The sequence below is a fragment of the Pseudorasbora parva genome, chromosome 8, assembly GCF_024679245.1.
Source record: "Pseudorasbora parva isolate DD20220531a chromosome 8, ASM2467924v1, whole genome shotgun sequence".
NCBI lineage: Eukaryota > Metazoa > Chordata > Actinopteri > Cypriniformes > Gobionidae > Pseudorasbora > Pseudorasbora parva.
The window spans coordinates 25462905-25740335 of NC_090179.1; the positions used below are offsets into that span (position 1 = coordinate 25462905).

The 277431-nt window shown below is 37.5% G+C and overlaps 14 protein-coding genes and 1 long non-coding RNA gene across 30 annotated transcripts; 6 read left to right on the forward strand and 9 right to left on the reverse strand.

Moving 5' to 3' along the window:
• Positions 1-5337: 5337 nt before the first annotated feature.
• gucy2f (guanylate cyclase 2F, retinal) lies at positions 5338-16845 on the reverse strand. Its single transcript, XM_067451714.1, has 19 exons — positions 16674-16845; positions 15452-16245; positions 13236-13537; positions 12801-13155; positions 11293-11377; positions 11108-11204; positions 10877-11005; positions 10398-10478; positions 10130-10306; positions 9834-9990; positions 9591-9740; positions 9319-9467; positions 7893-8056; positions 7578-7770; positions 7225-7399; positions 6969-7067; positions 6781-6875; positions 6173-6258; positions 5338-5568 (listed from the first exon to the last, which is right to left on the reverse strand). Exons 2-19 carry the CDS (start codon positions 16194-16196, stop codon positions 5484-5486), a joined length of 3324 nt encoding a protein of 1107 aa, XP_067307815.1. The 5' UTR covers positions 16197-16245; positions 16674-16845; the 3' UTR covers positions 5338-5483.
• A 1247-nt stretch (positions 16846-18092) lies between these two features.
• On the reverse strand, positions 18093-19272 carry LOC137085161 (uncharacterized). Its single transcript, XR_010906922.1, has 2 exons — positions 19167-19272; positions 18093-18786 (listed from the first exon to the last, which is right to left on the reverse strand). It is a non-coding gene; the product is annotated as an uncharacterized lncRNA (long non-coding RNA).
• A 1630-nt stretch (positions 19273-20902) lies between these two features.
• tsku (tsukushi small leucine rich proteoglycan homolog (Xenopus laevis)) lies at positions 20903-31478 on the forward strand. 5 transcript variants are annotated; one of them, XM_067450504.1, is made up of 2 exons: positions 20903-21188; positions 29473-31478. In XM_067450504.1, exons 1-2 carry the CDS (start codon positions 21138-21140, stop codon positions 30520-30522), a joined length of 1101 nt encoding a protein of 366 aa, XP_067306605.1. In that variant the 5' UTR covers positions 20903-21137; the 3' UTR covers positions 30523-31478. The 5 variants fall into 5 exon arrangements, with proteins under 5 accessions (XP_067306605.1, XP_067306606.1, XP_067306607.1 ...); XM_067450505.1 differs by lacking the exon at positions 20903-21188 and adding an exon at positions 26716-26890; XM_067450506.1 differs by lacking the exon at positions 20903-21188 and adding an exon at positions 26742-26831.
• Positions 31479-36847: 5369 nt separating this feature from the next.
• si:dkey-52l18.4 (uncharacterized protein LOC560708 homolog) lies at positions 36848-39634 on the forward strand. 2 transcript variants are annotated; one of them, XM_067451717.1, is made up of 5 exons: positions 36848-37237; positions 37534-37875; positions 38002-38151; positions 38381-38415; positions 39004-39634. In XM_067451717.1, the coding sequence occupies exons 1-5, from the start codon at positions 37180-37182 to the stop codon at positions 39103-39105; spliced, it is 687 nt and encodes a 228-aa protein (XP_067307818.1). In that variant the 5' UTR covers positions 36848-37179; the 3' UTR covers positions 39106-39634. The 2 variants fall into 2 exon arrangements, with proteins under 2 accessions (XP_067307818.1, XP_067307816.1); XM_067451715.1 differs by having other exon boundaries at positions 36852-37237; positions 37999-38151.
• A 2094-nt stretch (positions 39635-41728) lies between these two features.
• rap1gap2a (RAP1 GTPase activating protein 2a) lies at positions 41729-140468 on the reverse strand. Of its 7 annotated transcripts, none has more exons than XM_067450513.1 (25): positions 140283-140468; positions 115924-115959; positions 70026-70110; positions 63585-63620; positions 60832-60864; positions 60329-60361; positions 59502-59723; positions 57729-57832; positions 57524-57602; positions 56782-56835; positions 56366-56449; positions 56170-56270; positions 55820-55949; positions 53472-53627; positions 53315-53386; positions 53142-53228; positions 52569-52709; positions 49989-50135; positions 49708-49823; positions 48802-48897; positions 48454-48577; positions 47749-47848; positions 44208-44275; positions 43973-44011; positions 41729-42773 (listed from the first exon to the last, which is right to left on the reverse strand). In XM_067450513.1, the coding sequence occupies exons 3-24, from the start codon at positions 70029-70031 to the stop codon at positions 44003-44005; spliced, it is 1998 nt and encodes a 665-aa protein (XP_067306614.1). In that variant the 5' UTR covers positions 70032-70110; positions 115924-115959; positions 140283-140468; the 3' UTR covers positions 41729-42773; positions 43973-44002. The 7 variants fall into 7 exon arrangements, with proteins under 7 accessions (XP_067306614.1, XP_067306612.1, XP_067306613.1 ...); XM_067450511.1 differs by lacking the exon at positions 140283-140468 and adding an exon at positions 132329-132446; XM_067450512.1 differs by lacking the exons at positions 60832-60864; positions 140283-140468 and adding an exon at positions 119449-119557.
• On the forward strand, positions 139701-143986 carry xaf1 (XIAP associated factor 1). The gene is made up of 8 exons (XM_067450516.1): positions 139701-139834; positions 141155-141290; positions 141504-141560; positions 141674-141869; positions 141968-142035; positions 142144-142356; positions 142958-143017; positions 143113-143986. The coding sequence occupies exons 1-7, from the start codon at positions 139710-139712 to the stop codon at positions 142994-142996; spliced, it is 834 nt and encodes a 277-aa protein (XP_067306617.1). The 5' UTR covers positions 139701-139709; the 3' UTR covers positions 142997-143017; positions 143113-143986.
• A 1478-nt stretch (positions 143987-145464) lies between these two features.
• Positions 145465-149732, reverse strand: zgc:113149 (uncharacterized protein LOC541363 homolog). The gene is made up of 5 exons (XM_067451718.1): positions 149458-149732; positions 148233-148468; positions 147648-148103; positions 147488-147538; positions 145465-146738 (listed from the first exon to the last, which is right to left on the reverse strand). The coding sequence occupies exons 2-5, from the start codon at positions 148369-148371 to the stop codon at positions 146248-146250; spliced, it is 1137 nt and encodes a 378-aa protein (XP_067307819.1). The 5' UTR covers positions 148372-148468; positions 149458-149732; the 3' UTR covers positions 145465-146247.
• A 1129-nt stretch (positions 149733-150861) lies between these two features.
• Positions 150862-160900, reverse strand: zgc:101731 (SNARE_SNAP25N and SNARE_SNAP23C domain-containing protein). 2 transcript variants are annotated; one of them, XM_067450523.1, is made up of 8 exons: positions 160686-160900; positions 158665-158748; positions 156291-156332; positions 155532-155580; positions 154590-154701; positions 153980-154117; positions 151379-151523; positions 150862-151273 (listed from the first exon to the last, which is right to left on the reverse strand). In XM_067450523.1, exons 2-8 carry the CDS (start codon positions 158734-158736, stop codon positions 151208-151210), a joined length of 624 nt encoding a protein of 207 aa, XP_067306624.1. In that variant the 5' UTR covers positions 158737-158748; positions 160686-160900; the 3' UTR covers positions 150862-151207. The 2 variants fall into 2 exon arrangements, with proteins under 2 accessions (XP_067306624.1, XP_067306622.1); XM_067450521.1 differs by lacking the exon at positions 154590-154701 and adding an exon at positions 155143-155260.
• A 121-nt stretch (positions 160901-161021) lies between these two features.
• Positions 161022-166417, reverse strand: capns1b (calpain, small subunit 1 b). Its single transcript, XM_067450520.1, has 11 exons — positions 166182-166417; positions 165674-165728; positions 165533-165563; positions 165116-165208; positions 163690-163747; positions 163539-163603; positions 163362-163430; positions 162069-162147; positions 161756-161872; positions 161606-161664; positions 161022-161493 (listed from the first exon to the last, which is right to left on the reverse strand). Exons 2-11 carry the CDS (start codon positions 165718-165720, stop codon positions 161467-161469), a joined length of 645 nt encoding a protein of 214 aa, XP_067306621.1. The 5' UTR covers positions 165721-165728; positions 166182-166417; the 3' UTR covers positions 161022-161466.
• Positions 166418-167053: 636 nt separating this feature from the next.
• Positions 167054-180801, forward strand: zgc:162698 (Transmembrane protein 87A-like). 2 transcript variants are annotated; one of them, XM_067450518.1, is made up of 20 exons: positions 167054-167254; positions 167616-167682; positions 167811-167902; positions 167985-168104; positions 168253-168300; positions 169732-169767; positions 169853-169964; positions 170201-170262; positions 170375-170558; positions 171702-171801; positions 172458-172551; positions 172722-172793; positions 175578-175686; positions 177707-177765; positions 177863-177966; positions 178071-178144; positions 178900-178961; positions 179951-180003; positions 180196-180226; positions 180607-180801. In XM_067450518.1, the coding sequence occupies exons 1-20, from the start codon at positions 167117-167119 to the stop codon at positions 180646-180648; spliced, it is 1659 nt and encodes a 552-aa protein (XP_067306619.1). In that variant the 5' UTR covers positions 167054-167116; the 3' UTR covers positions 180649-180801. The 2 variants fall into 2 exon arrangements, with proteins under 2 accessions (XP_067306619.1, XP_067306620.1); XM_067450519.1 differs by lacking the exon at positions 172722-172793 and adding an exon at positions 175195-175263.
• A 1868-nt stretch (positions 180802-182669) lies between these two features.
• On the reverse strand, positions 182670-188228 carry si:ch211-137a8.4 (protein starmaker). Its single transcript, XM_067450517.1, has 3 exons — positions 187922-188228; positions 184058-186084; positions 182670-183202 (listed from the first exon to the last, which is right to left on the reverse strand). The coding sequence occupies exons 2-3, from the start codon at positions 185901-185903 to the stop codon at positions 183180-183182; spliced, it is 1869 nt and encodes a 622-aa protein (XP_067306618.1). The 5' UTR covers positions 185904-186084; positions 187922-188228; the 3' UTR covers positions 182670-183179.
• Positions 188229-198116: 9888 nt separating this feature from the next.
• On the reverse strand, positions 198117-223850 carry si:ch211-137a8.2 (uncharacterized protein LOC777613 homolog). 2 transcript variants are annotated; one of them, XM_067451719.1, is made up of 13 exons: positions 223610-223850; positions 214779-215059; positions 214544-214694; positions 212403-212585; positions 210079-210216; positions 209576-209770; positions 207566-207791; positions 206663-206769; positions 206070-206121; positions 205541-205704; positions 200861-201043; positions 200490-200554; positions 198117-199167 (listed from the first exon to the last, which is right to left on the reverse strand). In XM_067451719.1, the coding sequence occupies exons 2-13, from the start codon at positions 215036-215038 to the stop codon at positions 198912-198914; spliced, it is 1980 nt and encodes a 659-aa protein (XP_067307820.1). In that variant the 5' UTR covers positions 215039-215059; positions 223610-223850; the 3' UTR covers positions 198117-198911. The 2 variants fall into 2 exon arrangements, with proteins under 2 accessions (XP_067307820.1, XP_067307821.1); XM_067451720.1 differs by having other exon boundaries at positions 198117-199158; positions 223610-223849.
• Positions 223851-229951: 6101 nt separating this feature from the next.
• On the forward strand, positions 229952-230782 carry dharma. The gene is made up of 3 exons (XM_067450525.1): positions 229952-230270; positions 230379-230566; positions 230684-230782. The coding sequence occupies exons 1-3, from the start codon at positions 229952-229954 to the stop codon at positions 230780-230782; spliced, it is 606 nt and encodes a 201-aa protein (XP_067306626.1).
• Positions 230783-231142: 360 nt separating this feature from the next.
• On the reverse strand, positions 231143-242756 carry clip3 (CAP-GLY domain containing linker protein 3). The gene is made up of 14 exons (XM_067450524.1): positions 242604-242756; positions 240834-240982; positions 240583-240722; positions 237254-237347; positions 236860-237021; positions 236514-236632; positions 235837-236073; positions 235577-235712; positions 235298-235444; positions 234654-234788; positions 234374-234497; positions 234063-234127; positions 233615-233687; positions 231143-233510 (listed from the first exon to the last, which is right to left on the reverse strand). The coding sequence occupies exons 2-14, from the start codon at positions 240961-240963 to the stop codon at positions 233453-233455; spliced, it is 1620 nt and encodes a 539-aa protein (XP_067306625.1). The 5' UTR covers positions 240964-240982; positions 242604-242756; the 3' UTR covers positions 231143-233452.
• A 14631-nt stretch (positions 242757-257387) lies between these two features.
• On the forward strand, positions 257388-275307 carry LOC137084333 (cytochrome P450 2M1-like). 2 transcript variants are annotated; one of them, XR_010906741.1, is made up of 9 exons: positions 257388-257697; positions 258576-258738; positions 262794-262943; positions 265634-265794; positions 269848-270024; positions 270453-270594; positions 274424-274594; positions 274690-274831; positions 275034-275173. XR_010906741.1 is itself a non-coding variant. In XM_067450528.1 (9 exons), exons 1-9 carry the CDS (start codon positions 257506-257508, stop codon positions 275216-275218), a joined length of 1500 nt encoding a protein of 499 aa, XP_067306629.1. In that variant the 5' UTR covers positions 257388-257505; the 3' UTR covers positions 275219-275307. The 2 variants fall into 2 exon arrangements, 1 of the variants encoding a protein (XP_067306629.1); XM_067450528.1 differs by having other exon boundaries at positions 274424-274611; positions 275034-275307.
• The last annotated feature ends 2124 nt before the right edge of the window (positions 275308-277431 follow it).

The window sequence follows — 277431 nt, forward strand, 5'->3', positions numbered from 1 at the left end:
TACCCTTGCTCTACCCTTTTTTTGTAAGTCGCTTTGGATAAAAGCGTCTGCTAAATGATTAAATGTAATGTAATGTAACAGTTAAGAAACCGTAAATCTGTTTGGAAATGATGGAACAAAAAATGGAACAATTGTCTACATTAACTGAAAGCTAAATAACAAATTAAACCTGTTCTGCTCTTATATTCTTGTTAACCGTGACTGGGCATGTGCCGATATCAATTTTTCATGTTGCGATTAATTGCTGAAGTTTTATCACGATATACAACATTATCACGATATTGAAATTGCAAAAAAAAGTGTTGCCATAGCATAACAGCTTTAAGAAGAACAAAAATAACTGAATGTTTAAATACAATAATGCACTAAAAATATATATAGTTCTGGAAAAAGACCACTCAATGAGAAATCAATGTTAAATGGTCTCTTGATTTTTTTCAGAGCTGTAAAAGTACAATTTTCAAACAGATTAAAGTGCAAAAGAATTAGGCTATAAAGAACAACAGGTAACAAATTACAATAAGGTTTCATTATTTACTGCATTAACTAAGATTGCGCAATAGCTACATTTGTTAGCCTACAGAAAGTATGATCATTGTTAGTTTTATCTTAGGTCCATTCAAAAAGTTATTTTGATTTTGATTTTAATGTTATTAAACAGTAACTAAGAAATTAACATTACTTAGAATGATTAATTCTTTATAAGTATTTTTCATTGTCAGTTTGGTAATAATGAATTAACATGTTAACTAATGAAGTCGTATGTCTCAAAATTATACTGAACAATAACAAATAATCAGAACAGTTCTAATTATTAGGGCATGTTGTAGTCCAGATTAAAACATAAAAATGTTTAAGTTTGAACATAAATAGCCTATTAAGTCTTTAAGTATTAAGTATTTGGTGCTGTGTTCATCAGCGCCCTCTGCTGTCACTGAGCGGCACTTCATTCAGCGTCTCCTTCACTCGTTCATGTGCTTCTCATTTACAGCTTAGTGCATTCCCTTTGACGCAGAATAGAGCGGTTATATGGTGGATGGGCAATATTCTTGAGTGCATTAAAAAATATATATTGTTTTATTATTATTATATTATTTTAAAGTGCCCACAATAACAATATCGTGCATATTCGTTATCGGGATAAATCGCATTATCGAAAATCGGCACATGTCTAATCGTGACTAGATTATTTTTGCTCCATACAAATATCAATTATCAAATTTTACAACCTTGTTATAAGCTGCAGTCCTTCGACATTGCCTCAGCAATGACACTGTGCAAACTCCTCCCTTCTCGAAATTTCCTAAAATCTTATAGGCTAACCCCAGTTTAGAATAACTGACCAGTTGTCACGAATTAAGCAAATCACATGCAAATACTGACAGGCTCACGGGCAGAATAAAATGCACGGGGACAAGGCCCACAGCTGACAGCGAGCCACTGGTGGGCACCTTGAGCCTTTGGGCCCCGTTCTCTGCTGTCACCCCATTCCCCGGCCTATTTTCGCACAGACGAGTCCGCCCTTCTCCCGCCGTCGCGGACTTCATCTCCTTCATGGTGGAGATAAGGATTCCATCGGCGTGGGAGAAGGACTGGGCTGCATCAGAGTCAGACCACCCTGCCACAGAAGGCCCTTTAGACCTCCAGGAGGAGCTTGTCAGGGTTCTCGGTAAGGCTATCAGGGAACTTAACCTGTTTTGGGATGCCCAGGATGAGCCTTCCAAGAGCTAGTTATAGACAGGCTTGGAATATTCTCTGCCCTCACCTGCCGAATCTAGTCCCTTATCTCAGGGTTTGGAAGCATGCTCCGCAGTTTCTTCCATTCGAGTGAGGCACCGGTGATGTTGTTAGCATTGAGGTAGGAGAAATTGAGGATTCACCACCTCACACTCCTGCTAATGAGGAGCTTGTGGAGGTTGTGACTAGATTAAACATCGACCGACCAGCAGAGAAGCAAGTTTGCCATAAAAGTAAGCAGGACGAACACTTCCTGCCCTCTAGATCGCAACCTGCTCATCGGGGCCTGCCAAACAACTTCGGCTTTGGTGGTTAATCAGCAGCAGGTCAGGCCATGGCAGACCACACACAAAAAGATTGGGGGTCGGGGTGAAGCTATCGGCCGAGGTCTTCTAGTGACAGTGGTGTCAGACCTCTGAGGGCACACCCCATCCCTCATTTTACAGTGCTCATCACCCTTTGTTGCGTCCAAATTTAAATCTACGCCAAATGAATCATTCAGTAAAAAGCTTAAGGTCAAAATGCTGACTTTGAAGCAAATAAGATCCGAGGACTGGTTTGTCATGATAGATCTCAAGGACAGATACTTCCATGTATCCATCCTTCCACTACACATGAACTTCCTGAGTTTCGCTTTTGGTGATGATGCGTACTTATATCTGGTTCTATGGTTCCTTTTGGCCTATAGCCTTATCATCTTGCACTTTAACAAAATGTGTGGAAGCAGCACTGGCTCTGTTGTGACTCCATGGGATGCTGAATTACATAGATGATTTGATGATATTAACTCAGTCAGAAAAGCTGGTGCTTCGGCATCGAGATGTTGTTCTTGCCCATATGAGAGTTGGGGTTAAAACTGAATGGCAAAAAGAGCCACTTGTCTAGGCGTGGTGTTAGAGACTGTTGGGTCTGATGCAGCTGAGTGATACCTTTTGACCTGCTTTGTATGAGAGCCCTGCAGTGGTGGCTCAAGACTAAGGAGTTTTTCCGGAATGGGCAAACCTTTTCACATGATCAAGGCAGGGGCCAAAGCCCATGAAATGGAGACTCTCTCCTGAGGTGGAGGAGCAGATATTGAGGGAATATGGCCAGGCGGAGGTAGACCTATTTGCGTCTCAAAGAAAGTCTGTGTGCTGTGGTCATCCCTCACACATCCAGCTCTGGTGAGGCTCAATGCCATGGTGCAGACATGGCCAAGGCTATGTCTGTATACTTTCCCCCTGATCGATTCTGGGAGTTCTTGGGCATTCACTCCAGAGTTCCTTCCTAAAGTTAAGTGTTTACTTCATGGTGTACTTTACTAGCATAGAAATCTAGATGCACCCTAGCGGCAGCAAATCTAATCTGCCCGCAAGTGTCGTCTAGCAACTCTCAATACCCTTCTGAGCTGTATTCGCCTAACTCTTGCCGGGCCAATCACATTGTGTATAGAGTCGGTGGGCGGGGCCATAATGACGACGGCCGAGTTGCGTTTGCGTGCTTCTAGTAAACACAGAAACTGGAGTTTCTGTGATTACTAGAGTTAACCTTTTAGAACAAAGAACGGCACTGAAGTCATTCTTAAAAAGGGAAGATGTGTTCGGAGTTTTGCCGACCGGATACGGCAAATGTTTAATCTATCAACAAGCTCTGCTTCACCTTCGTTGCTCTGGTTGGTGTAGCGCTATCCTATCGTGTGCAGAGGGAGTTTGAAAGACAACCGTTTATCCTGCCCCTCGGATTGAGCCCTGTCTATGGTGAGTTTCCAGACCAAACATCTTGATGTGGGTCTGGCTTGTCAGGCTAGTACTTTACTTCATTTCTGCAAGAGTATTTATCTGTAAGGTTATTCCCGTCTAGTTAAAAGGTGCTTGTGGCTGCCATAGCTGCTTACTACACTCCAACATCTAATGTTGGTCCTCTCTGCACACATTTGCGAGGTTTTATATCCAGGATTTAAGTCCTACACCAGGGTCCCAGGTGCTCGTCTTATTGCTGCTCTTTCCGATTTCACACAAGACAGGCCTTTGTCAGTACAGTGGCGTGGGTATGAACGTTCCTACAGCATCAATAATACAATAATACCAGCATAATATTTTGGATGTATTGCACAGCCTTTCAGAATTGACGAAGTCACAAAAAGTTACCAGTTAGACTGCAACACCGGGGCCCAGACCTGAAGCGCACGCACATAAAGCCGCGTTTTAGACAGTAAGCAATCATAAATTCAGTTCTCTTTCGCAGATTATTATGCTTGAATGGTCAAGCGTATATAAAAATGCACATCCTGCTTTTGGCTAGATGCGCTAGGCGCTTGTCATATATCACAACTATTCAGTTATTTCAACCACATGATTATTTTAGGTTTTAGACATTTGCATATACATAAGTATTAGCACCAATACATTTAAAGTTTGTTAAATACACACTGATGTCTATGGAAACGGCAATAATAATCCTTTCAATAATAATTTGATAACGTGTTTTATTCATATCAGATACACATTGTATAGGTAACTATATACCGGTATTTTACTCTATTCTTGGTTGAGAAGTGGTTGAATTTATGTATTGTAAAACCGACTGTTGTAAGATTGAATTCTCTGAACTGTGGTGCAAACTAACATGCCATTGCCCATCAGGCATTATAGACCAACTAACATGATAATTATAAAGGTGTTTAAATGACAAAACACATTCATTGTTACATATTTGAGAATCAGAATATCAGACAGTTCATGATATAGTTAACAAATTTGTGAATATTTTGAATTTAAAAAAAGGAAAACTAAATAAAACCGTTTGTTTAACAGAAAATGCACGTTATCATTTTAAACAGCTTATAAGGCAGTCAATCCCTCTCAGACAAACCCAGCCTACATGTTTAATACAACTTAAACTGCACAGCAACTTAAACATTTCATTTTATATCGGGTACAAGCACATGTGCTTCATCAGAGAGAGAGATAGGACCCTTTATTAAACTGAATAGTCTGCTTTAATTAGTCAAATAAAAGCAGTTAGGTATTAGTTTTGCCCTGTTTACTAAATGTATGGCAAATAATATGAAGTATTCTGCATAGTATAAATAATATTTTTTGCATAAATTAACAGAACTATTATTGAATTATTGCATTCCATTTTGTAATTTCTCTTAAGCAACTTTCTTAATCAGCATACACGCGTTCACGTTTCACAATTTTTCCAGAGACAGCTTACAGCAGCCTTACATTTGTAATTGCTTAGTATCAACCAACCTCAGTCCATTTGGCTTTTGCATAAACATCACTGGAATATTGCATTTGATCTTAGCAACAGATGTCCACTAAGCTTCGCCAAATCTGATTATGTCACTACATTGTTTTTTGGTTAGAGACCATCAAAGAAAAACAATTAAAGCTCCCCAATGAGTAACATATGCATGAAAACACAAAATATGACACCTCTGTGGGGAAAAAAAAACGAACATGGACTCGCCTTTGGTACGGGGCCACTCTGTGGCCAAAACAGAGCGAATGTGACAGCTTTAGACATTGGGAAAGAAATACACTTTCAATGACTACCTGTTCCTCAGCTGCCATTTAATTAGCGCTGTTGTTTCTGCTGTGCTGGACAGAGTAGGATTAGACAGACAACGATCAATCCTATTAAAGTAGTCTTTGTAAGCTGCAGTGAAACACACATGCTCGGATAGTCCTTTGTGTCTCTCCCACACCACTTGTCATGTGTCTTTCGTTTTCCGTCAGTTTTAACATCCTTCCAGCTTCTCAGATTTTGGGCTTGTCCACTTGTCTGTTGGCCTTGCGAAATATTGACTTGACTTCCTCCGTCACCATGTCTTGCCAGTTATCTCTAAAAGATGAAAACCGATGTAGAAAGTTATAAATGCTGACAGCATTGAAGATTCATTTTAGGACTTTGATAAGCGATGCACTTTACAACAAATGAAAAAATACACAGCATGCACAAATAAACAGACAAGCAATTAGTCCAGCACAATCAACAAACACCTTCACAGCACAAACCCACCAGAAAATAACCTAACCATTTGACAAAAGCAGCACAGCATGCAAGGCACTACCTCCTTGCAATTGGCTATGGGTTCATGCCTTTTTCTCTGCTTTCCTTCTCCTGTAAGCCTCAATGTCCTCAGGTCTCAAACCATGGTTGTCTTCCCTGATGCATAAATCCAATTATCCAATTCGTAAATAGTATCCCATTCAAAAGAACAAAGAGAATTATTCTAAAGAAGTTAGAATCTAATTTTAATCACAGAAATTAAAATCAAAGAAATTAATCTGAAAGTTCATTTATTTATAAAGAGGGCAATATAATGAAAAGGCCACACTTTTTTACATAAATGTTTATGGGTTTATATAAAAAATATTCTTTAAAAAAAAAAAAAAAGTTCACCGGTATATGTAAAATAAATGGTTAAATGATATTAAAATCTTACCCTGGTTTGATCTCTGGTGGTTTTGGCAAAGGATTTGTAAAATTAGATTTTCCAACAAGCCAGTATGTCTCTTCAATGCCTTTCCCCTAAAAAAATCCATAACAATTCATTTGAATATATTAGTTAGTGCTTACACTACCATTGAAAAGTTTGGGGTCCCTTTTAATGTAGTTGAAATCAATTTAAAATGTTAATTTTGCAAATTAAAATAAATGTTTACTTTTTCCTGTGATGGCAAAGCTAAATTTACAGTATCGTTTCTCCAGTCTTCAGTGTCACATGATCCTTCAGAAATCATTCTAATATGACGCTCAAGATTTATTTATTTATTATTATCAATGTTTACAAATGAAAAAACAATAAATCCACCCTCACTTATATCTTCTTGATATATTACATTTTTCTTATGATGCAACACAGCAAATATGGATCATTTAAATATTTTATTTGATTATACATTACTTTACTGTCACTTTTGATCAATTGAATCCATAAATTTCTCTTTTTTTTTACTGACCCCCTACTTATGAACAGTAGTGCATGTTCAAAAATTGTTCAAATATAATTTAATTAGTCATGATTATTAAGATAAGCGTCTGCTTTAGTACCTTCAGCTCAGTCTTTCCTCGAACTTCTATTTTGTAGCCGTCGTTCAGTGAGTGGAGAATCTTCACTGTACTAATGTTCACATGGATTCTGTAAGCTGATGGAAATTATGTTTATTGACCGATCTTCTCTTTACAGTACAGGGTTAGTATATCACATCTGTAAAGAAAAAAATCTGAACGCAACATACGCAACCCTGTAGATTCCATACGAGAGGCGGTGTTGACTGTGTCTCCAAAAAGGCAGTATCTAGGCATAGTTAGACCCACGACTCCAGCAACACATGACCCTGGATAGAGAAAAAGCATGATAAGATAAAGGATGCAGTGTTTTATAACAACATATTTGGACAACGAAATTTAATCTGTCGGAAAGATTACATGAGCATTACAAGAGCTTTTTAACAATAAGCGGATGACAACAGCTGGAGATTGTGAGAGGCTAACCTGAGTGAATGCCGATCCGTATCCTGACTGGAACTTCTGGCATGTGACGCATCTTGAAGGATCCCACGGAGCTGAGAATATTCAGGGACATGTTGGCGATCTCGGCTGCGTGCTTGTTACCGTTCCTCTTCGGCAGCCCAGAGGCCACCATGTAGGCATCTCCAATGGTTTCAACCTGTGATGGAGTTAAATGGCTTTTCATGGAAATCTATTGCTGTTCAGCATGTTGACCTAGACATCCAAGCCATTGTTATTTTTTCTATTAAAGTATGTAATGGATTTTTTGCCAAGTCCCCCCCCAAAAAAATGTATAACATTTTAACAACCCTGTAATAACCCTGATGCAAGCTTACCTTGTAGACATCGTGGCTGCCCAGCACAGCATCAAATAGGGAGTAAAGGTCATTGAGCAGGTCTACAACCTCAATTGGATCACTAAGGGATGAGATTGTAGTGAAGCCTACAATGTCACTGAAGTAGATGGTGACTTGATCAAAGTACTCTGGCTCCACAGAGGCACCGGTTTTCAGAGCTTCTGCCACAGAACTGAATGAAAATTGAAAACAAGTTTAATCTGACATAAAATGACAATAATCCAGGAACATGTCTTACTTGAGAAAAATTTAATAAAGTATATGAGAAGTGTGCTGGTGAATGAAAACACTCACGGAGGAAGCATCTCAGCCAGAAGCTTCTCTGTCCTCTGTTTCTCTACCTCCAGCTCTTCTGTTCTTTCCCTGATCAGGTCCTCCAGGTTAGAGGAGTACTGCTCCAGCATACGCAACATGGAGTCAATAATATTGGTCTTTTTTCCCTTGTTGATGAGCTTGAACTGAGAACAGATATGCATTATGAGTGAATTAAAGAAAACCATTAGTAATATTAGTAGTCTTTTAGGCCTATGCCATGAAACTTTAATTAAAGTGTCTTTATTTGTAATGTTCAAGAAATCTAGAAATAGTGCTATCCATGAATGTTGTCATATTAGAAATGAAATATATAAATACACTATTATACCATTCAAAAGTTTGGGGTCTGTAAGACTTTTTCAAATGTTTTTGAAAGAAGTCTCTTATGCTCACAAAGGTTTTATTTAATCAAAAATACAGTAAAAACAGCAACATTGTGAAATATTATTACAATTTAAAATAACTGTTTTCTATTTTAATATATTCATGTGATGATCATTAATCCAGTCGTCAGTGTCACATGATCCTTCAGAAACCATTTAAATATGCTGATTTGGTGCTGAAGAGTCATTGTTTTTGTGGAAACCTGTGAAACATTTGTTCAGGATTTTTTAATGAATAGTTCACAAGAACTGCATTTATTTGAAATAGAAATCGTTTGTAATGTAACATTATAAAAGTATTTACTGTCACTTTTGATTAATTTAATGCATACTTACGGACCCCAAATTTTAAAATATGAAAGTAAAAATAATAATAAAATAACACATAAAAAGCAATATAATTATGAAATATAATAAATATAAAAGCAATAATTAACTCTTTTCCCACCGCCAGCTTTTTTTGTTGTTGTAGGCAGCCACCGCCAGTGTTTTTGATCATTTTGACACCAATTTCATGGACCCCAGATTATTTATTTTTTGTATGATTATCTGAGTATACAATATATCAAAAGAAAGAACAAACCCCTTGTCTTTATTTATCAACACTTGAATATGGTTAAGTTAAATAAAAAAAGCAACATTTTGAGCAAAAAGTTAAGAAAATTGTGTTTTTTCATTCAGTAACTCAGTTGTATTATGCTGTTTAATGTTGGTGATCACATTATTTTACATATGCATACGATACCGCTTTTTTCTGCATTGTCTTCGCATGTGTTTTGATTAGGAGATTCGGTACTCTTTTAGAAGATGCATAATAGCACCCCCACCCCCCTACTGTATAACAGTGAAAACACAGAACGCTGGAAAATTCTGTCAGTGGCAGGGAAAGAGTTCATAAAATAAAGTAATATGTTAAAATAAAATGGCTGGCAAAACATACTGTAGAATTCTTCTAGAATGTAAGCAAGCATTTTTTAATCCTAAACTTGTTACTCATGTCAGCAAATGCACTCAAAGCTTACCTGATCAAAGATCTCATCAAAAGGAGGCCTTCTGTCAGGCTGTTCACTCCAGCACTGCTTCATTAACTGGATGCATTCCAGTGGAGCTTGATCTGGAGCTACAGTGGGCCTGCACATAGGTGGAGGTTTCTTCACCTTCCTTATTATCTCTGTTGATACAATAAACATGTCACTGATTACACCTGCCCAGTTCCTGCTATCACTTCCTGTTTACCGAATCATCAAACTAATACATAACAACTAGATTAAAATACAATTTATTTACAACCAACCTTCAGGAGTCAAGCCGAGCATACAGTACGGCCCTCCTCTGACGACTACTTCTTGAAGTATAATCGCAAAGCTGTACACGTCTCCTTTATACGTTCCTTTCCGTGGACTTTCAGGATCTCTGAGATGTTCAGGAGCTGTCCAGAATAGATCTGAAAGACAACGAATTTCATTATTATGTCTTTTTTTCCAATATCAGGGAATTAGATGAAATAAAAGTGATTTTGTTAAATAAATACCCATACCCTCTGGAGGTGGGGTCTCCTTTGGAGCTTTCTGGGTGTCAAGAATCTCATTGTAACCATAATCAGTGATCTTCAAGACAAAACGTCCATCAACTACACAATTACGAGACTTCAGGTGCCCGTGAGGAAATTCCCTGTGGTGAAGATATTTCATGCCCTATTGGGTAGGTAACAGAAACTATCAGATTATAATGCCGTCAAAGACCGATATTACATAGAAAGTGCAAAATGGATATAAAAATGATCTGGAGATTATAAGAAGTTCACATTTTCTCAATAATACTCATCAAAAATACCTTGATGAGATCCAGCAATAAGGAGGATTTAAACATCCAGTCTAGTTTGACATCGTCGTTTCGAAGGAGGTCATGTAGACTCCCTCGGGAGCAGTGTTCAGTGACGATGGCAAACATCTCACAATCCGTGAAGAACCCCAAAAACGGATTGACATTTTCATTCCGTAGGTCCTTCATCTGAATTTTTTTTTAAAAATATGATAGGAACTGTTACTCAAAGAACAAGCTCATACCAACCTGTTTTAAATGAAAGGTTTAGACCCAATACCTTGGTGAAAATCTTAGTGGTGCTCTGTTTAACCTCCTTGAAATGTCCCTCCTTAAACTTTTTTAGCCACACCCAGTCACCCTGCAAAGATCAAAATGACTTACATTTACATTTGGCAGATACTTTTATCCAAAGCGATTTAAAGGGATAGTTCACCCAAAAATAAACATTCATCGTTTTTATTTACTCACCCTCAAGTTGTTCTAAACCTGTATGAGTTTCTTTGTTCTGTTGAACACAAAATAAGATATGAAAGTATATTAAGGAATTCTCTAAAATAGCTTCTCATACAGGTTTAGGGTTACTTGAGGGTGAGTAAATGATGATAGAATTCATTATAATTTTATCAGTTCTTGCTTTTCCTGGGAAAAGCCCTTGGCATCGCAAGCGTACTGTTTGCGCTACAGGAAATAAAATTAGGTCAATTTGAAAACACAGGGTGTGTTCAATAAATAAAATGAAATGACACATAAAGTCACCTCATAGACAGCCACGTTTGAAGTTTCATGTGTTGCCGTTGCCATGCTATTTACAGAGCGGGACCGGTCACCTGTGCTCTTCTCCTCCATGTAACTTTTTGAATCGCTAAGATCCTCAAGGGTGATTTTCTGTAAGCAAAAAGTACATAATAAATGTAGAAAATATAGCACAACATTTTCAAAAAAACAAGCTTAATGCTTAAGGAAAGCAGCTGATAAGGTGACACATACCCTCTTGCTCAGCTGCGGGTTGATGAAGGTCAGGTCCTCAAGCGTAAGCAGGATTCGGTTGGGCCCTTTGATCAGCTGAATTTGTTGGATTCGCCTCCTACAAAGATCAGACAAGATCAGGCAAGTTCTTTATATTCATAAAATTAAATAAATCATAGGTTCAATCAAAATCACAGCAAAATTACCTTATGAATAGAGTTAGGCCAATACAACCAAGGACTATAACGAAGACCATCACAAACGCTATAATGACGTATATTAATTCAACACCTAAAACACAAGAGAATGAATTAGCTGAGAAATCATATATAAAACAATATGCATCAGTTAATAAAGTGGTCATATAAAAACAACGTCACTGATTACAAGTCAAAAGGAGACTGTTTGATTTTAGTAATTGAATAATTTATTTATTAATCTTTTATTAATAATAAGTTTCAAATTATACATACAATTATATGACCCAGTTAACAATGATCATATAAAAACATAATTATTAACATGATTAAAAATATAATATTCTTTCATTTGAATTATTATTTGAATAATAATAGTAATAAAAACATTGATAATTTATTAAACAAAATTGAGCATAAAAATACCAGTTTGCTGTTTGAAACACTTAAATATAGCTGCTAATTTAAAGGGGTTGTTCACCCAAAAATAAAATGTACGTCATAAATGGCTCACCCTAATGTCGTTCCACACCCGTAAGACATCCATTCATCTTCGGAACACAGTTTAGGATATTTTATATTTAGTCCGAGAGCGTATGAAATTGTATGCACACTATACTGTCCATGTTCAGAAAGGGAATAAAAACATCAAAGTAGTCCATATGTGACATCAGTTAGTTAGAATCTCTTGAAGCATCAAAAATATATTTTGGTCCAAAAATAACAAAAACTACGACTTCATTCAGCATTGTCTTCTCTTCCCTGTTTGTTTTCAATCCTCAAATAAAGATTCAAACGGTTATGAATCAGTGAATCGATTCATGATTCGGATCACCAATGTCACGTGATTTCAGCAGTTTGACACACAATCCAAATTATGAATCAATCCGCTGATTCATAACCGTTCAAATCTTTATTTGAGGATTGAAAACACAATACAAGACAATGCTGAATAAAGTCGTAGTTTTTGTTATTTTTGGACCAAAATGTATTTTCGATGTATCAAGAGATTCTAATTAACCAACTGATGTCACATATGGACTACTTTGATGATGTTTTTATTCCCTTTCTGGATATGGACAGCATAGTGTGCCTGCATATAGCTCCGAAGATGATTGGAGGTCTTACGGGTGTGGAACGACATTAGGGTGAGTCATTAATGACATAACTTTCATTTTTGGGTAAACTAACCCTTTAACTATAATTTAATTATTTGACACTGTATAATAATATTAACAGTTTAACATTGATAATTTTCACACAAAAAATGTGCATAAAATACTAATTAATATTTCTTAATATTATTGAACTTTAAATCATATTAATAATAATTTTTAATGTTGATCATTAACTAAATATATTGAGCATAAAAGTACCAATTTGTTAAAGTGCCATATACACAACAGCTAATGTAACTATGAAAATCTCTACACATATGTGCAAGCCTGACTTTAAAACTGAAACAATAACATTTCTCATTGTCAAAATGTGTAGGATTTTGTGTGGGCCTGTTGTACCTCCAGTGCAGATGGCATCGGGGTCAAACCAGCAGCTGGAGTCTGAAGGTGGAGGTGAACCTGCAGGGAAATGAACGGATTTGCCGGCAAACAGGACCATGTCCGAAGTCAGGTCAACTTGAAAACAGCGATACAGTTGAGTTCCCCAGCCATCAGTGTCCAAGATCACGTATTTGGTCTGCCCGTTCCCTTGGGCGTCTGTGCGGATGTTCTGGTTGAATCCGGAAAATGTGATGTTCCTCGTGAAGAAGGCCAGGTTGGACCCGGAGAACCACTTACCTGCTCTTCTGGCATTGTGCATGGACTTGGCAAAGAGGTACAAACTGTTGTAGATTGTACCAAAGAGCGGAGAGACCTGAAATGTAGCAGAACGTTTTAATCGAATGTTTTATGCGAGTGTACAAACAAGATTCATAAATGTGTCACCGTCCGCACCTGCTCTGGCTCTTGTGAAACTCTCAGTTCTCCAAGTCGTTTGGCCATATTGAACGCTTCGTTGAATGACATCAGATCTGACTCCACGGTGATGGTGAGCACAGCGTCATAGGCTTTACGCAGTTTGGTGTTGTTTTGAAGTGGGAAGTAGGTTGTGTTGGTGTAGGGTAGGCTGTACAGGAGGGTGTCGTACGGTATAAACACATATCGACCATTTGTCAATCCCATGTCATAAGCCTTCATCAGGAAAGAAGTTTGTTGCTCTCCTCCAATGAGCGCTGAATGCATACACATAATGATGACTGAAACATACATGAAAACAGAATAAATTCATGTTGAATTTTAAAAGCATTATGGACATACAGTCTTCATGTCATCTGTTTAATCATACTATATAGGGGACATCGGGGCTAGTTGTCACATGAGCTGTATTTCATGAACTATAAGATTTTGAGTGAAAATTCCAATTACTATGCTTTTGTATGTTGGTTTTAAATACCAAGTTCTCTCTTAATTTAAAATAAATTTGTTCCAATTACACATACAAATGATTATAATAGAAATTATAGACGATAAAACCACACTAAAAAAACATTAAGTTATAATTTTAATTAATATCATAAATATATGAATAATCTAAATATAGTATTATATATATATATATATATATATATATATATATATATATATATATATATATATATATTTAGATATTATATATTTAGCACTTTGGGATTGTTTTTAACTATGAAAAGGGCTTTACAAATAAAATATATTATTATTATTATTTTATATATATATATATATATATATATATATATATATATATATATATATATATATATATATATATATACTCACCTAAAGGATTATTAGGAACACCATACTAATACTGTGTTTGACACTCTTTCGCCTTCAGAAGTGCCTTAATTCTACGTGGCATTTATTCAACAAGGTGCTGAAAGCATTCTTTAGAAATGTTGACCCATATTGATAGAATAACATCTTGCAGTTGATGGAGATTTGTGGGATGCACATCCAGGGCACGAAGCTCCCTTTTCACCACATCCCAAAGATGCTCTATTGGGTTGATATATGATGACTGAGGGGGGTATTTTAGTACAGTGAACTCATTGTCATGTTCAAGAAACCAATTTGAAAATCTTTGAGCTTTGTGACATGGTGCATTATCCTGCTGGAAGTAGCCATCAGAGAATGGGTACATGCATGGTGGTCATAAAGGGATTGACATGGTCAGAAACAATGCTCAGGTAGGCCGTGGCATTTAAACGATGCCCAATTGGCACTAAGGGGCCTAAAGTGTACCAAGAAAACATCCCCCACACCATTACACCACCACCAGCAGCCTGCACAGTGGTAACAAGGCATGATGGATCCATGTTCTCATTCTGTTTATGCCAAATTCTGACTTTACCATCTGAATGTCTCAACAGAAATCAAGACTCATCAGACCAGGCTACATTTTTCCAACCTTCAACTGTCCAATTTTGGTGAGGTTGTGAAAATTGTAACCTCTTATTCCTATTTGTAGTGGAGATGAGTGGTAGCCAGTGGGGTCTTCTGCTGTTATAGCCCATCTGCCTCAAGGTTGTGTATGTTGTGGCTTCACAAATGCTTTGCTGCATACCTCGGTTGTAACGAGTGGTTATTTCAGTCAAAGTTGCTCTTCTATCAGCTTGAATCAGTCGGCCCATTCTCCTCTGACCTCTTATCAACAAGGCATTTTCGCCCACAGGACTGCCGCATACTGGATGTTTTTTCCTTTTCACACCATTCTTTGCAAACCCTAGAAATGGTTGTGTGTGAAAATCCCAGTAACTTAGCAGATTGTGAAATACTCAGACCGGCCCGTCTGGCACCAACAACCATGCCACGCTCAAAATAGCTCTTTCCCATTCTGACATTCATTTTGGAGTTCAGGAGATTGTCTTGACCAGGACCACACCCCTAAATTCATTGAAGCAACTGCCCTGTGATTGGTTGATTAGATAATGGCATTAATGAGAAATTGAACAGGTGTTCCTAATAATAAGTGTATATATATATATAGCTATGAAAGGTTTGAGTTGTCATGTGTTTTAAATGTCATCTTACTATGTTTTAATGCTTGTCTATACATAAAAAATTATGACTCTTCTCCCCTAAAATAAAAATTTATGCTGACATTGCAAATCTATGTGTCCAAAACACTTTACCTTTTATCTCCCCTGCGTTTTGAATGCTTGTCAACGTGTTCTCCAGCATAGTGTCATTATTCCCCATGGACGCAACGATGCCAACAGGAAGGCCTTGGTTTCTGAGAGCACTAGCCAATTTGGCAGCCGTGTCGATCCATATATCCTCATTCGAAGACACGATGCCTATGTTAGCCCAGCTGAAATACTTAAGCACTTTGTAAAGCACCTGCGTCGGAGATGGTAATGTTCGGGCAAATGTTGGATAGCCCTGGACCCGGTCTAACTCGTAGTTAACGCACGCCCATGAAAATATAGGCTTGTCCCAATTCTTGCCCATGAGCGAAGCAGCATTGCAGTATCCTGGATTTGTAGGGCCTACAAACGCATCAGCTATGTTCTCATATTGCACAAATGAGGTCAATGCTTTGGATGTCTCGCAAGCTTCCTGAAGGATGACAAAGTCCATTGTACAACCCAGGTCTAAACTAAAATCCTCGTTTATGCGGCCAACAGCCAGTCTGGACGCAATGGCAGGATGTGCTTTTGAGTAATAAGGGTCACAGTTCCAAGGCCCCAGGACGCCTACTTTGAAAATCAGGCATTGGACACAGCATGGGAACGTCAACACACCAAGAATGATCCATAGTGTAATGCTGTAAAATGGAAGTGTTGAGAGGCTGTGTCTGCTCCTGAGGATGGGGCAGCAGGGGTAACTGTATAACTCCCATAAAGCACCTCCAAAAGGGAGGTGAATATGTCGCATTGTCCTCCTTTAGAAGCCGTTATGAGAGATGGATGTCACAAAGAGACACCTGGAAAACAGCAGATTAGATATAAACGGTGGCAATTTTAGCATCATTTTCAAGGCCAAACACCAATAATATATAGACTTAGCTTATATATAATATAGGCTGTATATTTTAACTCTTCAACTTTTTTTATCAAATCAAAGCCAAATATACCACCTGAAGTGATACTGTAAGTTCATTTGTCAACTTTAAATATAATTACTGATGAAGAAAATCGAGTTGATACTCGTTGTTTGGCATATTATTTTTTTTTACATAGTATTATCATAGGTTATTGTTTTGTTAATCTAAAGCTTCATACACTAGAAATGCAACAAAAAAACAAACTAAAAAGATTTTCAAATGTATATGCACTTATATGTAACGTTAGGCCTATGCTAGTGCACAAACTAAAAATCTTATCAAAAATATAATTTAGAAATTGAACTTACCATTATTCATATGGGCCTGTTGATGCGTGAAACATTTCCACAAAGTTTTTGCTTTCTCTACCTGTGGTTTCTTCATAAGGTAGATTTATATCCTTTATAGAGTCACACGGTCATCTCTCACGACGGTTTTCCAGCATCAGTCGTTCCGTGGGCATGAATAAATGCGAGTAGATCTCCGCTCACAAACAACAGTTTGATGAGGCTTGTCAACTTAAGCACCCTGGAGAGCTACTTAATACATGCAGTCATCAATAAAGGTGTTCTTTTGCACCTTCACGATTCACACCTAACGTTCAGTAACATTTTCCAGCTTCAATGTACAACAGTTCTCGATAGTGTTGTCAATTTGTGCTAAATAATTTACCTTAGTGTCGTTGATGCGAAGGGTCCTAGAATCCTTGACGATTTTAAAAAATAACAAATGCATTTTATAGGAAAATAAAATAAAAATCGATATACGTTTTAAATAAATCTCCTTTAAAATATCAAGAGGCCTAGATGTTTCTCTGTTCAATGAAAGTCCTTTGAAAGTGACCCGCGGATGAATCTAATCCATACTTGGTCAGGGACAAAATAAGAGGATTGCAGACATACGTTAGACCCACCTTTACTGACAGAGCTAGCCATGATTACTTTTTAAGACAAATTGAGGAAATGTAAAATATTATTAATGCACATTATATGGCGTACACAGTCATCACAAGCGTTAAAACCATTAAAGACATTAAGACGAAGATTTTTTGATGCGCCGAAAAGAATATGCACTGAACCAATCAACGCCATACTACTAAGTGATGTTTAACATCATACGTTTTATTTTATATTCATTTATATTTTATGTTCGTTAAAAAGGGTAGAAATCGTTAAAACACTAGTGTAAGTGTAAAGTTTTTTGAAAATATGTGTATAATAAAAAGTAGCCTAATAATAGGTTAATTGTATAATAATAATAATAGGCTAATAATAATAATACATTTTATTTATAATGCACTTTATATTAAACAAAATCTCAAAGTGCTAAAATAATTAAATATTATTCACAACATTAAAATGTAAAAGTTATTTTTCAAAAATGTTTTTTATTATTAAAAACATGCCTTATGAATACCATGACTTTTATTATTATTTCTAAATACCATGACCATGACCTGAGCAAAGTGTATTTTCAAAAAAAAAAAAAAAAAGATTTATTTGTTATTTCTGAATACCATGCCCGTGACCTGAACAAAAAGTGTATTTTCATAAAAATAAATAAAACATCATATATAGTAGGCCTATAAATAAGTAGTATGGCAAAATAAGTATATATATATATATATATATATATATATATATATATATATATATATATATATATATAGCTACACAGACATATCTGGACTTTTGACTCAAGAAGAAGAAAGACAGAAAGAAAAAACAGTGTTTGAAATGTATTTTATTTACGTTTTGAGTTCTCGTCTTTCATATTTAAGGTTCATATTTAAGGTTGAGTAAGTTCTCAGCAGCCCATTTCCACCTCGCCATGGAAACCCCGTGGCGCACGAGCGGTTATGAAGTGTAATTAGGCATTTGTTTGGTGTAGTTGGGATAGGCCCACTTCAATTGAATTTGCACAAGGTGTATTGGGCATAATTAAAGTTAACGAAGGGCGCTCCCTTGGACGGTCCCTAGAGTTCTCTTACATTTGCCTGCGTCAGTTAAACCTTGTGTTTTGAGAACACGCCTGAAGTCATTTAGTTTATTAGCATAATGTTTATGGTTCGCAGAGATATACAAGCACTGATAAACTTGTAGGGGATGAAAGTTACTTCCTGATCACCAGCAGTATTACATCTTCATCGTTTCACATGGGAGAATCATTTGCTGTCCATAAATCTTGACTTTCTGATTGATCACGTGCATTTTGGGATTTCTGATTTGCTTGAGGAGCTTAATACACCTGGGCATCAATGTAGGCTTGTGTGGGATGTTTGCCTTCAGGTTACTGTAGAGATTTTCTGGTGATTTGTGCAGCAGTGAGAGTGAGAGAGAGGGAGGAGGACGAGAGAGATGTGCTGACCCATATCCAATAAGCCCCTGAGCTTCTTAAAAGTTGTACCTTGACACCTCTGCCCTACAACCAGAAACAGAGGATGCAAACTCAGCAATCTGCAGCACTCAGTAACTGCCTCTGAAGGAAACAAACCAAAGTGCCTTTGAAACATTTAGGTTATATTTATATAGGACTATCCATATAGCTTAGATTTGAATAGGGCTGGCTAGGTAGACATAATTAATGAACCACTGTTGAAAAACTTTGTATACTATACTTTCTAATACTTGTGTTACAATTAATAATATTTGATAATACTAACTAAATGACTGTTTAACTCTCATTGAAATTAGGTTGTCTCAAAGACAGCTGTTTTTGTTTTATTGCACTGCCATCTAGTGGATTATAAAAAAATATGTTGCTTACAAGTTGATTGTAAGTTGTAAAATATAAAACTATACAGTTCCTGTATAATCACTGTTGTCCTCTTTATTTGATTCTCCGTACGATCTCTCTTTTTTCACTTCTTCTTCTTCAGTTTGTTTAGAATCTCTGCAGAGAAAAAAATATAAGAGGCTTTGATAAGAATTCCAAAGAGTAAATGGTTGTGACCCAAATCTACTAGAAAATCATGAACAAGTAGTAATAATATTAATAAAAATAATATTAAACAATAAATGCTTAACAGTACAGATGTAGACACGCCTAAAATGTTCTTTTTCACATCAATGTCATAGAAGAACCATTTTTGCTCCTAAAATACCTTTTTTATTTATTATTTTTAGTTAACTTTTGTGCAATGGAAAGGTTCCACGGGTGTTAAAGGTTCTTCATGGGTTCTCCGTCCATCAATGCTGACAAATAATTTTTAAGTGTGGAATATGTTATGAATTTATCAATAAATAATTCGACTCATTTTTATTTGATACTTCACATTTTGAAGAAAAAAAAGTGACCATGAACTCATGAATTCTTAAATAGGGACTATTTAATGAATTTAAAATGGTTACTGATGCAATTACAAGATTAATCGTGATTGGTGTTGGCAGCCCTCATTTTTAACAGTGAAAAATAAAACCCCAAAGTGCAGTGTTCTTAGGTGATTTTGTCAAGGATGTAGGCCTAAAGTTTAGTGCAGTGACAGTATAAATGCCATTATTTAATTTAAGAGAAAAAATAAAAACATTTGGAGGTACATGAGGTGTATTCCAGAAAGCAAGGCAAACTTACCGTCATATATACACTGAACTCTCGGTTCATTAACCCAAACCTTACTTACTCGAGGTATGCTGGTTCCAAAAACGAGTCACGGAGTTAGTTCAGACAACTCAGAGTATGTGTTAACCGTGAACAGCCAAGACATTCTCAACAGAGCAACGAATCAATGATTCACCATGGAAACAGACGCTTATTCTTTTATTTAATGGCGAGTTACATAACCTATTTAGTGCACATCGCCACCTATGGTGGTTATGCAATCATTTTTTTTAATATCTTATCTTAATTCACTGCGAATAAGGATTATATTGTTTGTTTGATGCTAATTAATTGAATGCAGATCCATGTGTGAGATGACAATAAAATAATAAATATACTTGAATTGCATTAACACTTAAACTAAAAAAACATAAAAATAACATTTATTTTTATTACAATTCTTTAAAATTAATATATAATACTGTGTATTATGTAACTGAAACAAATTATAAAAAACGCATCTAAATAGGCTACCTCTAAAGCAAACTAACCCTGGAACATGGCCTGTTCCGGAGCAGGTTAAGTTCAGAGAGTGAGTTGCCATGGTTACTTAAGAGTTACCACCATTCTTGGAACCTAAAATTGAGATTATCCGGTAATTTACTCTTTAACATACCCGTGTAGCATATGTCACATAACCTGCTTTCTGGAATACCCCACTGCAAAATTACCCCCCACCCCCCACCCCCCCTTATTTTTTTACCCCATAATAATAATAATAATAATTTAGCATGTTTTAAGCAAAAAACAAGAATAATTCTTATGTCATTTTACTAGTGAAAGCATCTTGATTTAAGATTTTTTTTATATTTGGACTGAAAACAAGACAAAAATACTAAGTAACAATTACGAAAAGCTGTTTGGAATCATAAAAGCCATATAGTATGCACTATCGTGTGATTGTAGTAGTATACACTCGCCGCGAGAGAGCGCTGTTGCAGCTCGACACGTTCAGACCGGTTCAGACGTTGGTGGGCGCGGATTATCATCATCAGTGAGTGAAACTCTAGACGAGACTCTGCTTGCGGTGACTTTTTATCACTTCATCTTATGTGGCGAATCTGTAGCCGACAGATCGACAAAGTAACAGCCCAAACAATACCGCAGACGTGTTCACTCGCCCCGCTCCAAAAAAACTTTGGATATGACAATGACTAAAACTGAACTCTTTTCCGATGCTGGCCTGGAAAAGTAAAAGCTCTCCGACAGACGAGTCGCGGCACATGGTAAGTTTTACGAAAAAGAATAAAGTTTTCTTCTGTGTCTCACAAACGCGTTTACTGTTGGCGTTTGTTTATACTGTCTTTTTTACATGACGAAGTCTAAATGTATGGTGATTCCTTCGTCTCAAATAGCGTTAGTTCGCGTAATGAGGAGTAACGTTAAAGCATGGACAATGAATAAGCCTATATGTGACGCGCACGTTTGTTGAGCGTTGTCAAAGTCTTTTTGCGACTGTATTTTTAACCAAGTAAGTTACAGATGTTAGTTAGTCCAACCATCAAAGCGGAGATTTTGGCTTCGTCTGAATTTAGTGAGCTGCCTTCCTAGACAGCATCTATGATAACCTAAAATGCTGCTGGTAGCCAGGCAGTCACTAGACTTTGAAACAAAACCAATCCGTTAAATTTACTGAGGGGTCTTTTTTATAACTAGAAATAAATCAATATTGTTTGATAAGGTAGATGTTTTTAAAAACAAAAAGTGGGCTTAAATTGCTGTTTTTCACTTGAATGAATGGCTGCAAACAATTGAGTAAGTTAATTATGTTGTTTTCCGTTGAAGGATGTGCATTAGCATTCTCTTTGAAAACCCACCAAATGGTGCCATTTGTCAGTAGACCTGTTTAAAATAACAGTCCAACTTTACCTGTTTATTATTGTAACCCATTAATCACAGTACAAACCATTCCCAAAAGATCCAGATTCAGTTTCTGACTAGACATTGTTTTAAATTATTTTTGTCCTTGGGATCACGTGTGCTACAAAACATTAGATAACACTAAGATAAATGATGTGCAGTTGGCATGAGCTTTCTAGGATATGAGTGACTGACAACCTGCATTATGTCAGCTGTACTGTAGTCAACTACCATAAAACTGTTGAACACTTTGATGTATGTCTCTAACATGCAATTCAAAGGTTACGTGCTGCTGTGAAGTTGGCATCACAAAAAGAACCTGGCATACAAAAGTTGTATTACTGAGCTGTTTGAGACACTAAGCTCCCATTAAATCTGACCCCCCTTAAAGTACTGCATTCTTTCGGCTTTATTGGATTAGGATGTCTGCTGTCTGCTAATTAAATTGGTTAGGAACCAACTTTAGTTCTCTTGTACTGTAGTTTTCTTTTGGCTATGTTAACTCCAGGAAAGATAAAATACGTATCTGTGTTTTACCATCGATGGGCGAGCCTCACAGACTCACTAAAAGGGGAGAAAGATAAATGGTTTAAATATGTAGCTGTTAAACACTGACAGTGATTGCTCTTAAAATACATCCCACTTAGACTTCAGGCATTCTAAGTAGGGACTTTACAGTGGGAGGTGTGCAACACCTGGAGAGTTCATAACCCGTCACACAGGCAGACGTCGACAGAAAAACTCCATGCATTCAAATTTAATTCATTTCGAATGTTCTAAATTTGGATTTCAGCAGTGGCATGTAATGCAGTCACTCCTACAAGCCTATGAAAAATCCTAAGAATTTTCAATAATTCTTGATACTGAAATATCTGAAACTCTTCATTTTCCTCAGAATAGATACGCGATTCCTGCTGCCCTCTGTCGTTCTCTCATCTCGCCGACAGTGAGTTTACTCACAAACCTGCCTCCCCTCCCTCGCTCGTTTTTTTTGCTCCAGAATCTGGAGTAATATTGTTGGTGTTACAGCGCTTGAATTTTGGAATGGGAATGCGCATATTGCGCATACCTGCAGAATTTGCGCTGGTACTAAATTTAGTTATTTTCGCTCAAAAATGCCGACCTTGACGAGTAGTCATGTAAACACAGTCAGTTATGTTTTAAGTGAATGTAAACAGTGGAGAAAGAAAATGCATTTGTAACGGATCTATGCGTAAGGTCTTAAAGTGCTAATATAGTGGCTGCCAAAATAATATGAGAGCCTATTATTAAACATATTTATATGACAGTTTTCCCCATTGCATCACTATCAACATTGCGCCCAGTGAAAATGCTGAGTGGCTATTAACTTTTGAAAACTGAACGCGTCTGCTCAGTGCAGCGTGAGCCCAACAAGATTTGCAGCACAGATCAGCAGCAGGAGTCAGATTTCATTTATCTCGAGTGAGGAGCTGACTGACAAGACGATGGGGAAGATTTCGGTTTCAAAGCGAAATGTAAAATTGTGTATTTAAGTGTTTGTCGTTGTTATTTTTTTGTTGTGTTTTTCATTAACCCTTAAATGCATGACTGTTTCGCCAAACATTCTGTATATTCGGGTCGTTAGCAACCCGGATCTATAACATGAATAGACCTACCTGTCGCGATAATATATAAAACTTCTGATGTTAAAGTAACAGTTACAGTTGAAATTAAACCTATTTCGGTACCTTTTGGAGCTTGGAAGGGTTCAGTTTTAAGCAGATGTTTAATACCATCATCATATGTCCTCGTCAGAGCTCATTTACCAGTACATTCAGCATCTTACTCATATTCGTGATCTCATGCATATTCTCCAACTCATTTTCAACGTCTTCAAAATCAATATTTGGATCACTGACAGCTTCTTGGCCACATCAATCATAAAGAGACATTGACACTAATATTTGATTGTGTTTTGTATTTGCTCCCTTCAGTGAATCACTAAGCTATTTTAAGTTTTGCAGTTTATTGTATTATTCTTTCGTTTTCTGTCAGAGGTAACTATGAGTGAAACGTCATTGCAATTTATCATTGTATATCAGACATTGCCACCTTGTAGAATAAAGGTGAATTGTGCTTTATTTTTTGATTATAGACTAATTTGTCATTGTGCAAAAAAAAATAAAAATATATATTTATACAATCATACACACCTCGGGTCGCTAGCGACCCTATACAATTTTGACACAAAACTACTGAAAAAACAGGCATTCAATTATAATTATATATTTTTTTCTTGTTATATTGTTTAAAATGGATTGATTGAGGAATACTAAGAAGGTTGATGTCTAACTTAAAAAAAATGAATGAGGAGGAGGGTAGTGAATGACGTCTCATTTAGTTAGGTATGCATTTAAGGGTTAAAGGGGTGGTCGATTACCCCTTTTTACAATATGTAAAATGAGTCTCTCATGTGACGTCCCCAGAGTGTGTATGTGAAGTATTAGCTCAAAATACCACACAGATTCTTTTTTTTATAGCATGTTAAAATAGTCACTTTTTAAAGGGGGTGAGCAAAAACGTGTCTTTTTTTTGTCTCCCTTTAAATCCAAATGAGCTGCTGCTCACGGGGCGGAGCTTCAAGAACTCCAGTTAGCAGCTCTGATTACCTCATGTAGACAGGAAATGCAACTGTTCAGCCTTTTATGTTTGAACCGGATTCGGACAATGATGGAGAAAATCCATGTAGAATGCAACAAAAAGAAGTGACTAAAATGTAGAATGCAACAACATGTTCCTGAATGTTTAGATGAGGAATGCATGTAGCTGATGGAGTTAACTATCTTCAAGGCATTGATTAACATATTCTCATTAACATATTCTAAATTCTCAACATGGCCTCAGCCCTGTTGTTGCGTGTTCCAGGGGGCAGGGTTTATGTACATTTCAGGGTTAGTGATGTCACTGACCCAGGAGGAAGCTTGTGTAGTCCCTATAGACCGTTTGTTGTAGACTTTAAAAATGCATTTCTTTAAAAGAAAACATCTCTCTTTGCTTTGATGTTTGAGCTTCTTAAATTTGGAGATGTTGTTTATCCTCAAACAGCAACATTACACACTAACTAAAGTTTAAAAAGTGAAACCAGCCGCCTGAATTGGCATGTAAAATGCTTATGGCCACACAGGCATTCTTAATGGTGTTTGTCTATTGGCGCCGGGCAGAGCGGTGATACCGGTATTAACGGTGTTTGCACACGCCAATTAACCAGTGGGAAAATATCCTCACCATCAAATCCCTATAATGCCAAGCCCTGTGTGTAATCATTCACTACCAAATACAAAATTAATAAATGGTTGAAAATGGTTTTCAGTGCTTTCACAATGCCCTGTTAGAACATTAGCAATCTTGAGACATTTTTCTTAAAATGATGAAATGTTTGTCATAAGAGAGTAGGAAGAGCATACATTTTTACTTGAAGAGGAACACTTTTTTTTAGGCCCGATTGAAAGGAAAAAAGATGTGGTTACAAGTCTGTGTCTATTTCCCTAACAACAACAAAAATATCTAACTCTTCCTCCTCTATTTTTCTCTTTTCCCTCCCTATTCTAGTTTTTGCTACTCTGAGTAATATCCAAATCTTTGTATTTAGGGCACTTTTTGTGTTTTTTCGCCTCTTCATGACAGATCTCTTCCTGTACTCCTCAGTTGTAAGTCGCTTTGGATAAAAGCGTCTGCTGAATGCATGTAAATGTGACTGAAACCAATGCTCCTATTGAAAGGGAGAGATCACCCTAAAATGAAAATTAAATCCTCATTGCCATTCTTTGTTGGACCACAAACAGTCCCGCTTGGACTCTTCCATATAATGGCAGTAAATAGCATCCAGCATCAAGCTTTAAAAAAATGATAGTATCACAAAGTTGTCAAATGACAGTCAGAATGACAGTTGACAGTGGATGAATGCTATAACTTCTTGTTGCAATGATGAACACGTGGTTATAACATCGATATATTCAGAGAAGAAAGTACAGGGATTATATTTCATGTTTTGCCTTGCACGTTTTTCTTAGTATTTCTCACGTGTGCTTTTTGTGAATCGAAGTGAACATGCAGTGTTAATAGAGTCTCATGAACACACATGCACAGAAGACAAACAAAGAAGGGCAGGATTTTTGTTAAATAATACATACAAATTTGGTTTGTTTTCACTAAACCCTTTTGTATATCTCCAGAACACGTAGACTTTATGGCACTTGTCCCTTTGGACCATTCGGTGATGGTTTTGCACCTTTTTTTAAAAGGTTGACGCTGGTGGTGCCACCATTAAATGGATGAGCGCAAGTGGGACATTGTTTTTAAAAGTCTCCTTTTGTGGCTAGAAAAAGAGGAAGGGTTAGAACAACATCAGGGTGAGAAAATGATGACTTAGGGTGAACCAACCCTTTAAGCAGCATGGCCCCACTTTATATTAGCAGCACTTTAGTGTTTGCAGTTGCATGGTCACAAATACCTTTTTTTCTTCATACCATACCATACCATACCATACCATACCATACCATACCATACCATACCATACCATACCACTTTCTCATAGTATGTCTGCTATTGTGTTAGTAAAAAGATTTTAAAAATATTCTAAATAGTTGTTAGTGTGCACGCTGTGGCTTAAAGTGTTTTGACCTATTATGCAATTAATTATATAAGAGGTAATTGTTTACCTAGCGTGCTGGTTCTGTTAATCGTTATCCATACCAGTACACACAAGCTTGCAGACTAATTAATGTTCAGTCATTTTTGCAGTTTCATTCTCATGTTTCGTGTGAACCTGTCAAGTTTCTTTTGCCCTTGTTTTGTAATCAAGGTAACCCATGCCCAGATTCAGCGGACCTGTTTATGGAGCCATGTGTTGAAAGAGGTTTAAGTTCAGGTCATTTAGTTAAACAAAGAGCACATGGTAGCAGGGTTGTCAGATAACAAAAGTCGTCAGTAGAGCGTGGCAGAGCATTTATAGATTTCAGCTGGAGGAGTCATAGGGAACATCTCCACCTGTGTGTGAGACAGACTTTTTGCCTGCTTTTTGAGTCTTCTGTGTACTTCATGAAAACTCGTAAGCAAGATTAAGATATTTATGTGTAGAATGATTTCTTTTGCAATAATCCTTTCTTTTGCGTATTTTCCTAAATAATCAATTTAATGTATTTGCATGTGAAATTCAAGTTATTCAATATAAAAACTTTTTTTAAGAATACTTTTTATTCAGAAAATGTTCTTAAATCTTTACAATTATAAAAAGTGACAGAATATTTTTATTTTAAATAAATGCATCAAAACATCATATTAGAATGATTTCTGAAGGATCATGTGACACTGAAGACTGGAGTAATGCTGCTGAACATTCAGCTTTGCCATCACTGGAAAAAGTTTGATTTTATAAAATATTCAAATAGACAACTGTTAGGGCTGCATGATATTGAAAAAAAACTTAAATTGAGATTTTTTTTGATTTTCTGATATATATATATATATATATATATATATATATAGCGAGATGAAAAACAATTTCACCAGATGATTTGAATAGATCTTTGAAAAGAATTAATCATTTTAGAATAATAGGGGGGATTTTGTTGGAGAGTGAATCTGCATGGACAGTAACAAACTAATTACAAGCAAAAATAAATACAATTGAAGAAAGATAATATTGAAATAAGCAGTGCTTTGTTTTTCAGGTAAATCTAACAATTCAGGTACAGAAATTCAATAATCAAAAGTAAAATATATCTTTACTAGCATTTATAAATGAAATCTGACATATAATTCATGAATACATTTTATGTTGTTAAAGCTACAAAATTAATTTTCTCTTTCTCTTTTGTGTTGTTTGGTCACCGTTGGCGACACAAACAGTTGCCAACAAAGGCTGCTGTCCTTTAAGACGAACACAGACTGTTTCCTTCATCTATTGTTTTCAGCACATAACCGACTGTGTTTACAAGGATTCTCGCCGAGATGGGCATTTTGACTTAAGTTTGCGAGCACGTCAGTTAAACTTGAAAGAAAATTTAAGTCAAAATGCCTGCACGCTGTTTTCTGTGCATACAATGTATTCGACTTATATTTGTGTATTCGTGGGGTCTACTTGGCTCTGTGTGTGCGTACAGAAAACAGTGTGTGACTTATAAACACAAGCAAATATTAAACTTTCACTCTATGATGGTTAAACTTTGCAATTAATCCATGAATCACATGTGTTGAACCGGGGTACAGCTGCCTCTACGGATCACAGATCAACTATGATCCCTTCGGCCTATACTTGACATTGCACATACTGCGAGGTGACTATCGCGTGAGTTCTGCGCTAACTTTTTTTTTTGAGGAGCACAGTCAAAAATTTAGGAGCACCAGTAGGTGGCCGCAAGTCTTGTGTGAGTCATTCATTCAATCGTTCTAAACACACATTCATTTAAATCGAATTGCTTGGAGATGCACATCAGTTAATAGACAGTATTGTGGATAAAACGTTATATCAACTTGTCTATTTGACTTTTGTACAAGATCAGTATCACATGCAATTATGCCAAAACGTTTGGCGTTCTGGTGCTTTAAAGGGTTAGTTCACCCAAAAGTGAAAATTCTGTCATTAATGACTCACCCTAATATCATTCGTCACCCGTAAGACCTCTGTTCATCTTCGGAACACAAATCAAGATATTTTAGTTGAAATCCGATGGCTCAGACAGGATTTCATTGACACTAATGTCATTTCCTCTCTCAAGACCCATAAAGGCACTAAAGACGTCGTTACAAAGCCCATCTTACTACAGTGGCTCTACATAAATTTTATGAAGCGACAAGAATAGTTTTTGTGTGAAAACAAACTAAATAATGACTTGTGTGTGAAAATCCTAGTAACTGAGCAGATTGTGAAATACTCAGAACGGCCCGTCTGGCACCAACAACCATGCCATGCTCAAATCACCTTTCTTTCCCATTCTGACATTCAGTTTGGAGTTCAGGAGATTGTCTTGACCAGGACCACACCCCTAAATGCATTGAAGCAACTGCCATGTGATTGGTTAGTTAGATAATTGTATTAATAAGAAATTGAAAAGGTGTTCCTAATAATCTAATATATATATGTGATTATTTGGACTTAATCATTGCTAATACTGGTTTGCATATATTTAATCAACAAAGTCTTTGAGTTTTATTATATTCTTTAACTAAGTGATTGTGCTAATACCTCTTAAATTCTCCATGAGAAAAGCCTTGCACGCTTGTAATCAAGTTGTCATTGTAATTGAAGTCAAATTTAATAGGCTCTCTGATCATAAGAATTAGGTCAAATCCTTCGAGAAGGTGCGGAAAAAATAGGGCTCATGAAGTTACACTAGATGAGAAGAAGCTTGGATTTAGTGGAAAAGATGAATGAACACAGACCCAAGAGTGACAAGCATGTATGTAATGCTGTAAATGATTGGCTACGTTGGTTTACATAATGAACACATTTAAATGATCTCAAAGGCCCCTGAGGTGAATTACGGTTCAATTTTGATAAGATAAATATGCCTTCACCATGCAAGAGAATGATTTTTGGTGATGCTTGAAGTTCATCACGTTTGAATTGTTTTGTTTTGGGATGTTCATGAATATTAAATTAAACCCTTTAATGTGTTTTTTGTTTTATAGCTCACCATGGCCACATTGCTGTGTCTCTTCTTCTCTTTGCTTGGCCTTGTTGTCATGGGAGCAGTGAAGAACTGCCATCCGCAGTGTCATTGTGAGGTGGAGAGCTTTGGCCTCTTCGACAGTTTCAGCCTGACCAAAGTGGACTGCAGGGGGATCGGCCCCGGGAACGCTCCTGTCCCCATCCCTCTAGACACCTCCCATCTCGACCTCTCCTTAAACTCCATCATCTCCATCAGCGATTCAATGCTCTCCGGACCGGGTTACACCACCTTGGTCAGTCTGGACCTAAGCAGCAATCTAATCGCACATGTCAGTCCCAAGGCGTTCTCTAAACTTCGTTATCTAGAGACGTTGGACTTGAGCAGCAACGCTCTTGAGCGTCTTGGGGATGGCTGCTTCACTGGACTCCCTCTCGTTGAGCTGGACCTGAGTGAAAACCGATTCAAAGAGTTCAGCCTTGATCTCTTCACCACCAGGGCACAGGATATACCAATCATGGTGGACCTGTCACAAAACCTTCTGACCTCCATTACCAGAAAGTCGCCTGACCATCCACTGTACATCAAGAGCCTTATGCTTGCAGGGAACAGATTGAAGACGGTCCCAGCGCTTAACGGAGTCCCACTCCAATATCTCAACATGGACGGGAATCTCATCTCCAGCATTGACGCAGGAGCCTTTGATTCAATGACAGAACTGGTTCACCTTTCTCTCAGCGGCCTGTCTGACCTGAACCTGATTCAACCAGGTGCTTTCAGGGGTTTGAGGAACCTGCAGGTCTTAGACTTATCAAACAACAGCCGGCTCAAGACGTTGAGCCCAGATGTATTTAGCGGACTCGTCTCTTTACAAGAGCTCAATTTGTCCAATACTGCTGTCACACCATTATCAAGGGCCGTCTTTACCCAGATGCCAAGCATAAAGAGTATAACTCTGGGGCCAAACGTGCATTGCTGGAAGACACACAAGCAAGGACAGTTTCACAGACAGATTGGACAGGCAAAACCCAATGATATACTTACCTGTGACAATGCTGGAATGATCTTATGAGCCTGAAGTGCCAGGAAAGACTCGTTTTCTCATCTCTGTGCCTTATTAGTATCTCATAAGAGCTTGTATTTTTTCTAATTAAAGATTGCATCTTATTTGCACATGCCAACTAAGGTCCGCTATTTTACAGGTGTTCATCTTATTTTAACACAGACGGTTTATGACTTGTGCACTTTATTTACTACATTTCCGTTCTTCTACTTAATGTCACCTCAGATTTGAAGTGATGTCAGCTGAAGTGATGTGATGTTTAATGTGTTGTTTTTTGTTTTTAACACGGACGGTCTTAAAGTTTCATAAATTGTGTATTCAAACACTTTGTACAAACACAACAGTGTAGCAGGTCAATTAAGAAGTCATGGTGCCTACAGTGTCATTCATTTAATATTATTCTGTATGTTTAGATGCCATGCCCCCCACTTTAAATGACCATAGAAGCTGTACAGTTTACATTAATGAATAATAAAGTTCTCAGAATGTGTATTAGAATGATTTACAGAGGACCTTGAACACTGAGGGCAATCAAATTTGGATCGTTTAGATGTTTTTACTTCTTTTAAAGTGGGGCATTTCTTTTTTTGATAGACGCACAAAGAATAAAATGCAATATGTGGAATTTAAGAATTTTGCATTTTAATGTAATTTATTAGCTTAGTGAATACTGAACCTAAAATATGATTCACAAGCTACAAAATAAAAAGGTATAATATCTACACATCACTCAGACTGACGCTTGAGGGAAATGTAACGCATGAATTCTCTTTATAATTCCCAAGTTGTTATTTCATGTTTACATGATGTTGATCTAAAGTTTTGCACTTTTGACATTCTTTTAAGATTTGTATGGATTTAAAAAAAAAAGCATGATGGTTGTTCATCATGGGAGTTGAGGTATGTTTTATGTTTATACTAAACTATACTCCTAATAAAAGATAATCAACTTTACATAAACGACAGTATATATGTTTGCTCAATCTTGTGATTTAAAGCTCACTTCCCCAAATATTCTCGGCTCTTTCTGAGTCACGTAGTGAATAGTCATAATACAGGCCTCACTAATGTGGTTCTTTTCAGTCTGATGCACTCAGACAGCCATGATTCGTTTATAAGAAACACCCAGTGTTTTATCCCACATTTTATTTTACAATAATAAAGCATTAACCATTCACTCAGACTGACCATGGAAAGCAGTTTTAGGTGGGTGACTTTAGGTTTGTAGGCCTCACAGACCAAGTCTTCATATATTCCCTTAGCTGCTATGAATTGTTGCTAAGATCCAGCTCTTTGAAATTCTAGGAAACTAATGCCAGAGATGCATTCCCCTCTTCTTTTCTACACACAAGCTTAGTGGAGAAAAGGTTTACTTAACAGCTAAACTTCATGACTTTGCACTTTCTACCATGCTCAGGTCAGGATAAAAGAGTAATGTAAATAAATGTGCACCAATGAGGAACAACAGTCAGTGTTATCATGACATTCTCCCCATTTTTGTGATTTCTCTTTGGAGAACACAATTTTATGAGGATAGAATCATTTAAATGCAAAGTAGAGTTCCTGTAGAATCTATAAGCATTATAAAGCAGTAAAATATTACATTTAGTTTTCTTTGCCTTTCTTCTACACTAGAACACATCTTTAAATTAACATAATATTCAATGTTTTTCTAGAGATAATCAATGCTTATTGTTCTTTATGTATTTATTAAATATTTTTAAAGAAAAGTATTAGGTTATAAAAACAAAGGAGGAGCAATTGATTTCTCATTTGTTGACACTGGTAAGCCAACTTCACTATTGTGACCTAAACCATAAAAATGAGCATTAACCTTTACCATTCTTTTACAGAACATTGTAAATGTCACAATGAATTGCTAGATTTGATTTAAGACGAGACTCTGCTTATCTTCCTTTTCTTTCATGTGCCTCAACTTGCCTTACTATGTGAGAGGTTGTACTAGATATGATGATGTAAGCAGTATGTTACAGAGATAAATGGGTTATGAACTACTGACTTGTTTTCTCCTCTTTCTACTTTTGCATACTACCCAGCTTGTAAAGCCATTGTAAATCTATTAGTGTCTCGTATCGCCTGCTCTCCCTTTAGATAAGGACAGAAATTAAATCATTAAATCCAATGTGAATCATTTGATGGCATAACCAATCTGAGCCACAGTCCATTAGCAAAAGAACCAAAAGTCGGAATGAAAATCCCTAGTGCAAGGAGTTCATTTAAAAAAAAAAAAAAAACATCTTTCTGTACTCGTAAACATGAACAATGCAAAAGTCTGTTAAACCATCTCAATTTCCAATGTCCATTTGAAGGTCCAAGGCTGACTATGTATTGAGCAAAGACAATGGCCCACTGCCAAACACCTGACACAAACTGAAAGCTCAAGAGAATCGATATGGAACAAGCAATCACATTTAAGTCAGATTAAAAGGATTCGATGTCTGGAACCAGAACACAAACAATAAATGGAATGACGCCTGGGGGGAAAATGCAGCCATGGTCACATTTCGCCCATGGAAATCGCATGAATTTTTCATTGGGAAAGCATTCTTACAAAGTGCCACGTCTATGCTTGTTTCAGACAGCATGCTGCTATTGACATTTCAGATGTATAAAATAGCGTGTGTTTAATAGGTAATAATAATAGTTAATAATTATAAAAACTTTACTATGGACATAAAACGTCCCACATGATGCAATCTTATCTTATGATGAGATAAGTAACTTTTTTTTTTTTTTTTTTTTTATTGTTTTTTTAAAGCGAATTGGTGGCTAATTTGTATCTGCTTACCAGTGATGGGCGTTATGGTAGGGGAGGAGCTTCATGCTTACATATTTCTATAAATTGTACGTTTTTGTGATGCATTATACAGATTCATACAAAATCACCACCTCACAAAGTAATGTTTCCCTTGAGATTGGGTTGTCCACACAGTACAAACAAACTCTTGTGTAATTTCTTGATTTAACAAAGGCGGGATGGTAAGTTGGCTGATAGATATCAAACATGCACGAGACATAAAAAACATAAGCAAATAACATCATCCTCAGATTGCAACGCCTTAAAACGGCATGTACCGGTTTTTGTTTTTGTTTTTTGCCCTACAATTTTTCTAAAGTGTGCTGAAGTTTCATTTTCAAGCTGTTGTTGCCGTCACAAGCAATGATCCTCATTCCCTTTCTGCCTTTTGTTAAAGACCCAGAAGTCTCGCGGTATCAGAAAACCGGCACAATAGAGTCTTTTTTGCTGTAACACTGCGTGCGAAAGAAAAGCTTTATTGTGCCCCAGAATAGACACATCAGGCTCTGTGCACGTCATGCTCAACTGGGTTAGTGTTTTGTGTCAGAACAGGCCATTTGATGTAGCTAAAAACCACTTGCAGAGGTGCTGACCACATAATGATGTTTGCATTCCTTGTAATGCATTATCGTTGCACACTTGTCTTTTTTTGCGCATACTTCTGCTGCACGGATTCAAGCAACCTCAGAGAGCCTGTTCTCAAACCTAGGGGGGGAAAGGAGCCTTGTTGTACATTCAGTGAAGGCTGAGAACGTAATCTGATCATGGAGCAAACTGTTTTGCCAAGAAATCGTACTTTCTTGGGACTGTACCATTTGAGGACACTAATCTGTCTTTTCATGTGTGAACCAAAATGATTTGTACACGGCTCTAAGCATAAGCTAACTCCTTTGTCCAGAAAGGCACTGTATACAGAAAACGTAAAACAAAACGTAGTCATTATTGTACACTAATGTTTGCTCCTGAGCACAGACCGTAGAGTGTTTGCTTTTACTTATCTGCACATGCTTATTCCTGCCCACTCCCGGGTGGTCACTGCCCAGGTTTCCTGTTTTGATTGATAACAATAAGGAATGGACATCAGGTTAACTTTTGGATCTGTAAAAGGGACAGAGACAAAGTTTTCAAAAAGTACTTCTGCATGCACGTACGAGCATATGACTCAACTAAATGAGTAAATGATTTTCTTAGACATTGCGTAACTTTGGGTTGGTGTTGCACTGCGAGCTGTCCAAGAAAAACAGACATATCCTGAGATTGTAAGCCCACACTGACGTCCGACACATCTGGTTAACATTAAGGTCCGTTGACTCAAGTTACTCGCTGCAGGAACAATCGCACAAGCTCAAAGGAACCTTCTGATGGAGCTTCCCTCTGCATTTGTTGTTGAAAGGGATAATTTTACCTCAAAAATGTAAATGTTCACATTATTGTCAAACCCTTATGTTGTTAAACCTGGATGACTTACTTCTTTGGAAGAAACATATATATATTTCAAGATTCTTTCAATATTATAATCATTGTCCACACAGAAATAAAAGAATACAGATTTGAGGGTGACAGAATATACTGTTTTCACGCTCAGAAAAAAGTAACAAAAGCTGTCACTGGGACTTTTCAAAAGATACACCTTTGTAAAGTGTGCATATTAGTACCTAAATGGTATATATTAGAACCTTTTTGAAGGGTACTGTGCAGTGACAGCTTTTGTGCCTTTTTTGAGAGTGTTGAGTGAACTATCCCTTTAAAAGTAAGTTCTGACTTTTAAAGGGGAGGTTGCATGCAATTTCACTTTTTTAACTTTAGTTAGTGTGTAAAGTTGCTGCTTGAGCATAAACAGTATCTGCAATGTTACAGTGCTGAAAGTTCAATGCAAACGGAGATATTGCCTTTTAAAGTAATGGCAGTTTATTGCCAACAAAAATGGCCGGTTTGGACTACAATGAGCTTCTTCCCGGGTTGGTGACATCATAAACCCTTGCTAGTCACTGTAGATGTGACTTTGCCCGTAATGGTAAGGGCCATGGCATTTCCGGACAACCTGTGCTTGGCACTTCAGCCAATAAAAATACATCAAACTACATTTGGCCATCTAACCAATCAAAGACCATTGCGTTTTTCGGAGGGATGGGCTTCATAGAAGCAGGAAGCAAACGAGCCGTTCAAAGGACAGTGGAGACAGCGGTGTGGAATAAAGGTCAAATATAAGAAAAATACGGGGTTTTAAAAAAAAAGAAGTGACATGTTATAATGCGCCCCAACACAACCAAGCCTAGAAAAAAACTACAGAATCACCCCTTTAACTTTCAAGGCTTGTCTTTGTCATTACTTTGACAGAGGTGGACAATAGTGCAAGTATTTTGTTTCAAGTATATGTACTTTATTAGTGTTTTCCTTTGGAATATAATGTCATACATTCTACTGCACTAGATTTCATAAAGTTTTTTAGTTTGTTTTTGTTTTTACCTTTAATACTTAATTGCATTAAAATGTACTACTTTCCTACTTGTACCAAGGTAAAACTTTGAATTACTTGGTAAAAGTAGGAAAGTACTACATTTTTTATGTAATTAAGTATTAAATGATATTCAATATGAAACGCAGTGCAGTAAAAAGCACAATAGTATACTTTGGAATGTCGTGAAGTAAATGTTTTTCAAAGAAAGACTCTGATAAAGTGCAGACACTTGAATTTTTTTTATTTGAGTAAAAATACAACTGTCCGCCTCTGTAATTTGACCCTTTTTTAGACAGATTTCAAGCTATTTTCGCAAATGTAATGAATTGTAGGCTATTTCAAGACAATGTGAACGTCCTTCATCTTTAAGCAACAGAGCAGCAGCAGGTTCTGGTTAAGCTTGGCTTTTATCTCCAGCAGCTGTGCGATTGCCCGCACATGCCTTTTTATGCCTCAACCATAAATCCAGATTTCCCAGCTGACTGCCGTGAAACCATTTAACTTTGAGCACCACCGTGTGGCTGCAAAAATAGATACAACTCTTGTTCTTCTTCATGGAAGAAAGTGCTACTGTATATGGCAACATGCAATATTTTTACCCCCATAAATTATTTTCTTAATCAGTATTTTTTGTCGTCGTCTTGTTTTCCAGTGAGGTATCATGGAAATCATTAGAACAGTCTGTTTATGTTTATGTTTAAGCATAATCTAACAAAGTTTATAAGATTAAATAATTTAATTTGCAGTTTTTCTTCTCACATAAATATATCTTATTTAAAGGATGTTTAGATATTTTTACTAGAAAATTACAAAATAGCCTACACGCCAATTATTATTATTATTAGACTGTCATCATCATCTGCAGTTTAGGAATACACTTTAAACAGCAATAACAAGAAGAAAGAAAATAACTTGTATAGCCAGGATGTTTTCTTACCCAGTGCAAAGCCACAGCTGGACAGGCCACACATATTGCAAGCAAGGAAGGATTCACAATTGCAATGTTAGTCTATCTAGATTCCCTTTTGTCTCCTATTTTCTGACCAGTTATGGAATGCCAACAGTGATTTAAGTTTTCCTGCTCCAACGGAAAGGATGAATTCTCTCCCTCTAGCGTGCATTTCCTTCCTCAAATGCACATTAACAATACAACTGAAGCTGCCAGACGCAACTAAACTGAAAGAGGAGTCCATTTCTCCGCAATTAATTAAAAGAGTGGGTGTTTACGGATATTAGACTGAATTTAGAAGAAGTAAACGTGCCTTTTGCTGTTGTTGTAGCCTACTTCGGAGACGTGACAGAAGAATTGTCTATAGTGAACACGCGCCCGATGCTGTTTTTGTGGCTGAGAGGACAGTCAAAATTATAGTAGCCTATGGAAAAATTGTAAATGATGAAAAGCGCTTACATGTTTTTACTGACTCTGGCATTTTTGTGTTTGTTTAAAGGTAAGTCACTTCTCAGATTCATAGTTAAAATGCTGTGCTTTAAAAAAAAGTTGTTGTTTTTGTTGTTGTTGTTGTGCACTGCGAAAGAGTTCGCCAGCTAACCCTATTGGTTTCGGATTATGATAGCATTTTCATTATATATTCAACATTTTGGGCGTAATTGTCATTTTTCAAAATGACTACATTTCTGTCATTTTATGGGGTTCCTCGCCATCTCAACACAGTAGTAGGCTACAAAAAGCGCTTTAGTGTAACTAAAATCTCAACTCTCTTGTCTTGTTGTACTCTGATTTCAGTTGGCCTTTGTGAGCTGTGCTCAACAGTTCGGGCAAGTCGGGCTTCCAAGTTTGTTGCAGAGAGGAGCAGTCTCCGGTTGAGCTGTGAAGTGCGACACTGTGGGGTCTCTGGCTGGACTGGAGGATGGTTTTTCCAGGAAATAAACAGCACACGATTTACTCGCCTCACTCTCTTTGAACGAATCGAGCTGTCTAATTACAGCTCAACAGCCAAAAGCACACATCTGTTAGTCGACATTCACAACATCAACCAGTCAAATGCTGGAGCATACAAGTGCATGGTAACCTGGCCTGACCAATCGATCAGCAATGGGCATGTAACAAATGTTAATGTGACTGCAGGTAATAATGCATCTGGACATGTTATTGGTGTGACATTGCATACAGTAGGCTATATTTCTAAGATGAAATGAGAAAGTATGAATGGCTGAATCAAAACCATTTAATGTCTTTATTTCTGGACAGCAGCAGTAGAATCATCGGGCAGAATCCTCTCTCATAGAGTTCTGCTGTGTCTTTGTGCCACAATGTGCTTTCCTCTAGTTCTGGGATTAGTTTGGTGTCTGACCCGGGATCATCCACCACCACCCCCTGTCCCTCCTCGTTCCTACACCTCCTGTAAGAGCCAACTCTCTCTCTATCTATCTATCTATCTATCTATCTATCTATCTATCTATCTATCTATCTATCTATCTATCTATCTATCTATCTATCTATCTATCTATCTATCTATCTATCTATCTATCTATCTATCTATCTATCTATCTATCTATCTATCTATCTAAATAGGATACAGCAATTTTTTTTTATCTGCCTATGCATTTAATTAATTGTTTTCTTGTTCTAGTTGCACGAAAAAACGAAGTGAAATCAAAAAAGGAAGTAAGTACCTATAGTACAAGACATTGAGCTTGTGGTTTGTGCATTATTTTTTCTCTGAGGTATACAATATTTGGAAGTTAAGTTCACTCACTGCTTTGACTGGGTAACAGTTTTGCATATTCAAATTTTCAACGTTCCTGCCATTTCACATCTGGAATTTTTTTGAAAACTTCCCATGTTGAAAAATATCTTGTTGTATAGTTCACAATATGCAACATTTGCCAAACAATGCAAATAATTTATGCTTATTTCATATGCTTTATTAGTCTTGGTTGTGGCAAATAAATTGCAGTGGCCTGTTTTAAATAAAATTAAAAGGAAAGAACAGCTTATCAACTATTCATTTTGACTGCGGCGATACAGAATAAATACTCAGTAAATATCAAACAATCTGTATCAGAATTTCAAAATGTCTGAGCTTGGTTTTATTAAAAGCTGTTTTTCGGCTAAAGAGGAAGTTTTCAGTTCTGAAAGTTAAAGGCTGTTTTTATAGCACAATGAGCTGATATGTCAAATTAGATTCCTCAATTCATGACCCCTTTAATCAATGAATATGATCGATTTCTTTACTTGTCATTATTTATGCAGCTGGTGTATGCAGAAATTGCACTGAACAGTTCGAGGCGGCAGAACGATTGTCCAAAACGAGCGCCTGAGCCAACCGTTTACTCCTCTGTGCATTTCTCCTGAACAGAAAGACTTCATCTGGCATTTCTATCTCACATGTGGCTGTGGGTATTTTTCAATACCAGAGCAAACATGACTAAACACAGTGGCTGTACAGTTGCAATGTTAGACACAACAAGATAAAGAAATATGAATTGTGTTGAATTGTGAATGCTAGCAATGTTACATGTCGGTTTATTATAGTTGTAATGCTGTATTTAATGGTGCTGATCTTGGTGATGTCTGTGAGATGTGCTTTGTGCATATGGGTTGTTTGATTGTACCTGAAATAAAAGGAGACATATCTGAGCTAATGGCATCGGACTCATTTTTCGAATGATTTACACAACAGACCACATTTTGACACAAAATACATTTTATTTTATAATAAATTCTTAATGGCACATGCCATAACCAAATATACATATACATAATCTGTTAAATTAGCTTTTAAATTATTTTGATTTGACTCTGTATACTTTTTTTTTTTTACGTAACATCAACAACTTTTAAAAGCAATAAATTATGGCAGTACAAACATATATGCCAACACGTTTAACACTAGAAGTCCCAGAAAGCAGCCATTTGGCTTTTCTACCTATAAAACCCGCAGGACAGCCGATGGGCTGGAAGGCTTTAGGCTAATATCCTTAATCACCTGTGAACAGTTGCTTTTGTTATGTAAACAATGTGGGGCCATGCTAAACCACTTCCAGGAAACTTGAATCTTAGGGAGCCATCTTAGGGAGAAATCAACACACATGTTTTTTTTTTCCTTTGTTGCTGAGATTTATTGATACAAATAGTACAAAATAAAATAAAGAAACCAACCAAAGAAACCAATAAAGAAACCAACCATTTCATACAACATAATTTTACCATCCAGCTAGGTTCATCATTGATTACCCCTTCAAAGTCGGTCAGAAATCTTGGTGTAATCTTTGATGACCAGCTGTCCTTCAAAGACCACATCTCAGCCCAGTCATGCAGGTTTGCATTGCACAACATCAGGAAAATCAGACCGTTCCTTACGGAGCATGCAACAGAGCTTCTTGTCCAAGCCCTGGTCATTTCTAGACTTGACTATTGCAATGCGCTTCTGGCTGGACTTCCATCTTGTGCAATCAAACCGCTGCAAATGATCCAGAATGCTGCGGCACGCCTTGTATTCAATGAGCCCAAAATGGCTCATGTCACACCTCTCTTCATCTCTCTGCATTTTCTACCACTCGCTGCCTGGATCCAATTCAAAGCCCTGACTCTTGCTGGATCTTCCACAAGCGCAGCACCCGCATACTTTTACTCACTCCTACGAGTCTACACACCCACCAGAAGCCTTGAAGCCGATGGTACGGGCTGTCTCCTTGGTGACGCGGAGAGACAGATCAGCAGCCTTCCTAAGTTCTAAAATGTCCTCAGGAGAGGGACCTTCTCCCTCGTCTAGCTCTTTGAGAAGGTCGGCCTGGTACGCCTGCAAGTTAGACAACGTGTGCAGAGAGCTACCAGCCCGACCCGCCACCATATATGCCCTGCCCACCAACGCCGATGTGTCCCTGCATGGCTTGGTGGGCAGTAGAGCTTTTAGGGACGATGCCGATTCGGGTGACAGATAGCTTGCGAGAGGGGCGGGGCTCGCGTGGTTGGCCGGCCTCATCAAAGACCGCCAACCGAGACCTTAGTACCCTGAGCGTCAGCAGCTCGCAATGACTGCAGGCAGCTCCCTCGAGAGCCACCTGAGCATGCTGAACGCCCAGGCACTGAACACATAGAGAGTGCGTGTCCACTCCCGAGATGTAGCGGGGACACGGATGCACGCACCTCTTAAACTCAGTGTTCGACATATTTATTTTATATATATGTTTCTAGGTCTCTTTTCTTTTCTTTTTGATATATGGGACAGACAACAATAAATAGACAGACAGTGCTTCAAACACACACACAGAGCGTTATTGCTGTAGAGCGATAACTGACGCTACAATGCGCCGGGCTCCCCTTTATAGCTTCCGGGTATGCCGTCACATCTACGTCATGACGTAGGACCAATAAAGATTGGACTAGTTTCATTCATACTTCAGACGCGTTCATGCTTAGGGAGTATCCCCAATTTCTTCGTTTCGACGCAGTGCGAATTTCCCTCGATATAGGGAACACCTAATAAATAAGATATTGTTATTTTCATAGCACTTTTACACACAATGAAACACTTGGCGTGTTGATTCTAAAATTTAGAAACACAAACATAGAACCACAAAAGACCTGCAACATACCTGAGTGGTGAATTCATTGCGATCTGTGTGTCTAGCGGATAGAGGGGTTTCCCGGGAAATCTTGTTGACTGTGCCGAGGATGGTGGTTTTCCGGCTAATAAGTTTATGTGCAAGTGAATTGCCCGTGGTAACATTTCTACCCATGTCCATGTGAGACATGGTCAATCAAGTTCTCTGCTTTTAGCAGCCCTCCCTCCCCCACACATACAAACAAGCCACTAGCAACCATTCACACACACACCCCAAACCCCCCTGCAGATTGCTCAGGTAATGACCATATTTACACATGAATTGATGCTAATGATAGCCAAAAGACTAGCCAGTTAGCATCCAGTTGGCTAAAGGAGGGCTACAAATCTCTGGGACTTCTAGTGTTAATGTGAAAGTTCTCACTATTGTACAAGAATATTTTACTCGCTCTCTGCAGTCTAATGCCCTCACCAATAAGTACTGCTGACAATGGATTCATGAGGAGACACAAGTATGTAAATAAATAACATAATTTACAAAAAAATCCTTCAAAAATGATTCTGCCAGCCAGTACAAAAATGGAAATTAAATTGTGTACATCCACATGTCCTCAAACCATGTTGATGTGTCTCTACTTTCTCAAGTGTGCTTGTGAGCTCAAAATAAGTGAATAAATTATATATATATATAATTTATACTAATACACCTGTTCAATAAAGTTAGCATAGCTGCCAACCTGTTGGAACAAATTTTATGTGAAATCTTTATTCAAAGAACTAAATGCACAGATTTTTCTTCAAAAATATAATAAAATGTGTCTGTCATCCACACAATGCTTTTTTTTGTTGTTGTTGCTAAAACCTTTCCCTTTCTACCACAAATAAACCCTGGTAAATCTTCCTCTTTGGTTACCCTCTAGAAAGAATTTGACCTCGTCTCGCATCCCTTGAAAAAAAACTGAACAAACTAATTTCGCAGCAGAGCATAGTTCTCTAAAGTGTACAGTATTTTAAGGCTTACACTGATGGGCGATGTTTTACAAGACTCAAAATGACCCGTAATCTTTGCAACAGATGGAGTACAATAGCTGTACAGGTGCTAATAATGCAGTTTTGTAGTCCTTCTCTCTTGTAACATTTAATGACTGTACTGTTCAAGTATTTCAAGTGGCTGTGTTAATATTGAGCATCTGTCTATAAAGCAATTGCAGCTAGGCAAAGATAGTTTTCAACACTTGTTTGAGCACTACATTTAAAATGTTGGAATAAACAGAGACATTTGATGCTTTCTCTACTAAGACTGGTGTCCTCTAAACTCTTTTTATGAGAGATTGTAGGATCAGTTCTTAACATAGTGTTCAGTTGTGTATATGTTGAACAGTAATAACTGTTGCATCGGCTAGAGAAAATGGTCCCTTTTTCTTCCACTCTATAAAAATCCATTCATAGCCACGGCCTAGAAAGACAAAGAACATACACACTGGGTAAACGTTTGTTTAAAAGAGCACAGATTCATTAAAGTACATTCAAAAACTAATATAGAGATCCTGAATAGTAACTGGAAATATCTACAGGAAACCTCTATTAAATGGAAATCAGTGTTATTTTAGTTTTATTTATAAACTATTACATTATTTCTTAATATAAATAATTTATATTTTATAAATGTATTCATTTGAATTAGCTTTTAGTTTAAGATTTTTTAATGTTTTTATTTTTATTTCAGGTTTAATAATTGTATTACTTTAACTTAAGGCAACTATAATATTTGTAGGGTTTTCAAGTTTAAAGTGCTTTTTCTCTCCGTAAAATCAATATAAAACACTTTGGTTCAATAATATTTCTTTTTTCTTTTGTATTTTAAGATAATTTTATGGAACTAATTAATATTTATGAAATAATAATAATACCCCCCCCCATTTAAAATAATATATTTTTTGTAATATTTAAAATATGTCTATTTTGCACTCTTGATATTTTATAGCGTCATCCCTTCACTGCTAACTCTTCTTTCTTATTTGTGGCTGATTTGTAGATTTTACAAAAAAAAAAAAAAAAAAAAAAAAGGGTATTATTGTATTTTTGCTATTATTATTTGTATTTTTCTCATTCATTTCCTATGGTGGTCATTTTTGACAGCAAAGACCACAAGTCCGACTATTAGTTTTATGACCACTTATCCTTTTTGTGTTCAAACTAAAAATGCCATAAAAGTCAAAAGATTTGTTTCCAAAGATCGCAGTAAAAACACTGTTAGAAATCTTTTGTGACTTCTAAGGATAAAATTAATAACTAAAGCCATTTAACAATCCATTATTAAAAAACCCTACATAACAAACGGTCCTTTGTTGTTTATTTGTCAGCATTTATTCAAAGCTTTCATATTCCTGAAAGGGGAAATACTTCCTATCAATCCAAATATATTGCACATGCCAACAAAATTATTTTTTCCACTTCAAAGCACTCTTCACTTTCACTTATGAGATCCATTCATCTTTATGCTTTAAATAATTTTTTTTAAATAATTCATAACTTTAATAATAACTTTCTATTTCTATTTTTATGCAAGTATCAGTATTGAAAGTTTTAATATCTCAATATGCATCTCCTCATCCCTAGCTTAAAGATGTGTGCATACAGTAATATGCAAAGTACCTTTTGTCCATGCAGTGGCTTCTGTCTGATCTAATGACCCTGAAAAAAGGGGAAGGATTTTTCTCAGTGAATGAATTTTCATTATTCAGTTTGGAAACAAACACACATGCCGTTATCATTTCAAGATCACCATTGTTAACGATCTGATCTACCATAAAACAATCAACTCTGAAACCAATATCAAAATACACATGCACCCTCCATTTGAAAGGTTATTCGAGGACAAGGCACTTACTGTGGAGTGGCTCAGTTTGTCGAAGCGGAATTTCAAGTTTGACCTCGGTGAAGTTTTGCTCTTTACATCTGGGGAAAACAGGGTGAATTATTTTTATTTGTTACAGTGCCAAAGTGCAAGGATTTGTGTGTGCATGCAAGTACACGTGTTTATGCATCTCATGGCCAAAAGTATTTGTAATTGATTATTCAGACTTTTTTAAAGGGGTCATATTATGCTTTTTTTACATTTTTTTAAATGCCTTGATTGTTGTCCTGAGTTTTAGTTCAGGTATTTCACAATATTCTAACCAAGGCATACAGAAAAAAGGGGGCAAGGCATGGCTGAGTTGCGTTAGTAGTGTGTTGCAACTTGCAGTTATGGCAAGGTGATAACATTTCCAAAACACACACACAAAGTGGTTGACTAGTTACAACACACTGGTCTAGCAAATTAATTAGAATACATTGGAGAATGAGACTGAAACTAAAGAGGTGCTGCAACAATGTAAAATATATGAAAAATAATGTTTTTTGAACATTCAAGCAAGAAAACCTATTCTAGTAGCCCAGAAAAAAAACGTTAAAAAAGGGCATTAATAGGTCCCATTTTAAAGGGATAGTTCACAGTAAAAAAGGAAAATTATGATTACTCAATGATTACTCATTCCAAACCGATAAGGGTATATACACTCCAACCCAATGTTGGGTCAAATACACTCTAAAAAATAATTCAGTGGCTTAGTAAATATCACAGTAATAATTAACTTTATTAACTTAATACAATCTCTCAATATCATTTACTTGATGGTTTTAGTTAAACATACCAAAATAATTGACTAAAAATCCAACAGTTAATTTTGTCTAAAATGTATAGTTATATTTAAGTTTTTTTCACTAAAATAATTTAGTATTCAAATAACCAATTCTTTATTTTAAATATACTTAATACATTTGTGAAATTTATTTCAAAATATTTGAGAATGGAGAATTAAACCGATCTGTTTCAAGAACCACAAATATTACTTAATTAAAATCAAGATTATTAATATTTAACACACACTGAGGAAATTGAGGAAACAATGCGCCCCTCCCCCACCCTTTGACGTGACGCTCGACGGTTGAGTGAGAAGTGCGGATAGTTGAATTCTCCTCAGTCACCAGAGCAGTTTCTTCCTCTCAGCGTCACAGAATTGGGGCATTTCCTCTGAAATTCAGGTTTGTATGTTTTTTTTTTAATCTATATAATCATTACTGTGCTAAAAGGCATTTTATTTAATTCAAAACAACATACAGGGACAGTGTGAGTCACCTTAAGTTAACGTGTGGCGTTGGTCTTTGAAACGCCTGCTGTGTGGCTCAAAACACACAACTTTATTCGTAAAGATAATGAATTTGGACGATAAAATCTTATTAAAACTGGGCACTTTTTGTTTATTGTCAGGTTATGGAGTCTGGCGCCTCGCATGCAGCATCTTTCAGCTACAAATGAAACGCAGGACAGCGGTCTCAAGTTCAAAGTCCACCCGCAGACCGCTAACGTTAGTCCATCTCAGGCTCGAGAAACAGCGCTGATACGGTGGAAATGGGATAACAGACCGGTTGATTACACTTGAATTACTTTTAAATGTTTATTTTTTACTTCTAAAATGTTTGTTACATGAGTTTAAATGTTGTAAAATAACTGTTATTCTTTACATGTCAAAACAGTAGCCTAATAACTGTTATATGCTGTAACGTTATCGCTGTAACGTTACTCGTCGACAATAAAGGCCATGTCAGTGTGTTTGTGTGGACTGTGGAGTATTTTACAAAGGTTTAGAGGAAATTAAAGTTATACTATACAAGTTAGTAATACTCATAAATAAAAACAGTTCATATTAGTCATAAATATTGGTTTTTAAAATGCTTTTTACCCAATTTTTTCTACTCAATTGAATTTGTTAATGTAACAAATGCAGTTACTCAGATCTACTTAATTTTTTTACTTACATTTACTCAGTTCTTATGGTGTCTATAATTGATTCCACTGCTTTAAAATTTACTCATTTTTTTTAGTGTAAAAATGTTTCACCAAAAAAATTGAGTAAATCATAGTATTAGTTTTTAGAGTGTATGGACTAACCCAGCGGTTGGGTTGTCTTGAGCAAAAATTTAACCCAACTGCAGGATTAAAACAACCCAATCGCTGGGTTAAAACAACCCAATTGCTGGGTTAGTCCATATTTGACCCAACATTGGGTTAAAACAACCCAGCGTTTTTTAGAGTGATGCTTTGTGGCAAGCAGCGAGGCAGAGCTACTCATTATTATTCACAACCGACCTCGTCCCGCTCTCATGGTCCCTCAGCCTCACCGCTTGCCACAGGCTAGACACAAGTTAGACTTGTTACATTTGAGCTTCAGCAAGAACCAATGAGGTTCATTCTTGTGTTACGCAGCACGTTTGAGCTTCAGCAAGAACCAATGAGGTTCATTCTTGTGTTACGCAGCACGTTTGAGCTTCAGCAAGAACCAATGAGGTTCATTCTCGTGTTACGCAGCACGTTTGAGCTTCAGCAAGAACCAATGAGGTTCATTCTCGTGTAACGCAGCACGTTTGAGCTTCAGCAAGAACCAATGAGGTTCATTCTCGTGTAACGCAGCACGTTTGAGCTTCAGCAAGAACCAATGAGGTTCATTCTCGTGTAACGCAGCACGTTTGAGCTTCAGCGAGAACCAATGAGGTTCATTCTTGTGTTATGCAGCACGTTTGAGCTTCAGCAAGAACCAATGAGGTTCCTTCTTGAGTTACGCAGCACGTTTGAGCTTCAGCGAGAACCAATGAGGTTCATTTTCATGTTACGCAACACGTTTGAGCTTCAGCAAGAACCAATGAGGTTCATTCTTGTGTTATGCAGCACGATTGAGCTTCAGCAAGAACCAATGAGGTTCATTCTTGTGTTACGCAGCACGATTGAGCTTCAGCAAGAACCAATGAGGTTCATTCTTGTGTTACGCAGCACATTTGAGCTTCAGCAAGAACCAATGAGGTTCATTCTTGTGTTACGCAGCACATTTGAGCTTCAGCAAGAACCAATGAGGTTCATTCTCGTGTTACGCAGCACGTTTGAGTTTCCACAAGGACCAATGAGGTTTTGTTCTCATGCATCAAGCAGGTTCTGTTGAACTTTTGTTTATGTTCGCTGATAAATGTTTAAATGTGAATAAAAGCCTAAATGAAATCTGTTTATCATATAAAGTGATCATGTCTCTTCAGAAAATTTGGACTAAACCACTTAATTCATATGGAATAGTTTTATGAACTATTTATGCACTTTGAAGCATCAACGTGGTAGTTGTGTAGCTGCTAAAATCTCTCAATTAACATCAAAAAGATCTTCATTTGTGTAGCGAAGATAAATGAAAGTCTTAAGGGTTTGGAACGACATGCGGATCATTTAAACTATTACCAATTGCCTATAGTTAATGGTTTTGATGTGAAATGTTCATCAAGCACATATGGGTGTGGTTTTCAGGTGTCCAGTAACTTTTAGCCGTGTAGTGTATAGTTGCTTTTTTCACCTGTGGGACTACGGCACATGATCAACGGTGTCGCGGCATTCTGGCTTTCCACGCTGAGAGATGGACTGTAGATAGATGAAGCTGTGGACGGGTGACTGCTCTACAGGACACAACACACACCAAATGACAGTCTGAGTGAACTGCAGTGGTACTGTTAATACTAGCACAATCGCTATTGATTGTCCTAGAACTAGCTCTGGTGCAGTAATTAGGCATATTGACAGAAGTCAGGATGAGTGGATCAATGCAAAGGGTCATTTAGAAAGTGTGCGATTGTTATCTGCAACTCAATTGTGTACAGGAAGCTTCTATAGATGTGACAGAAGCATAACTGAATTGTTTTCATAGTGAGCTTATCTGAAGCGATTACCTGCAGGAGCTTTGCTAGAGCCAGATACACACTGCGAAAATTTAGCATTTTGTTGTTTTAAAATTTAAGAAACATTCTTAAAACCTTTTATTAGTCAAATTTATTTGATTGTACTTGCTCTAAGCATAAACTAAACTAAACTGTGTTATACTATAAAAAAACATATTTTTTAAATTTTATAATACATATATCACAACAAAATACATGCATCAATATGTATACAAATAATGATGCATATATGCTAGAGATATGTTAGACACATTTTTTTTTGGTTGTGCATCTTTCAAATCTCCTGAAAGGTCAACAAAAATGTTTTGTCTATGTGTGTGTGTCACCATTTCAAGCTCTTCCAGTCCGTCTCCATCCCCTGCTGTGCTGCTGAAGCTGCTAGTGCTGGAGGAGGACCGGGAGATAGAGATATTAGCTCTCCCGCTACACTCTTTCAGCTTCACGAATGGCCTGCAGGACCAAACCAGCAGGACAGAGATTACACAACAGAAATACTCAATTCTTTATTTACCGAAGAACTATGAGATAAATAGGAAGACTGTGCTAAAGAAAATGTGCTGGAAAAGCATTCAAAACTGCATTATCTCAGTCATCAAATGCCTAACCATCCCAACATTGCATTTCAATCTGCTGTTCTTGAGTAACTGGAATTCAGAAACAGCACAAAGACACACCTTTCTTTGTTTGGGCAGATCTCTGGTGAACTCGGATTGGACGACGTCTCTGACCTGACTTCCTGTGAGTGAGGGAATACTTCTGATTTTTGGTCACTATGAAAACACAGAACACAGTTTATGTAGTGTTTTTTCTGAAATACTAATGTACAAACATAGCATACACAGACACACACAAACGTAACGTTATGAGCTATATTTGTTGCATCCCAATTTGCATACTATCCATCTTAGATAGAATAACAAAATTTGAATGAGTGTGTCCCAAAGGTAGCTGGATTGTCTGTTATTTGTGTACAGAGTACAGATCCATGCACATTCTATCGGCTGATATTAACCACAACCCATTTAGCGCTGGCCGAAGATTCAAAACCCATGTTTAAAATCAACATGCTTCTACATTTCTCTTCAATATAAAATGTGGAGGATGTGACGAGATGATTAACAGGGCAGTTTAAATGCTGACAGGATACATGTAAGTAAGCGACACTGTGGTCAGTTTAAGGACATAATTATGGTGAAGTATTACGTCTCAAAGCTTGTCTACTCTCCTGCTACACACTCAAAAGTATGTGCTTTTCCCTTTTAAAAAACATACTTTTAGGGCATAGTATGAGTAGGCGTATTGGGATGCAGTTATCATCTTTGTATAAACAAAGAGTCAGATTTTTACACTTCAATGTATTCTAAAATACATATGCCACGAAGTGTTGGTGAAACAACATGGACAGGACAGGAAGGAATAATATGGATTTTTTTCCAGAAAACATCTTGCACAAAATAAATGTAAGCACTTTCAAGGACCTGTATCTATGTTTATTGTGATTTTTTTTTCCAGATTCACAAAGGTTCAAAGATTTCAAAGACCCGTGGGAACCCTGTATAAAATGATGTGTTTTTGAGTACCTGCGAGTGGGATTTTTGTCAGTTGGACTTTCTGTGCTGGAGTGCAGTCTGGGGAACAAACCAGAACGCCGCTTCACAGGACTCTTTAATGGAGACTTTGCAGACAGCGCTGGAGGCTGACAAACACAAACACACAAATAAAGCATCACGCTCATGCACTGCTGCGCCCCAATGATAATAAATGACTTATCAGCATACACTAAGAATAAGTGTGTGCTGATAGTGTACTGTATACCATAGGAATTTCATCTGAATAAATTAAAGTAGAAGAATATAAGTACAGTGAAGGTGCTCTTGGTGCACTCCATGCTGTTCTGCTGTAGTCCACCACCGCTCACGCTGGACGGGACCCCTGCCACGGCTCCTGGACTCTTGTGTTTATGAGTCACCATCGTCTCCATGGAGTGGCTCCTCACACGCATAGCCCTCTGACAGAGAGAGAGAGAGAGAGAGAGAGAGAGAGAGAGAGAGAGAGAGAGAGAGAGAGAGAGAGAGAGAGAGAGAGAGAGAGAGAGAGAGAGAGAGAGAATAAGAGGGTAAGAGAAGGACAGAGAATGCACCTAAATGTAGAACCTGTATTGAGAACAATTACAATACATTTGTAGAGGCAACGTGAAATTGTCAGAATATATCTCATCACAGCATATGTGCATTGTTTATATTAGCTGGCTAATCATTTATTTAATTGTAATTATGTATTTGTTTATGTCAGCCCTAATAATAATGATGATAAAGTTAGGAAAACTGAATTGTATTTCCATGAAAGTCCAGTAGGTGGGGCTAAATACCAACTTATACTAAAGCCAAAAATAAAAGAAGGGTAGAAAACACAATCTATTCTCAAACTACTCTTTAAAGTCTTTCATTTATTCTGTATTTTCATTTTTATATATTACATTTATATACTTTTCTGTGACTTTCCACAAAAAACATCACTAAAATATATTTGATTTATGTTTTACATTTTATTTTATGTGACATACAATTACGTTAAACATAGAAAATATATAATCTACTTATAATATATATATATATATATATATATATATATATATATATATATATATATATATATATATATATATATATATATATATATATATATATATATATGTGCCTGGACCACAAAACAAGTCATAAGTCGCACGTGTATATTTGTGGCAATAGCCAACATTATACTGTTTGTGTCAAAATTATTAATTTTTCTTTTATGCCAAAAATCATTGGGATATTAAGTAAAGATCATGTTCCATGAAGAAATTTGGTAAATTTACTAGCGTAAAAACACACACACACACACACACACACACACACACACACACACACACACACACACACACACACACACACACACACACACACACACACACACACACACACACACACACACACACACACACACACACACACACACATATATATATATATATATATATATATATATATATATTATTCATTTTCAGTTGTATCTTGGCCAAATATTGTACATCAATGGAAAGCTTTCAGATGATGTATAAATCTCAATTTAACACAAATTTAACCCTTATGACTTTTTTTTTGTTCCAGGGTGGTTACAGAAAAATCTTGAGTCTTGTGTTGTTGTATACAAGTTTAATGTATTGTTTAATGTGCACTGGTCATCTGCACCAGTTCGGCTTGGTAATGATACACAGTCACAGCTGCTACACAGATCAGAACTGCTGGATATGCATGTGCCTGCAAACTGCCCCAAACACACCTCCACCCTGCCTGTAAACACCCACACACACGGCAAAATCATGCTTATGGTCACAAACACACAAACAGGCCTTATAACAAGAGCTCAGGACTTCAAAACAGCCTATTTTTTTATGCATTTTAACATCTGGACTGAAAGACAGAATGACATGCAGACAGACAGACAGACAAGCACACTGTTTTGCAGAAAATAATTATTACATTGCATTGCACAATACTACCGTTTGAAACGTCAGGGTCAGTAATATTTTTGGAAATAGTGTCTTGGTAAAATATGTTTACCAAGGCTGCATTTATTAGATCAACAATACCATAAAACAGTAATACTGTGAAATATATTATTACAACTTAATTTATTTAAAAATGTAATTTATTCCTGTGATGGAAAGCTGAATTTTCAGCAGTATTACTTTCTATTCTATTATTATTCTCTTCAGTGTCACATGATCCTTTAGAAATCTTTCTAAAATGCCCATTTGGTGTGCAAGAAACATGTCTTTTTTATTCTAAATGTTGAAAACAGTTGTCATGAGTAATATTTTTGTGGAAACTGCTACTTTTTTAAGGATTATTTGATGAACAGAAAGTAAAACACAAACAGCATTTTAAAAATATAACTTTTGTAACATTAAACTGTTATGCCGGCAACACTTTACAATAAGGTCTCATTTGTTAACATTAGTTAATGTATCAAGTAACATGAACTAACAATGAGAAATACATTTGTTACAGTATTTATTAATCTTTGTTAATGTAAGTCAATCAAAATCAGCTGTTCATTGGCTGGTAATGTTAATTCATAGTGCATTGACTAATGTTAACAAATACCACATTTGTTTTTAATAATGTGTTAATAAATGTTGAAATTAACATTAACAGATTTATAAATGCTGTAGAAATATTATTTATTCTTAGTTCATGTTAACTAAAGTAGTTAACAAATTAAACCTTATTGTAAAGTGTTATGGCTGAATTGAATTAATTTAATGCATCCTTGCTGAATAAATGTAAAAGTTTCAAAAGAATATATTATATATTTTAGAAGGAATTGAGAATATTTCTCTCCATATAAAAAAATCAGTAAAACCTTTATGTTTTCAAGTGGTCAGGATAAGACATCTCACCTTAAAGGATTCCAGCAGCCCTCCATGACCTCCATTTTCTAGTTTTTCTTCATCTGAAGCTGAGCCCAGTCCTACTGTGGCCAGTGTCTGTCTGTGCAATTCATCATGAAGGTTATCTAACAGTGCTGCCCGTGTCCTCTCCTGTCAAACACACACACAAACAGAAAATGATGCAGATCGACTAATTAAAGAGATCACACAAATGAAAACTCAACTTCAGAATTAGTAAATAATGACTGAATATTTATATTTATATTCCTTTAAATTCACCGCTTATACTAGTGAATCTTTAATTCCCTTTATGATATATTCAAACAGGTAGCTATTGAGGCTTGTTTTCACTATGGAATATGAAATGTAAAAAAAAAAATTAAAAAGGAAATGTAACTTTTTTATCGTTCTGACTTTTTTCATTTTTCAGAATTGTTATAAACACTAGATAAGAGTTATAAACACTAGATAAAAGAGATTAAGCTAAAAAGCTAAAAAGACATTATTTCATTACATAGTGGAAACAAGCTTCCACAGGCAAGAGATATGTTGATCTCTGGATCCCCCAACCCCCACCCTTACCTCTAGTTTGGCGAACTTGTCTGACTTGTAGCATGCATTTTCTGCATTGATCAATTTTGCCAAGAGAAATTCCCGGAACTCTGGACCCTGGGGAAGAATTGATCTCCATCATCATATGATACAAATCATAATCTCTTGATGTAACATTTCATTGAAGAAATCTTCTATATTACCTTCTGGAAGACTGAAGGGTTTGGAAGAGGGGGGCCGAACGAAGGGACATCCTCTCGTGCTGTGACGGACACCTGTGAACACGATCAATATCTCAGATCAGTGTTGGCTAATGGATTGATGGCTATCTGGAGTAATTCAGTGAGGTGTTTGTCAAACCTTGTACGTGGTATGATCAGTGCAGGGGTTTTCTGCCTGCACTAACACATAGGCATGAAGGAAGTTGGAAGCGATCATATCAGGTACGAATGGTGTGGGCTCTTCCTGGAAGACGGCTGCAACAATGTCATTGCCAATATGTCTCTTCCTCTGGAGCTGAGAGAATGTGATATAAGAAAAATATGCATGTACAGTATATATATATATATATATATATATATATATATATATATATATATATATATATATATATATATATATATATATATATATATATACACTCACCTAAAAGATTATTAGAAACACCATACTAATACTGCGTTTGACACTCTTTCACCTTCAGAACTGCCTTAATTCTATGTGGCATTGATTCTAAAAGGGGCTTAAAGCATTCTTTAGAAATGTTGGCCCATATTGATAGGATAACATCTTGCAGTTGATGGAGATTTGTGGGATGCTCATCCAGGGCACGAAGATCCCGTTCCACCACATCCCAAAGATGCTCTATTGGGTTGAGATCTGGTGACTGTGGGGGGCATTTTAGTACAGTGAACTCATTGCCATCTTCAAGAAACCAATTCGAAAAGATTTGAGCTTTGTGACATGGTCCTGCTGGAAGTAGCCATCAGAGGATGGGTACATGGGGGTCATAAAGGGATGGACATGGTCAGAAACAATGCTCAGGTAGGCTGTGGCATTTAAACGATGCCCAATTAGCACTAAGGGGCCTAAAGTGTGCCAAGAACATCCCCCACACCATTACACCACCACCACCAGCCTGCACAGTGGTAACAAGGCATGATGGATCCATTCTCTCATTCCTGTTTACGCCAAATTCTGACTTTACCATCTGAATGACTCAACAGAAATCGAGACTCATCAGACCAGGCAACATTTTTCCAGTCTTCAACTGTCCAATTTTGGTGAGCTTGCGCAAATTGTAGCCTCTTTTTCCTATTTGTAGTTGAGATGAGTGGTACCCGGTGGGGTCTTCTGCTGTTATAGCCCATCTGCCTCAAGGTTGTGCGTGTTGTGGCTTCAGAAATGCTTTGATGCATACCTCGGTTGTAACGAGTGGTTATTTCAGTCAAAGTTGCTTTTATCAGCTTGAATCACCCATTCTCCTCTGACCTCTAGCATCAACAAGGCTGCTGCAAACTGGATGTGTTTCCCTTTTCACACCATTCTTTGTAAACCCTAGAAATGGTTGTGCGTGAAAATCCCAGTAACTGAGCAGATTGTGAAATACTCAGAACGGCCCGTCATGCCACGCTCAAATCACCTTTCTTTCCCATTCTGACATTCAGTTTGAAGTTCAGGAGATTGTCTTGACCAGGACCACACCCCTAAATGCATTGAAGCAACTGCCATGTGATTCGTTGATTAGATAATTGCATTAATGAGAAATTGAACAAGTGTTCCTAATAATCCTTTAAGTAAGTGTATGTATATATAATATATATATATATATATATATATATATATATATATATATATATATATATATATATATATATATATATATACACACACACAACAGCAGAAGACCCCACCGGGTACCACTCATCTCACCTACATATAGGAAAACGAAGCTACAGTTTGCACGAGCTCACCAAAATTGGACAGTTGCCTGGTCTGATGAGTCTTGATTTCTGTTGAGACATTCAGATGGTAGAGTCAGAATTTGGCGTAAACAGAAAGAGAACATGGATCCATCATGGTTTTGTTACCACTGTAAAGGCTGGTGGTGGTGGTGTAATGGTGTGGGAGATGTTTTCTTGGCACACTTTAGGCCCCTTAGTGCCAATTGGGCATCGTTTAAATGCCATGGCCTACCTGAGCATTGTTTCTGACCATGTCCATCCCTTTATGACCACCATGTACGCATCCTCTGATGGCTACTTCCAGCAGGATAATGCACCATGTCACAAAGCCCAAATCATTTCAAATTGGTTTCTTGAAGATGACAATGAGTTCACTGTACTAAAATGGCCCCCACAGTCACCAGATCACAACCCAATAGAGCATCTTGGGGATGTGGTGAAACGGGAGCTTCGTGCCCTGGATGTGAATCCCACAAATTTCCATCAACTGCAAGATGCTATCCAATCAATATGGGCCAACATTTCTAAAGAATGCTTTCAGCACCTTGTTGAATCAATGCCACGTGAAATTAAGGCAGTTCTGAAGGCGAAAGGGGGTCAAACACAGTATTAGTATGGTGTTCCTAATATCCTTTAAGTGAGTACATTTATACATTTAAAAAGTTTAACAATATTTTATTTTATTATTAAACATTTTAACATTATAAATAACATTATAAAAAAATCTTGATTTGTATAACTTACCTGTTGAATGTCTCCTTCGGTAAAGGGGAGTTTTGTGGAAACATGAAACATGATTTCTCTCTGACGGAACGTAGTATAGATGGACTCAGATCCTGTCTGTCCATGAGACACATCCAGACCGCCTCTGAACCTGAGCAGCACATTATCACAGACACCAGACAAATTAGTTCTGCTTAGGCAGATCAGTCTGATTACCCTGAGCAGACTTCCAGTCAAAATCAAGCGCAATGGGTGAATTAAATTATTCACAAATGAACTCTATGATTGTTGTTTAATATTAAAAAGGGCCTTTAATGAGTGTGCAGGTGACCCTTGGCAGCAGTTTTCAGAGCTGAATCTCTGTCTCTCACCCTTTAAAATTCTGCAGTTCAATATTGTCTCCTAAAACACTGAGGAATTCAGCAAAGGCAGGCGTCTCCTCATTGTTGCCGAACAGCTCTTCCTCTGATGTCTGATGTGACGAAGACAATAACAATGGGAAACTAAACAAATCAGTGAAAACAGACCTATATAAAAATGAAGAAAATTACTCAAGACGACTCTCACCTGACCAAACTTCTGATAGATGACTCCAAACTTGAAAGTGTTGTTCACTTCGTGCTCATCAAAACTGACGATCAGTTGAGAGGCCTTGGGCGAGAGAAAACAAAAAGTGAGCAAAATTGCCCGCAGGGGTAAATATGTGTGTCAGTGCCTTCCATAATTCAGGCGTTTGTGTTTGCCATGCCTGAGAGACCATGCAAAGCCTTGAAATGGTCAAGGCTTCTCTCAAACACTCTATGTGGTTCAGGCACGCCAGGCAGTGTAAAGCAGATGGATTTGTGAGTCCCCTGGAGCATGGGAACATATTAATTCAGATGACTTGGGTACTAGGGTGAGACGGAGCCCAGCGCAGCCCTATTTCACCCTGATGCCTGGAGTAGGTCATTCACAGATGGAGTGAGAAACAGAGAAATGCTCACCCTAGGGTAGAGGACAGGGTTGAACTTGAGACCCGTGACATCATCGCAGAGCAGCTGAAACACACAGGACACATCTGATGTGAGAATCTCGCATCTTTTGAGTGGATTGAGGGAAGTTCAAAGGAGGTCTGCTAAGTATGTAATTTCTTGAGGGACTTTTTGAGAATTTCGGTCCTCCTGCACTTTAAAAGTTTGATTACAGCTGGAAATTACATTTTAAAATATATTAACAAAGAAAAATGTTCTACAGTTCAAAAGTTTGCGGTCAGTCTCTTATTTTCAACAAGGCTGCATTTATTTAATCAAAAATAACAAAAAAAAGAAATATTGTGAAATATTATGACAACTGAATGTATTTTGCATGTTTCTCATGATGATAAAGACCGTTTCATAGAAATCTCATGCTTGAATGCCAAATTCCGTTTCTTTGGTGGAAAAATATTGTCCGCCTTTTATTAAATATAGGTTAATTCCTTTATTTTTATTTTTAAATGGCCAAATAGTGAAGGAAAAACAGCCAACAAGAATTCAAGATATATGGGAACTTTAAATCATTTTATGAGGTGCCACCTGGAATGCTTTGGAGAATGCCAAGAGTCTGCAAAGCTGTTATGAAGACAATGGAACAATCTAAAAGACAGTTTTAATTTGTTTGGTCACTGCTTATTTTCATTTATGTTATTAAATTAGCTTTGATGAATTTTGACTGGTATTTATAACAGACTCCTTGGCTTATACACACCTTGGCTAGCTGTGGTACACTTGGTAAGTGGAGGAGCCCTTCAAGTGGGATTCGCTCATGAAGGGTCTTTGTTTTCGACCTAGAAAACGACACAAGAATAAATGCTCAGTTATTAACAATGACAATACATGCCTTCCTAGCAATGACTATATCAGAGTTTCAATATGTGTTGGAGTGTGTGATGTTTATGGTGGACATGTGGCACCTGAGCATGATGCGGAGAGACTCCTGTCCGTCTGCCTCTTCATACTTCAGAGACATGATGAGGTGTCCCATACTACTGGCTGTGCAGTAATAGTTCATGTGTTCCTGAGAAAGAGAAAGGTCTTTACACAGAGTCATTTCACAGGTTCAGTCCACACAAATTTTAATATGGAGAGGTTCATTTTCCAATAGACTGATTTTGAATCAAGTGTTTCGTACAATGTAGAGCACAAAATGTTTATTCGAAGAGGCGTCTTCACACCTCATGTCCAGTGTCATGAAAAACTGTCAAAACTGTGAGTGAACAAGATATGGACACATGAAATATTACCTCAAAAAGGACAGTTTATTTCAAATTAAATGGCATATATTGGAATTTTGTGGTCATAATAAGAAAAACCCATAATAAATTAAAGCTACAAGCAGCAATTAAAGTTATTAATGAAAGTATATTAAAAATAAGAAAACTACGCCAGTCATTTGTATATGCCACACTTCCTGCTACCAGCTGGTGGCACTATGACTATAAATTTTGGCATATAGATCAAAAGGGCACTTATCAAACATGTGAATTTTAAGGCTGATTGGATTGTATGCTTGAGTTACAACAACTTCCTGTTTCATGGCTTTCAACGGAAACTCAAGATCTTTGCAATTTAACATCACTAAGGCCTTAAAATTAGACTGAGATTTAACCAGAACAACATCATATTTGGTCAGTGAGGAGTTAATCACAGTGCACAACATGTCATTTCCTGTTGTCCACAGGTGGCGCTATGACTAACTGAATATTGGCATGTAGATGAATTTAGGCCAGGAGTCTAATAAAACGTGAAGTTTGGGGCAGATCGGACATTGTATGCCTGACTTACAACAGCTTACTTTTTCATGACGAAACATTGAATTTTGTCAGGCCGCCACGGACACCCCCCCAAGAGAAACTCAAGATCTTCGCAATTTAACTAAGGCCTTTAGATTAGACTGTGCAAATATGATGTTTATCTAATAAAATCTCTAGGAGGAGTTTGTTAAAGAACAACATCTGAAAATGGCAAAAACAGCAAAAATTCAAAATATTTCACTTCCTGTTGGTTTTTTTATATTTTGCTCCCAGGGACCTTTTTTGTAGGTATTGGGCTGTGTAATGTGTCAACCGAATTTCATACTTGTACGTAAAAACATAGCACGAACGGTGTTTAGTTAAATTTTTATAGGTGCTGCTATTGAGCCATTTTGCCACACCTAATTCATATATCATACATCATAGTTTTCAAGCATGTTTACGCCCTAAAAAATTAATTTATTGCAATTAATTCCAGAGAAGAATTAGACAGGGTAAACCCAGCCTGATCCGCCGGCGATTTGATTTCATATTGGCGGGTTTAACACGATGACAGATAGAGAAACAATGGGTCGTTGCCTGTTGATCCCGCCTCTTGTGGTCTGATTGTTTGAAGAACTATCCAATTGCATACAGAATCATTCAAATAATGCTCGTTGATCACGCCTCTTGTGCAGTAGAAAATACAGAGCAGACTCCCCAGACCAATGTTCAGTTTTAAATTGACCTTGGTCTGGTTATAGTCAGACAAGAGAAGAATTATAACAGACTGAGCAATTCCAATTGGGTCCTCATACCATCGGTTCGGGCTCCTAAATAATGCGTGTAATGGGTGTTTCTTTAACTATGGGTACTTTTGGCCCTGTGGACATTATAAAAAAAATAAACATACTGTCAGTATAAACATACAGTCAATAAAAAATGACTCCTGACCTTGCCCAGAAAGTGTTTGCGGTAAGCACGTGAGGTGTTGTTACACTCCAGCCTGTAGCCTCCTCCTCCTCCTCCACCAGGACTCAGACCATCATCCTCTTCCTCACAGAAACTGCTGTCTGAGGATGTGGGTGTCCCGACTGGAGCCTCGGGATCCTCAATCCAGTATCCGCCAAACTGAGGTAAAATGACCTGAGGGTAGGGACCACCCTTCTCCAGGACCTATACAGACAATATGAAGAAAAATGAAGGGGTCAGCATGTTGATCTTTAAGTAAGCTTACTTTATAAAAATGTTTTCTACTTGCTTAAACTGTTTTGTGTGTGTGTGTGTGTGTGTGTGTGTGTGTGTGTGTGTGTGTGTGTGTGTGTGTGTGTGTGTGTGTGTGTGTGTGTATGTGTGTGTATGTGTGTGTGTGTGTGTGTGTGTGTGTGTGTGTGTGAGCCTGTTTATGTGATTTATGAGGACACAAATTTGTATAACTACATGGGTATTACACTGGTATTACACTATAAATGTGGTTTAAGGGGACATTTCAAATGTCCTCATAATTCAAATGGCCTTAAAAACATACTAAATTATGTTTTTTTGAAAAAGTAAAAATGCAGAATGTTTCCTGTGATGGGTAGGTTTAGGGGCAGGGGCAGTGTAAGGGGATAGAAAATACGGTTTGTACAGTATAAAAACCGTTACGCCTATGGAGAGTCCCTGTAAACCACATAGACCAACATGTGTGTGTGTGTGTGTGTGTGTGTGTGTGTGTGTGTGTGTGTGTGTGTGTGTGTGTGTGTGTGTGTGTGTGTGTGTGTGTGTGTGTGTGTACTCACATCCTCAATCCGGGGGTAAGGGATGTAGTCATCCTGTAGGAAGAGAAAAATAAATTTGATTTTAGGATAACACCATAGAGCCAAATGCACAAATTACAGTCTGTTTATTGCAATGAAAACATCCCAAGAGCAGGATAGAGAAATAATATCTACAACACAATATGACTGATAAAAAACGAAATAACCGCAGCTGCAACAAAAAAGGCATCTGATTGTTCTCTGCTTGCATTCCTATAAACATATATGAGATAAGTCTGCATTTGAATTCTCTGGTAACGTCGGAAGGCCATCAACACTGACCTTTACATCACTAAATGTGCAAAAATACATCAAAATGATTGATGTTGTAAAACTCCAGACTGTGGCTGTGTTTTTTTTTTGTGTGGAATATTCATAGAGATGACTATGAGAAGAAGATATTATACATGCACAACTCTGCCACTCACACACATGCACTTAAAGACACAAAATACACATAAACACATTCAGAATACCAGCCCAACCTTGGATCTCTTAGTCTCCTCAGTTTTGGGAATCTGCCGTGTCCGGGTAAGCAGAAGAGAGTGAAAGAGGAAGAATGCATGACACACTATCATTTATCCCTGGTTGTAAAATAAGCTCCACAAATACAGCAGCAACTGTATGTTTATTTTCAATTTATTTTATTATTCATATCTTTATTTAATCACGTGGTTATGGTAAACTGTTTCCTGATTGTCTAGGGAAAAACAGTTACCTAGAGATAAATAAACGCAAAATCTTTTGTTCCGTTTGAAACCTTTATAATGTTCAACTCTTAGCTGTTATGAGGCTAAAGTATCTCAATTAGTTTCTTAGTTCCCTTTGTTGCGAATCTGTATATTGGGACATTGATGACCATTATGATCTTGATGATCGCGAGATGACACATTAAATGTAACTGATATATTACCAATGTGGCTGCTTAACACCGCATTGACAATCTTCATTCTAGCTGTTACACAGTTAAAGGGGGACTTCAGCGCTTGCAAAATGCAATAAAACTTGGCCGCCTACACAATAGACAAATAGGTAGGAAAACTACAACACCCATAATGCACTGGGCACGTTGCTGTCCAAGGCCATTCCCACCAGTCTGTTATAGAGAGTATGCACATGCCATCACCACCGGCCGGCGTGCCAAAAAGACAAAGTGGCAGCATTGATTTTTAGTGTGAATGCCACAAACAACAAAAACACAAAACACATCAAAACCGGAAATAAGCTTAGAGATTGACTGTACAAATAGACGTGACAAGAAATCTGAAATATATTTTTACAGACTGCTGACAGCTACAGAAAAGAGAAACAAATGGATCGCTGCAATTCACATAAACAACTTGTACTCCAGGCAGCGAAACACGGATTTGGGGGGTAATCATACCCTATATTGTATATAGTTTTTAAATTTGTTTATTGTTTTTAAATAAACACAGACAAAGACTATAAGTTTTAGGGCTGGACGAGCCGATATGACTATACACTATATTGCCAAAAGTTTTAGGACGCCTCCATTTACATGCACATTAACTTTAATGACAGGAAGTGGCCATCCTCAAACTGTTCCCACAAAGTTGGGAGCATGAAATTGTCCAAAATGTCTTGGTATGCTGAAGCATTAAGAGTTCCTTTCACAGGAATTAAGAGGCCAAGCCCAACTCCTGAAAAACAACCCCACACCATAATCCCCCCTGAAGTACAGTTCTTCTGGCAACCGCAAAACCCAGACTCGTCCATCAGACTGCCAGACAGATAAGTGCAAGTCGTCACTTCAGAGAACATGTCTCCATTGCTAGAGTCCAGTGGCGGCGTGCTTTACACCAGTACAACCAACACTTCGCATTGCACTTGATGACGTAAGGCTTGGATGCAGCTGCTCGGCCAGGGAAACTCTCATTCCATGAAGCTCTGTAAAAAAATTATTGAGATAATCTGAAGTTTTGGTGGTCTGTAGCTATTGACTCTGCAGAAAGTTGACGACTTCTGCACTGCTCCTCAGCATGCGCTGACCCCACTCTGTGATTTGACGTGGCATACCACTTTGTGGCTGAGTTGCTGTTGTTCCCAATTGCTTCCACTCTGTTATAAAACAGTTGACCGTGGAATATTTGTTAGTAAGGATATTTCATGACTAGACTTATTGCACAGGTAACAAACCGATCACGGTAGCACACTTAAATTCACTGAGCTCATGAGAGCGACCCATTCTTTAACAAATGTTTGTAGAAGCTTCTGCATGCCTAGGTGCTTCATTCTATACACATTTGGCCATGAAAGGGATTGGAACCCCTGAATTCAATGATTTGGAGGGGTGTCCCAATACTATTGGCAATTTAGTGTGTATAACATTGATTTAAGTGATCACCCGGATTTAGACCTACCTATATTGTATTTATATAAAGCGTCCACAGGCAAATTTGCCTGGCATCAAAATCAAGCACATATAAGTGTCAGGAAACACAATTACTGGCTTCATGTCAATATCCATGGACCACTGGATCTTATCTAAGTTGTAAGGAACAATATTTCATACACATTAGAAAAGTAATTATTAATAAAATCTCTTTCAGAAAAAGAAAATAGGATTACTTGGGCCCTGTACATTCTACAGAAGTAAGGCTGACTAAGACACACCTTGACACCTTTATATTTGATTGAGGACATCACAAGTTCATGTGATCTATTGGAGAGAGAGAACAGCCCTTCAGACAAACCATCGATCTGTCACTCATACAGAGATCTGTCCAAGAAGACCGAGGGCTTTAATAACACCCGACCGAGATAACACACTTCTGCTTTAACACATTGATCAGCTGAACATTAGCTACCTGCTGCCTATCATCTACACACTCTCACACACATGCACACAATGAAAACACAATCATGTTTCTGTTATATAACAGGTCAGTGTGTCCTGTTCCCAGTCTCTCACCCTGTGGGACTCCTACAGAACCCCCACCAAAAGACTCACCACAGAGAAAAGTGCTGGCCAAATCAATGTGATTTCAAATTAGCTGAAATATCTAATTATTCATTCAGATTAATTGAGGATTGGTGGTCCAGCACTTAGCCAGCACCCAAGAGCAAAAACATGCTGTGATTATTATTATATTATTATACAGTCAAATGCTCTCCATCTTAAGCACAAAGTTACTGGAGGAATACTGTTATTACAGGAATCTTATTCCAATAACGATATGCACTTCTATAATCATCGGAATGATGGAAGGAGTCTTACCTGCATCCTTTCCAGCATGTCGAAGAACTCCGCAGACTGGAAAAGAAACAAATTGAGATACGTCAGTATTTGAATGTCTAAATCTACAGTTTTGTGGTAATATTTACATCAAACTATCTTTAAAATAAATACAAAAATATTTTTTTATTTTATCTAATGTAGAATCAAAATAAAAAAAGATTTTAAGAACAGGTTAATACAATAATAACACCACTTATATGTTATTATTACTTTTTCCATATTTTAGAATAGGAGTAAAGACATCAAAACTTGGGATGTACTGTTATTAAAATTCTGCAGAATTCCGATAATTATTTTCATGTTATGGATGATAAAAGATATGTGTCAGATATTACATTTCTAGACTATTATTTTTCTAAAAAAAAAAAAACTATAGAAATAGTTTTAGATTCTACAGATGAATGTGTGCATCAAAACATTATACATTTACAGTATGAAAATGTGAATATTTTGAGATTCGAAATGTTTGTTACAGTTAACAAATAAATATTAAGGTTAAGTCATCATTACATGGCAAAGATAATCTGCATGTAAAAATAGGTGAAATGAGCATTCTCAGTTAAATAGAAGATAAAAGAAAATAAACCTATAACAAATGGAAGTGATTTATTGTGCATCCCTAATCGAAACAAAAATAAATAACTTGCTAATAATCTAAAAACAAAAAATTACAACAACAACAACAAAAAGCTAAATAACTTTCAAGTACTAAATAAATACAAAATAACCTTCCATCGTTAAATAAATAATAATGAAATAAATGCACAAAAGAGAGACACTTTTAAAAATGTAATGGACACAAAATCCTATCTGGACAGCTCTGCTCATTCTAGGCATTCTCTCAATCAGCATGAGGTGCATACTGGGATGATTTTTAAAGCATATTTAAAGGAAGTGTATGTAAGATTGTGGCCAAAACTGGTATCACTTTCAAATGACTGTAGAGTGGTGTATCCCCTCTCCACCTTCCCCCTAACTCGAGGTTGCCAGATATGCTGCAGGATCCAGCAGGAACGTCTGTAGCTGCAGCTGTGGTAACTAGAGCAAATCTGGCAACCTGGATGCCGAAACACTACTGACTTCGTGATTGGTCGATAGGTGGAGGGTGGAGCTTCAGTCCAAAACACATGTCAACATCAACATCAGTTGAGATCTGCAACAACAACTTTTAAATGACAATATCCTGGCCGGACTACTGTTGTCAGTGATACAAGTATTTGAAATGAACATGACTTCTTAATGTCTAGTGACATATCAGGGCCATTTTATGATTAATTGAAATACATTTCTTAGTTCCTTTAAAAAAGTTCCCCAACTCACACAGCCTTGAGGCAAAAGATGCAGGCATGATCACATCTAAAATAAAATCAACAACTACAGACATGTCTGCAATTCACTGCACGTCTATAGTGCTATAATCACTGATATTTGCTCAATGCATGTTGAAATGACATTAAATGACTCTTTCTATACAGACTTAAACCATAATATATCCTCAATCTAAATTAAACTTACTGAACCTTTACAGCCTCATTTAATTAATGGGCTGTGCAACTATTAGGGCTTAAACATTAGAAAAGCAACAGAGATTTAAAGCATCATTTTCAGTATAGACCTGAAAGATTTATAATAAAACGAACTAAACTATTCTTGATAAACTTGCACAATACTTTGACTGAACCCTGAATCTCTTACCTTGACAGAGCACACCTAGTTTCTGATTTTTGTTCAAAATAAATCCCTTTGGTTTAAGGATATTCCTATGATCGGACGGAGAGCAACAGATGTAGGTGGGTGGGACAGAGCAAATGTAGATCGGTTAATGTTTAACCTGCCCTGGATCCAAGGGCAATTTGGCTTCACAAAGTCAACAAAGTTCAGCCCAGCTTTGACATATTTGCCCAAATAACCTTGAGGAACTGAGAACACAACATCAATAGGACAACTCCTTAATTCTAAGGTAGAACACACAATCAAATAAGGAAGGCAGCAAAAGATGTGTGCATTAGGCTTTGAATGTTTTGTAATGCAAAGACCTGTTGACCTTTGATTATATATTGAATATTTAGATTTTTGAGTGAGAACTCACACGAGTCAGCTGTCCAATGAAGCAGCAGCTGCTGACTCTTAATTTAGGTAGGGCAGATTTTGGGTCTTAGCACAAGTTTTTGTAAGCTTTATATTCTAATCGCTGAATATGCAGAGACACACTTTTGGCAGAGGTCTAACGTCATTGTGTTAATCAACCTTGAGGGTGGCGCTCTAATGTTAATTGACAGGCACGGATAGAATGCTAGAATTGTCTTAATAAAGTATTTATTGCCTCAGAATGTTGTTTTAGAATATTAAGTTTCCAATGAGAAATATAAAGACAACAGGACTATATAACGGCTATTCACAAGAGCACCTTTAAACTAAATTCATTAATTTGATACATTACTCCACATAGGAAGAACAGGCATGCCAACTAATATCGTCTTTGTCTGGAGCAAGGGTTATGTAAAATAACATGAAAAGCAGGGCAGTCTGAAATTATGCCCCACTGGCTCTCAATTAGAGTGTGTTGTAGTTCCATTTTTCACCACAGATTTTCTTTGAAAAACGGTGGGGCGCTGAAACGCTGGGCAGGTATCATAATACATGCCTGCCGAAGCCATACGTTCAATTATCCCGCTCACTATACGACTTTCACAGATATTTGTTGCAGAATGCATTTATACATTTATTTTTGATTCACTTTATATGAGGTCTATGTATTAAATTCATATTTTTTGGTTTGGCCAATGAGTAATGGTTGGTCCAATGCCCAAAGCTGCTTGCGTGAGCACATCAAATCAAATATAAAAACATCAGAGCTGCATGATAAAAAATTCACATAGTCTTAAATTATGCCTGTAGTGTCATAGTTAGGTTATAAAGAGACAAAGCTTATCTGCCACGACAACCTGTTAGTTCCACTGTTGTCTTAGCCAAGATTAACACCCTATCCTGGATCTTTAAAGCTTCACCCAAATTACAATGAAATGAAGGACAAAAGTATTTTCTAGCATACATAAAAAGTTCTTTATAGTTGATGAAACACATTTAAACCATAATGACTTGTTTGGTAACACTTTACAGTGAGGTAATAAATTACTTTTACAGCACCTGAAGTTAATTTCTACATGTATGATACATTTTTAACATTTCAGGTTGTATGAGTTAATATTACACCATGATATATAGACTTTTAAAAGACCCCCTAAAACATGCAGTGAGTTTAGTGGGGGGTAAATGAGACTCATTGAGAATGAGAAATCATGATGTCTGTGGGGTGTTTTTAGCGAACAATCAGCTTGGTGAAATTAAAAGGTACATCTTTGTATCTGTGATATGTTATATTGTTTTAATTGTTATTGTTTAAATATATAGTTTATATTTTTTTTCCCTGACTTTAGTTATTTTTTGGAATAAATAGTAAAATGCTTAAACATTTTGGTTGATATACTTGGTTTTAATAAATATAATATTTATTACATATTTAATGTAAGAATACAAAATAGAATTGCCTTTACTTAGTTTAATTTGTAGATGTAATGTTTAAACAGGAAATGTGACAACATGAAGTGTAACTGGGATGGATGGATGGATGGATGGATGGATGGATGGATGGATGGATGGATGGATGGATGGATGGATGGATGAAAAACAGACTTAGAGAGATAGATAGATAGATAGATAGATAGATAGATAGATAGATAGATAGATAGATAGATAGATAGATAGATAGATAGATAGATAGATAGATAGATAGATAGATAGATAGATAGATAGATAGATAGATAGATAGATAGATAGATAGATAGATAGATAGATAGATAGATTGATTTTAATAAATGCTGTAGAAAATGCTATTCCTTGTTAGTCAATGATACCAAATGCATTAGAAAATGTTCTCAAATTGAACTTTACTGTAACATGTTACTTTTTTCTAATATAAACGCTTCAAAGTATTGTTTACTTGAATATGCCAAGATATTTTTTGACCAAGTAGTTATAAAATAGATACACAAATAGAGGCAATGAGGTAGTAAAATGTCCATTTAGTACTCCTATCCACTGTTTATTACTATTGGCTAATAAACAGCTTTTACATAAAGACTTTCAGACAGACTCACTAGAATGAATGAATGAACTGCAGCAGTGCAGGAGGTCCCTGCTGTGTCAAATACAATCTTCTTCAAAACCTCCGTCCCTTAATAAACACACATCCAATCAAATACCCCTAACATTCTGTTTCCCCACCACAGTGTGTTATACAGGCGATCATACCTCTGTCCTCTGATTAGCTGTGTTCCTCTTTGCAAAACTTTCAGTAGCACAAAACAGGAAGGGGACGGCCAAGTCCGCACCCAAAAACTAGTCCTACCAGTGTGTCTGTACTTATGAGTTTTTAAGTTCTCTCATTCTCTCTGCGTCTTATGGCCTTTTGTAGTTCTGCTTTGTATATGACCAACAGCCAGCCACAGTTCAAGAGAGCTTATCACATCCACACACTCGCTGTCCTCCCTTTCCTCTTTTCTTCTTTAAGGCTCTGGGTTTACACTGGGAGTGGCCACTAACTGTGTGACCAAAACACAATTATATATCTTAAAAAGACACGTACACCTACATGTTAATATGTCCTTACTAACTGTATTGTGTTTACACCCAAACACAGGTGTTAATGGAGTCTTTGCACATTGTAGGAGTGTTTTGAGTGGGTGTGTGTGTTTGTGTCAGGTTTTGCTACATTGTGTGGACCAAATGTCCCTACAAGGATAGCTAAACCTACAACGAGGTACAGTACACTATGTTGTGTTAACGTGTGTCCTGCAAACATTTCCCTGTAATGTGTAAAGTGACTCAGTAGTCTAAGGACAAGGTTAGAACAGGAAAAAAAACTGGCTATGTGAGTTTTTAGATGACAAATATACTTTAGGATTAGTGCAATATAAACTAAAACTAGATTTGGTAAGGGTTGGTAAATGTTTATGCTCACCAAGGCTGCATTTATTTGATTAAAAGTACAGTAAAAGAGCAATATAGTGAAATATTATTTCAATTTATAATAATTGTAAAATATTTTAAAATCTATTCCTGTGATGATACTCTAGTCATACTCTAGTCTTCAGAGTCACATGATCCTTCAGAAATCCTTCTAATATGTTTTGGTGCTCATTTCTTATTATTTGTGCTGAATATATTTTCGTTGCCATTTCTTTAAGGACTTTTTGATTAATAGAAATGTATAACATTTGTAACATTATACATGTCTTTACTATCACTTTTGATTAATTTAATTCATCATTATTTTCTTTAACTTTCATTAATACCTTGCATGTCATTTCAAACTTGCATGACTTATTTTCTTCTGAGGAGAACAAAAAAAATTCCACTCAATGAAAGTCAATAGTGTCAAATTCACCCCGCTCAAAAATTCAAAAACACACTATCCAGCACAGGCCACTCCCCCGTCATGGGTGGACACGCCCTCTTACTGCTGATTGGCTTAATAATGTGTGTTTCGGCGGTGTCCAATCCACTTTCAACAGTGCTTATCCGAAATCACTTACTGCACCTTTAAGTTCTATTTAAAAACAGTTTGGTCCTCTGATCTCCAAGAGCTGGTGGTGATGACACACCTGATGAAGACCTTAATAAATTTCAAGTATAATATTCAACTAGCACTTTGTGCTTCAGACATTTAATCAATCTGTATGATAAATTATCTTCATAATTAAAGCACTGGCTAACAGGATCATGACCTCTGAGTTCGACTTCATGTCTGCTCATCTTAATATCACGACTGACACGTCGGCCTCTCGCCCACCCTTCCCACATAAACACCAACCTCTCTCCCTCCTCTTCTGATTTTTCGGCAATTGCATCTCATTTCAAGGTGACACCGACTGTGCTCCGCTCACGCCACACAATCCATCTCTGAACTCTGAACCACTTTTAAATGAGACAGAAAATCTTTCCAGACCCTCTTGAGGCTGTTGCGAATATAAAAGAGATAGCGATACAGTGTAAACTCAATGAGACCTTAATGCTCTGAAGAAAATGGATTTCTCAGTCCAAATGAATTAGAATTACATTTAGAGGTAACCTTGAATGAAAAGCTTTACCTCAAACACACTGCATGTACCTCCACAGACAGCACCGCAGGTTAATGTGCATGTCTAAGTCGGTCAGAGACATTATGTAAGAGCATGTTGACATTTCTGCAGTGAAACGAGGGTCATTTTCTATAGCATGCTACAAAGGGCATTCTCACTTTCTCATGCTATCACGCTAATGGAGGTTAATTTAGTACAAAGGTGTGACTGAGAGACGAATGCAGCAGATTTGAGCTAATAGAGCGACGCTTGGTAGTGAATGTGGGACCACAGCACTCACCTTCATGGTGGGTGGTGCAGTGCGGGGAGGTGAGGGTGGACATTCTCCCAGAGGCACATTGGAGATGGTCAGCAGCTCTTGCTTCCTGCAAAACACAAGTACACATACACACTGTTAGCCTGGCAAACGGTCAACATACTATGAAGATGACTAACCTGAAATGCAGTAGTTTTGCACAGAAAACTCAAACACAGATGTAGGGGATTTGAGTGGAAACTCAACTTTTTTTAATGAGGAATGAAAAAAGGAAAAGTATAACCTTGAAATCCTTAGAAATGTAGAAACTTTGAAGAAAAAAAAGATACCATTTTCTTCATGTTCCACTAGGCTGTAATTTTGCAGGCTAAAGATTTATTTGAAATATAATGCACTTAAAATTTTCCTCATAAATAAATAAATCTACATTTTGAGATTGCTTAATAAACACCACCATATAATTAATGTAAATGAGTCATGCGATGGAAATTATTTTGAACAAACTGTAGCTATATTTAAATATATTAAAATACTCCTCATCCATACAAAGACTTAACCTCTTCTATGATGAGCACGTTTTTTGTTGTTTTTTCCATCTTAAAATTAATTTTGATATTTTTTAGGCAATGTAAAGTCAGAAATTCAAGAATTCAGCCAAGATGATACCCTCATTAGGTGAATCCTAATGGAAACCAACAATAAACAATATTATTATTACAATTACTATTATAATAATACAAATAATAATAATAATAATAATAATAATAATAAAGTAATAACTTAATTATCCTCATTATTATTATTATATATGGATGTTCAAATAAACTGATGGAACAAATTGGACACAAAACATTTTCATGAATTATTTAGGCTAATATTAGTTATTAAACAGGTCTCAAAATGTAGATGATTTTAGCTTTTAGTGTCTATTTGGGCGAAATGTGCTTTTATTATGTCATTCTGACCACCACACAAAGTTAACCGGGCAGATCAACAGACTTTTTTTAGACCAAACAGCAATATTTTGGAGTTTTGCACTAAAACAAAAGACTGTCCCTTGGGTGTAGATGTATACAAACACACACACAGAGGGCAGAGGGTCAGTGCAGTACCCTTTGAAAAAGTCTACTGAAAAGAACACGGTTATGCCTCCAGAGACTAAGGTGAAAGCCTGTCGGATAGAAAAACCCAATAACATCAGTTCTTCTGTTTGCCTTGGTATCTGCACAGAGACATAACAAGAACAACTGAGAGCAGCCAGCCCTGCAGACAAACTGCTGTAGGTCAAAAAAAGAAGTAAAGCGGTATAAGGGGGTGTGGGGGCAAGGCGTACAGAAAGGCGCAAGTCTCCATGCAGGAACATGATCGCATTTTAAAAGCAGTTCTTTCAGCCAACGACAAATGAGAGAGGGGCTACTTGGAATCAGAGGTTAAAATTAGTCAGGCAGACAAACTCAGGTCTAGAAAAGCAGCTCCTTGCAGACGGTCTCAAGTGAGGGTCCATTAAAATCTTCCCTTACATTACACCTCTGAGGGTCATTAAACTCCAAAAACATTGAACACATGCTGTAGCTGGAAAAAGCCACATTAATACAAAAATGAGGCTGTGAAGGTTTCAATGAAATATTTAGAAGAGTTCAATATGTGAGAAGGGAAAATGTATACATAATATTTAGTATTTATATCATAATACCACAATAACCACAAAGGTTATATGCATTTTATTTTTACTGTGACATCAAAAATTGGTATTAAAAATCCTATTTTAACCTGAAAATAAAGGAAGTTGTAGGACTTTAGGGTTATGATGTAAAATGAAGACGCAAATATATAAGATTCAGTACTATTACCAATCAAATAACCAAATTTGTTATATTGATCAGAAAATAAATGATGGTTAGGGCTGAGCGATATGGCCCAAAAAAATTATCACGATATAATTTTCCATATCAGTCGATATCGATAAATATCACGATAAATGTAAAATCTTTATTTCTTTAAAGTTTAACGGCATATTTTTGCTCCTGAGTGAAATATGTAGAAAACAGACAGCTAACTGTGGTTTTAAACTATCCTTTATTGTCAAAACATGAAAAACACTTCCCAAACAGGTGAACAATTTATTAAAATAAGGTAGATTTATTTATTAAAATCTTAATTTTGGTCAGCATTTTTTTACTCTACACTGTATATAAATAATAGCCTATCATTACTTATTTTGTAAGTAAAACACTAAAAACGCAAATGGGCAAAAAAAAAAAGGTCCACTGTGCATCTCTCTCTCTCTCTCTCTCTCTCTCTCTCTCTCTCTCTCTCTCTCTCTCTCTCTCTCTCTCTCTCTCTCTCTCTCTCACACACACACACACACACACACACACACACACACGCATCTCACCGACACACACACACGCGCGTGCGCATCTCACCGTCACACACACACACCTCACCGACAGTGGGCTGGTCGCAAGAGGAGGGAGAGAGCAAAGTTCGGTATTTCTGGATCTCCAGTAAGGGCTGTCTAGTCTATTTTATTCATTTTAAACATCGGATGGTATCGCCAAAATATCTCCAAACCACTGAAGTTGAGCGAACTAACTTGTCAAAGATATATTTGTCCTCCGAGCTGGGCTCTGAGTTTTCTTCACTATCGCTCATTTTTCTTGCTTCACTTCACTCCGATCCTCCAAGCCTGTCAGCCACAGACTGTAAACAGCAGCGCGTGCAGCACCCAGAAGCCCGGTCTGCAATAAGCATCCGCAGCATTACGCATAGCGCGTAAGCATTATATCGAGAATTTATCGAACTGTTGTTATCGTTTTATCGAGAAATATTTATTTTTAATGTTTTATCGTGATAATTATCATTATCGTTTCATCGCCCGGCCCTTTACAATAAGGTCCCTAATATAGCATATATGGAGTTCACACCACAACTATACTAGAATCACTTTCGGAATTATTTTTTTCCAACTGATGAATGATAAAAACATTGAAAGCCAATCAGAATCTATCCTGCTTGGGAGTGCTTGAGTGCATTTCAATTGGATGACGATGCTTAGAATGAACCGAATGTTAGTTGATGTGGACACTAATGTAGTTATCATTATGGTTATCTTTATAGTTGTCATTCTTGGTATGAACAAATGAGCAATGCATTTGTTACAGTCTTTATAATTATTTGTTGATGTTAATACTGACAATAAAAAAACACAACTATTCATTTACATTTACATTTATGCATTTAGCAGACGCTTTTATCCCAAGCGACTTATAACTCAAGAGTACAGGAAGAGATCTGTCAAGAAGAGCAAAACGTTTTTATACTACTCAGAGTAGCAAAAAACAGAAAAGGGAAGGAAAAAAAGAAAGAAGAGATTTTTATTTTATTTTTTATTTATGATAAGATTAAGTGCTCATGGAAGAGATCAGTTTTTACCTGTCTTTTGAATGAGGCGAGTGGTTCTGTCGTGCGTATAATGGAGGATGGGAGATCGTTCCACCAACCAGGAACAATGAATGAAAATGTTCTGGAGAGGGATTTCTTGCCTCTCTGTCATTAGCTGAGCGAAGGCTTCTGGTGGGGGTTTAGACACGTAGGAGTGAGTCGAAGTATGCGGACGAAGTAAGATCCATAAGCAAGAGTCAGAGCTTTGAATTTGATCCGGGGAATGAGTGGTAGCCATTGCAGAGAGATGAAAAGATGTGTGACATGAGCCCTTTTGGGCTCATTGAAGACAAGACGTGCTGCAGCATTCTGGATCATTTGCAGTGGTTTGATTGCACTTGATGGAAGTCCAGCCAAAAGCTAATTGCAATTGTCAAGTCTTGAAATGACTAAGGCTGGGACAAGCAGCTGTGTTGCATGCTCCGTAAAGAACGGTCTGATTTTCCTGATGTTGTGCAATGCAAACCTGCATGACCGAGCTGTCTTTGAAATGTGGTCTTTGAAGGACAACTGATCATCAAAGATTACTCCAAGATATCTGACCGACCCTGAAGGGGTAATCAAAGATGAAGCCAGCTGGATGGTAAAATCGTGTTGTATGGTCAGATTAGCAGGGAAGACAAGCAGCTCTGTCTTTGCTAAGTTGAGCTCCAGGTGATGTTTTTTCATCCATGTCGAGATGCCCGCCAGACTACTTGAGATTCATGCAGCTACTGTCGGATCATCTGGTTGAAATGAGAGGTAGAGCTGTGTGTCATCAGCATAACAATGATATGAGAGACCATGTGCCTGAATGATGGGTCCCAATGATGTTGTGTAAATGGAAAAGAGGAGAGGTCCAAGCACTGAGCCCTGAGGAACCCCCGTGGTCAGTTGATGTGTTTTGGATACCTCTCCTCTCCAGGCAACCTTGAAAGACCAACCTGTGAGATAGGACTCAAACCAGTGGAGTGGGGTCCCTGTGATGCCCAGTGATGAGAGGGTGGACAGAAGAATCTGATGATTCACAGTGTCAAAGGCAGTAGATAGATCGCAAAGGACGAGGACTGATGATTTGGAAGCAGCTTTTGCCATCCGCAGGGCTTCAGTAACTGACAATAAAGCCGTCTCAGTTGAGTGGCCCTTTTTGAAACCTGACTGGTTTACGTCCAGTTGATTAGACTGTGAGAGGAAAGATGAGACCCGGTTGAAAACAACTCTTTCAAGTGTTTCCGCTATGAATGGTAGGAGAGAAACAGGTCTGTAGTTCTGTAGTACAAGTGATGTGTCTAATGTGGGTTTTTTAAGCAGTGGGGTTACAAGAGCCTGCTTGAATGTGGTAGGGAAGATGCCGGTGCAGAGAGATGTGTTGATGAGGTGTGTGAGTGCTGGTAAGAGTGTAGGGGAGATGGCTTGTAGAAGGTGTGAGGGGATGGGATATAGAGGGCAGGTAGTGGGAAGGCTGGAGACGAGAAGTTTAGATACTTCAGCCAGTGAATGTAGAGAAGGAGGAGAGAAAATGTTTGGCTGTGTATATTGCTAATTTAAAATCATGTGTGTGTGGAGGTGGGAACTGACTGCTGATGATTGTGGTTTTATCTTTGAAAAAATTGGTTAATTTTTTCCCTCATGAAAAATGGGTTAAATGGGAAAAAATGGGTTCAAAGCTATTCATTGTTAGTTCATGTTAGCTCAAGTCCATGAAATAATGTTAAAAGCTACAACTTATGATTGTATTAATAAATACTGAAAATAACATTAACTAAGATTAATACATGCTTCAGAACTATTTTTCATTGTTGTTAACTAATGTCAAAAAGACTAATGATTACATCAGAAAATTATGTAAAATAAAATATTTTAAATAGTGATCGAATTTATTAATAAAACATTCAGTAGTCTTTCTTCCCTCATTATGTGGTTAAAGGAATTTTTTTTTAAAAGTGTGCAGACAATGTTTTTCTTTACTACTTATTGGTTTAATTTTCGTCTGTATAATAAAAACTGTTATGAAAAACAAAAACAAATAAAACATCCAGTAGTCTAATGTAGTCCAGTAGTCTAATGCAGACACAAGGCAAATCTGCTGTTTCATTGCCTAGAAGGTTTCAGCATGAGTAGGTTACCTGAACATTACTAAAATATCACATCAAGTGAAGGGACACAGTCAATGTTAATGTACTTTGTTGATGCGCATATACTCTTTTTTTCCCCTCTGAAATACATCCAGCACACAGAAACCGTTCACATAGACTTAAAAGCTAAATATGAGTGTGCTGCCAGACTTTCCATTGTTAAGGGGAAACACTGAGTAAATATCTATTCCATCTACCCATGACTGCAGCTGCTTGACGGGACATGCTCCAGAACACCAGGACTCTTGTTGAAAACGACCAGTCGTGTCCCAAATTCATGTCTATACTGCACTGCACCTTTTTCCCAGCTGGGACACCAGAACAATGCCAGCTGCTGCTATGGCTCGGAAGTCAAGAGGACAAACAGATGGACACAGCAGAGGCTGACGTCAAAGTTTGCGGGACCAATCCCAGCCCCAGTATTTTGAGACTGTTCCATCAAATTAGGCAGATTCCAACAAGCGTTACCGACTGACCGCACTATGTGTTTTGTGTGGTGAACTGAGAAACCACAGAAATGTCAATGTTGTAACATCTTAATACCGGACCTGAAACACTGTACATATGCGCTGCTTTCACATGCAGTCTGAAACTGGTGTAGCTTAAGAGGCACAATGTAATGCGCCTTGTTAAAAGGAATGCAATCAGCATTTTGACTGTCTAATGGCACACATTGCTGATGTAACTGCATCCCTGACTAGGCCTACATCACTCTCACTTTGCATGAGGGGACAGGACCACAGACACAGCACCACAAACTCCACTAAATGCTCAGAGATCGATCATTACACAACAGAGGGAGAATTTCAATAGTTAATGATCAAATATTCGGTTTACAAAAACAAAAATGGATACAACACTTAAGTCTGGAATACAAAACAACAAGTATAGAGGCTGTATGTGGTTAATTCGTTGAATATAAGAACAAACACCTAACCAGAACCTTTGCAGTGGTTTGGACAGGGTGGGACGTTCTCAGTTTCACCTTCAGCTGAGTGAAATTTAATTAAAAAAAAATCACAAATAATTACATAGAAATGGCAAATAAAACTTTGAATTAAACATTAAACAAAATGACTGAAATAGTATTTACTTGTAAAATGTATTACAATGATCTTCTAATCACAATCAATAATCAAACTAAGTTCATTTTAATTTTAATTTTTTTTTATTATTTTTTTTTTTTTTTTTTTACAGTGTAGTGAAATTGCTGTGAATGACTATTTCAGTCTGTCTACTTCAAAATATTTTGTATAATTAGTGCTGTCAATCGATACAAACAATTAACGGATTAATCACGATTAAAAACATTGGAGTTAATATTTTTTATATTGTAATAATTTCACAGTTACTCTCCAAATTAAAATAGAAACAACCTAAAAACAGTATATTTTAAATATTTGTTGTAATGGCATCTTCCTATGAATGAAGGCCAGTATTACTGACACTAATAGATGTCTCTATAAAATTGATTTTTTTAAAACATTAATGCTAGACATTCAATGTTACAGTATAATTTAAAGTTATATACATTTCAACATTGAATAGGCTTTTTAAAAATAGTTATTTTAATTTAAGTGAACTTAAAACCATCTTCACATAAACCCATTAATAAATGTCATATTTTGCATTGAATAAATCTATCAAACACCTTTCTTAACTGCATAAATGATCAATTAAATATACATATATTAAAGCTACAATTTTCTCTGTTACCATTGTTCTTTGGTTAATATTAATGACAGACATCACAACAACTGGTTTATTATAGGCTGCTGAGACTTTAAGATCTGCTGCTGCCGAACAGGACGTGGATCTGACACACTGTCACATCCATCACAACAAAACTTAATTTAAAGGTGTCATGAACTGGCTTTGTTTATTTTTTTATACTGTTGTTTGAGGTCAACTAATGATGTCTGTGTGGTTTAACATTCAAAAACATCATAACTAATAAGTAATAGGGTATTTTCTACACTGGTTTTGAGTCTCTCTCCTGTACACTGGGTTTTGATGGGCGTGCCACACTGGAGACAGAAGTTAACGCCCACGGCTAGGATTGGATAATATTTGTATATTTAATGAGCTTCAGCTCCCCTGTTCAGTTCAGTTCACATGAGGTAGGGGTTGTTTTAAAAATGGCAACCGGAATAAACGTCTTTATCAAACAAACACAATGACTTATTTCTCATCCACCCGCAATCGATTGGACAATTATTTTTGTATTACATAGCCCGCACAATCAGTCAATAAGCACGAACCACACACACACACACACACACACACACACACACACACACACACACACACACACACACACACACACGTGTACTCATGCCCTTCAAATGTCAAGTCAAGAGAGAGAGATAACAGTGTAGAACAAGAAAGGAATATTATGAGATTTATCGGCCTGCCGATGGGCTTTCGATTTGGTAGCCCGTCCGGAAAACACATAGCCCCAGGACGTTGGGCTTTGCAAGCCCTGGCCCATACATGTCTGAGTCCAGCGTGCTAAAGGTATGCTCTGTTAGACATAAAGCAAAACGATCTATAACAATGCAATACTATTACATATATAAAAAACACGTTTTACTCACATAAGTGTGTTGCACCATTCCTCCATTGTGTTTTAATCTTAAATGTCTGAAGATCCAGCACCGTCCTGAGATTTCTTTACAAACGATTCTGCAGTGAAATGAAGTGAACATGTCTTCCCCACGTGAGCTGGAACTTCATTAAAAATAAAGTTCAACCACACATTCCTAATATTAGGATCCAAAGGAAGTTTCTGCATTGACTGTTCTTCCGCAACCAGGAATAGCGGAATATCTTGCTATCTTCTTCGCCGCTCCATGAGTTCGGTGGGCGGGGCTACTGAATTAGACATGCTGTAGAATCGTGTTTCGACGTAACGATGCGCACATGTTTGGGAACTGTTGTCTATAAAAGCTTTTCTTTGACTAACAAGGATTTTGTTTAGCTCTGAAACTTACAGGATATTTGTATATTACCATGACCTTTTGTATGTCAAAAGCTCAAGGGAAAGTTGATTTCTTATTTCATCACCCCTTTAAGAATTTATTTAACTAATTGAACTGCTCTTATGAGAATACTCTATAAAAATGTGTATTTTGGCATAATTCTGCATGTTATTGTTTGTTGAAAGAGCATGAAAGAGAACTCGATTATGGTGTGTTCTCGTTTGTCTTGTCCTGCTTGAATGTTTTAACAGAATTTGCATGAATAAGAGCATGATAACATAATGTACGTAATGCTAGCCGGCAGCCGCTGAAAACGCATTTAACTTAAATATTTTTGTCTCATGCGTTAATAATTTTGACAGCACTAATACTTACAAATACTATTTTAGTCTATGTAATTTTTTGTGAAATGTGTGTGTGTGTGTGTGTGTGTGTGTGTGTGTGTGTGTGTGTGTGTGTGTGTGTGTGTGTGTGTGTGTGTGTATGTTTGTGTGTGTACTCACTGTGATAAAGATTTCATTTGTTTAAGGTCATAAAGTATATATGGGGGATGTGGAAAAAGGCTGAGATGTTTGCTGTGCTTTGCACAATGGAAAGATGAAGACTTATAAATAGGCTTATATGAAAGTTATATGAAACTTTTTTTCCTGGAACTGCAGAGTGTGTTTATGATGCTGACTTATGAATAAAGTCGTACAGCAGCCCTGAAACACAATTAACAATCACAGTAATCCACCGTCACGGCTTTATTAGAGTCTTATCAGCTCATAAGGAGAACCCGGGAAGTTGTGATATCTCTAGTTGTCCTGCACATGCTGTCTCCCCTCATTTCCAGTCCACAGTTTCATCACAAGGCTGTATATCTGCCTCTTCAATTAGGCCTGATTCAATACTAATCACATCTGCCCAGTGATTATGATTATCTAAAGTTCCGGCAACATGCCTCATGCTTTGATTACACTCCAGAGAGAGAAAGAAAACATACATGCTGAGTAATTACGGACGATTCCAATTGGCCCAAATATTCAGTGGTGGAATATTTGTAACCAATTTTCTAAATAAAACGTATATATGAACATCACATGCGTCTTCATTCTTTTCACATATTTTTGAGTCAGGAAGAACATTTTATGTAAACAGTAAATACATTAAGTACAATACAAGAAGATTTTGATTTCAAATAAATGCTGCTCTTTTTCTATTAAAGCTACACTGTGTGATATTTTCCCCCATCTAGCGGTGTAAAGGTATATGACCATCCAGCGAAAAATACTTTCTGTTCCTCTCAATTCTAATTTCGTTTCAACTCCTACGGTGGCCGATTTAGTCCAAGATTAACATGGCAATCCCCCTCTTCACATTCGACACGGTGCCATCGAGTGTGAAAACGCGAAAGGCGAAGCTTAAATTTATGGGTATGTCCCTCTTTGGCTAATGTACTTTCAAGATGGAGGGGCAACATGGCGACCGGCATTCGAACCCCTCACCCGTATGTATTTTCAATGGCATATTATAAACTTACGAGAATACTTTATTACTTGAAAGAAGTAAATATACATTAATGAGCACGTATTTTTGAAAGAACTAAGTGTTTTTAGCTAAGAATAAACTAAAAAAGTTACACAGTGTAGCTTTAATAAAAGTATGCTTTAAAAATATATCATGGTTTCCACAAAAATATAAAAGCAGCACAACTGTCTGTATTCAACATTGATAACAATGGGAAATGTTTCTTGAGGAGCAAATCATCATAGTAGAATGATTTCTGGAGGATCATGTGACACTGGAGTAACAATGCTTAAAATTCAGCTTTGCATCACAGTAATAAATTTAATTTCAAAATATATTAAAACAGAAAACAGTTACTTTTAATTGTAATAATCCCAAAGCCATGGTGAACAGAATAGACTGTAATGTAGTGTAATGTAATATAATATATAGTTTTATTCAATTCCTTATTTTTTCAATTACTTTCCTCATTTATTCAATTACTTATTTGGAAAGTTTGCATATTCCAATATCATTTTGTGATACTACATGTTGACTATACATTATCACAATTAAATAGGACAGGAGAGAAGACCATACTAGATGAAAGGGAGTATTGCCTGAGGGCTGACAATTAGGTTAAATCCTCATTATAAATGTTATTTTTGACCTTGATAAACACTCATGAAGACTTATAATGAACTTGATCGGTCCCCGTGTGATCACTGCAAATGGCAAATCACTGCAGTAATGGACTTAATATTCAGCAAATTAGAAAGAAGACAAGCAGAAGCAATTTAATTGTTACCTACCAAAATGCACTGTGTGTTTGTTCTGCTCTCATAAACTAATTTAATATGATCCCGTCAGGTTCATTCTTTTACTGATACATTATGCACATACGAGTCTGCGGCCTAAACATCATCTCATATGATTATGCAATTATTATGACAGTGTCAAAGCTCTGCTTATCAACTGAACTGACAGTTCACATGCTGAGTAGTCTTTTATCATTCTTCTCCCAGCAAGGGATTATGGGAAGCAATACCAGTGTTGTTTAATGTTTTTCCTCAGATAACTCTTAGAGTGGTCAGAGAGCTGCTTCCTGTTGTACGTTGATATGTTGAGTCTATTTATAGAAAGTGTTAAATTTGGACTGCAGCCAGTGTGCCATGATGTACCAAATAGACATATTCAGTCACACACACAACTGAAAATTCCTTGGACAACAAAAGTAATTTTGACAAACTCCATATGGAAATTTAATTAAGAAATAATTGCTGCTGAAACAGAACGTTTTAACACATAAAAGGAACAATCGATACTGAGTGCTGTTAAAACCCTCTCTTGCTTTTAGTCCCTGCTGTGCTAACAAGAATGAGAAAGTCGCTCAATAGTGATCAATTAAAGCATTCAGTCTGTTTTCTTAGATTTTTTTCTGGTTTAACTTTTGTAAACAAAGTATTAAAGTACTAGAGGAATTTGCCAGGATAAGGTGTTACGACTTTTATTTGATCAAATTATCTTATTCTTTCTTTACAGACTACACAAAAATTAACATTCAAAAATAACATCATAAAACGAGCCCAAGAAAGTCACTTCAACTCCAAAAACTAGCAGTTGTCAACCTTGTTTGGATCAATTAATAATGTAATATACACATTAGGGTTATTTATAAACTTCTTGATTTTTTTTTTTTAAATAGGAAAGCGGTTGGCCCCTGACACTTTGCACCTGTTCTCTATTTTACTCTACTGAGATTTTGCCCACGGCCTGTGGACAATCAATAACTAAATTAATAAAGCCATTCAGTCACCATTACACATTAGCAAAACTAGCCTCGCTACTATGGCAACTCCTGGTTGACATATGGCTAATAACTCTCAGCAGGATGAGAGTAACAATAAAGAGCTTAATATAATTTACGTAACTGTATAATTTACACGTTATTTCATCCCTTTTCTACAGAATATGGCTAAAACACAGTTTTTCAGCTTAATTAAATTAAGTTCTGAGGATCAAACAATCTAGATGCCACAGTCGGTGGAACAAAATCAAAATCTTTTTTATTTTTAAGTTGCATTATCTACTCTCCAAGTTCATAAACACTGTGCTGGTTATTTTCCATTCCATTCCTAAAATAAAATAATATAAATAAAATATATTTATAATAAAATATAATACACAAATCAGTTTTATTTACAACTTTGAGAAATATATATTTTTATAAGTGTGTTTTTTTAAAGGGGTCGGAAATACAATTTTTCTTGATCTTTTGACATAAAAGATGTCAATGTACTAAAAAAATCCTGTACATTTCAGAACTAAAAACGTCCTAAAAGAGCTCTTATTGAAACCAAGCTTAGAAAACGCCTCTGCAGAAGAAGGTCAAAGGCTACTTCTACATTCTACCTCTTTAGCCCCGCCCACTGCTTCGTATATGTCATGTAGTTGTATATACGAGATAGACACATGACGTTATGATTCACAGCTTCGGACCAAAGTAGTCACTGAGGCACCAAAGGACTTTTTTCGGAAGGAACTTCGGAAGGAGAATGGAAGTGTTTATGTCATTGAAAAGTTCAGGGGCATCTGATTGATTAGGTATAGGAGCAGTCTATGGGAGGGAGTGTGAGTGTAATGGAGGCCAGCTAGTAGTTGCTGTGTGAGTAAACCTCACTCCTGAGGCAACTGAGGCTAGATAGAGGTTGCGGCCTTTAGCCACCTTGTTAGCACGTCCGACTCTCATGCCCAGTTTCCGGCAGTTCAAACAGCAGGACCTTTTTTACAGTCTATGCATCCAACAGTAATGCCGCAACACACAACAGTGTTTTCACCATGAGTTTTGCTTTGACTGATACAGATCATTAGATCTGTACTGAGTATTTATACAGTACCACTGTAGTCAAACTGAATAGCTGTGATTTCTGTTATTTCCTTTGCTTCGGCATTTATCGAGTTAATGCATTCGATTATCAGATACAGAATAAAGCAGGTAGAGAATGCTGCTTTTGTTAATGATTTTATCTAAGCCATTTGCTATAATCCTGAATAAAAGCTTCACTGAGCGACATCAGTTTAGTCATCAGTAAGCCATTACAACAAATTTTATTTTATTTAAAACAATACACCGAATACAACAAATGTCAATACGTTTTTCACTATATCGAAGAGGATGAACTATGAATAGCCTATAGTGTGACAAACAATGCCACATTCATTCCTAACTTCATAAACACCTTGAGTCATCCTGTCAATTATTGACCCCAAGCACTAACTTATTTTAATATGCAAAACTGTTCCCCAATCACAGCAGTGAACGTTAATTCTTGAATGTGGCACGCTCATTAAATAGGAGTGTTCAAAAGAGAGGGTCAAAAACACGGCAGAAAATGGCTTATTACTTCTAAATTAGAATGATTTTTGGTATAAAATTCTTGAAAATATTATAAGTGGACCTCAAAAGTTCAAGTTTATGAATTTTATGAAAAAGCTAAATAAGAGAACAAGTCGGCTACTGGCAAGAGAACAGACACAAACCTGTTGTATGTAATCCAACAAGATGTAATCCCTCTTTCCAACTGTCTGAATAAATCAAATTCATTCTCACATCAACAATATTTTCCCTCACCTGTTTGGCAGTATTCAGTCTGATGTAGGTTTTTGCCTCCAGCATGACTCTGGGAGCAGCTCGTGTTTATTTGCCTTCAGACAAATTGGACAGTTGTTCGTTTTGGAGGCTTTCCACATTCAAAAAGTCTTAGACTCTCACAGAGTCCCAGCAGACCAGCACAGGGGAGACGCTGCCATTGAGCAGGGCTTTTGATATCACTCCTTCTATTAAAGCAACCTGTGCTCCTCTGGGGTTTTTAAATGCATTAATCCTTTGTCCATATCTCTAAATCAACAGTCTAACAGGAGACAAAGAGGACGCCACAGGGTTTTGAGAGCGAGAATGGGAGAGAGAAAGGGTAAAAGAAAAGTGACTTCTAAAAATACCCTCATCAGTTCAACTGCTCTGTAAATAGGCTCTATACAACCTGTCAGTGAAACCGTTTCGGAGCGCTTGTTAAGAGAGACATGGTCACCTCATCTATTCCACTTACAGATAGAGTTCAATGGACCAATATTTACGCACATACCGGAAGAGGAACTTTTATTTTGATAATGACTGGCAACTATACCGCCATATAAAAGGTAAAATGCAGTAACTATAGCAACAATGAAGCTTGGCAATGGCTCCAGAGTCTTTTGATTGATTTGATATCACTTTTCACACTCTGTCTTCTCTGAAACTGGGCTTAGTAAAGCTAAACTCATCTGTCAGAGGACAGGCCATTAACTAAAAGATCTGATTTTGTTCACAAATCCATCAATGATGAGGTTGACATGATGCTTATTTTTTGTCCATATCAAAAATACATGAAATGTATTTTTAAAAAAACATTGAAAACAATGTATTTTGTCCATGCAGTGACACAAACAGTGACATGAATACAGCATCTAATCAACATGTATTTATATATTTTTATGTAAATGTATGCATTTAAACCATGCAGCCCTAAATGCACACATCAGTTTATTGATGGACATACACTTGTTGATGCTGATGGTGAGGAATCACAACTGAAACATCTCATAATGTACATCAAACTTAGTAGTGTATTACTAAGAAATGTCCTGCTCGCCCTTGCAATCAAGGTTTAGGTTGAATAACTAGTTCTTCCAATGTTTCATCATCAGACTCGTGCTCGGATTGATAAGGTTAAATCGACATCATCGCTACTGTGTTTAAAGTGTGTACAATCACTGAGCTTTAGGAAGCCTCCAGAGCTGAAGTTGAGTTATGGTAATGGTCAATCTGCCATCTGACCAATCAGAGCAGAGTAGGCTCACGGAAAGGAGGGATGTAGAGAGACTGATACATCCAATGAGTCGTTTGAGAATCATAGCACAATGTGGAGATGTGCAACGTACATTATGAGAAAATGAACGTGTTTTTTGACCTTTGATGCATGTAAACCTCCCAAATACCAAATGTATTTTCAAGTTAGGCAGAATAAATCACAAACAAAAGTTCACAGACATTCAGTCCCCTCTCTTTTAATGTGTCCCTTTAGTAGGACTGATAAGGAGCATTAGAACATAATCCATCACTTGCCCAATATGCTTGGTTGCCATTTGACCCCTTTACTTTGAGTTTTTACAGTGTGTATTTTACTGAGTGTGCTTTGCCATTGTGCTGGCAGCCAGAGGACTGTTTTACAGCCTCTTCTGGATGAATGAGCTGCATGTTTTTTTCCAGGTACTCAACAAAGACTCTGTCTTACAGTTACAGACGATGATGCATCTGTGATACTGAATGAGGAACTGAACTGGAATCTTATGCTTGCAATCTTATCCTCTGACATAAAGGACACTGAGTCTGTGTATGTTTATATGCGAGGCAGAGGGCAAAAGGTGACCTAGTTTAGTTTAATTTCATGCAGCTGCTAATCAAAAACGAGTTCTCAACAACAGAGAGAGAGAGAGCGAGCGAGCGAGCGAGAGAGAGAGAGAGAGAGAGAGAGAGAGAGAGAGAGAGAGAGAGAGAGAGAGAGAGAGAGAGAGAGAGAGAGAGAGAGAGAGAGAGAGAGAGAGAGAGAGAGAGAGAGAGAGAGAGAGAGAGAGAGAGAGAGAGAGAGAGAGAGGAGGGGCAAAACAACTGAGAAAAGAGGAAGTAAAGGTGGGGAGGAGGGCACAGCGGAGGTATATGAGGAGAAAAATTACACATAAAGAAAAAGGAGAAAAGCTGAAGGAAAATAAAGTGTGATGGAAACAGTGTGAGTCAGGAGGTGAATGCAGTTCATGTGAGCTGCAGGAGACAGGATCATGGGAGAAATGAGTGATGAAGGTGGAGAAAATTAGATTCCACTGAATGAAACAGGAAACCAGAAAAACATTTGCTTTGGTGCTTAATGAACTTATGAAGAAATGCGTTCTCTGCTGCTCTCCTCTTACAGCACTCGTCAAGATAAATGGAAGAGGAGCATCATGTAAAATAAAGAGTTATTAACCAAAATAAAACATGGAAATAGTAGAGGCGGCAGAGAAGCTGAAAGCAACAAAAATAATGCAAAACATTAAAGGGGTGATGAATTGAGAAATCAAATTTCCCTTGAGATTTTCCCTTGAGTCTTTTGATACATAAAAGTTCATGGTAATATAAAAATGTCCTGTAAGTTTCAGAGATGAAAACATCCTTGTTAGTCAAAGAAATGTTTTTATAGACACCAGGCCCAGAAAACGATCGTGTGCATATCTTTACGTCATCGACTGATGAAACACCGCCTCTACAGAATAATAAGCATGTGTAGTTCAGTAGCCCCGCCCACCGACTCATGGAGCTGTTCGGATTGCACTAGCCAGCAGCAATAAACATTACGAAGAAGATAGCAAGATATTGCGCTATTCCTGGCTGCGGAAGAACAGTCGCTGCATAAGCTTCTTTTGGATCCTAATATTAGAAATGTGTGGTTGTTCCAGCTCACGTGGGGAAGACATGTTCACTTCATTTCACTGCAGAATCGTAAAATTAAATTTACATAAAATTTCTGTTTTAACCAATGAATCAGGATGTTTCTGGTTTTATTCTGTAGAAACACTTTACTCTTAGCAGTGTGAACAAGTGTCACAGCAGCCGCTGAGTGAACGCACAGAGTAACGTCATAACATCAATTTAAACACACCCAGATGTATCTTATATGATAAACAGAGCTTCTTTACATCACGCTCATGCCTGGAAAAGCAGATGTGGTGCCGGCGACTGTGGCTTTCTAAAAGTCCCGCTGCTCGCGAGCTGTGTGTTGCGATACAATCACTCCAGCAGCCTTGCTCAGCTCCTCAAAATTCGGTCCTGCTTTCCTTCTTCATAATACAGTAACGTTAATAATCATGAACTTGATTTCTACCCGAGTCCTATCCCAATCCTTTTCCACCGGCTGTGAGGTGAAAACCACATGTCCCAAGATTCTGCTCAAACTTGGCATCATCAAACTACGCCTTTGTCTTGAAAAGTTACATAGTGCACCTTTAATAAAGTCAAGACATTTCCTGTAAATAAGTCTTAATATTATCCATAACTATGGATAATATTTTTAATGAAACACTTGGATGGGTTTTATGGATGTTTTGATATTTTAAAGGAAATCAAGACAAAGCCACTGATTAAGAAGGTGCTTTTTTATTAAAAGCTTTTTACCAACTCAAAGAGCATCATTAACTCCAAAACTTAAGTCAACGTCATTAAAATAGACTTTGAAGTGGCCTTGATCCTTGTACCAAATCTTTCATTTTAAGATAAAACAATGCAATTATTACAACATTCAACCCTTTGATTAAGACAAGAGGGAGCAATAACTTTCCTGACACACCAAACTTAAAAAAAACAGCCTTCATGGTGATTCACATTAGCTATAATGTTTACTGATATGCCTTGCTTATCACTCATTCAAACCCAGCAGTACTGAAAAGCCTGTCAGATATAGACTTTTTTCTCACGGAGTGCTCATCTGAGCTGAAGAACGGGACCGAACTGATCTAGAGGGAACAAACACGGCAACTCCAGCTGGGCCGTCTCGCAGTGATGTCAGTAGCCATGGCAGTTATCGTTACAATCTATGCAAATGGAGCCGCACATGTGGCGCCTGCGAACACAAACCGCATTGTGTGCATGGTTCAGAGCAGCACGACACCTGTGTAAAAGAGTGTTTGTGTTAATACGTGCCTATGCGGTCAAATCGTTTTTTTAATTAATGATTAGACAAAGTGTACACTAGGGCCAGTGTTAGTGATAATCGTGCCAGTTGATATAAAGCAACACAGCTTCTGACCAGACAGCCACTGGAGAAGCCTTAAGTAAATGATAGCTGAGAAATAGTTCTGCAGTTTCCTCCTCTGAGATTTACTTCTACATATGATCTGACCTGGATGACCCTGACCAGGGGAGTGCGGCGAAAACTATATACCTCTCTCTCTGTTTACTCTCTCTCTGTTTACTCTGTTTGTTTAACCGAGCTGTATTTGCTTTGAACTCTTTGTACATGGACTGTTACAGAGGAGAGAAAAATTATACATGTGATTTTCTTAATATCTTAACTGTTCCAGACAGCAATGAGATTAGATAAGAGAGCACGGGAAGTATTACTTCTCTGAAAAAAGTTATTATTGTTAATTAAAATGATTTAAAGCGTTATTTCGTGCATTCTGACTTATTTACACCATTTAAGAGTTGGATTCTCATGCTAAACATAGCCAAAATGTTAAAAAAAATAAAAAAATATAAATCCACTTCTCCCAGATGAGCGCGTGTGTACATCGACGAGAGCGAGAGCAAGAGCACATCCATCAACGAGCTTCGTTTGGTAAGGGTAGCGCTGTGATTTATGTTTTAGACCACAAACTCAACAACATCACTAAAGAAGAGTGTTTTTAATTGTGAGGGAAAGATAACCTTGTTCATCTTCCCAAAGAACCCAAAGTTAAGGAAACAGTGGATGCAGTTTGTTTTCCCGGAGTTCTGCAAGTGTGTTTGTTTGTTGCCGGTCATAAGTCGAAACCGCAGGCTGTGAGTGAAACTGAAACAATCGGTGCGTAAGTATATATAATGTGACCAACACAAACGTATAGTGAATTGAAAGTTATCCACGCATAATACCACAATGTTTTGTGTGCGTGCGTGCATGTGCAAGAGCTTGGCTGTTTTCTAAAAGAATCGGCACAGCGTATCTGTCTATTATAAGACTAAAGACTCTTCTGAGATAATACTATATCTCAGTATTAATACTATAATACTACTATCAAGATTAGAATGAGACCGGCAGAAACTGTTTGTGTTATGTACCCTTTAAAGTAAATGAAAATGAGAAATGTAGCCTTGGCAGCTAAAATAAAAAGCACTACAATTACTAAAAAAAAAAAAAAAAAAAAATTATTATTTTTTTTTTTTTTTTTTAAATTAAACCTTAATAGTAATATATAGAAAAATGATTACAAAACATTTTAATAAAAAAATAAAAAAAATAAAAGTTAATTCTAAATATTAATACAAATTACAATAGTATAAAAAACAAAAACTAATTTACACCAAAGTATGTGATTAAAAGTGTCATTCGTTTCTCATCATAAGACCAAAAATTCCATACCTTGACTGTACAATATATCAACAATTGGCTCATATCTGTTATGTAATTTATCCATCAGAAACAGTTGAGATAGTTTAATGGCACATAATTGAGAAATCTGTCAAGTGTCCTGAGCCATGAATGAGCTATATTGCTTTGGGGCAAATGAGGAGGGAAGCTGGGAAGTTGCAAATGAGAACATCCTCAACTGAGCCACAAAAAATGGTCCTTTACTATATACTGACCCAATTACAACACACTCTGGGACGACAATAAATGTATGAAGTGTACATACAAAGACCTACATAGCCATAAACGCAGGTCAACTAGAGCACGCCGGCCAATAACAACACCAGAGCCAGATCTGAAATCACAGGTCAAAGTAGTGGGTTGGAAAAAGAAAAGTTCACCCACCGCTCCTTTTCCCTCTCTTTCTCCTTCTGCCGCCTGGACTTGTGCAGTAGTCCGATCAGAATGACAGCAGCTCGAATGCCGGCTTTTTTGGAGTTCACTCTGGCTTCAGGATCCGACATGCTGTCCGGCCAACACTCCGCAACACACTTTGGACCAGGACTGCCCCGTGCTATTGTGGTATGACCAAGCTCTCTGCCTCTGGCTGAGGGACTGAGAATATACATCTCCGTCTACCTCTCTCATTCTCATGCTCGCTCTCTCTCTCTCTCTCTTTTCTCCTCTCACTCGCTCCTACACCAGTTCTCATTGCCTGCCCCTGTCTGGATCTGATAGGCAGAATAGAACGCAGGCCCCGCCTCCTTCTCACCAGCCCCTCCCTCTCAATCCCTCTCTCTCTTTCCACTTATTTTCCATCTGCTGTGTTCCTGGACTGCTCGCCTTTCTCTTGCCAGACCTTTCCGCACTCGTTCAGTCAAAAAAATAAAAAAAATCTGTCCTCTCCTGCCCTCTTCATGCAACTACCAAACACAGTCAGACTTAATTGTATCTTGGATCTTTCTGAATCTCAATGTGACCTTTTGTTCAGTATTGAAAGAGTTTCTATTACGCTATCACACATCCTTGACCCCTTTTCCTATGTTCTATGGCATTTCTTATCATTACAAAAAAAGGCTTTCAGAACATTCAGGTACAATGTATATTCAGGTATATTAGTGAACTTCCTCCAATACCAAAGTAAGAATTTCCATTACATTCCAGTATTTTGTGTCTGCATGTTTGCGTGATCCACGGTCCGACTAAAGGTGCGTGTTGCGGTTTGCTCCCTCCAGCATCTTGTCTGACCTGTTCTTCGTTTTTCTCTCCTGTCTCTGTTTGTCTTTCATCTTCTCTTTCTGTTTGCCTTTTCCCACTGCAGGAAGTTACTCCCTCTTCTGCTGTCTGCCTAGTGTGCAGGGTCGGACTCTTTTCATGCATATCTCGCTCATTGACGGATTAATGCATGGGCCTGCTGAGCAATTGCCCCAAGGAGGTCTCTAATACCTGGAGAAGGCTATCCGTTAGCATTTCCATTCATCTCAGTGGCAGTAGCTCAGCAGGTGCAGGAACCCCTAGAGGTTCTGTTTTGACATTTTTTTGAGCTCTTGGCACTTCATGGCACCACAAATAAAATATATTATTATTAAGATAATACAAATAATTGTATAAATTGGGATGATGGTTAGTCATTAACACCCAACATCAACACTGGTTGCCAAAAGCTTGTAGTCAGATGAACTCTTTGTGTCTAATAATGGACATAACCCACCCAGGTTTGTTGTTCTGTTTACAAAAGATTAACTGCCCATGTCTACAAAAACAGATGGTTCTCTGACAACTAAAATGAAAGTTAAAATGAAAACAGTGGCCAGCTGGTCCTCTCTTAATCAATAAGGATTAAAGTCGACATCAAATCAAAATTGACTTTCCTATTACTTACTTTAATGCATTTCTTGTCTTGGTCACACACTGTTCAAATAAAAACATTTACATTAATAATCTTTCATTATAGAACTGCTATGCCTGTAAAACAACTTTACTTATCGACTGACGTCACCAAACACTGTTATTTTTCAATTCAGTTCCTTCAACACAGGGCTAAATTCTTCTTTCAAAAATATCTTCCTAACCACAAACTTTTGACGTATGTTCAATAACTTAAGTAAACTGGGTTGTTAAAATTAAGATGTGTCCCTTAACATATATTGAAAAGACTTATGCTGAACTTCAAAGCTTACCAGCTAAAATATGAAGCATATATTGCTTTGTTATATGTAGTATGATACTGCTCTCTCATAATTGCAAAAAAAAGAAAGAAAAATGTTAATGAAAAATTCAGCTAAGAATAAGACAAAAACAAGCAAGCAGCTGCAACAACAAGTGCTTCAAAAAGCCCATGTACCCCTTCCCCAGACTCAGGCTCTGCCATGGTAACGTTGCTTCAGATTCTCCAAATCTGCCACCAGGATCCTCATCCCCACGGCAACCCTGAGCTTCCTCTGGGGAAGGGGCAGGTTGACAAGCAAACCGAGTCATGTGATCAATGGGAGAGATGTGGTATCTTGTATCTGAGGAGAGGTACTGCGAAACGAATGTGTGAGGTGTCTAGTAGGGAAGGTGAATCTTTTCCTCTCGGCTGAGCTGTTAAAAGAGTTCGGTGGAGAGCGAGAGATTCAGAATGGACACAAAGTGAGCCGCCTTTCAACAAAAATCCATGAAGCTCCAGGCTGAACCCCTCAGAGAGACACAAACACAAATGCATGAGCAAACACATCCCCCTCTTCCACTCCCTCATCTCCTTACACACATAAACATGACTCCCACTGTCCCTCAGCATATCACACACACACACATATAGTGTAAATACCCTATAGGAAATCACAAATTCTTCCCTTCCAAACATCTGTACAGTAGCTCACAGCAACCATCCCTCACACGTTTCACTGCACTTCACATGACATCCCAGTGGTCTTCTTCCTTCATGTGCAAAAACACACTTTGGCCACTCACAAGGGGATGTATGGCCCCAGAAACATCTACAGTGACAAAAGAATGGTGGCACGTTACATCAAATAACCTGCAACAGAGCAATGATCATCTGAAAACTCGACACCTGTGATGACACACACGCATGCTAACATGAAGCTCAAACACGAAATCAAACCCTGGAACTCAGTAGAAAGCTTCACTGTTTCTGAAATAAAAGCTTCGGTTCTGCTGAGGTGAGAAAACTCAAAGTAAAATCGAACTTGTCAATTACATGGCTATATCATATAACATATTTCTATTGTTTGCTAAAAGCAATGTTAATTAACTTTTTTCTAGACGTGACAAAACTTATCTGTTCCGCTGAAGTAAACAAGATAATGTAGGCGGAGAAAAACAAAGGTACAATTAGGCTAATTAGACAATAAAATCTGAGCATAAAGAATGTTAGAAAGAATTACCTTATCCTAAATAATATTAGCCAATAATGCATAAACAATATTAGCCAATAATGTCCTAGCATAATTAACATTAGCTAATAATAGGCTATTGTAGCATAAATAACTTTAACCAATATTTTAGCTTTATTAGTCAATATCCCACAGCATACATACTGTATATATGTGTATATATATATATATATATATATATATATATATATATATATATATATATATATATATATATATATATATATATATATATATATAACATTTGACAATAATTTCCTAGCATAAACAATATTAGCCAATAATACAAACCCGATTCCAAAAAAGCTGGGACACTGTACAATTTGTGAATCAATACAGAATGCAATGATGTGAAGTTTCAAATTTCATGGCATCAACACATCTCCAAAAAGTTGGGACATGGCCATGTTTACCACTGTGTGGCATCCCCTCTTCTTTTTATAACAGTCTGTAAACATCTGGGGACTGACGAGACAAGTTGCTTTTAGTTTGCTCAACTGTCTAAGGTCTTCTTTGATTCATCTTCTTCTTTATGATGGGCCAAATGTTTTCTTTGGGTGAAAGATCTGGACTGTAGGCTGGCCATTTCAGTACCCGGATCCTTCTTCAACACAGCCATGATGTTGTAATTGATGCAGTATGGGGTCTGACATTGTCATGGGGGAAAATGCAAAGTCTTCCCTGAAAGAGACGACGTCTGGATGGGAGCATATGTTGTTCTAGAACTTGGATATACCTTTCAGCATTGATCGTGCCTTTCCAGATGTGTAAGCTACCCATGCCACACGCACTTATGCAACCCAGTACCATCAGAGATGCAGGCTTCTAAACTGAGCGCTTATACCAACTTGGGTTGTCCTTGTCCTCTTTAGTCCGCATGACATGGCTTCCCAGGTTTCCACAAAGAACTTCAAATTTTGATTCGTCTGACCACAGAACTTTTCCACTTTGCTACAGTCCATTTTAAATAAGCCTTGGCCCAGAGAAAACGCCTGCACTTCTGGATCATGTTTAGATATGGCTTCTTTTTAGACCTATAGAGTTTTAGCCGGCAATGGTGAATGGCACGGTGGGTTGTGTTCACAGACAATGTTTTCTGGAAGTATTCCTGAGCCCATGTTGAGATGTCCATTACAGTAGCAGTCCTGTATGTGATGCAGTGCCGTCTAAGGGCCCGAAGGTCACAGACATCCAGTATGTTTTCCAGCCTTGACCCTTACGCACAGAGATTGTTCCCGATTCTCTGACTCTTTGGATGATATCATGCACTGTAGACGATGATAACTTGCCAATTTACCAATTTACTGTTCCTAATATGTACATTTAACTTTTCCGGCCTCTTATTGCTACCTGTCCCAACTTTTTGGGAATGTGTAGCTCTCATGAAATCCCAAATGAGCCAATATTTGGCATGGCATTTCAAAATGTCTCACTTTCAACATTTGATATGTTACCGATATTCTATTGGAAATAAAATATACTTTTTTTAAATTCACAATTTGTACAATGCCAACTTTTTTGTAATCTGATTTGTATCCTAGCATACATAATTATCCAATATCTTAGCATTCATGATATGTCAATCGTCGCATAAATAACATTAGTCAATATCTAAGCACAAATAATGATATCCAATAATATCCTCCTAGCACACAATGTTTTGCATACACATTATTTCCCACTCAACATTGTTTCATTCAGAATTATTATTACTATTTTATGGTTTAAAACCCTGTTTTAAAAAGAAAGTGAAGGTGACTAACACTGAACCAGACTACTGGAACACAAGGTTTTAAGTTTTCCATCAATCCAGTTTCTGTCTCAAGCTCACACACACTAAATTTATCAAAACGAGAGTACAGTAGATAGGTCTATTAGCCAGACAAGATAGAAATGCATTGACGTTGTATGAAGAATGAGACAAGAAAAGACAAGGTGACTGAGAGAGCAGCTGAGTATAAATCCAAGCCAAACACTGCAGACAGAAATAGCCGAGCACCGCACAGGAGAAACATGTGGCCCTGGAGCCAAGCCCAGTCAAGCCAGAGCTCCTTAATGAGCACAACTCTATATCAGTGTGTGTTTATACACTTTCACACTAACACACAGGCTCTCATACAAAAAGATAGGGTCATTCACAATCTCTGAAACACACACACACTGGCAGCCGCTTACACACACACCTACTCATGGACCATCTTACTGATATAATTAGCTTGATGGGAACAAAAGCATCTGTGTGACAATGATGCAGAGTTAGAGCCTACCAAATTCAATAAATAAAAAAAAGCTGAAACTAAATGCTTACAGGTATTGGGACAGGTAAGAGTGATCGGGTAATTGGATAGTACTGAGAACTCTTTTACCATGGTGTCTTTTAATGGGTCATCTCAGCCTTATGTTGGTCCAGGGAGACAACACTTTCACAGACTACATAGTCAATTGCTTTGGAAAGGACCAATTAGCCCTGTTAAATACCAAATAAGCAATATTTAAACTGGAAGACATAATAAAGTGAAAATAATGTTGAATTCTGTTTGTCAGTGCTAAACGCAAGTAAAGGGAAATAGTCAGCTGCTCATTATCGCAAAATAAACTTGGGCAGGTTGGCAGGTTTATTTTTATGATAATGCCCAGCTGACTGTACAATATCCAGATTATTTCATGGTTACGTACTAAATAAATACTAAATGCTAAGTAAATGGACATGAAATATTGATTTAAAGATGAAAGCATCTGTGGCAGTGTTGTTATCGTTAACTAATAAACTATTACAATTAATTTTCATTAATTGAAATAAAGTTTAAATAATTAAAAAAAAAAATATATATATATATATACATATATATATATATATATATATATACATATATATATATATATATATATATATATATATACATATATATATATATATATATATATATACATATATATATATATATATATATATATATATATATATATATATATATATATATATATATATATATATATATATATATATATATATACTTTAAAAAAAAACTTGAATATAAATTAGAAATGCTGTCTAGGAAAGTAACCAACCCAGTTATTCACTGAAAATTTGTGCCTAAAGCGACATTTCTGCAAAATTATATTCCGTTAATATTACATTAACAACAATTTAAAGTGAAAGGTCCAGTGGATGGTGCTAATTTTACACAAAACACACACACACACACACACACACATATATACATATATATATATATATATATATATATATATATATATATATATATATATATATATATACACAGTATAATAGGTGTAGTTTATATTATGGCAGTTCCGAAATTAAATGCCTGGTGAAAAGCATTAAAATGTTAAAGGGTTAGTTCACCCAAAAATAAGATTTCTGTCATTAATTCATCACCCTCATGTCGTTCCAAATCTGTAAGACCTTCGTTCATCTTCGGAACACAAATTAAGATATTTTTGATGAAATCTGAGATGAAACGGCGAGAATACATTTGTGCGCAAAAAATAAATAAAAAGAATGACTTTATTTAACAATTGTCAGTATCTGACGTGTTCACGTTGTAAACAGTGCAGCACTTCAGGGTTCTATATTATTATTGGCCTGCTCCTGCATCAGCACCACATGCATGTGAACAGTAACAAAAACTGACATGGAAGAGAAAAAAATTGTTGAATAAAGTAGTTATTTTGTGGGGGGTTTTGTGTACAAAAAGTATTATTGTCGCTTCATAACATTAAGGTTGAACCACTGGAGACCCATGGACTATTTTAACAATGTCTTTATTACCTTTCAGGGCCTCAGTCTATGTGTGGATCCGAAAGCTCTCAGATTTCATCAAAAAATATTTTAATTTGTGTTAAACAAAGTTGAACGAAGGTCTTATGGGTTTGGAACAGCATAAGGGGGAGAAATTGATTTTATTTTTGCATGAAAATAACATACCACCTACATTAATACTCTACCCTAATATCCTACCCTAAACCTAAGAAATAATGTTAACAAAAGCAAATGTGAGACGTGAGCGCTCCACGTAACAAATGCACTGCTTTACCAGGTGAGCTACAGAGCAAGTTTACTAGAAAAGCCAAACATATGGAGCTGTTTATGATGCAAATGTCAAAAGTTTAGTTTACATAAATGTCAAAAGTATTAGTTTGCAAATCATGCAGTATGGTAAAAACATTAGTCATAACATAGTTTTGTGCAAGGAACCATGTGAAGATAATTATGTCCTTAAATTAACAGTCTGCCATCATAATCATCATTTGTGTGAAAATAAAGGAATAAAGCTTGTTTAAAATGTACTGCTTCTAGTGTTCATTTCAGCTGGAAACTGAAACCTAAGGAAAGACACTAGCATGTTTCTTAAAGGGCATTTTTTTTTGTTTTTATCAGAGTGAATGTGTTAAACAAGGTGAGGTATGTCATTCTGCCATGATGACAACCCTCCAGTGCAATGCGTTTCCAAGGCCAGGCACTCAATTTACGACGGTGTTTTTTTCAAACATGATTTAGAACCATCCTTTAAATCTTTGTGGATCATGTCACAATGAATGAATGTTTTTTAAGGTAGATTTTAATAATATATACACTACAGAGCATTAGTGTTTTCACTTAATATCTTTGTTAAAGCTGGCTTCTGTAACTTTTTTGGGTTAAAAAGTATCCAAAAAATAATATTTTTTTTTTTGAGCAAGTACATAACCACCCAGTGTCCAAAGTATCTGCTTACCTAAGCACAATTTACAACAGTAAGCTTGTAATAATGTTTTTAATTCCAGGTACTGGTGGATTTCCGCTGGAAATTCAAGCACATCTTTGTGTAATTGCGTCACATCTGCACACATAAATAACTTGTCTTGGCTAGCAGGCTATATTGCGTGTGAGGATGTGGAGGTGGAGATTTATAGCCTTTTCTCCCAGCAATTGATATAATTAAACTTATCAATGTGTTGGCGGATCTAGAAAGGTTTAAATGACAATCACCAGTGACAACTGGAGAGTCAACCATTGTAAAATGCACACGTCTTCAGAGTAGCTATAGAAAAAAAGAGACTTCAACCGTGCCGATGCGAAAACAAGTTTGGTCTTAAATTTAAACAAGACAATAAGCAGATTATTGCTGAAGTGAAAGCATTTCAAAATATGAAAGAATTAAAAAGATATGGAATTTTAAATGTACTGAAAATGAAAAATACAGTACTTAATATTTTTTAGTCCCCATGAGATTTTGTTTAGGCGCTATACCAAAAATAGCCACCGGGTGTCATTTAATTGATTGTTTTTTTTTTTAGGTCCAAATATCACTTCCATCATGAAACAGTCAAATATGGAACCTTGAGACTCAGACCTTTCCAATGATATGTGTTTTGTCAAGATTAGAAAAGATTTTGATTATAAAGTGGGACGGTGATAATTAAGGGGTTATAAGGGCTTTTTAAAGGTGGTGTGAACTTTTTTTCTGCTGGACAGGTAAGACTTTTTAGTAGTTGAAATAAGCGATGTAACAGTAGCACACTTGTTCGCTTAATTCATACAGTTACAGAGTTTTCTTGGTTGTGCCTTTCTCGTTTTGCGATGTAAATTATGGTAAACATAAATTATTTTAAGCTAGCTATGAGAGGGAGCAGTTCACCTCTACTCCACATTAATGTGTTGGCATATGACGATTAGAAATTAGACTGAACAAAAATGGAAACTGAACTACAGGTAGCAATAAAACACATTAAATGTAGTCACGCAACATTAACAATTTGAAAAAGTAAAATTTACACGGTTTGAAGTGAATAAATGATAGTTAGATTAATCATCGCGATTTATTGCAATGCTTTTTCCCCTTGGTTAGAACAAAAGTGGATGTTAGCTACTTACTTGTTCAGATTGGTATTTAAATGTCGGACATACTTTGAAACAGTAGGCTAGAGTCTGTGATTTCAAATGACACACCGGCACAGTGACTGACAGCCATACATTCTCCTCAAAACATTGGATTCCTCCGAGCTGTGCCAAGGCACAACTTACATAAAGGTGATCATTCCGTGAATAACAGCAATTGCAGTTTTCGAACAGAGCTTTAAAAGATATTAAAGATTGAAATGCTATTATTAACAGGTAAGGTTAGTTCAAAGTGCAGTGCATTTGGAATTACGTATAACAATGTACAGACAAGTGTGAACAGTAAGGTCCTGACATGTGATCACATTTACTGTTATGACACTTAAAATATCATTTTTTGAAATTAATTTTAATTAATCTTGAGTCTAATATCTCTCTAATGCATCATATATTTTTTGTTGGGTTGCCCTAGAGTACTGTCGACACTGCACTTATGTTATTACTTTGAAGGTTAATAAAGATAAGGTAATTTTCCTCTGTTCTAAGAACAGCGGACATAAAGTTAATATCTGAATGACGGTCTTCTTCGTTCTCTACGGCTTTGCCTCAGTATGCTTTCTTTAATTGTACTTGCTACACCAGTTGACTGTTTGCACAGTCACTTTGGTCCAAAAGTGTAATTGAGAAAATGCAAATGTTATGGAAATTAAAGCTCGACTTGAGCACGACCTTTGCAAATGTCATTGATATCTGGCGCGATAACTTCTACAGAGAAATTTCGAGACAGAATTAGTGTCAAAAAGGTGTCAAAGGCTTCATTTACTAAATCTGTGTAGCTGGTTGCCCATTTTAAGCCTCAATCTACAGTATCAGACATCAAAAACATCTCAAAACAATGCTGCAAACCTATATTAAAAATAATAACTATAACTATGAAAACAAAGAGCACTTTTATTGTTTCTTGATCTCTTAAAAACATTTATAAGAAATTAATTTCATTTGACAGAAGATCTGCAGTCCTACTAGGCTAAGGTACGGTGAGCAACATCCTGAAACTGATCCCTCTTGGCTCATGCTACAACGTCACAAAGATTCAAACCTGAGAAACAAAAAACTCTCATCTGACGTCTATTAGCTTCCAGACAAACCCCCGAGGAGCTGTGTTTTTCCCACACCGCTCTGCACTGAACTCAGGAGCTCAAGAATCTCATTCTCACACCTCATCATTTCATGGCAGTTTCTAACTTCATCTCTGAAATAGAAATCATCACTGTAATTATTAAGACCTCTCTGCTCCGACACAGGGCATCCGGGACACTGGCCGGCAGATCATCTATCATTTGCAAATGTCTGCACCCTGTGGATAGACAATATGACAGGTTGCCTGGAGGTTAACATGACAAATCTTTCACTTATAGAAGTACTGAATGTCTTAGAAGAGATAGATCTGTGACATGGAACTTGGTTAGTGAGTATTATCCTATAAATGAGCATCCAATTGAGGATTATGACAGATATATGAAGGTATGTGGAATTAAGGTAATAGAAACTTTTCTGTTTTTTGTTTTTGTTCACACTTTTTTGACATCTGGATGACCTCTTTCATCATCAAACACTTTAATAGCACTTCAATTTGAATAACACTGTTAAAAGCAAAATGTAGCCGATTTCAAAGGGAAAATCTATCTTAGCCTAGAAATATGGACGTGCCCTAGCGGCAGCAAATCTAATTTGCAGCGAGTGTAGAAACTCTCCATAGACTTGTGAGTCTTTGTGACCAAACTCTGGTCAGGCCAATCACATCGTGTATAGAGTCGGTGGGCGGGCTTCTCTTAATGACGGTCGAGTTGCGGAGGTTCCGCGTGCTTCTTCTAGTAAACACAGAAACTGGCGAACGGCGGTCTTTCGAATCGGCTTTGGCCGCGACTCTGGAAGGCTTGGAGTTAAGCTTTTCTTTGAGAAAAGAACAAAGAACGGCACTGAAGTCATTCGTAAGAAGGGAAGATGTATTTGGAGTTTTGCCGTCTGGATACGGCGAAAGTTTAATCTGTCAACTAGCTCTGCTTCACCTTCTTCGTTGCTCTGGTTGGTTGTAGCGCTATCCAATCGCGTGCAGAGGGAGTTTGAAAGACAACCGTTTATCACGCCTTTCGGATTGAGCTGTCAATGGTGAGTTTCCAGACCAAACATCTTGATGTGGGTCTGGCTTGTCAGGCTAATGTTTCCTGACTCTCAACTTCATTTTCAATTTCAGCACCCTACCATTCAAAATTTGAGTCAGCAAGGATGCTCTAAATTTAATAAGTTGTGACGTAACAACTTTTACAGTTATAAAATATTTGTCTTCCAAATAAATGCTGTTCTTTTAAAGTTTCGATCAATCAAAGAATTCTGAAAAAATGGTCTTTATTCTTGACCAACAAATCAGAATAATTTCTGAAAAAAATTATTTATATTTTAAAAGGAAATAATATTTCACATTATTGCTGTTTTTTACTGTATTTTGATCAAATAAATGCAGCTTTTGTGAGCATAAGCAGGCCTGGATTAAGAATTCAGAGGCCTCTGAGGACAATGTCTTGTAGAAAAAAAACACAGACAACAGTCCTCTCCTCCATTTCATTTGCATTTACTACAACCACTTCTCTTACTCATTTTGAACTATGAAAACTCCCACAGTCCGCTAGATTCAGTGCTGGGTTATTTGAAGACAACGTGGGCTGTTACATGCTTTCCATGCTTGACCAATTATTCTGTTTCGATTGAAAAAATATCAGCATGCTTTTTATTGGTTATACATTGTGTCATTATCTGAAGGCAGTGGCTATTTGCAATAAGTGAAAATAAATAGCATATTTTCTTAGCAATAAATTATATTTACACAAATTGAAAATAGCAATATATTTTATTTACACTATATAGAAGGAGGACATGAAGGTAGTCGGTCTGAGAGAAGAGGATACAGAGGATAGGTATAGATGGAGGCAGATGATTCGCTGTGATGCAAGTTTTTGTTATTTTTGGACCAAAATGTATTTTCGATGCTTCTAATTAATTAACTGATGTCACATATGGACTACTTTAAGGATGTTTATTTATTTCCTTTCTGGACATGGACAGTATAGTGTGCATACACTTGCATACACTCTTAAGCCCTATTCGGACTGGATTAGTTTAACATGGGGACGTGGGGGTAAAGTAATTATTACCAGAGGTTCTCGGTGATTTTAGTCCCGTCCGAATGTGCCATCTCGGTAATCATTACGGACAATGTCAGTAAAGATTACCGAGACTTTTACCTTCTGTAAAAAGGTCCGGAAAAATTACCTCAGGTAATACTAATCCCGTTCGAATAGACCCGCTGTAAAAATGTATGGTAAAATTCCGTCATTTCCTGTTTAAAAGTTAAAAAAAGCGCATTTTGCGACCTTGGAGGCGCTTGAAGCATTCGGTTGCGTTGTAGGTGGTGGGACAAATCTGTGGAAAATGTCCAGTATTTTCCGCATATCATTTAAAGCAAAAAGAAGATCAAAAGCACTTATTAGAGGCACAACACATTTTAGCTCTAGGAAAGTGTCTATTACCAACATAATCCAATCATAATCGTTAGACTGGACCTAACTGTTTATTAAAACACATATATATTGGAGACGGAGTTCAGACTGGCGCTCAGGTTGTGTTTGCTCACATTATAACGGTAACGTCATACGCACATGACGTCAAGGAGGTGCGTAAAGCGAGTTACTCCTCCCACTTCTGCTAGTTTTACTGAGATGTCTTATCCCGTGCGAATTGGCCATTAATATTACAGACGTCCTGAGGTAAAATGACTTTACCCCCATGTCCCCATGTTAATCTAATCCAGTCCGAATAGGGCTATAGACTTAAAGGACAACTCCGGTGAGAAATTTACCTAGGTTTAATTAACAGATGGTTACAGAGTAGATTGTTCTCTGGGTTGTGTTTTCATGAAAACCGAATGTAAAGAGTTTAATCTCTAAAAACAGATTAGTTTATAACGCTAGTCTATGGGGCACAGGTTAGTGAAATTAAATCGCTAGTTAATACCACTAACAAGGCTTAAAATAGCCTGACACACGGTAGCATAATGAGGATCCCTACATGCAAACCGAAGCACTGATAACTTTTTAAGTCTACAAACAGTTTAATAAGAAGATACTTTATAAACACAGTGCATTACGCGTTCACGGACAGGCGCCATCTTGGAAAACAGTCTCGACTCAGCAAGCCACGAGCGCTCTGTTAAGTGATGAACTGTGACTTGGAATCTCATATGGTCCGTTGTTTCCGGAAGAAAACACTGAACACAACAGAGGAAATAAATAAATAAAAATGTCCATGTTAATAGTTTTCACAAACTTAATTCCTATCGACCAGCTCACTTAGAACAGCGCTCGTGGATCGATTCTTCAAGACTGTTTTCCAAGATGGTGCCTGTCCGTGAACGCGTAATGCACTCTGTTTATAAAGTATCTTCTTATTAAACTGTTTGTACACTTACAAAGTTCTCAATGCTTCGGTTTGCATGTAGGGACTCTCATTATGCTACTGTGTTAGTGTGAGGCTATTTTGAGCCTTGTTAGTGGTATTAACTAGCGATTTAATTTTACTACCCTGTGCCCCATAGACAAGTGTTATAAGCTAATCTGTTTTTAGAGATAAAACTCTTTACATTGGATTTTCATGAAAACGCATCCCAGAGAACGATCTACTCTGTAACCATCTGTTAATTACCCCTAGGATCATTTCTCACTGGAGTTGTCCTTTAATATAAAATATCTTAAACTATGTTCCAAAGATGAACGGAGGTCTTAGGGGTGCGGAACGACATTAGGGTGAGTCATTAATGACATCAATTTCATTTTTGGGTGAACTAACCCTTTAAGATATATAGGTAAATACATAGGTGCATCCCTATAGTTAACATTATCGGTTATCAGTGGCATCAGTGGAAAGAGAGAGACATTTCAAAGGATATGTTACTACATATCCTTTAGACTAAACCTGTTTGGTTTAATGATTTTGTTTGTTGAACGGTTTTCAATAATTTCTCTCAAAGGCAAATAGCACAATCTGTCACTGAAATCAATGTGCTGTGAATTCATTAATAACATTTTTGAGCATATATAAAAGATGGTCTCTGAAATGTGCTACGACTGACGTTTGCTCATCTTTATGCAGCAACTAATTGCTTAGCTGCCCTTCCGTGCTGGAAAAGCAGGTTATCATCTCCAATTAATTTGGCTCAAGAGACACGGAGTGCACCATTGTTCTACGCGGCTCTATCAAAATAAGATTCTTTCAGTGAATGCACAGATTTGCCTGAGTATTAAAAAGACTTCTGCATCTAATCTCTGTCCAATACTTTCCCCTCTTTTACTTTTTTTCTCTTGGTCAGAGAGAACATTCTTCTTTTTTTTTTCTCCGCCATGATGCGTCCAGTGAACCAGACCCAGACTGATCTCCCCCTCTCCTCCTCCACCTCCTCCTCCTCCTCCCAAACCCTTTCTTCCTCTTCTGCTGCAAATGTCATTTATTTAATTTGAGTCATAAATCAATTTGGTCCCATCCTTCTGTTTGTGGAGAGGGTTGACAAAGCTTGGTCTTACAATTGTTTAGCCCCTGCCCCGATTCCCCTCAGAGAAGGGCGGATGCCTGCTGGAAGAGAGGAAGAACAACAGGATAGACTGATAGGAGAGGAGTAAATATGAGGCAATCGATATGATATACAGAGAATTATACCAATACTACAGCTGTGAGGTGTTGAAAAGTAACATGGCAATAATAGCTACAAACAAGAAATACACAAGGAAGCCATCTGATTCTCTCTCTTTGATCTGTGACGCAGGTAGAAAGCAGTCACCAGCCTTAGTTTTAATAGATTTCTCTAAAGTCATTTATGAGTGTAGATATGAGGCAAACTGAATCCAGCTGCAGGTCCTCTTTTCATGCATATCTTATGTAAAAAGACAGAGTGAGAGAGATTGAGAAAGCAGGAACAAAGAGAAAAGGAAGAAGAGGACAACAGAGGTCAGAGTCAATTTAGCAGATATGATAAAAATTTTGAGCACATCCTGTGTTTCTTGTGTTGTATCTCATTGAAAAGGAGACTTTTTAGACTTTATGCAACCTTGGTCTTCTCAACCCTTCTGTTGAACGATTTGCCTGTGTTTTTAAGGGATGCACCGATCCAATATACAGCATCGATATCGGTTCCGAAAATCCCAGTCAGGTATCGGTCAGATGGGACTGACCCAAATTTGATACTGTGAGAACACATGGTTGTTACAGATAAGTTCCACAAAAGGCAAAATGCATTATAAAGCACTTGCCTGTACTATATGCCAAGTCTTCCGAAGCCATTCAATAGCATAATGTGTAGGACAGAGGAATATTTACAATGTAAAATCAAAGGTTATGGAAAGTTTTCCTCTGCTGCAGCTACAGTCATTCTCCATTCAGCATTCAAACAGCAAGTCACGTTCGGTTACGACAGTCAGCACAGTAAAACTCTCTCCGAGATTATTTAATGTACCCATTATTACTTGATCTGTAGATAAAGGTCTGTGGATTTGCATAGAATTGCTTTGTCTAGCTGTATTTTATTTAAGTTTTTAAATTATGTGGAATAGAGAGGACTATGAAAAAGCATCGTGCGCACAATAACTGAAATTTAAAACTGAAATGTGTTTATTAAAAACTGCCGAATGGATATAATACATTAGGATTTGTGCCCACAACATCTCTTCGTGCCCTGAACTTTTGAATATGGGCAAAGCCACTTGAAGGCAAGCCTGCAACCTTAGCCGGAAAAAGCGTAACATTGCCGTAGGTAAGGAGAGAAGAGGCCGTTTTTAATGAATATTAATGGAGGAGAGGCTTCAATATGCTGAATACACCGCTAATCATTTGATGAATCGACAGCCCATCGACTAATCTTCAACATTGTTGCTCTTAAACATTTGTTTTGAATTTATCTATTTTTAAAGTTTATACCAGAGAAAAATTCTGACAATTGCGTGACAGGTATGATTCACGGCACTTCTAAATAATTTCCATGGTATCCCGAAAAAACAGTGATTGACTGTCACACAACTTTCAAACTTTTCAAAACATTCGAAGTTCAACGACGTCTAGGCTGTAATGTGATTGGTTATCAAGGCACACGTGATCCAAGTTAGCCATTACGTCTTTTTTCAATGGTAGAGCCACAGACCATTTTATCTCCGATTATTATGGGTCTATGGGTCTTTATCATCACTGAAGTGAACGAAGATACAATCGCAAATGGAACAACAAGTGAACATAACACACAAGTATATTCAAGCAAAAGCCAGCATATATTAGTTCTATGAAACAAAACTAAATCAATGTTACTCGCCTATCCTATCGAGAACAAATAAAGCAACCTCGGCCTTCAATCCTTGAGTTCTCTCCAGCGCTGGTAAGTCGATGCTTCTTGCCTGATCGTAAGCCTTCTTTTGTTCCACAGACATCTTCTACATTAGTTCTTTATCTGCCATCTCTCTTTCTGTCATTGCTTAGCTAATGTCCATCCTGTGTCTTGTCTTTTGAATTAAGACGTGCACTGAGAGCTCTCTTCCCCCCCGATATTAGTAGACACGCCTCTTACTGCTGATCGGCAATCAGTTTTTTTTATGGTACTCAGCCTGAGTCACATTTCTAAAGCATTTCTGAAAAAACACTTACCTCCCCTTTAAAGATTCAACATTATTATTATATCTGCACGAATGATTACAGGCCATTCATTCCTAGAGAAATCAATGAATTTCCTGCATTCTCCAATGCAGAATAATCTCTAGGGACTCCCAGAAGAAGAAACGTCTTGGTGAAGTGTAACAAACCTGCTGTGGAAGTGACAGCAGCAGTTCTCAGAACATGCCCTTTCTTTCATGAGCAGAAAGTGTTCTCAGTGAGTAAAGTTATATAACTTTATATTATATATTGTTTATCATTATATAAAGTTAAGTTAGTATACTCATATAGGGGAAATTTGAATATACTTTACTGCAAATCTCAACTGCTGGATTGCTTTAATGTTTGCAAAATGAAAATGTACGTCCAACTCTGCTAAATGTGACTTTTAGGGTCTCCTATGCAGTTTCCGTTGTAAGCAGTGCAGCGCTTTCGAGTCCTAAGGCTGCACGACGCATGTGTGTGATGATGACGTACTGTATTTACAGCGTTAACTGCATAGGAGACTGACACAGGCTAGAACAAATTGTTGAATAAAGTCTCTATTTTGGTTTGCATACAAAAAGTATTTTCATTGCTTCATAAAATGAAGGCTGAACCACTAGAGTCACATGGACTATTTTAACAATGTTTTTAATATCTCTCTGGGCCTTGAAAGTGTTAAATAAATTGTGGTCTATGAGGTCAGAAAGCTCTATGATTTGAACATGAAATCATGACTTTACGTAAACATACATACAATGTTTTCTGTACGCATGTGATTTCACGTGAATGTCTACGCCGTGTGATTCCGCGTGAATGTCTATGGCACCTGATTTCCGTGTGAATGTCTACGCCGTCTGATTCTGTGTGAATGTCTACGGCGTGTGATTCTGCGTGAATGTTTACGCTGCGTGATTCCGCGTGAATGTCTACGCCGCGTGATTCCGCGTCAATGTCTACGCTGTGATTCCGCGTCTACGCCGTGTGATTCCGTGTAAATGTCTACGCTGTGATTCCGCGTCTACGCCGTGTGATTCCGTGTAAATGTCTATGCCGTCTGATTCTGTGTGAATGTCTACGGCGTGTGATTCCGTGTAAATGTCTACGCTGTGATTCCACGTCTACGCCGTGTGATTCCTCGTCAATGTCTACGGTGTGATTCCTTGTCTACGCTGTGTGATTCCGCGTGAATGTCTACGCCGTGTGATTCCGCGTGAATGTCTACGGCGTGTGATTCCGCGTGAATGTCTACGCCGTGTGATTCCGCGTGAATGTCTACGCTGTGATTCCGCGTCTACGCCGTGTGATTCCGTGTAAATGTCTATGCCGTCTGATTCTGTGTGAATGTCTACGGCGTGTGATTCCGTGTAAATGTCTACGCTGTGATTCCACGTCTACGCCGTGTGATTCCTCGTCAATGTCTACGGTGTGATTCCTTGTCTACGCTGTGTGATTCCGCGTGAATGTCTACGCTGTGTGATTCGGCGTGAATGTCTACGGCGTGTGATTCCGCGTGAATGTCTACGCCGTGTGATTCCGCGTGAATGTCTACGCTGTGATTCCGCGTCTACGCCGTGTGATTCCGTGTAAATGTCTACGCTGTGATTCCGCGTCTACGCCGTGTGATTCCGTGTAAATGTCTACGCTGTGATTCCGCGTCTACGCCGTGTGATTCCGTGTAAATGTCTATGCCGTCTGATTCTGTGTGAATGTCTACGGCGTGTGATTCCGTGTAAATGTCTACGCTGTGATTCCACGTCTACGCCGTGTGATTCCTCGTCAATGTCTACGCTGTGATTCCGCGTCTACGCCGTGTGATTCCATGTAAATGTCTACGCCGTGTGATTCCGCGTGAATGTCTACGCCCAAACAAACCATTATGTGTGTGTGTGTATCCACAATGTAAATTGATTTATAAACTAAATTATGTTTTTGTAAACTAGATTAGTTTTTTCAAAAGTACGTAAAAATAAAGAATGTTTCCGGTGATGGGTTGGTTTAGGGGCAGGAGCTGTGTACGGGGATAGAAAATACGTTTTGTACGGTATAAAAACCATTACACCATGTGTGTGTGTGTGTGTGTGTGTGTGTGTGTGATGGGTAGGTTTAGGGGTAAGGGCAGTGCAGGGGGATAGAATGAAACGGCGTTGATAAACACGCTAAAAAGCGATTATGCGTCTTGATAGCACGCCAAAATGGCATACGAATTGGTGTGTCATATATACGCCATTTCATGAGATCAGTCTGCAGATTTCATCAAAAATATATTTATTTGTGTTCAGAAGATGAACGAAGGTCTTATGGGTTTGGAACAACAATGTGGTGATGTGCTATGTGTGTACAACAATGTGGTGATGTGCTATGTGTGTGTGTATATATATATATATATATATAAAATGATAAAATGTTTTTTGAGCTTTGATGCATGTAAACCTGTTTTAGGAGACCTTCAAAACAATATTAGGATCCTTTAAAACAATGTAATAGTTCACTTTAACATCATGAATTCTGTAGCCTAAAGCTCCTTTGAAACAAAAAGGGATATACAATTTTTTTTATTGACTTGATATAAAAAAACACTTATACAGATATTTATCTATATTGCAAATATTTCTGTAATATTCAGTGCGAATAGATATTTAGATATCCAATATTGATCAATAACCAATTTGCTACTGATATGCATCACAAATATTCATTCCATTATATACAGTGTTGGGAAGGTTACTTTGGAAATGTAATAGGTTACAGATCACAAGTTACCCTATTTAAAATGTTCTAGGTAGCGTGACTAGTTACTTTATGAAAGTATAATGTCATTTTTTTCATTACTTTTCTAAATTTCTAAAGAATGTTTTCAACTGTTAATCATTTAAAACCAGGCTGGGATAAACTTACAATAATACTCATCACTGATTACTGTCAGAAAAATCTTCATCACTTGGTAAACATATTTTGCACTGGACTGTTATATTTGCACCCTTTTCTGGATGAAATTATTTTTAAATCTACAGCACTGGAACACATTTTATAACTCGCCATGGTGGCAACTCTCCAACAGGTTGTAGAAAGCTTTCAGTGGCAATGTGGATTGATGTAATTGGCAAACGTGGTGCGCTGCAATTTCAAACAAGAAAACCAATCCAAAGCATCAGAATAGCATCGCTCAGCAACAAAACCTAGCTTTTTACAGAACTTTTCAGATGTAACATTGTTAACATCTTGTTGTATCTTTGTAATCGTTAACATTTTCATAAGTAACTTAATGTGTAATTTAATTACACATTTTGTCTCAGTAACTGTAACGGATTACAGTTACATTTATTTTGTAATTAAATTATGTAACGTCGTTACATGTAACTAGTTTCTCCCCAACACTGATTATATATTTAAAGAGGAACAACTAAAGATGTGAAAGCCATTGAAATAAATGGGAATGCTAACAGACAGCTAGCTCTCGCTCCAGGAATCTTAGACCTCTTTGGTTGCTCACATGACCAGCCTGCACCTTAAGGGCTTTAAGTGTGAATCCAGAGCAAAGACAAATGAAGCAAAAGCAATCTTTCTACACCATCCTCCACCTTCACTTCTTTATCCTTCTTTCTCGCCCTGATCCCTTTTAGAAACTCATCCTGTGGCGCCACTGCCCAGCACACGCTCATCAAAATTCATTTTTCCAAGCTGCCTGACACCACTTCAATCAATAAAAGGAGTCCTTGACACTCTTATCTTTCATGTCACTGTGGTAGTTTTTAATTTTCTACACACTGTATATGCAGTAAGTCTCCAGGCTTTTGGACGTCGGCGGGTTTTCGACGGATACGCGGATAACAGGAAAAGACTTGGTGCTACGAGATGAATTCAAAACAAAAGCTGACTGACAGTTCACCCGGTGAGTGTCACAACCCAGATGGGTTATGTGGGATTTATTCATCCAATATCGCTGTAACCGCCCACATCTCAAGGACGTTTGGCCCTTAAGTGAAATCAATCAAGGCAACAAAAAAAAAACTAAAACAAAAAGCAAACATGAAAGGACTAAATTTTAAACGCTCCTTTAAGATCTCCGCTCGGGCCCGCCGGAGGTCTCTGTTAGCCCTCTTACTCAGACAGGAGAGAACTATGAGCTATCCTCCCAGTGGGCTCTAGGCTTCTTTACGGCCCTTAAAAGCCCCATTAAAATCAAGCTGCCAGATGGTGCCCTTATCAGAGCCGTCAGAACGTTGCAATGGGGGCAGAGTAGTAAATATTTGTCAGGAGAGGAGGGCAGCTGCTTCTGAAGACAGATTTGTGGAGGAGTCATCGTCGTAGGCTACACGAGTCCGCAACACTGCACGGACAGATTTTGGCAAACGGCGTGTGTTTGCGTGAACGAGAGAAACCGAGAGATGGAAAAGTAGGAGGTGAAGAGAAATAATAATTCTACAGTTGGTGATAATCATTTAGCATCTGTGGCTGTGGGTCCAGCGACAATAACACAAGCTGTCTCAGCCGAAGCAATGCCAAATGCCACTGGCATCCAAAACAGCTGAACAGGGAATAGCCCAAATACTCCACACGGTCAAACTTCAGCGCTGTCAATCAGCACCAGATGTTTTCAAAGCTAATGATGGACAATGTAGCTTTCGTTATGTTTGCCGTTCTCATGGCAACGAGCCCTCTCGTATAGCCTGGAATGTTCTACTGTCTCTGATGTATTGCTACTCCATTGTCATGACCGTAGCCCACGAGAGACTGTCTCACATTGTCAACATGCTGAGCCCTATTCTTCACCTCCTACAAATGATGCGACCCTCTTTCATCATGTCACTCATTAAAAATAAAGACAATGAGACGATACTATTATGTTATGTTATGCAAATAACTACATTTCAGTTTTTCATTTCAATTTCTACTAAAACACCTGTTAAATGAGTTGTGTTTGTTTCATTGTTACATTTAAAAAAATAAGCACATTCTTTTAAAGCTACACTGTGTAACTTTTTTAGTTTATTCTTGGCTTAAATCACTTAAAAATATATGTGCTCATTAATGTATATTTACTTCTTTGAAAAAATGTAAAGTATTATTGTAAGTTTATAATTTGCCATTGAAAATAGATACGGGTGAGGGGTTCGAATGCTGGTCGCCATGTTGCCCCTCCATCTTGAAAGTACATTAGCCAAAGAGGGACATACCCGTAAATTCAAGCTTCGCCTTTCACGTTTTAACACTCGATGGCACCGTGTTGAATGTGAAGAGGGGGATTGCCATGTTAATCTTGGACTAAATCGGCCACCGTAGGAGTTAAAACGAAATCAGAATTGAGAGGAACAGAAACTAATATTCGCTGGATGGTCATATACCTTTACACCGCTAGATGGGGGAAAATATCACAGTGTAGCTTTAAAACACACTCCCAGCCTTAATGTTTACAATTAATCTATTAAAAAACGAATAACTTGCTCCAAGAAAACTTTCCTTTTCCACTGAGGCAACTATATAATGTGGACTAATAGCCAAATAGCTCTTTAGACACTGTTGTAAACTCCAATGGGTTTGGCTTCATTACACCCACTTTTCACAAGCTAATCAAATCCCAGTGGCTAAAATCAAGTCCTATCCTACATTGGGTATACCGTCTCATTTTAAAACATTTAAATAAAATGGGTTGCAAACACAGTAATTCTCTTTTGTAAATTATATTTAATATACTCAAAAAGAGTTAATATGACAATAAAATAAAATATTTATTTTATTATATAATGTATTATATTGTAATAATAGTAATAAATAAACATAATAAAACCTTATTATTATTATTATTATTGAACCAAGCAAATCAGTAATTTACTTTGTAAGTTTATATGACAGTAATGATAGTTTTAATTGTATTTAAATTTAAATATTATTATTACTAATAATCATATAGTAGTATAAATATTTTTAATATATTTAATATTATATTATTAATTAAAATATTACATAATATCAATAGTAATTAAAAAAAAGTGTATTACATATTATATTATTAATATTACTGAACTGGAAAGAATTGCAAACAGCAATTCAAACAGCAGTCATTTATATGACAGAAAAGTAATAATAATAATATACATTTTATTTAAAAGTAAATGTTATTATTATTAATAGTCGTATAATTACTATAATTAATATTATATTAATTCATATATTATATAAAATAGTAATAATAAATAAAATTATATTACTATTACATTATTATCATCATCATAATACTATCACATCATCATTATTATTATTATTATTATTATTATTATGAATTTATGCATGCATTAACAGCAATTGCACAGCGCTAGCAATGTTAAGGTCATGGCAAGGGTTCAATTCCCAGAGAACACATAATGATAAAATGCAGACCTTCAAACTGCCAGTAGCTTTGGGGGGAAGAAAAAATATGAATAAATATAAACAATGTCCTCCTGAAAAAAAAGCTGAAATATATTTATTATTTATTATTATTAAGAAGAAGAAGAAGAAGAATCTTCTGCACATAAGAAGAAGAAGAATATGCACATAATGGGCATAATACAGACCTTGAAAACGGCAAGTAGCTTTTGGGGGGTGGAATAAATATGAATATAAACAATGTCCTTTTAAAAGAAGTAGAAACATTCAAGAACATTGCCCTCTGGAGGACAATTACCTACAAACAAACTGATTGTGTATGTGTTATACACTCAACTCTGCTGCCCTCTAGTGCCAAACAAGTATGAGAGCTCACTGAAACCTATAAAGATATTATGCAAGCGTATGCAAATTGTTGTCATAAATCCTTACGAAAAAAGGTCCAAGTTGGCCCCTAGGCACAAAACAGGATATTTTAGTGAATAAACAGATTTTTATTGTATAGAAACTATAGACTTGTATAGATTTGTTTTACATATTCGTGAAAGAATGACTGATGGGTTAATTAATAACCTACATCTTACATTAAATGCGCAAAGAAAAATATTGCAGAAGGTCAGAGCAGAGATAAATTTATGCTCCTTGACATTTAACATTTTCGTAAGAGAGCAAACTCATCTCCATACCGTCTGGAGTCATGTGTGTCGTTGCTTTCAGTCTCTGTTCAGTGTAATGGGTAATTGTGGGTTTATGCCTCTAATTGCCTCCTGTAGGACTACAGACATAATTGAGACAGCTGCAGATGTGTTTGGAGACACAGCGCCATCCCAGAAGACACTGCACTGAGCAGTCATACCGTTCTCAGATCAGCCCAAACAGCAGTTCAGCTCTATTCTCCCCTGATACACACACAGTAATGACTCGGTCTGAGCGCTCTCAGTGGTCTTTTTGGTCTAAACAACCCATTTCAATTCTATGGTCTCACACAGCAGAAGGTTTCAGGGGCAGATTGCTGACCCAGGACCAAATTAGTTTATAGATAAAGGACAACAGTCTTTCAGAGTCACTTAATGTCACCGCCGTCAGCCATTCACAGCAACCCTGTAGAACAGGCTGTTGGGTCCAATATTAGATCGTTATGGGGGATATAATTAAATCACAGTACTGGGGATGTGATCAATTGTGACAGCTGAAACAGCTCTTCAGGCGTTGTTTCATTTAGGTGTCAGATGTTTTACCTCCAGTCCTGTATCAAGACAGCAATCTAATGCAACTTAATTCCCTGTTAAACTGGGCATTTATGCTCAAAACACATTTTTAAGCATTTTCTCACTATATTTAAGGAAGAAAGCAGAAAGCATAACATGAAAATACACCATCATGGCAAAAAGCATGGAAAAAAATCAACCAGGAACCCTTTAATATCTTTTGTTTTGTTAATTTTTTTCTCCAATAAGTAAAATATTATAGAGATCAGTTGGAGACTGTTACTTAAATAAGATGTTTCACGAGAAGAAGAGACCTCGAGAACATCACATGCTGTGCTTGGACTACTTGCATCTCAATACGAACTGCAAACATTAGTCATTTAATTCTTCCAAGATGAAATTATCTATGCAATCCACAATTATGTTATAGCTCTTACTGCGTTGGCTGCTTATGTTATTTCTGAGGAGTTTTAGGAGAAACATCTGAAACAAAACGGGCATTTAAATGAGACCTAACTGAGATCCTCAGGTCTCCAAAACGCATGAAAATGCAACCAATTAACAATTTTCCTCTGTGGTCTTTCTTAAATCAGACATGGATAGTCTCATTTACATCTTTTATTCACTTTATTATAATATAATGTTGTATAATATAAACATATAAAAAATAAATAAAGCAAAGACAGAAATAAATTGTGAAAAAATTACATTTTAAAATAGAAAACAATGATTTTAACTGGTAATAATACCAGTTAAAATCATTGTTTTCTATTTTAAAATGTAATTTTTTATTCCTGCAATGCAAAACTGAATTCTCCAAACTGAAAGTCTTCTATTTTACATGATCCTTCATAAATCGTTCTATGCACAGAAGCTAAACAAATGTGCAAACACAACATAAAATACTCAAAAACTCGAGCAGAAACCAGAAAAACTCACCAGATTTTGCGAGGCATCTTACACGTTGAGAGGTGCACCCAAAAAACACTGCTCTCTCCTCTCAGTCTCTCTATTTCAGTCTCCCCCTCTCTTTCCTTCCATTTCTAAAGCATATTCACATAACACTAAGCTTTATTGAATAAACAAAAGCACCTGCATAAACAGGCAGACACACAGGGCCTGATTATGCTGTTCCTCTAATGTGGCCCTGTCCTTCAGGTGGAGAGAGCCGACCATTCACTTTGTACTTGCAGATGCGATGGGGGGAAATCACTGGTTAGATTCTGCCCGGCAAAACTGCCCTACATAGACAACCAGCCTAGACACACCATCCTGTTCTAACACACACACACACACACACACACACACACACACACACACACACACACAAAAAAAAAAAAACACACACACACACACACACACATTTTTTTTTTTTGACGGTCCATTGTTAACTCATTTCCATGGAGACCAAAATAAATAGTAAGCAGCGACATCAGGAACTGTTATTCGTGACAGAAACACACACAGAGACACACAAAAAGAAATGTGACGACAAAATCTGATAAATTTGAGCACGCTGTGCTTCTCACACACATCCACACACAAAGGCCACCTGTGCTAATCCACAGCGGGGGGCTTTGATGTCGGTCCGTCTCTGTCTATACCGAGCTCACGATTATTGCTTCCACTCCTCCGCTCGCCTCTCTTTCATCCCCTTCCCTCCCCGCCAGACAGGCTGATAGACACTTGAAGGTTGAGACGGTCATACAGAACAGGCAAGTGTGAAGATATCGCAAAGACTTCGCACAAAGTCGGATTAGCATGGGCACAAGGAGTGAAATGATTCTTGGATCAATGGCAGATATATTGACTGAATATTCAGACGTGTCATCAAGACCAGATGGATTTAGATGGATCAAAACACACACACACACACACACACACGTTTGTTTTTGTGACATGTGGGGACATTAATAGGCGTAATGGTTTTTATACTGTACAAACTGTATTTTCTATCCCCTTACACTGCCCCTGCCCCTAAACCACAGGAAACATTCTGCATTTTTACTTTCTAAAAAAAAATCATCCTGTATGATTTATAAGCATTTTGAAAAGTGGGGACATGGCCAATGTCCTCATATTTCACCCTCCTTGTAATACATGTGTCATACCCATGTCATTATACACATTTGTGTCCTCATATGTCACAAAAACATGCCCCCACACACACACACACAGAGAGAGAGACTCACCGGGATCTCAGGGCGGCAATGCCGGACTTGTCAATCCTGTAGAGAGAAAGAGACAAAAATTATTACTAATCATCAAAATAACTAAAAAATTACTAACATCATCAATGCAAAAGACAATAAGATACACCTTCTTTTTAACCTGCAAATGTGTGTATATTCACAACAAATGGGAATGCTCTGATTATGTATTATTAATAAGCCATACATGCGGTCAATAACAAAATTGTCACAGTTGTCCAAATTTTGAATGCTAATACTAATAATGAAAAAGCCACAAAGTTAAGTTATGATTTCATAATTTAGCCCTCTTTTATTCAACATGTCATTAAGCTCCAAAAAGGACAAAAACCATAAGTGTCATTAAAATGGTCTGTATGCCTTCTGAAGTCATATCTTTGTGTGAGAAATAGACTAAATTTGAAGTCATTATTTACTAAATGTATGTCCTTTGGTGTAGCAGGATAATCATGTTTTAAAGTTGGTTTTGTGTTTCACTAAAGTCAGTCATATGAGTTTAGAATAATAGCAAATATCCTCTAACCAAGCTGTTGTGCGAGATGAAGGTTTTGTATAAATCGAACCTTACGTTGAAGTAAAATAATTTACAGTGGGGGTGTTTTGGATCATTGTTCTGATGGAAAATCCAACCACGTTTTTCATTATACGATTTCTAGAGGCCATCTGTTGGTATTTGCTAAATGTCCAAGACCTCCAACAAAAAAATAAAAACTAGGCCCACAGCATTAAAGATCCAGCAGTATATGTATCCGTGGGTACTTTTTATCCCTGTTTGCACCATCTGATGGGTTTGCTGCCAAAAAGCTCTTTTTTTAGTTTCATCTTACCACAGGACCAGGTCCCTTTTCAAGTTCCAGTCGTGACCTTCAAAACTGAATTTTTCTTGTGGCCAACATGTTTTGAAGAAAAGCATTTATTTCACACTGTGATTTAAACTAAAGATCAAAAGGATAAACAATGCAGATTTAGTTACCACGGGTGGCAATAATTCTGACCACAAAATCTACTTTTTCAGTGTCGGAAATTTTTATTGGGCATGCTGAAACAAACAAATCTGTCTGTCTATGATCTTGGATGAGTATTTATTCCTATTTTATTTGTTTCTCTGTTTAAATCTACGTTTGTGTGTGTGTGTGTGTGTGTGTGTGTGTGCAATTCTACTGAGGCCTAATTACTGCCATTAGGCCTGATGTGGAGAACAGCATGAGGTTTATCATTTCAGCTAAATGAGTGATGAGCCAAACACATGCTGGTAATTTGCCGGCACTATGGAGAAAGAGTTTTTGCCGGTATTTCTGTTTCACATGCAAAAAAAATTGCAGATATACATCAACACATCCCTGAGGGGTTTCAGAGAACCGTTTGCCTGGATTTAGGACAATTGCAAACATTTTTTCCATTTGAAAGTGTGAACATTTACAGCCCAATGACGAAAGCGAGATGTTCTATTCCATTCGGAGGGTCAACCAACAATCATTCACCTTTACCTGCAGCACACACAACTGGATACATCAGAATACAACAGAGAAGTTGACTTATTAATTTTCTCTAAGAAACATTTCTCTGTGCCTTAAATTAGCTTCCCTATCAACCTGAAACTGAAGCGACTAGATGTAAATGTAAATATTTCAGCTACCTTCACAGAAGGCGGCAAAAAGAAAGCAGTTTTGCAAGTCAGATTTGTTATTTGATTGTATTTTGATTATCTGCCTCACTGAAACGTGCCCGCTACAATAAAATACATATTAGAGCTGCTCAGAGCATTACTCAAAGCAGCCAGCGACGCTCATGACAAGGTGCAAGATATAAAAGCTGGTATTGTCACGGTCCCATTTGTGACGCAGAGTCATCTAATCAGTGTGTATTGTCAGATACGACCAGCTTTGTCGCTGTGCGTCACTATCAGAACATCAGCACCGGCCCACCACAAAGCACAGAGGTGGACCACAATTAAAACTGCAACATTCTGCATGCTCCTTCTGAACTGCTACTGCATTAACATGTTAAAAGGTGACGCTAAAAAGGTTGGCACTAGTTTCTCAGCTTTAACTTAAGATACACCAGAGAAACATTGTACTGTTGTCTGTTATCATATGCTTGAGCAATGAAAAGGTGCTATATAAATAAAACATATTATTATTCCTTCTTTCTCTCCATGCACCGTTCTCCTTTTTACTTCCTTCCACTTAGACCATTTCTGTGAACTATTCATCTCCATCCATACAGATTTTCCCTCAGATTCTGTGTTTAACAGAGTTCATTCCTCAAAGTGTCATGGCCGCGTGTAGATAATCCAGGAAAGATGCATGGTGCAGAATGACAGATGAACGTGTTTCTTATTATTATCTTTAACAAACACAAGAGCGATAGAAGACTAAACTGACTTTAATAATATTAACTTTAATGCAACTGAAGAAAAAGAGGGCTTAAATTCACAGACAGGCAGTCAACGAAACATGAATCAGAAACAATGAATGTGACAAATTAATGAATGACAACACAGGCAAAACAGCGACAAGGAAAACCGTGACAAAGAACCAAACTTAACAAGACATGAAAGTGATACGAAGACGTTTTAAATATCTCACTAGCACTCAACTGCTTGATAGAAGAAAGCACTTTGTTTTGTTAAAAAAATATTACAAATAATAATAATTAACTTGTTAGGGGAAAGAGTTTGCTATTTCATAGATAGACTGTGGATAATAATAAGAAATATTTCTTTAGCACCAAATCAGCATATTGATATATAAAAGATCATGTGACAATAATTCCCATCAAGCTGTAATTCTGAACGTTTTTTACAAGTCGAAATTTCATAATTATGGTAAATACAACATGGTGCGAGAGTTATTTTAAAATGTGTAATAGTTTTTTGCACAATATGTTTCCTTTATTTCTGATCAAATAACTGCAGCCTTGGTGAACATAAAAAGAAAAACATTAAGCAATATTTGAACTGTAGTGTATGTGCATGTACACGTCTATTGTTTTTGCAATCATACAGTCTTTCCTTTCGAAGAATGAATCTAAGAGCACAAAAAAAAGCTCTGCACTGAAATCGATTTCAATTTCTTGTCTTTTTGGTGTTTCACCCTCTTAAAGAAAACATCATCTTTCAGGTCAATACCAGTTCATTTTCACCCTGTATAAGGCTGTTAAAAATTACTTTTAAATTCTTTGCAACATTTGTGTCTAAAAAATCTATTGAAAAACAATATGACTAACTTTTACCAACCCTGATGATGTACTCTCCTATAACTCATCTAACTTTTAAAAATATCTATGTGTATTATGAAAAGGAAATTTAGCCATGTACATTATAATGCTTCTTGCAAAAAAGCAAGTAATTCTATGCAGGGCTTTCTATTAGCAAAGAAAAAAAATAAAAACAAATCGATACATTTATCTCATTCTACCGTAAACTCAAATGCACTGAGCTCAACTTCACTGAAGCGCAACTTTTGAGTCACAGTTTGAGGCTAGAGAGAAATAAAAGTGTCCTACCATCCAAAGCCCCCAAATGACACGCTTCTTTTTCTCCTGTACATGCTGACCGCAGAGCTTTCTCTCTCTGTCGTTCTCTTTCTGTGATAGTGACAGACAGAAGACTTCACCTCTCTTTCCACCCTTTTAGGGGAGGCCACCAGGGTGAAGAGTAAGGGACAAGAGGGAAGGAAAGGTGACGCCTGCTCCTACCTGTTTTCCACCCCCCTCCACTTCACCTCCACCACCACCCCTCCACCCCCCTCCACTTTATAAATGTGTCTGTGTGTGACTTTTTAGGTCACACCAGCTACTCATTATATCCAGAACAGGAAGTGTACTTTACATAATGGCTTTCAATCAATTGATCCCAATGTGATTTTTAATGGATGCATGATGCCATTTCTCCACAGGTTTTAACTTTGTTCCTCTAATATCTGATATTTAACACAATAACACACTTATGCATGAAATTTATTAAAATAAAATCAGTGCTGTTTTGTTTAGTAATGCACTGATATTTAGGCATTAATCAAAGATCAAACTAATGTTTTCACTGTAAAGACATTCATTAAACAGTTTTTATAACGTTAAAGGGATAGTTCACCCAAAAATTAAATGTACTCTCCCTTAAGCCATCCTAAGTGTATATGACTTTCTCCTTTCAGACGAACACAACTGGAGTTATATTAAAAAATATCCCGCCTCTTTCAAGCTGTATAATGGCAGTGAATGGTAAATGAGATTTTGAAGGTCAAAAAAGCACATCCACCCATTCTCAAAAGTACTCCACACGGCTCCAGGGGGTTAATAATGGCCCAACATCCATATTTAAATCTTTGTAGCCTAAAATAACTAGCTTCCGGCAAGACGACCGTACAAAAGTCGACTTAAAAGAGTAACCTGCCGTGTTGGACACGCAACTGATTTCTTTTTAGTAAAAGAGTAATTTAACGCGTTATAATTTCCAAAATAGTAATTAGACTAGAGTATAGTTCCCAGGTCCTATGTTACATAGTGACCTAGAATCCCAGGTCACTATAGCCCCTTTCACACTGCAATTCCGGCAAATACACAGATAATGCGACATGGCATTTGTTCCCGGGCCGCTAGATTTGGTCCATTCACACCGCCAGCGAAATACCGTAATATGTGCGCTTTCACACACAACCCGTAACGGTCCCAGATCGAGTTGACTCCGTGGAGCTCCGTGGTCTCGACTTGTGTACAGTTGGCGCACATTTCTGCTTGTTTAAATTTATTTTCTTTTGTATACGAACACTCTCTGCATTTAAAACACCGACTAGCTCTTCTGGCACTGCAGGGTTGTATTATTGAAAAAACAAGCTCTAGGAGTCGCACGATAACTACGTACATGTTGCAGCATTAATTTTGTCTTTTGTTCACACAGCGCTCGTCCCGGATCGAACCCCGCAATGTTACTAGGTCCCCGACCCGGGTTCAATTCGGTAATCCATTCCGGGACGTGGTTGCTTTCACACAGAATGCGACCCGGCAATGTTCCGGGAATATTGCGGGTCCGACGTGCAGTGTGAAAGGGGCTTATGTTACAGCTGCCTTACATCGTTGCCGACAAAATGCAGTGTTTCATCATCTAGATTGTAAAAAAGAGAAACAGCTTTTTTCAAAGTAAGTCTTTGGTATAGTCGCACAAGCGACATCATCTATCAGATACCAACTTTGACTGGTGTGCCTGCAAGGCGGGTACTACCTATGAAACTTAGCATGGAGAAAGAAAATTATGTGTTCTGTTTCTGGAAATACAATCATTATTTTTGAGTTTATTTCTGTCAAAGGCAAGAACATTATTGTAAGATTGCTAGATGTGATAAAACACATTTAAATATAATGTGCTACGTTTTGCCTATCAACAACCTACACTTGAATAAGCAAGCATATGAGTGATTTGGCATAGCAGTATAATAAAGAGCCTAACCACTGCCTTTACCTAATTGTAGCAAAACAAGAAGCATTTTCTTCAATCTCTGAACGGATTATCGCCTAGAAAGCATGCATAAACATGCTCCTTTTTATAATTACTAAGCTGTCACTCATCTTATTTCACTGTGGTCTCACAAAGTTCTGCTAATGGATTTTTTAGCATTATATAAAGCTTACTACAATGAATATCTTATTTAGTTTACTTGTATACACTTTTGCGTTTCAAGTTAAATTCTAACGAGAGGATTTGAGTGTGCAGATCTTAGCACTGGACCAAAACTCAGGCGTTTTAAATAGTGAGGGGATTCTAATTTAGACACGTCTGATTGGCCATTGCATTCAAGAACTCATCGGATATGTTTGGTATTGGCTACATTGCTCAACGCTGCAAAAATATTTTTTTTTATGCACAACACTGGGAATCTATGACCCGACACATGACGCATTGACGAAATCGGATATAGCAAAACAAAACACCGGTCACAAATATGAAGTCTTAAACACGATTTTTTTTTTTTTATGTGGAGGATATCGATATATGAAAGAGGAGCTTCTTAAGTTTGTTGGCCAGCCCTATTAGATTGAACCAAAAGAGGCGTCAAAGCTTACGCTACTCCTACATCCTACTCTTATGGCGAAGTCGACTTCTGAAGTTCTCCCATCTGCCGGAAGCTAATTATTTTATGCTACAAAGATTTAAATATGGATATTTTTATTACCAAATTGCAGAAGGCCTTTATTAACCCCTCAGAGCTGTGTGGAGTACTTTTCGGATGGATGGATGTGCTTTTTTGACCTTTTTTTGACCAAAATCTTTTGCAATTCACTGCCATTATAAAGCTTGGTAGAGCCAAGGCATTTTTTAATTTAACTCTGATTGTGTTCGACTGAAAAAAGAAAGTAATTTGGCCTACACCTATAGGATGCCTTGAGGGAGAGTAAATTATGGAATAATTTTAATTTTTAGATGAACTATTCCTTTAATATCAGAAAAGCTTTCCGGAGCTGGAGAGACCTAAACGGGAAGGCCTGGAAATAAACACAGAGGTTGCCCAGCAACCTGGTCCATACATAAGTAACATTGTTTTTCCTGTTTCACAGAACCAGGATATGCTGTTGTAGTAATGTTAGCTAGAGTACAGGACAGTTTTGAGTGTCATTGCCTAGAGCTGGTGTGCTGCTGGCGACTAACTAACATGCAACTCTTGCTTGTATAGACTCCTGTGCACTGTATGTTCATTATTTGTTGTTCATCGTCATCTTCGCTTTATTTTTCACAAAGTGTTGTTTAGCTTTGCTTCAGCTATGATAGACATCCACTCTTGCATTGCAATGAAGTAAGGATCGTGGGTTGATTTCAGATATCAACAGCGTTTCTCTGAAATCACTTACTGTACCTTTAAATGCATCTAAATACTTTTTGGGTCTTTTGATAAACCTTTCTTTGAACATAAAGAATCGCTCAAAGCATACTTAAAATAAAACAAGAATGCTTTACAAGAAAATACTATTTCAGCCTTTCTACTTAAAAATATCAACCTAATTTAGTTTGTTACTTGCTGTTTTTCCTAGTTATTTGTGTAAAATTACTAGCAATTTCTGAGTGAAAATGTTTCAAAAGTAAATACAATTTTTGACTTGGACACTTGACAGTAATTTTAAAGGTCCCATGTCATGAAATTTTCATTTTATGAGGTTTTTCAACATTAATATGAGTTCCCCTAGCCTGAATATTGTCCCCAAATTTCTATTGGCTAGAAATTTTGATCGGTGTAAACCGAATTCTGTCTGACTCTCTCTGCCTTTGAGAAAATGACAGCCCAGACGAGCTGATCTTGAAAGGTTTCCTCCCTTTCCTCCGCTTTGCCCAGCCAGAGAATTATTAGAGAATGTTTATCAGTCGCAATATCAGCACAGGCCTAACTATATGAATTCAGCAGCACCACCACAAACAGTGAGTAACACGGATCTGGGATCAGTGAGTTCTGATGTGTAGCTGTAGTTCACAAAGACTTTCTTTCCAAATCGCTTAATACTGTCAGTCCCCTCCAGCCGTCTTGATGCCCTAAGGGTAATGCATCAGTGAATCAAGCTAGTAACTAAAACGATCAGCTTCACGTCGTTTATGTTAGTAGCATGAAACAATTCTGTTATTCAAATGATTAAACTGCAGAGAGCGATCAAAGAACACTCTTTATAATGTTCGGATCGGTCAGTCACACATATCTGCAGTGCATACTTGTCCAAACTGTCGTTTTAATGACGTTGTTAAGCTGATCAATAGAAGCTCTTACTGTATTGATGTCGATGTCGTTTTTGTTGTTTGTTGTGGTGAAAGCATTTTGTGAGAGAAACAACGTCGCAAAGTTCACTCATGTTTATTCAGAGCTCTCGGATACAAACAAAATAAACTCGCCTCGCGCTCTCAACAACTCGGTACAATAACTCTTCCTCAGCAATCTTTCCCCAGCTCGCCGTCTCTCTCTGTCGGGACTGGCAGTGCTGCAGCTGCTGCTTGTGCAGTGTTGCCAGATTGGGTTGACGATTTCCAGCCCAAAAGCTCACTAAAACCTGCCCAATCCAAGAAAAAAACACCCAAAATTTGAGCTAATAAAATAATGTGATATATCAAGATTGATTAGCACCATTTCCTTAAAACTAAATAATGATGACAAAAATAAATAAATAAATAATAATTTCCCCAGGAAAACGGATCAAAACAGGGCAAATACATTAAAATACAGTCATGACTAAAATTTCCAAGTGGAAACTGTCAAAATCTTGAATTTAACCGATGACAGATAGGCTATCATTTTCAAACGTCAACAGTAAGAATAAACTAATTTAAGTGCAAAAAGTGCCCAATATAGGTGATTGAAATAAACAACGTAATTAGCAGGCATTAGCCTACACACATATTAATGCACACACACCACCGCCAAAATGTGTCATTCACTGATACATACTGTAATCCTACTACCAAAAATGAACAAGAATGCGTTTATGTTTGTGTTGTGCTTCTTTAGACAGACAGTACCCTATGTATTTCGTGAAGTATATATTTATAGAACATAAAGCAGAACAAATTGATTAATCGTTGATTCAGACCTCTAGAGTAGACGAGTAGAACGCAGTCTCGGTTTAAAAGGTGTCCTGATCAGGCAAGTGTGCACCTGATGGACAGGAGTCATACAGCATATTTGAGTCATTCAACTGTGCTATTGGTTAAAGAATCTTCAAGTCACAGGTGTAATCCACGTTTTGAGAGTTGGTTCACGCTCCCACTCATTACTGTATATTTATGTCACTTTGGCATAGTGATCACTTGAATATCCAGCGACAATTTCGCGCTAAAAACCTGTCATGAATGAGACGTCATCCTGCTGATCGCTGATTGGCTAAAAGTACGTGCTCGTTGGCGATGTCAACACCTGCCAGCGGACTCTATGCTGGCCCTGTGTGTCATGATGACACAGGGCCATCCATGATCCTTCCATCCATACATGATTTTATGGAGTACATGCACATTTGAGTTTGATATTAACCCATTAGACTATAAAATTTAGATGTTTGAAAACTGCCAAACTGACCCCAAACCAGCCCAAATTTTGTCCACCCGCCCAAACCCATTTTTATCGGCACAATCAAATTCAAAACCGCCCGATTGGGAGGGAACCCGCCCAATCTGGCAACACTGTGCTTGTGCCTCAGTAAACCACACTCCCTCTGCCACTCATTTCAAATGCAAAGATGTTAGCCAATCACAACAGTGGGTGTTTTCACTGAAGTCTCAGAGCAGACACGCCCCTTGAAATAGAGCATTCAAGCCAGAGGGCTAATATCAGTATAGAAAAAATGCCTTTTATTTCTAAATCATGACATTTTTTTTGGAGTAAAAACCATACTAACAATATAAGTACACCTCAGGAAACATTATAAAATAATAAAATGATCCATGCCATGGGACCTTTAAACTAGTGTCTACACATCAAAACACTTTAATTTCACCACTCAATACATGACACTCAAAGCACACCCACTATTCATCTGTAATATTTATTGAGCACAGTATATTTTGTTTAGGTACAGTAGTGATGCACTTTGCTAATGAATATAACGGCTTGAAGTTATCACAAATAATAGATTTTCATTTCCTAGATATTTGGAGAGCTTTTTAAAATGAAAAGAGGAACGATTAATGATCGCTGTGGACATGCACTTTTCTCCCGCACCCTTGAATTAACATCCGCTTTGATAATGATTAACGCTGGCCATGGCGGAACATCAATATATGTGGTAATCAGGCGAGTATCACTTGAACTTTTCTCACCGGCTTTGTGATTCCTAACGAATAGAAAGGGTTGAGATGTTTTATGACTGGTCACAGGCATTGATTAAAAAGGATTTCATCACACACGCGCACGCGCACGCGCACACACACACACACACACACACACACACACACACACACACACACATGCATACATACAGGCACCCACACACAAACACACACAAATATGACAGACATCAATCTATTTAAGTGCATTGGACCCCAGCTAACAGCTGTAGCATCAGGGCAGACAGAATGCAGTCTGTCAAATACAAGGGCGCTTCCCACAGCGTGAAGCTCATAAAGCAGTGACTCAGCGTGGGTTAAAAAAAGCCTGATGCCTGATCTACCGAACCCTGACTGTCTCTTGTTATTTACACCTTTATGTAACATGAGCAACAACAGAGTTTGTGCATAAAAGTAAATAAAAACAGTGAACGTCTTTATTCAAAGTTGTAATGTTCAGCCATTGATATATTAAAGTTCTAAATGATTTTGTCTAAATTACAAAATAAAACACTAGAAACTTAAAGCAGTTGTTTAAAATGTTCGCAACATCATACAATATGAAGATTTTAAAAAAGATTAGCTAATGTTTACGATTAAACAATGTTTACATTAAATGTTTTAAAAGAATAACTTTATATGCACAATATGTACATTTTTTTGGATTAAAATATCCAAAAACCAGTAGAACAATGTTATATATTTTGTTGACTTGTCAACTTACATTCTCCCAAATGTTTCCAAGAATGTTTAAATCCAGAGAAATTAGCATTTTTAACCAACAAACAAGTGTCTGTGTGTCGCCTATCAATGACATCATACCCACGTTACCCTCGATTTTTGCTGTTGCTGTTGTTGTAGAAACCATGAAAACACCAAAGACACTTTAATATATTATGTTTTATCAGGTGAGCAACTGTTTGGACACATTCATTTACATAAAAAGAATCATTATTATATAGCATTGTTATATAGCACAGTTAGTCTTATTGTTTAAATCTCATTTTCTTGATTTACCACGAGTACCATGATTTGCCATGCCTAACATCAATCTATATTGCTGCAGTGTGTCTCATGGCCGCAGAGCGAGCGCACAGAGCACATTACAACATAACTTTCCATACACTCAAATAATGTATGTGATAAAACAGCGTTGTGTTTCCACACATACGCATGAGTGGACCAAGCAGAAGCACATGATAAAAATCTCATCAAGCAATGCCTTTGTTTTGAATAAGCGACCTCTAGCAACAAAAAAAATACATATTGTGGCCTTAAGTAAGTGTTACACGAAAAAATAAGGGAAATTAGCGTGTACAATTCAAAATACAATTTCAACAGAACTAAAACATCTCAGCTAATAATCAAATTGGTACCAATGCATGTTGTGCATTCCTTGTCAGAATAATATATTTTAACAGACAGATAAATTAGGATGAATTCAGGTTAATGGGCCATTTAGCCTCAGTTTACCTGGATGAAAGAGAAAGAGAGAGAAAAGTAAAGAGGTAAACCATCATAGGCTTAGCGTGAACAAGTGTTGCAGCTAACTCAAGGTTAATTATACCTCATAAAAAGAGTGAAAGAGGGAGACAGGAAGTGAAAAGGGCCCCTCTCTTACACATTTATCTGACTTGGAAACCACTTGTTTTCCGAATCTCATTTTCAAATGTCCTTTGAACTTCCGTTAGCATACATGCAACTCAACTCAGTTTAAAAAGAGTAAATGTAAAACTCAAATGCAAAATACATGCTAAATTTTTACCAGAAGTCAACAGGACATTTTGAAGATGCTGTTATCCAAACAAAGTAACTTTTAATATACAAACCTGCAACCTGATAACTTACACAATGTGATTTACTCAAGAACACTTACATTCAAACAGATCAGATTTTTTATGTAATGAAAGAAGGTTTCTTCTCAACATTAAGTCTGTTTATTTGATTAAAAAAAATACAGTAAAAACAACAATATTCTAACTGTTTCCTAATTTAATATATTGTATACATATTATTTTATATATATTTATTATTTTTATTTTTAAATGTAATTTATTCCTGTGATTGAAAACTGAATTTCCAGCATCATCACTCCAGGCGTCAGTGACAAATTATCCTTCAGAATTCATGATGATTTGATGCTCAATAAACTTTTCTTAATATTATCATGGTTGAAAACAGTTGTGCAGCTTAATATTTATGTGGAAACCATAACAAACGTTTTCAGGGTTCCTTAATTAATAGAAAGTTCAAATGTCATTCAGTGTCTTACTGTCACTTTTTGATCAATTTAATGCATCCTTGCTGAATAAACAAATTCATTTTTTTTAAATAAAATAAAAATAATCTTACTGTCCCCTAACCTTTGAACAGTCTAGGCTAGGGGTGTCCAAACTTAATCCTGAGGGACACTTTCCTTCAGAGTTTAGCTCCAACTTGGCTCAACTCACCTGCCTGGAAGTTTAGAGCTGCATTTAAGTCCAATTGTTAATGCCCTTCCCTCGCTAACTTCCCTCTATCTCGTACATTTGGATGTACATTATTGCTTACATTACACAAGCTTTGTAATGTGTTTAAATGGAATGCACTAAGCCCTTATCACTTGAAATCCACAATGGACCTTATTCATTATTTACAGGTTTTTTTATTGTTTTTTATTTTTACGCATCATTCTATGTATGCTTGGGCTGTTGTAGAAAATATATTTAAAATAATAATAATTATTACAGTACAATAAAATTAGCTAAAAGTTAATGTGGTTAAATGTCAAAATGTGTGGGTGGGGTTAAATTAAGCGCAAGCTGCTGTGACATCACAATCGTGTTGTAATGTGGTCTATGGATCTGCCCAAGTATACGTTCCCTCTTTCAAAATCGAGGGTCTGTCAAAATAAATGGGACAAAGTTGAACGCTTTGACCGTGTTGAATGGCATGCTGAGGTAAGTTCACGAATGTATGTGTAAAAGTGGAGTTAAACACAACCTAGTATGAGGTAATATCTTTATTAGCTGGTTCAGGTGTGTTTTATTGGGGTTGACGCTAAATTCTGCAGGACAGTGGCCTTCAGACACAGGATTGGACACCCCTAAGCAATTAACATCCTTCTAGGTCATGAAACAACATATTATCAACCAATCAAAGGCCTAAAACTATCCTTACACCCTAAAAGAAATAGTGAGCACATTTACATGCATGTTCGTAACCTGATTATCCAATAATCTGATAAAGCACGTAGCCATGTAAACAAGTTAATCCGTTTCCTTTATCAGAGTATCTTTCATTTTTAGTAATTGCCAATACCTAGTACCGATACCTGTATTTTTATTGCGTTTTTAATTTTTACATTGACATTTATGATGTATTATGTATTATGTTTTGTAGGACTACTGTTACTTTCACTTTAACGTTCATCTTTAATTTAATACCACAGTGAATATTTAGAGCATTTTTTCTCAACTATTCACGTTCAGTTAAGACATAATCGACTGTTTCACAAGATATAATGAGAGGATTTGTCTGTTTCCTGCTGTCACGTTATAGCTTCAGTTACAACCAGCTTCAGTTTGTAATCCTTTATTTAACATCACACCTGACATAAACACAAATGATAACATTTTGTCCCATCACAAGTTCCAAATGTATCTTTAACCTCAACCCTAACCATTAACTACCCTATAAAGAAAGAAAAATGGCAAGTTCAATTCAATCTGAAAACATGTTGCATCACTCATGGTTTGGACTATAGGTCTAACACTGAAATGCTTTTAGGGGCACAAGATGGTGATCCAGCAGTTATTGGAGTGTTCAGCATATATGTTCCAGAAGTGTTGAAAAGTTTAAGCGAGACACTTGGCATGATCAGGCTCTGCCTAATGGACTGAAGACAGTGTTTTGTGGGCTCCAGCAGCCCTGAGCCAAGACTGACTGATGGGGCTGTTTTCCAGAGCTCTCACTAAATGAACGCCATGCTCTCTCATTAGATTAGTGGGTAGAGAGGGGGTTGTATCACTCACAGACAGCGCTCACACGATCTGGCTCATTAGATCTACTGTCTGGGCTTCCCCTTATCTGTCGTTGGAATCAAGCCACCAAAACCCGAAAACAGGATGACAATTCTGCTTTGCTTTTATTCCACCTCATTATCCTCCCCCACTTCTCCACAAAATCTTTGGGGTTCAACTATTCTACTGTATACTCTAATCTTCCTCTATTCTTTGGATATGCTGTCCTCTCATCGACCTCATCCTTAACTTCTCTCTCTCACAAGGCCTTTTCACATTTTGACCACCCGTGCTTGACTTTGTCTCTGATCCACTCATTAGTGATGAGCGCCCGCTCTCTCACCCGTCTCTGTGCTGTGCGAGAGGATTTTGATAACCGTGACCAAGAGCTCAGCTAGTAAGTACACCCACTCACAGCCTGCAACCCGTTTACACCCACCCAACCGGCAAATCAAACACATCCACATATGCGCGCACGCATACACAGACACTCGCAGAAACAAATGCTGGTCTCTGCAGTGCTTCTAGCTCTTCCTGCAGTGCCTTATGTTTTTGAGGGTACAAAGAGAGATGGATTGGGCAGCACAGCTCCATGGTAGGTATGTGGTTCATGAGCCTTGTTCATGCTGATATTAGACAACATTTTTCATTTTGCACCATTTCCATGTAATACGTTCCTGAGAAGAGACAAAACTAAATGTAACGGGGAAAAAAAGATGCAGCTAGATGAAAATTGAGAAAGTAAAAAAAGAGATGAGAACAGATAATTTAAGAGATGAGACAAGGTGCAATAAAAGAGAATTGAACAGGTGAGTTGAACCGAGATAGAAGAAAAGAGACAAGACAAAATGTGATGGGACATGAAGAGGAGAGACAAGATGTACATGAAAGAAGAAAATAGGAGAACAAACGAGACCTGATGAGATGATACAAGATGCACATGGACCCAAGAAAAAGACTAAATGAGTTGAGACAAAACAAGACAAGAAGAACAAAAAGAGAAACGAGATTAAATGAGATGAGGAGAAGGAAAGGAGAGAAAAGAACAGAATTAAAAAGGGGAAGAGAAGAAAAGAGAAGAGAACAGAACAGAACAGAACAAAACAAGATAATTCTCTTCTCTTTTTTAGTTTTGTTCTGCTCATCTCATTTATTTATCTTCTCATCTGGTCTCGTTTCTTATCATTTTATTTTTTTATTTTCATCTTGTCTCTTCGTATCGCATCACATTTTGTCGTTCTGGTCTTATCTCTGTTTTTACTTTCTCGTCTCGTCTCGTCTCGTCTCGTCTCGTCTCGTCTCGTCTCGTCTCGTCTCGAGAAGAGAAGAGAAGAGAAGAGAAGAGAAGAGAAGAGAAGAGAAGAGAAGAGAAGAGAAGAGAAGAGAAGAGAAGAGAAGAGAAGAGAAGAGAAGAGAAGAGAAGAGCCAGATCGCCCTTCACTCGTTTTTACAGTGACTCATTCTCCATTTAAGTTTCTGCTCATCACTCATTCCCTTAAGCGAATCAAGAGAGGGCAGGTACAGAACAGAGGTACGGAGGGGGAGGAAAGAGAGAAAATGAGCTGTGGAGCGAGTATGCCGCAAACTAATGAGGGACTGCAGGGGTGAAGAGAGGGAAAGAGACTTGAGAGAAAGTGAGAAAATGAGCGATGGGGAAATGATCGGATGAGTCTCACGATAATGGAAGGATGAAGACAGAATAGAGGACACTAGAGAGAACAGATGAGGCTGATGCACATGGACCCACAATAGAGTTTAAGAGATATAATTATGCCGTAAGTGAATTGTGCACTGTGACACTCTTGCGCTGGAGAGGACGGCAACATGCGGTTCATTTATCACTCTAATGTACATCCATTCAAGTAATAGCACTAAAATTACACTCGGCAGAAGCTCAAGCTACAGGTTGCAATGCTAACCGCAGTTGTTCGACTGCATGTTTTGTAATATTAAACCCAAGATCATATATCGTTTCCTGCTACAACCACAAGGAAATGCGATTGTGTGTATTTTAAACTGTGTAAACTTCATGGTTTTGAGTTTTGCATCTCTGATGCTTAAAGTCTCTTTCATTTTATCATTACGCAAGGCTCTTTATGTTTACTGCTCTCTGTTTACCAAATCCCACACAGCCCATGCTTAAATGACTCATATGCATCATCCACATACTTTATTTATTTCTAAAAAATTTAGCAATCGTGCTGAAAATGTCCCCCTGGCAGCCACAAAAAATGGCACACTAAGGGAATGAGTCACTAACGCCACACACACACAAGCCAAAAACAAGCTAACTATTAATTCAAATAGTCAAGTAGGTTTTAATGTCACACGGTTGCGTTTTAAGACTTTTTTCTAAGAAAATATGCACGTTTTGAACTCCATCAGTTTAAGGACCCTGATGCAACTCGTGGACATGATGTAAAACAGCTAGTAAGAAAACTGACACAAATACAAACACACCCTAAGATATACAGTAATAGTTTAGTCGGTCCCGCTCAAACCCTCACGCTGCCATCCATTAGTGTGACAAAATCACCAGGAAATCAGATTTATGCTCTTGGATCCATCATGCACTTGAATAACCATTAAAACATCACCTTACCTTGAATCTGCCATCAGAGGCTCTCAGAACTGTGTAAACACAGCAGTGCTGCATGAAACGACTGGTTCAACACGAGTGAGGAGAGAGAACCGCTCAGAGAAATAGAGGGAGAGAGAGAGAGAGGGAGGGAGAGCAAAACAGTGGAGGGAGGGAAAAGGATGAGAGAATGCGAGCGAATCGTGAGGAGAGAGAGAAATAGAGAGAGGTGTATAAGAATGCAGGTAGTAGTTGTAGTAGTTGCTATGGCATTGAATACGTTCTGGCTCTCTATGATGGGCTTGTGAGGGGGTGTGGATTATTTCTCAGATGTAAAATTAAACAGTGCCACAAAAGCCAACCTTACAGAAGATTTATGGCACAGGCGCACACATATACAATGCTAGAAAAGGTTAATATCTTGAGGGCAGAAAGCACCTCTATTGAATTTTCCATTTAAATGCATTCAAAATTCCACAGATTTATGGCAGCTTATAAGGCCTTAAAAGGTGACTTTTAAAGCTACTACTGAAGATTGCATTTAATAGTGTTACCAAATAAGTGTTTTTAAAGATTAACTTTTAACACAATGAAATTATATATAGTACAGTATATACATGCAAATATTTCTTAAATATATACACGTATGTGTTAGGGGTTGAACTACTTTCATTTTTTTAAAGTCGACATTTATGTGATGAAAGTCGAGTCGACGTCGACTAGTCACTGATGACGTCATTGATTAAAACATAAATAAACCTGAACCTTGAGCTGAGACGCGAACACGGGTCTTCTTGTGCACAGCTGATATGGCATATGACACAGCGCTGCCCATTAGGTTATTGATCCTACATGACAGCTTTTGTATCAGTTCTTTTGTCTTATGGTTGTTATTTTTCTCACAGATTTCTGTTCGTTCTGAATAAGATACAGATAAAGTAGCACAATAAAGATTACATGTAGCCTATATGAAGGCATTAGTAAGTTAGTGAGTGATTGTGTGTGAATTAATTCTACCTGGCAGCGTCTCTCTAATAATAGTGAAGCTGTGAGTTTTAGTTATCAAGAAATATATGCCTGAACGTTTCAGTTTCTAAGCTATTTTTTTGATAAATCGCAGAACAGTGTTGACAATACATTTCTGCACTACTAAATGGTTTTGTGTGAGGCGCGCGCGATCTTCGCGTGATGTGCGATCGGCTATGTGTGTGTGTTGCAATATGCAGCACGCAGTTAAGCGCGATGATTAACTTGCGTGCAGGGTGCGAACTACGGGGGAGCTAGGGGGAGCTCGGCTCCCCTAAATAAGACATGGGCTCCCCTGAAAACGTGATTTGTGAAATTTTGGGGGGTCTCAAAAATATTGACACTGTGTTATTTTGAGGTGCAATTTCAGTTTTCTGTAATGTGATCATCGTGGATTATTATATGTAAAATTTCTAAAAATATATAATTAATTCATGCATGACGGCAATTTAAATCTAATTGACTTCAATAAAGATAACTATGCATGCTGTTCTTGTCATGACCATCAAGGTGTGGTGGCACTGCGGTGCTAATTCCACTCATGTTAAGTGCATGTCAACGCAAAGATTCGTAGAAAAAACAAAAACGAACATCCACTTCTTGATCTTGGATTTCTGGAAGAACAGCAAATGAAGCTGACCCCAAGCCTCTGTGGTCGATTCTGCGATAAGGCATGTTATCCCCAATTATGTGTAGCGGCTGGGTTGATATAGGTCTGCGCGACTATCAATGTCCTAGTAAGACTAGCGTTAGTTAAATGGAGGAATTATGGTTTTCTTCTGTAGCCTGACGAGTAACTTCAACCGTTCATGTGAACTCAAAGACAGCCGGATGCTTTGTTTATAGACTATTTGTGGGCTTTTTGACCTATCAATTCTTGGTTTTTTTCTTCCTTCATTAAAATCAAAGATGTTCTTCAATAATTGTAAATTGTATATTAAGAGTCTCCGCAATGCATTAAGCAATAGATTGACCCGTTTGTCTGTGTGTGAAGGAATATACACGTCCTCTCTTCCACGCGCAACCCCCCCCCCCCCCCCCCCCCACACACACACCCCGAAAAGTGGGCTCCCCCAAAGGCCACGGTATAGTTCGAACACTGCTTGCGTGTACAATAAGCGTGTATTCTCCCGATCAGTTTTGAGCATCCAGATGGTAATCAAACATGTCTTGTGGAGAGCTCACGGAGTTGCGCCCTCTATAGACCAGCGACGTGTCGACGTCAAGCTTAAAGCGTCGTGACAGAGCATTAAGGTCGACTAGTTGATTAGTCGACTAGTCTGTGCAACCCCTAGTATGTGTATTACATATATTATGTAAACAAACATTTATTTTGGATGCGATTAATTCTGATTAATCTTTTGACAGCCCTAATTTATATTTAAAAGGTTATGTTAGATTGTGGCCAAAACTGGTACTGCAATCACTTTCAAATGACTGTAGAGTGGTGAAGACTCTACAGTCATTTGAAAGACTCATCTGAATGACTAAAAAAGAAATCGAGACTCAGACCAGGCAACATTTTTCCAGTCTTCGACTGTCCAATTTTGGTGAGCTTGTGAAAATTGTAGTCTCTTTTTCCTATTTGTAGTGGAGATGAGTTTTCCCTTTTCACGCCATTCTTTGTAAACCCTAAAAATGGTTCTGTGTAAAAATTCCAGTAACTGTGCAGATTGTAAAATACTCAGACCGGCCCATCTGAAACCAAAACCATGCCATGTTCAAAATTGCTTAAATCACCTTTCTTTCCTATTGAGAAATTCAGTTTGGAGTTCAGGAGATTGTATTGACCAGGACCACACCCCTAAATGCATTGAAGCAACTGCCATGTGATTGGATGATTAGATAATTGCATTAATGAGAAATTGAACAGGTGTTCCTAATAATCCTTTAGGTGAGTGTATATATATATTTATATATCTTCATAGTCACATTTAGACTGAAGTGTGCATTCATTATATGCCAGTATATGCATTGCGTACTTATATCCATCCACATCTATCCATAAGTATATCCAATGTTATATAAAGAGTTAATATACTCTACGATAACAGTTACAATTAACGGAAAAAAATTATGTCGCCTCTCTAAAGCATTAAGTAGTCTGTGTAAAGCATCTTCAGCAAAGAAAACAAACAGTACTGAGCTCAAGTTCTCACAGTGAGCTATGCAAAATGAAAACATGGATCTGTTCAAAGCGGAAGAGTCCACTCAGATGTTCCACAGTAGTTTCTTCACATGCAGACACATGTGCCTCACTGGCCATTATAACAGCATGTGGTCAATGCAGTCAGCCACCGCTGGGGTCCAATCAGATCAATGTCCACTCACTCACACACACTCTCATCCGCTACTGGAGGAGCATCAATAATCTGGATTCACGAGCAGTACATCATATATGAAGCATAACTGATGGGTTTTCTGGAAAGGTTACAACCTAGGCAAGAAAAGCAAATCAACCCCGGTCCTCGCTCACCCTGAGCTCAGCAACAACCTCAAGCAGTGGCTAATGTAATCTCCACTAAAAGAGCCTGTTGAACATCGCCTTGTTCTTTCATTTGTCGGTTTGTTTAGAGCTGTTGTCTCCATCTCCTTCAATCTCTTGGCAGTTTAGTGTTTGAGAGCCATTGCGCCTTCTAATTGGTGCACTTTCTGGGGTTGCCTTGGTAACCCTCTTTGGAAATGTTCTTTGGAGTTCTGCCATAAGGTTTGGTTGGATGAACATATGTATATATAGCATTAACCCAAAATTGACAGCAATTTCAAATAAGGTTTCACATTTTATCAACCTGTTTTTTTCCCTGCAATCATATGACTAGATTTAATTGGAATTAAAAACTGGCATATGGCACTGCAATACTTGACAGCCAGCCAGAGGTGCGACTTCCCACTGAAAAGAGATCCATCAGATTGTTGTTTAATTCATGTGTATATGCCAACAAATCCCATGTAAGATGGGCTGTAGACATGTTAGTACCTTTTTAGAGACTTTTTTTAAAAGTTCTGTTTAATCCAAATATATATATATATATATATTATGGATTAAACAGAACTTTTAAAAAAAAGTCTGGATTATATATATGGATTATATATATATATATTGGATTAAACAGAACTTTAAAATGTCATCGTAGGTTGCTGTCCACTGTGAAAGATGAAATAAAAATATGCTTTTTTAACTATTTATTTGTATTATACAGCTGCAAATAAGTAAATAAGTATTCGAACATCTGTCTATCAGCTAGAATTCTGACCCTCAAAGACCTGTTAGTCTGCCTTTAAATTGTCCACTTCCACTCCATTTATTTTCATAAATTATATGCACCTGTTTGAGGTCGTTAGCTGCATAAAGACACCTGTCCACCCCATACAATCAGTAAGAATCCAACTACTAACATGGCCAAGACCAAAGAGCTGTCCAAAGACACTAGTGACAAAATTGTATACCTTTACAAGGCTGTAAAGGGCTATGGGGAAATTGCCAAGCAGCTTGGTGAAAAAAGGTCCACTGCTGGAGCAATCACTGGAAAATGGAAGAATTTCGCTCGGACTCGGAATCTCCCTCGGACTGGGGCTCCATGCAAGAGCTCACCTCGTGGAGTCTCAATGATCCTAAGAAAGGTGAGAAATCAGCCCAGAACTACACGGGAGCTGGGACCACCATTTGCAAGATTACTGTTGGTAATACACTAAGACATCATGGTTTGAAATCATGCATGGCACGGAAGGTTCCCTGCTTAAACCAGCACATATCCAGGCCCGTCTTAAGTTTGCCAATGACCATTTGGATTATCCAGAGGAGTCATGGGAGAAAGTTATGTGATCAGATGAGACCAAAATAGAACTTTTTGTTCATAATTCCACTAAACGTGTTTGGAGGAAGAAGAATGATGACTACCATCCCAAGAACACCATCCCTACTGTGAAGCATGGGAGTGGTAGCATCATGCTTTGGGGGTGTGTTTCTGTTATTATACCATACTATATAATATACTACATCTATATTAGAATACATAAATATTTTTTAAAAGCAGGCATATCTTTTTACTTTAGCTTTTAACTAGCAAATGATGTTCTGAAGCATTCTACATATGTTTTCTTATTTTAAATTTATTATGAATTTATGTATACAATTTTTTTATTGATCATTATAAAGTGGGTTTCAACTTTAATCATGTTATATAAATAATACTGAAATTTGTATTATTTATTCGTGTTTATTTATATTCAGAATACAAACAAATTAATAAATCATTTGAATTATAAATGTAAATAATTTCTGTTAATTAATTTAATACAATTAAATATAACATTTATATATTAATTTTATGTTAAATTAAAATGTATATACAATTTTTAAAATTAGAATTGCTTATTTTTATGTATATTATAAATAAATTATAAATAGGTTAGTTTAATTATATATTATAAATTAAAATGTAAATATAAATCTATAACAGTAAATAATAATAATAAAAATAATGAATGTGCTTATTGTAATTGGGTTTTCTTTCTTGTATGAAAGGTGCTGCACAAATAAAGTAATATTGTGTAATATTGTGTAAAGTAATAGTGTAATATTATCATTATTAATATTATTATTAAAATAGAATAGATACAATGCATTCTAATAACAGTAACAAAATAATTGTAAACAGCCCCAATGTCATTTTGTAAAATTGTTGAGACAATGGCCTGCAACGCAATAAAACAATATTTCGTTTCATCATGCATTCTTTTTTTGGACTCAGATGTCTCCGATCTGCTCATAAAAGCAATCTGATCTTGAGAAATAAAACTCTAAAGTGATCAGAAACTACCCATTAAATCACCAAGAAGGAAAAAGAAGAGAGATTAGCGATGTAAGACGAGAACTCCTCACTTACTGTGAATGTTGAATTAATGCTAATGCAACCCTGTTATTTGCTTTGAATGTGCTGGCTGGTTTTACTGGTGCAGCAAGGTCTTGTGAACTTTAATATTATATAACAAGAGGACATTCACACACACACACACACAAACACACACACACACACACACACACACACATAAGAGAAAGCAGGCCCGCAGCGTACAATTCTACCCTAAAATAATTTACGTGTTTATGTAAAGCAAAATCAGGCCAGATTACCCTGGTGGCACTGCTAAATGCTGATCCCAGTTCTGATCAGACATTGCAGGCGACAGCTGACCCAATCAGGTGGAATTAGAAAATGAACCGGTCCGTGTTAAGTCCTCTGTCCACACCCATCTGCGGCGATAGTGAAAATGCGAAACTCAATAGCGTAATTACTTTGATTCGCCTGGTGTGACACAGCTGTCTGCTCCTGTGCTCTTTCTGCTGACAAACATCCATTAGCTGCTGATGTCAGATGTTTCCGAGGTCTTGATACAAAAGCCTTGTTCAATTATTTTGAGAACTTTTTTTAAACTAACAGCTCAATAAAATCTTGAACTACAGTCAACATAAGTGATCCACTAATGGGACCAACAAGAGGCATCTATTCAGCAGTCTGTCAGACTCCTAATGTTTCACTAAAGTGACAGTATACGTGAGTTGAACAATAATCATCCAGAGAAGATACAAAGCTGAACACCATGAACTGATCATACTGATACATTGTAAATGAGTAAACTACTTCACTTGGTAGGGGAAAATCTATAGCTTGGATGCAGGCAAACATAAGTTTCTTTCCTCATAGACACAGGCTGGATAATAACAACAAAGTTTAAAATGTGAAATCATGTATGTGCATTTCAGGGGTCATTACAAAATCTAGCTGACCACAAAACAACATATTCAAATATATTAGAGACAGCCATATATGAAACATACATCTCTATCTATATAAACTATCATTCAAACATTAGGATTAGCATTTTTTAAATGTTTTAAAGTTTCATGCTCACCATTCATTTGATCAAAAATAAAATTAAGTGTAATATTGTGCAAAATTATTACAATTTAAAATACACAACATTCATACAACATTTTTATCGGTTTTAAAATGTAATTTATTCCTGTGATGACAAAAGCTGAATTTTCAGCATTCAGTGTCACATGATCTTTCAGAAATCATTCTCTAATGCTGATTTGGTATTCAAGAAACATTTTGTATTATTATCAAAGTAGCTAATATCTAGTGAACTATCATAAATGTCACCCTAGTCATAATTGAAATGGACATTGCACACTCATAGGCTACTATTAAATACGCATTTATGTGTGATCGGGTTGGTTTGTGTGTGTGTGTGGACTGTATGCAGGAGTTAGGCTACGTTTACTATATGAGACATAGCCTACAATGCAATGTCAAGTGAGGTGTTGACAGTTTTTCATCACAACACGTGGTATTGTTGGAAAACAAGACTTTCAGCGATGTCATTTGTGACACCTTTTAAGTTTCGGTTCCACTTTCTGTTCAGAATAAATGAAACCAACAACCAGTCATCTCTCTCTACTAGCCTAACTATGGACACTGAACTGATTTTATGTACGCACTGGTGAGTTTTAAAAAGTCTATATACATTTTATATAAGACGCCATGTTCATTACCAATGTAAACCAATGTAAACAAATGTACGTGTTCGTCGAGTTTTAGACGATTTTTGCATTATCACGACAAATAATGTCAACAGTAGAAACAGCAAAACGAAAACAAAAGCATATTGTAGGCCTACTTATTTACATTGTACATCAATAAAGACTATAACGTTAATTCTTTACGGTGCCGAACTGTCGACTGGCTTAATTTGAAACAAAGTGAAATAGCCTTCGATTGCAGCTGTCACGACAGTTTCATACACACAATAGTCAACGCTTGCATTGGCTGAAATGATTTATATTGAACACGATTAGTGAATAATTGTAACACAACTTGTGACCTAAACACCTAATTTATCCTGTTAGCTATTAATTTAGGTCACCCAAAATACTGGAATACTCACTCACCCTCATAATTCTAACCGTAGGACTTTCTTCTGTGGAACGTGGATTGAAAGATATCCTGGCCTCGCGCATAATAGTAGGCTATATCATAGAAGTGTGACTCGTCGTGCTCCATTCAAATCTCATGAAGCTATTTTTATAGCTTTAAGTGAGAAAATGACCGATTTAATTTATTAGCAATTCTTCACCTCTGAGCTCTGAGCTTGAACTGGAGAATCGGATCTTTGATTCGCGAATTGTTGGTTGAATTCCGGATTCAATTCAGACCATTTTATGCACTAGCCTACTGGATCAACCGTTTCGTGTAAAATATCTGACTCAAAAGAATGATTCATACACCAATTAGACGATTTTTTTTTCACGCAGGCCCTATGCTAACTGTGATATTTTATTTTATTTTGACATAGTCGCTGTTCACATTCATTATAGCCTGCTCAAAAGAGTATGGATATTCTAAAATGATTTTGTGTTCCTCAGAAAAAAGTCACACAGGTTTGAAACAGCATGCTGGTGTAGCCTGTGGCAGAAATGTTGGTAAACCTGAACGCAGGGTTAAAAGTCAAATTGACCCATCTTTCTGGTATTTATTAAATATTTTAATACCTAGTAAAGTAGATAAAGAGTTTGTTTTTAAAAAGTAGTGGGCCTAGCAGACAAATAAACGGTTTGATATATTGCATTTGTGTATCATCAATTATTTTAATGAATTCATTAATAAGACGAAAACCAATAATTCCAATACGGGTCGTTTCGACCCCTTTTATGCATTCTTCTAGGTTTTTTGGGCATTTAGTCTTATAAGAAAACAGTGCATATGCAATAGTGTTTCCATCCTCCAGTCTCTGTAAAGAGTCTCTGTTAATGTTTTTATACAGCAATAAAGAGGTGGCAAAGGCAAACTATGACCTGCATGAACCACACTGTAAGAGGTTTCTGTGTAAATGCCCCGACTGCAACGACACTGTCCCACGAGACCAGCTGGAGGAGCATAAAACTGAGCAGCACGCAGAGGTCACAACCACACCACTCAACACTGGTTAACATTCTGATCTTTGCTGCATTTTACAAGCTCTTAGTCCATGTGTGTCACAACAACAACAGCAACAAAGATTTCTGATGCATTTTCCTACTGAACATTTTCCATTTGACTTGTTTTTTACTCATCATTGTAATCTCCCTCCTCTAAAATACTGCTGGTGGTCTCATTTTTATCATGTTTCACAGGTAAAATGTAAGATGTGCAATAAAAAGATGGAGCGAAGGCATCTGTTGGACCACGAGGTGAATGTTTAATCTCACACATATTTAAACTGATGAGCTCTGGGTGGTTTATTTTTTTCCCACTTATCCTTTGTTGTTTCTGTCTCTCCATGTCTGCTATTTCTGTCTTTCAGAAAGATGAGTGCTCCAAAAGGCCTGCGATCTGTGAGTTTTGTCAGCTCGAGCTTCCTCTGAGTAATCTAAAAGAGCACAGAGTGTCCTGTGGGAGTCGCACAGAACGCTGCTCTGACTGTGGCCTCTATGTCAAAATGACGGACCAGCTTGATCACGCTCAGATCTGCCCAACTACTAATGCATCTGACAATGACGGTTAGTTCATCATGACACACTCAACATTATAGGTAGTATTGCCATGTTCTGACTATTTTCATTGTAAAATACTAATTTAGCATATCCGTTTTCTCCAGAGCCGACCATGTTGCAATGTCAGAAGTGTCTGTTATATATTCCCTCAGACAATCTGAAAGAGCACCAGGTAAAATAAGTAAATACAGAAGTTTTTTTTCTCCATATATTTATGTAATTATGAAAATATATTTTCTATGAAAAAACGCATTTCATTTTCCTTTTTCCTTTTAACTAGCTGGGTTGCAACCAGCTTTTACAGAATGCAGAATATGAGGATGATGACTCTGATGAAAACTTAAAGGATGGAAATGCCCGTGCTCCAGCTGCAGATTTATCCTTCTCAAAATTGCAAAAGACAAAGAGAGACAGAAACATTGACATGGATAAGATAAGCACCTGTCCACTCTGTCATCTGGCGCTTCCTGTAAAGACACTCGAATGGCATGAGGTACTGCTCTGTATATAATGATATTTTAAACTTGTGCAGGCTCACCATTTAACAATCTGAACAGTATTTTGTTGCTGATTTAATAAATACAATTAACTTTGTATTGATTAGTACATGTATTATACCTAAATGAATACACTACCGTTCAATTTTTTTTAAATACAGTAAAAAAGTAATATTGTACTTTTAGTAATAATTTAGATTGTAATATTATTACAATCTAAAATAACAGTTTTCTTTTCTAATTTATTTAAATGTGTTTATTCCTGTAATGGCAACACCATGATTCTTTAGAAATCATTGTAATATACTGATGTGGTGTTAAAAAATATATATATTATTATTATCAATGTTGATTCAATGATTTAATTCAATGTCTTTCAGAATTGTTTTATTATTATTATTATTATTATTATTATTCATTTATCCTATCCTTGTTGAATAAAATAATTAATTTCAGTACATTTGAGCCTCTATTGTTAATATAATATACAATATTTACTGATAATTATATATTTATATATGTATTTATATTTTATTTATTACTGATAATTATATATTTATATATGTATTTATATTTTATTTATTTATTTATTTTTAGAAAAAATGTGAATTATATCAACATCTAAACCTGGCATGATGGCTGGTGAAAGCAAAATATGTAAGTATACAAATAATACATTATGTATCACCAGTATAACTGGTATAACAGTGAAACATCCATGAACTGCAATAAAAGTATGAATTATCTTACAGGGTTGATGGAAACTGCAAACTCGCCAAGCATCACACAAATAATAATATAGAACATTTTATTGTGGAAATAGCATGTTGAAATATATTGAAAATAGAGTAACTAAAAAATGTTTACAGTGCTTCTGCCAAACACTATTATCTGAATTTAATTTGATAATAATGGCACTTTAAAAGGGAATTTGGCCCAGTGAAGACAAAATAATGGAAAAAGTTTTATGGTGAGTGCAGGTACTTTGGGTACTTTGTGTATACTTTACTTTCTGAGTAATGAACTTTTTATGATGCAATTATTTGTCTTTTTAATAAATCTATTGTGTTTAAACCTTTCTGCATGTTAAATCTGAATAAAAAAATTGAATAAAGATATAATTATAAGACATTATAAAACTATTTGTATAAATTGCATGCTAGACTTATTTCTCTCCATGCCACCTTCTTCATACTTTTGTATAAAATGCCTTGAGGATCCAGAAGGCCATCTACCAGATGAAGGTTTCAGTCAGGATGGCTTTTACTTAATGTTCCTATAATATCTTACTATACATTTTAATAATTGTTACTTGATATATGTTAAATATTTTTATAAAAATGTCTTTTTCAAAAATGGTCAGTTTGTTTAATTGTAAAGGGACTCTCCTGCACTTGGCAACAAAAGTGCAACAGTGACATCTAGCGGATATTTTTGTATTTCTTTATGAGAGACCAGGCAGCGTTGAATGCAGATTCTAGAGTTGGCTAATCGTTGTAACTTCACTGTTTTTGTTGTTTCCCCCTCATCTGTTGAAAAGAATATACAAATTAGATTATATAATAACTTTCCTCTCAATGTATAAAGATTCCACTGTTGGTCTTGAATCTAACAAGATATTAAAAATAAAATAAAAAAAATTAAATGTTTTGATGGCTACCATCATGCTATGGACCATTATTACAGACGCGTAACATCGCAAATTTAGTAAAATGTTTCATATTCAGGGGGTGGAAGGCTAACTGATTAATAAAATGTAGAATAAAATGTTTTCTTATTTGAAACCAGACTAGTTAGTTTTTATTGATTACATGGTTAGGCCCATATTATTCACACAGTAAATCTATCATAATTTATTGATTCTCCCTTTCACGTTTTACATTTTTCTTTCTTAGAAAAAAAAGTTTACATTACCAATCAGGCAAGACATTTGCTGACAGCTGAAATGAATAACACTGATCATCTTTCTTCATCAAGGTACCTGTCAGTGGGTGGGATTGGGCAGCAACTGAATATTGTGTCCTCAAAGTTGATGTGTTAGCAGAAAATGGGCAAGCATAAGGATTTGAGCTAGTTTGACAAGGGCCAAATTGTGATGGCTAGACGACTGGGTCAGAGCATCTCCAAAACTGCAGCTCTTGTGGGGTGTCTGTAGTGGTCAGTATCTATCAAAAGTGGTCCAAGGAAAGACCAGTGGTGAACCGGCAACAGGGTCATGGGCGGCCAAGGCTCATTGATGCACGTGGGGAGCGAAGGCTGGCCTGTGTGGTTTGGCCAAATTGCTCAATAAGTTAATGTTCTAATAGAAATGTGTCAAAAAATACACAGTGCACCTCAGTTTGTTGTGTATGGTGCTGCATAGCCGCAGACCAGTCAAAGTGCCCATGCTGAGCCCTGTCCACCGCCGAAAGCATCATCAGTGGGCACGTGAACGAAGCAATGGATGACAGTGGCCTGGTCTGATGAATCACATTTTCCTTTAAAATACGTGGCTGGCTTAGTGCGTTGCTTACCTGGGGAACACATGGCACCACGAAGCACTATGGGAAGAGGAGGCAATGTGATGCTTTGGGAAATGTTCTACTGGGAAAGTTTTCCTTAGATCCTGCCATAAATGTGGCTGTTACTTTGACACGTACCATCAGGACTTAAAGGATTTGCTCCTAATAGCTTGGTGCCAGATTCCACAGCACACCTTCAGGGGTCTAGTGGAGTCCATGCATTGAAGGGTCAGCAAAAGGGGAAAAACAATATTAGGAAGGTGGTTATAATGTTATGTCTGATCAGTGTACATTCAGAAAGTCTTCTAGTTTGTGAAATTGCACACACAGGCCAGACTCTAGTCAGCATTATATTCTCATTGTAATTTCTTTTAAAACAAAAATTATATTTGCTGCTTCTGAGAAAGCTAGAAATATGAAAATGGTCCACTGTGTGCTAATGTGGCATTTACTGTTATATAGATAACTATATAAGTCTCCATTTCATGATTATGATTGCTGTGCTATAGCACAAACAATTACATGGCCAAAACCCATTATCCCACTTTCCCTGATTGCCCATCACACTTAATCTGAAGGAGGAAAAACACTTCAAGCAAGTACTGATTTTTAAAGTAATATTTCAAATTATACGTTTTATTTTCATCTTTGACATTTGGGTTTTAAATTAGGAGACATCTTTTAACAGTGTGCTGACTTTTCATTTCTGGGAGATCAAACACAGGTCCATAGGAGCTACATCTAAGATAATGTGCCTTCAATCAGAATTCAAAATCACATCTGGAGAAAAAAAGAAACATTATTAAGGAGTCTTTGGAAATTCAAGTTAAGAGAAAGTACTAATAACAGATAATGCACATTGGCTAAAAGATTAAAACATTTACAGCAGGTCTGTTAATAAAAGCTTGAAAGAATATCAGAATAACAAACCTAAATAAAGAAGAACGTAAAATCAGATTATATAAATTAAAACCAGCCAACTTCATGGCCACTTTGCAATATGTTAAAGCACCACAAATATAATTATCTTAAATTATCAGTCAAATTTTAAATACATTTTTCCCATTATATTACCTGTATAACAGCACGCAATTGGTCCAAACAGTCTATGAGACCCAGTCACCTACTGAAAATATCATTCAGTATATATGAGGAACTCTACAAAGAGCTCTATTTAAGCTCCTAATGCTTCTTATTTTGGTTATTACATTATAAACAGGGACAACGTTTTAGTCCTGTAAGCTCTGTAACTCTCAATATTTAAAGATTGCCATATACTCTAGTGTCACAATATCCTTACAGCTTATTGTATTTTCTGTGCTATCAGCATTCAATGCTTTTGTAACTTGCTTCCATAGCTGTCAAAATCTTTGCCGTGTTCAGAAGCTATGGATGTCCGTTGAACTTGTCCTGCAGGAGAGTCAAGGCGTTGGAGGAGAAGTCACGCAGGACATGGAGTGTTTCACGCTGCAGTTGTAAGGTGTCACGTGAATACTGCTGCTGGGTGTGGACCAATTTCTGCACCGACTCCGCAAGCGACTCCAGCGAGCGAGACAGCGACCCTATCAGCAGTGTGGTGGCCTGCTGTTCCTGCAGGCTGAGCGAGGCACTCTGGGATAAACGCTCCTTCGCACTGCGAGGTTCCACGGAAGCAGGTTGGGGAGGGATCCGAGCAGGAGCTGAACGTGACGATGAGGCGGCCCCAGAAGGTGCAAGAAATGTAGCGGTCCTGGCAGCTGAAGGCCCATTAAAAGTGTTGTGATTAGGTTTTTCTCGAAATTGGTTCTTCTCAGCTATGGGACGGCTGAGGAATCCAGTGATACCAACAGGATTCTGATTTGGTTGGTTTCTTGTTTCAATAAACTGCATGTTACCACCTAGAAGGAACAGAAACATGTTCAAATTAAACTAGAAACGTTTTTTTATTTGCATTTAAAACATCAATTAACAATAAGAGTTGCCATGATAATGGTATATACAATGGTACCATTTTAAGAAAAATTAAAACATACTAAAACTAAAAATGTAATATGGTGTGATAAATGTTTTATTTTTCTCTTATACAAGAAAAACACATACAATGACTATGACTAGACATTATTTCTACAACAACCAAAAACATAACTTTTTACATTAACAAAGTTTATAAATGAATGTTAATTTATACTTTTAATTAAATGCACAAGAAAAGCAGAGATTTACATTTCCATCACGGACACTGCGTTCATCACAAGCATTCAAATCTGCCATTACTGAAATATCATGTGTATAATATTCGCTCATATGCGTAAAGATTCTGTTGTAATAAGAAAACAATCGACCAGGGAATGCAAATGGATTCGTATTTTGTTTGTCGTTAGCCTGCCTAATAGCAAAATGGACACATTTACAAAATAATTTTGCGTCACATCTAAATTGCGTAAATCGGAAAGTTTTTTATTAGAAATATATATATTTAGAAATAAAAATTCATCAAGCTTTTGGGGAATTGCACCACATGGCGAATCACACTTTTTTTTTTTTTAAATACATTTTTGAATAAAATGAGACCCCCCCCCAAAAAAAAAAAAAAAACGACCATGAAAAAATGAAAACATGAGGCAAATAGTTCTGTATTATTACTTACCTTCCTTTTCTGATATGTCAGTCTGGAGGTCTATACGAGGCACTGCTGAATCTATCAATACAAAAAATGACCAACTTATTATTGTTTAAACATTTATATAAAAAATAAAATATTTAGTAAAGCATCACCTTAAAATTACTCACTAAAAAAAGGAACTCACCGCTAAACATCATGTGTGTAGGAAGCTCCATATCTCCTTTGCCTGGGATACTAGTGTGGAAAAGAGGTGGCATTGGTAAACTGAACGAATGAGGCCTGCCATTTGCCATGTGTGAAGAGCTATGTGGTATCTCAGAAAGACCTGGAATGTCATCATCTTCATCATCCATTTGATCATCATTTGACAAACTGTTTACATTTTTGTTAGGGTAAGACAACTGAAGGATCTGGTGCACCATGGTTTCTATGGGGGACAGCTCTTGTGCGATTTGGGCAGCCGTCGCTCCCGATGCCCTCATGGCAGCCACCCTCCGTTTGGTGTCGCATTTGAGGTCTGCCCATTTCTTGATGACTTCGATAATTTCTCTGTGACACTCACTGACCTCATTGATACGTGCTGTCAGATCCGCCCAAGTGCGGTTTTTCAGATCTTTCGAAATGCCCCTGTTAAATTTTCCTGAAGAAGACAAGAGTTCGTTTAACTATTATCCTTCATGTATGCAAAGCATAATTTACATACTTTCAAATTGCTGACAGGTCCTATTGCGGTATGTGATATACAAATAAAAAGCTACGTCTGTCTTACCAACTAGAATGTGCCGTTTTTTCTGCACCTCACTGAGCAGCAGTTCAACCTCCTGGAATGTGAACCGTGACTTCCTTTTCTTAAAGCGCATCAAAGCACCTCCAGGCCCTCTGTAAGGGTATGGCAGAAATTCTGACATCCTTCCTCCTTCGAAACCTTTCGCTGTTACCAATCACAACCAAATCAAACAGGGCTTCTAGACAGCATCCATCAGAAGGTTTCCTTCAATTATATGGCTGAAATAATAAATAAAACAATAGAATTATAATTCATACAGAAGCAGCATCATTTAACTGATTCAGAGTTTAACTGATTTAACTGACTGATAACGGAGTCAACCCGCCTTGGAGATAATGACAGCACAACATGTGTATATATATAACATTTATATACACAGCTCTGACCACGTAAGATTGAGAAATCATGTATGTGTCTATTATATAACACTAATGTAATATAATATAATGTATTTTAAAACCTAAAACACAAGCATTCATTCATCACATACTAAATCAGAGATTTTATATATATTTTTATATATATATATATATATATATATATATATATATATATATATATATATATGTGTGTGTGTGTGTGTGTGTGTGTGTGTGTGTGTGTGTGTGTGTGTGTGTGTGTGTGTGTGTGTGTTGGTGATGATTTACTATCCCTCTGATTTATTATGTGATGACTGTTGCTTGTGTTTTGCTCTTTAAAAGGACAGAACAGGCACAGACAGAGATTCTTTGAGAAAAGCACAGATCCACATATTTCTAGGATCCTTTTACTTTAAATTAACTGTTACAACTAATTGCGGCGTGATCTCACACCGCCTCGCCGGTGTGCCCATATGCTTCCTGCTTCTTTGTTGTTGTCCTGCTTAATCGTCAGAGAGAGCAATAGGAACAGAGAGAATCGAGCGAACGCCATCACGGACACACAGCGTTTATCACGAGCGTTCAAATCTGCCATTTCTGAAATGTCACGCGTACAATATTCGCTCAAACGCGTAAAGATAGAGTCCGTTTTCGCAATAAGCAAACAATCGGCCAGGAAACGCAAACGGATTCGGATTTTGTTTGTCGTTAGCCTGCCTAGTAGCAAAATGGACGCATTTCGTGGAAGCATTTACGAACGAATTTTGCGTCAAATCTAAACAGCGTAAATCGGAATTGCGATAAACTTTCTTGCAATTGATATGAGAGATATACTGAGTGATATTTACCTATAGGGCGGTCGAATGTGTCCTAGGATTTGTCGGTGTAGTCTTGTCCGATAAACTTCGTAGGCAGTGATCCCCTGCGTCGCGCAGACTCAGCTCTACGTGTTTTTCCCCCTCCACAACGATAGTTCGCCAACATTCTATAGTAATCCTGCCCTATGCCTGTGTGGAAGCATTCCTAACTACACATGAAACCCCGTGGCCCAGCCTAAGCATGGGAATGTTCAACTGACAATGAAATAAAAGTAAATTTAAGTCGTCTTCTATACACATACAAGTTAAATAAATCGCGTAAAATATTTGTGGATTTTGTACGCCTTTTTCCCCCACTCTCCTATAGGCTGTTCAGTGGTATTTGGTAACTTTCAAGGCTATACAGCACTCCCAACATTTTATATAAAAAAGAAATATATAAAATTTGTGATTTACTTGTTGGATATAAATCAAATATTTAAAGACATAAATTTGACATAATTATTTAAAAGACATAAAATTTGATATATGCAAATCATAAGGGGACATTTTTCCTAGTAACAGATGCTGGGATTAATTTAGGCCTTAATACATTGAAGCGATTAATTTAGAAACATTGGATTGTGTTGCATCTGTTGTCTTTCCTCTGTAGTCCTTGTGTCGTAACAGATGTATCTCTCCTTGAGTAGCCTATGTGAATATCTGAAGCAGACCTTTTGAGTGGCAACAAAATTAAAATAAATATATCAGTATTCGTTAATTATTATTTTTTACCACCATTTAAACAGTTCACTGATGATGTGGCCATGGAATAACACGCCACCATTTTGAGGCTCTTTCTCAGACACACGGGGAGTGGCATTGTAGTTGCCTGCAGCAACCGGTAGATGGGTGTAGTGAGTTCCTCAAATATGCTTACATGAGTCTGGGGAAAAAAAAGATTTGTCCCACGCTTAAAGGGATAATTCACCCCAAAATTAAACATTTGTCATTTATTCACCTCATGTTTCCGAACTAAAATTACTTTCTTTCTTCCGTGGATCATAAAGGAGATTAGTCATGATAATGTTAGAGCGTACCCAGTTTCATTGTATATAAAAGGATTAAATCACAGCGATTTGTGACTGCGGCCTATATCACAGAAGAAAAAGGAAATTATATATATATATATATATTTTTTTAAATCCAATAAAAATAGCATTGTAAAGAATGCCAATGTTTAATTGTTGGTATTTATAATATATATTAAATCTATGTATTTGAGAAACCTAAGAAAGCCCATATTTAGCAGAAAAGTGTTTGTCCACCAAGACAAGCACCCTACAAATTTAGATTCATAGATTAATTTTTTTTTTTTATTTTTTTTTTTAAATACTCTAAATAAGTAACAAAGACATTAGGGTCACCAATAAATCTTTAAGACACTGTTGTTAAAATGTTATCACCATGACAAGTGTTCTGAAGGCTTAAAATCCAAGATAGCAGTCTAAAATATTTTATGTACAATACACGCTAAAATTACAAATACAGCACAGACTAGTGACAGTATTAACATTAACATTCACATAGTAACATTCATAGTAGAACTAAGTTGTCAGAACATAATATCAATAACTTACTGTCATATCAGTATAGGCAATAATCCAAGTTCCATAAAGTGTCATTAAACAGACGGATAGCCTAATCATTTGTGTCATTATGTGTGCACATTTTCCTACAGAAGACTGTAAACGTTTGTAAAAAATAAATAAAAAAAATCTTGCTTCTGGGGCAAAAGTTTTTATCTTGCTATTAGCTTTGTAGCTCTCTGATTGGCCTCATTGATGCGGGATTCATTGACCATGGCCTGCAAAAAAAACAGAATAAAAAGACAAGGAATGGTTAATATAAAAAGTATAGTTTAGCTGCTCTTTGTAGAACAGACGTCTTTGAACCCTTTCCAAACACTGACCTTGCTCTGTATGCGTTCAATCTGGACATTCTGAGTGTCGATTTCATTGCCCATGTCAAGTGCCATGCTTCTGAGGTTGCCAAGGATACTGCCGACCTGGGCCAAGTTTTCCTCCATTTCATCCTCTCTTGCGTCATTTGTCACTCTGTCAAACAGAATTGCACACAATTAGTCAAAGACACACTATCAACTGACTGTTGATCACTGCATATTAATACAGTGAAACACAAATTTGGCTTTTATTTTTGTCAGGAGGGCTAGTAGCTGGAATTAAATTGCATAACTTGGGGGGTGGTGAAGGGTTGGGGGGTCCAGGGTTATGACTAAATGCCTGCTCACATTTAGTCTAGAAGAAATAAGCATCCTGTTTACATGGCACACACAAAACACCTCTGCACCTCATTACAGATTTCTCTTAACATGGGACAGGAGAGATGTCAGTAAGTCTGAGATGTAAAGAGTACAGGTACCTTAGAGCAAGTTGCAAGTCACCAATTCCAATACAACTTAAGTAAAATTGGTACAGTATCTTAACAGTACTTAAGTATTTTACTCGTACTGAATTTAGTCTCAACGATGCACTAGTCCTCAAGACCTAAGAGATATGCCATTGAAAAAAAAGAGTTTATTTGGCAGGAGAGAGAAAGAAAAAAAATGGAACACCTTAATATTACTACAGATCAAGGTTGACGCAACAGCCTCTTAAACATCTACAAGCACTCAATTCTCAGTTAAGCTTGGGGGCTTAAAAAGGAAAAGGAAACCAATTAATAGAATAATGTTAAGTAAAATGAAATAGTCAAAGCCTACTGGACATCATCAGCCTAGTCACCGACTGCAGCCATGTCCTAAATCCGTATATGAAAGACCTGCAATTCTGCACTCGCATTCATGTAATTTAGCCATGTTGACAAGTTTAGGTGAGTAAGGGCAAAATGCATATAGTACCTTCAATGCCCTGTAGAAACAACTTATTTTGTAGCAGAATGATTAATTAACTGTTAGAAAGTTAGGTGCCATACCAAATGTATGAATAATTGCATTACTCATCCAAAGCACTCAACCATATGTACAAAAATGTAGTCAAGTAGAGAGTAAAAGTTAATATTTTTGGTAACTCGGTCAAGTACAGGGATACAATTCCTAGATGAAAACCTTCTCCAGAGTGCTCAAGACCTCAGACTGGGCCAAAGGTCACCTTCCAACAAGACAATGACTCAAAGCGCACAGCTAAAATAGTGAAGGAGTGGCTTCACAACAATTCTGTGACTGTTCTTGAATGGCCCAGCCAGAGCCCTGACTTAAACCCCATTGAGCATCTCTGGACAGACCTGAAAATGGCTGTCCACCAACGTTTACCATCCGACAGAACTGGAGAGGATCTGGAAGGAGGAATGGCAGAGGATCCCCAAATCCAGGTGTGAAAAACTTGTTGCATCTCGGCCCATTCTCCTCTGACCTCTAGCATCAACAAGGCATTTTCGCCCACAGGACTGCCGCATACTGGATGTTTTTCCCTTTTTACACCATTCTTTGTAAACCCTAGAAAGGGTTGTGCATAAAATTTCCAGTAACTGAACAGATTGTGAAATACTCAGACCGGCCCGTCTGGAACCAACAACCATGCCATGTTCAAAATTGCTTAAATCGCCTTTCTTTGCCATTCTGACATTCAGTTTGGAGTTCAGGAGATAAGGCTTGTTTGAGATGAGCAAAATCTGTGCAGAACCGATCACCGGTGATGTGTGTATGAATGTGTCCGAGGGCGGTCCGCATTGCTCTGATCTCATGCTGACGTATGTCAAAAACGTCTCGCGATGGCGAGGCGGACGTGTCGGATTCTGCAGTCGAGCGCAGTTGCTCTCCGCCGACTGCGCAGAGCAAAAACATGATAGGAAACGACTTGCTGACGACACAGCTTAATGCTCATTGGTTTAAACAACCGTGATATATGGTCCTTTTTTAAAATATTTGATTTTAAAACTGATATCATGTTTTTATGTGTATAAATTGTGTGAATATTCTCAAACTCTCGCAGAGATTTTCTTGCGATCTCTGTTGGTTAGGGCCTATGTGATTATTGTCATATTAATAAAAAAATATAAAAACATGTATGTAATTAAAGTAAAAATGCTTGATAAACAGGTCTTTCGAATGGAAATAAATACCAAAAAGTTTGGGTGTCCTGTTCATAATATTTATTTTCATATAAAAGTAACAGAACTTAAATTACATCCAGTTTATCAGCAACAGAGTGCATGAGTGTGAATCCCGCAATATCCGCAACTGATCTCGCAGGTGTCTGATCCACTACGAGAAGAGAGAACTGTCCGGCTTGCCTGCACTTTTTTCACTCCTCCCCTCACTGCAGCCGCCTAGTCTCGCGCATCTCAAACAAGCCTATTGTCTTGACCAGGACAACACCCCTAAATGCATTGAAGCAACTGCCATGTGATTGGATGATTAGATAATTGCATTAATGAGTAATTGAAAAGGTGTTCCTAATAATCCTTTAGGTGAGTGTATATCCATAAATTATAAATACATTTACCAAACCACTTATTAATATATTTGAGAAAGGAATGGCAAAAGTCCTGTCACCTTCTAATATATCCTCCGCTCATGGTCATCTTCTCTCTCTCATCCACCACTCGAGAGGAGGGCTGGCTAGACACCACCCCATCTTGATTATTACCCCACACCTTCTTATACGCCCCACTTGCTTCAAAGTCCTTTAATCTGAGAGAAACCACATGAGGAAGACACAAAGTTAACACAATTAGTATTTTCTTAACCTTAACCATTATCTGTTAGATGTAGGCAGAAATTGCCTAAATTATTTGAGTAGGATTCAAAGCTGACTCTGAAGGCACAGTTAGTGGGTGTTGCATCTGTTTTAAATGAACCACACAAAAATCACAGCACATATTATATGGTTGGAGTTGGCCAGAGTTTGTTTATGTGGTTTAAATCATTTCAATGAGTTCAGTGGTAAAGACCTTTGAGGGTACATACTGTTATTATTTATTTCACAATGTTCTATATTAGGGCAATATGCTGTCCATTAAACACAAATGACAATATGTCCAACCAGTTTACTGTGATTTTTTGAGTTCACACAAGCAATCCCGTTCACAAAATGACACAAATGAGGTATGCAAAGTTTTCATGCAAGCACACTAGAAGCCAAGCCCCTCTAAACATCACATACTTATCACAGGAGCACAGACCGCAGCATTTGCCCAGATCTGTAAGGTTTTTCTCAGCTTCCCTCATGTCCTGGTTGATATGGTCCAGCCCTTCCTCAATCCGCTCCATTTGCTCTGGATGACGGAAGGTAGGATCGCAGAGAATGGAGTTTTCAGGGGTTAAAGTATAGGGATGAGATTTAAAAAACACAACAACAGTTGTCTCAGCAAGAAGCGGCACACACCCATAAGCGACTAAACAACTACGGCAGCTCTAGCTCAAAACAACAGACAAAACTGACATATGAACTTAAAACATGACTGAAAGACATTAGGATTATGATTAGAAAAACACTGTGTTTGTTGTGTGAGCACAATTTGTATACTTTCATGCTCATTTTAAATGTTTGCATGGGATATGGCATGAACATCTGCTCACAAAACAGCCAAAAAAAGACAATGGAAGCAACGTCAAAGCAGGACAGGTTATCCAGTGGGACAGAGGCATGGGCAGAGAGGTAACATCATTGACTGCCAAAGTCCAGCCATGGCTCAGGTGTCTGGGAGGAGACCTACTTTGTACATGGCCAGATACACAGACCGCAACACCTGGCCATGTCAGTGAGATTTTTCTCAGCCTCCTTCATGTCCTTGTTGATCTGATCCAAGCCCTCGTCTATGCGGTCCAGTTGTTCTGCCCATGCGGGGGAGATGGGGGAGGACATGGGTGGCAGCAAGAAGGGGTATTGAAAGGGGTAGAAATATGCGAGCATGCAAACACAAACACATACAGGGTACATATTTCCATATGCACATATATGGCTGTATTTATATATGTTGAAAAGAATGGGTTGATAAAATGTGAACAAATTGTCTATATACTCCCACGTGATTAGTTCATTGTTTAGCTGCTGTATATTTGATCTCTGTTTAACAATTGAGTGTTTGAAGATAATTCATTATACCTCCCTGCTCGTCCAGCATAACAAGTGTCCTGATCCCTGCATCTTTACTCTGTTGAAGAATTACACAAATAATTCAGAGTGCACATTGACATAGAAAACTTTTTTTATTTAAAACCGTTTAAAACTCAACCATCTTTTTATACATCTTTTATATATATATGTTTTTTTTTTTTTTTATTAAAATATACACACACACACACACACAGACACATAAATGACTGCTTAACACTAAAGAATAATAAAATGAAGTATAATCACATGGTCACATGGTTCCTCTATGGTCACATGACTTCTTAAAGGTTTTTTGTATATTAGTGTTTTATAAAATAATTTGATATTTTGAGATTGTTTGAACAGTGGAATGCAAAACATTTTGAGAACATGTATTCAGCATTTAGAAAAACATAACTGTTACTATCAGCAATATTGCATAATTGTAAAAATATTTGTATTCATTACACATTATTACATGTATTTGTTTATTGTAGTATAATTAAAATGCTATTGAATTTGTTTAATTTATATATATATATATATATATATATATATATATATATATATATATATATATATATATATATATATATATATGAAAGTTTTCCAATGTTTAAATTGCTTTGTTTTTACATTTTTGTGTTGATTTTAACTTAATTCTTAATTGCTCTCCTTTTTTTCTCCCTCTGTAGCATTTTGAGATTTTCTTTAAAATGTAAAGTGCTTTATAAATAAAATATATTATTATTAATAATGATCACTCACCTCTTCCAATAGAAGCTTCATGTTTCTGGTGATTTCAAGAGACTGTCAGAGGTAAAAATTCAAAATAAAAAACTCAGTTCAGCCAGTTTATTAGTAATACTCAATTCTGATATGCCTGTTTAGTACTGAAAATTATTAATTGTAGTGAACATGGCTTGAGGGACTTTACAGTATTTTAAAGGTGTCATGAACAGGCTTTTTTATTGTTTTAATACTGTTGTCTGAGGTCAACTTATGACGTTTGCGTGGTTTTCGCATTCAAAAACATCATAGTGAATAAGTAATAGGCTATTTTCTACCCTGGTTTTGAGGCTCTCTCCTGCAACGCTCAGATTTTATGGGTGTACCGCACTGAAAACTTGGAAGTAAACGGCCACAGCTAGGATTAGATAAGATTTGCATATTTAATGAACTTCAGCTCCCTCATCAGTGCATGTGGGAATTGTTTTGAAAGTGTGTGGGGAAACGGCAACCTGAAATATTCGCCCACAAGGCTCCCAAAATGTCTTTATCAAACAAACACCCACGATTGGTTGGAATGTCCTTTTGGCCCGCTGATCGGTGGATATATGCGCAAACCGTGCATCAGACACACACAAGCGTGCAGAAAAGTACGTTGCAAGACAGCATGATCAAAACTTCTGCGATTGTATTTTTCCTTCAAACATCATTTCAATAGAGAGTGAACAATGCACGTAAAAAAATGAATGTTATTTCACTATTTCGGGATTACGTTTTGGTAGCCCATCTAGAAAAACATATACAGCATGTCTATTTCTTAAAGGTGCCCTAAAATGAAAAATTGAATTAACTTTGCCGTATGTGAAAAGAGAGTTCAGTACATGGACATCACATAGTCTCAAACACCATTGCCTCCTTCTTCATATGTAAATCTCGTGCATGAAAAACACCACGGAAAAATAGGCAAATCTCAACATAACACTAACAGTGACGCAATCGCTGGGATCATTAATATGTCATCATTTGCATATGCCAGCCCATGTTCAATGTCAGGTGGAACTGCGCAGCCAAACCATTGGTAGTTCTGCAGGTCAACAAGAGTTTCAAGCGAGGATAGCGAAAATGTTAGATCATTGAAATAAATGTCATGCTCCATGCTGTGTTTATTATAATTGGATACCGCAACAATTTAATTCAAAATCGTTCCTTCGCTTGGCCCATTTGACCGCAGACAGTTTTTCTAACCTGGGACAATATCAAGCAAGCTTCGCTCAGTGTCTAAAACTGAAGAAAGGGGCAATTTCAACTATATTCCTGCAAGCAGTAAGTAGCGATTTTATTGACTGGCTAAACAATTTCTGATTAAATTGAAATTTTCTTAGAGAGACAGCACTGTCTAGATAACGCAAGATGCTAGTACAGTAACAATAGGAAACTCCAAGTACCATACAAAATACAACCGTATTATGTCATACAATGTTAGTTGCTTACAGATCGCTCACTCGATCGTTCTAGCTAACGTCACCTTCTACACCTTATAAGTTAAAACAATAGTCAGCAGATATCAGGTATCAGAGAACAATGTAACATATTGTTTTAACTCATTCTAGGGCACCTTTAAAAAGTTTTATCTGGTTTAGCTCTATGTAGGTCTGTCATGTCAGGCACGTGTCGGTGGGCGGGGCTACATAATCAGGTGTTGTTCATATTCTGTTGGTGTTTCACCACACAATGACGTCAAGGGTTGGCATATTCTGAGATCTCTGGTGTCAACAAAAAGCTTTTCTTCGACTAACAAGGAAGTTTTCAGCTCTGAAACGTATAGGATATTCTTATATTACCATGAATTTTAATATATCATAAGCTCACGGGAAAGTTGATTTCTCAATTCATGACCCCTTTAATATCACTGTAATGTTGTTGCAGTGTTTGACTTGTTGCTAGGCTGATTGTTTTTTATATTGTATTGGAAGACAATAATAATGTAATAAGCTCTCTAGTCTGCATAGAGTCCAGAACCCTGTCGGGTTTATTTTGTTAATGAAAACCGGCAGACTGTACTTTATCCATTATATAACACCCAGTGGGAAATCTGCAGATGAATAATGGCTTCATTTATGTTTTATCTCACTGCATCACATTGGGAATCATAATAATTCAGCAGGTGCATATATAATGTGTTTAGCGTCATCATCCCAGTTGCTATGTACCATGGGAATAATTAAGCCCTATAGTAACCTTAGCATGGGAACACGGAAAATGTTTGATGTCATCACTGTAGGCCTGTTGATAGGAGGTTGTGCAGCCTCACCAAAACAGGACAGCAAAACACACTCCATCAGCTGAAGATCCACATAAATCAATGCAAATCCATATAGAAGTTTGCTACTTTAATCATTATTGTTGACATTACCTCATCTGTCACCTGATTGGCCCTCCTCTGCAGCTCCTCCACTTCAGATGTCACGGTGGAGTCGGCAGCCATCCTAGCGGAGAACTGCAGCAGGGGGGAGGACAGGTCGAGGGATGCGGTTATTCTTAGAGCAAAGGCTTTATAAACTCAGCATGCCTCAGATTGACAGCAATAATTGGTCTGGTACAACGGAGAGGAGACGGCACAGCATAAAATCAGACCCCCTCGTGCAACACCAAAACCATCATTTATTAATTGCTAGGTGCATCTCAGAATCAGCATGGGCATTAGGGTGGAAAATTATATATCTCGACAAAACTTAAACAACTGGAGCTTACACTGGTTAGAGGGTGTGTTTAAGTTGTCACGGAGACTTTCACACCTTTATTTTGTGACTAAAGAAAAACAGCAGTAGGCATTTGAAACAAAGCCTTATTTGCTGTGTTAGTCACTTTGAGACATGCGCAAAAATTCAAAATATGAACATGAACCAAGTATGTGTCATGGGAATATATGAAGACAAGGTCAAGATGTTCCTCATCAAAACAATCACTTTCTAATTAATCCCATAATGATCTTAAAAAGTTTAATGATGTTTATGTTTTAAGGGTATCAAAACCCATCACATATTATCCCACTTTAAACAGCTTCTCTCACACAAATCATAACACACATTTCCTCAGAGGAAACTGGTAGTCTACCTCAGTGGGTAGTTTTAATTAGTACATCATAAACTTATTTATAGTCGTATGATATTAATGTGGGGAAATCATTCATAAAAACACCCTGCAAATCACTCACAAATAATACTGAATTAATACTGAAATACAATAGCCTGTAATTGTCGGTTATAGCATAGAAACGTGCAGATGTGTGGCTTGTAAGAAACCTTTGATCATATCTGGACTAATAAATCATAGAATATGGATATCTAATATGATGAAACACGAAAATAAGCCTTATTATAATAACAAGAAACATATTTTATGGTATCAAAAACCTGCTGAAAGGGTTGATGCACACAAAGTACTGTATACATGAAAATTGTGAGATTAGATTCAAGTTAGATGCAAACTGAGTGGAATTTATTGCAACTTTAATTTTTTATTAGGTCACAATGGCATTTGTGATGGGCTTTACTCACTTTCTTTCCTTCATGTTCTTTATTATTGATCATAATTTGTCTACAAACAATTTACTGTTATGTGTTATGATTTGCATTATACCAAGAAGGCAGAACAAACTAATATTTATTTATCATTAAATATTTAGTACCTAAAACTATCAAATGAGTCCCCTTGAAAAGGGCTAGATTTATTCATCTCACTGTATAATTTACTGGGCTGGTTTGCCCATGGGTTTTAAACCGCAGGTGGACAGGGACTTAATGAGGGGATTTCATCTGTTCATTGACGAGACACCGCTGTCCAAATGCAAAAGACAAGCAAAATTGGCTCAAAACTCCAGCAAGAAGAGTAAAAAGAGCAAAAGCAACATTTGGCCGTATGAGCAGTAATAACATTGAATAGTAGTGGTTTTGGAAAGTATTTTTCCATGTAATAGACATGAAGGCAAATAAAATCTATCTATCTATCTATCTATCTATCTATCTATCTATCTATCTATCTATCTATCTATCTATCTATCTTTCTATCTATACACACACACACACACACATATTACGTATAATGAAGCTTCTTAAAGTACACAGATGAAATATTATACATTATATAGCCTATATATATGGATTCATCTTGAACCAAATACAATCAGTTATGATTATGTAATTTTTTGCCTTCACGTCTAGTACATGGGGGGAAAACTTTCTAGAATCCGTTATTGTAACCTTAGTAATCATATACACTATATGAATAATAATAATTAAAAAAAATAGCATCCCAGTGAAAGTGCAACAATAAAGCCCATCATAAACGGATGCCATATTCTAATCAATTGGATTACCAAAATTGTCTAAAAGTTTATTCTTTAACTAGATATTTAAAAAACATAATGCAACTCACCGTATGACACCAGCTACACACTTATGCTGTATTTCCCCTGAGGATGATGCAAAGACAAAGCCCGTTTTGTTCACCTATACTCGCGCTCAACACCTGTGTTTGTTCATTGATCTGATTCCAGCATCATCTACTCCGCGCGAGTAGGCAGTTGTCTTCGTCCCAGGTAACTCTTGAGGCTTCGTGAAGACGATTGGTTGACGTTATAATAATTATCTTGTGCTGGGCTGTTTAATTGGCTGTTGTAACTGTCAGTAATCTACTTCAGTCAGTGATGCGGGTTGATTGCGTTGCTCAGAGCAACCGCTGTTTGCACACGTAATGAGTGGAGAGCTGCTGTTGTATGTTCAGAACAAATAACGTTTATTTGTACATCAGCTTAATAACTGCAAAAACGACTAATTCATATCCTCAGTGATTAAATAATATGGCCTGGAATGTTGTTAAAAGCTATGAACATGGTTTTTAATCTTTGGTTGGATGCACTTTGTTTGTAAAACTATAAAGCCACAGTTCGTAGAATAAATGTAAAGGACACAGTTGGCATGGAATAAAATATTTAAATGTGGCATAAACTTAACCTTTAGAGACCGATGCAAACTCTATCCAGCGCTGCAACAAAGCTGCCATCTAGTGTAGAGGCACCATATGATCATGCTGTCATACTGTTTCGCTAACAAAAAACCTAATAATTATGTCAGTTAATAAAACAAAGACATTTGGCAATGACACAAAGAAGAACCGACAAATGAATATAATCATGGTGCGGTACATTCTTCTTCGTTCAGGAGTACATAGTCAGCTGCAACCACTGTGAACAAGGAACAAAAGTAAGTTAGACAGAAGCTAATTTGGCAAACTCATAGTCCAAGTCATAAAATGTTGGTTTCTTGTGGTCTTCAATTATAGTTCACATGCAGTACCTCTTTAATGTCGACTTTAATTGTGCCGTTGTTGTCTTTGTCAAGTGTCTTGAAGGCACCTGAAAATAACAAAACATTAGCAAGGCAAGTCATGCCGAGTATGATGATGAAAATAATGAATAAAGACTGTAAAATATTCTGTCAACGTACGACACATGGCATCCAGGCGCACAAGACACCCAATGAAATTATCAAAATCCATGTTGCCCTTTTCATCACTATATCGCCGAACGATCAACTGGAAAAGCTGGTCATTGAGCGGGAACCCTATAGGAGGAAAAAAATTACAAATTAAACCCAACAAAACATTTTTATTTCACTCAGACTTCTTAAATGTGAATTATGACTGGTAGATGTACCAGTATATTTCCACAATACTGAAAAAAGCATATAGACGCTTCAGCACGCCTTTTAAAACTGCAAGCCGGACGGTAATAATGCCAGTACAGACAACACTGCTCACCTGCTGCTTTGAAAGCTCCAGGTAGCTCATCAGACCCAATCATACCAGAGCTATCGGCATCAAAAGTCTTGTAAATGCCCTGGATTTAACAAAAAACAGGTCGCTCTGAAACATTTATGACAGAAAATGGACAATCTCGATGTTAAAGACAATTAGAAAGAAAAATCATGATATTATTCATGATAGTTGACACTAAATAGTCCCTTGAAAATAAAGTTTGTATAAAACAAAGCCGTAACCACGCACGTCTTGAACACTGATGTCTTCATCATTTTGGGACTACGTATTTGCAAATAATATTTGCATTAATTTGCTTCAAATATACTGTTAGTTTCGAGATTCATTCCGTTAGTGAATAAATACATAGATCTTTTGATAAAATTGAATTCCTTAGTAGTCTGGTGGTATAAATTTTGTAAACCGTGTCAAAGGTTACAGGTTCTAATCCGCCCTCATATTGTTTTTTCCCACATTAAATTTTTTTTTTCAATGATTGTATATTAAGAGCAGGGACATGTTTGTGTGCATTTTGTTTTGTGATTTCACCGGAAAGAGCAATAACTTTAAGTGATAGATTGACGCACTTGTCAGTGTGAAGACTGTGAACGAGCCAAAAAAGACTACTTTGATTTGATTGGCCATCTCAATCATTTTTTACATTGACGAGTGCCGTTAGACCTAAGGGAGACCAGACTAAAAATGTAACTTTTAAACCTTTTTGTGGGGGGCATTTCTAATTACTAGGGGGCTCCACCTCAATGTCTATGGTGGTTACAGCCCTGGTATAAGATATAATAAAGGGTCCCACTATATATTAAGTTTCTTTAACCACCATGCACTAACATTTATATTAATAATTTGATACAATCCACTTATTGTGTTTTTACTTTTTTTAAGCAATCAAAGCAGTTATTAATTTCTGTAATAACATCTATAATTATATGTCAACCCTTCCCTTCCCCTCAACCTAACTAACTTCTCATGTCAATAGCAGCAAAAGTTTATTTGACAGTACTTACCTTAGAGAGTACTGGTAATAAAAGGCAACTACATGGATTAAGGTTAGGTTTAGGGATAGGTTCAGGGTTAGTACCTAGTAATTGTAATAAGTACATAGCATGCACATGGGGAACAGGACTGTAAAATAAAGTGCTACCGGGTTTAGCAATATAACGAACACAATAAGTACATTGTACCCATTCATTTTTTTGAGTAGATAGTTAAAGACATCTAATATAAAGTGTGACCCTATAAGGTCATATACAAAAAGTTTAAAATGAAGAGTGTTTGTACCTGCCATCTCTTGATGTTATTCCAAAGATACTTGAATTCCTCAAATCCCAGTTTTCCAGTACTGTCACTCTGAGAGCATATAGTTAAGGCAAAATTGATGTACCGTCTGCGCACTTATTAACAAAATGTAATACTTCTGTTAACATTCTGTTAATGATTGATAGTATTTAAGGATACATCCATTACTGCGACCATGCTTCTGCAGGACTCAATAGTGAAACCATCCGTCTTTAGATCGCCACCTAGAATTGAAAATAGGGGATCGGCTTATTAGCATCTTTTATATAATGCTTAATTTGTGTCATACGTATATGTTGAAGAAACTTACGTTTGGAAATAATCTTGTTAAGGATGTTCATCAGTTCATTAGGGCTTACCTCCATGTCCTGTGATGAGAGGAAATGAATGAAACTTGTCAGAACAGCTGCTCTCTTCTTTTATTACAGGCTTAAAACAATCTCACTTTTTAGATACAAGTAATATCTAAAACACTGAGACAGAACAAGAACCTGTATATAGTAAAATATATTTTATATCAGAAGTTCTCGAACAGGGGCCCACAGTAAACGGAATGACTTTAATTAATGTCATTATGTAATTACTATCAAATAATTTTAAGTGTAATAAAAATGCTTAAACACATCAAAAAAATAAAGTTGTAACAGAATCCGAATCTCAAATCTTACAGAATCACAAAATTAATCATGACATTTACTTTACATACACTCCCAGTTTCTGTTAAAAGTTTGGAAAAAAGCTGTCTTGTCAATTATGCTGTTTTATGGGATTGTAGTTCTTTCCCTTTTTGTCTGACTTTCAAAAACTATTTTGCTTCAAATCAAAATGTGTAGTGTTGTGATTCAGCTTGTAGCTGATTGGCTTGGTTCACGGCATATAACTTTTTGACAGACCTTTTTTAAATCGTTATGGAAAAAATACTTCCGGAACCAGTGCTGTTGAAAAAGGGCGCGACCCCTGTTGCACTCGATTGTTATAGGAAAAAGTAACTTTTCTCTAATATTATGTTTTGATAGTACTATAACTTCTTAATGGAGACTTTAAAAAAATCCCTATGGGAAAAATGAATGGAAAAAATACTTCTGGAACCAGAGCTGCTGAAAAAGGGGACAGCCACTGTTGCACTCTATTGTTATAGAAAAAAGTAACTTCAGTGATTTTTTCTAATATTATGTTTTAATAGTAATTTCCACTAGCGTAAAAAAAAAAAAATCAAAGAGAGAGCTCCTGCATCTAATTAATCCATTACTCCAGTAAAGCAGGCTTCCACGGCCCTCTATGACTCAACACAAAACCAAACCCACTGGGAAAGTCTCCTTCACAATGGCAGGAATGTGAAAAAGAGGAAGAGCCAGGCATACTTCTTTCCACTGAACTAGTTAAACATGGTATAACCACACCCATGTTGTCATTTTGAAGTGAAGTAACTCTAAATGAGATACAAGTCTATACGAAGACAAACCTCTCTGAAAACAGAGGGAAAGCCATGCTGGGTGGAGCCAAGCGAAGTGATAGAATGTGGACAATGCCTTGATCTGGAAGTTTCTCGGTTGAAACCAGAACGTCTGATAAATGTGTTCAAAGGTGTCTAATTTGCACAACTGTAGTCAGACTTTTATGGATCTTTGCATGCAAGAGTAGGGATCATTTGAGAAGCATGAGAGGATATTAAAATGGAAATTGTACAATGGAAAAGGAAAGAACATATTTAAAGACTGAGGACTGGGTCTACTCACTTCCCCAGCAAGTTGTTGAAATACTTTGCGAAACTGCCTCTCCTCATCAGTTTCATTCTGGTTTGCATATGCAAGTGGTCTTTTGGGAGGAGGCTGGAAAAATGAAGTACTGTGATAAGTGCATTCAACTTTTTCATGTGCCAAGCTAAGAAATCAATGGACCTCTATATTTGACTTCCAGGATTCGCCAAAGTGCTTAATGACATGGCACAACCTCCAACACTATGAACAATTATATATATATATATATATATATATATATATATATATATATATATATATATATATATATATATATATATATATATATATATATATATATATATATATATATATACATACATACATACATACATACATACATACATACATACACACACACACACACACACACACATACACATGCTGCAAACTTACAGGGTCAGAAGGAACAAACTGGTCGATGTTGCTGTGATGCATAGAAAAGGCAAAACAATATTATTGATAAATTAAATATGTACATTGAAAATGTAAGTGTTGCCTTGAACAAGCAGTGAAGTAATGGAAGTACAGGCTTACCCGACAGCATCTACCAGCCCTTTAAGTAATTTTTGAGCCAAAAACATCTTGAGCACTTTAAACAAGGCACACAAAAGAAGACATAAAGATATGATTAGAAAAACAAAATAATGCAAATTTAACAAACTGCAATATACAGGCTAATAGCTATGAGAGTGAGCTTACTACAAAACTCATTTGTCATTATCTAGCAGTAAAGATATCTATATCTTTGGTATTTGCATGTGGCATTCTTGTCTTTTGCAAAGATAAATCACTCAATAAACAAACCATTTACTGCATTATGAATGTCAGTATTCTATAGGCCTAAAGGAATTTGAACACATGAATTGGTAACGTTAACACAATAGATTTACGCTGCTGTCTTTGTTTAACAACTGTACGTTATTTTTAAAAAATCAACTTTAAAGTTAGAGTTTAGCAGGCCGCTGTGATATAATCCTGACGCACATCGGAAATTAGTAACGTTAATGTTATCCAGTTAAACTACTATTATATGAGAACTTACCAGAACAAAGACACTGACTAGGACCAGCAAAAAGCTACAGGGAAGAAGAAAGACGCGCAGCTCAGGTAAGTTACACGGATAAAAGTAGCAGTTTGCGAAAGGCGATCTGTTCTTGATGGATACGGCAGTTCTCCACACCCAGTCCACTGTTTTGTCAAACTCAAGGTCCTAAAACCAGCCACGTTTCATGAACAAACACAACAGATGTGATGCGTCATGACGGTCATGACTCATGACTGGAAAAAAAGGGGAAAAAAAAGTGATGACGTCAAATTGTAGTCCAAGAGTCTTCAAATACCGTAGATATGTATGACGCGCTCCCTAGTGTACAAATGTTGTACTACTATAAGCTATTTTCTGTAATAGCTCAATTGAAACCATTTATTTGGCCAATGTTCTTATTTGTCATTTATATTTTAGTATTACATTTATCAATGAAAATATTCCTCTCTCACTTCTAATGGGAAAATGCACTTTTTGGCTTTAGTGAATATTCTAAAGAGGTTGAAAGCACTTTTATTTTAAATGATTTAGTTCTATTTTGACCAAATTTCACATTCATAAATGCACATCTTGTATAGACAACATTAGAGACTCTTTAAAAAGAAAGAAAGCTATGCCTTTGTGAACAGTACAGTGCATTAAGTTTTATATTTTTATTATTATTTTATATGTTGTACCATTATGTCTTTGTTTCCTTTTTATGTTTTTATATATTTATATTTTTTATGCATAATTGTATAATCCTATTTTATTTTTTAAACAAAAGTGCAAGTATAAATGTAATTTTATTCAATAACAAAAATGACCAGATACTCCCCCACCACTGTGGTCCCAAGGTCCCAACCCACCAAGTGACGTCGAACAGGATGTAGATTTACACAGGGAAGTGTTGCTCGCGCTGAAGTAGTAACGTCAACTGCTTCCTTATAACAATGGCGGCTGTCACGACCGAGTCTTTGGTGTCGGTAAGACTTAGAGCAGTACTGATTGTTGTCGTTCTTAATTTCGCGTGGATACCACCGCTGACAGCTATTTCGGAGCCGGGCAAATGGATCCTGAAAGTGGATCAAGTAAGTGCATCACCACCTGCGGTATTCAGGCAGGCTACGTGAAATCTTGACACTTATGTAGTGTCTTCTAGATTAGAGTGATGACAGTCCTTTGTCTTTGCACACACAACACTAGTTAACACTTATATGAATGTATATATAAAAAAAGCATACGAAAATACGATTATGTGGCTTTAGTAGTGAACATGTATCTTAAGTGTTTAGGCTAAGTTAAGCTTGCCATAATATAGCTGACTGTAGTAATCTTTATATTACAGTTATAAATACATTTCTTGTATAATATATGTAAATTAAGGATTTTATTTTGGGTTAAATAGTAAGATCTGCAGATGGTGAGAATTGTACTTTTTTTGTATTTCAGACAGATCACGGGAAGTATTTCTTTTTTGCGAAGACAATGTTCAATGGCACTGACATTACAATAAATGGTGCGTATGCTTTTTTGCATGGTCATTTTACCCCCCCAAATAATTTCATCTCATGCATCAGTAAGTATGTGTGTTGTGCTTTGGCTGCCCATTGCCGTATTTGTATAAATGGATGGAACATATTTCAGGGCTCGATACAGATTGCAAGGATCCTGTAAACCTTATTATATCTTGGTATTTGCGGAGTTCTCCTTGCCACGATGAAGTGTTTGGACTTAATGTGAGTAAATTTTTTTTTTTAAAAACTGCTGTTTTTGAATTTACAGCATTTTAATGTGCATAAATCTCTTTTCTTCAAAAAGCCTGATTTAGCAGAACAGTATTTTAACAACACGTTCATACAGAGGCCAGGAGGCAATGGATTCTACATTAGTCACAAGTACGAGCCTATAGAGTGCAAGTCTATTAAGGATGGCAATAAGGTAGGTTACAACTTCTTTTTAATACATACTTTGTTGAATAAATGTACATTTTGTCACTGTTTTTAGTTTATTTAGGTAAGACTTAAATGAACATGAATTTCAAAGACTGTGTCATTAAGTGTCTCTTTTTGTCGATTAAACACCTCAGTTTGCTGTAAAAGACGGTCAATTGCCTATGCCGCTGGATGCAATGCAGGTGAGTTGAATTATTACAACTAAATAAGGGATAATGTACAGTCGTCCGGCCATTGTTTGCTAAATAAAACCCAACAGTGTTATCAGGAATTCACTCAAGTTCAAGTTGCCTTAGTTCAATTAGGATATTTAAGTAGCTTTCATAAACATGCCTTAAAAACATTGCTGGTGCTTGTCTGAAGACAATGGCACCAACATATATTAAGATTTATCAGTGCAGTTTGCTTTGTGTTAAAACGGCTTAAGCATGCATTTTAGTCTGGGACTAGGCTTAAGCCTTGTCTGTGAAACTGGGGGAGAAAATATTGATTTTAGAAGATTGTGTGAGATGAAAGAGGACATGGAGTGATGTACGAAACTAGCACAGCTATGTAGGAAATCTGTTGCCTAATAGTCATTTATTCAGAGTGTTGTGATTGACCAATCAGAATCCAATATTCCAAATAGTTGTGCATTAAGTATTTTATTTGTCGATTTGATGATCTGACACAAATTCTGTCTCACTGTTTTACTGACAGGTTTATAGAGCTAACCTAATTGACCAAAGCTTAAACAACAAGCAGACGTTGCTGTTCATATGAATATCCGGTCTAACCAGTTGTCATTTGGTTATTTTGAGTGTCTTTTCAGTATTTCTAGGATAGACTTAGTCCAAAAATGAGGCATCCTGCCATTGATTCTAAAACTGCAAAATGGGACAACAACATAATTATTTTAGGGAAACTTTCTGAATCATTTTATTTTAATGTTACTTAAACTGCATCCAGAAAATATAGGAAATGGCTTGGGAATATTGTCTGCTCTCTTTTGTGTCAGTCAACCACAGAGAAACTAGTCAGACAAATGAGGGATGCAGAAAAGATAGCTGAACAGGCGTAAAAATGTTTAATTTTCTGTTCAGTATTTTTTACCCTCACTCTGAAAATCTGAATTAAAACCTCAAGAATTATCTCAAAATTAAAAGTCTGTCAACATTTACTCACCCTCCAAACCTGACTTTATCTCGTAGAACAAAAAAAGAAATATTTCTGAGCTGCTCTCTGCCATACACAAAATTAATGGAGACTCTGGGCTTTCAGGCTCCAAAAATAACAACGTAGAAAAATAATGAAAGTAGTGCCTACGACTTGTTACATTTTATGAATCATCTTAAGCCATGTGATTCGAGTCATTTTTCAAATTTCTTTGCAATTTATTTTCATTGTAAAGAAAGAGCAACTTGAGACTGAGCAACAAAATGAGACGGAGTAACTAATGATAGAATTTAGGTTTTTGAGTGAATTATCAGTTTTAATGCCTTGATATGTTTATTAAGTAGTGCTATTTATCTTGTGACGGAAACAAAGATGTAATATGATGTTCCAACAAAGTTAAGACTTGAATGCAGATTTATAAATGTATAATTTTCAAAATGTTTGAAATGCTTGATCAGGCTGCTGTTATAAAGCCATCGAGTCCTCCGAAAACCGTGAGTATCATAGCACAAAATCACAATTTTAAAAATGTTTTTTTAGTGTGGCTCTTTTTTTTTTACATGCGTTTTGTTGTTGTAGCAAAAACCGCTTAAATCAATCAACGCAGTGGCAGAAACCTGGGAAGACAGTCCTTACATGTTCATCATCCACATTGTTGCGCTACAAACTACCATAGAATGGAACATACAATGTAAGGTTATAATTAAAAAGGCTTACCTGGTTGGTAATAATGAGGTTTATGTAGTAATACACAAAGCCAGACATTTGATTATCAGCATTATGTCTAACAGAGCAGTTTGCCAGCAAGGTTCCTTTTGACTGAAATGTACAATTGCTAACCAATTTTAGAAATAAACACATTTTAATATACATTTAATATCAATAGTTTTAAGAATATGTTAATATATATATTTCTTCAAACTACAGTGGAGATCACGATGAAGGGCCGCTATGAATACATCTCCGCATCAGAATGGCCTTTGATGATTGTGAGTGTCTGTTTTTTTAATTGTCTATTATTGCAACATATCAGTCTTTTGTGTAGTATTTTGTAACATTCTGAAAAAGCTTTCACTTGCACTTTTTAACTATTGTCCTCAGTTCTACATGGTGATGTGCATCATCTACGTAATTATGGGTGTGCTTTGGTTGGCTCTCTCTGCTTGTTACTGGAGAGACCTGCTGCGGATCCAGTTCTGGATTGGGGGAGTGATCTTTCTGGGCATGATTGAGAAGGCAGTCTACTATGCAGAGTTCCAAAGCATCCGTTACGATGGCCAATCAGGTAACACTAGTTAATAAAAATGTGTCCCTAAAACTGATTATATATTTATTCATGTCACATTTCAGCTGCAGACATACAGTGTGTACTCACTTCAAGCTGTTTGTAATGTTTTATGTGTAGTACAAAATAAGTGCGCTCAAATTATGTCAGATTTTAAATGGTCACTGTGAAGAGAAATGAAGGCTGTTTGAAGCTGAAGTCTGTAACTTTTTGGTTAAAATTATTCAAAATCAATTTGAGCAAAAACATAACAGTCAGTGTTCAAAACTATCTCCTGATTCAAAATGGTAAGCTTGTTATAAAGTGTTCTTTCCACTGGAAATTCGAGCATGACGCCGTTCATTTTTGCATCATTACGTCACGTCTGTATACATAAAGGAGCAGTACCGCGGCTAGTAGGCTAAAGCACGTGAGGATACTGCAGGTGGTGGATCATTTATAGCCTTTTCTAACAGCAGCTGCAATAAATAAATGTATCATTTTGATGGCAGATTGTAATCCAGAAAGGTACAAACGGCAATCCTCAATGACAACTGGATAGTCACAGATAGTAAAAATCTAAAGTCTGGACAGTACGGAAAGTGAAATCTACAGGTAAATCTATAAAACACTTAATACACGCAATGCTGATTTAAAATGATTTGAGATCAGTAAAAATAATTTGCATAGTTTGATGTGATATGAGCTAAAAAAAAAAGTGGCAGATGTTACTTGCTTAAGATCTTAAAAATTGGTCATACTTCCAAGACTTATCTGTGATTCTGAAGTATAGTATCCACACAAAACATTAAATTCATTCGCGTTGAGGAACCGTGCCGATGCACAACCCACATAAAGATGACATTTATGTGGAATAACTGCAATTTATTTCAAACCGAGATGGCGACAAAGGCAAAACTTGCGGACTACCGCTTTCATATTAGGTTTCTGATGTTTTAATAAGTATTTATAATAATTAGTATATTTAAAAAATGAAACTGCTTTTTCCATGTTCAACACAAGGCAAACTGTTTAGATGTTTTGTGGCCCATCAAATCCTTAGGGTTATGCTTGATGTGACTGATTCTGGCAATGTGCTGTAAAGTTTTGATAAGGTTACTCTAGTGAATGTAGTCATCACGGTGCATTATTTTGTGTGTGCAGTTCAAGGTGCAGTGGTGTTTGCAGAGATACTTTCGGCTGTGAAAAGAACTCTGGCTCGAGTGCTGGTCATTATTGCTAGCCTGGGATATGGCATAGTCAAGTAAGTAATTTTTAAAGGGGTACTTCAGCGCTGGGAAAATGAATGTATTTTAACTGGGTCATTAGTGTAGTAGAAATGTGAAATTATTTTTGAGTTTGGTGCCTTCTAGACTGAGAAAAGACAGAAAATGTATTTTTGTCTCATGGGGATGAAAGACGACAATTCCCAGAATGCTTTGCTGCCCTACAAGGCCACTCCCAAAACCACCGCTACTGAACACACTGGATCACTGATCACTTTCCCACCGTGATAAAATCATAAAATCAGTTCAGTTAGAGAACAGACACTATAATTAAAAACTGAACATGTCTGTTCAATATAAGGTGATTTAGCTGCAAGGGAGTGTCACAGCACAAACGCTGCAGGAGTCAAATTACATTCACCGTCATGAATGAGCTGAATGAGTTCTCGTGATGAGAGCTGAGGTAAACGCGACCGCACGCATTCACATACAGCTCCTTCTCAAAAAATTTTGCACATATGCTAATTTTTTGAGAAGGACACTGGAGTCTTTTAAAACAAATAATAGTTCAAAATTTGTACTGAATTGTACAAAATTTGGGAGTTCACTTGCAGTAAAGCATTTAGTATAAGAGTAATCTTCAGCATAGTTCTATACATTCCTCGTTCAATAACTCTACCTTTTTTTGCTGCAGGCCAAGACTAGGAGCATTGCTGCACAGGGTAGTGGGAGTAGGACTGCTCTACCTTATCTTCTCCATCATAGAGGGCGTCTTGAGAGTCAACACGGTAAGGAGAGTCTCACGGCTGAAACCAAACATACTTTCACTGCCAATAATAAATTGCCAAAAATAAATACTGACTAGTGACATCCCCCCTCCCTTTGTGGCTAACCTTCTAAATTAACATGATGATGTTGCATCAAATGTCATGTGGAGCTTAATGTTTCTCTCTCACAGGAGCACGGTGGTTCAAGCAGGCTGGTTTGTGACATTGTTATGGCCCTCATTGATTCTTGTATTGTGTGGTGGATATCCTTTCATAAGTCAATTCTGTGTCATAATAGTGTTCATTTTGTGCTGTTATTACAATGACTTCTGCATGGTGTAGTTTAGGACAGATAAATGAAAATGACTGCAGATTCTACAGGGTTGAACTTATAAATCATTTTTTGTTTCATTGACCGTGCATACAGTACTCTGTTCAATTTTCGTGTTTTGGAAATTTGAGTCTCTCATTGCCCTTCTCAGATTCTTTGGCACTTTTGTTGGTGGTGGTGTACAGTTGAGATAATGCCTTGTGAGAGATCTTCTTTCCCCAATTTCAGTCTTGCTTCTAAGCTAGTAGCATGATGCAAACCTGCCTTTGTTGGGCTGAATGATGGTTATGGATTGCATTGTGTGAGCATTTAGAACAAGGGCTGGGCGATTGTGTTAAATATGAAGATAATTTTAATTCCAATATAAAATGAAATGGCAAGGATTTAACACTGCTCGATTACTGAAATGCTATTTGTCTCATAAATATATATTAGGGCTGTCAAAATTAACATGTTAACGCAAATTCATTTTAACAACATCTGATCTGTGGTTTGAGAAATTGAGATAAGCCAAGACGTAAAGGATTCAGCAGCAAACATATAGGGAAAAAAAGGGTTAACATTAATACTACTATTCTGAAACAAAAGTGCAGTTATTACCTACAAGCTGAAGCTACCATATTTTCTGTTTAACTTTTATTAGACTCCAGTTTGAAAGAAAAGTGCGTTTTTAAACTGAGGCTGAGCACATTGTCTGCAGTCTGAGCGTGATGAGCGAATACACTGCAAGCTCACTCTCGCTCATATCCGAGGTAAATCATTAACACCATCACCACCTACAGTACATGTGTTTTATTGAACTAAATACATTACAGTCGGTTAAAACGAATAGGCAGATTACTTTTTGAACAAAAGTGCTCCCGAGTCCATGTTTCTCACACTGTTCGTGTGAATTGAACACACAAAACGTCCTTTATTTATATTCTTAAAATGAGAGAAATCACTGCTTATTCTGAATTTTTAAGCTTAGGCTTAAGAGACATAAACAAGTTCTTTGAAGAACATCTATGACCTTTGATACATGTCTAGTCTTCATGCTGTATTATTTATTATCGAATAAGTATGGTTTTCGCTAATAATAAACGTACATTGCATAAAGCATGCATATTTATCAACACCCATGTTGATTAGAGTATTAAAAACTTAATTTAAAATTAATTTAAGATACACTTACAACTGATAAAAATGTGTGATTAAATTGCAATTAATCGCAAGTTATCTCATGACAATCATGCAATTAATCGCAAATGAATATTTTAATCATTTGACAGCCCTAAAATGTATACAGAGATGCCTCATTAGTGTTTCTATCTATGGACTGCTATATGCAAGACGTTCGCTATATTGGAGCGGTCAAATCTGGTGCATGACCACTTGAGAGCCAGTTTACTATTCCTCTGTATCTGTAATAAACATTAGCAAATGATTTTCACAGCATTTAGTTAATCAATTGCATGTTATACATAAAAACACAAAACGGCACATTCTCACCACTCATCCCATTTCGTATAGCTCTGTGGATTTTAAAGCCATAGGCTGCACAATGCTGTGAACTTTTTTGATTCATTCAATGATTCATTGAATTGTAAGTGTGACTAATGGTCAGCGTCATGTTAACCATTCTCAGCTGGACACGTCTACGTGTCTGGAGCGGTCGACTGTGGCATCTGCATATATCTATGATTTATTTGGCCATAAAGTTTCCTAAAACATGTTACACTATTTGGTGAGTTCAGTTCACTTCTTTTAAAGGGATGGTTCACTGAAAAAAGAAAATTGTCACTTACTCACCCTCAGGTTGTTCCAAACCTGTATACATGTCTTTGTTCTGCTGAACACACAGGAAGATATTTTGAAGAATGTTTGTAACCAAACAGTTGTAGGGCTTCATTGACTTCCATAACATGGGAAAAATATACCATGGAAGTAAATGGTGCCCCAAAACTATTGGTTATAATCATTCTTTAAAATATCTTCTTTTGTTCAACTCTGCTTTTAAGTAACCAAATCAAATTCACCAAATTTGCTCCAATATTCACGATTTTTCTCTATGTGACAAACTATTAGTAATAAACAATAATATTAATGCTGCTGTTCAAAGATATATGGTAAAATATTGTTTTATTATTATTCAAAGACACAATAAATAAATCACCCTTTTAAGCCATCTCTCAGCTGATCGATAAATATTGAGGTTCTGAATATCTTAAGGCAATCGTTCAGCCCCGTGTAGGACTATCTTGATGGTGGTGAGTGTGACGGTGCTACTCTTCCCTCTCTCTTTCTCTGGCTCTGTCTGTCTTTCTCTCTCTCTTCCCCCTGTATTCTGCCAGGCTGAAGATGACCTGGTGTTGCTGGCTGCCATCCCCTTGGCTGTTCTCGACTCTACCCTCTGCTGGTGGATATCCTACGTTTCTCCACTGCTGTTTGTGTCCCTCTTTCTCTCTTGCTGTGTTGTTTAATAGTGGCCTTCTGTAGGTTGGTTGTTAATCACCCTTTTTTTTGTCCTCCTATTTGCGATTTCCTAGATTTTCTCGATTCATAAAAGGACAAAATCAAGCATGTTTCTGTCAGTGGGTCAGAAAGACTACAGTTCTGTATAATTTCTGTTCCACATCTATTTATGAACTGCAGTGTAAGCTGTTTGCTTTAGATTGTGAACATTAGCAAGTTGCATAGTTCTAGTGATCATATATAGTCCTTGACATTCAGTCACATCTTCATTAGCCTGGCCCAGACGATGAAGCTCCTTCGGCTGAGGAGAAACTTGGTCAAGCTCTCCCTGTATCGACACTTCACCAACACACTCATATTCGCAATCATTGGTGAGCACACACTGCACACTACCACCCTTTTGTGTAAATAGAGTTTGACATTAATCACTGCTAGTTAGGTATTTCAAAACACTACTGTAATCCTTTTAATTTAGCATTTGCATACTGAATTATGATTTGACTGTCAAAAATATCTGGGTTACATGACTTATTAATGGAGCTGTAATTGGGGACATTCAGTCTCTCTCGCTCTCTTGCTATATTTAGGTCGGCAACATTTTTAAAACTAATTTTTACTAAACTTTAACACTTGCAAGCACTGATATTTCCATGATGCACTACTGTTCAAAAGTTTAGGGTCAGTACTCTTTTTGTTTGTTACTACTTTTATTCAAAAAGGAGGCTCAATTAATCAAGGGTGACAGTAAAGACATTTTTCACTGGATTTTCTGTTTCAAAATATACACTCAGCAGCCACTTATTAGGTACACCTTGCTAATACTTGGGTGGACCTCTTTTGCCTTAAAGGGATAGTTCACCCAAAAATGAAAACTGTCATCATTTACTCACCCTCAAGTTGTTCCTAACCTGTATGAGTTTCTTTCTTCTTCTGAACGGATAGCAGATAGAGCAACCATTGACTACCATAGTAGGGGGAAAAATACTATGGTAGTCAATGGTTGCTCTATCTGGTTGGTTACAAACATTCTTCAAAATATATTTTGTGTTCAGCAGAAGAAAGAAACTCATAGAGGTTTGGAACAACTAGAGGGTCAGTAAATGATTACAGGATTTTCATTTCTGGGTAAACTATCCCTTTTAATTCTTCATTGCATAGATTTAACAAGGTGCTGGAAACAATTCTATGACATTTTGGTCCAAATTGACATGATGGCATCACACAGTTGCTTCTCGGCTGTCGCATCTATCATCTGAACCCCGTTCCTCTACGTCCCAAAGGTGCTCTATTGAATTGAGATCTTGTGACTATATTAGTGAAGTCATTATGTTCAAGAAACCAGTTTGAGATTATTTGATCTTTGTGATAATGTGTGTTATCCTGCTGGAAGTAACCATCAGAAGATGGGAATGCTGTGGTCATAAAGGGATGGTCAGTTACAATTCTCAGATAGGCTGTGGTGTTTAAACTCAGTTGGTGCTAAGAGGTCAAAGTGTGCCAAGAAATTGTCCCCCACACCATTACATCATCACCAGCAGCAGCTTGAACTGTTGATGTTTACTCCAAATTCTGACCCTACCATCTGGATGGCGCAGCAGAAATTGAGGCTCATCAGACAAGGGAACGTTTCAATCTTATATGGTATATATGAGATGTATCCCCAGTTTCCTGTTTTTAGAGGACAGTGATGCCGGTGTGTTCTACTGCTGCTCTAGCCCATCTGCTTCAAGGTTCGACATTTTGTAAAGTGGTCATTTGAGTCTGGCCGTTCTCTTCCGACCTCTGGCATCAACAAGGTATTTTTCCCCTCAGAACTGCCCCTCATTGGATATTTTCTCTTTTTTGGACCATTCTCTTTAAACCCCAGTAGATCAGCAGTTTCTGAAATACTCAGACTAGCCCATCTGGCGCCAACAACCATGCCACATTCAAAGTATCCCCATTCTGATGCTCAGTTTGAACTTCAGCAGACCGTCTTGACTATGTCTACATGCCTAAATACATGGTTGCTGTCATGTGATTGGCTGATTAGATATTTTCATCAACTAGCAGTGTAACAGGTGTACCTAATAAAGTGGCTGGTGAGTCATTGCAATGGAAGAATCCTTAAAAAATGCATCATGGTTTTCACAACATTGATAATAATAATAAATGTTTCTTGAGCACAATCTCAGCAAATTTTAATATCTAATTAGGGTTGGAAAGGGGCTGAACATTTCCCCACAATTCTGGATAATTTCTGGAAACTTTGCAGCTCTATTTCTAATATTTTTTCATGTATTTTTGAGCATAAGAGACTTAAAAAAACATCCCAACCAACTTTTGAACGTAAGTGTATGCAAAGATTTGGCCACATAATGGCCAAATAATGAAATTCTGATTCTCTTTCAGCTTCTGTTATATTCATTGTGTGGACAACAAAGACCTTCAAGTTAACCAAGTGCCAATCTGTAAGCATTCTCTAGTTACATGTTTAATATCTCTTCTGTTTCGTTTAGTTAAACAATACTTTAGTTGACACCTATTTGCCATCAACTGCTCTTGTAGGACTGGAGAGAGCTGTGGATCGATGATGCCTTTTGGCGCTTCCTGTTTTCTAGTATCCTGCTTGTCATCATTTTCTTATGGAGGCCTTCAGCAAACAACCAGAGGTAAAGCACTTTTTTTACCCCAATCCATATGTCAAGGCCATTTGTAAATTCTCAGCTAATAGTGGAGACAAGATCATCAGTATCTGTCCTTCTGAACGCTTCAGGTATGCCTTCAGTCCACTGGTGGATGAAATAAGTGAGGAAGAGGAGGGGGAGCAGCTAATGAATGAAGCCTTCGGTAAGAGTCTTAATTAACAAATTCAAAGGTGTGAGACAAAAGTAGTGGCCTGTATTTAAAGATGACAGAGAAATAATTCTTCACATGGGATCTTTGCAAGCTGCCAATATATGATGTACTTGATTCAAAGTTGTAATGAAGTTGGGTTAGATTTTTTCTTTTGTATTTGTAATGTACATCCGAGTGTAGCAGAAAAAATGAAAAAAAAAACTTGTAGGGTGGGATTTGAGAGCGTGTGCACACGTTTCAGGAAGTAAATGTGCAAGACTTTCCCATGTCTTAAAATGCCAAAGTGCAGTGCCCTTAATGCACACTAAGCCCACATTTTGGAACAGTATTTGAGGCCAAGCGTATCCCATCATGCATTTTGTTTGGAAACTTGCGTGCGGTGAATTCACAACAGGGCATCTGGTTGTATTCATTGGTTGTTGATTGGATTTTTAAATTTGCTGGCGTGGAGATTAAGTAGACTAAAAATGATAGGTCTGCCATTTTCACTGGAATATTAAGTTAATATTCAGACATTTTTCACAAAAGAATTAAAAGATCAAATGTTTTTAAGTTGAAACGCATAAATGAATTAATCATTCTCAATAAGATCTATTTGCATTTCATGCTCACTTTAAAACAACTTTGTTCACATTTCATCAGCACACTTGAATCCTGCTGTATCATGAATGTCTGCAGATCTGGTTATCAGCCTTTGTTTGCTTGACTGTTTAGCTGGTTCTAACCAGTTATACTTGAATCTACAGAGGGTGTGAAAATGAGAGGGATGAAACCAGAGACCAACGGAAGTGCAAAACTCAGCAAAGTGGTAATGTACCATACGTTAAAAAATCGTTTTATTGACAATATACACAGATCAGGCATAACATTGAGATTTTGTCCTTAAAGTTGATGTGTTAGAAGCAGCAAAAATGGGCATGCGTAAGGATTTGAGCAATTATGACAAGGGCCAAAATGTGATGGCTAGACAACTTGGTCAGAGCATCTCCAAAACTGCAGCTCTTGTGGAGTGTCTGTAGTGGTCAGTATCTATCAAAAGTGGTCCAAGGAAAGACCAGTGGTGAACCGGCAACAGGGTCATGGGCGGCCAAGGCTCATTGATGCACGTGGGAAGCAAAGGATGGCCCGTGTGGTCTGATCAAACAGACGAGCTACTGTAGCTCAAATTGCTCAAGAAGGTAATGCTGGTTCTGATATAAAGGTATCCGAATACACAGTGCATTGCAGTTTGTTGCGTATGGGGTTGCATATCTGGAGACCAGTTAGGGTTCCCCAAAAGCGACAATAGTAGGCACTTGAGCATTAGAATTGGACCACGGAGCAATGGAAGAAGGTGGCCTGGTCTGATGGCTCACATTTTCTTTTACATCACGTGGATGGCTGGGTGCGTGTTTATCGCATACCTGGGGAACACATGGCACCAGGATGCACTATAGGAAGAAGGCAAACCGGCGGAGGCAGTGTGATGCTTTAAACAATGTCCTGCTGGGAAACCTTGTGCTAAACAGTGCTAAAGTCCGTTCCATGGAGGCCCCACCTTGCCACTTGTAGGACTTAAAGGGTCTGCTGCTAACATCTTGTTGCCAGATACCACAGCACACCTTCAGGATGTCCAGCAAAATGTGGACCATCATAATATTAGGAAGTTAGGAATAATGTTATGCCTGATCAGTGTAAATAACGGTTTAGATACAAAACAACATGTTGGTGCGTCATTGTGCATTCAGATATGCTGCATATTTTTTTGTCATGTCAAGGCCTTCACCTCATGGTAAATTTGTTTTCTCGTCCCTAAAGGATGAAGATCTCAAATGGGTTGAGGAGAACATTCCCTCATCAATGGCTGATGTGTAAGTTCAGGGATCATATAAAAGTCATGTTTACAGAAATTATGATTAAAATGACAAATAAGCGGTTATTTTCTAAAAGGAAAATCACTTTTTATTTTGACTATGTGTACACACAAAGACACATTAGTTTGTCCGTAAATCAACTAGCAATTCCTGCCGTGTCATTGACGTGTCCTTTTCTTTGTTTTGCAGGGCTCTGCCGCCTCTGCTAGACTCAGACGAGGTAAGTGTCTCATACTGTGATAGGCCAGCAGTGGGCGCTCTTTGAGCTTCCAAAGTAGAGAGAGCGATCAGCCTGTCACGTCACAGTGTTTACCCTCGCTCCCTCTCCGTCGGTTGTTTTCTTTCTGCTTGGAACAAAAGGAGCGCTGAGGTTTTGTCTGACTAATAAGACCTCACTAAAGCTAACATTGGACGTGTTCATTTCGAACTGAAGCCAATACTGACAAATCTCGTAAAGAGGAGATCAGAGATTCCATGATTAAAATGCATGCAGGCTTTTATAGGTGTTTATGTAAAATTATTGATTATTTTGGGGATTTATATTGTATTACACCACCTTTTTTTAAATGTCAAATTTTTTGTGTCTTTTTTCCCCCACAGGAGATCATGACCACGAAATTTGAGATGTCCAAAATGGAGTAGATCAATGAAGATAGTATGTATTGTGTGTGTATATAATGTGTATGACAATGCACAATTGCTTTATCCTAAAATATGAGCTTTTCATAAGCAACATCTGTACATATGTGGGACGATGAGGGTAATGCACTAAAGGACGTTTTGTTTTATTTTTAATTGTCTGTTTGTATTTATATTTTCTATAATATGGTGTAAGAGTTTCTTAACTGTAAATTGCCTTTGACTGTTGTTTACATATCTACTGTACAAACTGTGATTAAAACACATTAGTTTGTGCATTGTCCTCTTTTACTAAGAGGCTTTTGCACAACAATCCTCTTAATCACATAAAGATGGGAAAACATGCCAGATGAAAGCTCGCTTTTCTGGTTTTCTTTAATTCGTCAGTATGCTTTCATAGATTAAAAGTACCTCTCTGACCTGCTGGTATTTTCAGTAAAAGTGGCCATTAAGTGTCATCTTGCTGGCCTGTGGACCATTAAGCAGATTGCCTTTCAATGGATTTATCTAACGTGAGTTTTTAATGCTCTGTGTCATAGTTAATAAAAACTCATCTGCCTTTGGGTACAGTTAGATGACAAAGGAAAATGAGGTTGCTAGATTTTTGTCTGTGAACAGTCTATAACAATTGATCAAAGCTCATCTCTCTTTCTCTCGATGTTTTTTTAAATCTGTTTCCCCCCTAGAACCAGTCAAACTGCTGGCCATATGATATCTAACAGCATGTGCAAAATGCAAATAAAAGTATTTTTACGGCAAAAACAGTAAAACGTTATTACCACTGACCCTTTTTGACTTGTAAGAAAAGACTTACCGCTTTGACAACATATGCTAAGTCTGTAAAGTCCACCCGGGTTGTGTTGTCAATAGGTATTGATTTCCTCTCAAAGCCACATTCAAAAATCTGTCATGCGGAGTGTCAGTTTCACCCGCTTGAAAGTACAGTCTCAATATCCCTGTCCTGTTTTGTCCCTGTTAAGTCAACTCATTATTTGTTAATACTTCCACACGGTTCTTCATTAACCCTGACCCTGGCGGTGAGCTATAGGGAATGCTGCACCAATACCTGTTGCTAGGCAATCTGTTAATCTGCCGTTAACGTGCTAATAGCATGATCTCTGCGAATTAGTTTAAATGGTGAAGTGTAAACATAATGGTGATCGAGGTACAGTTGTAACTTGTAAGTGACATTTGCTATAATTGTGTTCATATTAAGGGTTTTATACAACAATGTTCCTTTTTCCAAGATGTTAATTATGCATTACTGTGAAAAAGAATTGTTGGGGGGAAACTACAGTAGCTGTCAAAGGTAAAAAAATACAAACTTTTTTTGTTTTTGAAAGAAATGTCTTCTGCTTACCAAGGCTTCATTTGTTGTATCACAAATACAGTGAAACAGTAATATTGTGAAATATTTTTTACAAACTAAAATAACTTTTCTATTTTAATATATCTACAAATGTAATTCCTGTGATGCAAAACTACATTTTCAGCATCATTACTCCAGGCTTCATTGTCACATGGTCCTTTAGAAATCCATTCTAATATGATGTGCTCCAATGTTGAAAACAGTTCCTAGCTTGCTTTCTTTGATGAAAAGAAAGTTCAATGAACAACTTTTATTAATTTTATTAAGAAAACTTTTGTAACAGTATAATGTCACTGTAACTTTTGGTGAATTTAACATATTCTTGATGAATAAACATTATTTAAACAAGATTTATTATTTAAATCTTACCACAAATGTTTAAATAGTATCCGTTTCCACAAAAATTCTGCTTTGTCACCAGAAATTAAGGACTTTTTAATGTATTAAAATAGAAAATTATTTGAAATTGTAATTTTTCACAGTATTACTGTATTTTTGAACTAATGACTATTTTCAAAAAACTTTTGACAGGGGCTGTTAAAATGTTCTGCTTGTTTGCATGCCAATTAATCTGTTATCATTCAGCAATTCTTTGAAATTTCCTAAACTCTGTCAATGGCAAAGAATGTCATAACCTGCAAGAAAACCCAGAGAATTATTTAATGTTTAATGGTGGTTTATTCATGTACACAAGATAACAGTCTAAAAACAAAAACACAGAGATTAGAGCACATTCCGTATTGAATTCACAATTCGGGGGGCAGTCTGGCGGGCTGTTATTTTAAATGTGTCTGTATCACATATATCTAGTCAAAGGAAAACTACAAACAGAATGGCAATTAATATAAAACTAACAGTCTTTATGACCACAGTACTTTGTGATCACTGAGATTAACATTTCAAAGGAATGTCTTTTATGACAATATAAAATCTCACTAGTAGACAGGCAAAACATGTACAATGATGGAATGATAGCAAGAACTGCACTGATTGATGAGTCTGAATTATTGCTTTTCAAGATTTTTTTTTTCAACTATGTGGATTGCATCTCTCACCATGGTGACTCGTGGCGTAAACATGTGATTACTCCATATTTTGGGGGGGAGGGGGGGCAAAGCTCCTCGCTGAACGAATCCCATGCAGATCTAATCCTCTTTGTGTGGCGTCACACGTTTCCCGCCTTTTTTTCTGGTAAATAATAACAGAAGAGATTTCAGAATATATTACAATATATTTCTACATTTCAATTTTTCATTTTAATATTTAATTACTCACACATTTTTGTCACAGAGGAGAGGTAATTTAGGTTCACCAAAAATACATTTTGTCAACTTTATAATACAGAACAGCAAACACTACACAACTGCATGTGAAAATCCTCAACCTTAAGAACACTTAATTATTATTGGCTCCACATTGACACTGAGACATGCTATAATTTTTCATTTAATATATTATTATAGGTAGAGAATACTTCCTGAAAATACACAAATTGGTACTTTGGGTAACTTCACAACAGCTCAGTTAATGCGCCTGTATCTTCTATTGAATTCACTGCCCCTGAAATGTACAACTTTTTAAAGGGGTGATGGGATATAACAATAGCTTTTTGACATGTGTCCACAACACCAGAACATTTTCCCACAAACACAGATGCTGAGGATCAATACAGAGATCCCTGATTTAATGTAACTTCTCTGTGACGGTAACTAACATCAATATCTGTGTAACTACTATTATTTTCAGACTGAAAACACTTCAAACTACTGTCCGAAGGATCCTTCTCCTTGGCTAACTGTTCAGTGGCTGAGGATACAACTGCACGAACGATGGAAGCTGCAACCTCATAGAACATCCTCTTCAAGGCCTCCTCTTGTTCATCTGTATTGGTCTTCGCTGACCCAGAAAGGGACCCTTCACATTGAGGGGCCCCATCCCCCCTGGTCTCTACCTCAACACTAGTACCTAGTCCTACTTTAGATTCAGCTTTGTCATTTCCATTTTGCTGTAGATCTCTCGAGTCAATTGGGGCTTGACACTCACCGCTTTGGGCAACTGCATTGACCGTATCGCACTTTCCGTCTTGATTGAGAATCTTTCCATCCTTCGGACAAGTTTTGCCACTAGAGTCTATGGTTTCCTGGTTGGTCTCCTCATCCTTCACATCATTCTGGGTGGTTGCGTCATGATTGTGTGCTGCGGTGTCCTCTGATGTAGCATCCGAGCATCCATTCTCTCCATTGGCTTTTGGCTCAACCTGGCCTCCACCCTCTGGTGCTGGATCCGCTGCGTGAGACTTGTCTGATGGCTGACCAGATGGTGCGCTAGTGTTGGACCGGTCCTCTCCATCAGAACTCTTGTGCTCGCCTGCCACCTGAGCTTCATTATTGCTCTCACTCTGAGCCACAGTCTGCTCCTCTGATCCAGTCTGTGGGACATCGGTTGCCCCAGCTGCATCATCAAGGCCATCCATGTCTTTAGTCTCACTCTCACCAGTATCATCACCATCTTTCTGGGCTGTTGTACCCTCCCCCATGTCCATGCTGGTACTCTTCCCCTTTCGCAGTATGAAGTTCTTTAGTGACACAGCACGGTTGAAGTGTGTCCTTTTTGCCTTGGCTGTCTTGCCTGAGTCTTTACCCGCCTGTGGTTCATCAGTCTGCTCTTGCTCACCCGCTGCTTCCTCCTCTGCTCCACCAGTGTCAGTTGCCTTCTTTGATTTGGGAATAACTCGTTTTTTGAAAGAGGTCCAGATCTCATTTGCATGCTGGTCTACAGATTTTGCATGCTGTGTAGTAGCAGTTGCTCCTTTCTCCTCATCACCATCATCATGAGTCTTCTCCTGTGTTTCTACGTCACTGGCTACCTTTACATCTTCCATCCCCTGTTCTGCCTCCGGAGCGTTTTCATCTTTTACATCTGAAGAGTCTTTGTCCTTTGGTTTGTGGATTCCAACAACTGATGGATCTCTCTTCAGACCCTGGAATGTCCAAGATCTCTTCAATTTCCAACGCTTTTGGCCAGATTGCTCCGACTTTGTTGTGGAATCCAACGTCCCAGTGTCTCCTGCTCCATCTGCACTTGTTCCCTCCGCCCCCTCAGCGTCCTTGGATTCATCTGTGCTTTTCTTGTGACTTTTTTGAGCCATAAGTTTCTTAAAAGAGTGCCAGCGTTTCACATTTTTTGTTGTTTGAGGGTTAGACTTGTCTGGCTCGTCTGTAGTCGGAGGCTCCTCTGCTTGGTCAGCCATAGTTGTGCTGGCATCAGCATCCTCTAGTCTGTCTAGTGATTTCGAACGAACCTTGTCATGTTTTTGGAGACCCCCTGTACCATCCTTTTTGTCTGTGCTTTTGTGTGAGAAAATTTTAGCGACAGGATTGCGGATGAAGTCTCTGACACTGGACTTCTCTCCTTGCTTTGGCTTGGCACCAGATGCCTTTTGCTCTTGGGAAGCCTCCTCATTTTCTGGTGCTTTTTCAATAGTCTGCCCATCAGCTGCAGTCTCATTAGCTTCTGCTGGCTGACTAGATTCCGGGTCTGTAGGGCCTGCAGTATCTCCTTGATCATTCTGAGTGGAGACCTTATCCTGTTCCTCGCCAGTAGTATCCTCAGCTCCTGCATGCTGCTCCTTCTTCTTCTTCCCTCCCATTACTTTTCCAAGCCCACTTTTATTTAAAAAAGAGTCCCATATTTTTTCAGAGGCTGGTTTGGATTTGCTATCAGCTGGTTGCTCTGTGCTTGGCGGTGCTTCGTTAGTAGGCTGTGTTTCCTCTGTTGAAGCTGGGGCTTCTTCTGTTGAAGCTGGGTCTGGTTTTGTTGGTTCCACCTCAGCTTTGTTCTCGACATTATCTGCTTGGACAGGCTCTGCAGTAGCCTCAGTAGCCGCCATATCCGAAAACAAAAACTATCAGGTGTTTCTGTGTGAAAAATAATTATTTCCTTGTGTTCTTTATGGAACCGAGTTCATTGATGATCAGCCAACAGCTCTGAGAGTGTTCCTATCCAACTTTTTTCCATAAGAATTAGGCAACTCTGCATCATAGTCCGTGTGGAGAAGATGGACCTCAAAGCTAGAAGGAGAAGAGACAACAATCAGTTTTAAATTGGCTGTATTTATTAGCATTTGAGAAAATGTTTTTTTTTATGCTTGAAACTTATGTATCTTAGCTCTACAATTAAGCTTATATTTTTGCATAAACACGCACATATGTGTTTTCAGGCAAGGACGTAAAAATGGCAAATGTGAAAAAAGTTCACATACCGTTTGCCATATCAAAATGAAAGATCTTATAAAACCTAAACTCTTCACCCTGGGTCAACTCATGTCGCTTAACACTGGGGCTGTTTTTGTTTCTGCACAGAGGATTCTTTTGTGATAAAAACTGATCTTACGTCAAGCTTCATTGATGCTTAAAGCAATTTAATGCTTCCTCTGAAATGACCCACTTGCGAATTTGAAATTATTTTACATTGTCTATTCGGTCTAAGATGCTAGAGGTGAAACCACATGATGTAGTTACATAATTGATCTATTCAAGGAACTTTATGACTATGCACAGTAAACTGAGTACAGTAGCATAAAACACAGAAGCAATATTCTTTGCCTTGTGAAAAGCCTAATGGAAAGAACATGGCTTAATTGGATTTTGCCGTGACTGAGTCTGTTTACTGATGGGACACAAGACCCTGCTTGCCCATCCGACTGACACTGGGACAATTGAGGCTTGACGGTTTTGTCCCCTCTTTTCATGGACAAAACCCTTGCCCTTTGTTATGCAAACGCAAGAGAAGAGACTTGGAGAAGCTCCCTTGATAAAGCCCTAAGTGTGGGCTCAAACCTTGCTTTGCAGAAGTAGAACATAATTCTAATGAGAAACGAGGGAAAAGCCAATGCAAATGCTTGAGACAGCAGGTGCCAGTGCTCTTCAAAACCTAATTTGCATTGCTAATGCGTCCCTAACCATCTCCTCCATTTTGTAAAAATGCGTTGATATCAACATCACCCAAGTTATTTTAATTGACTGTTATGCCCGGGTAGTGTGTTATTCGCCAAAAATGCTTCGAAAAGACTCGAGACATCCTACTTCTGTTGTGTCTGGAAAACATGATCAATACTCATTCATGACACTTCCTTCGGATCACCAATTTATAAGACCCCGCAGTAGTTTGTGAATAGTTGAAGATATTCAGATTCGCGAAGCTTCCAGTAATCACCAACATGTCTGTCACCGTGTAAACGTGTGATGTGGGAATTGTGAAATCATCATGCAGCGGGAAAACAACAACCCGCGCGCCACACACACAAGCGCGCGCGCATTCAGTGTCTATTGTGGTAAAGCCATGCTTCTTTTATTCTCGAAATCTCGTCGGTGCCCAATTCCGCGACTGAAATGTTTTTGTTTTGTAAATTTAGTTGATGCATTCTCCACAGACTGAGAGCAGCAATTTAGAGCAAATTCACACTTGAGTGCGTCTGATAATAATATGCGAGAGGACAGTCTGGCACGTTTGGCGAAGTTGATCGCATGAATGAATGAACTCGTAACAGTTGCTTGAGCAAACAGGCAATGGTGAAGCAGATGTCCTGGTTCAAAAACGTAAACACAAAGCAAGACAAGCTGGAAACGGATTCGTTGAACCAAATGCTCAATTTCACCGTGCCTACGAATTCAAATCCAGGGCGCAGTCATTGCGCGCCCATTGTGCTTTCCATCTAAATCTCTGCACTTCCTTATAATGTCCATTGTTAATGCATAGGCGAAGGGTTTAAAACAACACGTTTGTATTTTGACACAATAAAGAAAGGTAATCAGATCTAGCATACAAAATGAAGTTGTGCCCAATATAAATTCTCAAAATTATATATATATATAGAAAATATTATAACTAAGAAAAGAGTCTGCAAACCTTGTTACGCGTGTGTAAATCCGTCCCGTGTGCTGGAGGAAAGGTAATAATCTGCTCCAGACTGGAAAAGACACTGAAACTAAATCCCCGCTCGCATCCTCATGCCTTGACTGAAGAGAGATCAGTGTGCGCGTGTGTGTGTGTGTGTGTGGAGAATTGCGCGCGGGGACGTTGAGGGTCGAGCGCTGGTATTAACAGACGCGCAGCTGCGGCTCCATCTATCTCACCCTGTTGCCCTTAGCAACCAGGGAGACCACCCCCACCCTGCCGCCACCACACACACACACACACACACACACCCGCCCCCAACACTAAGAGGGTTACAGTACGGGGTTGAGATGGTAACTTTAATTTCAGCCACTTCCCCTGATTTGCTTAGAATGTGTTGATGTTGCATCACGAGCCTTCAGATTGGCTGCGGCAGGTCCGCAGATTGTTCCTGTACCCCATGATGCAGGGCAGCAGATCGAGCGTTCGGGGAGACTGGGGGGTGTTGTAACATTTAGTTTTAACGTCTGCAACACGCTGCTTTTGCTGTTTGTCTTACACGTTGACGTAATATTTCATATTTTTTCTGCTAAACGCAAAAATGTCAAAGGGTGGGATTATATAAAACCAATTAAAGAAAAACACGGACATTAGAAATGTAGTGCTTTAAGTTACTTAAAATAGAAATAATATTGAAATAAATATTAAAAATGAAAATAGAGACAGCTTTTTTTTTTGTTTTTTGCTGTCATCTGATGAGGCTGGTGGTGGATAATAGTGATGTCACCCATAACTAATTTCTAATTGGTTAAACTGATGGTGTTACATATCTCACCCTATGTTACTCACTCCCCCATAACTCTGTTCAGATGAACAGGCTCCACAAATAGAAATGTGAACAAACTGACCTCATTATCTGAAGATAATTGTTGGGGAATCAGAACAAAGGCCCGTGTGCACATTGGGTTGATTCAACTGGACAGTAAGAAAGATAAATACGTACAAGTGTCTGCATCCCAGAATGCTCTTGAGAGAGACCCTAAAGAACAGAGCTGAGGGATGAAATGGAATATTTAGGACTGTGCCAAGGCCCAAAACCAAATGGGGTTTTGTTGTGTCCCTGTTCAAAATATCGGACACAATTTGCCCCAAGGCCAGAATGATATGCGCGTTCCACTGGAAATGCATTGCTCTGTGATGAATATTTCATATGATTGAGCATCTGCAAGAGAATTCTGCTCTCCTTCATTGAGCTTTAATTTCCTCATGGAGGATGCCACATCTGTCTGGAGGCATCATCGAGTCAGACATTCAGTCTCGGACGGGTTCACGGCGCTACTGAACGACTCTGGAGGATTATCATCCTGCCAAAGAATCATAGTAAAATCATCCTCATTCAAGCGAAGGGAGGGGCAGAAGGGATTGGTCAGTTTGTAGGAGCGACCTATAAATAGCAGGATAACAGGGGATTATTTTTACAGGACATAAAGTAACTCTGTTATGATTGTGCATGTATGCAATGCTTAGGTGAAGGGAGGTCTAAATGTTTAAAAAAAACATGCTTGTCTGACCTTCAATGCACTCCAGAGATGGTATAGATCACTTAGTTGTAGGCTATAAATGGTCATGTCAATAAAATTTACTTTTATTTATTTTTAAATAATAATTTAAAATAGATTTCTATGTAACCATTTTTATATATTTACCCTGGATAGGTTAAATAAATAAATAAATAAATAAAATTAACACAGCAATGTTTTGCCAGTGTTTATGAAATAAATAAATAAATAAATAAAGTTAACACAATGCCACTGTGTATGACATGTGATAAATAAATAAATAAAGTTAACACAATGCCACTGTCTATGACATGTGATAAATAAATAAATAAAGTTAACACAATGCAATATCTTGCCACTGTGTATGAAATGTGATAAATAAATAAATAAATAAATAAATAAATAAATAAATAAATAAATAAACACAATAAAATATCTTGCCACTGCATGAAATGCAATAAATAAATAAACTAACTAACAAACAAATAGAAATTTAAGACAATCCAATATCTTGCCATTGTGTATGAAATGTAATAAACAAACAAACAAATAAATAAAATGAAACAATGCAATATCTTGCCATTGTGTATGAAATGTAATAAACAAACATACAAATAAATAAATAAAGTTAACTCAATGCAATATCTTGCCATTGTGCATGAAATGTGATAAACAAACAAACAAATAAATAAAATGAAACAATGCCATATCTTGCCACTGTGTGTGAAATGTGATAGATAAATAAATAAATGAAGTTAACTCAATGCAATATATTGCCATTGTGTATGAAATGTGATATAATCAAACAAACAAATAAATCAAATGAAACACAATGCAATATCTTGCCACTGTGTATAAAATGTGATAAATAAATAAACAAACAAATAACATTAACGCAATGCAATATCTTGCCATTGTGTATGAAATGTGATAATAAATAAATCGTTTTAACACAATACAATTTTGCCTCTGTGTGTGTTTTATGTCATGTTTTAAATAATGTTTTAAATAATTTGTGTTAAAAAGTGACAAACAAACATTTGAGAGGTTTTTTTCTTTTTCCTGGCCAGTATAGCTTGATGTCGGAAACAGCAATAAGAAAAGTAGAAATGTCTGAAGGTCAACTCTATGTAGTGACCAGTCTGATGACAGGAACAACAGGAATTCCTGTAAAAAAAAAAAAAAATCCCAGTCACGGCATGTTCCGTTCATAACTGTGGAAACAGATGTGTCTCATGTACAAGCTTCTCTCAACAGCCCACAAAAACCTACCACTAAACCTGTAAATGCACATCCGATGTCACAAGCGTGGGGACGGGAATGTTGCACCGCATTTGTGAAATGCCCAGTCTTCAGGTGGGGTGGAAAGAGCAAGTGTGTGTATGTCTGCCATGCTAAAGTCTTGTATTGCAACGGCGTGTGCTTGTGTGTGAGCAGCAGAGGGGTGAAGCTGGGGGTGGGGTGCTTCTCCTCTGACAGATTCAACCGAAGGCCGCGTCAACCTCACGGCTCTGACTGTCAAATCCATTTCCCGCTCTGTCATCTGCCACAACCGAGGTCTTATTTTAAGAAGCTGGTGTCGTGGCGGGATGACCAGCACGTGCTTCCACACGCAGCTGTAAACACCGGGATCAGAAGTGAGCTGATCAATTTCTGTTAGTCCTACAACACTGGGTCCCTAATGGTGAACATGAGAAGTAAAAGCAGTTTAATCAGTCCAGGCTTTGCACACTAAACAGGTGAGATGTGCAAAGGAAAGGAAATCAGAATTAAGTGATAAGTTTAGCCTTTTGCTCAGCTACTGGCAGCCCTGGTTAAATATTTCACGTTGGAGAAGGCGGGGTGGGGACTTATCCAGGCTTACTGTCATTGTCAAGCGAAGTGCCTGCAGAGGGGGAATTAAAGGCTGCACAAAATCTTTCTCCAGCAGCAGACTAGAGAAAGTCAGGACGTACATATTCAAATCTAGATTTCAAGGATCCATTAGCATTTAAACCGCATATTTGGGCTGAAGCAAAGTCTCCTCCTTTTTTAGGAGGCTATTTAGGTAATGGCACCTTCCATGGGACATTAATCTGTGTAATTAGGTTTCAGCCGCGCCGTGTGAAATAGATTGCTTTGGCATACTTCACTCCTCTGCAACCTGTACCTATAGGAGAACTTTGGAGGAATGAGCATTTTTTGGCTGTCCACCTCCTAATTTATTTCCTCGCCAGCCCAAAACATCCATCAGCTCCTGTAAGGGAAGATTACATCCAGCCTGATCTGATCCAAAACAAGACCCGGCCTTGCTAGGGCTGCTGCTGTCCGGGTGATGCTGAAGTAATATCATAGCATGCACCGAAAGACTGAAAGTTGCTTTTGTGCTTAAAGTCAGCATGAAATGAAAACTTACCCTGTCTACATATTATAGCTCTATGCATATGTTTCATTTCATTCATGTTGTAACTGGATCTTTCAGTGAAACTTCTTTTTGGTGACGGATGCAGGACTTCTCCAATCATGTTAACTTAAACCCGTTCCTGCAAGATCATCTGCTTTTAAATGCAACACCCTCATCCTCAGCTATTAGAGAGCATTCTAACAGAAGTTAAGAACAACAAATCTTCCAGCAATGTTAAAGGTGCACTATGTAGTATTTTTGCAGTAAAATATCCAAAAACCTCCAGGCCAGTGTTATATATTTTGTTCAGTTGAGTTCTTAAAGGGGGTGTGAAATGCTGTTTCATGCATACTGAGCTTTTTACACTGTTAAAGACTTGGATTCCCATCCTAAACATAGACAAAGTTTCAAAAAACTAATGTTGGACGTTTGATGGAGTATTTCTGTGTTATAAATACTCCTTCCGGTTTCTCACAAGTTTCGGAGAGTTTTTTTCGAGTATGGTTCGGGTTGACGTTAATAGATCAGAAGGTCCTTGTATGGGCCGTACGAGCTCTTCTCCCGGTAGGGTGCGCGCGCGTGTGACTAGAGCGAGAGAGGAAATGCACGCCGTAAACACTCTCAGGTGCAGATCCAGTCGATCCAGGCGCCGCGCTCCACTTTATTACTATGGGTGACGTCGAGCGACTTCAACGCTTCAGCACAGCATTCCGGGAAGGCAGCGCTGCATTTGAACCGATTTGAACGCAGAAATGACGGGAAGCTTCACAACATCGCTTCAGTCGCGTCGCAAAGTGGATCTCCATCGTTCACTGCTGTCAGGACTTCACCAAATCATACCAAAGAAGTGTGTTTTTGACGGAGCGGTCCCAGCGATAAAGGTTCGGTCCTGCTTTGGAAGCAGCCGGTGAGTAAAACTGCTTCAAATGTCTCTGCTGTTGGCTACCGTCGCATGAGTAAACATCAGTAAACGACACAATCGCGTGCTTTGTCATTCAAATGTGCTAACGGTTACACTAGTCTGGCGTGCAAAACCGTTTTGCTTGCTAAGGTTTAATCGCATACACTAGTCCATAAACCGAATCATGTCCTCAAAAGACACACAAATGTTGTGTCTTTTTTTAAAGACACACAACATTTGTGTTAAGACACATAAATGTTGACAGGCCACTAAATACAGTACATACCACAGAGACAGACGTCCTGCTGTTGCTGTTTCTCCTGTTCAATTTATTTCAGACTCTGAATGATTCTGGATCATTATCTGTATTAGCTGAGCTCGATAGCCATGAGTTTCTCCTTGCTTGAGGACGTCACTGCTTTGCGTGCTTGTCATTCTTTAGCTCCACCCACACGATACGCCTCCAGGCGCTCGTTTTTTTCCGGAAAGACTCGGTACAGCCTATAGTTCTTTTGTAAATATAATAAAACTAAAGACTTTTCGGAGATATGAAGGATGCAATACTACTCTATAGGTACTCAAGATTGACATGAGATTGACTGAAACTGAGTGTTTCACCCCCCCTTTAATATAATATCCCAAATGTTTCTATTAAAATTTCTATTTTAAGTTTTAACCAAAGAGCCGGGACGTCTGAGGGAGTCGCCTGTCAATTGCATCATATCTGCGTAACCTTAAGCTTCCGGTTTTATTTGGCAGAAGTACTGTACTCTTAGCAGTGTAAGCAAGTATCACAGCAGCCGCTGAGCGAACTCACAGAGTAACATCATAACATCATAACACACTTAAATATATCTAATATGATAAACAGAGCTGCTTTACCTCATACACATGACTGGAAAAGTAGAAATGGCGCCAGCGACTGTGTTCTGTCATAATAAAAGTCCCGCTGCTCGTGAGACGTGTGTTGCACAACAATCACTCCAGCGGCCTTGCTCAGCTCCCTCAACACTCAGTCCGGCTCTGCTTCATAATACAGTAATAAATGCATCCATGAACATGATTTTTGCCTGAGTCCTATCCTGATTCTTTCCCAACTGATTGTTTTCCAGGTGAAGAATACATGTCCCAAGATTCTGAGCTCAAACTTGGCATCATCAAACTACACCTTTGTTTTGAATAGGCGCCCTCTAGCGGATGGAAAAGTTACATAGTGTAGCTTTAAAGGGTTAGTTCACCCAAAATAACAATTCTGTCATTAATTACTTACCCTAATGTCGTTGGACACCCGTAAGACCTCCGTTCATCTTCGGAACACAAATCAAGATATTTTTGTTGAAATCCAATGGCTCCGAAGGGACTCCACTGGCAACAATGTCATTTCCTCTCTCAAGACCCATAAAAGGCACTAAAGACGTCGTTACAAAGCCCAGCTCACTACAGTGGCTCTACAATCATTTTATGAAGCGATGAGAATAGTTTGTGTGCAAAAACCTCCCCTTAATAACGACTTATATAGTGATGGGCCGATTCCAAAACAAAGCTTTGAACCGTAATGAATCATGATTCGGATTGCCAAAGTCACGTGATTTCAGCAGTTTTGTGTTTTGACAAGCCTTCTGAATTGTGAATCGATGTGCTGATGGATGTTTTGAATGCTGAGAGAACATTCAGAAATAACATGTTCATAACTTAATGGGAACATTAGCGAAACGTTCTAAGAACATTTTTGGTTAGCCGGTCTCAACATCCAATCAACTACTGTTGCATAAAACTCCGGCTGCATCCGAAATCACTAACTTCACACTATATAGTAGGTGAAGGACAGTATGTGACAAAATAAGAATGTCCAAATTCACAAAGAGTAGGCTAGACCTCTGAGTAAGAGTAGACCTCTGAAGGGTGCATACGATGGGCACTTTACTATTCCATGAGGCCACGGGAGAGGATTTATGAATGGTGGTGACGTAACTGAAGCTGGTGGGTCACGTGATGAGGGCAACATGGCGAATGTAGATTACCTTCATACTATATAGAACATACTTTTTTTTAGCGTTGTGAAGTAATTACTTATTCAAAATAAGCACCTACTCAAGAGGGTAAGCTATTTCGGATGTAGTCCCCAAGTCCCTGCCCTACATTTTTCTTTCTTTCGATAATCCGTTACGATGTATGTCCCAATACAGAAAAAAAAGATCTGATGCTATAATTGCATTTCAATGCAACTTTAAAGGGATTGATCACCCCAAAATCAAAATGACACCCTTTCATCAATCCAGAGCTGTCTTTTTTTTAATGTTGATTTACACCCCATTGACTTTCAATGGACACAAATTGTCTTTTTTGTTACACATAGTACAACATGAGAGTGAGTAAATGGCTGAATTAAAAATTTCAGGTGAACTATCTCTTTAAATTGCAATTATTTGAGAGTAAGGTGCAATGCAAACTTTTTTGTGCAATTTTTGTGCCTGACAGCTATTCACTTGAGAGACATTTGTCGATTAAGCAAGTTTAAATCTTTCATCCCACTGCCCCGGTGGACAGCTCAGACAAGCTGCACTATTCAGTGACCTTTTAGTATAGCGCTGATTGGTTAATGTGTCCCTTACGGCCTAAACGTAACGTTAACTTCACGCATGGACAACGTTTGAGGTGCAGCTGTTCTAGATATCCAAACGAGCGCTGTCGTGAAGTGTTGGCTTCAGAGGGATTTCCATGTAATCTCTTTATTAGCGCACAGCCTGTCAATCTCAATCACTGGTGTTGTTGAGACCGAGCCCTGCTGTGTGGGAGGGGGTGGTGGGAGCCAAGGTCCCAGCCAATGGTGCCCTATCCTGTCGATTAGCTCTATGCTATCTCATTAAGTTACTTGAGTACTTTTGCCCACTTGTGTTGGCAGGACATCGAAATGGTTTCTAAAAACAACAGATAATAATTGTGACATTCTTCTTTTAGTATTGATCAAAGAGGCTTTGGTGCAAGGTGGGATTGAAACTGCTGTCCATCATCAAGCAGAGCATGAAATGTGTGCAGACAATTCTGATGTCTGAATCTCACATCAGGCATAACTAATGAGTCATGCAATGAACAAATGAGCCACACAGATGTTTTCTGTATTACTTTCTCACCAAGCAGGGACATTTCTAAATATATACAGTAAGAAACTGCATTAGATAATTATTTTCAAGGGTGACTTATGGTCCAAATATAATATAGAAAAAAATATATAAATAGATCACTGTGAAGAAGGCAAACTGGCGGAGGCAGTATGATGCTTTGGCCAATGTTCTGCTAGGAAACCTTGGGTGCTGCCATCCATGTGGATGTTATTTTGACACATACCAACTACCTAAGTATTGTTGCAGACCATGTACCCCCCTTCATGAAAACGGTACTCTCTCTTAGCCTTTCAGCAGGATAATGCGGCCTGCCAGTAAAAATGGTTCAGGGTTTGAGGAGCACAGATTTTAAAGTGTGGATTTGGCCTCCAAATTCCCCAGATCTCAGTCTAATCGAGCCTCTGTGGGATGTGCTGAACAACAAGTCCGGTCCACCCCTTCGTAACTTACAAGACTTAAACGATCTGCTGCTAACATCTTGGTGCCAGAACACAGCACTATTTCTGGGGTCTAGTGGAGGCCATGCCATAACTGGTCAGGGATGTTTTGGAATATTCAGCTTGGTCCTCACAGGAATAAAGTATATTATAAAATACATTGAAATAGAAAGGAGTTCTTTTAATTTTTAAAAAAAAAATTTTTTTTAATTCAATATATCTGTTTTTACTTAATAGTTCCCCTGTTGTACATTTTATCCCTTAAATTTTTTTGATCACCAAAATGACATTTAATGGGGTGGTTGATTATGATTTCACTTTTTTAACTCTAGTTAGTGTGTAGTGTTGCTGTCGGAGCATAAACAACATTGTAAAGATGCAACATTTTAACAAGCAGTTCAAAGCAAAAGTAGATTTTTTCCCGCTTTTTAAGGTCTACAACAAACAGCTGGTAGGTACTTCAATGAGCTTCTTTCCAGGTTAGTGACATCACTAACCCTACAATTTACATAAACCCTGCCCCTGGGAACACGCAGCAAAGTTGAGGCCATGTTACCCCTATACCTAACCTTAACCCACGTAGTGACATATTACCCAGTTCTTTCTTAGGCAAGTTCACTGCAAGTGCACATACTTTTAAATAAAGTGTAACCAAAAATTAGAGTATCCAAACTTTTGTCAGGTACTGCATGTTATGATATTTACAGCGTTATAATGGTAAATGGTGTTACTAATATTCTGTAATACACAGGAATGCAATTTGCTGGGCCTTCTGGATTAGTTTGGCCACATTTCAGCTGAATGGTGCAAAAACAAAATGCTCTTTCTGTTTTCAAGCATGGCAATTCCCCTGACATAGGCAAGGCCTGTTGTGGTCAGTGGCATCATATTAATTCAGAGTAACCATCACAAAACTGAGTTAGCGATGCAGCCTAATCAGAGTCAGGTTGTCCCAACTCACATTTTTTGAATTTTCTGATACACATCTGCCCTGTCAACTTGTAATGCCACATATAACGGATGCCAACCGCAAGAGTGAGTTAGGAGCCAAAATTAAAATGCCTTTACATTCATTAAAAAATAAAGTCACATTTGGTTCCAGATCATGCAAGTTGTGCAGCCCAGAAAAATAAATGTACATGTTTTATTAACAAGCCATCTTTCATAGGAACTATTACCGTAGAAACCCTTTCCCACCCAATCCAAATGCTCTTTATATCAGCAATTACCAGTATTGTAACAGCAGCACTGACCTTCAATGCTCCAACAGAGTTCAGAAAAGGCCATTTCCTCTAAAGGTTTTATTGCTAGAGAAAACCTCCCTGTTTGTTCATGTGCTCCTCAGGTGGATACTAGAATTTATTTGCTTGGGGTTTATGGGCTCCAGGCTTGCAGAGGTATATGGTTCGATTTGAGAGTCCACTTTTACTCTTGCCAAGTAAATAAACTCATCATCAAACAAAAGACAGGCTTGCTTACCCATGCACAGAACACTTCATTTTCTGCAGTGTTGACTACAGAACTCCCAAGAGCTCTGAATGGATAGAGATGAGGTTGAAAGGCCATCTGCAGACGTTTCCAGCTAAGATCATTTGTGTGCTAATTGAATTTGAAACATTCTTTCATAATCTTTTTGAGTGTTCTCCTCTGGCAGCAGCACAAAACCTCCTTTCAGCAAGTCCACCAAGCCAGATACACAGAGCAAGGCACTGACTGCTTCCCCCCAATGAGAATCACACGGCGTATCACTCCACACTCATTCCAATGTAACCATCCACAGCCAACCACTTGTTTTCACTCTCTCTTTTATTTTTCAAGTCATAAAAAAAGGATAACAGTGCAAAAACTGATCCTTGATATGCACAAGGGTTTGCTTTTTAAAGCCTGGTTGTCTCTTCTTCATTGGAGTGATGCAATTGCAATATAATAAATACAGTACAGAACACCCATTTAAAAAATATTACAGTGATTACAGCATACGATATAGTGATTCTTGATTAAATATTGTGTAGTGACACGGTATGAAATGTTCTGTTTTATTCTCTCTACAAAATTGTCTTAAACTACAACATTTTCAGCTACATTTTTTAAACAAAAAATCTTCACGCACGCCTTTCAGTCATAATCTGCTTTTAAAAATATTTTTTTAATTCGCCTCAAACAAGCCAACAAATGCTTAATGCTGCCAGTCAAAAAAAAAAAAAAAAAAAAAAAAATCAAGTAAACAAGGCAGTTTTAAATAGTGATGCTTCCAGAGCTGTCAAATCATTTCAGTTTTATACTATTCACTTTGACATTGTGAGAAAATGAGTGTCAGAGCAGAATTAAGTGCACTTGTTACATGGGTTTGCACTCAGAGGCTATGATGGCCTAGAGCTCAACCATATTTAAAGCATGTGGACGGTGCCTAAAGATACCTTTGTATAATCCATGACCAATGTGACGCTGGCCATGCAGCCAAGCGGATATAGCAAACCTTCGAGACCCATTCCATTTTCAGGTGCTTTCATGGAAATTTAAGGGAAACCCTGAAAACAATCCCATGTGTGCTTTTTTTTATAAACTCCTTGTCGTTACTGTAAGAAGCGCAGCTTGTGTCCTCAGGTGGGAGGGGGTCCTTTGTAATGTAGGGCCAGGTGAAATGAGCGGGTCAGAGTATTGGACCGATGACATGCTGTATCGTGGACTGAGATGAAGGGCCAGATCACCACAGCGAGCAGGAGGGAAAACAGGATCACAAGCAGTGGTGCGGAGGCCTTCCGTATGTCAAAAAACCTCAGAGGCGCCAACAGCCAGGGGCCTATTTGCCATCGGCTGCTAGTAGAATCCTTTGGTCTAACCGGGCCACTGGAAACACTAAAAAAAGCATGGTAAAAAGCAATTACAGACTACCTACTTGTCCCCGCTATGGTGATAGTTGGTATAGATCAGCTGTGTCCAATCCTGCTCATGGAGGACCAATTTCCAAAGAGTTTAGCTCCAACCTGCCCCAACACTTTTGCCTGGAATTTTTTAGCAATTCAAAAGACTTTGATAAGCTGGTTCAGGTGTGTTTAATTAGGACTGGAGCAAGATAATGACCCACCATGAGCATAAATCAAATTTAATTTAAGCTTAATTTAAGGTTGGTATGCATTACTGAGGTAAAATTGCTTTAATAGGTGCAAATACTGCTCACGGTAGGGTTTATCTAAGGACAGCCTTCATTGGACCATTGAAACGTTTCAGAATTGCTACTGTAAAAATGACTTTCACCAAGATTTAACAGTTGAAACTAATATCTGTATCCTTGCTTCATGTTTAAATGCATTTAAATTGATTTCTCTGACAAAATTGGCCTCACTGGTCAGGGAAGCATATGACTTCACTTTGTCAAATGATTCTCATTGCATTTTTGCAGACCGATAGACCTTAAACTCAAGGGTAACTATGAATCTTGGGTAAAACTTGGACATCACTGACTTCTACATTAAGTCAAGGTTTAGAAAGGCACAAGTGAGGGAAATGATGACAGTTTTCATTTGAATAAACTCTCTTTAATTAAATTCACTATCATTCAAAAGTTTACTTCTGTGTTTTAGAAATAAATCTCTTCTGGTCACCAAGGCTGCATTTATTTAATCAAAAATACAGTAAAAAGGTTTTAAAATAATCCTGTAAAATATTACTGTTTTTGAAACACTTCCTACGTTTAAAAAAAAAAAATCCTGTAATGGCAAAGCTTAATTTCATAATTCTAATATGCTGATTTGGTGCTCAAGAAACATTTATTTTTAATATCAATGCTGTAAACCATTTTGCTGACAATATTTTTGTGGAAAACATGACCCATTTTGTTTTCGTGAGTATAAAGTTCAAAGGAACCGTTATTTAATACAGAAATCATATTTCATATATGAAACAACATATAGAAATATTTCATATATGAAACATACATATAGAAATATTTCATATATGAAACATACATATAGAAATCATATATGTATCACCTTTTTGACATTATGAAATGTCTTTACTGTTGCTTTTGATTAATACAATGCATCCTTGTTGAATAAAATGTGAAACTTTCGAATGCCAGTGTATTTCTAGAGCCTATTTAAAAAATAAAAATAAATCAAGGTGCAGTTTATCACAACAAAATACATAATCAATGCCAACCATGACAAATCAAACCTCACCAACTCGACTTTGTACAGGTGTTGTCCTCCAATGAGTCAGGGAAAGAAAGCCTCTCCTGCTGCCTCTAGTGACAGAAAGAGACGAGACGATAATAGCTTGAGATTAACGAAGCCCTGCAGGGACTCTATTGTTTACCAGCTCTTTGGCTCTGCCGCACATTACAAGTGCAATTATGTGTGGGGTGTGTTGAGAGGTGTAAAAATCACATCATAAAAATCATGCAAGGCGCCACATTTGCTACAAATTAACAGGCCTGGCTTTAATTCACAAACCCCAGGTGACCACAAAAGCAGTAACGTGGTCTGCAGCACATTAGAATCTACTGTGTGAGGGTGTTTGGGGCGTACGTGTCAGCACGAGTGAGATATACCTGTGGGTCTTCGTGACGTGGGTAATGGTGATGCTGGAGGTCACATGACGGGGACGGGCGGGGGTTGTAGCGTGTGTGCAGAGTTTGCTGTGGGTGGGGGTGTCTCTGGGGGAGCACGTTCTCCTGATACTCAACTCCCCCCTCCTCCTTTCCGGAAGGCAGAGATGAAAAACTGGAGCGAGGCTATAAAGATTCATAGAAGCAACAAACACTTTTGATTGCCAAAGAGCGGACAGCACAGTTCTCACTACATGTGACAGCTTCGCTATGCTACAAAAAGGCGCTGGGTAAATCGAAAGAGACGGGCTCCATTAACTAATAAGGTTGAAGGCGGCTCTGTCTTTTTGTGCCCTCCTGTTTTTCTCATTTGCTCTCATTCTTTGAGTCCTTTAATAGGACCAACAGATACGCTGCCTCGTCTACCTTTTCCTGTGACGCATTACACGGGCACTCTCGGCCCTTTGGCAGTGCCAGTTCCCCACTATGTTTGTGCCCACAATTACGGCAGCCATTAAAGAGCCAGTTAGAGCGGCGGGTCTTTTTCGCTTCCCTGTAAAGCTGCCAATTAGCCATGAGCGGTGAGAAATTACAAGAGGCTCTTTGAAATGGAAATGGTCTCTCACTTTCGTTGAGGTTTTTCCAAGGCTTCGGCAGGCAAATCGGCCTCTGCATCAGTGCAAAGTATTCTCTTTCCCAGAAACCAACTCCCCTCCCCCCTTCCCTCCTTTATAAAAGTTGAGCTTTTTAAGACAGGATGGTACAGATTCATTTGAGATGGATTAATTAGCAGCACTGCTGAATAATGTGCCTCATATTCCATGTAAACATTTCTTTTTATGACGCCCCTAAAATAAGCTTTTCCCCCCACAGAAACATTGATAAATATTATGGGTTTATGAATAAAGATATAAACAAGGGGCTGCACAATATTGGAAAACTAATATTTTTTCTTTTTTTTCGATATTCTGTTTTTCTGGGATATATATTGCAATATTAAGCAATTCCACTGGTTGACTTAAATAGCTCTATTTGGAAAGAATCATTCCAGAATGATTGGGGTAATTTTTAAGTGGAGTGAATCTGAACAAATTACAAGTATACACAAATACATTAGAACAAAGATAAAAAATAAATAAATAAATAAATCAGGCACAGAAATGGAATAAATCAAATGTATTTTAAAAAACACCATCTTCACTGTATACATTAAATATAAGTAATCTTTGTTTAAGTTACATTCTCTATTTTTAACATTAAAGGTGCACTATGTAGGATTTTTGCAGTAAATTATCCAAAAACCAATAGTAAAGTGCTATATATTTTGTTCAATTGAGTTCTTACAATATCCCAAATGTTTCTAACCATTTGTAAATTATGAGAAAATTGCTATTTTAACCAAGAAACTGGGAAGTCTGAGGGAGTCGTCTCTCAATTGCGTCATATCTGCGCTACCCTCTGTTTTTTTCAGAAACATTTTTTTTTTACTCTTAGCAGTGTGCAACAAGTGTCATAGCAGCCACTGAGCAAACTTGGCATCATCAAGCTATGCCTTTGTTTTGAATAGGCGCCCTCTAGCAGACAGAAAAGTTACACAGGGTGCTTCTCAACATCCCTCCTCGTTTCCTTGCTCCTCCATCCTATGACCCAATGGAGCTCAACCATCTTGTAAGACATCTCAATTTTCTAATTGCACTGCGAGGAGGAGAGGATCGAGGACTGAGGAGGCTTTCTGAGGAGTTGTGAGAGAGGATCCGCAAAGGATACACCAGTGTATCCTTTGCGGAAGCGTTTTATCGACTAAACGTGATGCACGCATTTATTCTCCTCCCCCTTTCACATATTGTCACAGTTTATTCATTAGTATTATTATGTTTAAATGTACAAGAGACATGTTTGTCAAATAACACCTAACAGTTGCAGAATTATATCAAAGCACAAGAAAATTAAAGAAACAAATAGAAACTAATAGGCTACTATACAACGAATAAAAAGCAGTTAATAACTGAAATTTGTTGTTAACAATAACAACTGGTAATAATTTAAATATGGACAAATGTGGTATTTTGTGGAGGTTGAAGCTTACAATATAAATAGTTCTCTCTAATGTTCAAGAATCCCGACTAAATCTAGCGGTGCAGAGTCATCATTAATTGACAACGCTTTGAAGTGACGTTAAAGGGAGCAAGGATATATTTCACTTGATTAAATCCCTTTGTCCTCGCGTCTTTTCCCGGCGTCCTTCCCTCGCATCCTGAAGGGGTGGAGCTAAGGCACGAGGAAAGGAAGCTAGGAAAGGAAACGAGGATGCACAAATAAGAATTAGGAAGCACCCATAGTGTAGCTTTAATGAAATATTAAGCTAGGGTCACTTTAAGAGAAATGCATGGATCCAATATAATGATACACATCTGTTATTGTTCTCAGTTGTTTATGTTCATGTTAACCCTAAGCAAATACGTTTACTATGATGCTAACCGAAAAGGGGCTTTTTACAATTTCTCGTTTGCGTGTCCGTTCAAATACAAATAGATTTGCACAGAAAACAGCGCGCGAATTCCGAATTAAGTTCTCTCATGTCTTCTTGCGCTAGAATGGTTTAAAAATCACTTATAAACCGACAGGACCTTGAGGGTTAGTTCACCTAAAAAGGAAAAAAATCAACCCATGATTTACTCACCATCAAGCCATCCCAGGTGTATATGACTTTGTTTCAGCCAAACACAATACAATTTATAATAAAAAAATGCCCTGGCTTTTCCAAGATTTATTATAAATGGCAGTAACTGGTAAAAAAAAAAAATTGAAGCTCAAAAAAGCACATTCATCAATCATAAAAGTATTCCATATGGCTCCAAAGAGATAATAAAGCCCTTCTGAAGTGAAACGATGTGTATTTGTAAGAAATATATCTTATAATCATAACTTTATAAACTGTACTCGACTCGAGATCAGGCGCAAGAGATAGGACTTAGGCATAGCTTAAGCTTAAGCGAGAGTAAAGCCCTTTTGCGGTTCAAACAAATAGGGCTGCACAACAAATTGAAGCGCCTCTGACATTTCTCTTTAAAAAAAAAATATCTCATTTTAGACTTCTAATACATGACCAACGTTTTGTTTTGCTCCATCTTCTGCGGTTCCGCGTTCATCAATATGTCACGCATCAGGACAGAGGTCACCGGAAGCCAGTGATTATAGTTATAAAAGTTATAATTATGGATATTTTTCTTACAAAACTGATCTCTTCACTTCAGAAGGCCTTTATTAACCCCCTGGAGGTAAAAAAAAAAAAAAAAAATTAGATTAGATGGCTTGAGGGCGAGCAAATGGGTTATAGGATCATTTTAATTTTTGGGTTATCTAACCCTTTAAACGCATGCAAATGATTGAACATTTGATGCATGATAGTTAAAATTAGCAATTAATCAGAGAATCCTGTATCATCATTTTGAAGCGTGGTGTCTGCTCCCTACAGTAAACTACGATCCCTATACTTGACAGCCAGTGATGTGACTAATCACAGATGCACACGTCACAATATTGATGCTAAAATAATATGGTGCAGCCCTAATACGAACACCACATTGAGGCAAGAAACAGGTCTTCAGCAAGTCAATGTGACATCTATTAATGGAGGTAGAAATGCAGCATGATGACCATAACAGAGTCAAGACTGTTATGATGCACACAGCCTGTGACTGCTGTGTCTTGTCTTAATGAGATTTGGCAAAAATTCCTCCATGCACAATTTGCACCAAGCAACCATTCTGCATTTATGACTGCACTATGCCTACTAAATACATGAAATGATGAAGCAGAAATTAAATTCAGAAGAAAATCAGCAAGTTATGAGTACTGAATGCAGTCTAGGATGAACACTAGTGCAATTTTGTGATTTAATATAATTTATTTGATTAGTTTTACTTATTAAAAAATGTATTATCAGTTGTTTATTTCCAGGTTTTCTAAACTGCAGTCTCAGACATTTGGACCTTAGTAGATAATTCATGTAGGATTATTTGCCTACTGAACATCAATAGCTACAACTAAGGTGACGTGTAAAAACACCCATCTTGACATCACTTAGTGAGTCTGTACTACCTACCATTGAAGAAAAGTTGAATGATTTTTTATAATTATTTATAGTTAATGGCTGTATAAATGGCAACTAAATATATTTAAAGGCCAAAGACTGGGTTTATGAGCTGTTATTCATTATAAACATGAGCAGCAGCTGGCCATTTATTGCCTCTAAATAAGTGACACTGATCTACCACTGGTATTAACAACACAGTTTTTTTCACAAAAATTCAATAATATTGACATCAAGCTAATGCCAAAAGCAATCTACGAGAGCTATTAAACCATTTTTGACAACCACTGTAATGAGTAACATTACTCACAGAGAAGCTTAAATGTATAAATACCTCTCAAAAGATATTTTAATGTTTTTGAAAGTCGGCTGCGTTTATTTGATCAAGAATACAGTAAAAACGCAAGATAAAGACGAATTTCAAGTCGAGTAAGTCATTACTCCAGTCTTCAGTGTCACATGATCCTTCAGAAATCATTCTAATATGATGATTTGGTGCTCAAGAAACATTTCTTTTTAATATCAATGTTTTTATGGAAACCGTGATAGTTATTTCAGGATTACTTTAATAGATTCCCAGCCAAGCGTACCTGCAAATCATTCTCCGTCTGGACGGCTTTAGAACAAAGTTGATGCGCCTGGCCCAGCCAAGCACTGATGCGGTCAGGGTCAAAGGTCAAAGGCTCAGGAGACCTAGTTTCAGGTGTAGATGTTTTAAATGGTCTGGCGTACTGAGGCTTGCCAGGTCTGATGACTATCAAAAACAGACACATGCAAAACAGATATTAGTGAAGCAAAAACAAATCAGGACATGGACGTAAAAAAAATTATGGATAAGACAAGACATTTTTATCATAATATTTTTTTTTTGTTTGTTTACAATTCATGGACCTAAACACATTGCATCATATTCAGAGGTTAAAAGGTTTAGATCTTTGCCCATCATGAACCTCATAAATGAGGTTTTAGGTTGCTATTGGCTATTTTTCAAGGATATTAGAAAACAAGCCAAATTGAGAGCAGCTCTTCCATGATTATCAAGTGATTAAGCAGTGAGAGGGACACTGCTTTCAGTGGATGGCACCAGATACACCGACCAATAAGAAGCCACGGATTTACCTGGCACTGGCATCTGGGGTGGGGCCACACACTCTAAGCTCTCCTCAACGCCCTAAAAAAGCACAGCAAACACATTCAGTATTCACCTATATTACAGATATACACACACGCATGCTTATTCACAGTCATTTTTGCCATCAAGGTGGACTTCTATACATTAAGAAGCATTTCTTTTTAAAGTAATGTACTTCAGTGCACTTTAATAATAGGGTGGCTTAATGCATTCTAAAACCAGCTCAATAAGTAAAAAAATACCAACTAAATCAGACCTGTAACCGCCGATTTGCATGTTAAATACACCTGTATTCTACAAAAGCTACATGTGTAGCGTAGCATTTGTGTTTGCTACGTGTGTTTGCATGCACGTGTGCTTACGCCCATGCATGCAAACAAAGACAGATCACTTAGTGATCATTTCAGTTGAAGGCCAAAAAAAAAAAAATCCACTTATTTGAATTTTAATTACATATAGTTGCTAGATGGAAAATGTATGCAAATACTAAATGTATGCAATGGACCACCAGTCCATGTTTAAATGTATAGTATAATGTAAATAAGTATAGAATGAAGTTGGAGCTGTCAGATGGACTTACTAACTGCTTGACGCTGACAGATGCACTGTCTGGATGCGAGTCCACAGGACTCATGTAGACTCTCCTCCTCAGAGGATACTTGGTTAGCTCATGTGTGAAAGACACACCTGAGAGGATGGAAGAAAAGGTTGATGCTCAAAGTTAAAGTCTGTTTTAAAGTAAAGCAACTTGAAATGTGTAGCATTTAGAATAATAAAGGGCTATGGCAAGCATTAAACCCTCCATTCCTCATTTGGGGTCAAAATATTACATAACTGCCTGATTGTAATTCACATGTGAAGCGTAAATGTCCCTGGAGCACCTGCGGTGGTTTACGCCACATGCACGCCAAGCTATAAACAAGGTGTTAATGTGCATTGTAAATGCAAAGTGCTCCAGTTTCACTTTATTTTAACATGCACTTAGAAATGTTGTGTGGATTGTGATGAATTTAGGACAGAAATATATTACTATTGCATAATATTCTAATATTTATAACATCAGCAGCAGCAGCAGACATCTATAATACATACAAAACAGAAAGCAACAAAATATTTAGGTTGGCTGAGATTTAAAACAACAACATTCATGGACCAAAATGCATATCTTAAATGTAATTTATATATTTATCAATTACTGCCCTGTGCAATATTTTACAGAGCTTTAGAGAAAACAGAGTACATCAGTTGGTTGTATTGACAAGTTCATAATTCTTCCACAGTGCAGCTTTCACCGCATCATTTGCCACCATAAGTTCTCCCTCATTGTGCATCAAGTGGTCAAAAGAGCACACGACCGTAGAAACCCCGTGAGCTTTTCTGGACATGTCAGGCTCGAGTCAGGTAGCAGACCTCTAGATCGCCATGGCCTTATTTGCAGGTAATGGATATGAAGATTGGATTGTATTACAGGGGCAATCCCTACCTGCAGCAGCACTGAAGGAGGACGAGTCGGTGTCATCACGGGAGATTGAACCACCAATGTCCACTGAAGGGTCCCACTCCAGAACCTGGTGATCTTGACTGGACTGTGGAAGGCAGGCCTGAGACTGAGGCGCCATGGTGCGCTCTACAAAACACTCATCCTCCAGCATACTCTCAGAGGGACAGCCAGAGTCAGGGGCACACAGAGACCAGTCCTCTTCAAAAACCTAGGATAGGATCATTTTCAGAATTAGATTCCAGTTTAAAAGGTATAGACAGAAGATTATTTTTATTTTTTAAATGTCCTTAAAGCCTCGGCCCACCAGGGCTGCATTTAATAGATCTAAAGAACGCCATTTTGTCTTTTAATAATTAAATTAAAGGTGCACAATGCAACTTCTCCATCCGCTAGAGGACACCTATTCAAAACAAAGGGGTAGTTTGATGACGTGAAGTTTGAGCGCAGCATCTTGGGACATGTGGTTTTCATCTCACAGCCGGTGGAAAAGAAGCAGGATAAAACTCAGGTAGAAATCATGTTCATGGATGCGGTTATTAATGCTACTGTAGTATGAAACATAGCAGGACCGAGTGTTGTGGAGCTGAGCAAGGCTGCTGGAGTGATTGTTACACAAACGTGCCTAACGGGCAGAGGGACTTTTAGGTTGATGGCACACAGTTGCCGGGAGCCGGCACTATTTCCGCTTTTCCGGTCATGAGTATGAGGAAATGCAGCTATGTTCATAATATTAGATACATTTAAGTGTGCTTAAAATTATGTTTTGACGTTACTCTGTGCGTTCGCTCAGCGGCTGCTGTGACACTTGTTGCACACTGCTAAGAGTAAAGTGTATCTGCCAAATAAAACCAAGGGGAATGCAAATAACACTGGTCTAGTGGTTTTTGGATATTTTACTGCAAAAATACTACATAATGCACCTTTAAGTGAAATATCATTATAAATAAAAATAAAAAATTTATTAACAGAATGTCTTCAGTTACAATGTGCTGTTCAAGTAACAATGCCAATAACTGTTGTGCTGCTTAATATTTTTGTGGAAACAACTTTTTCAGGATTCTTTGATTAACAGAAAATTTTAAAGAACAGCATTTGTTTAAAATATTTTTTGTGTCAAGGTAAAAGTGTGTACTTGTATATCAAATATGTTTTGCATTTAATTATACTACATCGATCACATATTTTTTAATGCAATGCAATTCATTCAAGTGCGACAACAACATTCTGAAAGTTCTGAACATACTGAACCAGGGCTACACATTATAGACATTGTGTTTTTTTTCTGAGCTATGTAAAATATGCTGTGGCAATTCATTACGAGATGTCTGGTGTGGGATTCTAGAAACATCCTATATCTGACAACAGCATAAAGAACATAAGAACGCTACATTTTTAGCATGGCTTTACGTGATCCACTTGGACCTAAAAAGACAAAGGCTCACACAAGGAACTTGTTCAAATGGACAGTACATGTATTGTACAGTGGCTGCTTGGCTACAAGACAACAATTCAGGCTATTCAGGGGGTGTATTCATGACTCTTCTGCCAGAACGTATGAAGTTGGATGCGTGAGTAGCTTTCCCTTGGGATAATTTTCTGAAATATGCAACAGCCTTGCTCTGAGCAATAGTGAACTTGAGATGCCACAAATTAAATTATCAAATAAAAAAAGCTATATGGGGAATATTAGGAGAGAGAAGGGACACTAAGGTTTTATAGTCAATTGTGCATATGGCGTGTGATAATACTGATCTATGGAGGAGTGACCAAGAACATTTGTTAAAAGCAATCATGCTACTGTAGATATATAACCAGTCAGCTGCTTGGTTGGCCAATATTCTGGGTGGCAAATGAGTTATACGCACCTTGATTTCATTCCAATATAAATGGAGCAATTGAATTAGATACAAGTTCAGAAGAGACTGAGTAATCTTTCAGGCTTTAAATTTTCTTCAAACCTGGAATGAACTAAGAAGATGCACTGATATATACCAGTCTCATGCTGAGCAGTCGTGTGTGCAGGCTGCCTAGGCCCTGAAAGACGCGAGTACAGTGCAGCAGGAGTTCCTGCAGCTGGCTCTCGATGGCCTGGGCGTCTGCCGGCTCGCTTCTTTGGATCAGCTCTTCTCCATGCTGGAGCAAATCGTTCAGTCTACCTGCACTCTCACTAACAGCCTCTTGAAACCCCTGAGAGATAATGTACACAAACACATTTAACAATCATACACATACTGTGACATTGACACTATTTTTTTAATTCATTCATTTACTATATTTTTTTTAATTCAACTTTGTTATGTCATACTACTGTCATTCTTTTATGAATGTATTTTATGTGGCTGATGCCTTTTTAGCAATCTGAACATTGCTAAAAAGGCATCAGCAAATTAGGTGTTAAAGATCTGCACTTGTAACACATAAACCACACTACCAAGATGGCAGAAAATTAACATTCAGAGTTCTCTCTGCATGGACCTGAAGCTTCCTGAGAGTACCTGAAGCTGGTGCATCTTCGAGCAGGTGTTTTTGCCTGAGAAGTGCTCCACTTCAGTCAGCCTGAGGTCCATATCAGCCAGCCACACTGCCATCTCTTCCCTCTGCCTCTCAAAATCCTCCCGCTGGCAGACGAAATGCTGTCGTACACACACACACACACACAAACACACACACACACACACGATTCTGTCTGACCGTCCACACCCTGATGCTGTTTTTAGCAGAGACGAAGACTGACAGGGAGACGCATCAAAATTACAACAAGGACATCAAAGCAGCAGACAGGGAGCGGAAATGGCATAAACAAAACACAGACCCACAGTAAGGGGGGCATATGCAGTGCAGCCAAGCATAGACCTACAGTCCCTACAGTTGTAAGAGTCACTGCGGCTGGAAGGACAGAACTGAACACAGGCAGAGCAGAGGGCTGTATGGATAAAGAGTTAATGGGAATAAAAAAGGGGCAAGAGAGACTTTACAAAAGTAGAGAGTAGCAACACTGCACACCTTACAGTATATATTAATATTTACATCAGCTTGTAGAAAAGCACCATTTGATGAGCTTTCATTCTTCATGTAGCTTTTTCATTAATCACCCGTGTTTTTGATGGTTGTCAGTGTATTATAAAGCCTGAGACACACCAAGGGTAACGTCGGGTCATTCTGAGCATCGGCCGACACACACGGGGAAAGTATTCAGACCCCCTTACATTTTTCACCGTTATATTGCAGCCATTTGCTAAAATCATTTCAATCAATCAAGTTCATTTTTTTCTCATTAATGTACAAACAGCACCCCATATTGACAGAAAAACAAAAGTGTTGACATTTTAGCAGATTTATTACAAAAGAAAAACTGAAATATCACATGGTCCCAAGTATTCAGACCCTTTGCTCAGTATTTAGCAGAAGCACCATTTTGATCGAAAACAGCCATGAATCTTTTTGGGAAAGATACAACAACTGGTTCACACCTGGATTCTGGATCCCTTTGCCATTCCTCCTTGCAGATCATCTCCAGTTCTGTCAGGTTGGATGGTAAAGGTTGATGGACTGCCATTTTCAGGTCTCTCCAGAGATGCTCAATTGGCTTTAAGTCAGGGCTCTGGCTGAGCCATTCAAGAACAGTCACGGAGTTGTTGTGAAGCCACTTTGTTATTTTAGCTGTGTGCTGAGGGTCATAGTCTTGTTGGAAGGTGAACCCGCTTCGGCCCAGTCTGAGGTTGTCACTCTGGAGACTGTTATCGTCCAAGATATCTCTGTACTTGGCCGCATTCATCTCTCCATCGATTGCAACCAGTCATCCGGTCCCTGCAGCTGAAAAACACCTCCACAGCATGATGCTCCCACCACCATGCTTCACTGTATTGGACAGGTGATGAGCCGTGCCTGGTTCTCCACACATACCACTTAGAATTAAGGCCAAAAAGTTCTATCTCATTTCTCATCATCATGGAGTCATTCAGTGTTTTTTTTAGCAAACTCCAAGCGGGCTTTCGATTGTCTAGCACTGAGGAGAGGCTTCCGTCGGGCCACTCTGCCATAAAGCCCCGACTGGTGGAGAGCTGTAGTGATGGTTGACTTTCTACAACTTTCTCCCATCTCCTGACTGCATTTCTGGAGCTCAACCACACTGATCTTTGGGTTCTTCTTTACCCCTCTCACCAAGGCTCTTCTCCTCCGATAGCTCAGTTTGGCCGGACGGCCAGCTCTAGAAAGGGTTCTGGTCGTCCCAAACGTCTTCCACTTAAGGATAATGGAGGCCACTGTGCTCTTAGGAACCTTATTTTTGTCATTTCTTTGTAACCTTGGCCAGATCTGTGCCTTGCCACAATTCTGTCTCTGAGCTCTTCAGGCAGTTCCTTTGACCTCATGATTCTCATTTGCTCTGACATGCACTGTGAGCTGTAAGGTCTTATATAGACAGGTGTTTGGCTTTCCTAATCAAGTCCAATCAGTATAATTAAACACAGCTAGACTCGAATGAAGATGTAAAACCATCTCAAGAATGATCAGAAGAAATGGACAGCACTTGAGATAAATATATGAGTGTCACATAAGTGAAAAATGTAAGGGGGTCTGAATACTTTCTGTACTGTATGTATGCATGCATGCATGAGTTAATGAATAAAGATAATGAAATATAGAGGCTGGTATCTAAATTTAAGTTCAATTAGTAACACCCCAAATGTTGCTAACTTTTTTGCTGTAAAGTTCTGGCAATTGTAAAGAGTTGCTATTTTATTTACCGTAAATTTCACCAATTATATTTACATTGTGCTTGCTTTAAAAGACGTCAGTGAGTAGTTTTGTGGGTATATACCTTTAACCTGCGGCACACTGTCTCCACTGTGTTACTGAGCTGATCCCAGCGCTGACCACAGTTCTTCGTCAATTCTACGAGTCTTGTGCCCATAGCACCTCTAAACAGGCCAACCAGAGTTTGACTCTTCTGGGTCAGGCCGTCCAGCTGGGTTAAACGTATCCTGGCTTCAGCACGCAGGTTCTGGAACGAGATACAAAAACAGCCAGTCAAATGATGACATCATGCGGTTAACTAGGAGGTAACCCCCTCTGAACTCTAAAATTAACCACCGGAAGATAAAAAATAAATCCCACCGGTTCTCTGATTAACTAAAGCAGGTTATTTTAAGAAATTTGCGCGAGGGTTTAAGACGGAGGGAGGCGTATTGGTGCTTAGGAGGAGAGCCAAGGAGTTTGATGACCATTTGGTGTCATTTATCTTCACTGGCACAAGTCCCGGGCTTCTAGACAGTCTGAGTAAATGTGCTGTCTGCGCGCTTGTAAGCGTGTCTGTGCCGTTGATTACACTTTCATTGTAGAAAGCATCAAAATGCTGGCCAGTACCCACTCAGCAACAGACACCTGTAATGACTAATTGGAGATTAGACCAGCACTCATCATATACAAGATCACAGCAGCTAGAGTTTAGGGGTAATTTTATTTGTCTTTTGGCGACTCTATTTAAGAGTATTCATCCTCAGATTTAAACTAGCAAATTAATAAATTGCAGATTTTTTTCTACTTTCAAAATAAACCACAAATGACTTGGGTTTGCTTCATAAAAGTAAAAATAAATAAATAGAAATAATAATAAAATTACACATACATACTCCCTCTTATTTGTTTCATAATATATATATATATATATATATATATATATATATATATATATATATATATATATATATAATTTTTTTTATTATACACAAATTACTTTAATAAAAATGGTTTATGAGGAGCATATTATTCATTTCTTTATTAAAATTGTATTAGATATTTTCTCTCTCAAACCTATGTCCTGACGGCATAATACCGTCTTTGGCTTCTTTAAAAGTGTATGGGATTTCTTGGGGGAGAATAATAGTCTCCCACCCACTCCATAACATTTTCATTTGAGGTAAAAAAGGCTTTTTCTTCTTTTCTAAAATATATGAAAAGATATTGTAATATTGTAAGCACACTTTTTGAGTATCTGTACTTTACTCGAGTATTATTTTTCTGGAAACTTCACTACATTTGTAAGACAAACATTGTACCTTTTACTCCACTACATTTCTATCAAGGTCCTCAACAGTTGGGAGAATATCAGATGTGTATCAGTGTATATGTTCTGTGCATTCAGCCTTAAAGTGACAGCAGCTTTGTAACTTTTATACAAGCATTTAAATTAGTTAAAGGTAATCATATGCTAGTATGGCGGATGGAGCATCGCTGACTGGCTTAATCCATGATGGCATAGTGTGTATTTATACAACAATAATAAAATAATGCGTTGACAAAAAAGTAAATTCACTTTTGATACTTAAGTACTAAAACAAATACTTCTGTACTTTTACTTAAGTAAAAATCAGTTTTTCGAAACTTTCACTTGTAACAGAGTAATATTTGACCAGTAGTACTTTTACTTAAGTAATGAAGCTGTGTTCTTTGTCCACCTCTGTTTTATGGAGTAAAGATCTTAAGATCCTACAGTCTGATATCGACTGAAGTAAATTAATGTCAACTAAAGGTTAATGTTGTTCTCACCAGTCAAGTGGCTTTTTTTAAAAACATGATTTAGTCTTGTGAAGGGGTGTATTCCTGTTGGGAATCTATTTCAAAGGCTGTGTCTGAGTTATTACATTTATATTTCCGGTGAAACCTGAAGTTGTATTATTGAATGACAGCTCAACCTTGAATTTTAAAGTTGGGAGCAATGGAAGAATGCACATGATTTATCTTTAAAACATTGGATTTTGGAAATTGCATATGTGGAATTATCAGTGGATCGATGTCATGGTGCAAAAGAAGAAAATGTCATGTGATTGACCTTAATCGATGGAATTAAGTTTTTTCTTTGAATGGTTTTAATATTTTCCTGCACTTTACTGTCTTCTTTACTCACTCTTACCCATCATTGACCCTAAAATAGCATTAAAATTAGACCCAACATCTCATTACCTCATACTTTTGCAACTCCTCTTTTGCTGTAACATACAGCACATGGCTGGAGTTTGGGGAAGCTGCTATTTTCTCAGCTGATCGAAGCCAGTCGTCTAAGCAGGATAGTTCTTTCTTGAATTCATACCACAGCATCCACCTCCTTTCCAGCCTAATAGACCAATAAGAAACAATTAGGTAGGAGAGCAGATTAGTTATACAGACAGGTTGCCAATACACATGGATGCCTACTCACTTGACGCAGCCCTCAAGAGAGAATGAAACATCTGGGCTCAAGTCTCCAATGGACGACCACTCATTAGAGAGCTCATTCAAATCATCATGTAGTTGAAAGCTTCTCATGGGAAAGCAGGTCTCAGAGGAATGAAGGTAGAGACCACTTTGGTGGTTCATATCAACACATGTTTGCATCTCTCCTCGGTTTTCATCACTTCCTCTGGGGTCCACTCTGGCGTTTCCATGGTGACTGGCTTTGAGTGACATCTCCTCTAACATCCTGGCATCACCAAGTGCCACCTGTTTACAAGAACACAAAGGGAGGCTAGTTCATTAGGATCAAACAGCGTGATGCACAGACATATTGTGACCCTGTTGTCAAAACTAAGCTCTTTCAGTTACAGTATGTAGTCTTCCTTATGAGGATTTAAATGCATTTATGCATTACATATGCCTTAAAACAGTGGAGTGGAAATTTCATGTATGGGTAGTTGACATCAAATCATTTTTTGGAAATATTTAAGCAAGCATTTAAACCATTTTAAACAGAAATGTTCTATTGTAATGACTATGCACAGCTTTTATAAGCAGAAATTAATTGAGAGATTAAAAAAAGTAAAACAGCAACAACAACAACAACAACAACAACATTTGTCAGTTAAAAATAAACTAGTAATGCCAAAAGAGGATTTGAAAAGGGTGCAAAAATCTGGGTCACCACTGATGTAAGTTAAGATATTTTTTAACTCAATAGAATACTGAATGAAGAAATTGTGTGAAGAAAATGAAAATAAAACAAAACCAAATAAAATATCAAATTAATAAACCAAATCATATGAAGTTTTCAACAAACAAATGCATTAAAAAAAATCTAATCAAAACACATAACAAGAAACAATAAAATCATTAAAATACATTTAAAACACATTTTTATATGATAAAAAAAAAAATCAGAAATACGTTTGCTTAAGCCTATACAAATCATAGCTCAAATGTAAAGACCTATGCTAAGTGTCAACCATTGCACCGTTTTCTCCTTAAAATTGGTTCTAAAAAAAATTTACGTTCACTGATCACAGTGCATAGAAACTTTTTAAGCATCTGGTTAGAAAAGTGGTGGTTCCTTCCTCTGCATGACAAACGAATTCAAACTTTCAGACACGGAGAAAAGGCTCCTATGCTCTGGGGTATAACTTCAGCCATCAAAAACCATAAATCAGTTTTATGCCCATTACCCAAAGGAGTTACGGCGCTGCCGCCGCAGCCCTGGCAGAAAAGAAGCCAAATAGATTTTCCTCACTCTAATACCTGCATAATGTGGCTGGCAGAGCAAGGTCAGCTATGCCAAGCCATGGCTGCTGTCAATCAAGAGTGATGGTCCCAAAATGTGCCTTAGGCTGACCTCATGAAAAACATTAAATGTTCAAGAGTAGCTTAGGAGCCTACGTCAGTCTAAAAAGTGGCCTGCATCCGTATTTATGAAGGACTTGCCTTGCGAAATCACTTGGGGAGAACAGTTCTTTCAAAACTTCAAGCTCAACAAGCTAATAACTCAAAGTTAGATGGGCATAATTTACCTGCAACCTTGCCATCCACCTCGGCCGCCTCCACTGTAGGTATACTTCAGGCTCAGCTGAAATAACGGTCCTTTCTCAGGGTCTGCTGTGAGTTTGCCCCAGTGGAGGGCATTAAGGCACTGGACTGAGTCACAAGGCAGTCAGGTTGAAAATCGAAGTCCCCGTTATTGCTTTTCTCAACCTGCACAGAATGTTGCTCTCGCCTGAAGAGTAATGGCGTGCAAACAAGACTGCAATCCATACTATGCTCCTAATCTTTTCAGAAGGGAACAAACTTATAGCAGGCCGCAGGCCATATCCCATCTCATTGGTGAGTTTGCGTCTTGAGGAACAGGTGTGTTCGTGCGACACCCAACCGGCATGTACTGGCACAATGATTGTAAACGGGACGTTTAGAATCTGATTTCATGCTGCTTTTCACCCTGTAGGCCTACAGTACACTCCAGCCCTGCTTAAGTTACATATAATGTTCCAACACAAAAACCAAACCATGGAGATGGTCATACAAGCCTAACACATGGTACAGAGGTACAGCAAGTTCTCACAGGTGTAAATGTAAAATAAACGTGATCGTTTTTGATATCCAATCCATTCACGGACAGCTTGACCAGCAATCATATACATGGAATCCCGCAAGAAGGATCATGGTAAATTAATATAGACATTAGGATCAGAAAGCAGCTTGAGACACTCTAAGATGTAAATGACAGTCCGGATTACAGATGCTTAGTCATCCCATTCAGCTAGTGTCGGTGGTTTGGCTAGAAACAGATGAGGCAGGTGCATCTGGGGACCTTTCCAAAACACAGAGCGCATTTGAATGAGCTGGGGTTGAATAAACATGCAAAATGCTCTCAGCGAGTGTGACAGAAGGACAAAAAGCTCTTACATTTAGGTGAAAGGTGATGCAGGTTGAGTCTGCATGAGGAAGCAAATGAAAAGTAATGATGCATTCAATACATCAAGGACGTTCAAAATCACTCTCTAGCTTCTTATTGAGGTTTTATAGTCAATTTTTCCAGATCACATGACACCGCAGTACAGGCACAAAACACCCTCACAGAAAATGAATGTCGCTCTAGGGAAAACATCATTTTTCTTCCTTAATGGCGGATAAAGCGGAGCTTGTCTCCTTGCTGCTGAATAAACCTCACGGCAAACGGAGGTAATGTTACCCTTTCGGAGGCCTATGACAATTACTTCGCTCGGTTTATTATAAGCCTGGGAAAGGTCATAACTCTAAAAGCTCAGACTGTTGCTGTTTTCATCCGAAGCTGTAAACACCCAATATCTTGCCAAGCTCAGGGCTCGGACTGAATCTCATCCCACATGCTGCCAAGCAAAAAGTATAACCAACAATTTCTGCCCACATTCTATTGATTAATTTGAGGTGGAGGACAAAAATGGTTTTAACAGCATGTCTAATGACTCTAATCAATTGCGTCACAGAAAAGCTCTACAGCAAATGCTAATTAGACTCATGGACCAACAATTTAGACGTAAACCAGCCATCCAACAACAATAAACTATGAAAGATTACAACATACAGTAAGGATATCAGCTGTTCAGCCTCAGAATCAGCTGTTCAGCCTCATTCATATCAGTAGTTCTAAACCCTTTTGCTTGACCCAAAAAAGCAAAAAGCTAATAAATAAATGCAACAAACAAATCACTAAATGTGCATTTAAATAAATTGATTATTTACTCGTGAACATCTATAAAACTAAACTAAAAAAAATGAAAAATACTTAAGTGAAAATCATTTTCTAAAATGTTTGTCTTTGAAAAATTTGTCTGTTAAGAAAAACCATGTGCAAATTCATCAGTCAAAACCATTGCCGAGTATTTTAACTAGTGTACCAAAAAAACAAACAAACATGAAGATGGAAACCACTCCGTTCAAGGTTTCCTACCTTCAAAAACATAACCAATGCAGTCAATGTATGGGGGCAGGCCTTTTCCAATCATTCCCATCATACTCAACACTTTAACACAGAGAGCACTAAAACACCTTTAAAAAAATGAACAGTATAAATGGGTACATTACGATGATGTGATGAACTATATGCCTTTCTCCACAGATGGTCTAAGTTTCTAAGGATGCAGATTTTTTGATGGCAGACTGAAGTGGCCAATGGGAACATGGTTTGTGTAACATTAGAAACACATTATTAGCTGTTTGATAACGTAGTCAAGCCAAGGGCTAATCATATCAATTACCATTATTATGTGCCCAGTGTTGTAGAGAGTGATACATAAAATGCATTACCGTTCTGATACAATGACTTGTAGACGACCCTATAATTTGCTATTCTTCTTCTGAAACAGTTTCTGGTTCAAACTTGTATGTATTGAGGACTTAAAAAAGTATTTCCAGTCACAGTTGCGTCACGTTTACTTCAGTTGATGAAGTGGATTAGGTACTCCAAACTGGGTATTGGAGTGGAGGTGCGGACTAATTTACATATTCATGGCTCCACATATAGTAAAAGCAGCAGGGCTGTAGTTACATTCAAGCCACTTTAAACCATGAAAAAAATCTAAACTTTTTTCCTGTTTAAAATATGTCGTTTTGATTATCAAAGGTGACTTTTAGGGATACAATTATTGGATGCAGGGAGATTTTGCATATTGAGCCTATAAAGTGCATGTTAAATTGTGTTTTTTTGTTGTTGTTTTTTTTAGGTTTTAAAGACATCTAGAAACATTTTGGGCCACCACTTGATGTCCCATGTAAAATCTTCAAGCAAAACCAGTGGTTTACATGAACACCACAACCCTGCACAATATTAACACCATTTGCTCAGTGGGAGTCACAAAATTACAACAATCTAAAATAGTTCTGCTCGATTGAGCCAACCTGTTCAGAAAATTTATTTTTAATCGAAAATGTGTGCACACACTTCCAGTGAGGTGACAGCGTTCCTCCCACTCCCGTCTGTGCCGTCCCATGGAGGCGGTCCGAAGGACATCTGTGTTCCCGGTAATGGGTGCTCATGAAGATGGAGGAGATAAGGACCCTGGTGCTCTGCACCCCGAGCTCGAACCCTCTGTTCTCCCTCCCCGTCCTCACAGAGACTGCAGAGACTACACTCATTGTCTCTTTGGTGCCACAGGCCCAAATCGCAAACAAACAGGCCTTTCTCAGCACCCGGATAGGGAGAAGAGGCCAGTGCCAAGACACCTGATCTGATCCACTACACACACACAAAGCAAGAGATGAACCAGCCCCCTCCCCCATCTCTTCTGGCCCCTCAGAGACCAAACTGTGCAGAGGGCAAAAGAATGTCGGTCCAACAAAATCGCCCAGAGTCCTGTGAATTACACTTCATTACATCTAATTTGCCATTTAACAGAAATGACTCAATTCAAGTCTGACCGTGCCCTTAATTCTCTTAATAAGAGCTAAATGCGCCAAGAAATTGTTAGTATGTGATTCAAGTAGCTAGATCAGCCTTCAAATCCAATCCAGGCTTCTTCTAATCCCATTTAGAGCACTTGCAATCTGGTGAGAGTTCTCAAACCACATCCTCTTGGAATTGCCTCCATTTTCCATGCTTAAGACAACACGTTTCCAAAAACAACAGATGACATAGAAGACAATATCCCTTTGTGACAATATCAAAAGGTATAACGAGGACCTCATCCATTAATTGCAGCATGTAGCCAAAGGCAAACTTCCAAAAAGTACTCTTGTTAAGAAGATAAATATTGCTGTTCCACATGAATGCATCATTGCTAGATGGAAATGATTGTTCTTTTAGCTGTGATTCCCCAGCTAGCAGACGTCTGACAGGTGTTGTGTTCAGGGAGAATAACACAGACTCGTTTACCTGACGACTGAGGATTCAATCAAGGACAGACAGTGAGTTTTACACAGCAGAATGTCTGTTTGCCACATCACTGTTGTAGCCTGAAGCAAGGTCATTCTCTCAGAAGAAAGATGAAGAAATAAATGCACCTTTAATAAAGAGAAGGGAGAAAAAAAAGGTGTGTGTACAATGAACATAATTTTAAACGTAACACTTTTGTTTTTGTGCATTTGGGCCGTTTGGATGTACTGCCAAATTCGCTGAAACGCTTTTGGAGACGGCTTATGGTAGAGAAATGAACATTCAATTCATGGGCAAGAGCTCTGGTGGACATTCCTGTAGTCAGCATGTCAATTGCATGCTCCCTCAAAATTTGCAACATCTGTGGCATTGTGCTGTGTGATAAAACTGCACATTTTAGACTAGCCTTTTATTGTGGCCAGCCTAAGGCATACCTGTGCAATAATGATACTGTCTAATCAGCATCTTGACCTGTGAGGTGGCAGGATTATCTCGGCAAAGGAGAAGTGGTCACTGACAAAGACAAAGACCTAAGACTTTTTCTATGTATATAAAAAGTTTGTTGGAGAGGGATTGGGGTGTGGGGTTGTTTTTGAGGAGTTGGGCTTGAGATCCAGTAAAAGCAACTATTAATGCTTCAGCATACCAATACATTTTCATGCTCCAACTTTGTGGGAACAGTTTGTGGGTGGCCCGTTCCTGTTCCCCATGACTGCGCACCAGTGTACAAAGCAAGGTCCATAAAGACATGATAAGTGAGTTTGGAGTGGAGAAACTTGACTGGCCTGCACAGAGGCCTGACCTCCACCAATAGAACACCTTTGGGATGAATTAGAGCAGAGACTGCGAGCCAGGCCTTCTTGTCCAACATCAGTGCCTGACCTCACAAATACACTTCTAGAAAATGCATGGTGTTCCCCCTCCCCCCAAACTCCTAAACCTTGTGGAAAGCCTTCCCAGAAGAGTTGAAGCCATTATAACAGCAACTTCATATTAAACCTTGCGGATTAAGGGATGTCATTAAAATTGGGATGTCATTCAAATTCATGTGCATGTAAAGGTAGACATACCAAATATATTATATATAACACTGAAAATATTTATGCATATAAAACCAAAGCTATAAAAGTACGTATAAAGTCAAAACTGGACTAAATCCCATTCGTCCCTCTCGGTGCATGCCTCAATACAAAACTGTCATTCATCCCTTACAAGTGTTGGTGAAATCTGATTCCTGGTTTTCAAACAAAGCTCTGCACAGGGGGCATCTGCAGTTTCAGCAACGAAACTGGCCAGTAGCAACAGTGAGGAGAAAGCTCTTTAAAAAAAACAAAGTCTAACAATGAAAGCCAGAAGCGGCATTAGACTGAATGGCCAATTACTACCGATGCATGACGCCATTCATCATTAAACTCAGCATGGTGTCATTCTTGCAAGAAAGTGTGTTTTGTTGAATGCATCTATACCCTGGATTGAAACATAATGGGTCTAGGAGGGAATATTTAGAAAGAAAAGACAAAGCAGGAAGCTGTTTTTTTGCCCTTTTAAACCAACATACATTTCTTTTAACCAACCCTCTTCAAATAAAACCACTTCTGGGGTCTAGAGCAGGAAGCCAGAACAGTAACCAAAGAACAAGACATGTACAAGCAGGATAACTTTATTCTCTGTGCTCACAGCACTTTTTTCTGACACTTAAGGTTTGTTGGGCCTCATAATCAAATCATTGGGTTTAGGATGTCTACATTTGAAAAATGAACTACAGTAGTCGCAAACATCAAATTAGAGGGTATATTGACTGCAAATCAGATAATTGTTTGTAAAGGGCTCATTGGAAGGCCCCTGGAAGATTGAGATAAGAGTAAGATGTCTAGAAGAATAAAACACTAATTCAAGTTCTTCCAGTCATGCAGTCTTGAAACCCACTCAGACAGATGAAAAAGTAGAAAAAAAGGCTATTATGCAATTGTTAGTTTTACAATCAGCTGTCTGAACATGAATTATTCAACTTCTTTTTCATGTCAATCGCATCATTATGTCATGAGTAACCAGTGTAAAGTTTTTCCAACTACAGAGGACACTACATTCTTATGCTAATGATGGCGACTACAACTGATGGATTCATGATGTTAATGATGAAAAAACAAGGTAAAGCGAAATGACATCTGAAGGTTAAAAATTACAATACAATCTACACCTAATTTGATTTAATTGGCTTTTAATTAAAACGAAATGTTATTACATTACATTTATTCTATTCTGAATAATAAAAATAAATTATAATATGATCTACTGGTAAAAAGGTAACTAGTCTCAAGTTTGAACATTTGACAATTTATTCTCATGTTAAAAACCTTTTGATCTAAAGGTTTATGCTATTGCTATGCTTATGCTATTAACTAAATTGCAGACAAATATAAATGACCTGCATATGCATTTTGTTTTTTACAAAACATATTGTCCAGATAGGAACAACAGCCAAAAATAGCCCTGCATGCATGGAAGCTCCTTATTCAATAGTGAATAAAATTCATCCCAAAAGTGCCATAAGCCTAAATTGCTTGAAGAACAATTGCTACCAATGGTCTATCAACTTAGGCTCATGATAGTTTTTGGGAAACGTAGCCCAGGGGGATAAGTAAATGCACAGAACTGTAATGTAGACACTGCAGCTACTAAAAAAAGGTATTCCTGTAAAATTCCCATACTTCCATTTGAGATATTATACAGTTTTAATGTCTTGCTAATCACTATTATTCTAAAAATCAGAAATACAAAATGAGTAGATGTGTAAAATCTTTTGACTTATAGTAGGCCTATATGTCTCAAAGCAGGCTCTATGACTGATTATGGTTGTAAAATGTTATTGAACCAAAACTAATTAATTAGATAAACAACAAAAGATCTCTGACCCAGAATACAGGCTCAGTTTAAACTACAAGAGGCATTGGATGTCAATTTGGGGAATAATCAATGGGCACTGAGTATCACATTCAGCAGTAGTCTTGTAACCTGATGGCCTGGTGTTGTCACCCAAATGGTGAGTCATGCATACCATTCCACGACAACAGAAACACATTTAAATACTTTGAAAACAATGGCTTGCATAGAGGCAAAACACTTAAGCACACCCCAAGCCAACTGTCACGTGCGTATTTACCATCTGGTACAGCTCCCAAAAAGTTTGTCACCATGTTTACGTCCTAGTAGAAGTAATATTAAAGAAACTTATTTTTAATAAGTGATGAATAGCATATGATTTTTTTTTTCGAAAAAAGTACCATACATGTATAATTATACACTACGCCGATTAAATTCACGTGCTAAACACACAAACGCGCTGAAAACACGTGAACAATGTTTGTAAGCGATTAAAAAAACAGGCTTAAAATGCAGTACAAATGGGTGGAAATTTGTATATAATTCCTCTTAACACTTACGTGCAAACCTGTTCTAACTCCAGCTTCCAGCTTTTTCCTTCAGGGAATTCCTCAGGGTTTCAGGAATCACACATGAGCAAAAGTTTTTATCCTCAGGGAGAAAATAGTTCTGATCAGCTTTGAAATGCCAGGTATGCTTTAGCCTACTAACACACATCAAACAAGGAACAACGCTAAGTTATGTCGTGCGATAAAGAAAAACTCTGTTGCAGGTCACTTAACCCAGTCACTAGTCTTTTGAGTTGTAAGCAAATTGAACTGTCACCTGACACAGGTGAGCGAAGCCACGCCCCCAAACAGTTCACCCGATCCTCCTCCTCCGTCCTCACCTTTACAACTCCTCTGCGTGACTTCAAGCTCGATTTTTAACGGAAGTAAAATATGATATATTGTTTTGTTTTTTGTAAGAATGAAAAGGCAAAGAGAGTGAGAAAACAACAATTAGAAATACACAAGAAAAATCCTAAATAAAGTAGGCCTACATTAAAATGTATTTTGTTCATACACTTTGAAGATATATATATGTGCTGTTGTGATATTATCTAGGAAAATAGTTGCCATGCCATTAAGGAACATTTCATTATTTCCTTATACGTTTCATACCACATATAGACCCGCATATAGTGAGCAGAATAGATGCCTGTAAAGTGTTTATGATACTAAGAAGGCCATAAAATCATAAAATCCATTGCAATAAAAAGATGTCTGCTTGTCTGATGGTGCTGTATTCAATGTCAAATGTATATTCTAATGCAACGATTTGAATCTGTATTTTTCTTAATCATCAATATTTTTGTATTCTGATTTTTTTTTTTAAATAAAACATGTAGGGCTGTAGGAGAATATTTGGAATTTCTATTATTCGAAAGTGCAAATGTTTGCATGTGTGATGATGTAGTATTCAATATAACATGCATATTATTTCAAATGCATGCACCCATATTAATAAACATAGCCTTGTTAATTTCAGGACAACTTAGAGTGAACTAAAACGTTTTAACCTGAACCTGTCATAAAAGTAATTAAAATTCAACAAAAGATATGATCAAAATAATCCTCACTATTGAACATGGTTGACTGCTCAGCATTTATTTAATCAGTATACATATTGTATAGAGAGAGAGAGAGAGAGAGAGAGAGAGAGAGAGAGAGAGAGAGAGAGAGAGAGAGAGAGAGAGAGAGAGAGAGAGAGAGAGAGAGAGAGAGAGAGAGTGTTTCTTTAGTAGCTGAATACATACATAGGAAACCGCAGCATGAATGTTGTATTGAAGAGATGGATTAGCTCACTGTATATTAATAGGCAGATCCCCCATAGGAGCTCCTTTGTTGATTACAGGGAAACAAAGAAAAAGGTCCCATAAGGGGCCAGTGCAGTCTCTGCTGTCTAACAACTGCTGGATATGAACTTGGCAGGACACCATTTAGCCCTCTTGAAGAGCATGTGTGAGCAGACGGTACTAATACACCAGGGTACACCAATCCGCCGGCCAACCTTCACTCATGTACCCCGTGTTCACTCATGCAGTCACCATTTGTCTCTTTTCTCACCCAGTAAGGAGGGACAGCTCCTGCATATGTTCATAGCTCTGAGTGGGGAGGGGTCCAGTGATTCACCGCTCACGTCAGAATGAATCGGTCACTCTGCTAATTATGAATAAAACACAGTGTAATTATGCAGTGGAGTGCATTAACTTGCCTTATTTATGCAGCTAAGAGAAGCCCCCAAATGTGCATGAGCAGAAAACAATAGAGATGTGTCCAGTGAGTTTGAGAGGTGAAAAGGTCACAAGGTTCATTATACACCAAGAGCGACGATTTAAAGGGACAGTCAATCCTTAAATTAAAATGCTCTTTCACTCACCATCATCTTGTAGTTCCAAACCTATTATGGAGGCAACAGAAGATATTTTGAAGTATGTATACTCACTTTCATAGCCGTTATTCCATACAACATGTTAATATTCACCTTTGGCTTTGTTCAGAGGTTTACTGTTTTTTCTCCAGACAGCATCAGCCTTACAAACAGAAAGCAAGACACAATTGTGGTCACATAAATTAACTCCATTCTTCCAATGAATCATTCAACGTTATTGCAATTATGTAATTCTATAATCCCGGTGCAAGTCTTCTAATAAGATGTCTCCCTCTTCTGGTTGTTCCGTGAACTGTTAAACATATTCATCGTCAGCCTCTGATCTCGGGCTTTGTCAATATCTTCCATTCATCACAGTACTGTAAACCTCAAAGTGTCTCAAATGAGTGTGCTCATATAAGATGTCTTCTTTTGAGGGGTTTCAAAGGACACCAGAAGCTTTGCTCACATTATCTCACGAGCCAAAGCAGACGAAATTAGGTCAACCCTATGTTTCAACCATGAAGAAACGGGCAGAAAATGAGCAGTCTTTTCTCACTTAAAAGCCTCGTGTCTTCCTGTCCCCCACCATCACAAAAAAAGAGATTGTGTTGTCTAAATCTTATCTTGGGTGTTATACTTTAGCTTAGCTCTTTCTAGAAGAATCCATAGTCTCCTGAGCATGTTCGGTCAGAACCGGGTTGCAGTGATGATGACTCGACTGTAAAATCAACAGTAATAACACAGTCCTCTGGAGAAAGATTATTAAGCCACACTTGAAGCATATGTATCTCTAGGCACTCTAAAACACGTGTATTTTGATTTGCTTAACTAAATGTTATAATTCACTGTATTTTTTCTCCCTTTAGATTTTCTAGCACCCAGAGCCCAATTTGTAAACCAAAGCTTTAGATCATCTTAAAGGGATATTCACTACAACAGCAAAATTATCACCTGTCATCAATTAGGCTACTCTCACTCTCATGTCGTTCCAAACACTTTTGTTCATTATCTTCAAAACACAATGATTATATGTTTAATGGTTCCCACTCCATTGAAAGTCTATTCACTTCAAACAAGTGAATAGACTTTCAATGGGGGACAGAAATCTCTTTGAATTCCTTAAAAATATATACATTTATTTTCCACATATGAACTAAAGTCATGGGTTTGGAACAACAAGAATTTGGTAACACTTTATTTTAAGGTGCCATAGTTGCATGTTACTACATGTACTTACTATAGTAATAACAGTAAATTATAATTACAAGTAAGCCAAACCAAACCCTAACCTTAGCAACTCTAAAGAAAGTATGTAGTTAATTAAAATTACTCAATAGTAGGCTACTTATTTGACTGTGTTGCTACAATATAACTACATCACATCTATAAAATAAAGTAACCCATATTTTTTTGTGTGAACTAACTCTTTTTGGGGTGAATTCAAATTGATTGGGACACATTTTTTCCAGTCATCTCAATGACAGAAGCCCCAAGAAGTCCCAAGCCACTTGAATTCACCTAAAATGTTCTGTCACTGCATACTCCATGTTGCAATTGCTATTGCAATGACTGGAAATACATTTAAGCATGGCCTAAATGTTTAAAAAAAAATCAGGAACCTGTGCTAACTCCTCTGGTTTCTGTCCACTGTGATAAATACCTTTTCTTGGAATACATTTAGTCAGTGACATTTGTTCTGCTCTTACAGTATATCAGGAGCAGCAGGTGTAAGTTGAATTTGAAAAGCTGACCTTCAGGTACTTGACTGAGTCCATGACACACTGTTCATAATTCAAATTTCTTTGTGACGGGGTAACAAATCAGATCGGCCTGATGCAGACAATCTTACCTGGGATGAGATACGAGTTGCTTTCCCAGCCATCAAGTCAAGAACAGTCAAGGAGAAGCTTGGCCTTTAATACAGTATAGTTCAGCTTGCTGTCACCCTCAGAGAACCAGAGGAATAAAAGGACTCACTGATCTATTGCATGCAAATAACATGCTAGATGCTCTTTTTTTCAATAGGATGGTTTAGCAAGTACATAAACGTAAACATATTTAAAAGTAACATATTTACTTTTCGCTAGACATGATCCACTCTTGCAACTGCCTGAATTCATCTCAGCTAATCTTAAATCCAAACACCATCTGTCTGGTCAATTTCTTATAGAAATAGCTGTTGTGCCCAAATATCCTATACCTTTGATCATTAATAATTTGATTGAAGTAAGTGACAAGAGAGAGAGTATCACCTTCAAAATCGCCCTTTTTGTCTGTGCTTTGAACTGATTGCTTTAGATTAGAATGTCCCAACTTCCTCTTGGTGCACATCTATCTAACTCACTGGAGCTTGAATTTCATCCCCGGATCAGTTTGATTTGGCAGAGCTGTAGTTGGGAGTTCTCAATGAACATCCAGCTCTGTTTGGAGGAGTTCATGCATTTGTTAATTGCCTATTGGCTCAAATCATATCAATGCTTGTCAGTGGCATTGTGCAAATCCTGGCTGTACAGATGGATGCTTACAACCACACTGGATGTTCTCTAAACATATCGCAGAGCTGAATATGGGTCAACCATATGATTCAGTTCAATGCTTTGAATCAGATTATTGCCTTTATCATGCAAATGAGGTTTGTTTAGTGTGAGTTGCTGTACTTTTGAAGTGGAAGATACTGGCTAATTAAACACATAAGTTATCTTGCTACTGGAAAAACAATGCCCTCTTTGATTTGATGTTATTTTTAATGAAAGTCCTTCATGTATCAAAGAGCTTACAAATTGTTATGATCTGAATGGAAGAGCCAAGAACCTTTCATTTAAAGATCATACTCATTCACAGATTCTTTCAACCTAATCCTGTAACTGATCATCAGGGCATTGATAGTAATGGTTTGTGTTTAATACATAAAAAATCTTCAGTAGGCTGCAATGAAGGACATGTAGTATTTTCATTTTCTGTATGCGCTGTGTGGGCCTTGCAGATTATCAAATGATGTCATTTGGCAAAAAGGCAAAACCAATATCCGCTCAGAGGGATTTTCATGTGTATTCTTTGTAAACCCAAGTAGCTTAAAAAGATTCGAATATTAATGATGTAAGCTGAGTTATATTGGGAGAATCTGCTGGTTTGTAAAAGGCACACTCGCTTAGACAATACTTGTGACATCCCTATAAGCTACAGCTGTGGCTCGTGCTTTAAAATAACCATGATCATTTAATCTTGAGTTAACCCTCATTTATTGGCATGCAAGCATGCAACGCTGAAAGCTTTTGAATAATTCCACTATCCACAGACAGTGGTCTCATTTAGCAATAATATGATAATGCAGTCCTTGTTTTGTCCTGTCCAATGGACTAGGCTATATTTAAATGATGCTATCATTTATTATTGCTTGCTGTGGAATCAATGCTATCTTAGCCTATAATAAAACAGGGCAGTGAATGGTATTAAAAAGGAGCCATTATTACTTAAATTATTAAAAAAAATATTTAAATTCATTATTTTAAATTATTGAATTTGGTCTAAATCTATAAGGCTAATTTGTTCTTTATAATGTATAGTTGTTTATTAATTTGTATAAGCTTTATCGAAGTTTCTAAATAAAACCACAAGATGGCGACATTTATTCACCAATTAGATATGTTTTGGCTTCTATGATATGGAGCGTTTTTTATATCCTATTATTCATTATGATAGCGTAAGGTAAACTGTAATTAAAACACAAATTAAAATAGGCAAGAAAGAAAGAACATTATTATCAAAAAACTCTTGACCTCTTTGAATATGTATATCAAAATGATTTTCATCTGTTTTATCTTCAGACAACACGTTTGACGTCGCAATTTCAAAGCGCGTCTCTTTGAACACGTGTCAAGTTATTTCATTATAATGATGATAAACTTAATTCAGTATAAAATGTATCCAGTATAATCTAATACCATGAAACATGTTGCATCATTTTTTTATATCCCATAGCCTTAATGTAATTATATTTTTAAATTTAAAAGTTATTTTTCCGTACGTTCCATGGGATTTAGCCTATTTATTTATTATAAAATTAATAAAAATAATTAGCCTAAAATATAACCTTTCAGTAAGACGTTTCTTAATGCAAATATAGAGATACTATAAAAAGTCTTATCAAGTCAGACATTTGTATCATAGTATTTTATATTAAACCATAATGCATTAAAGTCAGTAACGTGTAGTATCGAAGTGATCGATAAACATTCATAAGAACATTTACAGGTGTATTTCATGTGTCAGATTAAAAGGGGATCTTCAAAGTGGATCTTCAAAAGGTAAATGCTTTAAACTTCCACCTTTACAAATAGGTGCTAATGGAACGATATTAAATACATTAATACCTCTAATCTAAAAAGATTCAGGGGTACAAATACAACTCTCTGGCTCCAAGTCATTAAGAGAGAGAGAGAGCAAGAGGAAAGAGTGCATCACCAGCTTCTCTAGACCCCTACTAGAACATGGCAACTCAGAAGTTTTCAAACTTCTCTATTGATTACATCTTGGGAGATGCCAGCAAACAGACAGCAGAGCCATCTGAAGTGGATCATCCAGCATCTTCTCAGGATTTCCCAGGGCACTTGACCAAACTGGACCTGCTCTACCAGAATGGTTCTAGAGGTCATTGTGACCATGCAGCACTGATGATTAACTTTCCATCATCATCATCATCATCATCATGGGCAGGAATGTACAGCTGCTGCGTTCCAGTCTCATATTATCAACCACCCTTTAATTCAAATTACTATGCAGGTCAACAGTGGCCTTTTGCCCTGTCAGGTATGCCCTTTTCCTTTGTTTTTAAACATAGCCTATATCATTTATTTTTGGTAGGCCTATTGTTTTAAAAAAAAAAAAATGTTTTTTTTTAATATATATTGCCTTCAGGTTGTGAAACAGCGGAGAATCACTGCCACCAAACTGTAGGTCAGAGACAGCGCAGTCGAATCCGAACGGTTTTCACCGACAACCAGACGGAGCAGCTCGAGCGGCTCTTCGCACTCACGGACTACCCGACCGCTGAAACCCGGGCGGACTTAGCCAAAAACGCCGGCCTCAGCGAGGAGACTGTGCGGGTATGATAACGCTCTTTAGCAGTGACAGTATTTCATATTTTTGTTCTAACGTTTCTATCGAAATACATAAAATGACTAAAATCCTAAAATCCAATGTTTTAAAAATATATATTTTAGGTGTGGTTCAAGAATCGACGTGCACGCAGAAAGAGGCAGACAACCTGCAATGACAAGAACACGAGGCGCGCTGCCGATGATCATCAGGAATCAGATTAATTTATTGAAATATGTCAACACAGGCTTAGTGACTCGATGATAATGACTGCAATGTTGCTGTTTTTAATTACACGGTGTGTTTTTATTTTACAAATGTAATTTTTTAAACAAAATAAACAATTTCTCAGTGAAATAAACTTGAGTTTCACTTGTTTGGATGAATGGATGGATGGATATTAGGCCTAACTGTTCAGACAGATAGATAGATAGATAGATAGATAGATAGATAGATAGATAGATAGATAGATAGATAGATAGATAGATAGATAGATAGATAGATAGATAGATAGATAGATAGATAGATAGATAGATAGATAGATAGATAGATAGATAGATAATCAACCAAAACAACAGTCAAACTAAGTATAAAACACTAATGTTTATTATTCATATATCCATAGTTAGGATAGAGTTTCACTTTAAGTAATTAATAGGCTTTTTCATGCTGATATACTGTAGGAAAAAGAAACCTGCAAATGTATACAGCATGCAGTACAGTATGTTGTCCATCAAATCCAAAACTGAATTCATGAATAAGATCCACATTAATCCGATTTACAGAGTATAGTTAACATGAAAACAAAGCACAAGACGTTAAAAAAGTACCTTGTGAAATTATTAAAATATATATTTTCTCAGACAAATAAATGTTTACAAATGAACTATACCAATTACACAACTGGATAGAAAATGACAGAAAGTTTTGCTGACAATGCTAGATGTCACACTGAATCTCTTGAAAGCGTGGAGGGTGAGCCAGTCAGTGCGAGTTACATATGAAATTACTGTCCTTTTGGCATCAAAAACCAAATGTGACTTGTCCTGAAATCAAGGTAAATACCAGTGATATATTAATGCGTCGTACAACTTGAAGTCACCATAAAGCAATATACTGTACTCTATAAGTCACAAAATGATAATGCACAATTTATTTTTATTTATTTTTGTGAGCGGATCTTTGCACTCCATCAGAAGATGCACTATTCTACTCACTACAGCGTCATTGCTAAACCTACCACACACAAATTCAAGAATTCTTCAATGAAATAATGGCATGGCGGCTGAAGAAATCAAAAGCTGTCAAGACCTGCTCAAGCAGTACATTTTCAATTTTGCAAGTTGCTCTTTTTTGTAAATCAATGCAGTGTTCACAAGAAGGAGAGTGCTCAAGTCACCTGTCTTATACTTTTGGCTGATCCCTGGTCATCTATTATGGACAGACACTTTTACTCATGCTGTGCTACCATAGGTGGTAATAAAGTAGACAGATTTCTACCCATATTCATATAGCATGTTGACACAAGAGTAAATATTGCTGTTATAACCCACACACTTGATTACAATATCATAAGCACATACTGTTTTCACAATCAGGATTTGAAAGAACAGCATTTACAAAACTGATCCAAGTGAAAACTGATGGAGGGAGAGTGAGAAGGGATAGGTAGTCTGGCCGAGCATCTTTTGACTGTAGACGACAGATGAAGATTGATTCTGAATTTTTTGTTAAAAAATAAACTGTACAAGGAGCAAATTGTACTTCACTTTAAACTACCAGATAATGCAAATGCATTTAATTTTTAATTAATTATTATTTTTTGGTTAGAGAAGCATGATTGTGATTGAATTTATATGGTTTATTTGGATTTAGAAAATAGATGAATCCTTTAATTTTCTCCTTGTTTTTTTAATGAAAAGTCAAGGATGAACATGCCTCCTCTTAAGAGTTGCATCATTGATGTGTGATTCTTATCTTTTGGAGTAAAAGATACAGTCATTTAGCTTTTGCTAGATCATGGAGTTTGCGCTTTGGTTTTGTGGTAGATTTTAATTTGATGAAAAGCTATTTGTTAACTCATAATATCAAAGCAGGCCTCACCTCATTTCAGAGCAGTTTAGGAGCTAAAAACGTGCCCATGCCTGCATACTTCATGCAACATATTCTATATTTTAATCTATACACTTGCAGATTCACTGTAGATGAAGAACGCATTGGGCTCAGATGACAAAAACCCTGTTCTTTTTCACATTGGCAGCATTGATATTTTCAGACTACATAAATTGTGATGAGCACAAGATCATTTGATGTTTTTTTATAGATTTTTTTAGATTAGTTTCCTAATAATATTTCACCTACTAGTTCATTTAAAGGCATTTGAATCTTAGAAACCAACGTTTATATATTATAAAATACTGAAAAGTAAGATAATAAAGGTGCATAATACAGCAGCATGTTTCCAAACAAAACAAAAAAAGCACCTTTACAAATTAAAACAGATGTACAAGCATCATTTTCTGTATCATGACTGTATTATCAAGCTTGAATACTGCCAATAATCTACCAACAGTGGTTTAGCAAAAAAAAAAAAAAAAAAAAAAAAAAACTGAGCAGATAGAGAGATATGAATGGCTTTTAGTGGGGATGATTTTCCCTTATTTTGATTTCATAAAAGATTGTTCGTCTATAATTCAATCATCGGAATGCAGGACGTTAGTTACTTGACAAGGCACTATTTTTTTGCTATTGAATTGCTGTCAAAGGGGTGGGACAGCAGTCTGGGTATTTCACAGAGAGAAGCACATATGAATAATGGAAGTACACAGAGTGGGTTGGATTTTATCTTGAGGAGGAACAGAGGGGGTGTAGAATTAAAAATGTAAGAAGTGGATTTAGGACTGCATCTCTGCACGGAGCATCCAGGGAAACCAGCAACAGAACAGCAACCTGCTACAACATAAAAGTAAAATGCTGCTTAATTTTGCAACACAGGACGCATTATAGATTCACAGCTGCCGCCAAACGGATATGTTATTTGTGGGACACAAGCATACCTGGATATGGAACTTTCAGATGTTATGTCTTTCGGAGATCGCACCGCATTAAAATTCCGCTTCGGCTGGGACACTGAAGAGAAGAGGAGGTAGAAACATTACAAACATGTACCTGAGACTGCCATGTGGGACTGTTGTCCATTCTTATACATACTGTATGATGCTCATTGCATAATAAGTATTATTATATATTACTGCTCTTTGACTACATGCAATCATGCAGCTGAACTAAAGGGGGAAACTTCTTAATGCTATTACACATTATGGACAGTAGAGGTCTCTGTATGCCCAACTGACAAGATACATGCAAAATGGAGCACTAATTGGGAGTGAGTGTTGTTTATTCATATGAATACACACACTCTTATTGTGAAAAATGTTGCTTTAAAAACAGGGAAAGAAATTCATAATGTTCCATTGATAAACATGCTCCTTATCTTGTACTTACTAGTCACCTGGTGGACTTTCTTCACTAGTGTCCCATCCCCCTGGGGATCTTTTGGACCTGCAATTCTGCAAGATCGAAAAAATGTGTCCCAGTTTTTCACCGTTGAAATGTTCTCCTCATCTTACACCAGATGGTTTCACAAAGACATTTACTTCAGCCCCACCCCTAACATTGTTCATGTACTTTATCATTATCCTTTCATAACAGTGAAACCTTTCCTCCTCCCTAAGTGGAAGGAAATGGTCTGTTCATACTCAACCAAATACAGCAGAACATGGTCGTGTTAACTGTAAATAGGTTGAAGATTTTACCTTTGAACACGGGATGGTGGTGCAAAAACCCCATATTTTGGCAAACAGTGGAAGTAACGCACTCCAAATACACTGCCATCATGCTTTCCAGTGGGCTGCTCTAACTCCACACCAAACCAATATCCTGATCACAAGAATGCACACACACAAAATATTAAATACTCATGGCAAAATATGGTACTTGTATGGCTCATTTTACATTAGTTATTAAGGAATCACAAATCATTATGTCTGACTTCTCATATCATTAGAATATACCAGCTTAGACCTTCACACATACCAGGGGCAAAGTCTGTCTTTCCAAAAAAGCGGACAATCCCTTGTTTTTGGCCTGCCACCAGCACCTGATCCCCAACCTCAACCTTGACTCCATCAGGATCCAAACTGACCCCGGATAGAGACTTCTTTCTCTGAGCTGTTAGAAAAAATAAATAAATGTGCAACTCAGATGACAAACCTCAGATAAATAAATGGTTTACTAAAAGAAAATAACTTTTCTATTTTACCAGAAAAATCTGAATATTAGAATGATTTCTAAAGGATCATGTGACACTGAAGACCAGAGTAATGCTTAAAAATGCAATGTTGCCATCACAGCAACAAAATAGCATTTTAAAATATATTGAAATAAAAAATAGTTTTTTTTTTATTGTAATAACATTTCACAGTATTACTGATTTTACTGTAGTTTTTAATCAGTTAAATGCAGCCTTGGTGAGCATAAGAGACTTCTTTTATTATTCTGAACAATTATTCCACTAATATTTTCCATTAGTGCAGTATTCTATACTATACTATGCTTTAGTTTAAGTGGTCACTTATTAACCGAGGTCTAAACAGTGATTTGGCCATTTGATAGAAGATAAACATTGGTAATTCAGCTGAATCATTTCACACATATCAAACAGATGAATTATCACTCACTCTTCACACGATCTTTCTCTTTTTTGTCTTTCTTGATCTTGCCGGTGACACGAGACAAATCCATGCGAGGGGTTTTTGGGGTGGAGGTGACCGAAGAGGGGGTCTGCTCAAGAACTTTGCTGATTTTTGACACAGGAGCGAAGATGCCTGAAAAAATACATATGTATGCTAAATATAAAACTCCAGAAATCAGATTATTTCATCCAAATACTGAATCAATTTAAGCTCTCAGTTGTCATTACACATGACTTTTATAATACAGAAATGAAGAGAACACACCTTGTTTTGGGGAGCAGATAAAATAGCGGATTCCACCCACACTCCCGTCATTCTTGCCCTCCGCCTCGTCCAGCTCAACACCAACCCATTGCCCACTAGCAAACTCAGTGGTGCCACAGAAACGGAGGGTACCAGTCTGCAGAAGAGAGGCATTACGTTTTATAAAGCCCATCTTCTCTAGGAACCTTCAGACTTTTTACACCGCATTCATTCTCCAAAGTCTTTAATACAAAGACTAATCTAACTGAGACTAATCTCACCTTTGTGTCATCCAGCACCACACGGTCCCCTAGTTTGAGGCCCAGGGAGGAGAGCATGAGGTTGCCAGGGATGTTGTCATAGTTGGGCAGGGTGGCGCGGGGTAGGTTACAGCTGAGAGGCACTGCGTCCAGCAGCAACTGTTTCAGCTCTTTAGCCACCATGGCGGCTTCAGCTTTATCCAGACTCATGTCCATGGGGTCAGGGACAACCTCAGCAGGCTCTTGACTCTTATCATTCTGAAACATGCAGAGAGTTTATATTGGTTAGTTTTAGTCTAAGCAGGCTAATAATTATGATCTTGAGATTACAGTTATCGCCTACTGTACTATACACTACTGTTCAAAAGTTTGGGGTTAGAAGATTTTAAAGATTACAGATTAGAAGATTTCAGATTTGGATTAATTGGATCAAAAGTAACATTATAGACATTTACGATGCTTATAAAAGATTTTTATTTCAGATAAATGCTGTTCTTTACAACTTTCTACTCAAACAAACCTAAAAAAAATGTATCAAAGCAATTTGTCAAGGTGCCAGTAATATTTGTAATATACACCGCCATTCAAAAGTTTTTGCCTAACCTTGATTAGTGACTAATCAAAAATGACAGTAAAGACATATATAATGTTACAAAAGATTATTAGATTATAGTGATGCTGAAAATAGTGCTGCTCACTCTGACAGTAGGGTTGGCTCCATGCTCGAGCAGACACTTGACAGCACCCAGGCAGAGGTTGGAGGCGGCGATGTGCAGGGCTGTGCCATGATAAAAGTCACTGCAGGTGGAGTTAAGGACTGTGCAGAGAGAAGAGAAACAGACACCCTACTTGTTAGTGTAAAATGTAGTAAGTTTCCAAATACTCATTAGCCATTTTATCATTTGTTTCTACTTGACACTTTCTAAATGACTAACTATTTTGCATTCTCTACCTCAGCTTGTGTATGAGAATGTGGCCAGATTCTACTTGAAAAGCTCAGATGCCTTCATGAATATGAACACTCGTTATGCTTTTGGAAGTCACCTTTAGGCTTGCAGGCTTTGAGTAAAACACGAATCAGTTCTGGCACATCGAAGTAAGCTGCATAATGGAGGGCGTTCATGTTGGTCCAGCGACTGCGAAGACTCACATCAGCTCCAAGAGCTATCAGCTGATTGGACAGCCGCAGCGCCGCCTCAGGATCACCTGAGAGGAAAACACATAGTTACTATAGGAACGGCCACCTGCTGCAGGCTAGATTTGCTTTTAATGTTGACAGGTGTGAAATGCACAGTTAAGTAAGGGAAATTAAAGGATTAAGAACTAGAAGTCGTTAAGCTTTAATTATATAAATAGCAGAGAAATGTCAGGTTTGGATTGTGGATTGTAAGGCAAGTCAGGGCAACGACTTCCAACCGTTGTCTCCAATGTCACTTACCTACTCCATGAGCCCCTGCTTTGCAGCAGTAGTGGAGAAGAGTCATATCTGTCAGGCCATCACGGTCATTGACATGGCAACCTCGCTTTAAAATCTGAAAGCAATTGTGACAATGTGAAATAACATCAAGAGATGATCAACACATGATGGACTTGCATGCATCTGGATGCAGACTCGCATTGCATTTCTATTCTTGAGTAGATGAAGTTTTTCAAAAGCAAATAGCCACTTTTAAAGCTGGACAAGAGCCATATTAGTGAGATGCACTCTAATGATGAAAAATTAAGACAATTATTATTGATTACACGTGATAGAAATAAACCTTTTTGCAGAGTCATCCTCAACGTCATATTTTCTTAATGCATAGTAGCCATTTTGTGGAAAAGGTTGCTGATGTGAGGTTTTATTCACTAATAAGAGTGCAACTATAACTGAAAATAAACACATTTTCAAGTGCATACTAAAGGATAACAGATTTTCAACAAAAAAAATGGGAAAATATGAAATCACAAATTTTGTTTCCAAAATTCTGTTTTTAAAAATCTTATCAATTCACAATTGTAATCCTCTTCCTGAGATTTTCCTGCTTGAAAAAGTTTTTGTATCCCCCAGACTGGTCAGGTTCTTCTTTCTCTTAGCCTTTAATGTTGCTACAGGCTGGTTTAAGCTGGTCTTTTCACAAGGGTTGTGAAAATGTATAACCTTATGAACTTGAAACCTCTTACTTTGATTACTCATAATCACAAGGCCAGATACTGGTGGGTACTGGGCAGTGAGAGGAGTTCTTCAGCTATATCTGACAGGTGGAGCTGATTTACGGCAGAACTCAATGGAGAGATCAGTCAAATGTAGGAAGCTTATAACCGCTGCCATCAATCCCTGCAGCTCTACTATCTCTAGGGACACCGTTCTACAGAGAGGTGCCTCCCAGCAAGCAATTGTGCATTTAAAAGATATCTAATAGCCGCTCAAACTCAGCCCTGACATCTAAGCTAAAAGATGGCAAAATTGGGCTGTCAGTGAATTTGGGCTGTCAGTGAATAGATGTCTAACTATAGTCCAAGAATAGACTAGACTATTAGAAGGTGAACATGTCAAAGAAATTAAACAGCTTGCAATTTCTGTTGACTTTGCGTACATGATGGAATATCATACATCTCGCAAGTTATTTTAGCAAAAAAGAATAATTGTAAAATTCGATGCATGTAAAATTTAAGCTTATTTTGCCTAGAAGTGGGTTACACTTATAGGCTAGTCTCAGTTTCAGACGTCACACCCACAGACCGTCGGCTGAATGTCGGATGCATATGGCACACTTCAGGAGTTTCGAAGTCGTCATCTGATTGGTTGAATTCACATCAATCCGGTGCACTTTAAGAGTTACAAAGCGCAAATTGATAATAAAAAAAAACATTGAATGTACCGGGACATTAAAGAGGGCTGAAAGATCTTTTTAGTTTGGTCAAGTCGACATTATATTGACACTGGTGTTTTAAGATACCAAACAACTATTACAATAATATAATAATGATTTATATAATTATACCTATGACAGTAATATCCATACATTATAAAACAAGTTTACTATAAAATAAATGAAAATTAATATTTCACCAGATCACCAGCTGATCGTGTGAGCAAAGCACAAACAGACTTTCTAAATTTAATCCCTGTCTGTTGCTGTTTTATAAATGTACAAAGCCTTATCACAGTTTTGATTTTAGTTTGTTGGCAAAATATAATGTTAGAAAGCTTTTATGCTAGGCTATGTTTTAAATTTCATTATGAAACAGTGTGACAGGGTCATAAATGGGAAATGACAGTGATATTTAGATGACAAATGTCCTGTTATTGCGGGACATCGACTTTACAAGGTCACACCCCTAAACATGACGCAGAACAAAGCTAAATGTGATTGGTTGCGTTAAATGCCAGTCAAACGTCCTCTAGGGTGACCCTTGACCAATGAAAACTGCGATGGAGTCCCGAACTTCTGCCGTGAGACTGAAGGTCTGCCTATGTGATACAACTATAGCCAGACTATACCGGATCTATAGTTAACCTAGACGGTGAAATGATGCATTTGCTTGCTGGGCTCCTTCTCTGTTACCCATGCACTTTTATCTTAGCCTACATTTTGCTAACGCGCTAAAGTTTGTGTGTGTCTTTGCTATATATCTAGGGCACCAAGGTCATTGATTTGATACCCAGAGAATACATGAACTAACTAAATGTAATGTGTAAATTAACATTATGGTAGCCTAGAAATCTAGACGCACCCTAGTGGCAGCAAATCTAATTTGCCGCCAGTGTCGTCTAGCAACTCTCAATACACTTCTGAGCTGTAAACGTCAAACTCTGGTCAGGCCAATCACATCGTGTATAGAGTCGGTGGGCGGGGCTTAACATAATGACGGCCGAGTTGCGCTTGCGTGCTTAGAAACTGGCGAACAGCGGTCTTTCGAATCAGCTTTGCCTTTGGCCGCGACTCTGAAAGACTTGGGCTTTTCCCTGAGAAAAGAACAAAGAACGGCACTGAAGTCATTCTTAAGAAGAGAAGATGTGTTCGGAGTTTTGCCGACCGGATATGGCGAAAGTTTAATCTGTCAACAAGCTCTGCTTCACCTTCGTTGCTCTGGTTGGTTGTAGCGCTATCCTATCGCGTGCAGAGGGAGTATGAAAGACAACTGTTTATCCCGCCCCTCAGATTGAGCCCTGTCAATGGTGAGTTTCCAGACCAAACATCTTGATGTGGGTCTGGCTTGTCAGGCTAACATTATAGCCCTTTCTCAGTACAATGTTTAAAAGGAAAACTGAACCAAGAAAGACTTTTAGTAGTGGGTAGTCAACTAACATTTATTTACATGTATTGCAACCAAATCATTTTTGCAAAAGTTAATATAAAACTTAAGACATGGCAAACATTGTTCCAAAGGCCTACACTCTGTACTCAAGCATGTCCATTATTTAAAAAACGATTAAAAAGAGAGCTGAAAACATTTTCTCAGAAATGCATGAAACAACTCTCAAAAAAGGTAAAAGGACAAAAGGTTTCAACAAGTTTGAACACAACCCATGGATTAGAAACCAGACCCCATCCTCAAAATCTGAAATGCCTGCATCTGAATAGAAACTCAAACCACCTCTCAATAACTGCAGACATGACATTTATTTATGGTTCACTCGCTTCATTCAGTCAGTATAAAAAACGAATACTTGCATGAATATGTTTTGTTAGTGCCCTTAATTTTTTTTAGCAGGTTTCTTGGTTATAATTTCAGCAATTCCAGGTAAATTCTTAAGACTTTAATTATTAGACGGTCTCTCACCTCATTGCCTATGATGTCAATCTTGTGTTGAACTTGTGGAACCCATTGGCGGATAATAGCGAACAGTTCTGGGATTGTGGTCCGAGAGTCTGTCAGAATCTCCATGCAGGCTGGATCATTTGGATCAAAGAAGGTAAACGCTGAAATAGAAGCAAGTAAAATACAGAAATTTAGAAAAATAATCTTCAGGTTTATATTTCTTTTTGCTCTCTCTGTAATATTTGTGAGTAGATCTGAGTTGTTAAACCCACCATAGTCCTTGGGCAGTGGTGCCTGTGCAGATGGATGCACCATGGGCTTCTTGCGGGGTTCATGAACAGGGCTGATGAACTCAGAGCCAGGCTGGGCCTCTTCCACATCAGAAGTTTCCTCTTTCGTCATTCTGCTTATGTGATTGGGCCTGGACACATATTCATATATATTCATACCGACATCTTTTACACTCTCAGTATTTTTTGCGTTTGATCCCTGTTCAATAACAGAATAAGTTATATGAGACGTACGATCATGATCTTCTAGTCTACTCCACATATATTTCTCTCTATGAGTCTCTAAGTTTAATGTGGAGTCTAGTGAAGCAGATGAGTGACTCATTGCTTCTAGCACTGTCTGTTGGAACAGAGGAGAGGTCGGGCCTTACTGCGCCATCTTACTGGAGATCCATGCTCACTATAACTCACTGCAATTTACTTTGATGTCTCAGATGCCCGTAACTCTATTCTGCTCAGTCGGCCATCAAAATAACATTCAGGAACTTATTCAGACAATTCTAGGCAATGCTACAGTATGTGCACTTAAGAATCACCACCGTGAACCTACATTTATTAAATTAATTTGGAAGTTACACCGCATATTTGCAAAGTAGACAGTGAGAAGGTATCAACATATGTACATTTACATTATATTTTATAATTTTTACCTGCAATTTATGTGACCAAGGTGAATATTAAAACGAAAATTAAATGTCATTTAGTGAAAAACATCTATATCTATTGTCATAATAAAATCAAAACTTATTTCCTTGGTATCTTCAAAAGCCAATTAATCATAATCTTATATGTTAGCTATCACTTGATTTTACATTGAGTTCTGTACAGATTCATGTATGTTTGATGAGTAATTTATCAGATTTTTATTGTGATTCCTATTACAAAAAAGTCCAGATACTCCGTGTAGAAGCAATGATCAAAGTGAATATGAGCTTTAGCACTTCTTGCTCTTTTTAATAATACATTATGTATTCATACAAAGGTTTTTAATTGCAGCTGGAATATACAAGCCCACACATTAGCTGTTTGTGCTTTCAATGCCCTTCTATTGCATCAGACCGAGGAAGACATTGATAGTGTTTATGCACAACATATATGTCGATTACACAAAAATAGACGTCATGGAAACAGTTTTTGTTTGTTGTAATGATAATTGGCACTTCAATCAGAACTCAAATCTTTTTGAAAATGATATCCATAATTACACCAAAATGTAATGTGCTGCAAGGTTAAGAATCAGAATTAAGAAATATAATGACTGCAAGGTTAAGAATCAAAGCTTGTCAGCTTAATATTGGAAAACAGACTACATAGCCTAGGTAATACAATGCAATCTCATAATAGTGTTTCACTAAATAAATAACAGCATGGTTATATGATTCTTTAGTTTACTTACATTATAGCACAACTGAGCTACCAGACTGCTGAATATTTAATTCCTCCAAAAAGGGGCGTATTCAGAAATGGGTCGTGAACAAATGGAATTGACACTGTCTTTAATCTCTCAATATTATTGATTTAATAGTCGATAAATAAATTACACCCATCTATAAATGTATACAAGCAGGTGCACTGTGTACATGCATTCTCTTATAAAGCATAAGTATTGCCCTGTGTCAACAAGAAAACATGGACGCTCCATCACGCAGCACATGAAAAACAAGCAGGCAGTTTTTTTTCTCACACGGAAAAAAGGCCATTTATATTTAGCGAAAATTCGGAGTTCATATAACGAAATAATACCCGTCTTACCTGATAACAAGCCTCAAAGGCAGGATTTTGCTTCCCCTCTTTTGTCAGTCGTTGTTGTGATATGGAGGATGGAGAGGATGCTGCGCCTTGTCCTTCTCTCTGCCTGCGTCACGGTTGTGACTCACGGCTGGACCAGTCTCCTCTCTTCATCTCCTCAACCAAACTTGATGCTCATTGTAGAAGAACTTGCTAGTTGTGGTGCTTCATATTTTTCTGTTACAGACACCTGCCATTTTAAATACGACGAACGACAACATCTATAATTATACAATAACGCGTCGGTTTGTCATTTAAAGGGAATTTCTGTAATCTTAAACCCGGGCGCAATAAATTGAAGATATTGTCTTTGGCGCCTCCAACCACAGGAAACCGTCAGCTCTAACATTTAAATAGCCTACCGTGACACTGATCACGGTTAACAAGGACGTTGGCATACTTTCAATGTTCTTTCAGAGTTACAAACACACATTATTCCAGTTAAGGTAATTGAGCGTTCCTTCAATGTTGGTCTTCAATAATGTTCTCAAGAAATTAGCTCAAAACATTTGTGTTTTTTCCCATGAAATGTTTTGATTGGGATAACGTCTTAGAATATTTAGAAAACATTTAAAACAAAGTCTAACATTCTAATAATGTTTCCAAAATGATCAAATTGGATGTTCTCTCAACTTTAGCATAACCAAGAAAAAAAAACGTTTTGAAACGATTACAAAATTGGACGTTTTGAACATTCAGAGAACGTTCAGAAATTACGTTTGTGCAATGACTATTAACTAATTCAAAATTAATTCAAAATCCATAACCACAATTACATATTATTTAATCAATTAGTTAATAGTCATGTGCCCTGCTGACAAGTAAAGTCCTAACATAATGATATATTTATAAATCATTAGCTAATGATTAATTTAAGCAGACAACTGGAAATGCATGGCTTGACCCGCTGTGGTAATTAACATGTTAATTAAAAATTATTAGTTAATATAATATGTTATTAAGGAATTAATACATTATGCCATATTATAATAACAATTTAATGATTACTTAATCTATTAATCATGTAGAATCCTCATTAGTTGCTGATGCAGTTTATTAAGTTATTTCACCATTAGTAATACATTAACTCTTGATTATTTGTGCATTAGTTAAGCATGAATTAATGCTTATTAATGCACCTGTATTGTAAAGTGTTACCTGAAAAAAACTAATGCTAAAGGCCAATGTAGCCAATCACTTTGTTGGTTTCTTGAACGCAATGGCCAATCACAGGTGTTGAAGCAAGACTCAGCACTTGCGTTTTTCACAAATCCTCTCTAACAAATTGTAGACATTATGTAAATACGAGATGCAGCTTCACGGATTAATATAATGGAATGTTGTTGGTGTTTTGATTTAGGATAGATGGATCAATGTGCACTGACCGCCACAGTTTTCTTGTCAGAGAATTTAGAGTCATTGATAGATGATAGCCCTTTAATGATTGCTTTGGCATCAAAATAGATGGACATGTACAAGTTTTTCTAGAACAATGAAAGAGAAATAATAATTAACATTATTCACCTAAGTGTTACATTATATATATATATATATATATATATATATATATATATATATATATATATATATATATATATATATATATATATATATATATATATATATATATATATATAAACTCAATATAAAGTATCTTCTTCTGTGTTTACTAGAAGCACCCAAACGCAACTCGGCTGTCATCATTATGGCCCCACCCACCGACTCTATATGTGATTGGCAAATGTCAATTTGCGTCATCGGAGGAATTTTTGACCAGAGTGGAAAGACTAAAGCCAGTAGAGGGAGCCATTTCTACATGTTTTTAACTCGTACATAGGGGATGGGAGATCACACTCACAGCACTCAGCTCACAGCTGCAGCTTCAGGCATTCATAGAAACGGTGCGGTCGGCGGAGCAAAGTAAGTGTTTCAACTTCTCAAATTAATGAAAGTTAAGCTTCCAAAGGCATGAACTGAAAACGCGCCAGACTGAACACGCGCTGTGAATCTATGCCGCAAGTGCGGTCGCGTTTACCTCAGCTCTCATCACGAAAGCTCATTCAGCTCATCAGGAGTGTATGTAATTTGACTCCTGCAGCGTTTGTGCTGACACTTCCTCAGCGGCTAAATCACATATTGAACAGACACGTTCAGTTTTTAATTGTCGTGTCTGTTCTCTAACTTAACTGATTTTATGAAAATGAATGCAGTCACGGTGGAAACGTGAAAGTGATCCAGTGTTTCAGTAGCAGTGGCTTTGGGAGTGGCCTCGTAGGGCAGTGAAGCTTTCTGGGAATTGTTGTCTTTCATCCCCATTAGAGAAAAAAAAAAATTCTGTCTTTTCTCAGTCTAGAAAGCACCAAATTAAAAAATAATTTCACATTTCTACTACATTAATGACCCAGTTTAAATACAGATTCATCTTCCCAGCGCCTCCAGTCAAAGTACCCCTTTCATGGGATCCAAGCTTTTAAGCCGTTTTGTTGAATTATCATTTAATTACCCTAATCACTGTTACATGTGTGGTCTGTTTTGGTTGTGTTTTTCTCCCTGTACTTCCTGCTTTGAGTCTGATTTCAATAAAGCCTATTTTGTTTGGAAGTCCTGGATCTCCTCATCTCTGCTGCATCCAACATCTATAACAGAAGACCGGACCTAACCGCCAAGACTTCTGAACAAGATGGGCATCTTCCTGGTCCCGCTATCTCCAGAGTCCCCAACTGAGGTTCCAACAGCGGAGGATTGCCTGTGGGGCCTCAGGAAGAGCAGACACCCGCTGGAGAGGTATGTGGAGGAATTCTCCGTGCTTGCCTATCTGGTGAGCTGGCCAGATGCCCCGCTTAATGTGGTATTTCTAAAGGGTCTGGATGAGGACACCATTCGTTTCTTGGAACCTGCCTGTTCCTATTCCCTGGTCGAGACAATCAATCTGATTTTGTTCCTAAATTGTTCAAGATTGAAGAGAAACCAGAGACTGTGTGCCTTCAGACTGTGTCCAGTCCCGTCAGAAACACGCGGCCTTGCCAGTTCGACAACAGCCAGTTTCCTCCACCTATCCCTCCAGTGGGCCATCCTGTGTAGTCCTGCCGACCCCAAGGCCCAAGAGGCGGAAAAGGAGGGCCGCCAAGGAGCCCTCGCCTCTGGCCATAATGGCTGCGACCATTTGAGGACCATCCCAGAGACCCCGACCCAATTTTCCAGCCTGTCAAGAAGTATGTTGTAGTCAACAGTGTATAATCTTTATGAGTGCTGTCTCTGTGGTGTGATGCGGATAGAAACCAGATTGAAAATTGTCAAAGTACCCATTCGAGCTTAAAAATTTGTTCAGCTGATTGAAAACTACTTTTTCAGTGATCTTGCCTATGAAGGCCCATATGGGTAACCCAGGTCGCACCCATTTGGGGCGTACACGGGTCTGCCCATATGGGTAAATGATGGGTCTCTTGATGGGCTCATACCCGGCTGATATGGGTAACCCAGGTCGCACCCATTTGGGGCCTACATGGGTCTGCCCATATGGGTTAATGACTGGACCCAGATAGGGTTTATGTAGGGCTCTTATGGGCTACAACGGGTATATATAGATGGGCTAGCATAGTTTCTGTACGAGTTATCTTATAGTGAACCCCGTAATACAAACATTACAGGTAATCCTCTTAACCAGTGGTTTTCAAACTTTGTATGTCTCCCTTATCAGACACACCAATTTAGTTCTTGCAGTCTCTACTAATGAGCTGATGAGTTGAATCAGGTGTGATAAATGAGGGAGACACAGAGCTGATGGTCCTCCAGGACAGGTTTGAAAACCACTGCTCTAAACTACACTAAAAATGTTAAAGTTAATCAACAGAAACCAGTAGCTCATGCTATACTTTATCATGCAAGGGTTATTTAGAATAATTTGAAAACGACTAAATTAGTTACAACTTTATTTGACAAAAGTACCACAAAAAAATAAAAATAAATGTAGAGCTCCTGACAGACATAATTTGACAAAACTTGTATTGTTTATGTACATCTACTCAATAGCCCTTTGAAAAAAATTCAAAATAATCAACCATTGTGTCACTTTTTTTTAATTCTTTTTCACATTTAAAGCTTTTTGGTGCCCCACATCTAGTTGATCTTGATGAAATGGTCAGCAGGGTCAGACAAAAACAGATGGTGACGAAACGGCACAAACTGCAAAAGAATTAAGGTAAAGATTTAAGTGTGAAAACATCAGAAACCCTTTAGTCTCCAGCTCCACCATTTTCTAGAACAGCAACTTACCTGGAGTCTCCAGAAGTGCAAGGTGTCAGGATCTCAAAGACTTCAGTTAGCTTAAGAATCCTAAAAAAAAAAAAAACACTTAATTAGAATCACAAGTGGATGTATTGTTTAAAAAATTAAAAAAATAATTTGGTTATTGTTTCAAACCTGTCTTGGCGTACCACCAGCCCTGCAGATTTTGTTTGTCCCACTATATCTGACACACCCAGGTTTTGAAATCTCTACTAATGAGCTGATGAGTTGAATCAGGTGTGATTGATGATGGAGACAAACAAAATGTGTTAAGTATAAAGTAAAGATCCTGGTGTAACCTATTAGCAATGACTCAGTATTACCTAACTGCAGAAGACGTTCCAACTTATTTGGAACAGTATTCTAAAGCCATTACTAATCGGAAACTAGTGGTTCTGTGCCTAAATAAAATGTATTAAAGATTTATGCAAAATTAAACATTTGAGAAAGGAAATATTTCACTTAATGTGTACACTTTTATAATAAAAGCTAAAATGGTCCCTGTATGGCACTGCTCTGGGATCACAAAATAAACAAAATAAAATAGCTGTTGTGTTGGAATTTTAAAATTTTGATTAGATTAAAGTCACATTAATTGTGTTCAAGTGTCAAAATAACAATACATTTTTTTCAAGGGTGTATATTTGTGTACTATCTACCCATGTAATCAACCTTTTGAATTGACTGTGTTTGCACTTGTCTTGACTGTGAATGAATTAAACCACTGAATAGCCCATTTTCCACCCATGTTCTCATTTCCCATTAGTGAACCAACTAGGTCCCACATGAGGAGCCCAGCTGGGTTTGCCCATGTGGGCCCCAGATAAGATGCCCATTTTGAGCCCATGCCCACTCTGTACCCCTGTAGCCCATGTTTAATTCACGTGGGCCCCACATACACGTGTTGGCTGGGTATGGGGGTATAGCACTTATACTTCGACTCAGTGCAGTAAAAAGTCCCGGCTGAAACATCCTCCCTCACATATGTTTCAGGAGGATGTTTCAGTCAGGACTTTTTACTGCTGATATGTTTCAATGTGTACAGCAAACAAGCTAAAAAACACATAATGTCTCAGGTTACGTATGTAACCATGGTTCCCTGAGAGGGAACGAGACACTGCGTTGGAACGCTGCTCCTCTGAGATTCCAGGGCATCCCTGTTCTGAACTAGAGACGATTGATGATTCGAACTAGCGGTTCAGCATCAAGGTGCTGTTCTCGCTCACATGAAAGTGTCGGGTTGAGGCCAAGAAAGTGTTTTATCACCAATACAGAGTACCACATTTTTAGGGTAGAAGCGATTCTCATAGCCATAAATAAGGTAAAGCTAGGCCAGTCACTTACTGTGAAACAGTTTCAGGGACTGTTGGTCTGGTGGCAGCAGCGTCCAACGTGATAACTTTTGGCCTGCTACATGAGACCCTTGCAGTGGTGGCTCAAGACCAAGGGGTTCTCCCTGAGGGGAAATCCTTTTTGCATGATCAAGGTCACGCGGCGATGCCTTTGTGCCTTGGTTATGTGGAAGAAGCCTTGGTCTCTGTCCCAAGGACTGGTATTGGGGGCTCATTGTCGTCGCTTGATGCTAACGACGGATACATCCCTCACCGGCTGGGGGGCAATCATGAGTAAATCATGGAGCAGATTTTCTGTCGAGGCAGGGATTGACACCTGGGAAGTGGAGACTCCTCATTGAGGTGGTGGAGCTCCTTTGGCTTATTCAGCCCCTCTGGGGTTGCCATGGTGCAGACTTGGCCGAGGCTGCGTCTGTATACCTTTCCCCTGGTGGTGCTGCTCCCAGGAGTTCTGGAGAGAGACTCCAGAAAGAGATTTTAAAAATTAAACATTAAAAAAAAAGTCATAGCTTGGGGGGTAAAACACCCCAATGATGGCATAGTTTCTCTCTATCATATTTACTATAATAACATTTCTGTCTATCAAATCTTTTATTTTACACTTCATGCAGTAGGCCTATAATTAAGTGGTAAAATCAAAATATTTGAACAAAATAAAGAATTACCTCTAGTGAGCAGGCTAGTTTGATAATAGCTCACTGATGGAAGGTGTTTAGGTGGCCCAATGATAAACATAGTTAAAATGGTTGTAAATGGCTACTAAATTAATGTTTATTTATTACAACATATTTGTTTACGTGACTTAGTATAGCCTATGTATAAATGTATATATATAAAGGGAGTGCAGAATTATTAGGCAAGTTGTATTTTTGAGGATTAATTTTATTATTGAACAACAACCATGTTCTCAATGAACACAAAAAACTCATTAATATCAAAGCTGAATATTTTTGGAAGTTTTAGTTTTAGCTATTTTAGGGGGATATCTGTGTGTGCAGGTGACTATTACTGTGCAAAATTATTAGGCAACTTAACAAAAAACAAATTTATACCCATTTCAGTTATTTATTTTTACCAGTGAAATCAATATAACATCTCAACATTCACAAATATACATTTCTGACAATCAAAAAACAAAACAAAAAAAAAAACAAATCAGTGACCAATATAGCCACCTTTCTTTGCAAGGACACTCAAAAGCCTGCCATCCATGGATTCTGTCAGTGTTTTGATCTGTTCACCATCAACATTGCGTGCAGCAGCAACCACAGCCTCCCAGACACAGAGTGTTCAGAGAGGTGTACTGTTTTCCCTCCTTGTAAATCGCACATTTGATGATGGACCACAGGTTCTCAATGGGGTTCAGATCAGGTGAACAAGGAGGCCATATCATTAGATTTTCTTCTTTTATACCCTTTCTTGCCAGCCACGCTGTGGAGTACTTGGACGCGTGTGATGGAGCATTGTCCTGCATGAAAATCATGTTTTTCTTGAAGGATGCAGACTTCTTCCTGTACCACTGCTTGAAGAAGGTGTCTTCCAGAAACTGGCAGTAGGACTGGGAGTTGAGCTTGACTCCAACCTCAAACCGAAAAGGCCCCACAAGCTCATCTTTGATGATTCCAGCCCAAACCAGTACTCCACCTCCACCTTGCTGGCGTCTGAGTCGGACTGGAGCTCTCTGCCCTTTACCAATCCAGCCACGGGCCCATCCATCTGGCCCATCAAGACTCACTCTCATTTCATCAGTCCATAAAACCTTAGAAAAATCAGTCTTGAGATTTTTTTTGGCCCAGTCTTGACGTTTCAGCTTGTGTGTCTTGTTCAGTGGTGGTCAACTTTCTGCTTTTCTTACCTTGGCCATGTCTCTGAGTATTGCACACCTTGTGCTTTTGGGCACTCCAGTGATGTTGCAGCTCTGAAATATGGCCAAACTGGTGGCAAGTGGCATCTTGGCAGCTGCACGCTTGACTTTTCTCAGTTCACGGGCAGTTATTTTGCGCCTTGGTTTTTCCACACGCTTCTTGCGACCCTGTTGACTATTTTGAATGAAACGCTTGATTGTTCGATGATCACGCATCAGAAGCTTGGCTATTTCAAGACTGCTGCATCCCTCTGCAATATATCTCACTAGGCCTATACATGTTGATAGGCTACATTACTTTAAAAACGGATTAAAAACTAGTCTGTTCATTTTGCTGTTGCTCTATGAAGCAAACTGCTGGTAAGAAAGGGGGCATTTTACCCCACCGCTGGGGCAAAACGCCCCCTTTGTACAAAAATATTTTCAGTCAAAATACTAATTAATTATGAAGGCTGAGCAATTTTAATATTTGGCGAATAACTCATAGTCACTCAAAACCGCGCAGTGTTGGGCAAGCTACTTGGAAAATGTAGTGAGCTAAGCTACAGTTACTACATTAAATTAAGCTTCACTACACTGAAGCTAACCCCCTGAGAAATGTAGCAAGCTAAGCTACAGCAACTTCAAAAAAGTAGTTTACTACATCTAAGCTACTTTTTATTTATTTAATTTTATATTGAACCCACTTCATTCCAATCAATGCTATTTCAGTGATCAATAAAAGTCTTTTTTTTTTTAGTTATACAAAAACTGTCCGAAATCAACAAAAACATGCGATCCAAAATATTAACAAAACCAGGGGCTTATTGCACAAAACCAGGATATAGGATTAAGCCGGGATAACTTAATGATCTTGTCATTTTTATGCAAAATTTAGTACACAGCTGTCATGTAAACATACCCTGAAGTCAAACTCATACCAAGAATGATAACGATAATGAAATATAACTGCATTTTAGTGGATAAATTGAGCCAGGATCACCAAAATAACCCAGCTTCATCCCTTATCCTATATTGTGCAAATAGGCCCCTGGTGTCGAGAGAGAGAGAGAGAGAGAGAGAGAGAGAGAGAGAGAGAGAGAGAGAGAGAGAGAGAGAGAGAGAGAGAGAGAGAGAGAGAGAGAGAGAGAGAGAGAGAGAGAGAGAGAGAGAGAGAGAGAGAGAGAGAGTGTGTGTGTGTGTGTGTGTGTGTGTGTGTGTGTGTGTGTGTGTGTGTGTGTGTGTGTGTGTGTGTGTGTGTGTGTGTGTGTGTTCATCTGTATGATATGCATACACAACCGTGTTTGCATTATGCGCAGTTTAGACTTGGGCACTTTTGCAGGACAAACTGTAAGTTAATTTACAACTCAACTTGTACAAAAAAAAGTCCAGTCCAGAAAGTAGCCTACAGTACCAAAATAATTAAGCCCTGCTCCAAACAGTATCTAGCCTACAAACATGGCAAAAAAAAAAAAAAACGCCTGTGTGTGTGTCTCCCACACACATGAAACAAGTTTCAATCATTCATTCATTCATATCAAGAGTTGGCCAGGCTAGACCCCGATACTTTTAACAAGAGGTGTTTATTCAAGAGACACAATAGAATTTAAAACTTTGCCGTTTCTCTTTTGTCACCGCGCGGACGATGCGCGTGCAACAGCGAATTGAGCGCTAGGAGAAAAAAAAACGTCAACTAGACAGTGCGAATGTGCACGCGCCTATCCCGTCTTTACGCGCTCACTGCCAAAGGAGTACTTTGAAATGCTCGCGCGCGTCTGCGCGAGGCAGAAAGGAACGTAGAAAGTGAAGTATATCCGCGTTCTAATCAGTTGTGTTTCCAATTTGAGCTTGATCCTCAGAAATGCTAGGGAAAATGTAACTTTAGCATGTTGTGGACGCTACCGCACTACTTGATCAACAGAAGAGCTTCCTACTGAAAAGCTATTTCATTGAGAAAACAGCGACGCTACCACCACGCTACTGAAAAATGTAGTAGTAGTGTCACTACTTGTAGCGACGCTACTGCCCAACACTGAAACCGGGATATGTTTTGTTTCACTGTAGCCTATGCTATGTCACATTTTTCTAAAGGGGGCGTTCCCCCCCCCCCTCTACCATAACTTTTTTCTTTTCAGCTGGACATCCTCTTGCGTTCAAACTAAACGGTGGACGCTAAAAACCGCGTTTCCCCATAGTGTTCAACCTTCATAGATGTGACGGTAATGATAGTTCCTCAACACTTATGTATTTTCAATGGTATATTATAAAATTACGAGAATGCATTATTACTTGAAACAAGTAAATATACATTAATGAGCACATATATTTTTGAAAGAACTAAGTGATTTTACCTAAGAATAAACTAAAAAAGTTACACAGTGTAGCTTTAAGGTAGCCTAGAAATCTAGACGCACCCTAGCGGCAGCAAATTTAATCTGCCCGCGAGTGTCATCTAGCAACTCTCAATACCCTTCTGAGCTGTATTCCCCTAACTCTTGCCGGGCCAATCACATCGTGTATAGAGTCGGTGGGCGGGGCCAGATGACATTATATTGATATGGACAGGGCCTGAAGTAGATCTGCTAGCTTTTCGCACAATAATACTAACGTAAATTTTAAGTTGAGTCTAGATTTTTCAAACACTCAGATAAATTTTTTGGACATTAAAATCGTTAAAGAAAGTAATGGAGTCTTGCATACCACCATTTTTAGGAAAGAAACGGACTGAAATACCATATTAAGAGCAGATAGCTTTCACCCTTTATGGATGACTGAGAACATTCCTGTTGGCCAGTTCCAGAAGTTAAAAAGAATATGTGATAAGGAAGAAGATTTTAACATCAAGGCACAAGATATGAGTCAAAGATTTAGGGAACGAGGGTACAAAAATAGTGTGATTAACAGAGCATACAATAAAGTGAGAAACATTAGTAGAGACAAGCTATTACGACAAAAACGTGAATCACAAGATCCTGATAATTCGGTTTATTTCGTGACACAGTAGTACAGAGGCTAACAGAATTAAGAAAATTATAAAAAGTAACTGGGAAATAGTTATGAGTGATCCTTATCTAAGAGAAGTCATGCCTGAATCTCCTTCTATTGCATTCCGGAAAGCACCCACGATTAAAGATAAAATAGTAAGAAGCCATCTTCCCTCCAAAAAATCAAACACCTGGCTAAATTTGAGTACAGCAAATTACAGGTGTGGCAACTGTAATCACTGTGATAATATGATTAAAACTAATACATTTAGAGATGTGACCTCAGACTTAGAATTCAAAATCAGATCATTTATTAATTCCAATACTTCATTCGTGGTGTATAGGTTGGAGTGTCCGTGTGGCTGCTTTTACATAGGGATGACTACAAGAAAATTAAAGACAAGATTATCAGAACATAAAAATGCTATTTGAGTCTGTAATCCTCTGTACCCTATGGCTATACACTAGAGATACAAATCATGGTAGCCCATGTACACTGAAAATAGTTGGCATTGAGCATATTCAAATCAATAAGAGGAGGAGATAGAGTTAACAGGCTTTTAAAAAGAGAGTCTTTCTGGATCTATACATTAAAAGCAACTACATTTCCAGGCTTAAACGGAGAGCTAGATTTTGTACCATTTTTGTAATATTGTTTAGTCGTTTCTAGTAATAAGTTTCATCATGAATTATTGAACGCTTTTGAAGTATGTTGAATTTAATTGTATGAATTACTTGATTGATGTAATTGCTACATGTATTACTTAATCTCATTGTGGCCTATATAATTTTTTCCCCCTTTTTAATTTTTAATTTTTAATTTATTTATATTTTTTCTCTTTTTCTTTCTTTCTTTCTTTCTTTCTTTCTTTCTTTCTTTCTTTCTTTCTTTCTTTCTTTCTTTCTTTCTTTCTTTCTTTCTTTCTCCTTTTTTTTTTGCCATGTTTGTAGATACTGTTTGGAGCAGGGCTTAATTATTTTGCTACTGTAGGCTACTTTCTGGACTGGACTTTTTTTGTATAAGTTGAGTTGTAAATTAACTTACAGTTTGTCCTGCAAAAGTGCCCAAGTCTAAACTGCGCATAATGCAAACACGGTTGTGTATGCATATCATACAGATGAACACACACACACACACACACACACACACACACACACACACACACACACACACACACACACACACACACACACTCACTCACTCACTCACTCACTCACTCACTCACTCACTCACTCTCTCTCTCTCTCTCTCTCTCTCTCTCACACACACACACACACACACACACACACACACACACACACACACACACACACACACACACACACAGAATGACCAGGTGTCTGTAATTAGATCAATTAATGGTTGGTTAGAAATGAGCTTGAGATGTTTGCTATACACACCCTGACGAAGGCATGTAAAGCGGCAACGCGTAGGTGTACTTGTCACCAATTTTTAATTGCTTAAGCCATGAACAAATAAAGTTTTTTTTTACTTTCTCAATACACCCATCGAGTGCCTTGGACTACTTTTGCTTTTAGACTTAATTTTCCCACACAACCAAAGAGCACCGAGACTTTAACACCCTGTGCATTTATGTTAACTTACAGACTTTCAAACATGAAAATGTAATTTATTAATAGCCTATGTATTCGTGTCTAAATGACATAGGCCTAAACATCATTTCCTATTCTATTTTGCCTGGAAACGCTTCCAACACGCCCCCGGCCAAGTTACCACAGACAGGTTAACGCAGAGCTCTCAAGTCTCACGCTTTGGGCGTGAGGACACACGCATTTCAACCCGTTCACACGCTCACACGCCACACCTTGTATTTCTCACGCAGAGAAATTGCCAGGGTAACACACACTAAATTGCGCGCTATTAGAGGAATCAAGCGAGTTCCCCATAGAGGTCTGAAGGCCTTGCCACGCACCACTTAATCATATAAAAATAGAGACCAAACAGCCAATCATAAAATAGATTTGCTGTATCTGGGTAAGATATAGATATTCCCTGCACCCAATAACGTTTACGTTCTGATTCCAACGTCACATTCTGTGATTCACGCCACGGCCTCGCTCATTGAATCAAATGCTCGCTGAAGTACTGTTAGTTGGCAACTAGAAGCCCCGATGACAGACGCAGAGACACAAAGATAACGGTGTTAAGTTAAGTTTCTGACAGCACTTTGTGTTTCCTGTTCTTAATCCCTCAACAAAACTTAAAGGAAGCCTTGTCTCAATCATGATTTGCATGAAATGCATTTTGCTATTGTACGTTATTGCGCTCTTAGTGAACATCTGTGCTCACCTGCACTCGTGAATGCGGTGATGGACAGCTGTCCTCATATCATTCGACTGGTGTTTGGATGTGATTTTTTTTAACTCACTTTCATTAATTAATTTATTAAAATTAACTCCATTTTGTAAGATAATTTTCATCTAAGTAATTCCAAACATCTGGAGGCAGACGACATTAGTGATCAAATACAGTCGAGTTATTAACCCGCTCCACAGCACCACCCAGTGGATTTAGTTATAACTGCGAGATTTAGAGGGATTTATAATGGATTCACTGCATTTACGGCCAGCGAAGCAATATAGTAAAATTTTAAAATGTATTTTCGAATATTAATTACAGATCGAATATATTCGTGCTCACCCCTATTTATGGAAGCGGAAGTGTAGCGATATAAAATTTGCAATGCAATATGCAAAGTGGCAATGCAATAGGCCTATGTAAAATGGCAATGCATTTCAGTATTTACATTTACATTTTCCATACCATGTGTGCAACATTTGGAACAAAATGATAATTCAAATTGAATAATATAATTTACATTTGCTATTTCCTACACTAGTTTTAACATTTAATTTAAACATAAATTGTATATTGTAATTCTTTATATAAGTTGCAAAATTAAAATGTAGGCTATTACAGAAATAATTAGATGTGTTTAACATGTTCAAGCAAAAATTGTAGCAAAATTATCATTTAAATGTTATTTTTCTAAATTGCATTTAAACTCCCATTTAAGATACTTGCGATTGCATTTTGATTATATATCCCGCAATGAATGTAGCAAAATTCAATGTGGAATTGAAAATGCAAAACTCCATCTCGCCTAGGGCAACCAAAGAGCTAGAGCCGGCCCTGCCGCTGTCATAAAGAGAGGAAAAAATACAACCATACAGATATAGCAAACAATATTCATAGGCAGCTTGTATACGATTATCTGAGAGTAAAATCTCTGTTGTAAAGCACAACTCACTTCAGCGCAACCGTGCTCATGTTAAGGTGCCACCAACCTCTGGGCTGAAGGCCTCAAAAACCTGCTACCAACACCAATTAACAACACTAACCATCCCCACTCACTCACTCACTCACTCACTCACTCACTCACTCTCTCTCTCTCTCTCTCTCTCTCTCTCACACACACACACACACACACACACACACTAATTAAATATTGCAACGTGAGAGCCCTGGTTATTAACGTTAATTGTCAACGGCTTTCGCTGTAATACGAGTTCAAAGAAAAGTAGCCTAGCTTGTTTTGCAGACAGTGCTTGAAATGTCGCTTTGTTTTAAAGGAGGACTTTTTGCAGGAATAGCTGGAAACGGCGTCGCTAAACAAATATTGAGACTGCGTCTCGTGTCAACCGACGCAGCAGGATCAGGGTACCCTAACCGGTCAACAACCACAGCGAGCCTGACTGTTGCTCAGGCAAGCGCCAGAGTTCATCGTCGGCGGCAACAGTCTCTTTCCTATTTAGCAAAAGTCGATGCAAAACAACACTTTCAAGTAGACGACCGCGAATTAGGCTATAAAATAAGAATTAAGGTAAACTTATTTATAGCCTTTATAACTATAGTAAAAACACAATTTAAGCATAGCTAGCTACTAATATGCTACTAATTCTGCCTTCACGTAGGCTACTTGCTAAATTTTCTACTTCCCACTTCTGAAGTCGTGATTAAGTTCAAATTTTGACTGTTTTAGCTAGATTTTATGATAAATCTGTTAGCTCGTGAAGCCAGCATGTAAAAAAAACCTTCCCGGTTTCAAATTGAGAAACACCCGCTTTTTGTTCTGCAGAGACCGAGTATGAGGTCTCTCTCAAACAAAAGTGGGAATTTCCAAATTTGTGGGTGTTTTCAATCTGATGGGTGTTTATAAATCACACAATGAAAATTATCCCCTTCACCGGATCCCACCCCTTAATCCTACCCACACTGTGACTCCTATTCTATTACTAACCTCCAGAGACCTATAGCCTAGTCTACTTGCAGAGAGGCATATTCATTGTACACCTTCTAGTGTTAGCAAACTCAACATAGACGTCAGTTTTGGTTATTTCTGAAAATTGACTCAAAAGAACAGTCAAGTGAAATTTGAAGGATGGATATATTGTTGGCATTGAAGACAAATGCAGTGTCTGTTGTCATGACTGTCTTGGTTCTGTTATTGTTGTGGAAGATTCGAGGAAAGCAGAGGAGTTTTGGGCGGCTGCCTCCAGGACCCACTCCGAGTCCACTGGTGGGAAATTTATTTCAATTTAATTTCAAGGAAGCCTACAAATATTACTTAGAGGTTAGTAGGCCTATTCAGTAACTTAATTCAATAATATAATTGACTGATTGTATGATTTGTGTTCAAGGCTTACAAATATGGGCAGATAGTGTGACTAGCTACCTGTGCAGGTAAAATAGTTGAGCATTATGTGCACAGAATACAAAAAGACTTAATCAAATCAATTATAATATAAATAAATACATTATCACCTGGAATCGTACTTAACTTTTAGTACACAGGATACAAAAAAGTATTGAATAAAATAAAGTATAATATATAAATACATCTTTATTAACTTGAAATCATTCATACTCTTAAAAATAAAGGTTTCAAATGTGGGGTTCTGCAGCGATTCCAAAGAAGAACCATTTTGGGTGCTTCAAAGACCCTCAAGGCTCAAATTGCGTTAGATTCCGCTGTTGTGCCACAGTTTGTGGCCTCTGCCTAGGACTTTCCACGGCCACTGCCTCTGTGTACTAAAGTGTTTGTACTTTAAAAACTACATTGTCTGCAATATAGGCCAGTCATATTCCACATAGGATATAGGGTATACATCACTGGTCCGCTGTTACTAGGTGAGCTATTGCTCAAAGAATTGTTGTTACTTTTTCCAACACTGAATTGCTGTTTTTAGCAATTCACAATTTAAAGCTAACCACTTTAAAGTATGCAATATATTTTCATAAAAAAGTGCTGGCTGTCCTATCAAACTTGCACTAGTCTACAAACAAAAACAATGTCAAACAACAATGCTCTATTATGCATAGTTTTTGATTTCAAAATGCTAACCACATTTGAGGTTTAGCTAATTTGAAGTTTAATATCAATACACATATAACATTGAAATGTTCCTGATCAAACACAATAAATAACACATATAACTTTTCTTCCATTAGCTCAGTAAGAAATATGGCTCAGTTGTCACCATCTGGTTGGCAAACAGTCCTGTAGTGATCATTTCTGGATATGAAGCCCTAAAGGAAACCATGATTGGTCTTGGTGAAGAATTCAGTGGCAGGGCCAATTATCCCCTAGTCATGAAGTCCACTCTTGGATATGGTGAGATTGCTTGATGCCCAATGTTTTACATGGTTTAAATAATGTATGGTTTTAAATAGTGTAACGGTAGGCTATACACAAAACTGACGGTTCGGTACGTACCTTGGTTTTGAAGTCACAATTCGTTACGGATTCCAAGAAGTTTTTTTTATTTTATTTTTTAATTTTTTATTTGTATTATTATTATTATTATTAAGAACAGTAAATTATTACAGAAAAGAAACACACATGTAAGATAAAAAAGTAGCACCAAAAGGGAGAACAAGAACAGGAACAACAGCCAGAGGAAAAGAAAGAAAGACAATAAATAAATTACACAGCAGACAAAGATACCAATATAAATGTAAAGAAAGCACAAGTAAAATAAAATATCTAAGCAATTGGAGCATATTTAAACCAAGAAAAAGAAACTAAATTAAAGGGGGATTTTAAAACGAGCACAACAAGACAATGTTTTCCTTGCTTTGGCATTCTTCGATACAGAAAATGTTTGAAGATAATGGTTAAATTCAATAAGAAAAAGTGGCTTATGATTAGAAAATTTACATTTATGAATATGAAATTTCGCTAGTAGAAGAAATAAATTTATAAGTTGAAATTCTTTTTCAAAGTTTTTCTCTGTATTAACAAAATGCAAATAGGACATATTTCCAAAAAAAAAAAAAAATGAGGGTACACAAAATCAATAATATACCTGCTAAAGCGGATTCCAAGAAGTCCTCGCTGCAGCCTGTAGCACAATGACGTAGCTGGATCAGATCCAATAGGTACTGGATGGTGGATCGTTATGGAAAATGTCATAGCCTACTGATCTCTGGGTTAATGTATAATGCGTATGCGCTAGTCTTAATGTATGATCCTTATTGTATAGATGATGTTCTAAACTGTGTAGTTGTAGGCTATTGATAAATAGTATTAAGTAGGCTAATATTGATGAATAAATCATCTTTTCATAAATGTGATGCTTAAATGATCCTAGTTTCGCTATACATGCATGCAAAACAGTTAAAATTTTTATATATTCTGATCATACGTGCTGTTGAGTGGAAGGAAAAATGAGTCAAGTAATTGTCTCTGTAATTTTAATCCTCAGGGTACAACGCAACACGATCTGTAAAGAACTTTAAAATGCCATACACATTCAAGGGAAAATGCAAAACGTGTGTCCTGATGACGTGAGCATGTTATTAATCATTATCTTTGCGTGAGCGGTTTGAGTATTTATCTATCCAGGAAAACTCTCCTGTGCATTTACCCAGCCAACACACCCATGTGGGGCCCAAAGGGGTTGCACATGGGCTGATATCTGGGGCCCACCTGGGCTACCCAACTGGGACCCAGCTAATTTTGTCCTCAGTTTCCATGGAGGCCCTACATGGGTTAGCCCAGATGGGTTGATGATGGGTCTCTTGATGGGCTCATACTGGGCCCACATGGGTAACCCAGGTAGCACCCATTTGGGGCCTGCATGGGTCTGCCCATAAGGGTTAATGATGGGTCTCTTGATGGGCTCATACCAGGCAGATATGGGTAACCCAGGTCGCACCCATTTGGGGCGTACACGGGTCTGCCCATACGGGTTAATGATGGGTCTCTTTATGGGCTCATACCAGGCCAATATGGGTAACCCAGGTCACACCCATTTAGGGGCCTACATGGGTCTGCCCATATGGGTTAATGACTGGACCCAGATAGGGTTTATGTAGGGCTCTTTTGGGCTACAACGGGTATATATAGATGGGCTAGCATAGTTTCTGTATCTTATAGTGAACCCCGTAATACAAACATTACAGGTAATCCTCTTAACCAGTGGTTTTCAAACCTGTCCTAGAGGACCGCCAGTCCTGCAAATTTTGTATGTCTCCCTTATTCGACACACCAATTTAGTTCTTGCAGTCTCTACTAATGAGCTGATGAGTTGAATCAGGTGTGATAAATGAGGGAGACACAGGGCTGATGGTCCTCCAGGACAGGTTTGAAAACCACTGCTCTAAACTACACTAAAAATGTTAAAGTTAATCAACAGAAACCAGTAGCTCATGCTATACTTTATCATGCAAGGGTTATTTAGAATAATTTGAAAACGACTAAATTAGTTACAACTTTATTTGACAAAAGTACCACAAAAAATAAATAAAAAAGTAGAGCTCCTGACAGACATAATTTGACAAAACTTGTATTGTTTATATATGTACATCTGTACACTTAAAGTTTATGCATTTCACAAACAAAAAGATAAAAACAGTACAGCTCCTCACTCACTCCACCATAATTGCTGGCCCAAAAGCCCTTTGAATTTTTTTTTCAAAATAATCAACCATTGTGCCACTTTTTTTTTTTTAATTCTCTTTTCACATTTAAAGCTTTTTGGTGCCCCACATCCAGTTGATCTTGATGACATGGTCTGTAGGGTCAGACAAAAACAGATGGCGACAAAACGACACAAACTGCAAAAGAATTAAGGTGAAGATTTAAGTGCCCACTTAATAAGAATCACAAGTGGATGTATTGTTAAAAAATAAAAATAAATAAATTCAGTCATGGTTATGGTTTCAAACCTGTCTTGGTGTACCACCAGCCCTGCAGATTTTGTATGTTTCACTATATCTGACACACCCAGGTTTTGAAATCTCTACTAATGAGCTCATGAGTTGAATCAGGTGTGATTGATGATGGAGACAAACAAAATGTGTTAAGTATAAAGTAAAGATCCTGGTGTAACCTATTAACAATGACTCAGTATTACCTAACTGCAGAAGACGTTCCAACTTATTTGGAACAGTATTCTAAAGCCATTACTAATCGGAAACTAGTGGTTCTGTGCCTAAATAAAATTTATTAAAGATTTATGCAAAATTAAACATTTGAGAAAGGAAATATTTCACTTAATGTGTACACTTTTATAATAAAAGCTAAAATGGTCCCTGTATGGCACTGCTCTGGGATCACAAAATAAACCAAATAAAAGTGCTATTGTGTTGGAATTTTTAAATTTTGATTAGATTAAAGTCACATTAATTGTGTTCAAGTGTCAAAATAACAATACATTTTTTTCAAGGGTGCATATTTGTGTACTATCTACCCATGTAATCAACCTTTGGAATTGACTGTGTTTGCACTTGTCTTGACTGTGAATGAATTAGACCACTGAGTAGCCCATTTTCCACCCATGTTCTCATTTCCCATTAGTGAACCAACTAGGTCCCACACCAGGAGCCCAGCTGGGTTTGCCCATTTGGGACCTACTTGGTTCACCCAAGTGGGCCCCAGATAAGATGTCCATTTTGAGCCCATGCCCACTCTGTACCCCTGTAGCCCATGTTTAATCCACGTGGGCCCCACATACACGTGTTGGCTGGGTAATGTCCCCAAAATATCTATTGCGCATGCGTATATGACGTCATAGAATAGTGAATGAAACCACCGCGCATGCGCGTCCAGTACGTGTTGGATCTGATCCAGTGTCTGTCCTTATATTCAGTAAACTAGGGATCCCTTACTTACACATTACTATAATAATAAGGTTAACAACAGAGCCCAACTATTAGCCCAGATTCAGTTATTTTTTAAAACACTCATATGCTTCATAAGGCAGTTTTTGCATATAACTTCTAAATCTAATTATATATATTTTTCTCTCCAATTGAAGTATAATCATTTATACACACTGTCGGTATAGGTCATATATTAATTAATGTTTATTCTTTAGGTCATCGCATTCACTTGCGCGACGCACAGACGATTGAACTGACGCGCCTATAATGTCACGTCACGTTAAAGAGCGTCAAAACGGCATTTATCGTTTGAATTTCGTGATACAATGGGAATACTTCATATGTTCGTTTGGGAACTCGTATTGAAGTGTGATCCGCGCTTAAAACAAGCCGACTGTATGTTAATTGTTACAAGATTGCATTTAACCATGCGTTACACACGTGCATCGAACCGAAAGCCCTGTACCGAAACGGTTTGGTACGAATACGTGTGTAGGCTACCGTTAAACCCCTAGTTATTAAGTAGATAAGAAACAAGTAGTAGATGTTCTCCATGTGTAGGTGTACTGTCCACCAGCGGACACAGATGGAAGGAGATGCGCAGATTCTCTCTCATGACACTGAAGAACTTTGGAATGGGCCGCAGGAGCATTGAGGAACGAGTCAGGGAGGAGGCTGAGTATCTTGTGGAAATGATTAAAAAATGTGAAGGTAAAATATTTTTTATACAATCTTATTCAGATTATCAGAGAAAAGGAACTGCAGACATAGCATACAAACCGATTCCAAAAAAGTTGTGACACTGTACAAATTTTGAATAAAAAAAGGAACGCAATAATTTACAAATCTCATAAACGTATTTTTTATTCACAATAGAATATAGATTACATTTCAAATGTTGAACGTGAGACATTTTGAAATACCATGCCAATATTGGCTCATTTTGGATTTAAATGGAAAAGTTAAATGTACATAAGGAACAGCTGAAGGACCAATTTGCAGTTTATTAGGTCAATTGGCAACATGATTGGGTATAAAAAGAGCCTCAGAGTGGCAGTGTCTCTCAGAAGTCAACATGGGCAGAGGATCACCAATTCTTCCAATGCTGTGGTGAAAAACAGTGGAGCAATATCTGAAAGGAGTTTCTCAGAGAAAAATTGCAAAGAGTTTGAAGTTATCATCATCTACAGTTCATAATATCATCCAAAGAGTCAGAGAATCTGGAAGAATCTCTGTGCGTAAGGGTCAAGACTAGAAAAACATACTGGATGCCCGTGACCTTCGGGCCCTTAGACGGCACTGCATCACATACAGGAATGCTACCATACAGGAATGTAATGGAAATTACAACATGGGCTCAGGAATACTTCCAGAAAACATTGTTGGTGAACACAACCCACCATGCCATCCACCATTGCCGGCTAAAACTCTATAGGTCAAAATAGAAGCCATATCTAAACATGATCCAGAAGCGCAGGCATTTTCTCTGGGCCAAGGCTAATTTAAAATTGACTGGGGCAAAGTGGAAAAGTTCTGTGGTCAGACGAATCAAAATTTGAAGTTCTTTTTTTGAAAATTGGGACGCCATGTCATTAGGACAACCCAGCGTTTAGTTCAGAAGCCTGCATCTCTGATGGTATGGGGTTGCATGAGTGCGTGTGGCATTGGCAGCTTACACATCTGAAAAGGCACCATCAATGCTGAAAGGTATATCCAATTTCTAGAACAACATATGCTCCCATCCAGACATCGTCTCTTTCAGGGAAGATTTGGCGCATCATAAAGAGGAAGATGCGACAAAGAAGACCTAAGACAGTTGAGGAACTAGAAGCCTGAATTAGACAAGAATGGGACTACATTCCTATTTCTAAACTTAAGAAACTTGTCTCCTCAGTCCCCAGACATTTGCAGACTGTTATAAAAAGAAGATGGGATGCCACACAGTAGTAAACATGACCTTTACCCAACTTTTTTGTTTTTGACGACATTTTAAATCAACTTATTGTCCCCTTAAAATTATAAATGTTCTCAGTTTAAACATGTGATATGTCATCTGTGTAGTATTCTGAATGAAACTTCCACATCATTGCATTCTGTTTTTATTCACAATTTGCACAGTGTCTACAAAACTACAAAAACAAAAGGTGCTATAAAACACACACACACACACACACACACACACACACACACACACACACACACACACACACACACACACACACACACACACACAGATTAGTTATAAACCGTATAGATTTTTGGGTGAATTTCAGATGGTTTCAGCGTGTGGAGAGAAGAGATGGGGGAAGAGGGGGTAAAGGGAAAGAAATGTAAATTAAGACAATCCTGAGGTGATTGACTCAGTTTGGTTGTGTCTCAGTGGGGATGCTAATTTTGCAAGAGAGAATTCAAAAACTTAAAGGACAACTCCGGCTAATTTTTAAATTTATCTTGATCGTTATACTTTTGTGAGTACAGTCTATAGAAAAAAAACTAACCGGATTGGTGCTTGCAACACGGAGCTATTACAGTTAATGCCCAGAGCCCCCCCTCAGCTAAAACGGCAGCTTTGGGGGCATAAACGTAAAGGTTGTCTTTGTGCCTCTTGCAGACACAAAATGCAATTAAAATGTCTGTCCAACATGAACAGGGCCCTTACATGACAACGAGATGGGTTTATGTTTAGCCACTTAGCCATTGTTTAAATTCTCCTGTTTTAGGCGGCTAGCTGTGTCCCGTGCTGAAGTCCTGCGGAAAAACAGTCCAGTGGGGAAGAGCGTTGTGTTTATGAAGAGGCTCTGCTCATCGGCTCGACGGTTCTCAGCATTGAACGTGTCCGAGAGAAACAGTTTTCGATTCTGTACTGCTGACCCCGATGAGGACTTCTTGGAGAGCACCGCTGCTCGTTCAGTTAGTCACACATGCTCAGTATCAGCGGCTCGTGAGTTCATCAGATCTCTCAGCAAAACAAGTCTCAGTTCAGTGAACGGTTGGAGTTACAACATATAATTCAAGACATTAGTTTATTTATATTCGGAGGGACTGTCACTCGTGTCAGAAAGTGAGTAACTAAAGTAACGTGTGTGTGATCAGCGCTGATTTGAAACGTGAACCTTTTTGAACGATTCAGTCCAATTTGGTGAACTGGTTCGCCCGGTTAATTTGGTGAACTGGTTCGCCCGGTCGAATTAACTGTAATAACTCTGTGTTCCAAGCACCAATCCGGTTTTTTTCTATAGACTGTACTGACAAAGGTATAACGATCAAGATAAACTTAAAAAATTGCCGGAGTTGTCCTTTAAGTTCCTTGTGTGTCATCTCATGTTACAGAGCATAGTGCATTTTTACAAAACTCTAAATTGAAGAAACTTGATCTCTTTGCTCTTCTTTTCTCCTTAAAGGCTCTGCATTCAGCCCTGCAGACATGCTGTCTAATGCCGTGGCCAATGTGATTTGCAGCATTGTCTTTGGCAGTAGGTTTGAATTTGAGGATCCACAGTTTCAGTTTCTCCTTCAGACAGTAAATAATTACTTCACTATCCTCAGCAGCCCTCTGGGTCAGGTATTGCACTTTAATGATTTTATATTTTATATATATACATTCAGAAGTCTCTTAAGATCACAAAGCCTGCATTTATTTGATCAAAATACAGTAAAACAGTAATAATGTGAATTAGCATTAACTTTTAAAATAGCTGTTTTAAACCTGCAGTTGGTAACTTTTGTAAAAATGTATTTTTTACATATTTGTTAAACATTCATAATGCAGACTGATCTCATGAAATGGCGTGAATGGTAGTAATGTGTAAGTGATATGACACGCCAATTCGTATGCCATTTTGGCGTGATATCAAGACGCATAATCGCTTTTTAGCGTGTTTATCAATGCCGTTTCATTCTACCCCCTACACTGCCCCTGCCCCTACACATACCCATCACACACACACACACACACACACACACACACACACACACACACACACACACACACACACACACACACACACACACACACACACTGCCTTCCCATCACAAAACATTCTGCAAAAACATAATTTAGTATGTTTATAAATCCATTTACCTTGTGGACACGCACACACACACATCAGTCACATTTTGAACGCGTAACTCAAACTCTTCACTAAACCTACCCATTTGTGTATTATAAAAAACAGGATATAACAGGCAAATACGACTGCAGGAACTGCAGGCACAATTTATTCAGAAAGTACAAATATCCGAAAGTGTTCCGAGGCCAAACAATTGATTTGTGTGAAGAAAATACCCAAAAGCGATAAGAACGTAGGTAACGTAGGAATAAAAATAGTGCAACGTCATGTAGTTACATTACATGTATTGCAAAATACGTAATGTTTTGAGGACCATGCTTGTAGTCAAAGTATGGGCAGGCCATAGTCAATGTAGATCATAATGTTGATGTTTCGTCCGTACCAGTGAATGTGCCATAACTGTTTATCCGCCGGTGGCCCTGCTTGCTTACTACTAGCCTGTGTTTATAAATCCATTTATAAATGGGAGAGCTGTAGCGCAGCTGTAAGTTGTGCTAGTACATATTTTCAGGCTAAGTCAATGTTTTCAAAAAACTCCCTACTCCAGCTTTAATATATTTTTAGCTCCATTTTAATGGGGTGATGAATTAGAAATCAACTTTCCCTTGAGCCTTGAAAAATGTATACATTGGGATATAATGCTGCCTTCACATGCTATCGGAAGCTTCCTACTTCCCACTTCAGAAGTCGTGATTACGAACTTGTTGTGTTCAGGTGCTTTGTTGTCGGAAAGAATGGAGGACGCCAGGTTCATACTTTTGTGCGTCTTGGGAAAATGTAATTTTAACACTATAACCATTTCAGTCATTTCCCGGTCCCAGAAAATCATAGAATCACTGACAAACACTAGCAGCACCACACGAAAGCATATTGTTTATAATCACATTCACAATAAAGGCATAATATAGATAGACAAGATAAGGCTGCTTAAAGACTAAAATGACTAAATTTTTTTAGCCCTACATGATCCTTTTGAAAAGCTACTTTTTCCACACTATCTCTAGATATTCAGCTTGCTCACTATTCTGGAATGATGGTCAACTATATGCGATTTTCAACGTGTTTAAAATACACAATATGCTTCAAATTATTGTTAATTTATGTAAATATGTACTACTTCAATGACAAGATAAGACAATAAAACTTTTGCACAAAAAAACTAATACCACAGCAGAAATTCGTCTCCCATCCGCCATTTTTAACGGTTATGGCACGCCCATCTCGGGAACTTGGGTATCAAAATTATTCCCAAACTTCCCAGTGGTAAACACGACATCAGAGGGCGTTCATGTGCAATTTTTACCTTGGAAACTCGTATTTACGATTATTCCGATAGCACTTGAAGGCAGCACAAGAATATCCAGTTTAGAGTAATACTATTTCAAATGGAAAGACATTAGCCAATCAATCAATCAATCAATCAATCAACTTTATTTATATAGCGCTTTTACAATCACGATTGTGTCAAAGCATCTTCACAGACAGTATTGCAACAAAATTAGATTTGGCTGTACAGTCATTCTGGAGAAAACAATGATGTTATCAGCTTATTTTAATTTATCATACAGCGACAATGTTGGCAGATTTGTATTATAGTTTATAGAATTAATTAAAACCTATCATTATCATAATTTTAGTGTCCCCAACTGAGCAAGCCAAGCCAAAGGCGACAGTGGCAAGGAACCAAAACTCCATCAGGGCATGATGGAGAAAAATAAACCTTGGGAGAAACCAGACTCAATCGGGGTGCCAGTTCTCCTCTGGCCTATTAACACACCGTGTAAGATTATTATTCTGGCAACCTTACAGGTCAGAAATCATATTAGATCGGAATATTCAAAATTTGAGGGTGTCGCGCAAGAGACAGGTTTATTTAGGATGGTGTGTCGATTACACAAGAGTATGAATAAATGAAAGATCTGCGTTATTGCGCCGAAAACGGGTTTTTTGAGCATGACGTGCCGGTGAGGCAAATTCAGAGGAGACACCAATTGACACGGTCTCAGCAGACACTCCAGGATGCGTTGGTCATGTCCAGGCGCAGGTCCACCATCCGATCCGGACACGGCCCGGATCCGGGATAAACCTCGGGATAAACAGAGAGACTAACATAGCGTAGATGCCACTCTTTTTATGATGTAACGAGTACATCAGGTGTTATGGGAAGTGTTCCCGGTTCCGGCTGACCTAGTTAATGCAGCCTAACAATCAGTCAATTGAATTGAATAATGAAAGTTAAAAATGTTCTATGTGTATGCCATTGTAAAGAAATGCGTTTTTAGTCTAGATTTAAACTGACAGAGTGTGTCTGCTTCCCCGAACAATACTAGGAAGACTATTCCAGAGTCTAAGTGCTAAGTAGGAAAAGGATCGACCGCCTGCAGTTGATTTAGATATTCTAGGTATTATAAACTTGCCAGAGTTTTGAGACCGCAATAGACGTGATGGAGTATTATGTGTTAAAGGGTTAGTTCACCCAAAAATGAAATTGATGTCATTAATGACTCACCCTAATGTCGTTCCTCACCCGTAAGACCTCTGTGTTTCTCCAAAAAGATTAAAACGGTTAATGAATCAGTGAATCGATCAATGATTTGGGTCGCCAATGTTACGTGATTTCAGCAGTTTGAAATCACGTGACATTGGCGACCCAAATCATTGATCAATTCACACCTTTTGAATCTTTTTGGAGGAACGTGGAAGAGAAGACAATGCTGAATAAAATCATAGTTTTTGATATTTTTGGACCAAAATGTATTTTCGATGCTTCAAGAGACTCTAATCAACCAACTGATGTCACATATGGACTACTTTGATGATGTTTTTATTCCCTTTCTGGACATGGACAGTAAAGTGGGCTGATCCTTCAGAAATAATTCTCATGTGATGAGGTGCTTAAGAAACATTTATTATTATTAACACAATTGCTTGTTTTACGATTATTTAATGAATATAAAGTTCAGAAGAACAGCATTTATTTGAAATGTAAATCTTTCGTATCTTTATAAATGTCTTTACTGTCACTTATGATCAATTTTATGCACCCTTGCTGAATAATTAATAATTAAATAATTAATTTCTTTAAAAAAAATCTTACTGACCCAACTTTTAAAGGGTTGTGTACATTTTTGTTAATAAAATACATTAAAACTAATTTTACATAGTAAATAAAATCCCACTTTATAGTAGGTGTCTACTAATATGTACTAACATTTTAGCTAATCATTTGACGTAGTAATGCACTTATTGTGTACATGCATGTTTTTACACTGTACTTGGCACATATTCCTTTCTGTAGTTACATTTTTAATTACACTGTTGACACTTCACTTACACCTAACTTTACCGTCAAAATTACCCATACCATTACCTGTCTCCCACCTCAATATCAGCAAAAGTGTTTTGCAATACAATATGAACACAAAGTACATTGTACTTATTTGTTTGATGCAAGTACATAGTAGTTAAGGACACCTTATATAAAGCGGTCCCAAAAAAAGGTGTATTTTGAGACTCAACTTGAAGTTTCTTTATTTTCTTCTCAGCTCTATAATATATTCCCACGGTTAGTCAGTCTTTTTCCTGGTAAACACCATCAGCTGTTTAAAGACCTAGAAGCCCAAAGAGAGTACTACAAGAGTGAGGCACAAGCTCGGATGGATAATATAGATCCCTCATGCCCACAGGACTTCATTGAGGCCTTTGTGTTAAAAATGAAAGAGGTAAATCACTAAAAGAAATGTCAGTTTACACATATTTAAGGAATAGTTCACCAAAAATATTAAAATTATGTCCTCTTTTGTTTCATCCTGTATGAATTTCTTTCTTCTGCTGAACACAAAGGAAGATATTTGGAAGAATGTCCCACTATAAAAGTCAATGGCTGCCGAGATCTGCTTGGTTACAAACATTTTTTTAAAATATCCTCCTTTGTGTTCAGCAGAACAATGAAATATAAACAGGTTAGGAACAATTGAGCGTGACTAAATGATGACAGAATTTGAAAACATTTACTTGCACCATCTTGTGGTGAGACCATGACATGATGCAGATTAAAAACGTAACATTTCTCAGCAGCTTGTTTAGGTATAATGCTCCTCTTTGACAGTATAAATGAGATAACACCTGATAAACCTGTTCTCTTTTGCAGGAGAAAGACAAGCCTGACACAGAATATAATTTTGACAACTTGGTTTCTGTAGTATTGAACATGTTCAGCGCTGGGACAGAAACCAGTTCATCCACCCTTAGACACGCTTTGCTTCTGATGATGAAGCACCCAGATGTGCAAGGTGAGGTCAAACAAATGCCTCTCTTTCTAAGCATTTACCCCATCCCTTTCAAAGATCGTATTGGGCCTCAGATTACTATTGTTCAACATTCACTGCTTGTTAAACATCACACGATTACTTTATCTGGACAAACTCAGTATCATCAGAAAGATTAAAGACTCCAGCTTCGATATTTGAACACTGTTTAAGATAAAACTGGGTTGCAGTGATATTAATTTCTTAATTTATGTAAGGAGTGCATTACAATCGATCCGTTATGAACGATATTTTGAATAGATTATCAGACTAACGTTCATTCTCTCTCGTCTGCACTGGCTCATTTGTGTTCACACAGATCGCAAAGAACAGCTTTCAGTTTAGCTCTTAGTTCAAAAGTGCTCATATTTGGAGAAATATTGACATATCACGTTTGCAAACTATTTTGTCATACAGAATACCATTTCTATTAATTTCTCACTGAGTTATTCGATATAAAAGCAGGGTTGCCAGATGCTAGCAGGGTTTACCAGCCCAATTTTTTTTGGTTGATTTCTTGTTTAAATACATTGAATTCATTTACAAGCTTTAAAATGACCCATGTATCAGCTAGCCTATCCGATTTCAGAAACAACATTCAATGAAATGAATGCAACGTTCTTTGTACTTTTGCGTCCATTCCTTTTTTGTTTTTAACCATGGAAAAAAATAATTAAATGGAATGGTTATTGTATTTTTAAATACTATTTTGAATAACAAAATTTATATCAAAACGTAGGCTATACACAAATTCCGTGCGCACAAAATAAAATAACTTATTTTTGGATTTTTTTAATAAGCTACACTTTGCATTTTTATAAACTAAAAATGAACAGATTCATATAAAAAATGTACATTTACAAATGTTCTTTTGTACAATTATTTCTAGATAAAGATAGGATCAGTAAAATGAAACAATAAACTTACAAATAATGATTAGGCCTACAAATTAAAAAACGATCGGAAATGTCATCCAATTTTCTAATAGCCTACTATTATTTGATGACAATATATTTGGAAAACAAAATACAGCTATTTCTTTTTTTCTTTTAAACAAAAAAGTTTTGAATCAAGCTGCACCCTTTTTTAAATGACATATTTAATTCCAAAATAGAATAATGATTGAACAAAAACGTACACAGACTTTCTATGCCTCTGTCCGTAGTTATTCTATTGATTCCAGAATAAAAGGCACTGCTATGGGCACTTTAAAAAAAAACAAGTTATAAATAATTTATATTATTTTTAATATTACTTAAGAAAAAAATATTAATATTATTAAATATTACTTAAGAAAATTACCTTGTATCTGCTAATTCTATTAATCAGTGTTAAAAAAAGAACATTTAAAAAAGAAACCGCGTTTCCATATTTTATTTCTGGTTTAAAAAAGGAAAATGGAATGGACGTAAAAGCGTCCTCAGTCTGACTATTATACTTTTAAACTATAAGCTTATGTCACGGAAAATAATGAAATCAACTGAGACGATCAATGAGTGTTTATTGTCAATAAAAGTCGCTTGGAACAAAAGCCTAACATGAAAATATTGAGTGGATATATTGATATACAAAATAACCCAGTTTAACATTTCAATTATTTCAAATACATGAAACATTCATGAATAACATTACATGAAAATCCCATGTGTCAGTGCACTCTTTGCAGAAGCGGAATGTTCGTGCATAGAGACAGAGCGACATGCGTCATAATCTGAAGGCCACGCCCACCGGGGGGGAAAACAAACCAACCGTCTCCATTGACTTTATATTTCGGCAAGCGGCCTCCTTGTCATTTCTGAATTATTACAAAAAAACGAACAATGTCTAAAAGCTGATATGTGACAAGGTGTACAGAAAACAAGCTAAAAAACCCAGGAACAAAAAGCCAGAAGTTTTTATAAGCTGTTGAACCAAAAAAACAAAGGTTTAAGGACACAAAAGAGGATACAGGCACTTGAGTCAGAGCGCGACTTGTTATATTACACTGAGAACTGCGCCCACTGGAGGGGGAAAGTAATCAGCCACAGGAAATATAATATATAAAACTGACAATTGGATATTTGACATCATGTTTACTGCACACGTAGGGATACTGAGACATATTGAGCATCAGGATCCCAAAATTGACCCATTCTTCCCGCTGAAGCTTCACGTCTTATTGCCTGTATGCACTTTTGTCTCGCAGCTACAGGCAATCATTTAAACGGAGCTATGGCGAGCAATGTAAGTCTTTTAACTTCTCAAATTAATTTTTTATGAAAGTTAAGCTTGCAAAGGCATGAACTGAAACGTGCCAGACTGAACTCGAGTGTATGCCGCGAGTGTAGTCATGATTACCTCAGCTCTCATCGTGAGAGCTCATCAGCTCATTTATCTGACTCCTGCAGTTAGTGCTCAGTGCTGTGATACTCGCGCGGTGACTCACACATTATATTGAACAGAGACGTTCAGTTTTTAATTGTAGTGTCTTCTCCAACTAAGTCACAGTAATCCAGTAGTGGCTTTGGGAATGGCCTCACAGGGCAGCGAAGCATTCTGGGAATTGTAGTCTATGTGACAAAAATACAAAAATACATTTTCAAAAATACATTTTCTCAAAAATAATTTCACATTTCTACTACATTGATGACCCAGTTTAAATACAGATTCATCTTACCAGCGCTGAAGTACCCCTTTAAACGTTTTTGAGATCAACAGCTTATAAAAACGTAGTTATGTTTTTTTAGCTTGTTTGCTGCACACCTTGTCACATATCAGCTTTTAGACATTGTTCTGTTTCTTGTTATAAGTAAGAAAAGACGAGGCGACCGCTTCACGCAATGCAAAGTCAATGGAGAGTGTTGGATATTAGTAAACTTTAGATCTCTTTTAAAGATCGAACTCATTGCCAGTCACTGCCTGAAGTAAAAGTAGGAAGAGACTGAACTTCTATGTAGGCTACTGATCGAATGTCAATGGAAGAAATAGGAAAAGCAAAACATAGTTGTAGGCTGATGGATGATTGATGCGTGTACCACATTGGCTTCATCATCACCGCAAGTTATGCATTTCATGTATTGCTTGGTTAGGCATTTCATGCATTGCTATCTCCTAAATTAGTTAATCAGTCCCTTAATAATCATGTTAACTTTGTCTGAATCCCAAGACTTGCTAAGTTGTGACGTATTGCTGTTGTGACGTCATGGCGAATTGTCGTATTCTACATTTCTACGCGTGAACTAAAAAGCAAATAAACACACGATAAATTATGCCTCAGATATTCAAAAGTGTGAAACGATCGTCGAGTGAGCACATTGTATCATTAATTGAGCTGTTCTCCTCGCCAGACATTAGACAAAAGACTGCAAACGTGTCTTCAGGCCAAAAACCTTCTAAAAAACATCTAAAAAACAATCCAGACATGGTTTTAGAAAATGTTTCATAAAATTCATAGGTTTGGACATAACAGCCTCAGATTTTAAATAAAGCATGACCACACTTGTGCCTTCAATTTAGTTGTAGATATAAGTCGTTATACTACATTCACATAATATTTTTATAGATTTTATAGAATATTTTTATAGAAAATTAAAATATTTATTTTTTTAGTTTCAGCCTATATATCTCTATATTAATAACTGTCTGAGTAATTCTCAGTATTCAGCTGTAAACTCTCAAGTGTTGGCTTTCTAAATATATATTGGGTATGTGTATATTCAGAATACCATACGAGCAGCTGTCTTTATGTTATGAGCATGTCGAAATGCTCCATTTGCAATCGGGAGATGACAGGTAAGGAGTTAAGTGTGTTTTTACTTTCACTTGTTCTGTTCAGAGCGTGTTCAGCGAGAAATTGATGAGGTTATAGGACAGGAACGTTGGCCCTCCATTGAAGACAGACTGAACCTGCCATATACAGATGCTGTAATTCATGAGGTCCAGCGCAGCATGGATCTCGCCCCCATCGCCGTCCCACACAAGATGATGTGCAACACTGAATACAAAGGTTATGTCATTCCTAAGGTATTCTTCTCCTCATGCATTTACATCATCTTAGTTCATCAAGTGTTTATTATTATTACATCTTTCTTTTTATTCTAGGGAACTATGGTTTTTCCACTGTTATCCTCAGTGCTTATAGACCCAAAACTTTGGAAGAACCCAAATTGTTTCGATCCTGAGAACTTCCTGGATGCAGATGACCGATTCCAAAAGAATGATGCATTTGTTGTGTTCGGCATGGGTGAGCTCAGAGCTTCATTGTGCATATTAGACCACTAAAACTGAAGTCAACACCTGCTAAATAATTGTTTATCAGTGTTTTAGTCATACTGGGACAAAAATAAAATAACCACAAATAATTGATTCCTCAGTAGCTGCCTTCACAGACACAATAAAAGAGGAAGATACATAGATAAAATATTTTCTGTGTGTTCTCTTAAAAGGCAAGCGTGCGTGTCTCGGTGAGGCTCTGGCTCGGACAGAACTCTTCCTCTTCTTCACTTCCCTCCTTCAGCGCTTCACCTTCAAAGCTATGGTGCCACCAGAGGAGCTCGACACAAAGCCTGAAAACTGCAGTTTTGGCCGCATGCCCCGCACATACGAGTGCTATGCCATTCCTAGGACATAGAGGAACAGTCCACAAAATAACGAAGAAAGCAGTCAACATACTCATATTTCATTTTGATGCTTTAATGGAAATAAATATGTCCAAAACAATATTATGGCACAAGTGTTTTTTTTTTGTGGCAAATACAAAATTGATATTTAGCATGTGTACATGTTTATGTCCTCAAGGAGTCTAAACATTACCCATTTTTTTGCATTGTTCATGATCAGTGAATCCCCTTTCTGATGAATTACAGTCTCAAATACCTGATTTCAGGCGTCTGAACACAGAAGCTTATGTCTGTGGAATGTTCACAAGGACATGAGCAACTATTTTTACAGAGCAAACAATATTATTGGCACTTTTACAAATAATGCAGTTTAACATCTGAGTTGTCAAAGTGCTTCATTTTTTCCTACACATTTTTTTCACACAGAACATGTTTTTGTGTTTAAAGGTACACTCACTTTTTAATTAAAACTTAACAATTTGGTCAATCCATAATTTTCCAAAGTGGTTAGCTGATTCACTATGTAAGCCTATTATATGTTTATATTTTAGACATAGCAGGATGGAATTCGCGGGAAACTGTACATATCACTCGCCTGTGGGCGTCTTGTCTTATCTGTAAATAGAGAAAAGCTCCAGCTACTTTAACGGGTTTATGGTGTGGGATTGTTACAAAAGAATCCCCTTTTTTAAAAACGGGGGGAAAAAACAGAACAGAGGAGAGTATATACCGTATCTATTAATAGGCACAGCTACAGTAACGTCTTCAGCCAGTCAGCTAGAGACCCTTTCCATGTAAACTGGTAATACCTCTTCAGCCTAGCAGTGAATGTTTTATGAGCAGCAGAATAACCATATAGTTACACAGTCACGCAGTGCCAAAGCACAACCAAAACAATGTTCTTCCACAAAATGCATGTTTTTTTGTTTTGTTTTTAAAGGAACACACCGACTTTTTGGGACTTTAACTTATTCACTGTCTAGCTTAGCGCAAAGTCTGGAGGTAAACGGCTCCATCTAGCCTACTGCTCAATAAGTGACAAAATAACATTTTCCTATTTACATGCTGTGATGTGTATAGTTACATCGTGTACTGAGACCGACGATGATAATACACAGCGTCTGAAAATAGGTTAACTTCTGTCAACATAACCAACGTGACATCCTTCTTGCGTGGACTATTTTCAGGCACTATGTAATATCATTGCATCGCTCCACCCATGGTACGGCAGCAAAGTTCCTTGATTATTATGCAGGAATGAGTTCCTAGCCATATCGGTGTAGAAAACTTTTTCATTTTCCGTCAGTCTTAATACATGATGTAATCAGTGTTGTAGCCTACACTTGGTCTCGAGACCATATTTTAATGGTCTTGGTCTTGTCATGGACTCATGTGCATTTTGGTAATGACTCTTATTCAAACTTATTAGGAATTGGACAATTAGGCTACTGTATATTAATAATTCTTTAAATTGATGTTTGATTGACACATCGAATGATTGGTGATTTTCTTGTGTGCACACCAGTGACCCGCCCGCTCTCGCTTCTATTTTTGTAACGCTCTGTCCACCTGCCATCAATCTGTAGTGATACCGCTTTGCAGAAAGTCACATGGCTACATTATTTGTCTCAACTGTCATTTTAATATATTTACTGTTCACAAAGTAGGACAAAAATGTCACAGAGAAAATCTAATCTTATGTAATTAAATAATAAAATGAATACAGATACAGATGACAGTCTCAACACTGAGCACTGTGAGCATCTCCCCCCAAAAATGTCTGACAGAATGCTGCCGCCCTCTCTCCCTCCGGGGCATTCTCATTGCTTTAAATAAGGCAGCAATTTTTCTGTAGTCAATCTGTGCACTCCCTCTATAACTACATGTTTTTTTTATCAGATTAAGTTTTAATGTTGTTTGTGGATTTGGACTGGGCCCTCTCTGAACTCAGACTTGACTCGGACTCAACCCTCTCTGAACTCGGATGAGATGGCCTCTCGACTACAACATTGGATGTAACTATACACATCACAACATGTAGATGGAGCCGTTCACCTTTAGTCTTTGCGCTTAGCTAGGCTAGCGGTGGGTGCGTCACAGAGTTAGAGATGAGAATGGTATGTATGGACTTATCTAACTCTGGGGGATACTATGAAAAAGTCCCAAAAAGTCGGTGTGTTCCTTTAACCGCTAGAGAGTCAAGTTACATACTGTACCTTTAAAA

What these genes read in the sequence shown, in the direction of transcription:
- gucy2f (XM_067451714.1), bottom strand. Translation starts at nt 16,196, where the DNA reads ATGCGACATATTCACCTCCCTTTTGGAGGTGCTTTATGGGAGTTATAC. An exon ending in GGCCTAACTCTATTCATAAG is followed by an intron (nt 11,205 to 11,292) that starts GTAATTTTGCTG and finishes TGATCTTTGTAG; the next exon opens with GAGGCGAATCCAACAAATTC. An exon ending in CCACCAGAGATCAAACCAGG is followed by an intron (nt 5,569 to 6,172) that starts GTAAGATTTTAA and finishes TTCATCTTTTAG; the next exon opens with AGATAACTGGCAAGACATGG.
- tsku (XM_067450503.1), top strand. Translation starts at nt 29,178, where the DNA reads ATGAGAAGAAGCTTGGATTTAGTGGAAAAGATGAATGAACACAGACCC. An exon ending in GACCCAAGAGTGACAAGCAT is followed by an intron (nt 29,241 to 29,472) that starts GTATGTAATGCT and finishes TTTGTTTTATAG; the next exon opens with CTCACCATGGCCACATTGCT.
- si:dkey-52l18.4 (XM_067451715.1), top strand. Translation starts at nt 37,180, where the DNA reads ATGATGAAAAGCGCTTACATGTTTTTACTGACTCTGGCATTTTTGTGT. An exon ending in AAATGTTAATGTGACTGCAG is followed by an intron (nt 37,876 to 37,998) that starts GTAATAATGCAT and finishes ATTTCTGGACAG; the next exon opens with CAGCAGTAGAATCATCGGGC. An exon ending in TCCTCGTTCCTACACCTCCT is followed by an intron (nt 38,152 to 38,380) that starts GTAAGAGCCAAC and finishes TTCTTGTTCTAG; the next exon opens with TTGCACGAAAAAACGAAGTG.
- rap1gap2a (XM_067450508.1), bottom strand. Translation starts at nt 89,827, where the DNA reads ATGTATATTCTCAGTCCCTCAGCCAGAGGCAGAGAGCTTGGTCATACC. An exon ending in GCAAACACTTTCTGGGCAAG is followed by an intron (nt 57,833 to 59,501) that starts GTCAGGAGTCAT and finishes TCTCTTTCTCAG; the next exon opens with GAACACATGAACTATTACTG. An exon ending in ACCCTGTCCTCTACCCTAGG is followed by an intron (nt 56,450 to 56,781) that starts GTGAGCATTTCT and finishes CTCTCGCCCAAG; the next exon opens with GCCTCTCAACTGATCGTCAG.
- xaf1 (XM_067450516.1), top strand. Translation starts at nt 139,710, where the DNA reads ATGTCATTTGTGACACCTTTTAAGTTTCGGTTCCACTTTCTGTTCAGA. An exon ending in TAATGCATCTGACAATGACG is followed by an intron (nt 141,870 to 141,967) that starts GTTAGTTCATCA and finishes CGTTTTCTCCAG; the next exon opens with AGCCGACCATGTTGCAATGT. An exon ending in ACAATCTGAAAGAGCACCAG is followed by an intron (nt 142,036 to 142,143) that starts GTAAAATAAGTA and finishes CCTTTTAACTAG; the next exon opens with CTGGGTTGCAACCAGCTTTT.
- zgc:113149 (XM_067451718.1), bottom strand. Translation starts at nt 148,371, where the DNA reads ATGTCAGAATTTCTGCCATACCCTTACAGAGGGCCTGGAGGTGCTTTG. An exon ending in TACACACATGATGTTTAGCG is followed by an intron (nt 147,539 to 147,647) that starts GTGAGTTCCTTT and finishes TTGTATTGATAG; the next exon opens with ATTCAGCAGTGCCTCGTATA. An exon ending in TGACATATCAGAAAAGGAAG is followed by an intron (nt 146,739 to 147,487) that starts GTAAGTAATAAT and finishes TGTTCCTTCTAG; the next exon opens with GTGGTAACATGCAGTTTATT.
- zgc:101731 (XM_067450521.1), bottom strand. Translation starts at nt 158,736, where the DNA reads ATGGCTGCCGACTCCACCGTGACATCTGAAGTGGAGGAGCTGCAGAGG. An exon ending in CCAATCAGGTGACAGATGAG is followed by an intron (nt 156,333 to 158,664) that starts GTAATGTCAACA and finishes TACCTCTGACAG; the next exon opens with TCTCTTGAAATCACCAGAAA. An exon ending in AGCGGAGGATATATTAGAAG is followed by an intron (nt 151,524 to 153,979) that starts GTGACAGGACTT and finishes TCTGTTTGACAG; the next exon opens with AGTGACAAATGACGCAAGAG.
- capns1b (XM_067450520.1), bottom strand. Translation starts at nt 165,720, where the DNA reads ATGTTTTTGGCTCAAAAATTACTTAAAGGGCTGGTAGATGCTGTCGG. An exon ending in GGGCTGGTAGATGCTGTCGG is followed by an intron (nt 165,564 to 165,673) that starts GTAAGCCTGTAC and finishes TATGCATCACAG; the next exon opens with CAACATCGACCAGTTTGTTC. An exon ending in GCATGGTCGCAGTAATGGAT is followed by an intron (nt 163,431 to 163,538) that starts GTATCCTTAAAT and finishes ATATGCTCTCAG; the next exon opens with AGTGACAGTACTGGAAAACT.
- zgc:162698 (XM_067450518.1), top strand. Translation starts at nt 167,117, where the DNA reads ATGGCGGCTGTCACGACCGAGTCTTTGGTGTCGGTAAGACTTAGAGCA. An exon ending in CATAGAATGGAACATACAAT is followed by an intron (nt 169,965 to 170,200) that starts GTAAGGTTATAA and finishes TTCAAACTACAG; the next exon opens with TGGAGATCACGATGAAGGGC. An exon ending in CTGGGATATGGCATAGTCAA is followed by an intron (nt 171,802 to 172,457) that starts GTAAGTAATTTT and finishes TTTTTGCTGCAG; the next exon opens with GCCAAGACTAGGAGCATTGC.
- si:ch211-137a8.4 (XM_067450517.1), bottom strand. Translation starts at nt 185,903, where the DNA reads ATGGCGGCTACTGAGGCTACTGCAGAGCCTGTCCAAGCAGATAATGTC. An exon ending in CAATGCAGTTGCCCAAAGCG is followed by an intron (nt 183,203 to 184,057) that starts GTGAGTGTCAAG and finishes ATTATTTACCAG; the next exon opens with AAAAAAAGGCGGGAAACGTG.
- si:ch211-137a8.2 (XM_067451719.1), bottom strand. Translation starts at nt 215,038, where the DNA reads ATGTTAGAGGAGATGTCACTCAAAGCCAGTCACCATGGAAACGCCAGA. An exon ending in GACTGCTCAGCATGAGACTG is followed by an intron (nt 207,792 to 209,575) that starts GTATATATCAGT and finishes ATCCTATCCTAG; the next exon opens with GTTTTTGAAGAGGACTGGTC. An exon ending in CTCCTTCAGTGCTGCTGCAG is followed by an intron (nt 206,770 to 207,565) that starts GTAGGGATTGCC and finishes CCATCCTCTCAG; the next exon opens with GTGTGTCTTTCACACATGAG.
- dharma (XM_067450525.1), top strand. Translation starts at nt 229,952, where the DNA reads ATGGCAACTCAGAAGTTTTCAAACTTCTCTATTGATTACATCTTGGGA. An exon ending in GTGGCCTTTTGCCCTGTCAG is followed by an intron (nt 230,271 to 230,378) that starts GTATGCCCTTTT and finishes TATTGCCTTCAG; the next exon opens with GTTGTGAAACAGCGGAGAAT. An exon ending in TCAGCGAGGAGACTGTGCGG is followed by an intron (nt 230,567 to 230,683) that starts GTATGATAACGC and finishes TATATATTTTAG; the next exon opens with GTGTGGTTCAAGAATCGACG.
- clip3 (XM_067450524.1), bottom strand. Translation starts at nt 240,963, where the DNA reads ATGACGAAAGAGGAAACTTCTGATGTGGAAGAGGCCCAGCCTGGCTCT. An exon ending in CAAAGCCTGCAAGCCTAAAG is followed by an intron (nt 236,633 to 236,859) that starts GTGACTTCCAAA and finishes CTCTCTGCACAG; the next exon opens with TCCTTAACTCCACCTGCAGT. An exon ending in CCACCATCCCGTGTTCAAAG is followed by an intron (nt 234,128 to 234,373) that starts GTAAAATCTTCA and finishes TCGATCTTGCAG; the next exon opens with AATTGCAGGTCCAAAAGATC.
- LOC137084333 (XM_067450528.1), top strand. Translation starts at nt 257,506, where the DNA reads ATGGATATATTGTTGGCATTGAAGACAAATGCAGTGTCTGTTGTCATG. An exon ending in AATGATTAAAAAATGTGAAG is followed by an intron (nt 262,944 to 265,633) that starts GTAAAATATTTT and finishes TTCTCCTTAAAG; the next exon opens with GCTCTGCATTCAGCCCTGCA. An exon ending in TTGTGTTAAAAATGAAAGAG is followed by an intron (nt 270,025 to 270,452) that starts GTAAATCACTAA and finishes TCTCTTTTGCAG; the next exon opens with GAGAAAGACAAGCCTGACAC.